The following is a 243,793-nucleotide window of genomic DNA, read 5'->3' on the forward strand; positions in this document are numbered from 1 at the left end:
TCTGGAATTAACTAAATCCCAAGAATGTCTGTCCACTATAGCACAAATTCTAATCGGTCTTAATAAACAAAACCTGGGGTCATTTATTGCGGGCAAAAGCTGAAGGATCAGAGAGGCAGTGCAGCCACCCCAGAGACCTTTTCCCTCTATCGATGCTTAGAACAAAGGGACAATCCCGTCCTCAGACCATCTCCTCAGACTGCATCCTCAGACTGCAGGGTCAATCCTCAGACTGCAGTGAGTTCTTGTCTCCACCCTCCTTATATTTTTCTCTCTGCCCAGCCATATCATTTCTGTCTCCACCTCCCTAGTGTTGGAATTAAAGGCATTGAATGTACTGGGAATAAAGGTGTGAGCCACCATCGCCTGGCCTCTAGTGGATTAGCTCTGCACTCTGATCTTCAGGCGAGCTTTATTTGTTAAAACACACACACAAAATATTACTACAAGGCACAACTGTGAGGAATATTTTTCTTATTTGGATCATTTGAAGTGAGAAGATCAACTCTAATTTGGATCTTTGAAGTTGGAAGCCCCACCTTTAATCTGGACCATACCTTCTGTTGACAGTATACATAAAGCACATGAAGAAGGAAGCTCTCTCTTTTTGTTTCTTCCCTCTCTCGCTAGTAAATTCATTCCTTCACTGTCATTAGAGCCTACTTTTCTTCAGGATTCCATTGTATACTGGAAGACCAACTGAGACATTCTTTCCATGAGGCAATGAACAACTACTCAATTCTTGGGACTTCCGTACATAGGCAACCATTGTTGGACTAGCTGGGTCACAGAGAGAGAGAGAGAGAGAAAGAGAGAGAGAGAGAGAGAGAGAGAGAGAGAGAGAGAGAGAGAGAGAGAGAGATTCGTTCTCTAAGTTCTGCTACTCTAGAGAACTCTGACTAATACACCTTCTTTCACACACACACACTCAAACACACACACTCACACACAAACACACACACGTTTTTCCTGAAAGATTATCTGTCTATGTTAGCTAGAAAATATATGTTTTGGATCAGTTTTATGTGCTACTTTTATGTTGATGAAGGCTGCTTACTCATTTCCCAGCTGCCCAGAGCCAAAATAATCAAACAGAAATGATATTAAAGCACTGCTTGGCATACTAGCTCAGACTTCTTATTAACTCTTACATCTTAAACTAACCCATTTCTGTTAATCTGTGTATCACCACATGGCTGTGACCTACCCATAAGGTTCCACCCAGCATCTGTCTCCTTTGGCAGCTACATGGCGTCTCCTCATCTCCACCTACTTTTCTCATCTATCTCTGATTGTAATTCCTGCCTTGCTCTATTCTGCCCTGTCATAGGCCCAAAGTAGCTTCTTTATTAACCAAGGAAGATAATAAAACATATTCACAGCATACAGAGCAGAATCCAAAAGCCCCTCCCCTTTTCTGTCTAAATTAAAAGTAAGGTTTTAACTTTAACATAGTAAAATTATTTAAAACAAAAAAAGGTGTTGAACAAGAATTACAGTTACAATATTTATATCTATTTTATCTTTTATCATAACTAAGGATAACTATAATTATAACTATTTATTTTTCAACTCCAACAAAGACCCCAGAAGAATAAAATATTACCTAAGTTAACAGGAAGTGCATTGTAAACAACTTCCAAAACTTTAGAATTAACAGAGATATCTTGGTGTCTGGACAGTCACCCAAAGTTCTTCTGTAACATTGGGGCATCCATCTTCAGCCTACAGGCCCATAGTATCTGGCAGACTTTCCCATGAAGCAAGAAATTTGAAGGTCTGTTTTGCCTTGTAATGGAAAAGTTCATCAGATGCTTTCTTCTGTGCCCTACAAAATGTCTGGCAGATTCTTTCATGAAGTGGGAGCCCTGAAGGACTGTCTCACCTTTAGGCAAGTTCAGCAGTCATTTTTCTGTGGGTCCTGCACATTCAGATCATACAGCATACCATCAAGCAGTTCAGGCAATAACTAAGACAATTCTATAAGGTGTCTCTTCGATATCCTCTTGAAGTACATTGGTACTGTCAGGAGCAGATGTGTCTTGTTGTTGAGAAAAGTCTTAAGTTCTTAAAAATTTAAATTTCATATTCTGTAAGTCTTTGAAAGCTTTGAAGAATACCTATCCATCTTAACTATATCTCTGTACATCTACAAAACCTAACATGACTTCAAGCTTAACTATTATAGATGACTATTAACCTGTATTTCTTAATTACACATCACATTTTTAAATGAGCTGCACAAACACAATACCTTAATCAAGAGCAGAAAGATACATATAACAAAATTGATCTTAAATTTGTATCAATAAACCAAGATCCATAGCAATAAAAAATATTTATCTCTATATCACATCCCCCTTTAAATGAAAACAAACTTTTATATAAACAATATTTGGGAATTCAAGTGTCATTCTTTCCAAAATCCTTCCTGCTTTTTGTTGAGCAAAGTACTTTTGGGGGTTCACAGATATCTTTCAGAAGGTTTTGGTCCATCAAACCACATCAGTCTAGAAGGAATTCACAGGTTCTCACCCTCTATGAAAACAAAAGCAAAACCTCTTTTCCAAAGCAGCATATCCTTAGGCCCAAATTTTGAAGTCAAGATACCTTTAATATATATTTATATATATGTATGTATGTATGTATGTGTGTGTTGGTTTAGCTTAGCAGCCTGTACAATGAAATGTCTCTCTGTACTTTGCTCATTCACAGTCAAAAAATTCAAAGAAAACACAATTATATAACACAGTCCAGAATCTCTGTGTCTATTCCAACTTTATGTGGCTTATTTTTTTTTACTTCTTAATCTGTGACTGTCTGTACTCTTTTATATTACTTTTACTGTCTCTTTAAAGACTTTGTTTTATTTTTTAAACTATTTCTTTTTATAACTGCCTACACTCTTTTCTTCTCTCTCAAGCCTATGTACATTTTTTAAAACATACTGTGAAGTGTTCAGAGGTTTATTTCTTCTGAATCTGTCTTTCTGGTGTATCTGTAATCATTTTCTGATCAGGAGTGCTTTTAAAATGGTAGGCAGCCTGGTTGCAGTGGCCCTGTTGCTGACTCTGTCTCTCTCAGCCTTTGAATATGACAGAGGTATGTTTACTGCCAGCTCTGAGACCACAGGGTGGGAGTTGTGCTCACCACCTCAACTCTGGTAAGCAGTTGTCCCATGCTGCCACCAAGTAACTTACAGCACGCTGCCCACAAAACCCATTCAAGGGCTCAGCTTCCTGAAAGAGCCAAAGCTGTTTGGACTAGCAGGAACCAGGAAGCTTTCTTAAAGGAGCCACACCGTTTTTGCTGCTACCACTGAGTGAGGAAGCCTTCTCTTAAAGGAATTGTGCCTCTTCTTGCTTCTGGCAAATAGAGCCTACTTTGGAAAATGCTGTTACCATTAAGTGGTGCTCGACTCTGGGTTTTTTTTTTTTTTTTGTGTGTGTGTGTGTGTGTGTGTGTGTGTGTGTGTGTAGAATTTTTTCCAAGCTCTCTCAGGTTTTATGTGGATGTAGTTGGCCCACATTGGTGATTGGTGCATCATTTTGTAGGCAGAGGCTGCTTGTTTGTTCCTGGCTGTTCAGACCTGAAATAATCACACAGAAACTATACTAATTACAACAGTGCTTGCCCAATCCCTTAGGCATATTGCTAGCTAGCTCTTATATCTTAAATTAACCCATCTCTATTATTTTATATTTTACCACAAGGCTTGTAGTTTGTTACCTCTTGCTTCTTAGGCAGCTACATGGCATCTGCCTCCTTCAGCAGCTACATGGTGTCTCCTCTACTTTGCCTACTTTTCGCTATCTCTGCTTGGAATTCCTGCTTTGCTCTATTCTGCCCTGTCATAGTACCAAGGACACTTCTTTATTAGCCAATGGTAATAAAACTTTTCACAGCAAAGAGAAGAAAATTCCACATCATTTTTGGGCTTGACTTTCTCGACTTTTACCCTGAGACTGTATGTATGTTTGCACACATATAAGGGTGCTCAAGAAGCTAAGTGACCAATCTCTCATATATGTCTTCCCTGGTGACCAGTAAACTTCCTTCTGTGAATGATAACTCTTAAAGAGAAGCTGTGCATGCAGAGACTGACTAGAAATTTAGTACTATAGAGATATTGGAATGTTGCAGTTCCAGAGGTTAATTACCTTATACTGAGCTATACTCACCCAAAACAGCCATCCCTTGCCTGCCTCAGTGTCAAAACTAATATCCTGTGACTAATAGATAAAACAATTTTAAAATCTATTAACTTAGCAGATCACTAGCTTCTACAAACCACAATGCTAAGAATGTTACCAGACGGCATCTTAGGCCTATGGAATAGTTTCTTCCACCTTGCTTGTGCCTGTGTCTCTAATGTAATCACCAATGTATCTTAAACCTGCCTTGATTTATGACTGTCTTTGTCCTGTGTAAAACTTCATGAAGTTGCTTCCATGTTGAGACATGGAATGTTGGGTAACCTAAATCTGCTTTCCAGAGCTATGATCACTGACTCTCCCACCCGAGGCTCTAGTCAGCACTCAGGCACTCAGACGCAGCAGGCTGCCGCTCAGCACTCCACTGGTGACCCACTCACTGCCACTCAGTGTGTTACATGCCAGCCCACATGCTGCTGCCTGCAATGCCTGCAGTGCACATAGCCTGCAACTCGTACTACTGGAAAACTGAGTTTTCTCTTTATCCTGAGCCCCCCTCTTGAAATCATTTGATCACCTTAATAACTGTTCTTAATTTGTTAAACAAAGCATAATTTTCAGTACCTAAGTAAGCATGCTGCTAGTGTCTCTCAGCCATGTGTCAGCAACTGCAATGCCTGTTGGTCGATAACGATTATTACAACTACTCCAATTCATTGTAATTGCCTTGCAACAAGTAAGACCTGAAAAAAAAAACAAAATTACTGATAATATAACTATCCAGTAGTTCAAGAGTTGTTTTGCTTATACTATGAAAGGTATTCTTTAAGACTTACGTGATTTTCCTTCTACATCCCTTTATTTAATTCTAGGGTGATTTACCCAGAGCTTTAACTGCACATCTGGTAATTTCCTCAGAAAAACCATCTGGCACAAAGTGCTCTAAGATACTCAAAGGATGTGCAACCAATACAAATGAGTGATCCAAAAGAAATAAAAACAAGCAATAGTTTCTAATGGGCTATATTCTCTTTTTGTCAGGGAAATAGTGATAAATGTGGGCTTCAAGCACTAAAGTCTCCCCATACAATTGACTTCAGTTAATCTCAGTGGTCCAAAAAGATGGACCTCAGCTGCTTTGGAAGTGTTATTTGAGAGAAGAAGCAAAAAAAAATAGAACAACAGGGGAAAGCAAAAGGATTTGAGACTTCCCAAAATAAAATTCTTGGTGAAGGTAATATTAGAGGTATATCAAGCAGTCCTACAGGTCAGGCAGTTATAGAAAGATCAAACCATAAAGTGATGTAGGAGTGTCTTCTATCTATCTGTTGCCTTCATTGGTTAATTAATAAAGAAAACTGCTTGGCCTGATAGGTCAGAACATAGGTAGGTGGGGAAGACAGAACAGAATGCTGGGAAGAAGGCAATGAGGCAGTCACCATGCCTCTCCTCTCTGAGACAGACGCAGGTTAAGATCTTTCCCGGTAAGCCACCACCTCATGGTGCTATACATATTACTAAATATGGGTTAAAGCAAGATGTGAGAATTAGCCAATAAGAGGCTGAAACTAATGGGCCAGGCAGTGTTTAAAAGAATACAACTTGTGTGTTGTTATTTCAGAGTATAAGCTAGCTAAGTGACTGGGAGCCGGGCAGCAGAAATACGGCCAACTGCTTCTTCAACAATAAAGGATATGCTAAGTAAACAGAAAGGGATGGAAAAATATCCCTAGAAATAGATTGCATAATGCTTTTATTAAACTTGAATTTTCTTAATGCTAATAAGAAAGCATCACCATCAGCAAGGAGACATTGGATAATAGAAAAAGATTCTGAATTAAATTATCCAGTCTATTTCAAAGATCTGTTAACCTCAAAATGGAAACCAGGAGATGTGCTGCATTGGGGAAGGGGTTTCACTCTTGTTTCTGCAGAAGAAGAAAAACTATGGATACCATCAAAACTAATAAAGAAACATTTTCAAAAAGAGAAACCTCTTGAGAAAGAGAAACGACAGCTCATCCACAGAGGTGACAATCATACAAGTGGTAGGAATACCTCATAAGGGTTGGGGCAGGGTTCTGTTTTTGTCTCTGCAAGAAAATACTCATCTTCAAAGAGTTGAGAGATCTTGGACATGTAAATGTCTAAAGATGGAAAGACATAGGTATCCAGGAAGAATCAATAAGCAGACAGAAATATGACTTATGATACTGCACTATCTATCTGAGGTTTTCAACAATGAACAGTAAATTTTCCTACAGTAATTTTTGAGGCTTCCAGGAAGAAGATGGGGCCCCACAACAAAGACTCCACCTCATTGATATGATGTCATGATACTGATAGCACTACTAGGAGTCTGATTTTGGGGTACCGGATGTGGAAATGGTTCATCTTCTTACAATGTTTGGGCCAGAACTTCAAATAAGAACTTAAAAACAAAAGCAAGCAAGCAAACAAACAAACAAACAAAAAACAACCAAAAAAACCCCCCAACCCTATGGACTACTCAGAGACCATTTACAATTATACAAAACAGCAATCTTAAAATTTAACCATCATTTTACTTTCACAGGATCCAATGCAAAAAACATCACCCCCATGAGAACAGGAAGCCATTCTAGAAGATGATGTCCCCTCTCACAACAAAGTTTGTCCTCATGGTTGGAAACACCGTTTAGGGGTTGATTATTACTCGCAAAGGGTTGGGAGTTGGGGTGGAGGTTATGTAGGCCCAGAGATCTCAAAAAAGAGTAAAAATTGAATGTGATAATAGGTAGTTTAGTAGGAATTTATTCACACTACTAATAATAATGAGTAATAGAGTGAATATTTTTGAGCTATTATTTATGGACAATTTACATTGGTATAATCTTTTGTATATTGATACAAGTTTAAATTATATTTGTTATTTCTGTTTACAATGTTTGTACACCTTTGCAAAGTTACTTTTTCACATTGAATGAGTGCATGTTTCTACCTCTGTTTAAGATATTTGTATATTGATACAATTTAGGATGTATTTATCATATTGCATTATATATTTCTATCTGTGATCAAGATATTTATCCATTGTTTACATTTTGAGGTCATTGTTATTTTTTACTGCACAGTTGTTTTAAAATTGTATAATATTCTGATATGAAGTCTTAATTGTTAAGTTATGTAGGTATTAAGTATTATAGGTCAATTCATTATAGTGTTTACATAAAATTTAAAATAAGCAACATTCAGGTAACTACATTCTTCTAGCTGAGAATACAAATATATAACATCAGTGATGTTGGGATAGCCTAACAGAAATACTTCTGTCATCACAACTCTCTGCTTGCTGAAGTAAACGTTTTCCTCATGCAAAACAAACGAGGTAAATCCCAAAGCACTAGACCTGATCTCTCAAAAGAAACAGCCATATGATTTTTTTTCTGGCAACAGGATCATTGCCTTTCTGGTGTCCTGGGCAATGAATAATGCTCACCTTCTTGGGCAGAAAGAACACCTTCAGTAGCGCCAGGATTTCAGTCTTGTTTCTAATCTCCTTTCCAACAGATGTTAACAATCCCTGCCTCCTATAAATTTCCCCGTGGGTGTGGGCTGTTGCAAATGCATAATGGCTGTCCATATAGATGGTTTTTTTTTTTTGTCCTTTAGTTAGTTCTAGAGCCTTGGTTAAGCTATTAATTCTGCCTTTTGAGCAGAGGTCCCTGGTGGCAGTGCCTGTGCCCATATGATAGTTTGTCCATCTACCACCACTGCCCCTGCTTGAGGAAACTGCTGCCATCTGTGAACCAGGTATGATCTGTGTCAGGAAGTTGACAGTCTGTCAAGTCTTCCCTGGTCCTGTGGTATTTGGCCAGTATCTGATGGCAGTTGTAAGGTACCCAGGCAGTGGGTTCCGAATTGGGGAGCAGGGTGGCAGGGTTTAGTGTTGTCGCATTCCCGAAAGTGATACATTTGGCGTTGAGTAGTGACTGGTAGTGGGTTATGTGAGTATTCGAGAATCATAGATCAGGGGGTTGGGAAATGACCGTTTCTAGGGCATGGGGTGCTATTATAGTAGTGGTTGGCCAGGGTCAACTTATCTGCATCTTTGACCAAGGAGGCTACTGCAGCCACCATATGGAGGCAAGGAGGCCATCCTGCTACCACATTGTCCAATTTATTTGAGACATAGGCCACTGGCTTCTTCCAGAGCCCTAGTTTCTGAGTTAGCACCCCTTTTGCTACACGTATAAGGTGAATGGTTTGGTAACATCAGGGAGAGTCAAGGCAGGGGCCGAAAGGAGAGCCCTTTTTATTCTGTCAAAAACCTGTTGTTGGTCTCTCCCCAGGAGAAAGGGGTGTTGGCTTTGGTAAGTGGGTACAGGGAGGATGGTCACCTCTGCGAAACCTGGTATCCATAATCTACAGAAACCAGCAGTCCCCAAGAACTCTTGGACTTCTCACACCCCCGTGGATGGGGGAATCTGTGCTATGGCCTGTTTCCGGCTGTCTGTTAAACATCTCTGTTCACCCTCCAAGAGGTACCCCAGATATGCCACTTGCTTCTTGCAGATCTGTGCCTTTTTAGCAGATGCTCTGTAGCCTGGTTATCCCAATCTGGTGAGTAAGGCATTCCTGCTCCAGTTTCTGCAGCCAGCAGGAGGTCATCTACATATTGGGGTAAGATTACCTCTGGATTGGCGGTACGGAAGCTGGCCAGGTCCTGGTGCAGGAACTCATCAAATAGAGTTGGTGAATTCTTGAATCCCTGGGGTAGTCTTGTCCAGGTGAGCTGACCAGAGACACCTGAATCAGGATCCCTCCATTTGAAGGCAAACAATGGCTGGCTCTGAAGGCTAAGTCTCAGACAGAAAAAAAGCATCCTTTAAATCAAGTACTGAGTACCAAAATGTGTCAGAGGCAGAGTGCTCAAAAAATTATAAGGGTTTGGCACTGTCAGATGGATGTCCAGGGTTTGGCGATTAACTTCCCTTAAATCCTGGACTGGTCTGTAGTCCCCTGTGCCTGGCTTCTTCACCGGCAGGAGAGGGGTGTTTCAAGGAGAATGGCAGGCTTTTAGGATGCCCAATGTTAAAAGTCTCTGAATGTGGGGCCTGATTCCCTCTTGGGTCTCGCTGCTCATGGGGCACTGTCTTATGGAAACTGGAATGGCTGTTTTCAGTTCTGTTATCAAGTGAGGTTGATTGTTTGCCAGCCCCATACCTGCAGTTTCCACCTAGGCTTGGGGGAAATCACGGAGCCATTTGTCCTCAATGGGCAACCCTGGGGAGGGCGGTTCAAACAGTCTATGTTCATCTTCTAATTTTAAGGTTAAAATTTGAAGAGCCTGGCCAGCGCGGTCAGTAACCGAGGCTCCATTTTCTGAGAAGTGGATTTGTGCTTCAACTTTGGACAGGAGGTCTCTGCCCAGCAGTGGGGTAGGGGCATTCTGGCACCATGAGGAAAGAATGGGTCACTTGGCCTGTGCCTAAATTAACATTTCTTTCTGTTATCTATTGATGCAGCTTTCCCCCAGTGGCCCCTTGAACCCAGGAGGTTTTTGAGGTCAAAGGTCAGTTTGCTTGGGTAAGGACCAAATGCTGTCTCAGTAAAGCAAAGGTTTCAAGCAGTGGTTCTAGTATCCTGTTAATCACGGCTGATTTTTCAGCCCCAGCTGACGAGAACCATAGATTCTTAATTCAAAGTAGTAAAGGGCCCCAACAGCCTCTTTGAACTTCCCCCTGAGCTTCGCAATCATGACTCTATTGAGCCAGGATAACTACTAACGGGGTAGGCAAGCTGAAGCCATGGCATCTGTGGAGAGGAGGAAGACAGACAAGGAAGAGACAGTCACTCCGTTTTCACCAGAGGTCACCAAGTAGCAACGCTTGGGAAGAAGGGGATGGAGGGAGACCCAAGGTGTCTGGAAAAGCATACTTGGACTTTGCCAGCATCCGAAAGAAAAAGAATGAGGAAAGGGGGAAGTTCAACAGTGTTAACAAGAATGAAGCTCTGTTAGGGACTGCACTGGAGGGGAGGGAAGGTCTGCTCATGGAGAGAAGCTGAGGCATGGCACTATGCGGCAGGGCTGGAGAACCCAAGAGAAGCTACTGGTGTACATTGTCTCCTAAACAGAACAATGACCCCTTCTCTCTACTTGGCAGAGTGTAGGATATGTGGAGGAATGGTTGATAAACCCACCTGGATTAACTTTTAAGGAAGGAGATAATAGTGGGTAATGATCTAATCTCTGGAGCAAACCAGAATGCCACGTCCCAAGGCCAGACATACTCCATTCTTTTGACCAAGATGAAGTAACTTTGCCTCAATAGGCCTCTACAAAACCATGAATCCCCATCTTTTCATACGCTATTTTCAGTTCCAATGAGTGACAGGTGATGTTAACAGAGCTGATGTTAACTTCTCTAGGTGAAACAAGGAAATGGGAGGTGGTTTCAAAGTCAACCAGGACCTCAAAGGCCTTAAAGCCTGGCGATGGCCCACTAGCTACCGAACAACAGCCTCATTTGGGGCCAATAGCAAAGCAGGAGTTCTCCACACTGCACCGCTAATCTCAGGCCCCTGAGAATACAGGTGCAGTTTTTCTTTTCTGTTCTGTTTGGTAGTTTGTTTAATCATTCCGTTGTTTTGTGCTCAAACTGTAAATCCCAAACTATTGTTGGATATCTTAGGAATGTTTTTAATTTTATTTTTATTTATGTGTTTATGGTGGGGGTGGAGACGGTATATGGATGTTAGCGCCAGTGCCTGAGGACTTCCAGGAGCTGATCCTGCTGAAGCTGGCTTTCAGGAACGTTCTATGGGTGCTGGGAATTGACCTCTTGTCTTCTGCAAGAACAATATGCAGTCTTAACTGCTGAGTCATCTCTCTGCCTCCCCTTCAATTTTTCTCAGAAACTTGTAAATTTTTTATTTGAGGAAAAGAAGTGCACAATTGGCTTTTACAAGGGTCAGATTAGCAGTGAAATATTTTAAACAGGAGAAATTGTAGTTCTCATTAAGAAACAAGTTTGGGTAAATTTCATTCCTGATAGTGTGTTGTAGATGGAGCAGGGGGCCGCTTCCCGCTGCCTGGGAGGGCTCCTGGCCACTGGCTAGCTTTACCTGAAATAACACACAAATTGTATTCTTTTAAACACTGCTTGGCCCATTAGCTCTAGCCTCTTACTAGCTAACTCTCACATCTTGATTAACCCATTTCTATTAATGTGTGTAGCACCACGAGGTGGTAGCTTACCAGAAAGATCTTAACCTGCGTCCATCTCGGAGAGGAAAGCTATGGCGTCTGTCTTACTTTCCTTCATCCCAGAATTCTGTTCTGTCTTCCCCGCCTACCTATGGTCTGACCTATCAGGCCAAGCAGTTTTCTTTATTAATTAACCAATGAAACAACAGATAGATAGATGACCCATCTACATCAGTGTGTGGGTTGCTGTCCTTTGGAAACCAACAGCTACTATGGCTGGGTACACACACTACTCCCCCCACCCCCAGACAAAGTTATCTTTTCATGTCTTGGTGTTGTTAATAAAATAATTTAAAAATGGACTCAGGAGGGAGCTCAAGGATGACGTCATTGGAGTTAGAGGAAAGGGCAGTTCAGGACAGATGGAGAGCAATGCACCTATCAGGAGGGAAGTGGAAATGTTCTGCTTTTTGGAGGTAAAATAATAGCCAGGCTCTGCATTGGACACCTGCATGTCCCCCCATGGGGGAGAGGAAGAACTCAAGACAGTGAGTGTTTTCCATCTGTCAGGACGAGCATGTAACCATCCTGGCAGGAATGAAGATATTCTAAGGAGAAGTGAGGGCCACTCCCTTTGGCTGTCACACTGTTGTTTAAACAATGGTCCCCAAGAAATTGGAATTTCCTCAGGAATCTCATTCTGGGAGCAGGAAGAGGCTGAAGCCTGGCACCACCCCGAGGAGCACAAAGACTGCCCGCAGTTCTCCCTTATCAGACCCTGGGAGAGTCTGGATCCCAGACAGTGATGGGCCAGTGATGGGCAGGACTACTCTTGGCCAGGACTGCTTGGTTTGCTTACCTTTCCCCCTTCCATTCACATCTAATCTTCATGCCAGGACCCTAAGGATAGAACTTGGGGTGCAGTCTGTTTGTTCTTTATCTTTCCTATGTGGACACACTGAGTAAACTTTCTTTCTCTGCTTTCGCTCTTACTTGTTTCTTTCATTGATTATTGGCCAAGCCTGGGCTGTGAGGGCTACCAGGGCCCAGGCTCTGACCCTAATGATTCTATTAACAAGAAGATTTAAGATTTCCTCTAGGTCCAGGGTATAAGAGATTGAAAAAATGGGGAAGGGGGTGCTGGAGAGATGGCTTAGTGGTTGAGAGCACTGGTTGCTTGGTGACTAACAGCCATCCAGAACTCCAAGGGACCTGACACCTTCTTCTGAACTCTCAGGGCACCAGACATGCACCTGGTCTGCATACATAGCACATACATACCTACATGCAAAACATCCAAACACATAAATACAATTAAATAAAAATTAAACAATTTTTTAAAAGAGTGGGGAAGGGATAAAGAAAATTATCTGAGTTAGAACTCAGTAAGGGAGCCTAATTCAGAAAACAAAGGGCCAAGAATTAGGCAAGAGAAACACCTATTACTGACATCAAACGAATATTTCCAATGCTGAGCAAGCTATTTTTAAGGAGGGCTACTCACCTGACCAGCAGGTATGGAAGCAGACACAGGGACTGCTCTGGAGAACATCATTACATCTTTTTTTTTTTTTTTTTTGGTTTTTCGAGACAGGGTTTCTCTGTGGCTTTGGAGCCTGTCCTGGAACTAGCTCTGTAGACCAGGCTAGTCTCGAACTCACAGAGATCCGCCTGCCTCTGCCTCCCGAGTGCTGGGATTAAAGGCGTGCGCCACTATCGCCCGGCACGTCATTACATCTTAAAAACACAGTTATTCCTTTGTTTCTCATGACCTCGGCTATATCGTACTTTTCACTTTTTGTCTGTATGCTGGTCTTCAGATTGTAAACTGAAAATTCTTGTTATAGGCAATCTCAGCCCTGTTTAGGCAAGGAAAGCACCTGCTCCCTACATCACCAAGATTGTATCAAGCACTGACCAAGCTCTGTGTAAAGGGGCTCTAGGCCAGCAAGCACTTCACAGGATGTCACCATGTTCTAAGGAGGACACAGACCAGCAACCACACTCTGTGTCAGAGGATTTCAACGTGATGAATGTCATAGGTTCCAAAGGGAGTGAGGGGTGACTGTGCCAGACTTCCCAGGATCCAGGTTTCCAACAGGGCTTCTCACAGGACTGAGAGCATTTGGGTCAATATTAATATTGTATGCAAGTATATTTGTCTTCAGCATCACTCCAACTTAAAAAATGACTGAAAGATGGATTATATGCACAATATTTCTCCCATGCTTTTATTTACAGCTTTCAGAGACTCCTGAAGTACTTGGTAAAAGTTTTCTATAATGGTCCAAGTGATGACAAATTTATTTTATTTTTTAAATTTTGAGGCAGGTCTTAGTGGAAGTGATTTAAATTCCTCCCAAAAGTTTTACTGCTAAAGGAAGTATGGGACTGGGGGTGGGGGTGGGGATGTATATCTAGAGGCTATCCCATGAATCACAGACTGTATTTCTTTAATTTGGCATAGATATATAGATCTGCCAGAACATTGAGCAGACCAAGAGGTTAAGCTATGAAAAAGAAAGGCAGAGCTGTATCAGGTCCCTTAGTGCCACCATGTGGGATCAGGAATGTGGCCCACACGTTAAAGGTTTGGCCCTCAGTTTGGTTCTGTCAAGTAACAGCAGAAACGTTAAGATGTGTGACCTAAGAATGCACTTAGATTATCAGGTCATGTCCTTGAACAGGGACCTAGCCCCTCCCTGCTTCTTTGATTTACAGAGCCTAAGGAAAACGTCCTCCTCTTCCAGACCCTTCCACAATGATGTCTCACGACAGGGCAAAAGGTACCAAGACCAAGCAATCTTGAACTGGAAACCACAACCAGGGGCCTTTGTCCCTTTTAAGTTCATTACCCTATAATGTCGTTATATTATTGGGAAAGTGACACAGCAAGCAAAATAGAAGTGAAATGAGAAAAAAAACTGTGTGTATGTGTGAGAGAGAGACAGACAGACAGAGACAGGGAGAGACAGAGATGCTAAGGCTCAAATCCAGGGCCTTAACACACCAATGTCGCTACCACTGTGCTATTCCCTCGGCCTCCTGTGTAGCTGAAACTAAAATATGTCTGTTACAGCACTTGTCTGGCATTATGTAAACTGTGCCAGAAGGGAAATGAGTCAGGTGTCTCTTCATAGAGTTAAATGGTATTTGTTTTTTTTTTTTAGTTTAATTTTATTAAACTGCACACATGAGAACAGGTGGGTACTTGCAAGGAGGTCAGAGGACAGCATTTAGGAATCAGTTCTATGCATCCACAGCAGTCTGCTTCCACAGTGAAGATAAAATTCAAGTCCTTAGGTTTTGGAGCTACTTTTACCACTGAGCTGTCTAAACACCACTCTGTTTTGTTTTATTTTTTTATTTTATAGTTTGAGACAGGTCTCACGCACACAGCCCAGGCTGGCCTCAAACTTGCAGATAGCCACAGGATTACTTTGAACTTCTGATCGCTCTACCTCCACTTTTCCAAGTATTGAGATTACAGACACACACCTCACCCAGGTTTATGTGGCAATGGCAAGAGAGCTCAGGGTACTGGAGAAGGTGGGCGGGCATCTACCAGCTGAGCTACAGGTTCTTTTCCTTTTCAATTAAATTGTGTGTGTGTGTGTGTGTGTGTGTGTGTGTGTGTGTACATCCACAGGGCCACAGTGCACACAGAGCGGATCAGAGGACAAGTTAAAGGAGTCAGTCCTTTCCTTCCACTGTATGGGTCCAGGCAATTGAATTCAGGTTATTAGGCTTAGATAGTAAGAGCTGCTGAACCATCTCGCTGGTCCAAGGTAAGTGTTTTAATTAGGGAAAAGAGAAAATTGAAATGAAGGGATGGTAACTAAGACTTTTCCCTGATGTTGACTACTTGAAATTGAGGTCATTTGCTTTTCATCCACACAGTTGTGCCTATGCAATCAAATCTCTGTGGAAACACAAGATGGCATGGTCCAGAGCTTCAGGACAGCTGGACACAAAGAGATCTCATCTGTGTGCTGAGTGAGTGGCGCACCCCAGATATCACTTGATATGTATCTCTTCATCCGGATGTGTATTCGTTTCCTTGACTCAGCTTAGCCACCGTAACAAATTAATGGAGCCTAGGAATGGAGCCGTGGGAACTTTTAGCCATTCGGTCAAATGTTTCAAAGATATGGACTCCCAACTGAATCTGAAGTAGAATCCATCTAGAAGACTGAGCCTGTGGAATCTCAGTGATGTTATCTCCAGTATCGGAGGTAAAATTAGTCAGAATAAACTTAGTTTATTCATTCATGGCTATCTTGCTGCTAGAAAGAACCCGTATAGATTTAAGGTTACAGAAATCTATGTCGATTATTGTTCATCGGAATCAGAGAAAAAAATGCAGTTTGTTTCCCAGTAAATAGTAAGATAATGGACTAAAGAAAATAGCTGGGTATAGCAGTGTGCCCCTTTAATCCCAGCAGAGTAGGCAGAGTAAGGCGCCAGCTCTGAAAACAACTAAAAGAAGTATATAAGGCTGAAGACTCACACGTGCTGCGTCAGTTCCAAGTAGGGGATGCTGTTTTTGTCCCGCGGCATTGAGGTGGGAATCTTGAGCCTCATTGGAAAAGGCCATACTTGGTACTCTTGATGAACTGCAGTATCCGGGGCTTTTAAGAACACCACCAGTCAGGAGGTTTGTGTTTGGGGGACTAATTTTAGGCTGACTCTTATTGAGGTTACAGGTGTAGGGACATGCCTGGGAAATCCGCTGGCTGCCTACAAATATTTATGTAATGAGACTCTTAAGAGCCGTAAGACCCTCAACACCGAGCCGGGCAGTGGTGGCACATGCCTTTAATCCCAGTACTCAGGAGGCAGAGGCAGGTGGATCTCTATGAGTTTGAGGCCAGCCTGGTCTACAAGAGCTAGTTCCAGGACAGGTTCTAAAAACTACAGGGAAACCCTGTCTCGAAAAAAAAAAAAAAAGACTCCTGACACCAGGTACTTGGTTCCCAGTTTAGATAAATGGTGGGCTTGTAGTACAGTCCTGATACCTTGTGTGTCAACATCAGTACCTAGGATCTTTTATCATCTAGCTAACATGCTTGAAGATGAGTTTGACAAGCACCCAACTCATTTTCAGTGAGAACCTATTTCTCTAACACCAGCAGTAATCCTGAGCCTCAGGGTAGCTGCTGGTGTTGGGACAGGTACCGCTGCCCTAATACAGGCCCCTCAGTACTTTAATGAATTAAGAATAGCCATGGATAAAGATTTGAGGGTTCTAGAAAAATCTGTTTCCAAACTCGAAGAGTCATGGTCTTACAGAATTGAAGGGGATTAGATTTGTTATTCTTAAAACATGGAGGATTATGCACTGCTCTCAGAGAAGAATGTTGTTTCTATGTGGACCATTCAGAAGTAATTAAAGACTCCATAAGTAAACTTAGAGAAAGGTTAAAAGACAAAGAGACAGAGAAGCACATCAGGGATGGTTTGAGAGCTGGTTTAATAGATCTCCTTGGATGACTACTCTGATATCTTCCCTTATGGGACCATTCCTAATTTTGCTTCTGCTACTGATTATAGGTCCATGTATATTAAATAAACTAATTACCTTCATTAGAGAAAGAATAAGTGCTGTTCAGATTTTGATGTTACACCATCAATATAGCGCTTTACAAGGTCAAGAGGATATTGAAATCTAGTTCTATGATTAGAACTAGGTACTAGAAGAAGTGGAGAGATTAAAGACTCGGATAAATCCAGATACCTCTAGCAGAAAGAATAGAGCCAAAAATTTAGCAGGAAAAATAGAGCCAAAAATCTAGCAGGGAAGCCAGGCGGTGGTGGCGCACGCCTTTAATCCCAGCACTCAGGAGGCAGAGGCAGGCGGATCTCTGTGAGTTCGAGACAAGCCTGGTCTACAAGAGCTAGTTCTAGGACAGGCTCCAAAACCACAAAGAAACCCTGTCTCGAAAACAAAAAAAAAAAAATCTAGCAGGGAGAGAAAAGCCAAAAATCTAGGTTAGCCAGTTCAGTGACTTTGTTCCAGGAACTAGCTGACCATAAAGTTAGATTATAATCTTGAGAAATGGGGATTTATCCCCTTGTGATTATTACTGGCATCTTTGGAATTTTCCAATGATCACTGGTATTTTTGGAATTGTCCATTGACATCCTCCCTACCCCCTTTGGGCCGTGGTTTCTTCCCCTAAATACCTCTTCTCCCAGCTACTCGGGGTGAAACTCCTATACCCCTGCATGGGAAATGAGTTTCGGCCCCAGTGCACTGGTTCCTGTCAATAAACCTCATGTGATTGCAGCAAGGACAGTCTCTCATAAGTTCCTGGGGGGTCGTGTTATCCCGAGACTTGAGTGAGTCTCCTCACTCCGGGGGTCTTTCACTATCAAAAGTGCACACACCAAGGTGTAGTGTGATTTTATCATATCCTTGGTGTGGAATTAATGATTGTACTCTGGTGAGTTATGTTTAGAAAAACAATAGGCTTAATTGTGTCATTTCATCATGAAAACCTTTTCCATATGTGTGTGAGAGAGAGATCATTTACAACGTTTTTATCCCTACACATGCACATGCAAATACATCTCCATGGGAGTGTTGTGGCTGTTGTTTGTATTTTTGAGACAGGGTTTTATTTCTGTATCCCTGGCTATCTTGGAACTCACTCTGGAGACCAAACTGCCCTTGAACTCAGAGATCCACCTGCCTCTGCCTTTGAAGTGCTGAGATTAAAGGTGAGCGCCACTACTGCCTCCCACATTTGCCTCTGTACATATGAAGTCGAGCACAGATCCCTGTGTACGTAGATACACACAGTACTGGGAGTGCTTTGTTACTGTTCTACAACAGTGGGGTCATGGGGTACACTATACCTCAAGCTGAGTACGCATGCTTACTCAGCTTCATTTTCTGTTGGGCACCTCAAATAATGCTAAAATAGTTTGTTTATTCATCGGATTAGTACCTTTATTTTTGTTGGATTAGTTACTATCTTGAGGAAACTGGGCACCTTTCTCCCTCCTGCATGTGGTTTCATCCACTGAGGACGCAGTGGTTACAGGGATCATTTGAGCCCAGAGTATGAGCTGAATTAGACCCTATCTCAAAACAAACAAAAGTCCTACTTTTTATAAAGGTGAATATCAAACATAAATAACTACATGTTTAGATATCTCTTTAGACATGAAGATTCCCAGATTGAAAGTACTTCTGTTCTTTTTTTTTACGCCTTTAATCCCAGCACTCGGGAGGCAGAGGCAGGCGGATCTCTGTGAGTTCGAGACCAGCCTGGTCTACAGAGCTAGTTCCAGGACAGGCTCCAAAGCCACAGAGAAACCCTGTCTCGAAAAACCCAAAAAAAAAAAAAAAAAGATTTTTTTTTTTAATTTAGTGATGTGTATAGTGTTCTGTCTGCATGTATCCCTGCCTGCCAGAAAAGGGCACCAGATCTCATTACAGATGGTGGTGAGCTATCATGTGGTTGCTGGGAATTGAACTGAGAACCTCTGGAAGAACAGCCAGTGCTCTTTACCTCTGAGCCATCTCTCCAGCCCAGTACTTCTGTTCTTGAGCATTTCAGAGAAGGGATAATTCATCCTGTGTAGAGAAAGTCTGTGTAGTCAAGGTCATCATGGCGTGAGTTTGAGACTCACAAAAGAGTATAATGATAATGTAGAAAGCAAAGTGCGTTAGACACATGGCTGCTTTATAGTACTTTTCCATGGCAAATATTCATTTTTTAAAGATTTATTTATTATATAGTGTTTTGCCTGCATGGTCACCTTCACGCCAGATGAGGGCGCCAGATCTCATTACAGGTGGTTGTGAGCCACCATGTGGTTGCTTGGAATTGAACTCAGGACCTCTAGAAGAGCAGCCAGTGCTCTTAACCAGACTGACTAGTATTAACTAAGGTACCTCCTACTTTCAAATGCACTTACAGCTGTCATTACTTTTAAGCAAACAGGCTACTTTCTAGTTTTCGTAATGTCTTTTCAGAGCTCACTCGGGAATGACTTTTTACGTCTTGAGTGCCTTTTGAAAGCATTGTAAGAAGGAATGTCCTTTTTTGTTGTTGTTTTGCTTTGTTTTTAAGATGGAGTCTCTCTGTATATTAGCCCTGGCTGTCTGTGAACCCACTCTGTAGGCCAGGCTGGCCTCAAACTCAGAGGTCCACCTGCCTCTACGTCCTGAGTCCTGAAATTAAAAGGTGTGTGCCACCACAGGCAGTAAAAGCCATTGTTAAGAGGGGTGGGCAGAGAAAAAGTAGCTGTCATTTCCTTATGAGTGCCTTTCTGGTTTCCTTACTAGTTCCATAGTGTAATGCACGGTGTGGCTTAGGTGTTTACAGATGTAAAAGGTGTTCTGAAAGACTTCGTCAGGGAAAACTGAAATTAGACTGATTTCAGCGTGATGTCTCCCAGGGGCAGGCCAGCTCGCCTCTAATGGTGTTAATAACCAAAAAAATCCCTTCTATTAGCAATTATAAGCAGTGTTATTCAGATTATATTTTTGTTAGCCGGATTTCATGACCTAAAGTTAAGAGTTTTAAAACTAGGGCTGGGGGTAGAGCTCGACGAGAGAGGGCTTTCTAAGCCAGGTACTGGGTTTGACCCCAGCACTGCAGAAAACAAATGCCTTCCGATTGATTGGAATTCTGTCATTTAGTTACAAGAACTTAAACTCAGGACAGACGCTGAGTCACTCTGCAGGAGGTACGTTGTGAAATCTGAGGCTCCAGTTGATGACTGTCTTCTGCACCGGGCATCTGAAGTTCAGTTTTCCAAACCAAGTGTAAGAGTATGAGGGACGAAGGTGGACATGGTGGCAAACACCTATAATCCAACCACTCGAGAGGCAGGGGCAGGAGAATCACAAATTTGAGGCCAGCTTAGGCTACACAGTGCACGCGTTTCCAGCTTGCTTGACTTTCAATGGGGCTGCGTCGGAGGTCCTAACAGCCTCCGAGATGCGTCGAGGAGCAGTGTGAAAACAGCTGACAGGATACAGGCCTTGTAATGGCCTATCGCTAACCAGCCTTCAGTGGCTCTCAAGACACTTGGCTGAACTCTCGCATGTGTCAATTTTCTAGATCATCTTGAGAGAGCTGTCATTTCTCAGCTTACCTGTAGAGCCTTTGTACCCCCCAGGTGTTAGCCAATAGGCGTTTGCATTATTAGGTTTTATTAGGCATTATTAGGTATTATTATTAGCTGTTATTATAGCCAATTGTCACTCAAGCTATACTGCTATGGACAGATTTGTGTGGCCCATGAAATAGTCTTTGCTCATCCTGTCGGTGTTAACAGCAGAAAGCATGGGGATGGCTTCTCTACAGGCTGAGTTCCATCTGGTGAGGAAGCCCATCCCTCACTCTGCAGACATGAAGTTATGGGATCACCCTAGGAGATCAAATCCCACAAGGGAATGCTAGGTTGCCGGGTTATTTCCACAGAGGACTCCGTGAGGGTGAGTTTAGGAGGGTAATAGCTAATTTGCAAAGTTGCTTAGAGGATTTGTTTGTGATCACTTTATTTAAAAAGGAAATACTGGTATATACCTGTAGATTCCAGCAGTCAGGAGGCTGACGGAGTTCTAGGTCAGCCTGGGCTCTGAGACCCTGTTTCAAAACAAAATAAGACCAAAAGGATATGGAACAAGGTGCAGCATGAACAGTTTGCTCACGTAGCTATTACTTACTCTCTTAGCTACTAGGAAGCCCCTTTTCACTCCTTTGTCACCAAGGGCAGCTGGCTTATGTGTCATTAAAGAACTTCCCACAACACAATGGACAGGAAGATGCCAAGCATGGAGCCTTTATTTTACATAGTACTTCCAAAGAGGGCACTGCTTAAAGTGAGCAGCCAACAGAAGATTAGAAAGTGACAGCAAAGACAGCTGGCTCAAGTCCCTCCATGGAACCATGGATAGCGCATGTCTGAGCACCTTGTGTGTCTGGCTTAAGTGCAGGTAAGGCAATATAGATTGTGCAAACGAGGTTTGTGTCTGTGTCCTCTGATCAGGAATGACTACTACATGCAACACACAAAATGCACAACTTGAAATGTCTGGATCTGTAACTAAATTTCCTCAAGCAAAGATGCACGGGAACAATGAAATGGCGGACACAGACAGAGCCAGTCGGGCGGGAAGAATGGAGAATGTCGAGGGACAGTGAGGTCAGCACACGGATCAAGAGCCCTACGTAGGAGAAGCCGTCCCAGTGGCAGAGCAGGCTAGGACAGAGAGCAGGAAACATTCTCCAGCCACCTCGAGCTCCTTCCTGCCTTCATTCTAAGTTGAGCAGCTCCACGTCAAAGATGAGGGTGGCATTGGGAGGGATGACACCAGGGTGGCCAGTAGTCCCATAGGCCACATCGGGGGTGCAGGTCAGCTTCGCCCTCTGCCCCAAGCTCATCTAGCAGGGATGGGAGCAGATGGGGAGAGGAGAAAGAGGACCCAGCTTGGTTTAAAAGAAAAAAGTAAGATAACTTTTTGGCATTTTCCCCAGACCATCCTTAGGGTAGCTCCAGATCTGAGATTAACTTTATACATGGCACACTGAAGTTAGACTAAGAGCTTAAACATGCAGATTCGACCTCCAAATAGACTCGACTATGGGGCAGGTAACAGCCACAAAGTAGACTCAGTTTCATCCATACATCAAGCACCACTGGTTATCCAGCTAGAGCATGACCCGAACACTTGTGTCTGCTCATAATTGTTTCCGGTCCTCTTCTGAAGCAGCCAAAGAGGAAGGTACAAACAGCACTGAACACTTGTAACAGGACCAGTTAAGACCCAGCAAGTAAAGGCCACAGCAAGGTGGCAAAGGCAAAGCTATAGTAGTGGGGCATCCTACGACTTCTCCAACAAACCAAGGGAGAGCTGGAACCAGAGCTCACCGCACCGTCAACCCACTGGAGCTGAGAAGTTTAGATTCCAAGCAGTTCCAGAAATTTGAGTTGACTGGTGAGTAGCATACTGATGTGAACGTTCCAGCTGAATCGCTGTAGTGTGCCTACGCAGGTTAATGCTTAAAGAAGCTGGGTGAAAATTATGTAAGAACCCCACTAGTTCTGTAATATTTGTTATGTCTGAAATAGCTTCAAACAACATTTAAGAGCAAAACAAAAGTGCTTCTTGGCTTTCCTGCTGTCTAGCTCACAGCTTGTAGCCTTTCCAGCCGGCTCCAGCAAGCCCAGGAGAGATGCTGGGAAAGAGACACAGATGTGCCAGCCACAGAGGAGGTGACGGGCAGAGCTAGAGGTGAGCACCAGGTGGTGTTGCTGCGCCCTGTGTGCAGAGTCGTGGCAGTGTGCCCTGTGCCTGGGTGAAGCGGAGGGCCCAAATCCACCACTCCTTAAAACCCCTTCCGTGGGCATCCTCAGCCTACCTGGGCAGCACCTTCTTCAAAACCTTTGATGACTTCCTGTTTGCCAATTCTGAATTTGAAAGGTTTGTTTCTATCTCTGGATGAATCGAATTTCTTGCCATTTTGGAGCATTCCTAGCAAAGCGAGAAGAGGGTAGAAAAGTGAACTAACAAACAGATGGACTCGGCATGTCTAAATGAAATCCTCTTCCAAAGGAACCCTCCTCATCGCCGACCTTCCTCGTCAGCAGGACACCTGAACCCATCTCTCTGCCTCACCCCCACATGCAGCCTGCTAGCAAGTCCTGTATCTTTGGAATCCACCTACCTTTTCAACGTCTGCTACTGCCCCCATTCTATGGTCTCGAGCCACCACCACGTCTCACCTGTAGATGGGAACACCTCCAAAACGGTGTTTCTCCCTCTCACCAATCTTCCACTCGCTACATCGACAGATCCACTCCCATCCACTCCCAACCCCCGCCTGAAACACAGTTCTGATCATATTTACTTCCCTGCTTAGAACACAAGAGCTCCTAGAGCAGAATCCAAAAGCCTGAGGCTAATGATGCCTGCCTTCAAGCTCTCTCTCTGCCCCTCACCCCTCCTCCCCTACCTATTCAGAGCATCCATTCTCAAGTTCCTCTACACCGTGTCTCAACTTTTCATGCTACATCCTCCAGCATTCCAGTTTCCGGTTCAGTCCTTTCCTGAGGTCCTCGGTGCTTCCTGAGAATGGAAGGCCAAGGAGCATGCCATCGCATCACCCCTGCTCCAGCGAAAGTGCAGGGTGACTCGGGCACTCTGGGAGCTTCTGGCTCATGGACACCCAGGTGTGATCGTTCTCGACCTTCTCAGGGCCGGCGCCCAGTCATCCCTGACATTCATGTGTTGTTGCTGCCCACCAGTCCAAGGCCCCAGAGCTACGGCACTAGACCAGAGTTTCTTCTGAAGCTTTCATTCTGTTTTACATGCACAGGGGTTTGCCTGCATGGATGCCTGGGCAGCATATAAGAGCCTGGTGCCCTTGGAGGCCAGAAAATGGCAGCAGGTACCTTGGAACTAGAGTTATGGATGGATGTCAGCCACCATGTAAGTGCTGAGGATTGAACCCAGGTCCTCTGGAAGAGCAGGCACTGCTCTTTTCTTTTCTTTGAGACAGTTTCTCTGTGTAGCAGCGGTCCTGGAACTTACTTTGTAGACCAGGCTGGCCTTGAACTCAGAGATCCACCTGCCTCTGCCTCCCAGTGCTGGGATTAAGGGTGTGTACCACCACTGCCCAGCAGGCAGTGCTCTTAATCACTGAGCCAGCTCTCCAGTCCAACTCAATTTTCTGGATACCATTCTATTTCAAGATTTCTGTAGATCATTTGGGCCCATAGGAAGACCTGGCCTGTTAAGTCCAGATACTGAGTTCCTACTGTTTCGAGACTCTGTTTTGTTCCAACAGGGTCTTATTCTGTAGCCCAGGCTGGCCTGAAGCTCAGGACGCAGGCCTGGCTGGTCTCCAACTTGCAGGAGTTTCCAAGTGATAAATCTCAGGTGCAAGTCACCTCACCCAGTTGAGACCAGGGTTTTACTTCAGTCTGGCACTGTCTCTGTGTGATATTGAGGAAATGGGCCCCATATTTTCCATATTTAACACAGGAGGCTTTGCCAGCTTAGAAGTGTCTGAGTAGCCATAATTGTACTTCTGAATTCCTACAACTCGAATGTGTACTAGAGATTCCTATTTACCTACCTTCTGGGTAGACTAGTTTGGGCTCCTGCCCCGAGTTCTAAATGTGGCAAAGGAGAAACCCTTCTGTCTACCCAGAGATGCATACGGATGGATGCTACAGAAATCAAACACAAATACATGCAGATACACAGTTGCTAAGATATTCAGATTCACAGAGATATACGTGCATGCTCACACACATTTACACACAGACACCCAGGAGAGAAGCAGATGCTGAGAAAATATTTAGATCGACAGACCTACATATATTCATACAGACATGCACTTGGACAAGCACATGCGTGAATATGTACACATGCACGGTCCATTTATAGACAAGCTTTCCCGTTTCCCCAGTGCCTTCAGGTTTCATAAAGCTAAATCTACTTGGAACCGTGTAACAGTTATCTGTTGCCGTGAGCTCAGCCAAGCCCACATAATTCAGACACACGCCCACATAAATATGTTTGCTTCTTTTACAAAGATGCCATTGTAATACATCAAATAAAGGACGACTTTTTGGATTAACATTGCTGGATCAAAGCCAGGCGGTGGTGGCGCATGCCTTTAATCCCAGCACTCGGGAGACAGAGATAGGCAAGTCTTTGTGAGTTCGAGGCTAGCCTGGTCTACAAGAGCTAGTTCCAGGATAGCCAGGGCAACCCTGTCTCAAAAAACCAAAAGAAACAAAACAACAACAACAACAAACCATTGCTGGATCAAATCTATATCCACATAGGGGAAAAAATTTGAACTTCAGCATCTACCACATTCACATACAAAAACCAATTCCAGATGAACCAAAGACATAAATATGAAGGATAAAACAAGCCAGGCAGTGGTGGCGCACACCTTTAATCCCAGCACTTGAGAGGCAGAGGCAGGCAGATCTCTGTGAGTTCGAAGTCAGCCTGGGCTATAAGAGCTAGTTCCAGGACAAGCTATAAAGCTATAGAGAAACCCTGTCTCAAAAAAAACTAAATAAATAAAATAAGAAAGAAAGGAAGGAAGGAAAGAAGGAAGGAAGGAAGGAAGGAAGGAAGGAAGGAAGGAAGGAAGGAAGAAAATAAAACCTCAGGCTTGGGATCTGTATGGTGGCAGAGTACTTCACTACAGGTACAAAGATCTAGGTTCAATTCTTAGCTCCACAAAACACTACAACTCATAGTGTAGTACACTATGTTTCTACAAAATAGTCAGGCAATGATGGCGCACGCTTGTAATTCCAACACTCAGGTGGAGTCAGGAGCAGGAGCTCAAGGCCAGCTTTGACTATAGAACAAATTCAAATCCCAAGTTACATGGGATCCTGTCTCAAATTTTAAAAAATTAAAAAACAATAAAAAAAATACCACCCCACCACCATTTCTACTAGGTAATAAATAAATAGATAAATTAATATCTTCATAATATAGTGAAACATTTCTTGAAGTGAACACAGAAAAATATGTCAATATGTCACCATGAAAGAGAAGGCTGATAAGTATGACATCATGAAAATTAAGAACTTCTGCTCAAAAGATACTACTGAGAGATTAATGGCAGGGCTGGAGAGCTGACTCTGTGATTAAGAGCACTTGCTGCTCTTGTAGAGGTCATGGGTTCAATTCCCAGCACTCACACAGCCGCTCACAATAGGCTTCTAACTTCAGTTTTCAAAGGACTCAATGTCTTCTTCTGGCCTCGGCAGGCATTAGACACACGACCTCACCAGGTAGCCAAGGTTCGCCTTGAACTCTTGATCCTTTTGACCTCACTTCCCAAGTGTGGATACTACAGGTGTGGGCCATCAGGGCCAGCTTATATTTTGTTGTCTTCTAAAGCTTACCAGAAGTTTCATACATATGGTCTCCTACTGTGTTTGATAAGACAGTGTCTCCTGAAGCAGGGCCATTTGTAGCTGATGTAAGTGTTTAATGCACACTGCCTACTCTATGTGTATACTTGCAAAAAGATGTTTGGTTTCATTAACTTGATCACCAATGGTCTGTCCACAACACGTGGGACAGATAAATCAATTACCCTGGCCGGCGGCTCCAGAGTCCCCAGGGTAATTAGGCCACATCACCCGGAGATAAAACAGCCCGGGTGTGCAGACATCAGTGACTGGAGAGGCAACTGTTGAAAAACAGCCACGTCATCTGCGAGAACCAGTCTGGTGCTTCACACTGGCCTAGAGAACTGCTAAAAATGGCCCCATCTGAATATGTCCCAGGAATTAAACTGGCCTTGCTGTATACTAAATGACTGTCACCCACAGAGTTTGCCACATTAGAAAGCAGGTCACAAGGCAGAGTCCTCACACCTCTTGGAGCAAATCCTGCCAGCAGTCCTAAAGAACTCATCTAGAATGTTCCTGGGGGTGGGGGAGGAGGAACACTTGTTGCTTTTCCGAAGCATCCAAGTTCAGTTCCTAGCATCCACGTGGTGGATCACCAAAATCCATAGCTCCAGAGCCAGGGGGTCTGACACCTTCCTACCTCCAGGGGTACCAGGCACACGTGTGGCATACACACATATGTGCAGCTGAAACACTCATACAAATAAAAGAAAATAAGTAAAGAATGCCCCTTGGTCCATGGGCCTTCAAACACACAGCATCTAAGAGATGGCAGAGATAGGACACCCTCCTCTGGATTCTCCCAGCACCTGGAGACAGCGTTACTACCACCCCCCAATCCCTCTCACTACAGTGAAGAGGGGAGGCGTAGACAAAGGGGAAAAAAAGGGTAAAAGGGGATTTTGAGGGTGCTTAGATTTTTGAGAATAAGTCTGAAACATTAGACAGGAGCAGGAAAGCCAGGAAAACCCCTGCCCAACATCAAGGAATGAAACAGAAGGTATTTGACTCTACCAGAGGCTGGCACCACAGATGGCCTTGGTGGGTTAGGGGAAAGTGAAACTGGCCACAGGAAACTGCCCTAGGCTTTTAGGATAAGCCAGGGACAAGACGCCCTGGAGAGAAGCTTACAGGACAGCCCTGCCTTGGGAGAGCAGGCCTGAGCAGGGCTGAAGGGAGTGAGACGTACCTGTGTAGTGCACCACGCATATCTGACCCTTCTTGGGGAATGTCCTTCCTGTCGGGAGATATGAAGGCAGATGAAGGATTAGGGAATTAGGAAAACTCACCTGACGCATCCAAGTTTGATTACAACCCTGACTAGCTCACTTTCCCCCTCATCACCACAGAGCTGCGTATCTCTGTGCCTTGGATGAACCAGAGGTAATAATGTTTCCTTTCTGGTTTGCATTTGAACTTTGTTATCAGTCCAATTTACTAATTAAAAAAAAAAAAGCCCCATCAGTTTTTATTGCTTCTTTTACTTCCATCTATTCTACAAGCATTCATGAATAGCCTACCATGTGTCAGACCTTGAGTAGATTCCAGAGACAGAGAGCAATATGTGAACCCACGAAGAAGAGACATAGAAACATAAATCCCAAATTGCTATAGACTCATGATGGCCATCAAAGATGAATAAATGCAGTCATTCACAAGAAATCGATAATGTTCAGACCGGTGCCTCACGGCAGAGTTACAGCAGAGAACAATAAAGACAGGTCCCCTGGTCTTCTGGGGTTTGTATGCTTTCTTTTGAGTATGTGGAGTGGGTATGTGAGGTGGGGTGTTGTGTGTGTGTGTGTGTGTGTGTGTGTGTGTGTGTGCGCGCGCGCGCACGCGTGCACGCACAGTGCATGCATTTGTGTTCACAGGGGCACATGCCCATGAATTTGCATGCAAGAGGCCAGAGAAGGATGCCTTCCTCAATCTGCCTCCAATTATTTCCTTGAGAAAGTGTCAGTCACTGAACCAGAAGCTATGCCATGGAGCTCCCAGGGTCTGCCTGTGTCTTCTCCCAGTGCTGGAGTTTAAGACATTTGTGGTCCGACCCAGCTTTTTTTAGATGAGTGATGGAGATTCAAACTCAAGTCTTCATGTTTGCGCAGCTGGGGCTCTTACCCACTGAGCCATCTCCCCAGTTTACATTCTAAAGGAAGGAGACAAACAATACTCATCTTAATAAGTGTAGACAGTGATAAGCCCTCTAAAGAAAATTAACAAGCGGATGAATTTCAGAGAGACATGATGAGCCAGCAACTTTAGAAAGGGTGTTCCAGGAAGGCACTTTGGAAAAGGGGATGTTTGAGCCGGTTCTTTAGGAAGGAACCAATTCAAAGACCAGGAGCAGGAAGGGATGGCTGTATTTTCAGAAGAGAAGGGAACAGAGTGAGAGGGAGGAGAGGAAGGAGATGCAGCACACAGTTTGCAGAGGTGGCTTTAATACTAAGTGCGACAGGAAACCACAGAAGAGTTTAAAAGCATGAGAATGACCTAATCTGAATTAAGATTTTGTAAAACCACTCAGGCTGCTGCGTGTGGGATGGGTGGTTAGACATCTGTTGCAATACCCTAGGCAAGAAATCAATGATGGCGTGAATTAAGGCAGTGGCAGCAGAGAAGAGAGTGAACTAGATTGGAGACGCATATTTGGGAAGCAGGGCTGGCAAGGGATGTAAACGGTAGGGAGAAGGGACCCACCACCCACCTCACCACCGGGTGAGGGAAAAGAAGACAAGAACGATGCTTGAATTGGGGGTTTGGGTAACTGGAAGGTGGCAGAGCTGTTTCCAGAGATTAGAAAACTGGAAAGGGACAGATCTGCACGGGTGGCAATCTCGACTTTTAGACTCGCAAGTTTTTACTGTAAGAAGGTAGATGCAAAGCCGACACTGAATAAACAAACTGGCTGGAATATAAAGCCACGAGGCAGGATTGTGACAGTGGACTGGAGGAGCTACCAAAGAAAGCCAGAGAAAGCATCGTGGGAAATAGTTAACTGGATGGTAAAGGAAGAATAGGAGTCGGTTTGGAGAAGTAAAGGAGTCTGGGAAACAGAATGACTTGAAGACATGTTCAAATGCCTGGAATCCAGAGTTTGGGATGTAGCTCAATGTAGAGCAGTTGCCTAGCATGCAATGAGGCCCTTGGGTTCCACCCAAAGCACAGGAAGCCTTAGGGTCCCAGAGTCCAGTCACAGGGGAGCCCACTGATTTTATCCTATTACCCTGGGGTCCAGCACACCGTAGATTTTCCATAAATATTTGCTAAGTGGGACGTGTGTTTAACAAGTTGCAGGTGGCTTGGTGAGGCTGGTTGTGGGTGCAGAGATTGTAGGGAAAAAGGATCTGCCAGTGTGGATCAGGCCCTATCTATCACTAAAGGGGCAGATTGCTTGCAGAAGCAGGGGGCAGCATCTCTTGATAATTTCCTACCTGAGGGAGGGGCCTGTTAAGCTCTGCATTTGAAAAGGAAACAGGTAAGAAGGTGAGGGGAGTGAGGACTGGAAGTGTTAGACAGGGAAATGAGAATGAAGATGGGGAGACACCTCAGAGGCAGTGTGGGTAACAAGGCCTGGGAAGGGCTTCCTGTCTTCAAAAGGCTTCCGAGAATCTTCGCAAGGACAGAGAAACCTGTATGCCAAAATGTGATCTGGGTAGTAGCTGGCATTTCCTGGAACCCCTTGTTTTATAACCAATAAGCCTTTCAATTTCCTGGGGAGGAGCATGCCAATAACCTCTAACAGTAAGTTTGCTTGTGAAATAAACACTGTAGATCTGGGGGGCGGCTTGGGTCTGGATTAAATTTTGCCTAGAAATAATTACTCCTTCAATATCTACACCCGGTTTTCTAAGTAGTTGGAAAAAAAAAAACTCGCTGCTGGTTCTCTTGACAGCAGACAGGGAACCCAGAGAAAGACCTATGGATGAACAAAGTTAGGGAACCTGAGTTCTGTTTTGGACGGGCTGACTGAGGCACCCTGGACTGTCCAGACAGGTCAAGCAGCAGGTCCAAGGGGTGGGTTTTGAGGTTTGACTCTAGAGGACATGGTAACGGGCAGATGACCAGGGAGGAGTGGGACCCAGAGGGTGAAATAAGAAGCAAAAGCAGCCAAAGGAGTGGTAGGCTCCCAAACACTCTCTCTCTCTCTCTCTCTCTCTCTCTCTCTCTCTCTCTCTCTCTCTCTCTCTCTCTCTCTCTCTCTCTCTCTCTCTCTCTCACAATCCAGCTTGCCGCTGCCCAGACCTGGGAGCCGCCGCCAGACAAGAGGGGTGAAGGGGTGAAGGGTGGGGCGTTAGGTGAAGGTCCCTGTGCAGCAGGGACCCCTTAAGCGGGGACCCCTTAAGCGGGTCCACCCCTGGTGTCGGACAGGGGAAAAGGAGCTGAAATTCGAACCTGGGAAGTCAGCAGCAGCGGATATCCAGAGGTTGCAGTTAAGGCGGCATAAACCTCAGCCTCGGACAGTGACTGGACGAAGACCCCTGGCCCCAAGGTGGCCACCTTCACTCCCCAAGGTGAGCGGGCGCAAAAGAGGGTAGTCGAGAATTGTCCTCTAGAACCCCCAAGATCAGGGTGGAGGTCTCCTCCTGCTGCGTGCATCTCCCCCCAACCCCCACCCCGTTGCATGTCCCCGGAGCCACCTCGCAATCAGACCTCTGCCCGCGGACTCCGCCCCGGGACCCCTCCTCTTCCCCCCAGGTTCCGCCGCCCGGTACCGTCTCCCGGGGAGATGGTCTCGATCTCCACGCCCATCGCGGTCCCACAGGCCCCGCCTCCAGGGGGGTCCTCGCGGCTGCCCCGACCCCGGCTCCGCTCAGGCCCGACCCCGCAGGCGCTCTGGCTAGCCTTCTTGCCGCCACTGCAGAGCCGGAGGAGGTGCGGCTGGAGTCAGGACCTGCGCGGGGAGGGGCCGCCGGGAAGGGGGCGGCGGGGTGGAGCCGCGCGACAAGGTGGGGTCGGCTGGGGCGGGGCCCGGGGGAAGCGACCCTGACGTGGCTGCTCCGGAGCCTGGCCAGACTAACCACCATTAACCCTCTAGCCGAGGGAGGAGGGTGATGAATGAGTCATGCCGGCGCTAGCGCATCCCGCACATCCATCCATCTATCGGTTCAATGCATATTTATTTAGCACCTACTCGGTGCAAAGCTCCAGGGAGTACGCTCAGTCCTACAGACTCGGAGGAGAAAGCCGGTAATTAAACTAACACTTTAAATACATGTGCTCCATACAACAGAAGCACCCGAGACTGATACCTAACCCTGGTTAGGTTTCCCGAATCTGCTGCAACAGAGCCGGGGAAGGACAGAAACTAATTATTGGTGAAATTTTCCCCGAACACCTTAAGCCCATATTCATTATCCCTCAAAGGTCTACATCAGGTATTTGTACTGGGGTCTCACTTTTCAAGGCCACGGACTGCTTCCCTGGGGATTCCAATTGAATTAAAGCAGGGTCGCTGTGCTGCGGGCTCTAGCTGAGAATTCAGCTACAGCCTGGAGTGTAAGTGTTGCAGAAAGAATGAATGAATTTCTTTACCTCTAATCCAAAACAGACTGGAATCTAGAAAGATACCTCTGCCTCCGTGGTAAGGGGAATTGAACCAAGGGAAATCAGGGCCTCTTCACACTCTAAGCTAATGGAGGCTACATCCATAGGCCATAGGGAGGAGGTAGCATTTGTTTGAAGACTGAAGGACCCTTTAAGAATGTCCCTCATGGGCCGGGCGGTGGTGGCGCACGCCTTTAATCCCAGCACTCAGAAACCCTGTCTGGAAAAACCAAAAAAAAAAAAAAAAAAAAAAAAGAATGTCCCTCATGGGGCTGGAGAGATGGCTCAGTGGTTAAGAGTAGCAGCTCATCTAGAGGACCCGGATTCAATTCCCAGCAAACTCCAGTTCCAGGGGATCAATCCGACACTCTCATATAGGCAAACTGCAGTACACATGAAATAAAATAAATGAATAATTTAAAGGTTTTTGTTTTGTTTTGTTTTTTGAGACAGGGTTTCTCTGTGGTTTTGGAGCCTGTCCTGGAACTAGCTCTTGTAGACCAGGCTGGTCTCGAACTCAGAGATCCGCCTGCCTCTGCCTCCCAATAAAGGTTTAAAAAAAAAAGAATGTCCCTCACCCTTTCTACATCTTTGCAAAAGTCAACATGTTGATTCTAACAAGAGACGGTATGGGAGAAAGACCTAGAATTGGAACAGGAGGCATTTTCCTTCTGCAGTCCACTCTTCCAGGTGGCGAGGTCGCAGACAGCATCCACACAAGAGGCCTGAGGTTGGCGCTCAGAAAAGACGATCTACAATACTGTCTGGGACAGGATCTGAAAACTCGGCGGGCGCGACCTAGAGTCTGCACGGCTACAGAAGCTCTAGACCTTCAAACCTATTGGTTATGGCCTTGGGCAGGTACTTTTAGATTAGGAGTAGAACAGAACTGCGGCCTCACATTTTGGGAGAGATGTTTTATGGGATTTTAAATGGGTGGTCCCTGACTCCCCTCTCCCAAACTAAAACCGACTAACAATGTTGATTCCTTCTTGCCAACCTCTTCTAAGAGAATGGATGAGACGAGTGTGGGAGAACAGGTTGAAGCGCTGGAGACTGAGTGTGAAGATTCATTTGGCGGGGATTACACGGGAACTACAACTCCCACAAACCCTTGCGGCAAAACTCGCTCTCACTGGCTAGCGGAAGGACCCGCCGCTGACGCGATGCACTCGATTGCCAATAGTCTAGAGGTATTGCCGAGGGCCGAGGACCGAGGCTTCCGTTAGTTGCCCGTGAGTTCTAATTTCCCCGTCCTGTGACGTGAACGGCCCCCGAAATTTTTATGTGTTGGGCGGGGAGGCAGAGAGCCCAAGGTATTTCTTGTCTTTTGCGGCCAGGCCTGGTGGGCGTATGGAGCCTGGGGCTGGGCGGGGAGGCCAGGAATGCAGGCGTGGGCAGAAGTTGAGGAGTACGAGGCAGATAGGGTGTGGTGTGCGGGACAGTAGTTTGAGGACCAGGCTGATGTGGGTTTTAACATGTGAACCAATGAATGTAATGATGCTTCTGGTAATGTAGCCTAAAGACTATAACCTTATTTATAATACGGTAAAGTCGCCTACGAGCTTTGAGGCGTCTCAGCTAACGAAATTAAGTTCTATCACAAATCACAGTAACTGAGTTTTGTATTAATTGCAGGAGGCTCTGTAACCGGTTCATCTGTTAAGCTGTAGCCAAAACGTTGTCTGTGTCTCTCTTCTCTCGTCCTTTGGGGGAGGCAGACTGTTTCTTGTTGTTGTTATGGTCTGGTTTGGCCTTTTTGAGACTGGGTACCGTTTGCAGCCTGGAACTCACTGTGTAGTCCAGATTGATCTCGGACTCGAGGCAGGGTGTGTGCTCCAGCGTTTGTGCACTCTGTGCACTTGCTTTGGACATAGTTGGAAGTCGTAACAACTTTTGTGAATTGGTTCTCTCCTGCCACTCTGTGGGAGCCAGGGTATCAGACTTGTACACAAACCCCTATTAACTGCTGGACCATCTTGCTGGCTTTCTGTTTTTTCTGGGTTTTTTTTGTTTTGGTGTGTGTGTGTGTGTGTGTGTGTGTGTGTGTGTGTGTTTTCTTAATGGCGATTTTTTTAATGACAAGATTTTTAATTTGGCTTTACTAACCTTAGGTCAGTGACTTCCAAATCTTTCCCCTGGTCAGAGTAAACCAATCTGGGCTACATGAGACTGTGTCAAAAATAAGTACATTACATACTACACACCTTCCTCATCTTTGAAGCATAAGGGCCTTCTGCATCTATGATTAATGGTTCAGCTGTCTCCCCAGCTAAGCATTTGCATGCTGTCCCTCAAGTATTCTTCAGTGCTCACCTCGCATCTGACGTCATTGCCTTTGCATCAGCTAGAGAAGCAGGTCCTACACATAGCCTTTGTTCTCTGTGGAAACAGCTGCAAACTTTGCTTCCTCTCTATTTTATTTTATTTATTATTAATGGAATGCGGGGGAGTTGAGGACATGCATACCATGGCAGATGTATCGGAGAAGATAGGACACCTTTCATGTGTTGGAATTTTCCTGTACTTCTTGGAAGGCAGGGATTGAACTCAGGTCAGCATGCTTTTGAGGCAAACACCTTTATCTGCTGAGCCATCTTCTTTTGTTTTTTTAAAGATTTATTTATTTATTATGTATACAGTATTCTCAGTATTCTGTCTGCATGTATGCCTGGAGGCCAGAAGAGGACACCAGACCTCACTACAGATGGTTGTGAACCTGTGAGCCACTATGTGGTTGCCGGGAATTGAACTCAGGACCTTTGGTCCTGACCTTTGTTCTTAACCACTGAGCCATCTCTCTAGCCCCCTCTGCTGAGCCATCTTGCTGACTCTTTGTTCACTTTATTATTGTGGCATTCAGACTCTTTTATTCCCCTCCCACTTTTGGGGAAACAAGGTCTCACTATGTAACTCTAGCTGCCTAGAAATCACACTATAAACCAGACTGGCCTCAAACTCCCAGAGATTTGACTGCCTCTGCCTCCTTTAGGACAAAGACCAAGTTACAAAGATATATTTGTAGCAAATAATATGAGCCCTTAATGTCTTGTTAATTCCTTTTGAAAAAACTTTATTATTCTTAATTTTGGGGGAGGGTGCTAGGGATTGAACCCAGAGTTTTGAGCGTTTGAGGCTGAACCGCTACCAATGACCCACATCCTTAGGTCCAGAAGGACATTTTTATATGCTGGAGATCTGTGTCTACTCATGAAGTTTGTGAATAGAAGGGAAAAGTGACTTAAAACTCTACACAAAGTTAGCTGGGCAGTGGTGGCACACATCGTTAATCCCAGGACTTGGGAGGCAGAGACACACGGATCTCTGAGTTCCAGGCCATCCTGGAGTGAGTGCCAGGACAGCCAGGGCTACAGAGAGACTCTGTCTTGAAAAAAATCAACAAAACAAAATGGGGTTCAGCAAGATGGCTTAGCAGGTAAGGGTGACTGCTGCCAAGCCTGACAACCTGAGTTTGTATCCAGGACCCACATAGTGGAAGGAGAGAACCAACTTCTAAAAGTTGTTCCCTGACCTCTGTATGTGTGCATGTCACATGATGCAGAGGCAGGCAGATCTCCATGAGTTCAAGACCAGCCTAGTCTACAAAGCAAGTTCAGGACATCCAGAGCTACATAATAGAAAGGCCTTATCTAAAAAAAAAAAAAAAGAAAGAAAGAAAAGAAACAACAACAACAAACTCTCTCCCTTTCTCAAGGGAATACAGGAGTTGTACCTAATCCTGTCTAGTCAGCATCATGTAACGGCACATGTAAGTCACCTTGATCCTCTTCTGTTCCCCAATTTAGCCAACAGTCCATCTAAGTCATCTCTGGTTGAGTTTATAGGACTTGGTCAGTTTTTCTATATTTGATGCCTGCTTTGAATTCAGTTTGTGCATGTGGAAAAATACACAGATATATTATCCTAACCATTTGAAGTATGCATTGGTATTAAACACACCCACAGTGCTGTACAACCACCACAGCTATCCATCTCTGTTAATTCCTTTCATCTTTTAGAAAAAAATTTCCCCTCGAGATAGGGTTTCTTTTTTTTTTCAAATATTTGTTTATTTATTTATTTATTTATTTATTATGTATACAATGTTCTGTCTGTATGCCTGCAGGCCAGAAGAGGGCGCCAGACCTCATTACAGATGGTTGTGAGCCACCATGTGGTTGCTGGGAATTGAACTCAGGACCTTTGGAAGAGCAGGCAATGCACTTAACCACTGAGCCATCTCTCCAGCCCGAGATAGGGTTTCTTATTGTGTTATATTTTTCTTTTTGCTTTTTGAGGGGCCCGCCACCCAGCTCCCTAATAAATCACATGGAGACTTATTATAAATGCTTTAGCTTGTTTCTTGCCAACTTCTCACCTTTTGCCTCTGGGCTTTTATCTTTCTCTCTCTCTGTGTATACCTTCCTTACCTCTTTCTCCATGGCTTGCTGTGTGTAGCTGGGCCCTGATGTCCTCCTCCTCTCAGAGGTCTCCTTCTATGTATACTCTCTGCCTGCCAGCCCCGCCTATCCTTGCTCCTGCCTCGCTATTGGTTGTTCATCTCTTTATTAGACCATCAGGTGTTTTAGACAGGCACAGTAACACAGCTTCACAGAGTTAAACAAATGCAGGGTAAACAAAAGTCACACACCTGAAAATAATATTCCCCAACAGTTTCTCTGTGTTGCCCTGGCTCTCCTGGAACTTTGACTGTAGCCATAGATCAGGCTGGCCTTGAACTCCTGGTGTTGGAATTAAAGGATGTACACCTTGCAGAGCTGAAACTTTATTTGGGGGTGGGGTTTGAGACAGGGTTTCTTTGTGTAGCGTTGTGGTCCTGGAACTTGCTTTGTAGACCAGGCTGGCCTTGAACTCCCAGACATCCTCCTGCCTCTACCTCCCAAGCCCTGGGATTAAAAGTATGCGCCACCACTGCCTGGCAACAACTAAAAACCTTTATGTAGTGTGCTTCTTTAGTAAATACCTGGATGTGAGGAGATGGGAATCACAGTGCAAAAGTTGATGCTTTACATTATTGTAAAGAATTGCTGGAAAAAAAAAAGAATTGCTGCAAAGAGCAGAGCCAACTGAGGATGTAGACATTCCCTGGAAATTATAGAGAGCTGTGTGGGTATGATGAAGGGGAAATCACACAGCAATTCCTGAGTACCATTCAGGAAAGAGGTAAAAGCCACTGTTAAAGAACTGAGGAAGTAAGTGCTAATAAAGCCAGAAGTGTGGATATCATTGATTTGACATGACGGGGAAACTGGATAATAGGCTTTCCCTAACTTGTAATATTTAATTAAACATCTCCTAACTTGAAAGTGCCAGAAATAACTGGATACGGTCCTCACACCTTTAACCCCAGCACTTGGAAGGTTGAGAGGTAGGAGGATCACCAAGAGTTTGAGGCCAACCTGGGTTACATAGTGAGTTCCAGGTAAGCATGGGCTAGAATGAGACTCAGTCTCAAAGCAGTCAAATAAAAGATAGGGACTGGCAAGATGGCTCAGAGGGTGAGGGTGCTTGCTACCGAGCCTGAAGATCTGAGTTTGGTCCCCAGAGCCCACACGGTACAAGGAAAGAATGGACTCACTACTTGTCCTATGACCTCTGTGCACTTGAGCGCATGGCACACATACATAAACTGAGACCTACATTTGTTTGTTTCCTGTTGCTGCTATGACCATATCCCTGGTGATTTAAAGCAACATAATATTATCATCTTACATATCTGTAAGTTATAAGCCCAGTGTGGAGCAATCTTTCAGACTGGGATACATAAACTGAGATCAATAAATAGTGCTTTTTAAAAAATTAAAAGAGATGGGTGGTGGTGGCATACACCTTTGATTCCAGCACTGCAATCAAACTGGAATCAGAGACAGACAACTCTTAGAGGCCAGCCTGATCTACAAAGCAAGTTCCAGGACAACAAAGGCTACACAGAGAGACCCTGTCTCAGCCCCCAGCCACCAGAGTTTAAAAGGGTTCTAAAGATAATGTGTGGTTTATAGTACATGCTGCTTACAGAGGACCTGGCTTTGCTTCCAGCGTCCACGTGATGGTAGCGCCAGTTCAAAGGGATCTGATACCGTCTGGCCTCCTCAGGTATTAGACACATCTACATGCATCCAAACAAATGCTCACACACATAAGATGAATATATCTTAAAAAATAGAGAAACGGAGAGCAAGGAAAAAACTATAAATACCAGGATAAACTCTAAATTGTGTGTGTGTGTGGTTTGAACCAGGGTCTTACTATGTTACAGGCTGGCCTGGAACTCACGATATAGAGTATGCACCACCATAGTGGGCAATTTTGCTGTATTTCTAACAGTTCTACATATTAATTATTTTTTGTGCCATGCCAGGGATTTAAGCTATGGCCTCACTCATGCTAAATACAGGCTCTGTCATTGAGCAATGTCTCCAGCTCAGTATCTTCTAATATCCATTCCATATTCAGATTTCTCCAGTTCTAGAAATACTCCTTTTTCCCCTCCCCCCAAACACTTCTTTCTCGATAGTTTTCTTTTCTGACATTGCTCATAATGCTCACTTTGGCATGATGGTCTCTTCATTTGCAGGTTGCTCTTCTGTATCCCAGTAACTTTAGGTTGTTCAGGGTCCCGCCTACTGTGGAATTTAACTTCTGCATTTGCATGACTGTTCTTTCTGGGTGGAACTTTCCTTCCCCTCTCCCCTCTCTTTTGAGACACAGCCCCACTCTACAGAACTAGCTGGCCTGGAACTCACTATGTGGACCAGGTTGGTCTCAAACTCACCCAGCTCCTCCTGCTTCAGCCTCCTGAGTGCTGGCATTAAAGGTCTGCGTCACTCCTTCCTTCTGTAACTCTCCTTCTTAATGCTTTCAGAGAGCCTTTATCTGAAAGGATGGAGTTGGGGAATGGAAAACTGCTTAGGACCGGACTGAACTCACTGAATCAGGCGGTGCATCCAACTCACGGCCTTGCCTGGACTGATGGGAATCGAGTGATCCTGACTGATTTGCGGCTTCAGAGGGGAGAGGCCAAGTTTGGGGACTCCCAGGTCATTGGAAAATTCGAATATGTGTGTGGGGTTTCCTGGGCCCCCGTCAGCGTAGCTCACATACCCACTCTGCTCGCCATCCAGCACAAGAAGCATGTCGCCGTGTGGCAGCTGTGTCCCAGCACTTCGGGTTCCAGCAAATGGCAGATGTCTCAGACCTCTGAAATCCGAGAATCCCTCCCAATCCTTCCTCAGGGCTGCCTGTGGCACCCGAGAGATGCTGTCCTGACTGTGTTGACAGCGCAGGATGTTTCCGTTTTCCCTAACATTCACTGCGACGGTTGCAGAGTGAAAGTGGACATCAACACCAAGGGCCGAATTTACTGTGCCTGTTGGACCCTGGATGGCCAGCGGCTGGTGGTGGCAGTAGACAGCAGCCTTCATTCTTATATGTGGGACAGCTCTCAGAGGTCTCTCCAGAGCTGCTCCTTCTGCCCAGTGCTCCAAGTGGGCCGCTCCATCCGCTCCATCGTAGCCACCGAGGACTCACAGGTTGCTATAGCCACTGAGCTTCCACTCCATAAGCTTTGTAGCTTAAATGCCGCTGAAGCCTTTGCTGTCCCACCCAACGGTGAAGATGCTGGCGTGCGCTCTTTTCCTGTCGGGGAAATGCCCCCTGGGGAAATGAATTCTGGAGTGATGGTCTCTCCCTTTTCAGATCCTCTGGATCTGACTCACATCCACTTCAACCCATCTCCAGTTGAGGAGAGTTCTCTTGTTTGTGTCAGAAAAACTGACTACTTGACAGGTACAGGCCAGGACTCTTCACACTTGATCTTGGTAACCTTTAAGAAAGCAATTACCATGACAAAAAAGGTTGCCATTCCAGGCATTCTGGCTCCTGATTTAATAGCATTTAACCTGCAAGCACAGCTAGTGGCTGTGGCTTCCAATACCTGTAACATCATTTTGATCTATTCCACCATTCCATCCTCAATGCCAAACATCCAGCAGATTCAGTTAGAGAGTAACGAAAGACCAAAAGGCGTATGCTTCTTAACAGACAGATTTTTATTAATTTCTGTAGGGAAACAAAAGCCCACTGAGACTGCATTTCTTCCTTCCTCAGAATCTGATCAGTATGCTGTTCGCCTGGTAGTTAGAGAGGTAACATTGGGAAGAGAATCTTCTGGAACGCCTGCTGAAAGTCAGGACACTTATTCTGCCTTCAACACTCTGTTGAATAAAGTAGACAGAGAAAAGTTTCTTGAGAGCCTTTCGCCGGGCTTGAGTCCCCTCAGCTCAGGACTCTTGCTGACAGCTAACACCAGTACTCAGGGTGGGAGGTCTGGAAGAGCCCTTATTCAGGAGATTACAAGTCCCTTGTCCCCTCTGTCCAGCGATTCCATTGTACGAGAAACCCCTCACAGATCCTCCTGGCTTTGGCCCGGATTGCCTAGACCCAGCAGGACACAAGACCATACCAGCACCTCAGAGCCAAATTTACCTCAAACAGAGAACTTAGAAAAAGAAAAGGAAACTTGCCCGCACTCCAGGGAGCTGGAAGTTCTATCGAGGCACCTGGCTGGAATGCAGCAGTGCCTTTTTGAACTCACGGATTTTCTACACAAGGAAAAGCGGTTCTCTCCAATGTATCCACTCTCTCAGGACCCTCCCTATGTTCACCTCATTTACCAGGTAATGTCTCCTTTGAGGAACTTCCACTGTGCAGGAAGCTCTTGACGCCAGGGGATTTTGCCACAAACATTGTAAGGAGGGGAGCTCTGAGCAAAGCCCAGTGACCTGCGTGTACTGTGTTACAGGCAAGCTCACACAGCTTTGTACAGTTGGTTGGATGTGAACTACCAAAAGTGCACACACCAAGGTTTAGTGCGATTTTATCATATCCTTGGTGTGGAATTAATGATTGTACTCTGGTGAGTTATGTTTAGAAAAACAATAGGCTTAATTGTGTCATTTCATCATGAAAACCTTTTCCATATGTGTGTGAGAGAGAGATCATTTACAACGTTTTTATCCCTACACATGCACATGCAAATACATCTCCATGGGAGTGTTGTGGCTGTTGTTTGTATTTTTGAGACAGGGTTTTATTTCTGTATCCCTGGCTATCTTGGAACTCACTCTGGAGACCAGACTGCCCTTGAACTCAGAGATCCACCTGCCTCTGCCTTTGAAGTGCTGAGATTAAAGGTGAGCGCCACTACTGCCTCCCACATTTGCCTCTGTACATATGAAGTCGAGCACAGATCCCTGTGTACGTAGATACACACAGTACTGGGAGTGCTTTGTGACTGTTTTACAACAGTGGGGTCATGGGGTACACTGTACCTCAAGCTGAGTACGCATGCTTACTCAGCTTCATTTTCTGTTGGGCACCTCAAATAATGCTAAAATAGTTTGTTTATTCATAGGATTAGTACCTTTATTTTTGTTGGATTAGTTACTATCTTGAGAAAGCTGGGCACCTTTTTCCCTCCTGCATGTGGTTTCATCCACTGAGGATGCTGTGGTTACAGGGATCATTTGAGCCCAGAAGTCTGGGGCCAGGAGTATGAGCTGAATTAGACCCTATCTCAAAACAAACAAAAGTCCTACTTTTTATAAAGGTGAATATCAAACATAAATAACTACATGTTTAGATATCTCTTTAGACATGAAGATTCCCAGATTGAAAGTACTTCTGTTCTTTTTTTTTTAAAGATTTTTTTTAATTAATGATGTATATAGTGTTCTGTCTGCATGTATTCCTGCCTGCCAGAAGAGGGCACCAGATCTCATTACAGATGGTGGTGAGCTATCATGTGGTTGCTGGGAATTGAACTCAGGACCTCTAGAAGAGCAGCCAGTGCTCTTATCCACTGAGCCATCTCTCTAGCTGGGCAAATATTAATTGTATAAAGTAATGGGTTTCGCCAGGCAGTGGTGGTGCACACCTTTAATCCCAGCACTTGGGAGGCAGAGGCAGGCAGATCTCTGTGAGTTTGATGCCAGCCTGGTCTACAAGAGGTAGTTCCAGTACAGCTAGGGCTGTTACACAGAGAAACCCTGTCTCAAAAAACCGAGAAAAAAAATTAAAATAATGCGTTTCATTATGACTCATTTTAAGCCTTCATTGAATTCACCGCTTTCCCTCCCCTTCCCTGATCCCCAATATCTTCCTTGATAGTCCTTTCTGTTTGTGTGTCACCTTCCGGGTTCCACATATGAGAGAAAGTATGGTGCTTCTCAGAGTCTGACTTATTCCACAAACCAGCCAGCCAGGTCATTTGTAACATGGTTCTCCAAGTACTTAGGAAGACACTATTCCAAATAATAATCAGGAGTTATGGATAGATGGTAACTTTTATCTACTGTGTGTTTGTATATAATGTGTATGTGTGAGATGGGCATGCATGTAGAGATCAGAGCACAACTTTCAAGAATCAGAAGCCAAGTGTGATGGCATATACCTGTGATCTTAGCACTGAGAAGGTTGATGTCTGTGAGTTCAAGTCCAGCCTGGTCTACAGAGTGAGTTTCAGGCCAGCCAGAACTATACAGTGAGACTCTGTCTTAAAACAAAAAAGTTAGTCCTCTCCTTCCACCTTTGGTTCTAGGAATCGAACTTGGGTTATCATAACCTAAATGGCAAGTGCTTTTCACCACTGATCCATCTTACTGGCCTGATCTTTTAGTAATGAAACTTTTACTGTGATGAAACACCATGACCAAAGCAGACTGGGGAGGAAAGTGTTTCTTCACTCACAATTCCACATCACTGTTCATCAGAAGGAGTGAGGGCAGGAACTGAAGCAGGACAGGAACCTGGAGGCAGGACCTGATGCAGAGGCCATGGAGGGGTGCTGCTTACTGGCTTTCTCCTCATGACTTGCAAAACCTACTTTCTTTCTTTTTTTTTTTTAAAGATTTATTTATTTATTATGTATACAGTATTCTCAGTATTCTATCTACAGGCCAGAAGATAGGACCAGATCTCATTACAGATGGTTGTGAGCCACCACGTGGTTGCTGGGAATTGAACTCAGGACCTTTGGAAGAGCAGGCAGTGCTCTTAACCGCTGAGCCATCTCTCCAGCCCCCCAAAACCTACTTTCTTAAAGAACCCAGGACCAGCTGCCCAGGGATGGCACCACCCACAATGGTTTGGCCCTTCCCCCATCAATCTCTAATTAAGAAAATGACCTACAGGCTTGTGCACACCCTGCTCTTATGGAGGCATTTTCTCAGTTAAGGTTCCCTCCTCTCTGAGCACCATACCTTGTGCCAAGTTGACATAAAACCAACCAAACACTGGCCCTAGAAGTAAATTTTTTATTCTGTGTTCATAATTATGTTTTTAGGCTTATGTCTTAAAGTAGAACTATAACAATTTAAAAATAAAATAGGTATATTTTAAATCACTTAAAAGACTTCACTCTTTCATGGCTTAAAAAAAAATTGTGTTTTGAGATAGACTCTCACTGTGTAACATTGTCTGTCTTCAACTCGCTCTGTAACCTTAAAGTTTGCCCTGCAACCCCAGAGCTGGATCTAGCATGGGCGCCATCACTCCCGGCTCCCTCAATGTTGGTCTTAAGAAATGTGATTGTAGCTGAGCAGTGGTGGCACACACCTTTAATGCCACTCAGGAAGCAGAGGCAGGCGGATCTCTGTGAGTTTGAGGACAGCCTGGTCTATAAGAGCTAGTTCTAGGACAGGCACCAAAAGCTACAGAGAAACCCTGTCTCGAAAAAAACGATAGATAGATAGATAGATAGATAGATAGATAGATAGATAGATAGATAGATAGATAGATGATAGATGGATGGATAGATAGATAGATAGATAGATAGATAGATAGATAGATAAGAAAAAAGAAATGTCATTACATTGCTCTTACCATCAATTAACCATTTTTACTTTTCCTTGAAGAAACCTTCTGTGGGTCCTGCTGAAGAAAGAGCCGTGCTTCTCTGTGATGGCAAACTGAGGCTCAGCACCGTCCAGCAGATGTTTGGTCTCTATCTCGTTGAAATGCTGCACAGTAAGTTAGCACCAGAGCACCCTCTTGCTCTCCTGGCTATTTTGACTTCAGGAATGGAAATGATGCTGTCCAACCTTTCAGTGATTCAATAACCAATTAATAAGTTATGATTAATTGCCTACTATGTACCCAGGCCTATTAGAGAAACTACAGCCCATTGAAAATGAGTCCTTTCCTGAGGGAACTTACACCCAACTGGGGAAATCCTCACTTTTTTAAAAGTAGAATGGATTTTAAAAGAAAAGGTAGGACTGAGTTCAGGGCAGTTTGTAGCAGTGTGCCTGCTGCAGTCAGGTGCAGCCTTACAGAAGCCCTGCAGTGTTGCCTGGAGGAGCTGACATCCCCGTGCAGAAGAGCCCCGCCTGATGCCTTAGTGATCACTTGTGGGACATGGCTGTTTCATTATGCCTCGTTTTTATAACAGTAGCCACCACACTGAACACAAGACATTTTGTTTTCTTTTAATATTTTTCTGTTTTGACAGATAAATTTATAATATGGCTTTGCAATTGTCATTTTTAACAGATAGGTTAACATTACTTTGGAGATATTCCATTTTTACTTCATATTTTCTTGTTTGTTAGATTTTAGTTTAGTTTAAAATTTATTATTAACACTATTATTTGTTTTATGTGTTTGCCTGCAAATTTATCTGAGAACTAGATGCATTCTGTACCTACGTAGGCCAGAAGAGGGCATTAAGTTCCCTGTGACTGGTGTTGCAGAGTTAGCCTTTATGAATTTGCTAGGAATTTAACCCCGATTCTCTGCAAGAATAGCTGATGCTCTTAGCTGCTGAACCATCACTCCAATTCCATTTTTATTTTACATGTATGAGTATTTTGTCTACATATGTGTCTATACACCATGAGTACACTGTGACCTAGGAGACAAGAAGAAGGTATTGGATCCCATCTTCCATTCTCAGCAGGCAGTGTGTGCTCACCATGCGTATACACACGTGCATACATACAGGGAAATCACTCATACCTGTAAAATACTGTATACACATTTAGGTCATTTTAATGTATTCACCATTATAAATAACACTAAGAAAAATCACCCTACATATTTGTCTGTTAGTTTTGGGAATGTATATTTTTCAGAAGTAAAATCACATGTTCTCTGAGACTTCAAGGAACCAGAGAAGATCCAAATACCTGCCATACTTGTGGCCCCAGGACAAACCCCCGGGTTTTCTAGGTTACTATTCTTCTATTCGCCTCACCCCCCTTGAATAGCTACAGTTGGTACTAATATATAGAATAAAAAAGTTCCTCGGTTGGGTGGATTTTCTTCATGAAGTTTCTGGAGAACCTAGCGAGCATCCTAATATGTACAGATGTGCGCCCACACACCTGTATGCCTAGCACCATGTGATGCTGGGCTGGGCTGGGCAGATGGTCCAGTGGGTGAGGAAGAGCACTGGCAGGTCTTCCGGGGAACCCAGGTTCAATTCCCAGCACTCTCAACTGTCTGTAGCTTCTGTTACTGCCTGTTCCAGAGGATCCGACACCCTCATACAGATGTACATGCAGGCAAAACACCAATATGTACACAAAATAAAAATAATAATTTATAAATGTCAGTCCTAGGCTGGGGAGATGGCTCAGTGGTTAAGAGCACTGACTTCTCTACCAGAGGACCCGGGTTCAATTCCCAGCACTCACATGGCAGCTCACAACTGTCTACAACTCCAGTTCCAGCGTACTCAACACCCTCATATAGACATACATGCAGGCAAAACACCAGCACACATAAAATACATGGTTAAAAAATAAATAGATGTCAGTCCAGAGGAAAACTGTTATGTTTTTAGCTTTGAGTGCCCCACTTCCTGAGCTGCCATGTGACCTGACCCTGAGCACAACTCCATCCTTTCATCTTCATATTTCCTGACGTGTTAGATGGTGGGGTTTGTGATGGGGTTTGATATCAGCCCCTGTATCTCATTTCTGAAAAGTTATCCCTGATGTGGTGGTGTGCACCTACGGTCGCAGCACTGAGGCCAAGTCATGAGTACCAGTGTGAGGCCAGCCTTGGGCTGCGTGGTGCCAGAGCAGCCACAGCTGCAGAGCCAGACTTCACAGTAGTAGCCAGACCTGTTTGCAGTTACATGTTGATCCTTCTAGAACCGTGGGGTCCCCTAAGCTGCTGTGCATTTGTTTGCTCTGTAGATTCCCAGTGGATCCTCCTCTCTGCTGACAGCCAAGGTTTCATCCCATTGACTTTCGCAGCCTCCCAGACGGTCGTGGTGAGAGATGGCAGCCTGTCCAAGCCAGAGCTTGCTAGGGGCTCTCCTTCTCACAATCGGGATCCCATTCTGCCACCTGGAGGCTTTGGAGACCATGCCACACAGAACGCAGATACTGCTGGCTGTTTCAGCCGTGTGGCCTGAGGGCTGTGTCTGCTCCACCAGCTTCCCTTGGACTGCGGGCCACTTCCCTCTCCTCTCTCTCTTCACTTCCTGCTCCGCCGGCGACTAGACTTCCTTCCTGGTTGCGCAGAGGGCTGACAGTGATCTGTAAGTTTTTTCCCCTTTAAATAAATACCACCCTATTAATCATAATTCCAAACTGGTGTGGCATTGTTTATGACTTACATCTTCACTCTGGTGCAGTGGTAGGCCTTTGCCTTGCTTTAAATGTGCAGGTGAGGAGAGCCACTGGGGAGCCTGTGCTTCAGCACAGCCTTTTAACCCATTCCCCAGGCAGCAGGAAACCATTGCAGAGAAAGTCAGAGACCCGCTTCACCCTCAGGACTGCCTGGATCAGGAGGATCAGTTCAGAGGATGGCCTCCCTTCCTGGATTTAAAACCAACTTTTTTGAGTCTGTTGACAATTCTAGCTTATAAGGTCCAGATATTGCTTAAAAAAAAAAAAGTGCTGTGGGCAACAAAATAAGATAAAATAAAATGTTAAGATTTGACCCCCTCTGAGCCGGGCGGTGGTGGCGCACGCCTTTAATCCCAGCACTCGGGAGGCAGAGGCAGGTGGATCTCTGTGAGTTCGAGACCAACCTGGTCTACAAGAGCTAGTTCCAGGACAGGCTCCAAAACCACAGAGAAACCCTGTCTCGAAAAACAAACAAACAAACAAACAAACAAAAAAAAAAAGATTTGACCCCCTCTGGCCTCCGCCTGATTGTATGCCATTGCCCACCTGGTGAGACCCACACCTTGTTTTCTTACCTTTGCCACTGATGATTTTCTCCTTGAAATGTGTTGATTTATTTTCCAGTTTGAGGATCACAAAACTTTCTCATTTTCCCTCCCAGCAATCGGCCTTCTTGGTTAACTTTTCATTTGTTTGTTGCGGAAGTAAGGGCTCAGACCTTACTCCAGAGGTAAGGCTCTAGCTCGCACTGAGCTGTGTACCTCTGGCCCAGCTTGCCACTTAACTTTGCTATTTCTCTTCTAATTCCTTCAGACCCTAAGAGACCAGCATGGAATCACAGAGTATTTCAAAAAGTTGAACACTTCACAAAATCCAAACGAGCTCTAAAGCGCATCAGTCTGTGCATACTCAATAAGGTGCCCTTAGTACGCCGGGAAGAGCCTGACCCCTGCAGCCGGACCCTCGCAGCGTCAGGCAGTGTCCCCCGTGTCAATCACGCCCGGCCGGCAGATTGATGAGGGTTGGAAGTGCAGATACATTGTTTCAGCCATGGAGGCTCCATTAACACTTGTACCCTCCTCCTTTTCCCTTTAAAATTACCCAGAGAGGAAATAGCTTGTGCCTTGGGGGACTCCTGTCCATTTGCTGCAGTTTCTGAAGATGGAGCTGGGCTAGGAGAGAGGCGAAGGCCTGTTTTGTGGTTTGGATGCCTTAGACGACTGCTGGGATAATGGACGAGAAGGCCGCGTGTCTGTAATCAGCGGCCTGGAGAGTGGTGGCTGAGGGGCAGCAGGCCTGGCTCCAGCGGCAGAGAAAGTGTCTGGGGTGTCATGAAATCACTGCTATTATGGATCCTAAGGAGAGGAACTAGGGGAACCTGAGTAAGGATCAATGTGAAGGCCTCGAGATGTACTTATAATCACCATTTCTTAGGGCGGAACACTCGGAATGACTCTCAAGTGGAATCTCAAATATCGGCCAAGGCTGTCAGAATGTTCTAATGGTACGGTCTCTGTGAGAATCGCTGGTGTAGAGAAGTGTTCTGCATCTGCACGTGCATAAGTGTCCTCTTGGTTTTTCTTTTCGAGACAGGGTTTCTCTGTAGCTTTGGAGCCTCTCCTGGAACTAGCTCTTGTAGACTAGGCTGGCCTCGAACTCACAGAGATCCTCCACCACCACCGCCCGGTGCATATTTCTTCCTCCGGTAGACGTGTAGAATGTAAATTGTTTCTGGATAGTAAATCTGATTCCAACTAATGACTACTCTTACACAAATGTTTCTTTGCCCTCTGCTGTAATGACAGTCATTGGAATAATAGAAGCCAGTCCTGTCCTTGCTGGCTTCAGAGAGAAGCACTAAGTCCTTTAGCATCTTTAATAAAAAGGTTTTGCATCAGCCAGGTGTGGTGGTGCATGCCTTTAATCTCAGCACTCAGGAGGCAGAGGCAGGCGAATCTCTGAGTTGGAGGTCAGCCTGGTCTACAGAGTAAGTTCCAGGCTGTAGTGAGACCCTGTATAATCATAGTAGTAATGATAAGTCGTTCTAAAGAGCAAGAACATTGCTAGAACCCTTTCAAGCTTTCCATGTGTCCCTTTCAGTCCTGTCTCATTAGCTCCAAAGGTGACTGATAAATGTCTCGATTATTGTGATTATTGCTTCTTCATTCCTCTCCTTTAAAGGAGTTTCACATGGTGGCGTAGACATGTTTATTTCTCTTGTTTTTAAGCTTTAAACAAATGGTATATTATATAGTCTTCTGACTCTTGAGAGTGCTTGTGTGTGCATGAGTGCATCTGCACACTTGTGAATGTGTGCTCATGTTTATATAGAGGCCCAAGTTTGTTCCTCATTTCCTGTTGTCCTGTTCACCTTTTTCACTTAGTCAATGTTTTTCTGTGTAGTGGCTGTCCTGGAACTCCCTCTTTAAACCAAGATGACCTTGAACTCACAGAGATCCACCTCATTCTGCTACCTGGAATTAAAGGTGTGCACCACCTCTGCCTAGCATCCATCCACCCTTTTTTTTTTTTGAAATAGTGTTTCCCAGGGGGCTGGAGAGATGGCTCAGAGGTTAAGAGCATTGCCTGCTCTTCCAAAGGTCCTGAGTTCAATTCCCAGCAACCACATGGTGGCTCACAACCATCTGTAATGAGATCTGGTGCCCTCTTCTGGCCTGCAGGCATATACACGGACAGAATATTGTCTACATAATAAATAAATAGGCCGGGCGGTGGTGGCGCACGCCTTTAATCCCAGCACTCGGGAGGCAGAGGCAGGCGGATCTCTGTGAGTTCGAGACCAGCCTGGTCTACAGAGCTAGTTCCAGGACAGGCTCCAAAACCACAGAGAAACCCTGTCTTGAAAAACCGCTAAATAAATAAATAAATAAATATTAAAAAAAAAAGAAATAGTGTTTCCCATTAGTCTGGGACTCACCCAGTAGGCTAGACTAGCTGGCCAGCAAGCTCCAGAGATCTGCCTGGTTTCACCTCCCCAAAACACTCAGATTAAAACCTTATGCCACCATGTATGTTTTTTGCTGTTGATTTTTTTTATTTTTCGAGACAGGGTTTCTCTGCAGCTTTGGAGTCTGTCCTGGAACTAGCTCTTGTAGACCAGGCTGGCCTCGAACTCACAGAGATCCGTCTGCCTCTGCCTCTCACGTGCTGGGATTAAAGGCGTGTGCCACCACCGCCCAGCTTTTAATGTGAGTTCTGGGAACCTAACTCAGATCTCGTGCTTAGAGGCAGTGATGTTCTTTTGACTGAGCAGTCACTACCTCCACCTTGTTTTCCAAGAATGCATCCTACTGAACTGGAGCTCACTATTTTGGCTAGACTAACGAGCCATTGAACTCCTAGGATCTGCCTGTCTCCCTGCCAACCCCCTCCACCAAACCCTGGGGCCACAGCTGAGCCCTGTCATGCTGTCCCTGGATGCTGAGGATCTGAACTCAAGTCCTCATGCTTACACAGAAGCATGTACCCACTAAGCCACCTCTCAGCCCCAACTGTCGGGGACCAACTTCGACAAAAATACCACTTGCCAGGGTAGGGGTGTTGGGATTTAGAAATATAGTAAAGAATACTAAGATGTGAAAATAATAAGACAAAAACATAGGATAGTACTGGGAGGGAATTCCAGTGAATACTGAAATCACCACGCTTAATTTCCAATTGCTTAAAATAGCCCTGACCCCAAAAGGTAGGAAGGAGTAAGACAAAAAAACGACATTAATGTGATACAAGGAAATGAACAGACCAATTGAAGGTCGTGGGCTACATCCACAGTTAGGAACCTTAGTGGGATCCTTAGACTTTTGTTTGAGGTAGAAACGCGTCTACTTCTCTACCTATTGACAAGTAACCTTGAGAGAGCAGAACTCTCTCACCGAAATCTAGGTGGGACCTTTGTTTGAGGTAGAAACACAACAATAGCTTGAAAAGATAGGTGGAAGTTCCAGTGCTCTGACTTTTGGTCAGCATGGGAGTAGGCTCACATTTTTTGGGCCTCCACACCAAACTCAGGATTATATCGAAGATGCTTCCTCATATGTGTGTGTGATTTTTACCTTTGTGACTTGGCACAATTTACAGCCGCACTGGCATGGGCATTTGGTTGTTTCCTGGCTTTATTTTAGAAATTATGAACCATATTGCTTTGGATGCTATTGTACATATCTCTGTATGCAAATATTTGAGAAGTCTCTCTGTGGTCTTTTACCCAGAAATGGCTCTCACTGTTACACTGATTGGTTACTACAGATTGCCTGATAGTAGGTCTTGAGACCCGGTGTTATAATACTTTCTTCTTTTTTGCTCAAAAATGAAGTGGCACTAGTATTTTTGCGTGCTTCCATATGAATATGAGTGTTTTTTTTTTTTTTTAGGAAGTATGTTGGGCTAGGGACAGGTTCAGAAGAGGCCATATTCATGGCTCATCTAGCATATACCTAAGGCCGTAGGTTCAATCCTTACCTGGAAAATAAGACAAAATAACAACAAAAACTGTGAAGCTGGGCACATGTCTAGGATCCCAGTACTTAGTAAGGTAAGCCAACATTGGTGAATTTGAAGCCAGCTTGTCCTGCCTCACACACAGAAAGAATGGTATTTGCTGTAGGATTGTGGCAGATCCTTCTTTTGGGACGAAACATTTCTTTTTGTTCTTGTTCTGCTGAGTTCTTCTATTATGGATGGATGCATTTAGTTTTTATCAAACATTTTTTTTCCATGGAGGGGATGAGTTGTATTTGGATGCATGATGTTGGGAGTGCCTGAAAAGCATTCAGGAGGCATTGGGTCTGGGGAGCTGAAGCTCAGCGGATCGCATTGGGTTTGGAGTGGACTCTGCAGCAGCAGCGTATGGTGGTGGTGGTATTAAGATCACACTGGGAAGGCGGAGGAGGTCAAGGAGCATCAAAGAAGCAGAAGCAAAGAGGGAAATGTGGGTCAGAGGCAATGGAGAGCAAGCCGAGGAAGACTAGAGTTCTGAGGTGTGGTGCTCAGTGTCCATTGCCTAGCATCAGCTACCTGTCCTGTTGCTCAGTGTCCATTGCCTAGCATCAGTTACCTGTCCTGTTGCTCAGTGTCCATTGCCTAGCATCAGTTACCTGTCCTGTTGCTCAGTGTCCATTGCCTAGCATCAGTTACCTGTCCTGTTGCTCAGTGTCCATTGCCTAGCATCAGTTACCTGTCCTGTTGCTCAGTGTCCATTGCCTAGCATCAGTTACCTGTCCTGTTGCTCAGTGTCCATTGCCTAGCATCAGTTACCTGTCCTGTTGCTCAGTGTCCATTGCCTAGCATCAGTTACCTGTCCTGTTGCTCAGTGTCCATTGCCTAGCATCAGTTACCTGTCCTGTTGCTCAGTGTCCATTGCCTAGCATCAGTTACCTGTCCTGTTGCTCAGTGTCCATTGCCTAGCATCAGCTACCTGTCCTGGTGCTCAGTGTCCATTGCCTAGCATCAGTTACCTGTCCTGTTGCCATGCTAAAATATTCTGATAAAAGCCCCTTAAGGAAGGAAGGGTTGGCCAGGCAGAGGCAAGCAGATCTCTATGAGTTCGAGGCCAGTCTGGTCTACTAAGTGAGTTCCAGGACAGCTAGCACCATTACATGAGAAATTCTGACTCAAAAAAAAAAAAAAAAAAGAGGAGGAAGAGGAAGAAGAGGAGGAAGGGTTTATTCTGACTCAGGGGTACAGGGTTGGGAAGCCATGGCAACAGGAGCTTGCAGCAGCAGCTCACATTGCATCTGAAGTGAGGAGGAAGGAAGTGAATGTTGATGTCCTGCTTGCTCTCTCGTCCTTCAGCCTGGGACCCCAGCCCATGTGATGGTGAGCAGGTCCTCCCACCGCAATTAACCTGTCAAGATAATTGTCTCCTCAGTAATTCTAACTCCTTCCAAGTTGGCAATCAGTAATTAACCACTATAGTCTGGAGCTTTGTCAGGCATTGCTAATTTGATTGACATATCCATCCTGAGATGTACAGAAGGTAGGTGTTCAAAGAAGACATGACCATCTATTCAGACAGCTGAGCCTAGGAGTTGAGCCCGCGTGGGCAACATAACCTGTAATCTAAACTAAACTCAGATTTTTAAAAACAATGATGATCCATACCTGTAACCCTTGGTTCAAGGACAGCTTCGGCTACACAGTGGGTTTGAGGCCAACCTGGGCTACATATGAACTTGTCTCAAACAAACAACAAAAGTAATGAATAAAGGGCTGGAGAGATGGCTCAGTGGTCAAGAGTATTTGTTGCTCTTACAGAGGACCAAGGTTTGCTTGCCAGCACCTGCACTGGGCAGCTTTCAAGCACCTGTAACTCTAACTCCAGGGGCGATGCTGCCCTCTGCTGGTCACTGCAGCACCTGCATCAATGTAGTGCACGTGTACCCCAAGGCACCAACACAGACACATAAAAGAAATCTTTAACTGGATGGTGGTGGCACATGCCTTTGCTGGTAGCACTTGGAGGGCAGAGGCAGGCAGATCTACAGGTGTGAGGCAAGCCAGGTCTACAGATAGAGTTCCAGGACAGCCAGGGCTACACAGAAACTCTTGTCTCGAGAAACCAAATTAAGAAAGAAAAGTAAAGAAGGAAAGAAAGCAATTTTTAGAAACAAGAAATAGGGCTGGAGAGATGGCTCAGCGGTTAAGAGCTCTTCCAGAGGTCCTGAGTTCAATTCCCAGCAACCACGTGGTGGCTCACAACCACCTATAACGAGATCTGGTGCCCTCTTCTGGCCTACAGGCAGGATACTACATAAATTAATAAATAAATCTTAAATAGAAACAACAAATAAGGCAAGCACCATGGGAAAGCACTTGCTGTGGGCAGGAGTGGAAACAGTGTACGAACTCCTGTCTCCTCTGCGTGCTGCAGTTGGTCCGTCACCCAGCACTGTCTCCTCTGCTATGGTAAGGAAGAGATGGGAATGGCAAGTTGTTTTGGTTTAGGTTGAGGGCAGCGGCTGGTACCCTGGTCTCCGTAATTCATAGCTGGGGTAAGAGCCAGACTTAGGCTCCTCCTCAGGGGATGCAGGGCGGGATGGTGAGCTGTCCACAGAAACATTTTATCCATTCCGTAGGAAGCTCTTGAACTTTGCTTTTGATTGCTTATAGGCCTCAGGTTGTTCAGACTGGCTTCAAACTTGACACCTAGCTGAGCCTGGCCTTGAACTCCTGATTCTCCTGCTTTTAATCCTGAGTGCCAGGATTACCTGTGTGCATCGCTACACCCAGCTAAATTTGTTTTTGAAAAAATATCAACCCCAGTGAATCCTTCTTCCCCAAAGACTTATACAACCCCTAGAAAACTGCCCTTCCTATTATATGCTAATATAACAGAATTTCAGAAAATACGTTTGCATTTATTTGTAAAAAGTGAAAGGCCTCTGATGGTTCTGCGCCATCCTCTGTCTACTGATAGAAAAAAACGCTGAACAAACACCCGTGTACCATGGTGGGTCTGCTTAGCCCCCAAAACGTCACATGTCCTCCGTTTGCCCAGTCACATGGTGTCCCAGCTTTCCTACGCTCTCAGCAGGCGTCCACTGGAGACTCTGCAAACCTCCTGTGTGGGGAGCTCTGCCATCAAGCAAAGAGAGTGTCCAGGCTGGAGTAGGCAGGATGCTTTCGGAGTCTGAGGGTTCTTGAAGGTGGAGTCGTCTGGGCTACAAGCCTGGAAGGTTGAGGGTCAGCAGGCAAGGAGGTGCTGAGTAGGGTTCCTAGAGCCTGGGCCAGCCCCTTCAGATGTCCCTAGAGTCTCCACTCGCAAGGGAAAATGCGTGTGCTAAGTTGGTAGGCTATGCTCGGGTTGCTGGATAGAGAGAATTCTAGAAAATGCAGGCTTCTGCTTTTCTGCCTCACAGAAGTCCCCTTCTAGTTCAGGCGAGGCTGTAGCTAGTTCTCCTGAGGGAAGGGAAGAAACCAAGGAGGAAGAGAGAGGTGAGATGAGGGTCTCCACCCTGTCACAGAGAGCCACAGAAGTTTCAGCGGCTGTTCCATGCCTTGCCAGCAATTCTCCACTCACAGGCCTACTAAAGCCATGGCCAAGTTCCAGGTCCCCAACCTCTAGGCATTGTTGAGTGGACAGCAGGACCTCTGGGCCCTTTAGCTGAAGGCTGATGCTACCAGCTATGAGAATAAGGGCCTGCTGATAATGCTGCCTGTGTGTCCTGGGGCAACATGGACACCAACTTATATATTTGTAAGTAGACACATCTGTGGGTCAGGTGTATGTTGATGGGGTAGCACACACTTTCCAATAGGCACCTCTCGGGCCTTGGGCCCTGTGCTGAGCTCCTGGAATAGACGGATTAATGAACTGTATTCTCAGCTGTAAGATGCCTGCACTGTCCTGGGAAAGCCAGGCAGTACACACATCCTCCATGTGGTCAGATGTATGGTAGGAGAAGGACAAGGCTGGGCAGGCACTCAGCAGCCGTGGGAGGGATGAGCAGGAGGCTCCCAGGCTTCGGCACTCTGAGACGGGATCCGGAAGGAGAAGTGTAGGGAGAGAATGAGATCAGGCGAAGGCTCCCTACACTGGGCGGACAGCAGGTAGAGCTGTGCAATGAGCAACGCACCTAGATGTGGAACTTGGTGGAAGTGCAGGGCGGAGGGTACCTGAGTCACTGGTATAAGGTGTTCTAGGTCACGCGAGTAGACCGGGTGCAGGGGAGATCTAGAGATTCCTCACATCCCCTGTCTGCCAGGTAGTGCAAGGAAGAAAGCTGAGGATAAAGACTAGAGACAGAAGGAAATCTGGGAGCAGGGAGTGTCACTGAAGCTAAGGCAAGCAGCCCGAAATCTGACGGCTCGGCTGGTGTTAACTGTTAGGCACTAGGGTGTGTGTGTGTCCCTTAGGCTGGTAACCCTGCCCGTGTGTACCCAATGTACAAGCACTGCCCACCTCCGAAGGCTTAGCTGGGAGGAGGCGTCCTGGCTTGGCGTCTTGGGACTGGGGCCAACCATGAGGATGCAGAGACCAATAAGGATCATGCAGGTGGGCACAGCACCGATGAGGACCTTGAGGGTGACTACCACTTCCTCTGCTTGCTGGCAGGCTCTTGCCTTATACCCTGCGAACCTGGAGAAACACCACCCCTCCGTTTGTCAGCTCTGTTGAGCATGAGTTCTTGGGTGCAGAAGTCACCGATGTGTCACCCCACCCTTTCCTGATAACTGACTGCTAGCCAGATTGGGTCTAAGGAGTTCAGAGCCCTTTAGTTCTGATGCTGGGGTTCCTCACACTCCATAGAGTGCAGCACGCACTCCAGACTCATGGGTAGGGGTTCTGTCTCCTCTTCCCACCCCCCCTGGTCTTTCGTGCTTTTGGTGTACCCCATCCCTAGGACTGACTCCAAACTGAGGGTGGAGATGCCCAGGGCGCCTGCGCCTGAGAGCTTGGTGAAGAAGACGTAGGATGAGTAGAAGATGGTCTCCACGCCTGGGCCATGTCGGTGCTGCAGCTGGAAGTCATCCACCACATCTGGCAGCATGGACCTGGGGGCAGGTGCATGGAGTTAGCCCTCTTCTCTTTGAGAAGCCCAGGGCCAGCCTGCGAGTCCTCAGGAGGGCAGAGACTACGTTGGAGACCTCTGCTCAGAACCAACCCACAGCGCCCAGTGTTTCCCTCTGCTGTTGTTGGCTCCAAGGAAGGAACTGGTGGTCCCATCCAAGAAGAAGGACAGCAGAAGGAAGAGAGACTCCCTTACTGGAGTATATGAGGCTCCCAATCCCCCATCATTTCATCCAGCCTACCAGGGTAGCAGCAGGGACACAGCAATGCTCACACCAGAGACAAAGGCCACAACATAGGCCACAGGTGCAGAGGGCACAGCAGCCAGCAAGATGGAAAATGGCACCATTATCTGGGGAGAGAGACCTGTGAGCCAGCCCTCCACGTTCCCCTGCCTTGCTTTCTCGTAGCAGACTCAGCCTTTGTGATGCAAGATAAGCCCCGCACCTGGTCCTGTGCTAGGCCCAGCAGACCCACAGGAACCCAGATCTAACCCCCACTGAGCTCAGGCTCCATGGTTACCTCCTCAGCTACCCGCAAGCCTTGCTTCTTGATTCACTCACACAGATTCCAAACGCAGACGTCCTCTTCCCAAATCGCTGGAGGACCCTTTCCCACAGTGGGGTGCTCAGCACAGCTGAGATCTGTGAGCACACAGCATCATCCACACCTTTCTCCAGACCTCAAAACTGCTGCTTTTAGGTAGGACACCCAACCTCAGACTGTCTGGTTTGAACCAGTAGCTATTCCCCAACTCCACCCTCTGCTGGAATGGGACTGAAACAAAATGTGACCATGAGACCTCTGGCAACAGAGGTTCTCCCTCAGTCTCCCAAGGGCCCCAGCCTCCACCTCCTTGGTCCCCTTACCAGGATGGTTAGCACCAAGCTCTGAACATGTTCTTGTAGCCGGGAGGCATGTGTACAGAACAGGACCAGATAGCTTTGTTCCACCTGAGGACATGCACGGGAAATGATATGCAGGGAATTGGCAGGATCGGAAGTCACATGTAAGGGGAAGGTCTTCAGTAAGGTCTCCCCATTGAGTCCTTGAACTCAAAGGATTTCTCCTCACCATGGATACAAGCATCCTTCCCTGTGCACTGTCCCTGTTCGCATAGTTAAGATCAGACGGACTTAACTATAGCTCAGGTAGTATGAGAGGCTGTCCTCTTAGGCATCACCCCAGTCACACAAGTCACACCCAGGGTTTTCTTCCCAGCACACTCTCAGTCACGTGTCAGTCTCTATAAAACTGAAACCTAGCCGGCCATGATGACAGATGCTTGTAACACCAGCACTTGTGTGGAGGCAGGAGAATCAGGAGCTGATGTGATGGCCAGAATCAACTACATAGCAAGTTCAAGGCCAGCCTGGGCTACACGAGACCCTATTCCAAATGCCTGTTTATGAGAAGCACAGCCGGAGCAAATCAAAGATCACTTGGCCAGCGGTACCTGGACAGCAGCTGAGATGAACAAGAAGGAGACCACCAGACTCAAGTAGGGCGGGTGCCGGGAAGTGATGGCCAGCCCCGTGAAGAAGCTCAGGCCTGGACCTGAGGCTGGGGCAGAAGTGTCTGCAAAACAGGAAGGTGATACCTGGACTGGAAGAGTCAAAAACTCAGCCCCAGGAGGAGTCCTGCTCCCAGCTCCTGTCTCTCGTGTTCTCACACTCTCTGCACCCTATACCTGGTCTCTCCTTCACTCCTAGGCACAGCAAACCGCCACACACAGGGTAAGTCAAAGCGACCACAGCAGCCGCAATGCAGTAGAGGCGCGCCTGCGGGAGAGGACAGTACTGCACTGAGCGTAGTGTTTCCAGACCAGGCAGGGAAGCGGGAGCACCCCTCCATGCCTTCACCCCAAGCCCGAGGATGCTGGCTTCTGCTGCTCCAGTTCGTTCGGGAATTAGGCCTAAGAGTTTTGCTCCTCTGATGACTCTTTGCCCTGCTATGGAAGGGAACAGCTGTGCCCCCAGAGGTCAGCGTGCCTACTGTTCCATCTTAGTCAGCAAATAGGCATTGCTGGTAACTTTGTGTCCTAGATCCAGAGGTCACAATGATGACTAAGTGGCTCCTCATCCACAGTAAAGGCTGGACAGTGGTGAGGCTGTGCACATCCACAGGCAGCTAACAATAGTGTGATGGACGGAGACCCAGAGGAAATACAAAGCAAGTGAAAGATAAAGAGATGCTAGGGGCTAATAGCCAATGAGGATAGAGGGCGGAGGGGGCGGCAGGGAGTGCAGAATGGCTTTCCCAGTCGAGTTCTGTTCTGTGTGTTCCCCTGGCCTTACCCTGGAAAACTCACTGTTTTCATTGTCCCAAAACTGTTGGTAATTTTGTATGGGATTTTTTTTTTTTAAAGCAGGTCTTTGTGTTGCCCATGCTGGCCTATAGCTCACTATGTAGCCAAGGGTGACCTTACACTTGGGATCTGCCTGCCTCCACCTCTTGGGTGCTGGGATTACAGCTGGGAGTCATCATTGGCTTATAAGGTGCTGAGGGGGCTTCAGATGTTCTAGGCAAAGTCTCTGGCAGCTGAATGGTAACTCAGCCCTTGTGTTTTCTCCTGTTGTTGTTTTTGTCTACTAGTGGCTTGTCATCGGCCCCCACACACTGACAGGTTTGTATAACTCAGGTTGGCCCTAAGCTGACTTCTAACCAAAGATAGCCGTGAACTCCTGCTCCTCCCGTCTCCATCTCCCAGGGCGCCACCGCACCTCGCTTTTGCTTTTGCTGGGGCTGTTTGGTTGGTTCTGGCCACGTCTGGTGATTGAATCCATTAGTGCCTCATGCATGCTTGTCGAGTGCTCTACACTGAGCTACATGGTCTGTGTCCTCTCTCTGTCTCTCTGTCTCTCCCTCCTTCCCGCCCTCCCTTTCTTCTAGACAGGCTTGGTGGAGAACCTGATAGGTGTTAGGGCTTATGAGTTCGGCTAGAGAGGTAGGGAAAGGATGAGTAGCGAGCCCAACCCAAGGAAGAACCGACAGAAGAGCATCCCCGGAGGAAGGAGTTGACCCCGCAGAGAGGCTCCTGCGTTCCTCGGACACTTACTACATCTGGGGGCACAGCAGTACTCCCGGCGAGCACAGGATCCTCACACCTCCGAGACCCATGGGCACTGGACACGAGGAGCCCATGGACAGTGGCTCCCATCAGTGTCCCTGCCATCTCCATGGTCATCCCTGGAGACAAAGCATGTACAAAGTAGCATGGCGAGCTGCAGGAACTGGGAGACAGCAGCTTCCGAGTGAACACAGAATTGGACTCACGGTATGCAGTGGCAGAGTCTCGCTCCCTGGGGCTGGGGGTGAGGATCATAGTGAGCGCTGTGTAGGGTACCTGGAAGAACTGGCATGGCCCCTCAGAGCTTAGAGTGGCCTCCACCACCCATACTGTCACTCAAGGTCTGTGTCTCCTTCCCCAGCCACTTTGCTATGCAAAAGCCAGCAGCCACTTTATCCCATCCAGATTTCTAAAAGGCCAAAGCATCCGAATCTCAAAGCGAAGGGCTGAGAAGCAAGGCCCTGAGCAGCAATATTGTTGGTGACAGGTTTCCAAGCACTGATGGGCAGCCCAGAGCAATGAAGTCAACCTACAATACCCTTACTCTGAATAGAAATTTTATCTGGCAGTGGGGTTCACCAGAACCAGGCCTAGGAGGGGCAGTCACACACTTACCGTAGACAGGGCCTGGTACAGGCAGTAGAAGGTGGCATACCAGAGCCCACGCAGGCTGGTGAACGGGGGCAGAAACCACAGGAAGAAGTAGGCCAGTGCGATTAAGGGCATGCAGCCCAGCGCCCTATAGAAGCGCAACTAAGGAATGGTGCCTACAGCACAGGGGCACCAAGGACCCAACAGGAACAACCTCACCCTGTTTCTGCCCCTTGAGGGGGCCCTGGAGCTCTGGAGACAGAGGGAAGCGAAGGTAATGGAAGGAGGGACATTCACTGTTGGGACTCTGGCCAGGGCCCTTAGGGGTGCCTTCACTGTATTCAGGACAGTGGAGAACTGGGGTTCACTTAGTGGTGCAGCATTTGGCCTGCACATATAAGGCACTGTTTGCTCTCCTGGAGCACAAGCATGTTACTTTTCCTCCAGGGCCTTCCAGCCCAGTTCCACCATGGGAGCCATCCTGCGCCCCTGATGAGGGACAGACAATCCTAAGCGTGTCTCTGGAGTACCGTGAGACTCATTCTGACCTAACCCATCTCCTGCACCACACAGGCTTGTCTTCTCACATCCAAGGTATCACCTAGGAAACAGGCTGTGACGGTGACGCAGGGCCAGGGGGCTGCTCACCAAGGCATTAGCCGCCCAGCCCTTGTCCTTCTGCTTTTGTTGATGAAGAAGCCAGCCACGGGGTCTGCAACCGCCCCAGACACCTTCCCTCCGAACAAGGCAAGGGACACCTGGGCGGCGGGGATCTGAAATCATCGAGAGGAGATAGTCAAGGCTCCACGAAGTCAGAGAACACAGTCTGGCCGGGCGGTGGTGGCGCACGCCTTTAATCCCAGCACTCGGGAGGCAGAGGCAGGCGGATCTCTGTGAGTTCGAGGCCAGCCTGGTCTACAAAGGGAGTTCCAGGACAGGCTCCAAAGCTACAGAGAAACCCTGTCTCGAAAAACCCAGAAAAAAAAAAAAAAAAGAACACAGTCAGGCTTGCTTGCCTGTGGAAAAGGCTCCTGCCCAGGACATGATTCCAGAAAGCTCTGAGGGACATGGAGCTGGTGAGGAGAGGGGAAAGCCGATGGCTGTGCACAGCTATTCTATCACTATTTATTAGTTTGCCTTTTAGTTTTGAGGTAGGACAGTGGTTCTCAACCTGTGTGTCACAGGGGGTTCCATATCCAATATTTACATTATGATTCTTAACAGTGGCAAAATTACAGTTATGAGGGAGCACCGAAATAATTTTATGGCTGGGGGTCACCATAACATGGGAAACTGTATTAAAGGTTGCAGCATTAGGAAGGTTGAGAGCCAGTGAGAGTTTTGAGACAGGGTCTCATGTAGCCAAGGCTGGCCTCAAACTAGCCATGCTGCCGAGAGGGTGGGGTTGAACTCCTGAGCCTCCTGCCTCTCTACTGGAATGCTGGGATTACAAGTGTCTGTCACCACACCTGATTATTTTCTCATTTTCCTAGCACAAGCAGGACGTAATGAGTATCCTTAAAGAGTTTTCCTTCTACGGCCCTTTTAAATGTTGTTACCAAGCTTGGGTCAAAGGACGATCTACCAAAACCAAAGTGACAGCATGGGCGGAGAGGAGGTAGAAAGACCAGGGGAGCTGCCCACACTCACCTGTGCCACATCGAGTAGGAAGAGCTGCAGGTAGAAGGCTGAGGCGCTGGAGGCCACCTGGTTGGGGACCCCACCAATGCCATAGCACACCTTCGTACAGACTGAGAGGCGACCGGCTCTGCTGTCCTGGGGGAGACACGGGAACTAACCCCTATTCCTAGAGACACGAACCAGCGCTCCGCGCCCCAGTGACTTTCATAAACATCCTATATTCCCTGGTGACTCGAGGGCTCATTAGCAACCTCAGCCTCATTTTGACCCCAGATCACCCTATGGAGAAGTGAGAGAGAGAATTAAGAAACAGAATTCTAAATCTTGACTTCTACACCATTCCAGGGGGAAGTTCTTCCTTGCATTCCGTCCCCATGCTTCCTGCCACAGTCACTTTCTGTCCGTGTCAGTGGAGCTGTGGGCCCTATGTAATCTTGAACACATCCCTTTATGTTTCTAGGCTGCTTTTTCCTCATCGGATGCAATCTTCCTGCTAACTTGACAAGGCTGTTAGGATGAGTGAACGCGACAGTGGCTCTGAGAATCTATCGTTCAATGTTTGGGTTTATTTTACATTTATTTGTGTGTGTGTGTGTGTGTGTGTGAGAGAGAGAGAGAGAGAGAGAGAGAGAGAGAGAGAGAGAGAGAGAGAGACAGAGAGACAGAGAGAGACAGAGCGAGCACGGTGTGGAGGTCACAGTATGCTCTCTCTTTCCACCATGGGGACCCTAGGTAACAGACTCAGCTCATCAGGCTTGGTGGCAGGTATCTTTAGCCACTCAGTCATCCAATGTTTGCAACTTTTGCAAGCCCCTGGCATCAGCTATGATGGGGGTGTGTACACCATAGACACCAGCAAACCTTACCCCCTTTCTTTTGGAAAGACTTTATCAACCCAGCAGTATGAGAGAATAGTCTAAGAGCCTGGAACATGGAATATCACAGCCCCTCGGCCATCCAGCCGAGTCATGAACATTTGATCGCCAGCTCACAGTCCCATGGTCTAAACACAGGTCCTTGCTGCCGTCCCACTGTGAAGCCAGCTCCAAACCATTTGCCACAGGGCATTAAATAACACTGACATTCGCTCAGCCACTCAGGCCACGACCTTGTCATCCTTGGTTCCTCTCTTTTCCAATTCCCCTGTCAGGCGAGCTTCCTAAGTGGCTCCCCTGCCGCTAGTCCACTCCCCCCCTGCTGCAGCCACTGCTCTTTGAAGAAATAAATTAGACTAGGTCTGCTCTCCGCTTAAAACCAATAACTTGTCTGTCTTTATTGTCTAGTAAAAGCCCAAGTCCTGGAAATGGCCGGTAGGAGCTCACTTTACTCCCACTCCCTCCCTCTCTTCAAATACCTTCTTAGTGGGAGTTTCTTATCGTTCAAACCCTTTGACTGCTGCTTCCTCGGGGTCTTTGTGTATACTTTGTGTGTATACACACATATTGTTTTCTCTAGAAGGTTCTTCTGTGTCTTTCAAGAATTTCAAGAATTGATTGCTTGCCATTTAAATGTTTCTTCCTCAGAGGCATTCCCTCCCTGACAGCTCAGGTCAGAGTGTCTGGCATACTCATGTAAGCTGGGAGCATAAATTTCTAACTCACTGTGGGGCCTCTACTACCTAGGTGATCAGTCGGGGCTTAGTATGCTTTTAAAGCAATAAGTGACCAGGAGGACATTGTAAAGTGTTCTGTGATCAATAATGCTAGGAACCTGTTTTTCCTCCTTTGCCTGGGGACAGGAATGGGGTGGAAAGGAACTGGGACTCTGCCTTTCTCAGTATCTTGAGGACACCACAGGCAGGCTGCGCGGAAGGGAAGGTCTTCCCAGATAAGGTTTATCACACACTTCACACAAGCTTCCTACCCCAGGAGAAAAACCATTCTCAGGGTTGGGTGCATACTTTTTTGACATATGTGTGAACCTTATTGCAACTTCTGGAAAAGCTTAGTTGGCAGAATCCAGTGTCAGTGGATTCTCGTCCCATAATGAGTCCCTAGTTTCCCCCTACATGGGCCTATGGAGGTTTTAAATAACAGAGGGCCAGCCAAACAAATTCTGGCAGAAACTGAGGTGAGCCAGTCCTGCAGTCTTTGGAATGGTCATTTGGTCACCTAACCCCTTCAGTCCATGAAATCTACATTTTACAAACCAACCAACCGGCTGTGACCTAGGCAAGGCGCTTAGCAAAGTGCAGATCTATACACCTCAGAGTATCAGGATAATTGACACACTGGAGGGAGCTTCATGGCAGTCTCAGTTTCTTTCCTGTCTCCCTTCCTTCCATCCTTCCTTTCTTTCTTTTTCTTTGCCGATCACACCACCCCAATACCCTGAATTTTCCTGGAAAATGCGAGTCCCCAGAGGGTCTCCTACTCCACCCTGCCCCCAGCATAGGAGTCTTACCATGCTGGACAAACCCTCTGCCCCTAGGCTCCATCTCAACTCCTCTGCTTTTCTGATTAAGACTCTTCATGTCTTCCCAGAACCTCAAGGAATCTTCCTGCCTCATCCAGGAACTGGGACTACAGGCACGCGAGGCACCAGGGGGTCTCCCCATTAAGGAATGCCGTTTTCTTTTGCTGAGTTGCCTGACAGTAAACCCTGAATGGAGATAAGGGGTGGAGGTGGTAGTCTACTGAAGCCGCAGAAAAAACTTGCAGTGGAACCGTCTCAGCTCTACTCACGAAGAGAACACAGAGGGCCTAAGAACACCTCGGGGTCCCATTTGCCCACCCCCCACACCTCCAAAGCTCCCACCTGGGCACACGGGGGGAAGCCCAGCCTTCTAAGTACTTGGGCAGCACCAGGATTTTAGAGGGAGGCAGTTTGGAGAAGGGAGGCCAGGACTGAAGAGGCCTCCAGGAGGACCTGCAGTGGTCTAGGATCAGGACGCTAAGATACCTGACTGATCCTTCCTTCCTGCCTACTTGTTGCTTCATGTCAGGGCTCCGGGTGCCATTCTGTTTTCTCTGGGGTGTCCCAGTGACAGCAAACTCTGTACTCCGTTCAACATCTGGATAAAGGGCAGTGGCAGGTGCCTCTCTTCCCTGCCCTTGGGAGAGCCCAGCAGCCCCCCTTTTCCCTCTCGCCCTCCTGAAGCTCACCGAGTCTGCCTCCTCGGTGTGAGGATCTGCGACCGGAGCCTGGGTGGGTTCCTGAGAAAACGACATCGCTGCAGCTGCAGGGCTTCTCTGCTCTGGTACGTTGCAGCGCTCTGGGCTGGCGCGGGAAGGGTGGGTCAGGCAAAGTGGGCGCGGCCCAGGGCGAGCAGGCCGCCGGCCCCTGGGGAACCCCTGCGGTCTTTGCAGGACCTTGAAGGAAGCTTCCTATTCTCCTCTCCTAGGAGGAGCTCCTCAATCCTCACACGCCAGGGAAAATCGGCCAACTCCTCAGGGACGATTTTCTTTTCTTGGCAGTAGTGTTGTAGGCAGGAACCCTCAGCTAACACCCCCCGCCTTGTGAAAACCAGCAAACAAATTTATTCTTTAAATGAAGCAATACGCTCCACTTGCTCAAACTAAATTATAGCTGAGTGGGCTTTCAGCTTGAAGTACATATTTCCCAGGCTTTCCTATAGGTAACTACTGGTAGGTACATCTGTGCAACTAAGTGTGGCAGGAACAATATCCCAGAAGTGCTTTTAAACGCAAAGGACCACACTGTATAAAACTCCTTGTCAAAATAGTGTGAGGTGCATGCCTTGTATTATCAGACTACCGAAACAATGGACCCCAATAATTAGTCAGCCCCACCCCCAACAACACAACAAAAACAAACAAAACAAAAAACTCCTGGGCACCCAGTGAAGGAACTTAGAGAAAGATCTCCTCCACCTGGGCAGGACTGCTGAGTTCCACTCCCTCTTGGAAATGGACGTGGTAGTCTTTGGAGCCTCTGGTTGCTCTCCTCAACGTGCCCATACTAAATACGCCTCCCTTTCCACTATTCACTGGACTCCGAGTTAGTGTATAGACTGCTCAACCCAGTTTGTTGGGCGCACAGGCCATGTGACTTTAAGTTCAGCAACAACAGGTGCAATGTACGTATTAGGATACAAGCACAAGCTGTTCTATAGCAAAATGACAAACTTTTTGCTGCAAATAATCACGTGGCAAGGAAATCATATTCTTCCAAGTGTGGGGGATAACACTCACAAATTATAAAGCATTTATATTGGGATATACAAATAACTCTCTTAACAGCAGAAAAAAAAGTCTCATTTTAAAATGCTAAGTTCCTGAGAAAACGACATCACTGCACGGCTTCTCTGCTCTGAATGTCGCAGTGCAGTGCCCTGGGCAAGCATGGTGGTGCCTTTAATCCTAGCAGAAGCAGGCAGATCTCTGTGAGTTCAAGGCCAGCCTGGTCTACAGAGCAAGTTCTAGGACGGGCTCCAAATCTATAGAAAAATCTTGTCTCGAAAAACAAACAAACAAGACACATAGAATGATATTCTAAAGCTGTACAGATGAACTATAAGGAATAAAAACATGCTCATGCTGCTGTAGCTGTGCATTTCTTAGAGACAGGATTTAATACACTTAAAGATTACCTTTAGAATATCTGTATAACTTTCTATGAGTATGAATTATGAGTATGAGTTGTCTGTGCCAAAACAATTTAAAACAGATGACAAAGAGCAATTTATAAATGTAATGAGTAAGCCACTTCTGAGGATCCAGTGTGATAAGCAAATTTTATCGAAGTGTTGTTCTTTGGCAAAGAACAAAGGAGTATACTAATAAGGCTCCACGCTATGTCAAAAGAACAAATGCAACCGTTGTATTGGTACTAAAATATCACTTTTTCACATTTCTGAGCATCAACTGAAAATAACATTGGCTAAAGAAAGGGCATCTAATAAATAATATTCTCAAACTGAATGACTTAGTCAGATAAAAAGTGACAAAAGCATTCACATGTACTACTTTATAACAAGTGTAAACTAACAGATCCTTTCAACAAACAGCATTTTATCTTTAAGAGAACAGTTCATTTAACCATTAGCAAAATACCACATCAAAAACATATTAAGGCACTATAATAAATACACACATACTGCATTGCCAATGTATGCAAAATCATGAGGTGTACAGAATAAGTCATGATAAGGTAAAAGTACTTTAGCTTTGAGAGTGCATAGTAATCTAGCTGGCAGATTAGGATGTATAAATCAGATAGGTACTCCTGTATGTCCATCTTATCTGCAAGATAACTGGTGACAGATTTGAAGCAATGAATTGGGTCAAATTGCATCCCACTCCTAAGATGGCCACTTATTTCAAGTTTTGCTTCCCTTCCAACTTATTCTTCCAAAGTCAACCTGTAGTAAGGAGTCTAGCAACTTCACAGCTTTGGATTTTCAAGTAAAAAGCTTTATCAGATGATTATCTTTAAGAACACCATTCACACTAACATTTTCACAGTTTAGAGAAACACAAGTTATTGCTGATGACTGTCCTTCCCATTGGAATGTCTCCCCAGCATGTACTGCATAGGATACACAAGAAAGCCCCGTGGCTTCCGGTTAATGACAAACTGGAAAATCCACAAAGGAGGCTTTTCTTTGTTTGTCTTTCTTTTCTTTTTTCTTTTTTTGTAGAGACAGGAGAAACATTCTTGTGAGAGGCCTTTCATAAAAATATAAAGAACTGCTTATCATTTATAATGATGCAGATAGAAAGGTTTCATGATAGGCCCATAGGAAACATTTCCTTAGATTCTTGACATATCAACAACCCAAAGTTTTTGCCTGTATCCAAAAGTCAAAATCATCGATTTTACTACCCTCTTTTTTGTTAAGAACATAATTATTTGTTTTACTAAAGAGGGCTCCGTGTAAACGTTATCGACAATAAATAATTTTCTATTACATACCTGCTGAATTCCTAGGTAAAAGACAAAATGAAAATGCTCTCCTTCATCCTCTATTCTACACTACCCACCCAGAAGGTGAAGGTGTGGCATATGGAAGGCTGGGAACTAGGGAGGACAGTGTCTTTAAATAAGACTGCAAAAGAAAGGGCTGAGCCAGGACGTCCAGTTACGTACATGGGTTCCGCCTTGCAATTCCTGAGTTCAAACCTCAGTCACTCTTTCCCAGCCCCACCTCATCTGTGATGGGAGGCAAGGCACAGGCTACGTCATGAGTGCTTCAGCTCTAAGGGGGCAGCCTGAGTAAACTTGGGAAGAGGATACTGCTAAGTGAGGTCTACACACTGCATGTCGGGAGTCGGCCACGGTCTGTGATGAAGTATACAGGATGGATTCTCACAGGACTCAGGCCTAGCACCGATTCCTGCAGCGTTACACTAAATCCCTACAAACCACTCAGGACTCCACCTGGAGCTGGTACCATCTCCAACACAGCGAACCATGTTCGTGGGAGGTGGCAGGAACAGACTTTGTTGTCTTAAGACAGTCTTATTCTGTAGCCCAAGCTGGCCTTGACCTCATGGTAATCCTCCTGCATCAGTCTCCTAAGTGCTATGATCACAGATGTGGGCTACCATGTTTGGCCACGTATTGGCCCTTTGGAAATTACTCCAAATAATCCTTTGTCAGAATGTCTTTCCTAATCATACAGTGTTATATGCTTCTTTCTTATTCTCACAGATGAAAAGAGCTATCTTCTAGAAGCTGTAAGGTAAGTGAGCCTACAACACAGAGAATGGAAAAACAGGTGAGAATCATTCATCTTCACTGTTAGACAAACTTTTGGAAAAATATACAATGCCACCTTTCTCAATAAGTCTTTTCATGCTTTGGAAATTATTTAATTTTTTTAAAAAATTAAGGTGTATATGTTTTTTTTCTTGTGTGTATCACTTGAGCGCAGTGCCCAGAGGTCAGAAGAGGGAGCTGGATGCCTTGACACAGGAGCTAGAGTGGTTTCGAGTTGCCATGTGGGTGTTGGGAATCAACCAGTGCTCTTAACTGGGTGTGAAAGTTGTTATTGTTAAGAGACAGGGCTTTACAGTGCTGCTCAGGCTCACACGACCCTCCTCTCTCAGGAGGTGTGGGGGCATGAGTGAGAGCTAGAGCATGCACAACTGTGGGCAGCTTCCAAGTTATTATTTTTAAGTGAGTAAACACTTGAAAACTTTGAGGATTCTTTCCCCCCGCTAGACAGGGTTCCTCTATATGGTCCTGGCTGTCCTGGAACTCACTCTGTAGACCAGGCTGGCCTTGAACTCAGAGATCTGCCTGTGGCTGCCTCCTAAGTACTGAAATTAAAGGTGTTCACTACCACCACCTGGCCAAACTTTGAGTTTTTAATAATTATATACATATAACTCACATAAAAGGTTTATAGACTATATCCAGCCCCTATGGATATTGCTGCTGGTATGGGCCACTTAATCTTTGCTACAATGTATACCTCTCTTGTTTTTATTGATTTTTATTTATATTTTAATTACTTAAAGTTTAATTCAACAGATTATTTGCAAATAGTTTATTTATTTCTAAACATGGGATTTAATCTGAAAATCAAAACATAATTGGTTTTAGTTAAAAGCATAAGATACTAAGCATGTTTTCCTATAATGCCTACACAGGTTTACTGTGATATGAAGTAGAAAATGTGTACTTTATATGAATTTAAGAAATGTTCACAAATTTATACTATGACAAAATAGATTCTAGTTGAGTGTCAAATGGATGGCTAATTACAAATGTTAGCTAAAAATAAATTCCTAGTTTTGGGGGAGAAAGTAGGAAGAGAATGAACTGTGGTTCTTGGGGAATTGTTTGTGTGTGCTTTTACACCGCAGTATGGGGGTCCTCTTTAACGACTCAACACACCTCATCCTCTTCAATGACAGCCTACGTGAGCTCCCGCCCTAATCCCTGATGAAGAGGATCACTCTCCTCGAGCAATTCCATATTACACAGGTGAAGGCCTGCTGAAGGCGGGGCCCGCATCACACCCCAGGAAGATGGTGAGCTGGCCAGGCCGCCCTACCTGTAAACATGGCTTCACACACGCAGCGCCTTCATCCTGCACCTGAGCCAGGGCACTGTACAGATTAATTTCTTCCAGGACCACACAGACTTATCCTGTGCCCCCTGATGGCAATGGCGACCTACACTGACAAGAACAGGGACTTCCACACACACCGCCTGAGCCTTCTGGGGGAATATGGCTGCTGAGAGGAGCTGGCTAGACAGCTACACTCTGCTCACACCATGGCAGACAAGTTGTTCAGCCCAAAATCTACCGACACATCCTCAAGGACTCCTTCTAGGGTTCTGCCCTTTGGACTACTGCCCCCTCACTCTGTGAGCTCTGTCTGGGCCTGGACCAGCTGGGAAGCAAAGCCTCCCTTGAAGGGATTGCTTTAATAGTTACTTTTTATGTTTGTCTCTGGGTTTACAACCTCTCCCCCGCCTTCAGCCCACTGTATGAATTGTATAGATATTTTTATTTAATTTGATACCAACTTTTCCTTAATTTTACATACATTAAATATATATGCATTCCTCTAAAAAAAAAGCTTTTTTGGTTTTGGCGTTTTGTTGTTGTTGTTTTGTTTTTGCTGGGGTCTGATTGAACCTAAGGTCTCATATATGCTTGACAAATATTCTACCATTGAACTACACCCGCAGCCCTTAAAATTACATACAGAAGGTATAGAAAAATGTAGGCACCTAATACTAATATTGCACTACACAATTTTGTTCCTAAAAATATTATACATCTTGGATACTGATGCCAAATTAATATTTGAATATCTCTTGCCATCACAGAGTGAAAACTGAGAAGCCGTGATGGTTAGGCACTATAATAATTACATTGATGCTTTTAACATGTCATGTACAATATTTTAATATGTTGCTATTTAAAAACTGAGATAGCTAACATTTATATCAATTATCTGCTGTTTGGAAATGTTTCAATACTAATGCTGTGAATACTCTTAATTTAGACCACATTAAGATTAATGACATAGCTATTTAATATATCATATTGTTTAACTAGTATTTGAAGATACATATTCTTTTCTGAGTGGCCTTTGGGAAAAGTGCATTAACTGTTGTTTCCAGCCAGCCATACATTACTCTCCTAACTTGAACTTGTGATTATTTAAACCCCCTCATAAGGAATTAAGTAGCACTCAAACTCCAAGCTCAAACTGACGTCTGTCTCCCACATCTGCATGTCTACTTCCAACCGTCATTTCTCTCAGTCTCTCAAACAAACTGTCAGAGTTTTCTAAAAGGTTCAGAAGTTATCTGTAGTCTCTGAATGATAACAGCATTCTGCAAATCTGCTTCTTCCAATGTGAGCGTCTCATCCAGAAGTCTGAGAAAAGGAAGAGCCGTTGCCAGGGCAAAGGGGGGGCTTCTCTGCGATCCTTGGTATTTTTCAATGAAGTCTTTGATGTGGCTCACCCTGCAAAATACCACAAATTATTAATTTATGAAAACCTGAACTAGCTAATTTAAGGTAGCATCAACTTTTATAGATATTTGGATTTGTTAAAATAGAGACTAGAGAAAGTCTTACATGATACGACGAGTCATTTATTTTGTTTTTTAAAGCAGTGCTTGGATTACAGATCATTGCTGACACCATTACAAGTATGTGACACCATGTCAGTTATGTGGTGCTGGGGACTGAACCCAGGGCTTTGTGTATGCTAGGCAGGTACTTCACCAATCTGAACTACACAGCTATAGTGCAAGCTCCCTATGCTTTGGGAATGAACCCAGAGGCCCAAACATGCCAGCCAAGAACTCCTACTACTCCGGTGCAGCTCAAGTTCTAGGCTACATTTTAAAGCTGATGTGTGTGCATGTGCTCTACCAGCTGAGCTACATCTCCAACCATAATCACTGCACTCTCGAATGTCGACCAAAGTTAGTTCATCTGCACAGGTTTTTCCCAAGACAGGGTTTCTGTGTTCTCTGTGGTTCATGCTCTTTTTTTTTTTTTTTTTTTTTTGCTTTTTCGAGACAGGGTTTCTCTGTGATTTTGGAGCCTGTCCTGGAACTAGCTCTTGTAGACCAGGCTGGTCTCGAACTCACAGAGATCTGCCTGCCTCTGCCTCCCGAGTGCTGGGATTAAAGGCGTGCGCCACCACCGCCCGGCTCATGCTCTTTTTTAAAAAAAAAAAAATTATTTTGTATACAATATTTTGTCTGTGTGTATGCCTGTAGACCAGAAGAGGGCACCTGACTTCATTACAGATGGTTGTGAGCCACCATGTGGTTACTGGGAATTGAACTCAGGACCTTTGGAAGAGTAGGCTCTTAACCGCTAGCCCTCTTTTTTTTTTTCTTCAAGACAGGGTTTCCCAGTAGCTATGGAGTCAGTCCTGGAACTTGCTCTGTAGAACAGGCTGGCCTCGAACACACAGCGATCCACTTGCCTTTGCCTCCCGAGTGCTGGGATTGAAGGTGTGTACCGTCTCCACCACCTGGTGAGGTTCACGCTCTTTGTGTGCCAGCTATGTTATGTGACTCAAATTTTTTTTTGTACTTTTCAATGACAGGGATTAAACCTAAGACTTTTTGCAAGCACTGAGATATACCTCCAACCTGATATAAAGTCTATTATTTCAAGACAGGATTTCATGTAGCCCAGGCTGGTCTCAAACCTTCAATGTAGCCAAAGATATCTTTGAACTTTTCTGATCCTCCTGCCTCTACTTCCTAATCCTGAGATATGTGAGGTTATATCTCAAAAACAAAATGAACAAACAAAAACTGTACAAAAGAGAAAAACTGTACAAAAGATGAGAAGAAAATACCTGGGATCCAGAGAAAGTTCAAGGCCTGCCTGGCAACTTAGTGAGAAATGTCCAAAGTTAATGCAAAATAAAAACAGGATAGTTCAGTGGTAGAATACTGGCCCAAAATAACCAACCAACCTACCTTAAAGAAGAAACACAAACTTCAAACACTCTAACAGTGGGTAAAAGCACCTGCTGCCAAAGCCGACAACCTGAGTTCTTTCCCTAGGACTCACACGATGGAAGGAGAGGAGATTCTCAAAAGTAGTTCCCTGATCCCAGGCTTGTGTACTCCCTATCTAACCACCCATTCACACAAGCTAGGTAGATATAGATAGACAGACGACAGACAGACAGATGATAGATACATACATACATACAGTATAAAAAAGCAGAATGAATATTGAGGACATTCTGGATTACATGAGTTCTTGGCCAGCTAGGGTCACATAGTTAAGGTTTTGTTCGTCTCAAAACAAAACAACAACAAATAACAAAAACCCAACAGCAAACAAAACAACTATTCAGGAAAACATAACAACAAATGCATGCTTCTGCACACTTGTCCAAGTACACACGCAAACACACGAAAAGAATAAAAAGACTTTTAAGTAAAGAGAAACAAAAGAGAAAAGATGGAGGCCCTAAACCCACCTGCTTGGGGGAACTATGTATTACTTTAGCTGGGAGATGTCTCAGTCAGCATGTGACCTTGCTATGCAAACCTGAGAAATAAGTCTAAAGCTTGGTATGGTGGGTGGCACATGACTACAATCCCATCTTTTAGAAGGCTGGGTGGGGAGGAAGATTACCATTAGTCTGAGGCCAGTCTGAATTACACAGAAGAATGTAGAATAAGATGCTGTCTCAAAAAAATAGGCCAGGTGGCAGACTACACAGAGAAACCCTGTCTTTAAAAAAAAAAAAACAAATCCAAACCAAACAAACCCAATTCTATCTGAGCATGGTGTTACAAGCCTCTGTTCCTAGCACAGGGGCAGCTAAGGTGCACAGTGAGTTGAAGGCTGCCCTGAGTTAAGAGTCCCAGGTCAACCTGGGTACCTAGCAGGCCCTGCCTCAACAAACAAACAAAAGTCCATGCAAGCTGCTTAACATTCCACTTAACAAACACTGTAAAACAGCTAAAATTTTACAGCAGAGATCTTAACCTACTGATGATAAGACATGCTTTATCCCCTATGAGGTATGTTATTCAGAAAAATACAGGCTTTACCTCTGGGGGACATAATTTTAGATACACAGAGCAAACTGGGTGTTGTCTGGACAATGACAAAGGAGTATTATTCATGTCTAGTTCAAAACTGAGCAGGGCAAAAAGTGAGTCCCTGGTTCATAAAAACACAAGATTGTTACATCTGCATAAGTAAACCTAAACTTGGACTGCTGCCGATGAACTGAACGGATAAACAATTATGTATGTATGGTAGACAAAAAGAAGGGGCTGAGGCTGTAGCTTACTGGTAGGGCATATATGCCTAATGAATATGAGCAATAAAACAATAGAGAGAAAATGAACTAGCTACAGGACAGAAGCTCAAATCAACACAATACTGAGATTAAAATCCCAAAAACAGGGACTGGAGAGATGGCTCAGCAGTTAATAGCACTGGCTGCTCTTCCAGAGGTCCTAAGTTCAATTCCCAGCAACCACATGGTGGGTCACAACCATCTATAGTGGAATCTAATGCCCACTTCTGGCCTAAAGGCAATAGAGCACTCATATACATAAAGTAAATAAATTTTAAAAACAAAACACAGCAAAAATACCCCACACTAAACATAGTTCAGTATAAGAATCCTACGTTGATTGACACATTAAACTGAGAGCTGTTTATTTAAAAAAAAAAGCCATCATTAGTTCTCAAACATCATTGTTATCTAAACTTAAAAAAAGATACGAAATTTAAAATCGGAAAACAAGTAATTAAGTATAAACACAGAGGACTGACCTATGAGAAATGTTAAATCTTTGGACAGTCCTTTCCCCGTTGGCCAACCAGATCTGGATTCTGGTGATGGGCTCCAAGTTGTTCAGTGACACAGCAGACAAAGTACTTTTCTTTACAACTTCGATACTCTTTGCTTTAGAAACGATTTTTGGTGTAGCACTAAGAAAATACAAATGACAAAGTCAGATACATGTTTTCTTATTATATAAATTTTACATTAAGCTCAGTTTCTAGGAAGAGTTTTATAAATCACAACTACTCCCTCAGGAATAAATGATTGTTATGTTCACAACATACATGTTCTAGGAATCAAATGAAATTATACATACCCAAACAATCTGTAAGTTTACAGAACAACATGCAAATTAGCATTACCTGGGGTATAGGATGAACTGCTAAAAGAAATTACTTTCTCTGTAGAAGTTAGCCCTTGAGTAACCAAGGGAAAAAAAGCAAAAAAGTGTATTTTGAAATGTACACCTAGAACTTTCTAGATGTAAAGCTGAAAATGTATACACTTTCCCACTACTAATAAATGAAAACAAGGGATTGGATATATAGTTGGTAGAGTGCTTGCTTAGCATACACAAATCCTTAGTCTAGTCTGCAATACCCCATAGAACCAAGCATTGCAATCCCAGCACTAGGGAGGTGGAGGCAGGAGGATCAGGAATTCAAAGTCATCCTTAAAAATATAAAGAACCTGCCTAAAACAAACAAAGCAAACCAAAACCAAATCAACCTTTAAAAAAAAAAAAGATCTTGGAGTTGGAAAGATGACTCAGAGGTTAGGAGCACTGGCTGCTCTTCCAGAGGTCCTGAGTTCAATTCCCGGCAACCACATGGTGGGTCATAGTCATCTATAATGAGATCTGGTGCCCTCTTCTGGCATGTAGGAAAAACACTGTATACACAGTAAATAAAAAAAAAATCTAAAGCAAAACAACAACAACAACAACAAAAAAAAACCCAAGAACTCATTTGAAATTGGGATGTATTTCAGCAGTAACTATTTGCCTTCCATGTTTATGGGCCCTAGGTTAGATAGAACCCAAGCACCAGAAAAAGTCATTTCTAGCAGAAGAAATATTATGTTCTATATGGTTAGAAAAATGAGAAAATGTCTGTTATAGAAAACACAGACAATAACTATACTTACCTTCCTAGTCTGTGACCCTGTCCTGAAAAGGGCTGGAACACAGGCTTAGTAGACATACATACTTCATTTTTTTTATCTTCAACTTTAACATCCACTTCTTCTTTATCAAAAATTCCCCGTAATTCTGAAGGTAATTCCCTTTGAAAGAAAAGAAAATGATAAAGCTCCTGTCTTCCCTGTCTCTGAAAGACAAATTCCATATGGGTTAAGGAGGTAGCGTAGACGGTAGAGCACCTGACTAGCACGTGTCGGTTTGGGGTTTAATCTTTAGCACCATATAAGCCAGCAATGGTGGTGTGTGCTATAATCCCAGCTCTTGGGACGGGGAAGCAGGAGGATCAGAAGTCCAAGGTTATCCTTGATCACATTGCAAGTCAGAGGTCGTCTAGACTGCAAGAGACCCTTGCAAAAATAAACAGGGCTGGTAAAGGTACTTGTTGCCAAGCCTCATCACTTGACTTTCATCTCTGGAACCTACAGGGGAAGGAGAGAACTCCTGAAAGTTGTCTTCTGATTTCCAATATGAACACTGTGGCACACAGGGGTGTTTTGTATGTATATAGATAGACAAATGTAAACAAAATAAATACACGAAAAAAGAAACATATGAAATTCATAATATTTCATAAGGAAATAATTGAATGTATTTAAAGTAATATCACCAAATAATATGAATACACAAACCTGAGAGATAAAGTAATTTTAAAGACATTATGTCCAGTTTTATAGCATTATCTAGAATAATATTAAATTCATAATTCTTGACTAGATGCTGCTAATTTACAGTTTACTGTGTGTGCAGGTGTGAGTATATGTGCTTATATGTGTGGGTAGTATTTGTACTTATGCATGTGTGCACTGAAGTCAGAGGAGGGCTTTAGGTGCTTTATTATTTTCTGTCTTACTCATTTGTCACAGGGTCTCTCTCTGAACCTGAAGCTCATGATTTTTTGCTAGCTTGGCAGCCAGAAAGCACCAGCAATCCTCCTGTCTCTGCTGTGAAATAGTGCTGGGGTTACAGCGCATGAGACAATGACCATCAGGTCCTCGTGGGTGTAGAGCAGGTGCTCTGAACAACTGAGCCATCTCCACCCAGCTAAGAAATTATTTCTTATTCATGTGTGTGTGTGTGCGCACATGTGCGCATATAGGATGTGTATGTGTGAATATGGGTATGTGTGTGCCATGACACATGTAGAGACAAGAGGACAACTTTTGGTAGTCAGCTCTCTCCTTAAGCTATGGATTCTGGGATTGAACTCAGGTTTTAAGGATTGACTGGAAAGGACTTTGATCTGATGAGCCATCTCAAAGGCCCATTCATTTTTTCATCTTTTTTTTTTTTGGCTTTTTGAGACAGGGTTTCTCTGTGTAATAAATAGCGCTAGTTGTCCCGGAACTTGCTCTGTAAACCAGGCTGGCCTCAAACTCACAGAGATCTGCCTGTCTCTGCCTCCCAAGTGTTCAGATTAAAGGTGTGAACCACCCAGCTAGTTTTTATCATTTATTTAAAAAAAAATAGATAACCAAAGGACTAAAGATGAAAGCAAATACTAAGCTTTAGTTCTATTTTTGTTTGTATTTTGAGATGGGCAGGCCTTGAATCTCTGATTCATGGCTCTACCTCTTGAAGGCTAGTCTGAAACTCATGATACAGCTAATACATCTAGCTTCATAGATAGGACAATTCTCCTTCCTCAGCCTGCCAAGTTTGTAGGTTATAGGTAAAATACTTTCCTAACTCATTTAAATATGGGGGAAGGGGCCGCTAGGCGGTAGTAGCACACACCTTTAATCTGAGCACTTGGGAGGCAGAGGCAGGTGAATCTCTGTGAGTCGAGGCCAGCCTGGTCTACATGAGCTAGTTCCAGGACAGGCCCCAATGGTACATAGAAACCCCGTCTCGAAAAACCAAAATAAATAAATAAATAAACAAACAAACAAATAAATAAAGTAGGAGGGCTGGAGAGATGGCTCAGAGGTTATAAGAGCACTGGCCTCTCTTTCAGAGGATCTGGGTTAAATTCCCAGCACCCATGTGGCAGCTGACAACTGTCTATAACTCCACTTCCAAGGGATCTGACACTTTTACACCAAATCACATAAAAGAAAAAAATATTTATTCACTTTGATAATGACAAAGTAAAATACAGTCACTACTGGCTTTAAAGAAAAAAATTCACATTTCATCCTTCTATCAGATCTAAATAACAATTGATGGGCTCCAGTCCTGGGCTTTGTCTAATATTTCAGATACCCCTTTTTGGTTGGTTGTTTTTGGTGCATATCTTTAATCCCAGAACTTACTAGACAGAGGCAGACAGATCTCTGTGAGTGCGAGGCCAGTCTGGTCTACACCAGCTAGTTCCAGGACAGGCTCCAAAGTTACAGCGAAACCCTGTCTTGAAAACCAAACAAACAAACAAAAAGACTATATAAAAAACTCTCGTGGGGCTGCGTGATGGTGGCGCACGCCTTTAATCCCAGCACCCGGGAGGCAGAGGCAGGAGGATCTCTGTGAGTTCGAGACCAGCCTGGTCTACAGAGCTAGTTCCAGGACAGGCTCCAAAGCCACAGTGAAACCCTATCTCAAAAAACCAAAAAAAAAAAAAAAAAAAAAAACCTCCACCCTCGTGGGGCTGGATGGAAGGAGAGTGTAGCTCAGTGGGAGAAGTAGTCTTGATGTGCCCCTGGGTCGGTTTCTGGAAAAAGGTTGGGAGAAACAAATAATCTAATATTAAAATAGGCAAAGAAAAACATGGAGAAATAATTTAGAATGCCATTTCTCCAAAGATACACAAATGGCTAATAACACAACATTACTAGTCATTGGGGAACTGAAAAGAAGAACTAGAAGGAAACACTGTTTCCTACTTACAAGGAAGCTGTAATTCAAAATGGCTGGCATTGACAAATATTAGCAAAGACAGAAATAAACACTGTGGCCCTCATACACCGCTGGTATACTGCTGGGGTTGTTTCAAACCGTATAGTCACTTAAGAATACAGTTCGACAACTCTTTGTGAAGTCAAAGATAGAATTAACATCTTGTGAGATATATATGTATATACATATGCCTAACTGAAAACATTTGTCTGCATAAGAACTCAGCCAAGAACTAGAAGATCAGCAATTAAAAGCATACTCCACTCTTCCAGAGGACCCAAGTTTGGCTCCAGAACCCATGTCAGGTGGCTTACAACATCCTCTTACAGTTCCAGGGGATACGATGCCTTTAATCGCTGTAGGCATCTGCACACATGTTTAAAATGCACCTATCCCCTACCCCTGCATACACATAATTTTAAAAAAACATTATAAACAAAAACTTAGCTGGGCTAATGACACATGCCTGTATCCTAGCATCTGAGTGGTAAATACAGAAGGATGAGGAGCTCAAGGTCATATTTAGTAAAGAACTCGAGGTCAGCCTGGCCTACATGAGACACTGATATCTCCCACGAACCAATTAATTTATACAGGGTCGTGGGGGTGTAGCTCAGTAGTAGAGCACTTGCCTGGCTTGCATATAGTTCTGGGTTTAATCCATAGCCCAGCAAAACAAAAAACAAAACCAAATAAACTAACCAACCAAACAAGCAAGCAAAACACTTACATAGAAATATATTTTTAACAGCTCTAAATATGGAAATGACCCAAACATCTAACCACTGATAAACAGACAAACTGTGACTTCTGACTACATAGCCCTGGCTGTCCTTGAACTCAAAGAAATCTGCCTTCATTTGTCTTGAGACTGCTAGAATTAAAGGCATGCACCACCATGCCTAATAAGATACTTTTTATAGAAATAGTTAAATAGCCTCAATTGCCAAGAAAAATTAAATATACATACCCAAACAATAATACATATATACATATATTCACATATATATGAATAAGAAGTTATCATTGTGAGAATATATAGATATATTCAAACAGCTCATAATGGACAATTAAAAACTGATTTATAAATAAATATATACCGTGAGGATCAAATCTGAACTAAACCAAGACTACCCCTTGTATGCCTGCACCATGATCCCAAGTACCCCAAGTTCCTGAAACAAGTCCAACTCCACCCTGGGTATGACTAAGACCATGTCTCAAGCAAAAACAATACCTATTACCACTCTCCTCAAAAATACTTGTATTTTTCTAGATAAACCATGTATAATACTTAGATTCATAATTTTAAACTTTATAATTTTAAAGATAAAATGACTAAACATGGAATAACAAAGAAAACATGGAATTAAGGAATAAGTGGCAAGACTGGTTGATCAGAATTCAAATTCCTAAAATTCAAATTATAGCTCTAATCTGGGCTTGTTGGTACATGCCCAAAATCCCATTTGAGGCGTAGGCTGGTCCACATAGTATACTCCAGGTTAGCCAAGACTGTATTTTGAAACCCAATAGAAATAAAACAAAACAACAAAAAATTAGTTGTGGCCCTCTAAGAAAAATGTCAATTAGAAAAAAAGGGCACTACAAACCAGGTGAGATGGGCCACGTCTTTAATCCCGGCACGAGGGAGGCAGAGGCAGAAGGATCTCTGAGAATTCAAGGCCAGCCTGGTCTACAGTTCCAGGATAACAGGGACTGTCACATAGAGAAACCCTGTCACAAAAAAATAAACAAACAAAGGGGCACTGGGGGTGGGCATGGTCACCCATACCTTTAATCCCAGATCTCAGAAAACAGGATGGCAGACCACTGTAATGTCCAAGGTCAGCCTGGGGGAGAGTGAGAGGAAGGGGCAGAGAGGAGTGATGAAGAAACCGAAAGGCCAAGATCAATTTAAGCTAGATGTGATAGCTTATACCTTGGATTTCAGGGATAGCTGAGACTAAATGACTGTTATTTAAAGATTTTCCATATATTTATGCCTGTGTGTAGGCATAGCACATGGAAACAGATGCCCTTGGAGGGCCCCCAAACTGAAGCAGCAAAGCTTCTTAAACCACCTCTTCAGCTCTGGTTGCCATTTAAAACAAACAACCCAAGCCCCCTGCCACACTACCCCCCAGGGAAGAGATGTGAATTCGCAGAAGAAACAGCATGTCTATGAATGTGTAAAGGGGCACAATCATGACTACGAATGATTTTTTGATGTGAAACATGCCTGAAATACCCCTCTACTATGTCCTGCTTACCCCTTTTTGATGGAGTTCAGAAACTGCTGACTTGCACCATCAGAGTAACTTCTAAAGTCATCATTGACTGTGAATCCGTTTTTCCACAATTTTATATTTACATCTACCTACAAGGCAGTAAAGAAAGGAATACATTGTAAGAAAGGCTGACCTTGAGCTCACTAAATAGCCTATGCTGGCCCTGAACTCCAGATCATCCTACCTGAACCCAAGTTCTGAGTTCACAGGCCTGTACCATCACACCTAGCTCATGAATGATATTATGTTATTATTAAAACATATACATTAGTCATTTGGAAAATTTTGTTCTCTAAGCCACACAAATCTAAATGCTAATTATTTCCTTATATGACAGACATTATAGTTATTAAAATAACACTAACTTCATGAGAAAATTCTGTAAGTTTGAAAAGCTGTCGAGTGCATGAAAGAGATTTCCCCAAATTCCTAATCCAGTTAAAAGTTGACTAAGTAAAATCTTTGCATTTGTAACAATACAGTAAGTTGTCTCCCTTACCAGGCCCACTTAATTATTCTGTGAAAATGCCTGCCAAAATAGCCAAGTCTAATGGGGTACGTATATGTGTAGGCCAGAAGTTGAGTCAGTGTTTTCTTTAATTGATATCTTATCCCAATAAAGAGGGGCTGGAGAGATGGCTCAGTGGTGAAGAGGCGGCTCTTTCAGAGGACCCAGCTTCATTCCTAGCACCCACATGGCAGCTCCAAACTATCTGTAACTCTACTACTAGGTGATCTGACACCAATGTACATAAAATAAAGTTAAGTAAATTTTTTTTAAAGATGATTAGGCAGTTAGGAGCACTTGTTATTTCAAAGGACCTGGCTTGGCTCCTGGTACCTGTTTCACTGAACATTCATAACTTTAGTCCCAGAACTGACATTCTCCATGGGCAGTCAGCACACATATGGTACATATACATACATTCAAATGAAACAAAACATAAAATAAGTAAATGTGCTACATTTCCAGGTCTTTGTTTACTTTTTAAACTATGATTTATCAAAGTTTATAATTGGTACTATTATAATAAAATTTATTTTAAAAAAATCAAACCTTATATAGGTATGCAGTTACAAAGGTATTTTTAAAATGTTTCCAGGTGGTGCATGCTTTTAATCCCAGCACTTGGAAGGCAGAGGCAGGCAGAGTTCGAGGCCAGCCTGGTCTACAGAGTGAGTTCCAGGACTGTTTCCAAAGCTACAGAGAAACCCTGTCTCGAAAAACCAAAACCAACCAACCAAACAAATAAATACATAAAATGTTTCCAAAGCTGGGCAGTGGGAGTGCATACCTTTATTTAACCTCGGCACTCGGGAGGCAGAGGCAGGTGAATCTCTGTGAGTTGCAGGCCAGCCTGGTCTACACACCGAGTCCCAGGATAGCCAAAACTACACAAAGAAACCCTGTGTTGAAAAAACAAAACAAAACAAAAAAATCCCATAAGTTTCCTAGATGGCTTAGTCAGTTCTACCATGTGTGTTTCAGATTGTTGGGCCTGGCAGCAGGTGTACTTACTCAGTGAGTTATCACTTACAACTCCCCATTTTATTTTTTGAGACAGGATTTCTTACTGAACCTGGAGTTCACCAATTCAATTCTACTGGTTAGCCACAAAGTTTTATCTGTGTCTCTGCCTCTCCAGCCCTGCGAATGAGTCTTTTAGCTTGTTATATGACAGCTGGGAGTCCCAATCCAGGTCCTCATGCTTCTAAGAGCTCTGGCTTCCTTCCACCCTGAATACTCCAGCCTTGAACTAACTATGGCCAAGGACAACTCCTACCTTTGGACTTTCAGTTACTCTGACTCCCCACCTCCCAAGTGTGGGGACTAAGAAGTTTATGAAGTGCTGGGTAGGATGCTGTTATGTAAGCATTCTACCAGCTGAGCTACAGCCTCAGTCCCATCACAGACATTCCTAACTGGAAGCAGTATGTATTTAGTTTGTAAATTCAAGAAAGCAATACAATAATTTATATCTCAGTTTATTTTGACTGCTTGATTACTGCTCGGATGCCAACAACTTTACCTATCGCTGCTTTTCTGGCACTTGTGCAAATACAACATGATGAAAATGGTAAATAATAGCTTTACTATTACAAAAATAGTTTTAATTTTATGGATCCTCCTTGAGGCCAATAAGTAACAGACATTTACCTGTTTCTTCTGTTCAGTGGGGGACAAGCACTTGGCACCAATCTTCTCTGCTTCTTCAAAAAGGCTGTCAACAAAATATTCACAGTCCCTTTGTTGATTACCATTGAGGGGTTGATTGTTAGGAGGTCCTGTTTCACAAACCCTAAAAATAAAAACAAAAATCAAGTGCTGTAAGCTGTAAGTTCATGAAGACGTAATCCTGGAGAAGTGATTAAACACGTTTTAGTCTAGACCACGTTTTCTATAGACACTTGGGGAAGGCTATCTTTTTGCTGTGTAGGGTATCTTTTGTATTTTAGGCTGTCTAGTGGCCCTTGACATTTATCCACAGTATCGATAACAGGAACAGTATGAAGGTACAAATGATAACAAAGCAGAGTTACAAACATATACAAAAATGTCGTAAGAAATCTATTACTTTGGAACTTAAAAATCAATTTAAAAGCCCGAAACTAGATGCTCATATTACATTATGTGCGTGAGTATGTGTATAGGAGTGCATGTGTAGAAGCGCTGCAGAGGTCAGAGAACAACTTGTGGGAATTATGGGAATGACCTTACTATTTCCACCACGTGGTCCCAGGGATCAAACTCAGGCTATCAAGCTTTGCAACAAGGGAGCTAAGATAATATTCATGTTCCACCATCCTGATTTATATGGTGCTGGAGACTGAACTCAGGGCCTAATGCATACCAGGCAAGAACCCTACCAACTAAGCATATGCCCAGTCAAAAGTACATTCATTATTTTGAAGGGTTCAAGAAAACCCTTATATCACCCCTTTCTACCCCCACACAGAGTCTCATTATTGTCAAAGCTGGTCTCAAAGTACTAGGCTTAAGTAGTATGTATGTATGTATGTATTTATTTATTCATGTATCCATCTATTATTCCATCCATCCATCCATCCATCCATCCATCCATCCATCCATCCATCCATCCATGCCTGTTTTTTCGTGATAAAGTTTCCCAGTAGCTATGGAGACAGTCCTGGAACTTGCTCTATAGTGCAGGCTGCCTCAAACTCAGAGATCCATCTGCCTCTGCCTCCTGAGTGCTGGAATTAAAGGCGTGCGCCACCACCGCCTGGCTTTAAGTAGTTTTTACTCAGCTTCCCAAGATGTTGGGACTATAGGCTTGTGAACTGTGCTCAGCTTCAAATGACTTCAAAAGGGTTACTATGTACTTTTTGGTGCAGAAATTAAAAGTGATAGTACATCAGGAAGAAACTAACAAGTATTTATTTATATTTGCACACTCACAATGATATTCTCCACTAATGAACATTTTAATAGCCCACTTCCTTTTCTATTTGTTTTTTCATTTTGAGTCATGTAGCCCAGGCTAGCCCCAAACTCAATATAACTGATGCTGATCTTGAATTTCTTATTGTCCTTTTCTACCTCCTGAATACTGGAATGCCAAGCATGTGCTATCCTGCTTGGCTTTCTGTTGCTATTTATTTTGGATTTATATTTCATCATTTAAAAATATTACCTAAGATTTTACTTGTCAGGAATGGATTCTGAGCTTTTGGAAGTTAAGCACAGAATTTTTGAGAAAAGATGAGATATCAACATTTGGTAACTCTCACTAACAGGAACTGTTACACTTACTAATCCTGCTGCTAATCTCCCTCAAGTCTATGCTTCTAACCACGATACTCTACATTACATGTGCCAACTCACTCAATCTTCACAGTGATCCTAGGAAGTTTATTTTACCTTAATAGATGAAAATAAAGGTTAAGTAAAATTAGTTTAAGCAAAGCTTATGCTCTGAACACCATATCAGACAATCTCTCAAAACAGTCATCATTATATTGTTATTAAATGTTAGTACTCAAGTTGAATTTGGCTCACTCAAAAGGACCTGAGTTTGTCCCCATCACCCAGGTGTGCAGGATGTAGTGGTGAATTCTAGAACTCAAAGGAGAGCCAAGCAGATTTCTGTGAGTTACAGGGCAGTCTGGTCTACAAAATTGTTCCAGGCCAACCAGGGCTGTCCTGGAACTTGCTCTGTAGGCCAGGCTGTCCTCGAATTCACAGAGATCTATCTGGCAGCCTCTGCCTCCCAAATGCTAGGATTAAAGGCGTGCGCCCCCACCACCGCCCAGCAAGGCAAATACTTTTTTACTTTCCCAGGTAATTCTTTCTCCTGTACACACAGCTAAAACATTCATATTATCAATATTAATTGTATCTTCCCCAAACAATATGATACCTTTGAAATGTTGTGGGATATTTGATCACTGCTTTACTTGCCTTAAGGCACCTTCTAATTGGTTTAGTAAAGAGCTGAATAGCCTAGAGCTAGGCAGGAGAGGTGGGACTTCTGGGCAGAGATAGGCAACCTGAGAAAAATTGGAGCGGTGGGGAACTCACCAGGAGACTCAGAGGAAGCCGGACATATGGTATGGAGGAGAGGTAATGAGCCACGTGGCAGAATGTAGATTAATATAAATGGTTTAATTTGGGAACAAGCCCAAGATAAGGTCAAGCTTTCATAATTAATACTAAGCATTCATGTCATTATTCAGGGGCTAGTGATTCAAAGAAAGTCTGACCACACAGAAAAAGTTATATTGTAAAATGCTATCTAATAATACTAATGATTTTTTGCTTTAATCAACATAGCTGTGTAGCAGTATAACATACTTTCTAAAAGTCCAGGCCTCATGGTTCATGTTTAGATACCTTTACTTAGTTGCAGTAAGGAAAACTAAGTTTCCATATGAAACTTAAGTTTCTATGATTTGGTTTTCTTGTCTCTAAGATGCAGATACTAGGCTTGGGATGTAGCTCAGCTGGTAGAGTACTTGCGTAGCATCCACAAAGCCCTGGGTTCAATCCTCAGTACTACACAAACCTGGCATGGTGATGCATGTCTATAATCCCAGTACTTTGGTGGTAAAGACAAGATCAGAAGTTCAAGGTGATCCTTTGGATACATAGTGTGTTCAAGGATAGCCAGGGCTACTATGAGACTGTGACAAAAAAGAAGTAAAGATACAGATGCCACCAAAAATAGTCCTGAAGACAAAATTAAAAACTCAATATAGCTGGGAGTGGCATGGTGGCATATGCCTTTAGCCCAGAGAATCTCTGAATTTCAGGCCAGCCTGGTCTACAGAGTGATTTCCAAGACAGCCAGGGCTACACAGAAAAATCCTGTCTCAAAAACCAAAAAATAGTTTTACGAAAAACTCAGTAAATCTAAAACAAAACAAAAACTCAATGACTGGCATTGTAAATAGATGAGATTAGGCCAAAGAAAAAAAATACAGGATTGAAGACAAAGCTAAAGAATTATACTTAGACCAGGAGTGGTGGCCCAAGCCTTTAATCCCAATAGAGGCAGACACATCTCTGTGAGTTCAAAGCCAGCAAGGTCTACAGAGTGAGTTTTCAAGGACAGCCAGAGCTATATAGAGAGACCTTGTCTCAATAAATCAAGGCTAACACACACGAAAAAAAGAAAAAAAGGAAAAATAAAAAAAAGAAAAGAAAGATAGAAAAGAAAGAAATATACTTAGGGTTCAGTAAATTGGCTTAGGCAGTAAAAGTACTTACTTTGTTCAGAACCCACATAATCGTGGAAGGAGAGAACTGGCTCCACAGAGTTGTCCTCTGATTTCCACACACACATATGGAATGTAGTTGAACACAAATAATATATCCAGATAGCAGTTTATTAAAAAAAAAACTTTATTCTATGAACAACAGTGAAGGTGTCAGATTGCCCAGGAACTGGATTTACATACACTTATGAGCTGCCATGTGGATGCTGGGAATCAAACCTGGGTCCTCTGGAAGAGCAGTCAGTGCTCATAACTGCTGAGCCATCTCTCCAGCCCCAGATAGCAATTTTTAAAAATATCAGCATAGCCTGGGCTGGTGGTATAAGCCTGTATGTATCTCTAGCAACTTAGCAGACTGGAGGAGTTTTTTTAAATTTAATAAATGTGTGGGTGACAGAGTGAGTTTAAGGCTAACCTGAACAATTTAGTGATGCCCTGTTGTAGTTGGAGGTGCGGGCCACTTCCTGCCACCCGGCTCCCGCACCGGCTAGCTTTACCCGAAATAATTACACACAAACTGTATTCATATAAACACTGCTTGGCCCATTAGCTTCAGCCTCTTATTGGCTAACTCTCACATCTTGATTAACCCATTTCTAATAATCTGTGTAGCACCACGAGATGGTAGCTTACCAGGAAGATCTTAACCTGCATCCATCTTGGAGAGGAGAGCTATGGCGACTGACCTCACTGCCTTCTTCCCAGCATTCTGTTCTGTTTGCTTCGTCTAACTTTCTGTCCTATTAAAGGGCCAAGGCAGTTTCTTTATTTAACCAATGAAATCAACACAAAACAGAAGACTCTCCCATATCACCCTGTCTCAAAAAGAGGGGGCTTGCTTTGCATATGTGAGGCGCTAGGTTCAATCCCTCCAATGAAAGAAGGGATATTAAAGAGAAAAGGTAATCATGGTAATGAGAGGAAGAGCTCTCATGTTAAAGGAACAAACGTTTACTACAACCTATTCAATGTGGCTATGGGTAAAAACCACAACAAACCACCCTGAAATATATTATCACCACCAATTTGCATAAGTGATCATATATAATTAAAAGCTGCTTTACTGTTTCTGCCAGTAACATGGAAAAAAAATAAAACAAATAACAAAGGCATTAAACTCATTGCTTGGATTAACTTACCATTCTTCTTTTATACTGTCAAGGTTATCTACTTCTTTCATTCTCTTTCTGCTACTGCAAAAGTAAAAAGAAGCAAAAGTTAACATTCTCAACAGTATCAAAAATGTATTCCTGCCAGGCGGTGGTGGCGCACGCCTTTAATCCCAGCACTCGGGAGGCAGAGGCAGGCGGATCTTTGTGAGTTCGAGACCAGCCTGGTCTACAAGAGCTAGTTCCAGGACAGGCTCCAAAACCACAGAGAAACCCTGTCTCGAAAAAAAAAAAAAAGAATTCCTATTTATCACTATTTTTTAACATGTTAAGTTATCATGTAACCATAAAGTAGTTCTAAATGGGTTTGAACAACTGACCAAATTCAACATGGTCACTTTCATCTAAAACAAAACAAAGAAATACAGGTGGTGGCACATGCCTGTAATCCCAGCACCTGGCAAGCAGAGACAGGATGAGGTCAAGGTCATCTTCAGCTTTGTTGCTAAAGATGAGCTTGGGCCCCGAGAAAGACCGTGTTCTTTTTTTTTTTTTCTAAAGAAAAATAAAGAGAGAGAGAGAGAGAGACTTTAACCTCACCACTGGGGAGGCAGAAGCAGGCCAATCTCTATGACTTCTAGGTCAGCTGGGGCCATGTAGTGAGAGTGAGACTGGTCTCAAAACAAAACAAATCAAAAAGATGAGGGGCTGAAGAGAACTTCTTATTCCTGTAGAGGACTGAGGTTAGAGTCCCAGCACTCAAAGGGCAGCTCACAACCACTGCTAACTCCAGTTAGATTTACACCTGTACTGGGTGGCTGTGTGAGTCATCAGAGGAAGGAGCCTCAGCTGAGGAAATGCCTCCTTGAGATCCAGCTGTAAGGCATTTTTTCATTTAGTGATCAATGGAGGGGAGGCCCAGACTGCTGTATAAGAACATGGGCCGAGCAAGCCATGGGAAGCAAGCCAGTAAACAGCATGCCTCCCTGGCCTCTGCATCGCTCCTGCCTCCCTTCGGTGATGAACAGCAATGCTGAAGGCTATATCTAATAAACGCTTTCCTCCCCAACTTGCTCTTTGTCATGGTGTTTCATGATAGCAATAGAAACCTTAACTAAGACACACACCATCCTGACTTCTGGGGCACCTGGCACACACATGGTATATAGATATTCTTGTAAACAACACACCCATTCACATTTAAAAAAAAATAAGAAAAGAAAAAAGATCCCATAAAACACCAACAGTAATATTTTAAATGGAAATTTTTTTTTGGCTTTGAGTCCCCCTTGCTTTGTATAGGGTCTTTTTCTCTGTATCTGCTGCATGTGCTTCCTCATCCCCCAATAAACACCTTTCTTCAACTGCTAAAATTAATATTTTAAAAGGTTATTTTTTTTAGGTGTGTGCATATGTGTTCATGTAGTACACACATACGAGGGTGGCATGCAAGGCCAGAGGCCAATGTCAGGCTTCTTCCTGGATGTTTTCCCACCATATTTGTGTGTGTGTTAGGAATGTGGATATGCATGTGGAGGAGAAGGCAATTTCAGGTGCTTCCTCCTCAGATACCACCCCCTTTATTTTTCCAAGGAGAGTGCCTCCCTGGAACCCTGGGCTCACTGACTCAGCTAGATTTTCAGGACAGGGAACTCTGCATCCTCAGTGTTGAGATTATAGGCATCCACCACTATTACATGGATGCTGGTGACCCAAATTCAGGTCCTCTTGCTTGCCCAAGGAATGCACTTTATTGACTGAGCCATTCTGCAGCTTCCAAAGGCTTTTCACTGGTTTGTTTGCTTTTCTGAGGCAAGGTGTCACTATGTAGCCCTGAATGGCTTAGAATGCTAGTTCCAAAGACCCTCATCCCCATTCCTGTCCTCGTTCAAACCAGTTTCTACACTGCTATCAGAAGAAGGGCGGAGTCAGGAGTCACCAGACAGATGCAGAAGCAGGATATGTACAAAATGAGGTAACACACAATGAGTAACATGGTAGTGTGTTAATTTAGGTTGTAAAAACTAGTTAGTAACAAGCCCAAGATATTGGCTGAACATTTATAATTAATATATGCCTGAGTGTGTTTGTTTGTGAGTCACCACGGACACAGAAAAACTCCACCTACGAATGGCTTTCCTACGTGGGGCCGAATTACTAAAACCCAATAAAGCTTTAAAAGGGATTCTAATCTGGGCAGTGGTAGCACAAGCCTTTAATCCCAGCACGCAAGAGGTAAAGCGAGGGGGGGGGGAGGGGAATCTCTGTGAGTTCAAGGCCAGCCTGGTCTACAAGAGCTAGTTCCAGGACAGGGACCACAGCTACAGAGAAAACTTGTTTGGAAAAACCAAAACCAAAACAAAAAAAGCAAAACAAAACAAACAAACACAACAAAAAAAGGGATTCTAAACAAACAAAAAACGGAATCAAACACACCTTCTTGCCTTTTCTCTGGTAGACTCTGTTTGCTAGAAGCAAACAGAGGTGCGGCTCCTTTAAGAGATGGCTCCCTGGCTCACTTCTAGGGTACAAAAATGGGCAGAGTCTTTCAAGAAGCACTGGTACCATAACACTTAAATGGGGTTTATGAGAAGTGGGCGGCACACTATTTGGTGGCACTCAGGACCCCCAAACTCCCCAGAGTTGGGATGGTAAACATAGCTTGCTCTCAACAGTATCTCCACCAGGAAGCTAGGCTCTCAGGGAACCAAGTGGGGCAGAGCCAGCTGCCAAAACTGACACTTTGGTCCTAGTCACTCTGCTTCACCGTTTAAAGGCTCCTGTGGTTACAAAAAGATTACAGATACGCAATAAAGAGAGATCCAGGCGGGAAAAAAAACTTACAAATGGGTTATAATGTGTTTAAAAAATATACATAGGCTGGGGAGGGAAAAGAGACAGTAAAGGCAGTCATAAAATAGACTATATATAGTTTTAAAATAATAAAGTACTTTAAAATATTGTATACATAATAAATAAATAAAATAAATAAATATTAAATGTTTTTGGTTGATAGATTATAAAAGGCACTAGATTAAACCAACCTATATATTTTAAAAATATCTTGACTTCAAAATTTGAGTCAAAAGATCTGCCATTTTAGGTAAGAGGTTATCCTTTTATTTCCACAGAAAATCAGAGGTTGTGGATTCATTCAACGTTAAACAAATTCATATTTAGGTCATATATTATACCCCAAAGAAATTAAGCCTCAAAAATTAGAAATTAGGAAGGATGGTTTAAAGACTCTAAATGACTTTCAAAAATTGTTGGGGGACACCCAATGGTTGAGACCTTATTTAAGATATTCTATGGGAGACCAAGCCTCTAAGTGAAACTCTTAAATGGGACAGTGATCCAAATTCCAATAGACAGCTTTCAGAAGCTGCCAGACAGGTGCTCTCCCAGATAGAGCATGCTACACAGCAGGTACATTATATAAATTAGGACAAACCTTGGCAAGCATGTATATTACCTACTAAACTTACTCCTACAGCAGTTTTATGACAAAACAGGCCACTCTTATGAATTCACCTTCCCATATCGCCAGCTAAGGTATCAAACCCTTATTTTGAAGCAGTAGTTTCAGAAGAGCAGGATAGAATCTAGGAGTATTTTGGCAAGAAACCATCTATGATCCATGTTTCTTATACTAACCAACAAATTGTTATTCCAAAATCATGATTCTTGGGCAATTGCATTTGCTCAGTTTCAAGGCCAGACTAATCTTTTTTCAGCGAACCCATTGTTGCAGTTTACATAAATGCATTCCTTCATTTTCCCTAAAATGGTAGCAAAAGATCCTTTAAAGGATGTTTTGTTAATTTTAACTGATGGCTCTTTTAATGGCAGGACTGTTTATGTGGTTAATGGTAAAGGACATGGGTGCAGAAAGAACCAGCCTCAACTCAGGTAGTTGAGCTGAGAGCTGTGACTATAGTATTTCAACATTTTGCAAATGAAGCTTTCAATCTATATACTGACCGCTGATATATTTTTAATCCTCTTCAGGTTCTAGAGACTGTCCCTTATATCAGGACTAGCAGTAAGCAAGTTAAGCTTATTCCAACAGATTCAAGAGGCCATACAACAAAGAAAGTTACCATGTTTTGTGGGACATATCAGAGCACATTCAAATCTTCCTGGGCCATTAGCTGAAGGTAATGCTTTAGCTGATAAACTTGAACTGGCTCAGCAGTCACATGCTTTGCACCATCAAAATAGTCTAAGTTTACAAAAACAATTTAAATTAACAAAAGAAGCTGCTTACCAAATTGTTAAGCAATGTGAGATGTGCCCACAATATTTACCTGTACCTCATTTGGGGGTAAATTCCCGAGGACTTCTTCATAATCATGTATGGCAAATGGATGTTACTCATGTCTCAGAGTTTGGAAAACTGAGGTATGTCCATGACAGTTGATACATATTCAGGATTCTTGATGGCCACTGCAAAAGCTGGGGAAGCCGCCAAGCATGTAATAACTCATTGCTTAAAATGCTTCTCATGTGTAGGAACCCCCAAAACAATAAAGACAGATAATGGATCTGGATATGTTAATAAAGCATTTCAGCAATTCTGTGCTCAGTGGAATATTGAACGTAAGACTGGTATTCCTCAAGGGCAAGGAATTGTGTGGAGTGTAGTCACAGCTCCTTGAAAACACAACTTCAAAAGATAAAAACAGGAGAATTATATCTTCAGTTGACACAAAATGCCTTAAAGCATATGCTGTTCACACTAAACTTCTTAAATATGGATGTCAAAGAGCGATCAGTGGCAGACAGATTATGGCATAATGACACAAAAGCAACCTTTGCTAAAGCAAGGTGGAAAGACCCTTGCACTGAAAGATGGAAAGGATTCAACCCTGTATTAATTTGGGTTAAGGATATGTCTGTGTTTTTTCACAGGATGAGGATCAAGCAAGATGGCTTCCAGAATGCCCGCGATGTGTCCAGCAGAACACCGGACCTGATGACATCGTAGCTGCTAACACCTCCATGAAGGATTCACAATGAAAGTCTGTGGTCCTGCTTTCCTGATCCCAGGGAAAGGAAGGCCTGATGCGTGGGACCTGCTGCCACCATTCTACACAGCAGACACCATTCTACATTGTAGGATGCTGTGCTGCTTCTAGACACTCAGGATCCACACAGCTACTGAGACCCCGCTGCAACAGCCATGATAATTATTGCTGTTCCTTTTGGAGACAAGGTGGCTGGACTACAGTTCCCAGCATCCCACCGACACTCCCAGACGCACCTGGATTCCCCTTTAAAAACAGGGGGACGCCATAACTTGCCCCCTTTTTCCCTCTTTCCCTTTCGTCTTTTCATCCCCGTCCCTCACCTGTCGTTACCCCCCTCCCCATTAAAGTTCACCCACGTGGGACTGCCGTGTGTCTCGTGTTTTCTCTCCAACCCCGCATCCAACCCGGCAGAAAGAATAACAATTATTACTTGCAACAGTCTGAATCCTGTACTTTGGAGCCGGACTAGAAACACAGAACTCAATATTGCCAATGAGGCATTCAATCTGCTTTTTTGAAATGTTAAGAGAGCCTGAGGACTGAAAACTCTCTTCAGATAAGAGAAGGGTAGCCTAAGGGTTTTTCAGCTGCTCAGAGACTGGGACAGTTGCTTAAAAGCAGCATTGTATTTGGACTCTTACCATTACAAAAATCTTCATGTCTTTTGGTTAAAATTGATTTAAAAGAATTAAGATTTGTTAAATGGTGTTATGGTATTGACCTGTTAATGTTCACTATAGGATGTTAATGGTGAGAAAATGATCAGAACTTGTTTAGGAAAAGTTTGACACTAGTAATACTCACTATAAGATGTTAATGATTAGAAAATGTTTAGAACTTGTCTAAGAAAAAGTTTGACACTAGCAATGAATTCTTGAATTTTATATGTTTGATAAGACAAATTTAGAGTTTGATACAGCTGAATACTCTAGACCAGTTCACAAGTAGGCATTCCCAACCCTGGTGATCCTATATTCCTTTAATAAGGAGATATATTAGCCATTGAAGTATGCATAGCACAAAGTATTATCTGCTTGTTTACCATTAACTAATGGTTAAAACTCTCTTGACAGTACTTCCTCCCTTTGCTTACAGAGAGAGGTTGGCAGTCAAGGACAGGATTTGATCCCTTTTCCTGCCGCCAGGCACCTAAGACGGGGACTTCATAAATTAAAATGCGTGTTCCAAAGATTGGGAAATAGAGAAGTGTTCAACCTAAGGCAGGCGTGATCACCTGTCCTGTTGCAGAAGCACAGGCTTTATTAAAATTAATAAAAAGAGAGAAAATGTGGAGGCCAAAGGTCAGAGTTTGGGACTTGTTTTTAGTTCAAGATCATCAAGTGTCTAACTCAAAGGTCCCACCTAGTTGTAAATCTGAGTTCTGCTCTCTCAAAGCTACTGTAAACAGGTGTGGCTAGTTGCCAGACCTCGTGCTCCTGAAGTTTCTAAGGAACCAACTAGGTTCTTGTTCCCTTTATGGAAATAACTTGGGATTCCACCTAAGGAGTGGTTTGCCTACCCAGTGTTTAGTCTAGGGCAAGAGTCAAGGGCATGAAGGAATGTCCCCCATGACTTTCAATTTGTATGTTAATACAGTCCTTTTATTCTACTCCTACATTTTTAAATCAGGGGTATATTAATCTGTTGGAAATTAAACACGGATGAATTTTCAGTACTCACTGAAATTCCCTCCCTCCTATGTGCTTCTGCATTTTATTATTTTCACGTCTTCATATTCCTTACTCTATTTCTAGATTCCCAGGCCTCTACTCTGGAAAAAAAGTAATCTTGTTGAGGGAAGCTGGCCCCTGACAGGTAACAAAACATATTCCCAGCATACAGAGGGGAATCCCACATCACTATCTCTCTTATGCACAATAAAAACCTTCCCTGTAACCACCAAAGGGTCATTCCAATGGTTTTTTTTACTGTGCCTCCTTGAATATAATAATAGACATTAGCAAAGAAACTCATTGCTTGAATCAACTTACCATTCTTTCTCTATAATAATTAAAAAAAAAAAACGGTTCCAAATCCGAAGCATTACATAATAGGTGACATGGTTTTGTGGGGTCCTGGTGTAGCATGAATAATGGGGGGGAGACCACTGAAGTCGGATAACCAGAAGCAAACTTTATCATGGTGGGGTACCAGAGCTTCCAACTAGTTAGGGCCAAAAGGAGGGCAGAATCTGACACTATGGTCGTGAGAAGACAGAAGCCTCTTTTTATAGAAAAAAAAATGCAGGGCAGGGAGTCAGGAATTTTTACAATTTCGAGGTTAAGCCTTTAGTAACAGGCATTCTGTGATAGAAAACCTTTGATTACAGGGTGTTAGTTCAAAATGTTTACAGAAGTCTGGCTATCTGGACGCAGCTGTGAGTCTGTCTTAATTCTTGTTTTTTTTTTCTTTAAAAAAATTTTTTTTGAGACAGGGTTTCTGTGTAACAGTACTAGATATCCTGGAACACACAGAGATCTGCTTGCTTCTGCCTCCCAAGTGCTGAGATTAAGAGTATGCACCACTACTGCCTTGTTCTGACTTAATTCTTAGCCAACTACTTTTCCTGTAGCTGGAAAGAATATAGGGCAAAGGGTTATGAGAAGTAACTGTTAAAAGTTGACCTATTTAAAGACGCTGTCAGCCCCAATACTCCTAGAATATATGTATAAGCTATACGAATAGGCAGACAATTTTTCATATTCCTGGGCTTTTCAGTTTGCCTGGCCCTGATCTACTTCACCACCCAGTCCGTGTTTGCTCTCCATACTTCAAATGCCATGAGCTTTACCTTCCTTTTTTTCTTTTGGTTTTATGAAACAGGGTTTCCCCATAGCTTTGGAGCCTGTCCTAGAACTAGCTCTTGTAGAGCAGGATGACCTCAAACTCACAGAGATCTGCCTGACTCTGCCTCCCGAGTGCTGGGATGTAACGCACATTTGGTGTATGCACTACAGTAAGGCTCTAGAGCCGAGCAAGGGGTTGGAGATTGAAACACACACACAGACACACAGACAGAGACACAGATCATCCTTGAAACAAGAATGCCAAGAATGCCCCCTTTATTGTGTTCTTATATATGGTCTCCTTGACTAATGGCCATGCTCCAGTTCTCAGCTGCAAGCCCACCAGAAACCACTTGTTGTGCTTTCCTGTCCCTTTAAGGGACAAGCCACGCCCACTCCCATTACCTCTGACCTGCCCACCGCGATCTTGGGCCCTTTTCTGCTTCGTTGACATGCGTGCTTTTTATTATAAGGAAGACTTGGGAATGTCAAGGTTTTCGTCCCTTTAAGAGACAAGCCACACCCATTCCCCTCCCCATCCGCTGAGGCAGGCTGATCTTCAGCTTCGGGCCTGAGCTCGCTCTTTTCCATCTTCCTCTAGGAGAGGCAGCTTCGCTTCTGCCTCTCTCCCCACTTCTCTGCTTCCCCCGTTCTCTGTCTCTTTCTCCTCTTCTCTCTCTCTCTCTCCCTCTCTCTCTATCCCCCCCTTCACCCTTCCTCCTTCCATAACTCCCTGAATAAACATTCAACCTCACCCTGCATGTCGTGTCTATCCATGTTTCTGTCTCCTGCCCGCCCACCATGTGTCTCCCTGCCTGGAACCAGCCATTGCTCAGGGACCAGCAGCCGTCTCTGCCTGAGGCCCACTGCCTGCTGCCACATGGCCCGCCACCACCATTTGGGACCTACAGCATTTCTGCTGCCTACTGCCGTGGGGATCTTGAAGCATTTTTAAAAAAAGAATAACACCATTCCCCTGCCACCAGGAACTCGTGCTCAGAGCAGCTACAGGAAAACAAGTTGTTTACCCGCAGACAAGAGGCCACAGGAAATTCAGGGTCTGATGGTCTGCAGGCCCCAACACTGGGATTAAAGGCGTGCACCACCACTGTCTGGCGAGCTTTACATTTCTGAATCGCCCCCCTCCTCCTTTCTGTAGCATCTATTTCCTTTGCGGGAACCTTCTTTTAGAAGTCAACCTCCACATAATCTCTGCCTTCTAAGTACTGGTATTAAAAATCTGTCCCCCACAAAGCCCAGTTGTACATAATTTTAAAAACTGGGTTGGTGGTGGTCCATGCCTTTAATATCAATGCAGGTGGATCTCTGATCTACAGATCTAATTCTAGGACAGCCATGGCCACACAAAGAAACCCTGTCTTGAAAAAATAAAAACAAAAACGAACATAAATAATAACTAAGCTATTAATTAATTCTCTCGAGCAGTACTGGGGAGTGCTGTACTCTAACAGTCATTCCCACTTCTAGTAAAGCACGGTGAGAATCGAGTGGGAAAGGTCATTCACTAGACTCTTCCCTGAAATCACAAGGGCGCCCACTCCATTTCCAAGCCAGTTAAATATAATGCTGCCCAAGCTATACTTGGTGGTTTCTGAGGTACTAGAATATATAGAGGGTGGAAGGGTAAATGAACAGAGAGATGATGGGGCGTGTTCATTTGAACCCTTCCGTCTCTCTCTCCAAACCCCACAGGCTCAGAGTCTCCAAACAAAGGAAAGACAGCAAAACACCCAGTTCCACATTCTTGGTGGAACTGCAGCTTCCTCCCCTGAAGTTCCCAGAGACTCAACTCCCTGCCTAAAGCATTCAGCTTTTGACCAAACTTGGGCACAAGCCCAACTACTGGCAGACATGTCATTACTCAATGCCTACAACCTATAAAGTCCCTCTGCTTTTGCCCTTGATCTCTGGGACTGGAGGTCCTGCCCCAGAGATGCTTTGCTCAAATAAACCTGCTGCACTTTTTCAATTTGTCTTGGTTTGGCTTACTGTGTAGGCAGAGAATCCTGTTACGCATAGGAGTATTCCACCCATGCAGCTGTGAGGAAGTCGGTGAAGCTGCTTTGGCGTCACCCATACTCCCGTAAGTAACCTGTCACCTATGCTCTGGAACTAAGCCCAATAAATTCATTAGCGTGCCTAGTGAAGCTGAACTTTGATGGAATCCAACTTTGGCCTGTCAATGGTACCCTAGCTGAGGTGAGTGGACATTTGTGTTTTTCCTCCCCAATAAAAGTCACTTAATTTAAAGAAAGTGCGCGTGCAGGACTGGGATGTAACTCAGTGGCAGAAGACTTATTCAAGCTTATGAAAAAACTTGGGTTTGCTGGGTGGTTGTGGTACACACTTTTAATTACAGCACTCTGAGGCAGAGGCAGTGAATTCAAGGCCAGCCTGGTCTACAAAGTTCCAGGACAGCCAGAGCTGCTATACAGAGAAACCCTGTCTGGAAAATACCAAAAAGCCATCTGGGTTTGAGCCCTAAAAAGTGGGGAACAAAGGTAAAGCTCAAGGGGGCTGGAGAGCTAGCTCATTGACTGAGACCAATGGCTGCTCTACCAGAGTAACTAGGTTCAATTCATGACACCCACATGGTGGCTCGCAACCATATGGAACTCTAATTCTACAGGGATCTCACACCTTCTCTGGCCTCCACAGGTACCAGGCACAAAAATGGTTCTCAGACATGCACGTAGACAAAACATTTGTGCACATGAAGCAAATAACATTTTTCTTGAGAGTAAGAAGGTTCAAGTAGTAGCTGCTGTCTACAGTATTCTTCCGCCTAGCCTAGCACCATTCCTTCCAACCTGAACAAAAAGCTACCTTCTGTGTCATCAACCAGCACCCCCCCCCCCAGTAACATCAACACAACTCAGCAGAATCGCACCTGAATACCAGCACTGAGGAAGCTGAAGAAGGAAAATGTGAGCCTTTGAGGCCACAATGGAATACTCTGACAGTTCAAGGCTACACACATCCTGTCCCTAAAGAAAAAGGATGGGGGGGGGGGAGACACTCCCACAAATGAAAACAGGGTTTATAGGTTGATGTAGACCTTTAATACCAGTACTTGGGGGGCAGAAGCAGGCACATATATCCAGGGGCCAGCCTGGTTCACATATCAAGCTCCAGGCCAGTCAAGACCCTGTCACAAAAACTTAAAAACCTGTGCTGCATGTCTATAATCCAGGCACGTGGGAGTCTGAGAATCCCAAATTCAAATCAGGTCTGGGATAAAGGAGGCCCTGTTTTTGTTGTTCTTGTTTTGTTTTTCTTTTTCTTTTTTTTTTTTTTTTTTGAGACAGGGTTTGTGTAGCTCTTGCGGTCCTGGTACTCACTACGTAGACCAGGCTGGCCTTGAACTCAGAGATCCGCTTGCCACTACCTCCCCAGTGCTGGGATAAAGGCGAGCACCACCACCGCAGGCAGGGCTAAGGAGACCCTGTTTTAACAACAACAAAACCGGGGAAATACGGATCATCAGCTGTCTACTTTTTTTCATTTCAAATTACATACAAACGAACCAACACTGGAGGCCACTCTAGATCATCTTTGCTGATAATAAACTTTTATTACTACGAGGGAAAAAAGGAGGGGGCGGGTAGACGCAAGAGATTTAAAAAATAAAATCAATTAGGAAAACAGCGAACATCAGATTTCCAAACTATGCAAGTGAGCTGGGGAAGGCTGGTGAAGTCAGTTACGAAATGTCCACAGAACAAGTCCTGTATTTTTGGAGAGCCCTCTTGGTAGCGTTCGCCTTAGGAAATGGTGACGTCTAGACAGCACCTAACTCGAAGTTTCTGGGCGTCTTCAGAGAGAGAGAGAGAAGCGAGGTGTGTGTGCTTCCATCGAGTTCGCGAGCCCCGCCGGTCGGCACTCACCTGGGCCGGGGTGGAGCCGGGATGGAGGCCTCTGACCGCCGGCGTCCTTCCCCGGCCGCAGTCCCGGCAGGCAAACCCCGGGCTGCCGACTCACTGCGGCCCGGAGCGCCTCCCGGGAAACGCTCGCCCACCCGCCTGCGGCGCGGGGCCCGGAGACTCACCTCAGGGCGCGGCCCCGTCCTCGGTCCCCTGGGGTCCGCAACCGCCGCTGCCCGGCCGGAGCCCCTCCGTCCAAGAGCGTCCGGAGACCCTCGCAGGGACCACCGCGCCGCGGAAACGCCGCCCGCCTCCCTCGGTCCGCCGGACGCGCCCGAGGACGGCTCCGCGCGACTCCGAGGCGCGCGCCCAGTTGACGGGAGCGCGCAGGGGGCGGGGCTTCCCGCGACCGGTCTCCTCCGGCCTCGTTTGGCGCGCATTAATGGCGGCAGTCTCTTCCCGGCCGTCCGCTCCGCTGCTTGTTGCCTCCTTAGGAGGCGCGGAAAAGGCCAGGAGCTAGGTGGGCGTTCACCTGGGAAATCCAGCGTCGACCTGTTTCTTTCTCTGCCTCTTCTCTTCCTCGGGGAGATTTCCCAGCATTCTGTCAGTGAACTTCACCTGAGCTCTGTTACCTGAAAGAGTGACAGTTAAACTCCCCCGCTCTCTGCGTTCTTGAAAGGCTCGCCACAAAGACCACTCTTCCCTGTAGGATTTATTTGTTTGCGAAGCAGGGTTTCTCTCTGTAGCTCTGGCTGTCCTGGAACTTGATTTTGACCAGGCTGGCTTCGAACTCACAGAGATTCTCCTGCCTCGGCCTCCTGAGTCGACTTCCCCTAGGATTTAGATAAGACTCCTCCCTGTTTAGTAGAGGCGCGGTCAGGCGTGTATTCTCCAAATTCCCGATCTTTGCTTTATAAATGATTAGCAGAATTGCTTGAAATCACTATGTGGTCAATATACCAGCTACCCTGACATCAGCACAATTCGGTAAAGCATCTCTTGTTCCAAACCCTATCCCACGCCCTCCCATCCCATCACTCCCCACCCGCCCACCTCCCCTACCCCAAAAAGTACATTGACCTTGGAATAAACTAAACTCCACCACCCACGGTTGGTCCCACTTTCTAACAACTAGGTCTTTCTGGCCTTGTTCATTCTTCCCAGTGCAAGAAAAGCCCCTCCCCCACCAAAAAAATCTTATCTAACTATTCTAGGAATCGGTCACAGACCTAGTAGATTTCCCTCTACACAATAGTCTCTATTGTGTATTTTTGGTTTTTTTTTTTGGTTTTTGGTTTTTTGAGACAGGGTTTCTCTGTGGTTTTGGAGCCTGTCCTGGAACTAGCTCTTGTAGACCAGGCTGGTCTCGAACTCACAGAAATCCGCCTGCCTCTGCCTCCCAAGTGCTGGGATTAAAGGCGTGCGCCACCACCGCCCGGCTTTGTTTTGTTTTTTGAGACAGCTTCTTACTACGTAGAGTCTGAAACTGCTTGCCTCAGTCTCCTGGTGCTAGAATTAAAGTTGGTTGGTGCCACTACACCAGGCTACAACAGTCTCTTAAATCTAAATCTAGAATTATTTGAGATAGTTGTTGTTTTCTTTTTCTTTCTTTCTTTTTTTTTTTTTTTTAAAATTCTAGACAAGGTCTCTGCCACTAAGTCACACTCCCACCTACCTAAGATTTGTTTTTTTAGCTGACGTTTGCACATTCGCCCTTTGGCAATAGTATTCCTCTAGGCAAGGAGTCATCCTTCCTCTACCCACAGCAACAATCTTTCTACACAGAATCTAAATTTACCTAAACTGGGCTTTGCTTTTTATTTGACAGCTGTTGGTGCCTGGAGTCAGTTTGGGATTGGGCCTTCCCTACCAACCATTCTCCACCCAGGTAAAAGCAGTTTGGGATTCCTTTGAAGACCTACTGAGGTGCGGCTGCTCAGGGATCCTGTGGTGAGTTTAGCTCTCAAAATAGTGCTCCTACTCTCCTGAAAGATGCATGCCCACATAATCATGTGAGTTATAATCTATATAATTGTTTTATGGCTATAATATATGTCATATATATGTTAGTCTGATTCATTTATTTCTATAGAAGCCTCTACTCAGATGCAGCCACTATATGTGTGTGTGTGTGTGTGTGTGTGTGTGTGTGTGTGTGTGATGTATTTTTATTTTTTTCTGTGTTTATATTTGGGAGTTTTGACTGTTTATATGTCTATATATTGCCATCTCAAGAGCCCCCCTGTCTCAATCTGTCAAATATTAGTATTATGGGCATGAATCTCCCTGTCCAGACATTTCTTTGATCCTGCCATGAGACTCCTCTGATATTTTCCCTTTTTGTCCCTAATCCTACAGGGTTTGTTCTAAAATCAATTGAAAAGATTCTTTTCCACGCCAAAAGTCAATTTCCCAGCCAGGTGTGGTGGCCTATGCTTGTAATCCTGGCACTGGGGAGGAGACAGAACAATTTAAGTTTAAGGTCAGCCTGGTCTCGGTATTGAGACCCTGTCTTACCCAACAAAAATCAAGTGATCATAGCTCTATAGGTCTGTTTCTATATTTTTTTTCTTTTCTGTTTTAGACAGGGTTTCATTTAGCAAAAGCTGGCCTTGGTGTTTATTTAGTCTTCCTACTTTCACGTCCTGAGAGCCTGGACTGTGGGCACTGTGGGTTTCTGGAATGCTGTCCATCAAACCCAGCGTTTCCAGCACTCAGATTCATCTCAGAATGCTCATGTTTTTCCTGACTATTAGGTGGTGTTGTTTAAAAAAGGTTAGGCTTGCCGGGCGGTGTTGGCGCACGCCTTTAATCCCAGCACTCGGGAGGCAGAGGCAAGCGGATCTCTGGGAGTTCGGAAAAAAAAAAAAGGTCAGGCTCGCCTCGTAGTCAAGAATGATCTTGAGTTCCTTATTCTTAATGTTTTCACCTTCCAAGACTATAGGTTTGCCGGCATATGCCATTACATGCGTGTGGACTGTAGGTTTTGAGTCCAGTCCTTCAGCTTTGATTTTAAAACACAAATTTTAAGTCCAGGTTTTCTATTTTCATTAAAAAAAAATTTTTTGTTTTTGTTTTTCGAGACAGGGTTTCTCTGTGGTTTTGGAGCCTGTCCTGGAACTAGCTCTTGTAGACCAGGCTGGTCTCGAACTCACAGAGATCTGCCTGCCTCTGCCTCCCAAATGCTGGGATTAAAGGCATGCACCACCACCGCCCGGCTTTCATTAAAATTTATGGTTTTGTACCCATTTAGCCATCTCTCAGTCCGGTGTACAATTTTGCCAGTACCAATTACTTCAGAAAATTTTATTTCTTGCTGAATAGTATTGGAGCAAATTTCAGTTTGTCATTGTGAATAACCTTTTTTGTTAAACTGCTGGATTTGTTTTGTTCGTGTTTTGTTTTGTTTACGAATTTTGTTTTAAGTTGGCAAAACTTAAAGTTTGGTTAAAGGCAGCGCATGCCTTTAACCCCATCACTCCAGAGGCAAAGGCAGAAGTGTTTCTTGGTTGGAGATGAGCCTGGTGTACATAGCAAGTTCCAGGACAGCCAGGGCTGCACAGAGAAACCCTTTCTTGAAAAACAAAAATCAATCAATCAGTCAATCAATCAATCAAACAAAAAATAACTAACTAGGTCTATTTAGATTTTTAATATTCTTTTGAATTAACTTTGGAGGTTTGAGTATTTCAATAATTTGTTCATCCGTTATATGGTTTTTTTGTTCATAGTTGTTCACGGAATTGTCTTTGCTTTTTGAGACAGGATCTCACACAGCTCTTGCTGTCCCACCAAACTTGCCACATCACCAAGGATGACCTTGAATTTCTAGTCCTCTGGCCTCTACATTCCTTTTGTGGTGCTAGAGAAGGAACCTGGGACTGTCAGCACGCTAAGCAAACATTCTACCCACCGAATTGTATCCCAAACCCTGAATGTTTTTTAAGAGTCAGGGTCTTTTTGTGTTGCTCAGGCAGGTCTAGTGGTTTGAACTACAGGGATAGGCCTCTCCATCTAGAAGAACTGGCTTTTTAACTTTGCAATTTTAAGTTATATATGACTAGTAAACACACTGGGCCAGTATACCAACCTCATATTTCATGTCATAAATTTGTATTCATAACTTAGTGTTCCTTCACATGCATCAAGCTTAAAAATAGTCTCTTGGATGGCCTCTCATAGTACTAAATCAGAATCGCCTCTTCCCGAAGAATTCCTTATAGCCTGATAAGTATTTTGCTTTTCTTGCACTAGAAATGTCCTTTTTGAAGAAACTGCCTTTGTTTATTTGTGGGGATTACCTTTCCATTACATGAAAACACCTAAGAAAATCCACTTAGGAGAGGAACCATTCATTTTGGCTCAAGATCTCAAACGTTCAGACCAGGGTCAGCTTGAGCCATTGCTGCGGGGTGGGGTGAGCAGAACAAGACAGCAAGGCAGACTGAAGCTTCTCATGTCTTAATGGAAGGCCGCACAGAGAACAACAGGAAGGGGCCCAGATGTATCCTTCAAAGGCATGACCCCAGCAACCCACTTCTCCCAACCAGCTCTCAACCTCTCACGTTTCTACCACCTCACAATTGTCCATTCAAATTGTGACCCACCAGTAGACCAAACCTTTGGTTAGATCAGGGCCCTTAAGGTCTTAGTAGTCTCAGGCATCTCAGTCCAGTTGAGTGGACAATGAAGATCAACCATCAACACACACAGTGTGCACACTGGCACACACCTATAATCCTAATACTTGGGAATCTGAGGCTTGAGGATTATGAGTTTGAGGACAGCATGGGCTACACACTAAGGCCATCAAAAAATACGATTACGTTATTCTTTCTGTTAAGGCTTTATATACAATGTATTTTTTAAGGGGGGGTTACAGGGTTTATGTTACTCAGACTGCTCCAAACTGCTTATTGAGCCCAGGCTAGTTTCTCACCCAAAATCCTTTACCTCAATCTTGAAATGCTGAGATTACAGGTGCCACCATGCACAAAAAAGTTGCTTCCTGTTTTTTTTTTTAATTTTTTATTGTTGATTTTTCCCACTTGTGCCTTGTAGTTTTCCTTTATTTAAAGACTTATTTTCTTAAAACATACTTAGGGGTACCCGAGGAAGCAAAACCTGGCTAGAATAGGGTGGCTGATTCTCTGGCACTGGATATACTGGATACACAATGAAAGTTGTTATGAGCTACCAGAATGTTGGTGCTGGGAACCAAACTTGGGTCCTGTGTAAACTCAGCAAGCGCTCTTAACTGCTGGGCTTTATCTACCCAGTCCTAAAAGAAACTTTTGAGGAAAACCATCAGGGATGCTGAAGAGATGGTCCAAGAGCACTTACTGCTCTTGAAGAGGGCCCAGGTTTGGTTCCTAGTATCCATGTGGGGTGGCTCACAACTGCCTATGACTTCACATCAGGGTATCTGGTGCCTTCTTCTGACTTCTGCTGTTACTGCATGTATGTGTCGCATGTGTACACGCCTACATATAAAATAAAATGAATAAGTATTTTTTTTAAAAAAAGCCTTTGGGTTCGGGATGTTGCTAAGCGGTGAAGCCTTTACCTAGCACCCCTGCCTCCCATATGACTTCACACTGTGCAGTCCTGGTTGGCCTGACAAGTACTATGTAGACTAAAGTGATGGGAAACTCACTGAGGTTCACCTGCCTCTGCTTGCTGAGACCTGGACACTGCCAAACATTTTTAAGGTCTTGGGGCTCATTTTCTATCTTTTAAAAAAAGGTATCTTTCAGTGAGCAAATGATTTTTTTCTTATTTAGATAATTTCTCATATTTTCTTTTTTAGTTTATATTTTTTGTGTCCTTTATAAGAAATGCCTTTTTTGTTGGTGTTGTTTTGTATTTTTTATTTTTCAAGACAGGGTTTCTCTGTATAGCTTTAGAGCCTGTCCTGGAACTAGTGATCTAGACCAGACTGGCCTTGTACTCACAGAGATGCACCTGCTTCTGCCTTCGGAGTGCTGGGATTAAAGGCATGCATCACAACCACCCAGCTAAGAAATGTCTACTTATCCTATGTTTATACATTTTTTTTTTGATTTTTTAAGACAGGGTTTCTCTGTAGCTTTTTGGTTCCGATCCTGGAACTAGCTCTTCTAGACCAGGCTGGCCTCGAACTCACAGAGATCGGCCTGCCTCTGCCTCCCGAGTGCTGGGATTAAAGGCGTGCGCCACCACCACCCGGCTGTTTATACAATTTTTGAGTTAAAAAAAAATTAACTTATAATTGTATAAACCACCCGGCTGTTTATACAATTTTTGAGTTAAAAAAAAATTAACAGCTTACCAGGTGGTGGTGGTGCTCGCCTTTAATCCCAGCACTCAGAAGGCAGAGGCAAGCTGACTGCTGTGAGATCGAGGCCAGCCTGGTCTACAGCGTGAGTTCCAGGACAGGTTCCAAAGCTACAAAGAGAAACCCTGTCTTGAAAAACCAATAAATAAATAATAAAAAAATAAAATTAAGGCTTTATGTATGTCTCTAATGAATTTAAAGTTAATCTTTACACATGAAACAATAGTAGGGTTTTTTATTCATAAAAGCATATCCAATTGTCCTAACATCATTTATTAAAAGAGTATTTTTTCATAGCTACCATGGCAGCACATGCCTGTAATCCCAGTTGCCAAGGAGACTGAAATAGTAAGATTACAAATTTGTACATAGGCTAGCCTGGGCAATTTAGCAAGATCCTGTCTGGACAATAAAACACATGGCTAGTAGTGAAGATTTGTGGTGGAACACTTACCTAGAATACTTGTTGTTTTTTTTTTTTAAATAGGTAGCCTAGGCTTGACCTTCACTTTGCTATAGTCTAAGCTAGCCTTAAAATTGAAATTGTCTTGGCTCAGCTTCCTGAAGTGCTGGGATTACAGACCTGTGCCACAATACCCAGTTCTTTTTCGTCTCTCAAAATAGACAGGTTCTGAGTTCACTGGGATTGGACAAATACATTGAAAATAAAAGTGATCTTTAGAAGTTTGTCTTTGTGTCTTTTAGGGCTTAACTTTATTTTATGTGCATTGGTGTGAAGGTATCAGATCCCCTGGAACTGGAGTTACAGACAGTTGTGAGTTGCCATGTGGGTGCTGGGATTTGAACCTGGGTCTTCTGGAAGAACAGCCAGTGCTCTTAACTGCTGGGCCATCTCTCCAGCCCCCTAGGGCTTAGCTTTTGGTTGTTCCCAAAGTAACCAAACTTAGTATCTTGTCAACTCTTCTAATTGTAATTTTTTTTTTTTGGTTTTTCGAGACAGGGTTTCTTTGTGGTTTTTGGAGCCTGTCCTGGGGCTAGCTCTTGTAGACCAGGCTGGTCTCGAATTCACAGAGATCCGCCTGCCTCTGCCTCCCAAGTGCTGGGATTAAAGGCGTGCGCCACCACCGCCAGGCTTGTAATTTTTTTTTATTGTGCTAGTTTGACCTGTGTGTGTGTGTGTAATATATACTGAAATCAAGTGTTCTGCCACTACATTATATGCCCAAGCCTTATTTGTATATAGTTTTAAATAAAGTTTAAAAAGTGTTTTACTGACTTGTTATTTTTTTCTCTAGTACAGACAACTGTGTCCTCTGTTCTCCAAGCTTTTCTTTGTCCATGTCTTTCCCTCATTTCGTAGCTCAAGGTGCATCTCTGGACGCCTCCCACCACATTTGCATTGCAGGTCAATGCGTTCTGGTCCTTTTGTCAGTGAGCTTTCCTGAGGTCCAGAACTACGTAGCTTTGGCTGTCCTGGAACTCACTCTGTAGATCAGGCTTTGAACTCAAGTTGATGTCATCTTTGCCTCTCAAGTGCTTTTGTTTTTCTGGAATTCAAACTATTCTGTACACAGACATTGTGAGGCCGATTGAAGCTCATTATTTAATTTTTCTTGCTGGGGACTTACATGGATAAAATGTTGTTGCTATGAAGCTACTTGTTTTTTTTTTTTTTAAAAAAACACATAAATTTCTTCATTCTTCAATTTTTCAATGTAATAACAAGGGAAATTGCTGCCCAAATAGTGTAGGCTATCTCTGATAAATTATGATGTTTTGAAATGAGCATTTATTATTCCATCCATAATAGCAGATCTTTTTATATTATGTGTGCTTTATTTTTCCCCTTCCTTTGGAAATGTTTTGTTTTAATTTTGCTTATGCGTGCACAGTAGGAGGCTGCTAAAATCACTCAGGTAGATCTGGCTAAGGTCATAGGAAACAACACTGCTTCTCTATGCTTAAAGATGAGGTGCTCCTCATCTTGCCTTTAACCCCTTTAATCCCTGGGTCTTTAAGAGTTCAAGGCCAGCCTGGTCTGCACGGTGGGTGAAAAAAGACGCAAGGCTCCTAGGTTGTTTTTTCTTTTTCCTTTCTCAGTTTACCTCGCGTGGACTACCGAGGAGGTGTCCTTCCTCTGCCATTCTCGTTTGCACAGTCATGCTAAGTGCAGCCCAAGTTCATTAAAGGTCTTGCCTTAGGTAGCTAGGCAATTGGACCCCCCCCCCCCATACCGCGCCCTCTCTTCTCCAGTCTCCTTCCTTCCCGCGCCTCGCAGGCCGTTCCTTGCGTCAACCAGGCCACCTCAGGGGTCGCGGGTGTCTAGGGGCTTCGGTCCTGGCTGGGCGTTGAAGGGTCCGGGCTACGTTCCACACGGGAACCGGTCCCGCGCCCTCGTCAGCGCTGCCCATCCCCCAGTCTAGACAGGCCAGTGAAACCTAGCCCCTCCGAGTTTACAGCCCAGAGCGCCTCCCTCGCTCCCCCGCCGGGCGCTGACGTCACGGATGGGCGGAGCCTACGGAGGCTGCGGAGAGGGAAGGGCTGCGCGTTCTTGCAGCGCCCCGCAGCGGCCGAGGCCGGAAGCGGCCTTGTCGGCCCTGCGGCGCCAGAGCCCTGACGCACGGAGCTCGAGAGAGAGAGAGAGAGAGAGAGAGAGCGAGCGAGCAAGCGAGGGAGAGAGAGAGGGAGAGAGACAGAGAGAGAGAGAGAGAGAGAGGGAGAGAGAGAGAGAACGAGAGAGAAAGGGGCAGACATGGCGGCTCCGCTCGGCTCCCGCTGAGGACGGCTGAGCAGGAGCTGGGTCTGTGCGGCCGGCCTGCAGCCTCGCTTCCGCCACCCGCTCCCCGCCTCCTCGCGCTGCCGCTGGCTCCTGCCCCGCTCTTGCTTGTCGTGGCCTGCGTCCCAGAGAGGCAACGCGAGCCGGCCCGGCGAGGCTCCGCTGGCCCTGACTACCTGCCGGCGCGCCGGCCTTCCTCGCCTCTCCCGGGAGCGGCTGGCGCGGCGTGGACCCGGTCCTCTGGCTGGACCATGGTGAACACCCGGAAGAGCTCTCTGCGCCTTCTCGGGTCCATGTCTCCTGGGCCCGGGCCTGGGCCTGGGGCCGGAGCGGAGCCGGGGGAGACCGGCGGCAGCAGCCATTTCATCTCCTCTCGGACCCGCTCCTCCAAGACGCGCGCGGCCAGCTGCCCGGCAGCCAAGGCCGGGGGAAGCGGCGGCGCCCTGGACGAGGCCCGGGTAAGAGCGGCGGCCCGCGACCGAGACTTGAGAGCGCCTGCCCGGCCGCCCTGGCTTTGTCTGGCCAGAGACCGTCTGTGGGTGCGGTGGAGGGTGGCAGCCGCCGAAGGGCCGTGACTCCAGCACCTCTGCTGTGCCGGCCCGGTTCTTTTGTGTTAAAGAACAGCACTCGAATCCGCGGGAGAGGGCTCTTGGGGTCCTGTTCGGGGACATTAGAACGGTCTGCCTTCCGTGTCCTTGCGCGGCTTCGGAGGGGAATACTAGAGGAAGCGAGAACCCAGGGCTGCTGCTGTCCCTGACTTGGAAGGGGAGAAGAGAGAAGTGAAAGTTTTCCGCGGTGTCAAACCCTTCTTGAAAGTGTGTCAGCTCTTGCCGCTGTCTAACTGAGCTTACTTAGTTTGGGGGTGGTTCAAGTTGGTAAGGAAGTGAACAGAGCTCCAGTTGGCAGGCATGCAGGGATGCTGAAAAAAGTTTGTAGCTGCTCCATCACCAACTTTAAAAACAAAACCGGCGCTTAACGCCTCCCTAGGCAAGGCAGATAAGACGCGGCGCTGTAAGCTGTCGGGTGAATCGAGGTCTCTCTAGAGAGCAGAGTACTTTTAAGTCACAACAGGAGTGTGTAGAAAGAAAGGTGTCGAGTGGGCACCATCATTCCGAAGTGACATGCTTTCTACGTTTCTGTTGAGGAAATGGGTTACAAAAGCCAACCTAGCACTGTTGTCCATACAGTTGAAGAAGTGGCACTCGAAGAAGCAGGGGATGACTTAGTTCTGTGAAAAGACGAGTTCTGAGACCCTGAACTTACCTCACCCACAGTGCAGAACACGAAGCTGGCACAGGTGTCACTTAAAGTTAGCTAGACGTGTGCGTTCCTACGAGATTGGGTCTGAATTCAGTGAGCCAAAAGGATAATGCCTAGAAAGCGATTAACTTCCGAGAGACTTTTGGCCGAACCGTGTTATTTAAAATATCCCTCTAAATTCACACCCTTTTTTCTTACTTAGCCTATGTAAGGTTCTGTAGGGATTTACAAAGTTTTGATTGTTTATGTAAGTTTTCTCTGTTTTATACTGTTTTGACACCACTCAGAATGAAATTTAGTATAAACAACAGAAATATTTTACCATGCTACGAAATATATTCATTGTGTCTTTGGAAATCTTTTTCTGTGAAAAATCTGAAAAGTATTTTTGAGCTGTCTTAATTTAGTAGACTTTTAGGAGTGTATAGATCTCTTTGGTTGAGCTAAGTGTTTTAAAGATTTTTTTTTCCAGTAGAAACTATCCTAACATATACACATTTCTTAACTTACTGACGCTGTCACAATCTTAAATAATTTTAAGCAACAGTGTGTCCTCTACACTTAAGTGCAAATAAAATATTTAGAGTGTAAGCATGTAATTGTATCATGTTCTGAATGCCTAGTCTATTAGAGGAGTGTCAAACTCATCTGAGGCAATTAGCTCATCTCCCTCTCATCAGTCTGTGGTCCCATGTTTGAATTCAGAGATCTTATGCTGTCCTTACCCGCTGAGGAGTAAGGTGAGGTAATTTGTCAGGCAGCGGTTATGGAGATGTTAAAAGGCAAAGAATCAATAGTCTAATGTAGAAATGAACACTTGGTAGCTTTTAAATGGCTAGAATGAAAGAGATTGTTTTTCTAGAAGGATACTAATGAAACATTATTTTGAGAACTCTTTTTAAAAGTGTTTTAAAAGACTATAAACAGTTGTCTCTTAAGATTTACTTTGAAATATTTGCCTTTTACTCTTAAAGGGATTTATGTTATAGCTGTAGCAGATGACGAATCTAATTGCTTTCTCAGAAATTTTTAGAGATATTCTCATACTGTGAGCTATTTATTGGACCTATAGAAGAGGAAAAGATACAGGTCTGAATTTATTAAGTTTATGAAATGTTACATATATGAAATATGTTGTGTGTTTCTTTCTTAGGTATTTCTGAAGTAAATTGATTTGAATGTGATTAGCTCTTTAATTTGTTTTGTTATAGGAATGTAGCTCTCCTAGTTCACCTTTTCTAGTACACTTAAGCATACCCTCTGTATTGGTGGGGTGTTTAATAGTTATTTCTTCCTGTCTGCAAAGCCTAATTTGATGGGAATTGCTTACTACTTTATTCTTTTTGGGGGAGGGGGTGTTTTGAGACAGGTTTCTTTGTAGCTTTGGAGCCTGTTCTGGGAGTAGCTCTGTAGACCAGGCTGGCCTCAAACTCACAGAGATCCACCTGTTTCTGCCTTCCAATTAAAGGCAACTACTTTGTTCCTTTAGAAGACCCTCCTTTTTATATTAAGAAATGTATTCCTCTTTGTACCACAGAGATCAAGGAGTTCTTTTTTTTTCTACTTTTGTGCTGTTTTTTACATTTTATATTAATCTTTCTCCCCTTCTCATGATTTTAAATTATTTTCATTCACTTTCTTATTTGTTTATTTGATTTAGGAAATCATAGCACCAAGTGTTATTCCTAGAGTTTTGTCTTAGTCTAAAATGGTATCTGTGTAATGAAGCAGATCAACTAGGAAGCATTCTGCTTTATTGGAATGATAAAAAAAAAACTTTTCTACTTTTAATGGTTTTTAAAAACATTTTATGTGCATTGGTGTGAAGGTGTCAGATTCCCTGGAACTGGAATTATAGACAGTTGTGAGCTGTTATGTGGGAATTGAACCCAGGTCCTCTGGAAGAGCAATCAGTGCTCTTAACCACTGAACCATCTCTCCAGTCCCTTACATTTATTTTTTAAGTTAATTTTTTTGTTTGCTTTGTTTTAGGCAGGGTTTTGCTGTATGTTTTTGGCTGTCCTAGAATTTGCTAGGTAGACCAATCTGTCCTGGACCTTGTGATTGCTTCTACTGCCTCTGCTTCCCGAGTGCTGGGATTACATTCATGTGCCATCAGTCCAGAGCCTGAGGAGTTTGGGGATAAGAATAAGCCTGTAAAACGCCCACCACCATGAAAACCACCAGAACAGCAATTACTTCTGTAGTTTTTCTGCTCTCTTTAATATGTCCATTTTTATGTTTTCTGTTTTTTTCTCTCTCTTTCTTTTTTTCTTTCTCTTTCTTTCTTTTTGGAGACGGGGTTTCTCGGTGTTACAGCTCTGACTGTCCTGGAACTAGCTCTGTAGACCAGGCTAACTTCAAACCCAGAGATCCACCTGCCTCTTCTTCCCGAGTGCTGGAATTAAAGGAGTGCACCACCACAGCCTGATTATATATTATTTTCCAACATGATATCATTATTTCCTTTTCTCTTTGATGCAGATATATTTTTGTCAGTATGATACAGTTTATTTCTTCTTAGGTGTGATACAATATTATTAGCTGTAGTCAATAGGCTATATAGTAGCTTTCTAGAATTATTTATCTGGCAGAAATGAAACTTTGTTGGCTTTGACCACTGCCTCCCTGTTCTTTATTTCTTTAGCTCTTGGCAATCACCCTTGTTCCTTCTGCATATTTGAGTTTGCTTGTCTTCTGTTGTATACACAAATGAGATTATTTAATTTCTGGCTTAGTTCACTTAGCATAATGTGCTTCAGGTTTGTCTATGCTGTAAATTTCAACCTTCTTAAAGGTTGAAAAATATTCCAGTGTATATACTATCTATCTATCTATCTATCTATCTATCTATCTATCTATCTATCTATCTATCCATCCATCCACACATACATAGACCATATTTTCTTTATTTATTTAACTGGCATATGGCAATTAATATTGTTTTTATATTCTGGTTGTTGTGCATAATGCTACAGTGGACATAGGAATGAAGTTACCTTCTTAAAATATGTTGTTGTTATTTTTTAATTTTTGGAGACAGGATTTCTTTGTATAGCCCTGGCTGTCCGGGAACTTACTTTGTAGACCAGGCTGGCCTTGAACTCAGAGATCTGCCTGCCTCTGTTTCCTGAGTGCTGGGATTAAAGGCCTGGGTTACCACACCTGGCACACGTCTTTGAGAGCTTGATTTTAGTTTCTTTGGGTAAATATCCAAAATTGAGATTGCTGAAAGATGTGGTGGTTCCATTTCTATTGTTTTGAGGATCCTCCATTGTTCTCAGGGTTGTTATGCCATCTTACCTTCCCATCGGTTAGGTGGGCTTCCATTGCCTTGCTCACATCCTCATCCTCACCATCACTTATAGGATTGTGTTTTTTTTTATTTTATTTTTTTATTTTTCGAGACAGGGTTTCTCTATGTAGCCCTGGTTTACCTGGAACTTGCTATGTAGACCAGGCTGACTTCAAACTCAGATATCCAGCTGCCTCTGCCTCCTGAGTGCTGGGATCGAAGGTGTGCTCTACCATACCCTGCTATTTGGTAGATGGCTTAAGAATAATTCTTTAGCTGGGGTCTAGTGGAACACCGCCTTAAGCTCCAGAGGTATCTCTGAGTTCAAGGCCAGACTGGTTTACCTGTTCTACTGGTAAACTGCTTCAGGGCAGGTAGAACTATGTAGTAAGTTCCTATCTCAAAAAGATAAACACCCCCAAAAAAACCTAGTAATTTTTTTGTAATGCTATTCTGTGTGGGATGATATCTTATTAAATTAAAATTACACTTATGTATTGATTGTAGAAGTATATATATTATGGTACATATCTGGAGGCCAGAGGATAATTTTGGGGAATTGGTTTTCTAACCTCTGCCCTATGAGTCTCAGGGATCAAACGCAGATTGTTAAATTTGGTAGCAGGTATTTTAAACCTACTGAACCTTTCCTTAGATATTTTTTTTATTTGTATTTTTCTTTTCTCCCCCTTGAGACAGTTTCTTTGTGTAGCCTTGGCTGTCAGGGAGACCAGACTGACCTTGAACTCAGAGATCCTTCCACCTCTGCCTCAAGGGCTGGGATTAAATACTTGCACCACCACCTCGCAGCAGATTTGTTTTTTCCTTCCTTCTTTACTTTTTTTTTTGTTTTTTTGTTTTTTGTTTTTTGAGACAGGGTTTCTCTGTGTAACAGCTCTTTTGGTTCTGTAACCAGTCTGGCCTCAAGCTTATGAGATCCTCTTGCCTCTGTTGTCTTACCACTACCGGGACTAATTTGTATTTTTCTAATGAGTTGTACGATTTAGCAAATTTTCAATATTATCATTTTTGTATCTTCTGAAGAATGTCAACTGAGGGTTTTGTTTTTTGTATTCTACCACATCTTTTGGTACGTCCTAAGGGCCTTTACTGGATGTTCTTAAAAACTTAATTATAGATAAATAATATCCATAATTTCTGGCAACCAGATGGGTTGGTGGTAGGATTTTATCACTTGTTATGAGGACTATTGAAGCCCAACTGTTGTCTGCGTTGGAATGGAAAGTTATACTGTTTAAGCGGCCACTTTAAAGTGCTAAATGACTCTGAGTTGTTGGACATTTTGTTTAGGAAATACACAGTAAAGTTTCATTTATGTGCACAGTCAATTTGAGTTTACCTATTGATACTAGGTGTTTGGTTTGCAATAGGAATATTTTACAATTTTATGTTTTCCCTCTTGGGGTGAATTTTGTGCAAAATGCCTTACCTGGGAGGAAAGCTTTAATGATTTTTGGATAAGATGTTATATGGGAGTACAAAGTTGGTATGGGGACTGTATGTGGTATGTGTTAACTTGAGGTGTAAGCTAGAGCTGGCAGTGGTAATATATGGCTATAAATTTGGGCACTTGAGAGACTGAGGCAGAAGGACTGGCAAGAGTATGAGGCCAGCCTACGGTGCAGAGTGAGTTCATAAGCTTTTGGGGCTGCTACACAATGAGAACCTGTCTTAGAAAACCAAGGTTGGGGTGGGGAGCCTGGGCATGGTGGGCACATTCCTGCTGCCAGCACTCAGGTGGCAGAATCTACAAGATCCTTAAGAATTTGAGGCCAGCCTGGATGACACCCTGTCCCCAAAACAGAACAAAAACCAAGAACAAAATATCAGATTTCGTTTTCTTTGGGGTGGTGAGAATTGAACCCAGGATTTTACACATGCTTAGCACATACTTAACTCTTCTTAAGTCCCTCCAGTCTAGATGCTTTTTGAAGGATGCTATGTATAATGACAGGTTGTAATTTGTATTAGTGTTTAAATACTCTTGAGTGTGTGCTGCTGTCAGATCATAAACCTGTGGTGCTTTTGAGTTATGAATATGTTGATATTTTTCATATTGTTTTAATTTATCTGGAGACAAGATAAGATTTTGCTTAAAGTTGCTCTCTAAGTAACTGGGCATGGTGGCTCATGCCTTTAGTCCTAGCACTGAGAAGGCTGAGGGAGGATCGTGTGAGTTTGAGAAGACCTTCCCCCAAAGCAAAAAAACAAAAACAAAAACAAAAAAAAAACCCCAGCAATAGAAAAGCCTTTTTCGCCGGGCGGTGGTGGCACATGTCTTTAATCCCAGCACTTGGGAGGCAAAGGCAGGCCGATCTCTGTGAGTTTGAGACCAGCCTGGTCTACAAGAGCTAGTTCCAAGACAGGCTCCAAAACCACAGAGAAACCCTGTCTCAAAAAAGAAAAAAAAAAAGGAAAGAAAAGAAAAGCCTTTTTCTTCTTTTCTTTCCTTTTTTTTTTTCCCCTAGCAGTGGTGGTACATGCCTTTAGTTCCAGCACTTGGGGTATAGATCTCTGTGAGTTCGAGGCCAGCCTGGTCTACAGAGTAAGTTCAGGACAGCCAGGGCTACACAGAGAAACCCTGTTCTGAAAAACAAAACAAAAAACAAAGTGAAAAGCAAAATGTTTTTTTTTTCTTTAGGTTGTCTCCCACTTGAGAAGAGAGCTTGGTATGTTAATTTGGTTGGTCTTGAACTCCTGCTTCAGCCCTCTGAATAGTTGTGGCTGTAGACAGTGTACCTGGTACCCTTAGACTATTTGTGAGTGAATTGTCCGTAAGCATCATGAGGGCAGACACTGTATCTTATTTCTTCTTAATTTTTTTTTTCGAGACAGGGTTTCTCTGTGGTTTTGGAGCCTGTCCTGGAACTAGCTCTTGTAGACCAGGCTGGTCTCGAACTCACAGAGATCTGCCTGCCTCTGCCTCCCGAGTGCTGGGATTAAAGGCGTGCGCCACCACCGCCCAGTTTATTTCTTCTTTAATTCCATTAATTTCTCTTTTTAGAACCTACTCCAACATCTAACATAAACAAGATGCTCAATGAATATCTGCTGATGGATGAATGAGTAGCATATTGAGGAGTTGGCCCATTTTATGAAACTCTGATGCCAAGGCTTTAAGAATAGAGGGCATATGAAATTTAGCTCAAAAATTAAAGACTATACATGTATATGTGGTAGGCATATGAGAAAACAAAATGAATTGATTCTGATGAAATCAAAGGTGTAGCTAAAACTTAAATTACAGTTCTGAATTCTATCTACTGAATCTTTTAGTGGAATTTCATGTTCTTTGTTATTGAGATGTAGCTTCAAAGAAGATAGGGTTTTCTGTGTTGCTTAGGCTGTTTTTGTAATTTCTATCTCAGCTTCCCATTGAAGCTGGGATGGTAAGCATACATCAACTTGCCTTACATGTTCTGCAAGTTGAGATCTGATTCACAGCATAGTCTGCGTGAGTTGCCCTTCCTGGAGTTATACAGTATCATACTTGAATGTTATTTGACTTTTGGAGTCCCCAGCCTCCAGCACAAGTGCTTGGGATGAAATAGATATATCACAAAGTCTGGGCCTCTTAATTTTTAAAGCCTAGTGGGAAAGAGAAAAATACACACTATAAAAATACAATTAAACCTTTTAAGTCTGGTGTCTTCTTGTCTACATGTATTGGGGTAATTTGTCAGCCTTTTAGAACTTATCAGTTTTACACGCAGTCCCTGTGTGAGTTTTGGATGGAGCCAAAAGCATCTGAAAATTATATTTGCCTAATCATTGTGTCAGAGTTTTATATCCATTCTGGTCTCCTTTTAGGTCTTTAAGGTCTTTGACACTTCATTTTGTGTCAAATTTAAATTTAGATGAGGAAATAATACTGTTGATTTGACAGAAGCCTGTGCTTAGAGAGAATTACTCTAATGTGCTACCCAGCTTCTTTGCCTATTATGGTTAGTGAGTTTAGAGTATTTGAGAGAGAATCAATGGAGTGGTCTAGTACTTTTGAACTTTAAATTTTTGAGTTACTTTAAAAACTTGTCAGCCATCATGTTTTATTTTTTTTAAATATTTATTTATTTATTATGTATACAACATTCTGCCTCGATGTATGCCCGCACACCAGAGCAGGGCGCCAGATCTCAGTACAGATGGTTGCGAGCCACCATGTGGTTGCTGGGAATTGAACTCAGGACCTCTGGAAGAGCAGCCAGTACTCTTAACCTCTGAGCCATCTCTCCAGCCCCATGTTTTATTTTTTGTAGCAATGCAATTTCAGAGAAATAGAGGTAAATTAAAATTCTTGTATTAATATTTTTACTTATTGCAAAATCTCTAGTGTTAGCCAATTCTTTGCCTTTAAAAGTAGTAAATCACTTATTAAATACTTGGCCTTCAAAGTGATACAGAAAAAATACAGTCCAGAAACAGCAGATGGACTGGTGAGATGGTCACACAGTAAAAGCACTAGCCAGTAAAGTCTGACCCTTTTGTTTCCTGAGAAGAAAAGATAATGAAACATATGCATGAACCAACTCTCTCACAGTGGTCCTTTGACCTCAGTACATGTGCACACACACAAACAAATGTAAAACAGAAGTCTAGAACTAATTCCTGTTTGACAACTTTGCAATGTTTTCTCTTTCGATATACTTATCTATTTCATTTTGAGACAATACCTTGCTATGTTAAGTCTCAAGCTGGACTTGAACTTGAAGTGGGCAATGCACCTGCTTCTTCTCTTAAGTGGTAGGATTGTAGATTTAGGCTTCCATACTTGGTTCCAGCTAGATTTTTAATATTTTAACATCTAAACCTTACTTTTAGAAGAAAATTTCAGTAAAATGTTGAGGTTGGAAATGCAACAAATTGTAAAGTCATTTTTACAAAGTTTTACTATTTAGTATAACTAGTTTATAAGTGTCCACCTTGATGAATGATCATAATTCCTAAGAACTTATATAAGGAGGTTTTTAAAGAATATGTTATTATTGTTGTTAGTGTTGTTATTTTAGAGAATTGCACTATAGAGCCCTGGCTGGCCTGGATCTTACGATATGAACCAGGCTGGATCAGAAGAGATCCACTTGTGTCTGCTTTCTGAGTGCTGGGAGAATAAATGGTATGCACCACCATGCCTGGCTTATATTTTTGTTTTATTTTTTTAGTTTAACGTGCAAAATAGTAGGTTTCATTAGGGCTTTGCTAATGAAATGAGAAGTAAATGGCAATAACCCTCACTTGGAGTGCTGCTGAGGTTATAGTGTGGACCACTACTTCTAGTTTCATATAGTGCTGGGCATCAAACCCAGTGCTCATGCATGCTAGACAAGCGTTCTGAGCTACATTCCAAGCCACTCATTACAGTATTTTCATACATATATTTCATTATCTTTTCTTTTCATTGTTGGGAGTTAACATATTTTGTAGTTAATATTTCATTGGTGATCTGCTAGAAAGGCATTAGCACAGTTAAAAACAAAATACTGAGGTATTTATCTTTTTAATAAAGACTAGTCTCTCTTAGGTTACAGAAAACAGTACTTACTAGGTAGGGTGACCACATGCCCTTGTTAGCTCAGGACAGTGCTTACTTGCCTGTGCTTGTGCCAGAAGGATCAGTGCCATCAACGCTCAGTTGGACATGGTTTATGTGCATGTACTTGAGTTTATAAGAGTAATATTTGGTTTTAGAGCTCTTTTTTAGTTTTTAACCCTTTATTTTCAGGCTCTGAGTGGTTGTGGATACATATAGTCACTGTCTAATGGCTGTCTGTTACTTTGTAGAGTGTATCCATTGCATTTAACTATCTACTCTAAATGGTGAATACATAGACTCTTTCAATATTGCTGCAATTAAAACCTTTATATAACACCTCTTGTAAATTTGGTGTGGGAATAGCTTTGAGATAGAGCCCAGGAATGAGTAGAATATGCATGTACTTAAAAATGGTTACTCCAGATTTTCTGTTTTTGTCTCTGTGTATAAGAGTAGTGTATAAATGTTGCTGTATCCCCACATTTCTGTGGATATTTAGTTATTTTAACATTATTTACCATTTCTTTAACCTCTGGATTTTTAAGCACTCATTATATCCATTCTAATTTTATTTTGATTTCACTTATAAAATGCCAGTTAAGATCTTTTGCCCTAATACCCCTCTATTTTTTTAATTTTAAAGAAATATTTATTTTTTAAAATGTACATCCGGGTTTTGCCTGCATATATATGTGTATGAGGATGCCAGATCCTCTGGAACTGAGTTACGGACAGTTATGAACTGCCATGTTGGTGCTGGGAGTTGGACCTGGGTCCTTTGGAAGAGTGACTGACTAGTGCTCTTAACTGCTGTGCCTTCTCTCCAGCCCCTATGCTTTTTGTTTTTGGACTTTTTTTTCTTGTTTTACCAAGTATTCCAGATCACTGATTGTGTGTATGAGTGTGTGAGAGAGAGCAAGCGAGCATACATGCATGAATGGGTACCTATGCCCATGTGTACACATGAGTAGGTCAGAAGAGGACACTGTGTATCCCTCTGTCTTTCTCCACCTTGCTTTGAGACAGGGTTTCTCACTGAACCTGAACTCACTGTTTTTTGGCTAGGTTGGTGGTAGGCAGGCTTCAGCAGTCCTCCTGTGTCTGCCGCCCACCTTCCACCACTGTGCTGGAATTACAGGTATATATGATCATTCCTGACTTTTACTTACTTACTTACTATTTATTTATTTATTTATTTATTTATTTATTTATTTATTTATTTATGTTTATTCGAGATAGGGTTTCTCTGTAGCTTTGGAGCTTGTTCTATAACTAGCTCTTGTAGACCAGACTTGTCCTCGAACTCAGAGATCTGCCTGTCTCTGCCTCCTGAGTGCTGGGATTAAAGGTGTGCGCTGCCAGAACCGACCTGAGTTTTATTTATTTATTTTAATATTTATTTATTTATTATGTATACAATATTCTGTCTGTGTGTATGCCTGAAGGCCAGAAGAGGGCACCAGACCCCATTACAGGTGGTTGTGAGCCACCATGTGGTTGCTGGGAATTGAACTCAGGAGCAGGCAATGCTCTTAACCTCTGAGCCATCTCTCTAGCCCCCCCCTTTTTTTTAAAAAAATATTTATTTATTTAGTATACAATATATCTCTTCAGGCCAGACGAGGGCACCCGACCTCATTACAGATGGTTGTGAGCCACCATTTAGTTGCTGGGAATTGAACTCAGGACCTTTGGAATAGCAGACCCCTGAGCCATCTCTCCAGCCCCTGAGTTTTATTTCTAATGTGGGTGCTAGACATTTGAATTGAGGTACTCATGCTTTTGCAGTGAATAGTCTTACCAATGAACTATTTGTCCAGCCCAGCCCAGTTATTTTAAAAAAAATTTTTATTCTGTGATATGGGGGTACTATTTATTTTTGACCTTGAATATACACACATAGTTTAACTTATCCTCTCCCCAACTCCCTTTCTGTTTTTCTTTTTCTGACATGGAGTCTGGCAGTCTTGTCTAGGCTGTTGTTGAATTCCTGGGCTCAATTGATCTTTCCATTTCAGTTCTGAGTAGGTGCGAATACAGGTAGGTGATGCATTCTTCAAAGACATTGTCTCACTCTGTAGCCTAGGCTGACTTGAAATTAATGCTAGTATTGCCTTATCTTCTGAGTTCTGGGATTTATAGGCATGAGCCACCAATCCAAGCTATCTATCTGTCTGTCTGTCCGTTTGTCTGTCTGTCAGTCTATTTATTTATTTTGGTTTTTCCACAAGGGTTTTTCTGTGTAGTCTTTCTTGGCTGTTGGCTGTCCTAGAACTTACTTTGTAGACCAGGGAGGGTTGCATTGAACTCACAGAGATCCACCCACCTCTGCCTCCCAAATGCTGTGATTAAAGGCATGTACCACCACCACCCAGCTGCTATCATCGTTTTTATATTTAAAAAAGAACTTTTTTTTTTTATTTGAATGAGTGTTTGCTTGTAAGTATGTTTGTGTGCCTGGTGCCTGTGAGGGTTGAGTAGGGCTGAGGGAGGTCATTGAGTACCCTGGAACTGGAGTTACTGATGGTCTGGGCCTTTGTGTGGGGTTCTGGGAAATAATTCTGAATCCTTTGCAAGAGCAACAAGTATTGAGCCATCTCTCCAGTCCCAGCCCTGTTTTAAATTCTGGGGCATGTTAATATTCTAAAACCTAAGTACTTTTTAATTTTTGCAAGTTAACTTGCCATTTTGGGGGTTAATTTTTAACTAGAGATTACAGGGTTTCTTAAAAGATGTGCCTAGAGCTTGTTATGCTGGTGTACACATGTCATCCCAGCGCTCCAGGGGTAAGGATAGGAGATTGGCTAGCCTGGGCATATTAGATCCTGCCCTCCCAGTAAGCCCTACTGAAAATTTGTAGATAACTTTTGTAGAGAATTAACACCATAATAATTCATCTAAGGAGGAGAACGGACCACCTCTTAGATGACAGTTTCAAAGTTTTTTCTTTTTCTTTTTGTTGTTTTATTGAGATAAGGTTTCACTGTGTAGCCCTGGTTATCCTGGAACTCTTTGTAGACTAAGCTGGTCATGAACTCAGAGATCTGCTTGCTTCTGCTCCTGTATTGCTGGGATTCTGTGCACCACTACCACCAAATTCAGCAACTTATTTAACTACTGAGCCATCTCCAACCCTAGAGGAAGTCTCACTGTGTTAGTAAAGCTAATCTTGAACCCAGGACCCAAGTCTTCCTCAGGATTTGTCCTTCAGAGTAGCTGACTGGCACAAAGATGTGTCCCCAATTAAGATTACGTCTATGGGGCTGGAAAGATGACCTAATGGGTAAGAGTGCTTGCTGCTCTTCACAGGAACCAAGTCTGGTCCCCAGCACCCACATTCTGGTGGCTCACAAGCACCTGTAACTTCAGTTCTAGTGGATCTGATCTGATGCTGTCTTCTGGTCTCCTTGGTCATCTGTAAATACCCCCACCTCCATAAACATATATACATATGATTAATAATTAAAAATTAATTATTTTAATCCCAACATTGGAGAGGCAGAGGCAGGCAGATTTCTGAGTTCGAGGCCAACCTGGTCAACAGAATGAGTTCCAGGACAGCCAGGGCTGTTACACAGAGAAACCCTGTCTATCAAAAACCAAAACCAAACAAACAAAATCTACCTAAAACTTCAACTGTTAACACTTTCTTTTTAAAAAAAAAAATAAATTGAAACTAGTTTTCATGGTACAGGTTAGATCAGTGGTTCTCAACCTTCCTAATACTTCCACCTTTTAGTACAGTTCTACATGTTCTGATTGTAAAATTATTTTTGTTGCTACTTCATAGCTGTAATTGTGCTAATGTTATGAATCATAATGTAAATATTTGAGATAGAGATGTGCCAGTGTGGTCATGGCCCACAGGTTGAGAACCACTGAATTAGCGTCAAACTCACCCCAATTATCTTGCTTCTTTCTGTCTTCTGAGTGCTGGAATTGTAAGTTTGTGCCATCTCATCTAGCTTGTTTTTCTATTAAATTCCCCTTTTATAGCCGGGTGGTGGTGAGACATGCCTTTAATCCTGCATTCAGGAGGCAGAGGCAGGCAGATCTTTGTGAGTTTGAGGCCAGCCTGGTCTACAAGAGCTAGTTTCAGGACAGGCTCCAAAGCTACAGAGAAAGCCTGCCTCGAAAAACCAAAAAAAAAAAAAATCCCCTTTTATATCTTTCAAGAATAACTTTTTATTTTTGACACAGGTCCTACGTAGCCTAGACTGGCCTGGAACTTTGGGCAGTTTTGCAGTTTTGCTGTCTCAGTTGCCTAGGTCCTTAAGTTATAGAAATAAATCACCACGGTTCCCAGTATGGTCTGTGTTTGTAACATTATCAGTAAAGTAATCTAGCAGAAAGTTTAGTGTGATAGCTTACTCCTGTAATCCTAGCACTTTAGAGACTGAGGTAAGGGTGACTGATTATTAAATTTGAGGCTAACCCAGACTATAAAGTGAGTTTCAGGGTAGCCTGGGCTACAGAGTGAGTCTCAAAAACAACAGCAACAAAAGAGAAGAAAAGACCTTCCTTTTCTCCCTCCCTTCCTCCCTGACTCTTTGAATTTCCAGGACACAAGGTCAAGATTAGTTGATTCTCTCTCTTTCTCTCTCTCTCCCTCTTTCTCCCTCTCACTCCCTCTCTCTCTGTGGTGTATGAGAGAGAGAGAGAGAGAGGAGACAAGTAACCCTTTAGTACCTGTCTTCTGGGACTGTAGGCAAACTTGGAATAGTGGATATCCCCACAGCCCAGTGTTGACATAGTACAGGCTGAGATTTACTCATTGTGACTCCACTTGGAGCAGTTACTAGAAAGACTGGCTAGCGGTGTCTTGGCTACCCCTAAGCACTCTCTAGGGAAATGATGTCAGGGGACATAGAAATCCTGGGGACACTTGGTCAGGACCAGCAGTTTTCTGCAGCTTCACCCAGCTCAAGACCAGGCTGTCTTTATTAGCTTCTGCATTCAAGAAAGTGTACCCCACAGCTTCTTAGACCTGGATGTTTGTTTGCTCTGTTTCCCTTTCCTTTTTTTGAGACTGGGTCTTGCTATGTAGCCTTGGTCATTCTGGAATTTTGTGTAGAGGAGGCTGTTCTTGAACTGAAGATGATTCTGCTTTCTCCTCCCTCTTGCTGGGATATAGGTATGTGCTATCATGTCTTCTCTTTTGGGGCAAGTAAAATCACTGGGGTTAGAGTTGTTTGTATTTTAGTTAAAACTTTTATTTATAATTGTGTGTATATGGGTGCATGGTGTGTGTGCTTGTGGTGTATGCAGAGGACACATCTGCCACAGCGTGCATATGGAGGTCAGAAGACAACTTTGTGTAGTCCATTTTCCTTTTATCTCCACTTGGATCTTGGGAATCAAATTCAGGTTGCCAGGCTTAGGAAGCAAGCAGCTTTTCATGCTGAGAGATGCCTTACTAGGTCTGTATTTTAATTTTTATAGACTTGCCCTACAAAGAGACTATATAAAATTGTACCTACTCTGCAATAGTCTTAGCATTTAAGTTTTTACGTGCACATTAGATTTTAGGAACTAGGTTTTAACTTGAAAGGTAGGAGCTACCACATCACTTACAATCTTTAGTATATCAGACACGAATAGGTCCTTAATAAATGGTGTGGGAGTAATGAATCAGTGAAGATAAAGAGCTACCAGTATCTGTATTTGAGATCATGTCCACTGTCCTTTACTCTTTTAACAATACAGTTGCAGATTCACAGTGGTGGTGCTGCAGTGTGGGGTTGAGGCTAACGTCTAAGTATGGTCTTTTTCTCCATGGTGTACGTGTAGCATCTGTTCCCATTGCCCACTGTTCTTTAATTTCATTCCCAGAGCCTTGGGTCATGATATTCTTGAGCTATAATCTCAGGCCTCTTTGTCATTTTCAGGTGATGTAAAAATTTCAGATTAAAAACAAAAACGATCATCAGAAAATTTTGTCCAAAAGATGTATACTTAGATATTGTAGACTGTTTTTATTTTTCTATAACTCCTAGCCAGCTTTTACTCGCATGCCTTTTTTGTGCTTACATATATTTTATAATGATAGTTTAGAGACAGTATAGTAAGTGTTGCTTTTGGGATCTTTGAGGAATATTCAGGACGTTTTGTATGCATGTAGTTTCAGGACTTGGTAGTCAACACTGGCCTCAAGTAAATAAAGAGCAGTCCAAGTTTTGTTTTCTGCAGTCATGGTAACTGCTACCTTTGTGCATTCTTTTTACAAATGAGAGAAAAGATCAGCTGCTTTGAGCTTTCTAATGAGGCCTGGAATACTTCTAGCCTAGGCGTCCCCCCAAAGGTGGTTTTATTAAGGAAATTGAAAAGACTGTTCATACCTACAGACTTTATTATCTAACTGTAGGACCTTTGTCTCTATTAATAGTTATTGTTTCTGGATTTGCATTTTTTTTCTAAGAATTTTGTGCTATTATAGTATTTATAACATTGTTGTGACTCTATTAGCCTGATGAATTGTGTTGCTTTCAAGTAAGTCTTTCACTCCTTCTCTTAATGTCTTCTATACATAGTAGGTTTTCAACAAATGTTTTTTATTGATTTTATTTTCTTAGTCTAAAACTTTTCCTACTCATGTATTTTAATTACTCCGACAGATTGCTAAATGGTGTGGGTAGGTTGCATAATCTCTCTGAAACATCTTTGTCATGAAGCTAGTAACACCTACCCTCAAAGGGTTAGGTTATAATTAGTTAGTAAAATGCTTTGAAGATGAAAAAGCTAAGGTTGAATATTACGATCAACCTATTAAAAGTAAATTGTTAGTATCAGTTTTGTAGATAAAAAGCTTTCCTAAACCTTGAAGTTAATTAAATGGTGTTAGAGTAATTATTTTGTACCTATTTACATCTGATTATTTATATTACCTAAATCCTTAGATTCTTTTGCAAGGAGAGAGTCTTTTGTAATATTGTTTATGTTGAGGTCTGGTGTTTGTTATGTCCGTGTTGAAACCCTCTCACAGTAAAAAGTGAATACACAGGTATATGAATGTATCAGTTACGATGGTGTGCCTCAGATGATACTTGGACTGTGTTATTTACCTGAGGGCCTTAAACTTCTACATACTAAGCATCATTTAGAGGCCCTTGTTAGACTCACTCCACCTCCAGAGATTCTAGTTCAGCAGGTTATATTATATGATGACTAATACAGGTAAGTTCTGATGCAGGTGGTATTTGAACAGCAGTTTGAGTGATACTTTCTTTTTTCCTCTGTGTAGCTGGGATTAAAGCCATGTGCTACCAAGCCTGTTCCAAAACTAGTATTCCTTGCTTCTTCTTTTTAAATGTAAATGACCTTTTCTTTCTTTTTCTAATTTTTATTTATTCTCTCATACAGGACATACCTTCTACAGCTTCCCCTTCCCCTGCTTCTGCCTCCAAAATGCTGGCATTAAAGCCATGTGCCACCACACTGGGCCCAAAATTTCTTAATGTTAAAATTAAAAGGGTCACTAGGATACGAGAATGGTCAATAGCAAATATAAAAACTTACTTATTGATTTAGAAATTTATATGGGCAGATTACTTAAAAATTACTAGACCTTAGGAAATGTACTTTTTTTTTGGTATGTTTAATTTCTTATTACATAGTGCTTGTTTGGGACCACTTTAGTACTAGCAGATAAAGACTTTTGTCAGATAAACTTGTCAAATAATGACATATAAATATACACATTAGGAAGACATAATAACTTAGGTTAGATTTTTTTCAGGAAGATTTAGTGGGGAAAAAAAAGGATCTTAAACTGGGAGGTGGTGATGCTCGCCTTTAATCCCAGCACTCAGGAGGCAGAGGTAGGTGGATCTCTGTGAGTTCAAGCCCTCCCTCCCTCCCTCCCTTTCTTTCTTCCTTCCTTACTTTTTTTATTTTTTAAAGATATTTCTTTCCTTTTTAGTTTGCTTTTGAGGCAACATTTTGCCATGTAGCCCTGGCTGGCCTGGAACTCACTATGTAGACCAGGTTGGCCTTAAACTCACAGAGATCTGCCTTCTGCTTTCCCAGTGATAGGGTTAAAGGCATTCACTATCATTACTGGCTCCTAAGTGTTTTTATGTTTTCTTTCTTTTGGTAATTTATTAACCAGATAATATTGGACTAGTTAGTTAACTTATCTCTAAACATTAGTATTTACTCTGCTGAGGGATGGGGCTAGAGAAAGCAAGAGCCTAGGGAACTGTGCAATTTAAAAATAACATTCTCTTTTGAGACAATGTCTCACATTGCAGCCTAGACTAGCTTTGAATTTGTGATTTTCCTGTTGCTGGGATTTAAGGCATGTGTTACTATGCCTGGCTCCTCTGTTTGAGTTTATAATTACTTTTCTTTTTATGCCGTCTGCATTAGTACTTGTTTTATTTATTTATTTATTTATTTATTTATTTATTTATTTATTTATTTATTTATTTATTTATTTATTTATTTTGATTTTTCGAGACAGGGTTTCTCCGTAGCTTTTGGTTCCTGTCCTGGAACTAGCTCTTGTAGACCAGGCTGGCCTCGAACTCACAGAGATCCGCCTGCCTCTGCCTCCCGAGTGCTGGGATTAAAGGCGTGCGCCACCACCGCCTGGCTTGCATTAGTACTTGTGTTCTTAAAAAATAGTTCATAAAGCAATAGATGGAGACCACTACAGAAAACCACAACCAATTGAAATGTACAGTTGTGGGACCCAGTCCCAAAGGATACTTCTAGAAAATACTCTTCCAGAAAATACTCCTGCACCTAAGGCTCAGGGAACATTGTAGAATAGAGGCTACAGGTTGCTGTGACATTGTGTCTTCTAGTGTCAGAAGTTATACCCGTAAAGTCTCACCAGATGACTGCCCAAACATGAACTGAATAAGGATGACACCACTGGATATACAAAACTGGGCTGGGAAAAACCAAAGAAGCCTCAAGCCTTCACAAGGAACTGTACACAATGGAGGAAAGCTGGAAGCCGGAGGGGCGGTCTTCCCTAGGGAAGAGCATACTAATTGGTTGTCCAATGCCAAATGTCAGCCCTGAAAACAATACAAGTAACATTATAGGGACTGAGTAGATTAGTAGTATTTAGGACTATATTATATATGTATATACATATACATTATGTATTCAATAACGACTAATGAAAAAAGAGGCCATGAATGTTAAGGAAAGCAGGGAAGAGTATATGGGATGGTTTGGAGCAAGAAAAGAAAAGAAATGTTGAAAAAGAACTTAGATTTCTTTTTAAAAGAAAAAGTTCATGGCATCTAGGCAGGTGGCACACACAGTGAATCCAGCCCTGGATGGTATGGCAGCCAGATCTTTGTGATTTTGAAGCTGGCTTGGTTCTAGGGAATTTTTTTCTATTAAATGGTTGTCTTTAGGATGTATATGGACACCTTTAATCATGTGTTTTTAGTAAATTTCTTCTTCTTCTTCTTCTTCTTCTTCTTCTTCTTCTTCTTCTTCTTCTTCTTCTTCTTCTTCTTCTTCTTCTTCTTCTTCTTCTTCTTCTTCTTGTAATTCATGGATACTAAGCACTACCACTGAGCTGCATTCTTAGCTCCTAGAAACTACATTTTCTCTAGTATATTACAGTTATCTTGCTTTGGAAAAACATAAAGATGTATATTTATGAACTGGATAATTTTTGTGCATTTTTTAAATGTATAGCATAAAAGGAAATGATTATATTTTCTAAGGGATTGTAATTTCCTTGTTACAGAGTTTCCCTGTTTCTCAGGCTGCCCTTTAAGCAGCTTCCTACCTCAGTCTCCTGTGCCTGGATAAAAATATTCTTAAATATTTTTATATTAGGCATATTGTTGCTGTTATATATGCTTTTGAAATACTTATCTAGAATGACATGATATCTTTTCCATGTTTTGTGGTGCTGCAGATCAAACCCAGGGCCATTTTTGTTGTTTAGACTGGATCTCACTTAGCAGAGGAGGCTAACCTTGAACTCCTTCTGGCTCCACTTTCCAAATGCTGGGAGTGAAGGTGTGTGTGTCTAGCTGCTATTGCTCTCCCTGCTTTTTTTTGAAAAACAAAACAAAACAAAACATATATATGTTACATATGTTACATATGTGTGTGGGGCTTGGACTGAACTCCTGAAATCCTTCTGTTTGAGTTTCCTAGGTTTTGGGATTACAAGTAATGAGGCACCATGCCTGGTTAAATAAATGTATTGATAATAATGGGAGCCAGGTTTAGAAATGTAGAAGAGTAAAAGACAGGATTAAGATGTGGATAGGAATTGGGAGTATTGGGATAAGCCCATGTCTTTTTATTATTTATATACTGCTTTAGAAATAGATATGTATATATTTGTGTTTGACGTTTGTGGTTCTTTTTTCTGAGAGGGCTCACTAGCAGTGAAATAACAGCAAGTGCACTTATTACCTAGTTCTTGGTTTCTTTTTTTTATTTTCCTAAGTAAATACTCATTTATTTTATTATTATTATTATTTATTTATTTATTAAAGATTTCTGTCTCCTCCCCGTCACCGCCTCCCATTTCCCTCCCCCTCCCCCTAGTTCTTGGTTTCTAAATACCATCTTTTACCAAAAGGAACCAGGGTTCCATACAGAAATGATTATAGAACCAGAAAGGGAAAGTAAAAAATAAATCCTGATAATTCTATAAAAAGTATTCATAATGATAGGGTGTGTCAAAAGATACAGGAATCACTTTTTAAGGGTTCCCATTAGCCAAATGTTACATAATTTAAGCAACAAAATAAGAGTAAAGTGTTATGATTTGCAGTATAGAGAACCTATGAGTCTACACTTGATAGGAATGAGTAAATTAGTGGGAAAGGTGGACATTTTCTCTTAAGGCAGACTGCCAACTAAAAATGTAGAAAGAGTGACAAGGGGAGGCACTGTTAGACCAGGTGGTAATGGAACACACCTTTAATCCCAGCACTCAAGAGCAGAGGCAGGCAGATCTCTGTGTTTGAGGCCAGTCTGGTCTACAGAGTGAGCTCCAGGATGGCCAAGGCTGTACAGAGAAATCCTGTCTAAATAATAATAATAATAATACTGTATAGTGAGGTTCTGGAGGATGTTTGCTTTGGATTCAGGATATTTTTAAGTTTTCAGACGATTATGTAGTAAAAGAGATACGGAAAATCTCAGACACCAGCTTGCCCTGGTGATTATGGTCAAGTGATTGAGGAAGGAGAGTGTAGTGTGTACAGCATAGTATCCATAAAATTCCTTCTAAAATGTGTTGCCTCACTCATATTGATTATGAGGAGAATAACCTAGACCCAGACTGAAGGGTTGGCTTAGCAAATGAAAGGTGTTATCTGCCCTTCCCTTTTCCTCTCCTTCTCCATACTCTTCCCCTTTATTTCTTGTGTTTTTTGGAGATAGGGTCTCGCTGTCCTTTAGTTCTAGAACTCAGCTGTGTAGTTCTGGCTGTTTTCATATTTGAGTTGATCCTTTTGCTTCAGCCTTGGAGGTAGGATTATAGGTGTGGTTTTTGAAGACAGGGTTTCTCTGTGTAGTCCTGGCTGTCCTGGAATTCATCTGTTGACCAGGCTGGCCTCATCAGAGAGATGAGCCTGCCTCTGCATCACATTTGGATTAAAGGTGTGCACCACCATGCCCTGTTAAACTCTGTATTCTTTTTTTAAAAGATTTTATTTATTTATTATGTATACAATATTCTGTCTGCATGACAGATGAGGTCTCCAGATCTCATAATAGATGGTTGTGAGCCATCATGTGGTTATTGGGAATTGAACTCAGGACCTCTGGAAGAACAACCAATGTTCTTAACCTCTGAACCATCCCTCCAGCCCAAACTCTGTATTCTTTTAGTCAAGATTGTTAAAGAGAATTAAAGACAGGCTTTGCCACAAAGTGAAAGAAGAGGAGATCTGATGTGCCGTGTGCTCCTGGATAGGATCTTGAACTAAAAGAGGTGTTGTGGAGAAACTTGGTATAATTTGAATGGATTGGCTGTGTTATGATTCCTAAAAGGGAAGGTTCCATGGTAGTAAAGTGTCCTTGCTTTAGGATTTGTGTTCTGGAGTACTTAGGCATGTCTGAGGGATCTCACAGAAATAATTACACACTCCAAGCAGTCATAAGCTTTTTTTTCTTTCTTTCTTTTTTTTTAAATTTTTACCATTGTTACCAGTCTGGTTAAAATTCTCTCCATATAAATTAAAACAAAAAACACTCTCCAAGAATATTAACCTTGGTAGGAATAATAAATACATTTTTATTGCTGCCTTTCAGAAAACTGAAGTTGATGGTAGCTTAAGTGATAGCCACGTATCCCCTCCAGCCAAACGCACTTTGAAACAGCCGGATTCTGTTTGCAAAGACAAATCAAAATCGCGAAGTACTGGTCAGCGAGAGGAATGGAATATACCAACTGGTCAGGCCAGGTGAGAAGGAAGAATTCATTTCTTTCTTCCTCCCCTCCCCTCCCCTCCCCTCCCCTCCCCTCCCCTCCCCTCCCCTCCCCTCCCCTCCCCTCCCCTCCCCTCCCCTCCCCTCCCTTCCACTCCCCCTCCCCTCTCCTCCCCTCCCTTCCACTCCCCTCCCTTCCACTCCCCTCCCTTCCACTCCTCTCCCCTCTCCTCCCCTCCCCTCCTTTTCCTTCCTTCCTTCCTTCCTTCCTTCCTTCCTTCCTCCCTCCCTCCCTCCCTCCCTCCCTCCCTCCCTCCCTCCCTCCCTTCCTATTTGTTGTGATTCAGAGCTGATATTGGTGTTAATTTTCTTTAAAACAGAAGTTTCTTTTAAATACTTATATTTATAATTGATATCAAACTTTTAATTTTTTTTCAGTATTCATTTATTATGCATACAATGTTCTGTCTGCATTTTAAGCCTGTGAGCCAGAAGAGGGCACCGGATCTTATTACAGATGTTTGTGAGCTACCATGTGGATGCTGGGAATTGAACTCAGGACCTCTAAAAGAGCAGTTAGTGTTCTTAATCTCTTGGCCATCTCTCCAGCTCCCAGATATTAGACTTATTTTAAGCTTTCAGTAATTTCATTTTTCCAAATATCTAAAATGTATTTATTTTATAGAGACATGTATAGCAGGTACCAGAAACTATTATTATGAAAAGAATGGGGATTTTGATGGGTCTTGAATGTACATGTATATTTATGATTCTTAGTTTCTTTTTAGTCCTATTTTAAACATTTAATTTGTTTAATTTATGCATATATGTATGTACACAAGTGCACTATAGTGGGCATGTGGAGCTTAAAGGGCAACCTGCAGGAATCTGTTCTCTTCATCCATCATGTAGATCTTGGGGATCAAACTTAGGTTGTTAGGCTTGATGGCAAGAATTTTTATGTATGAAGCCATCTCACTGGCTTGATTATTTATTTACCTCACCTCTTTATGACAGAGTTTCTCTGTGTAAAAGTCCTAGCTGTCTTGGAACTCACTCTGTAGACCACGCTAGTCTTGAACTCACAAAGCTCTGATAAAGCAGGCACCACCACCACCTGTCTTATTATTTATTGTTGATACAGAGTCTCATATATCCTTGGCTATCCTAGAACTCGTTATGTCTCGAGACTGCCCTTGAACTCTGGATCTTCCTGCTTCTTGTAACTCTCAGAAGCTGGTCCCAAAAGTGTACTACTATGCCCAGGTCTTCTTTATAAAGAGAAGTGATGCCAGTGATTATTACTTTCAGGCTCTTGCATTGCTTGAAATTTTTGTTTTCCTTTTGTTTCCACCTCCTGGTGATGTTGTGGTTCTTGGGTTTTGGGTGGGGGTGAGTGTTATGCAATGCTAAGAATTGAACACATCCCCAGCCCTTTTTCTTAAAAGCAGGTTTTTCGTTAACAACAAAATAAGATCAGAGTAAGCCCTGTCTCCTTTAGAGGAAAACTGAACCTCACTGTTTTTACCCTTCTTTTTTTTTTTGGGGGGGGGATGATTTTAGAATTGCCTCTTGGTTGTGAATAATTTATAAAGTTGTAAAATTTTAATCATTTGTAGTTACATTCATCCAAAATTTATTTGGCATCAAGACCTGTGAATAAACTGATAATTTGCAAATAAACTGAGTTAGTGTTATGTTGGGGCCAAAGCCAAAGTATACTTATAAGGTAATCAAAGTGATTCTTTTGCGGCTCTAAGTTGAGTTTGAGAATGATTTTGAAGCGTTCTAGAAAAGCATTGTGCAACTACAATATGTTAGAGTACTTGTACTACATCCGTGGCTTTATATGCACATCCATATTCCTGGAGTATCATGTATATGGGGTACATACGTGCCAAACAAGAAATCTTATTTTGTATTAAGAGACTTTTTGTTCGTTTTCCAGAGAGAAGAGGGAATAGATCTTTGTGTATGCGTGTGTGGGTGTGCTTTAAAAATAGATTAAATATGCATCATAGTTTGAAAAACATTAAATGTTTTTGATATCTAAGTATGTTTTTCGTCTCTTACAGTTTGTTTGAATATACTTGTCATAGCTAGGAATTTGTTTTCTCAATGAAGACTATCGTTGTCCGTTGCCATGACTCCTTATGGTCTTGATTAAATTTATGCTGCTTAACCTTAATCTTTTAATAGGATTTGAATTGGTACAGTTGACAACAAAGTTAATCCAGTTTATAATTTGGTATTAAAGTTTTTCTTGAACTAATGAAATGTCTCTTAGCTAGTATATATATTAATTGATGTTACCAAAGCAAAAAATGTTGTTTTGTGAAATATAATAAATTGTCATTTTCAAGATGAATAATTACAGCATTATTCATTTCTTGCTTATCTAAACAAATATATTTGCATATTAAATATGTTTGTATTGTAGGTTAACTTCTCAGCCTGGTGCTACATTACCAAACGGACATAGTAGCTTGTGTGAGTATCCTGCTGGGAAATTGGCTAATAATGAAATTCTTTCAGTAGTGTTAGGTTAAGCATGAACGTGGACAAAAGTATAACTATTTACTTTTGTTTTGATTAGTTTTTTTTTTTTTTTTGTAACGGGGATTGAACTGAGGTCATTCTGTATGGCCCAGAAGTGTTCTACTTAAAGTGGTTTAATGATTTCATTCATAGCAAAAAAATTAAAATTGAGAATTTTGATTGTTTGATATTAAAGCCGATTAAGAGGTTATGTTCAGTTTTTGTAGCCTTTTAATTTTTTTTATTTTTTCCTGTTTTCTATTTTTCTGTACTGTGCACTTTGAAATGAAAATATCTCTCTTGCAGCCCTTAGAAGCCATCCCCTTCGAGGGGAAAAGAAAGGAGATGGTGACCTTTCATGTATAAATGGTGACATGGAAGTCAGAAAAAGTTGTCGGTCCAGGAAAAACAGATTTGAAAGTGTGAATCAGAGTTTATTATTTGATCAACTAGTAAATAGGTATGACTGTTTATGTATTAAACAACTTCACTTAATTATTTGATTTTTAAGCTATTTTTTTGTGTACATGTGTTGTGTATGTGTGCGCATTTATTTGAATGTGTGTGGGGAGGTGTGTGTGCCAGTGGAGGTCAGAGGTTGATATAGAGTGTTTTCCTCTACACATTAATTTTTGAGATAGGGTCTCTAACTGAACCTGGAGCAAACCGAACGGCTAGATTGGCTGGTTGTTGGCTCCAGGTAATCTCCCTTTGTTCACCTCCCTGCTCACATATGTCCACGTCCCCTGCCTGTTTTTTAATATGGGTACCATTTTCATTTTACATGAACTCAAGTCTACATATTGTTTAGCAGTATTGAGCATCTCCCTAGATCCTGCTTTCTTGAGGGGGTGGGAATGAGGCTCAAGGTCTTTCCATGTAGTGATGCATTTACCTCAACTTTCTGTTTGCTGAATTCACAGCCATGTGCCACCATATCTTTTAAAACCACTTCCATTAACTAGTTTTGTCTGACTGTTGGATTTAATATAATTTTATGAATTTTTTTGAGACAGGGTTTCTCTGTGTAGAGCCAGTGCTGCTATTAAAGGGGTATGCCATCTCCACTTGGCTGTGATAAAATTTTATCCGTTATTCTTTGGTTAATTAAAAGTCGTTATATTTGATTGCAACTGTTACAGTTCTTTAATATTTACTTATTTAAATATTATCGTTAATTTTGTTTTTCTTTCTTTCTTCTTTTTTTGAGACAGGTTTTCCTGTGTAGCCCTGGCTGTCCTGGAACTCACTCTGTAGACCAGGCTGGCCTTGAAGTCAGAGATATGCCTGCCTCTGCCTCCTGAGTGCTGGGATTAAAGATGTGTGCTACCATGCTGGGCTTTCAAGCAATATTAAGTTCTATTATTGATATCTAGTAAATGATAACTTTTCTTTGCCAAGATAGTAAATTGGTGTTGAGCCTGCATCTATGTGAATGAGGCACCAAGCCTCGCTAATCACACCCATGGAACTATTTTCTTTTCTTTTTTTTTTTAAATATTTATTTATTTATTATGTATACAATATTCTGTCTGTGTGTATGTCTGCAGGCCAGAAGAGGGCACCAGACCTCATTCCAGATGGTTGTGAGCCACCATGTGGTTGCTGGGAATTGAACTCAGGACCTTTGGGAGAGCAGGCAATGCTCTTAACCACTGAGCCATCTTTCCAGCCCCCCATGGAACTATTTTCATTAGACATTGTACACTGCTTTAGTCCCTTTTCTGCTACTATAACAGAATGTCATTTTTCTAGATGAAGACAAGAAATTTAATTTATAATTGAATATTATTTCATTATGTATGTGAACTGTAGTTTTGTTATCCGGTCCTCAGTTGTTGAAGGGCATGTAGGTTGTTTACATTTCCTTGCTGTTGTGAATTGAGCAGCAATGAACATGGCTGAGCAAGTGTGTGTGGAGTAGGATGCTAGGGCCTTTGGCATATGCCAAGGAGTGTATAGTTGGGTCATATGATAGGTTTATTTTTAGCTTTTTTGATAATTCTCCACAGTGATATCTTGAATTGCTATACCAGTTTGCAATCCCACCAGTAATGAGTGAGGGTTCTCTTTTTTTCATACCCCTTCAGCATTTTTTATTGGTTGTTTTGTTGGTCTTTACCATTCTGACTGGGGTCAGGTGAAATCACAAAGTTGTTTTGATTTTTGTATTTTCCTACTTGCTAAGAACAATGAACTTTTTTTTTTTTTGAGACAGGAGCTCTCTGTGTAGCCTATCCTAGTACTTGCTATGTATCTGTCTATCTTATCTACCTACCTACTTACCTACCTACCTACTAATTACCATTTATTATTTTATGTGTACCAGTGTCTTGCCTGAATGTAAATGCTCTGTATGTGTGTCCAGTGCCTCTGGAGGCCAGAGTAGCTGCTGGATCGATCTCCTAGGACTAGAGTTAAGGCTAATTGTATGCCACCATGTGAGTGGTAGGAATCAAATCTGGGTCCCCCTGGAAAATTAACTAGTGTTCTTAACTGCTGAGCCATCTCTTGAGCTTCCCTTATCACCTTTTAATGCCCCGTCCCTTCTTGCATTGGAGATTAAGTTCTCAGTACTAGAACATTGAAATATAGTCAAGAAATAGAAAATCTTTCTTGGCTTTACAGTATCTTACAATGAACTAGAGAGAGGGGTTAATGCCAATTTGGGTCTAAGTTATTATTAGTTAGTGCCGTAGAGCAGGATCTAGTCACATGTTAAATGTTCTAGAAGTGTTTGTTAGAAGCATAAAACAGCCAGATGTGGTGTTGCAGGAGGCTTAGTCAAGATCTCAAAGCAAATGCCTTTAATCCTAGGACCCTGGAGGCAGAGACAGGTGGATGGATCTCTGAGTTGAAGGTCAGCCTGGTCTACAAAGTATGTACCAGGACAGCAAAGACTGTTGTACAGAGAAACTCTGTCTTGAAAAACAAAACCCACTACCACCACCAACAAAATTACAAGAAGATCTCAAGATCAAGGCTAGTTTGGACTACATAGCAAGGTCTAGGCAACTCTGGCCTATGTTGTAAAACCTGCCTAAGAAAACTTAATAAAGAAAAAAAAACTAAATAAAAGTTTCTAAGATATTATTCTGGTTTTTTTTATAAGATATCAGTGCTTTACTTTAATTTAAAAATATGTGTTCAATGGACGGTGGTGGCTCACACCTTTAATCCCAGCACTTGGGAGGCAGAAGCAGGGAGATCTTTGTGATTTTGAGTCCAGCCTGGTCTACAAAGCGAGTTCCAGTACAGGCTCTAAAAAGCTACAGAAAAAGCCTGTCTTGAAAAACCAAAACCATTTAAAGAAATATCTGTTCCCCCATCTTGACTATCCCTTTCCCTCAAGTTCTCCAACCCCCTACCCCATGCTCCTAATTTTCTCAGGAGATCTTGTTTATTTCCCTTTCCAAGGTGGATCTATATATGTTTTTCTTAGGGTTCAAGGGTCCTTGTTGCTTAGCTTCTCTGGGGTCATGGACTATAGGCTCATTATCCTTGCTTTATAGCTAGTATCCTCTTGTGAGTGAATATGTACCATCCTCATTTTTCTGGGTCTAGGTTACCTCACTCAGGATTTTTTTTTTTGTTCTATCCATTTGCATGCAAATTTCAGGATGTTAATATTTTTTACTCCTGAGTAATACTCTACTGTGTAAATGTACCACATTTTCTTATCCATTTTTTGGATGAGGGGCATCTAGATTGTTTCCAGGTTCTGACTATTACAAATAATGTTACATAGAGAAAGTGGAGAAATATCACACTAGCTACTTAACAGCACACCGGAAAACTAGAACAAAAAGAAACAGACTAATCTAGGAGTAAATGACAGGAAATAATCAAATTGAGAACTGAAATCAATAAAATAGAAACAAAGAAAACAATATAAATAATCAGTGAAACAAAGAGCTGGTTCTTTGAGAAAATCAACAACATAGACAAACCCTTATCCAAACTAATCAAAAGGCAGGGAGAGAATTAACAAAATTATAAAATTAATAAAATTATAAATGAAAAGGGGGGACATAACAACAGACAAGGAGGAAATCCAGAGAATTATTAGGTTATGCTATAAGAATCTGTACACCATGAAATTGGAAAATTAAAAGAAACAGAATTTTCTGGATAAGTACCACATACCAAAATTAAATCATATCCTTGTTTCTGTTTGTTTGTTTTTGTTAACAACATTATATTAAAAGATTCACTCTTTCCCCCACTCAGTACCATGAACCTATTTGTTGTTTACTATAATATTATGGTGGTGTTTTCTTTCTTTTTTATTTTATGAGCTCTAGAATGAAAGTATCAGATCCCCTGGAACTGTAGTCACAGATAGTTGTGGTACTGGGAACTGAACCCAGGTTCTCTGAAAGAGCAGCCAGTGCTCTTTACCACTGAGCAATCTCTCCAGCCCCTTCCTTACTTCCTTTTTTGCAACAGGTCTCACTGTGTAGACCTGGTTGGCCTGAAACACACTATTTAGATAAGACTGGTCTTGAATTTAGTCATCCATTTGTCTCTGCCTTTTAAATTAAATTAATTATATTTTTTAATTAAATAATTATTTTATAAATTAAAAATATTAAGACTTTTGAAGTTTTAATAAACAGAGGTATTTATTTTGAGCCTTATAAATGAAAGTTTAATAGTTTAAAAGTTTAATAAATATATAAAAGTTTAAGTTATTTTTTCACTTTTTAAAAAAATAAGAGTATTTTTTAAAAGATTTATTGTTATTTATTTATTATGTATACAGTGTTCAGCCTGCACATCAGAAAAGGGCACCAGATCGTATTATAGATGGTTATGAGCTACAATGTGGCTGCTGAGAATTGAACTCAGGACCTCTGGATATTTTTATGTGTGTTGTGTTTGTATGTGTAAATACAATACCAGTCAAGATCAGAAGAGGGCCTTGGATCACTTGGGGCTAGAGTTACACATGTTTGTGAGCTACCAGATATGGGGGTTGAAAATTGTCCTCTAATAGAACACTTCTACTTTTAATACAGTTTATTGAGCCCTTTAAAGTGTCTGATATGATATATGTGCCCATAATTGTCTAAACTCTCTTTATTATATGATTTTAGTACTGCTGAAGCTGTATTACAAGAAATGGATAATATTAATATCCGGCGAAATCGTCGATCAGGAGAAGTAGAAAGGCTTCGAATGTGGACAGACACAGAATTTGTAAGTACATTAGTATATATAACCTTTGCAAGTATTTTGTTTCTTCTTGTAGTTGTCTTTTTGGTTTTTATTCACGCATATGTGTAGGTCTGCATGAGTGGGTCCTCTGGTGCTGGAGTCACCATTATGAATCCCCTGAAGTGAGTGCTGAGAAGCCAACTTGTGCTCTCTGGAGGAAGAGTAATCGCCCTTAACTGCTAAGCCATCTCTACAGCCCCCAAAGTAGTTTTCTTTATACTTGCAAAGAATTAGGAGCCCAGCTGTAGGCCTCCCCTCCTCCCTTCTCCTCTCCCATATCCTCCCTTTTTTTCCTCCTTTCCTCCCCTCCCCCCTTCTCTTTTCTCCTTTCCTGGTGCGCAGCCAAAGATGACCTTGAACTTCTGATCTGTCACTCCCTGGCCTGTGCCGTCACCTGGTTTATGGAGTGCTGAAGAGCATTGTGCATGTGGGGCAAGCACTTTACCAACTGAGCTACTTTCCCAGCCCAACACCAGAGTTAAAAAAGACTTATTTTATGTGCAGTGGTGTTTTGCCTGCATGTATGTGTATGTGGGGGTGTCAGATCTCTCAAGCTTGTTGGGGATTTTACTGCTTTTTCTCTGCTGGCTCTTGCTGCTCCTGCTACTCCCTCTTCAAATTCCTCACCCCAACTTCCTTTTCTTCTCCCCCATTTTCTTCTTCTCTGTTTATTTTTTCCTTCTCCCTTTTATAAAAAAAAATAGAGAAAAAGAAAAAGCCCCAATGCATGGGGTTGAATCTGAGGCCGTGTATATATTTAACAACTCTATGAACTAAGTCATATCCTGACCCCTATTGTTTCTCCTTTTTCTTTATACTTTCTTTATACTTTATATTCTCTTATAGGTTGAATTTAGGAAGCTTTTTTTCCATGAATTTGTGACTCATAAGTAGATGCTCAGTAAATTGTATTGAATAGACATGATTAATTTATTGAGTGCTGTTTATAACAGAATAAATGCTAGGTTAATATTTGACAAACTTCTTTATTTCAAAGGAAAATATGGATATGTATTCAAGAGTAAAAAGGCGAAGAAAATCACTGAGAAGAAATAGTTATGGGATACAGAATCATCATGAAGTTTCTACTGAGGGCGAGGAAGAAGGTCTGTAAAGCACCTTAATGGAAAAACTAGAAAACTGTGGGGAGGGAAGACTAGATTGTTATTTTTGTCTTTAGGTGTATATTATATGATTTGAGGTAATTTGAACTCATCTGGCATCTATATTTTCATTTTTCTTCAGTTGGCAAAATGAAGTGGCTATTGGTAGTTCTTAAGTTTTCTAGTGTGCAAAGCCTTTGGCTGTAGGCTAGTCTGCCCAGTAGATTAGCCCTTTTGTTTTGCTGAAGGTACCCTCTAACTAAAATACTCTATTATCCATTCCCTCAAGTCTTTTCTTATTTGGATTTCAAATTTTGTTATAGACTGAGATGTAAATAGAGAAAAATAGAAGTGCTAATAGTAGTGGAAGAATCTTTAGCGTTTTTGCCTTCCACCTGTCTAGGTCTGAACTTAAAAACACAGTGGACTTGAAGGGTTAGAACTAGGAACATGCAGAAAGCACATTGGCTTTGTCAGTTTATAAAGTGGTGAACCATACGATTAGCATTGATCTCATAAAATGGATTTCAGGAGGTTTGGTGTATTGGAAATATAGATTAGCAGACTTTCCAAGGTAATCTTAGGCAAAGAAGACTACACTTATTTCTCAAATTCTGTACTTAATATATTAGCCAGATTCAGCCCCTCCAAGACAGGATTTTTCTATGTAACAGCCCTGACTGTTCTGGAACTCACTCTATAGACCATGCTGGCCTCAAACTCACAGAGATCCACCTGACTCTGCCTCTGAGTGCTTGGTTTAAAGGTGTGCACAACCATACCTGGCTACTTTAGCCAGTCTTTAAAAGGATATATAATCATATATATGATTTTATTTTATTTTATTCTCCTTTTTTGAGACAGGGTTTCTTTGTGTGGCCCTGGCTGTCCTGGAACTCACTCTGAAGACCAGGCTGGGCTTGAACTCAGAGATCTGCCTGTCTCTGCCTCCCAAGTGCTGGGAGGTGTGCACCACCACCAGCTGGTTTAAGAGCTCACATTTCTAATGAAGGTACATAGTGAATAAATGTTTTAGTTAGAACCTCTATATTGCATCCTTTGTAGGCAATTAGGTTAGGTGAGACAGATTTATAATGTGATATTTGCCTTTATATATGTTAGCTGACTGAGTAGGGGCTCTAAAGTAAATATGTCATCTGTATAATTTTTGTTCATAGTACAGAAGTTTTTTACTTATTCAGGCATAGGTATAGGTATTTTGTAGCATTATTTAGATCAATGCCTTTTGGATCCTTCCTATGTTTTCCTACTAAAATGCGATCAGTTATGCTTAGTTATTATTCATAGGGTAAAAAAACTATTATACTAAAACCAAAAATGGCTCATTTCTTCAGCATTTACCTTAAGTAAGAATAGTTCTTTGAATTAAGTGTAATTTGAGCATTTACCAGACTTTGTTTTTAATCATGCATAGATTTGGGGCTAGGCTAGGGATGTGGTTCAGTTATTCAGTAGAAGACTTACTTAGAGAGCACAAAGCCTGGGTTGGATGCCTAGCACAGCATAATTGAGATGAGGTAGCATGTTCCTTCCGACATAATTCCAGCATTCAGAAGAGAGAGGCAAGAGGATCAGGAATTAAAGGTCATTCTTAGCAGAATTTGAGGTAGGTCTTGGTACATGAGAACCTGTCTTAAAAAAAATATTTCTTTTTGGAACATTAAAGTTTTCTGTAGTTTGAAAAATCCTAAAACTTTCATTTATTTATTTATTTATTGAGACAGGTTCTCATAGATAGGTTGGCCTTAAATTTACATGTCACAGAGGGTGGATTTGAATTTCTGACCCTCTTGCCATCACTCACTAGTGATGGAATTATAGGAGTATGCCACTTATTCATTTATTTATTTTAACTTATTTTTTATTTAGCTATGCATGGTGGCATACATCTTCAATCCCAGCATTCAGAAGGCAGAGGCAGGAGGATCTCTGTGAGTTCAAGCCTAGTCTAGTCTACATAGTTTGATGCCATCTCAAACAAACAAACAAACAACAAAAAAAAACCAAACGAAATATTTATTTTCCTTGTATGAGTGTGTATTGTGTAAAAAAAAAATCTTTAAAAAACAAAACCTCCCAAGAAAATCAAGACACAGGGAATGATCACTGTGGCTTGCTATTCATTCATTCATTCATTCATTCATTCATTCATTCATTCATTTTTTGAGATTGGATCTCACTATGTAGACCAGGTTGGCATCAAATTCACAGACTTCTGTCTGCCTCTGCCTCCAAGTGCTGTTTAAAGGAATCAAATGTGTGTGCCACCACACCTGGCTAACAATGTTTTATTTTCTGTATTGATTTTTTTTAACCTAGGTTTATTTTTGGTTATACTAGTTTATGCTATTATCATGAATTGCTAACATTTTAAAATGTCACTTGCGTAGACAAAAAATAATGGATAAATGTAAATACTCAGTTGTAGAATAGGATCATACCTGTGGGTTAAACTGTTTTCCCCTTTTATATGTCGAAACTAGAATCTCAAGAGGAGGATGGAGACATAGAAGTTGAAGAGGCAGAAGGAGAAGAAAATGATAGGCCATACAATTTGAGACAAAGAAAAACAGTGGATCGATACCAAGCACCACCGATAGGTAGGTGACGCTAAACAACTTTTTCGTTTTTAATAACTGAGGGTATCTTTATCACTGTTGTGAAAAAGGACATTTTCCTGGGTTCAGTGGTCTAGTGCTGTGCTCCTTGCTATTGAGGAGCTGAAGTTAAAAGAACACTTGAGCCCAGGTATTCGTTTTTGGCAAGACCCCTTTTAAAAATAAAACAACAATCAACTGTGCTGAACTTAAAATAATCAAACCTCTTGTATGTCCTGTGCATCCTTTCCCACATACTTCTGTGTGTCTATACAGCTGACAGCTAAGGCGCACGATGACTGATTTATTATTTGTCCTTCCTCTCACTCATTCCTTTGGCTACTATTTTCTAGTTTCTGTGTGTCTAGATTTGCCTGTATGTTTTATTCTGTGTTTTATCTTGTTGCCAGGAATTAAATGTAGGGTTTCGTGCATTCTGTGCAAGTGCTTTACCTTGTGGCAGCCTTTATTTGTGATACTTTATTTACCCTTTTTTTATTTGGTATAATCTTTTTCAAGAATCTTTATTTAGAATTTTAAAAAGTTATTTTGATCAGACATGGTGACACAATCCTTTAATCTCAGCACTCAAGAGGCAGAGGCATCTCTGTAAGTTTGAAGTTAGCCTGGTTTTCATAGAGAGTTCTAGGGTAGCCAGGACTATGTAGAGAGAACCTGTTTTTAAAAAAATTGTTTTATGTACATGGGTGTTTTGCCTGCAAGTGTACATACATGTATGCCTGTGCATCTTGTGTATGCCTGGTGCCCACATGGGCCAGTAGAGGACTTTAGATTCCCTAGAGTTGGAATTACAAATAGTTATGAGCTGCCATCTGAGTGTTGGGACTCAAACTTGAGTCCTCTGGAAGAGCAGCTAGTGCTTTTAACCACTGATCCACCTCCCCAGCCCCTTATGTAAAATTTTGTACTGTAGAATAGTGTTTGGTAGAGGTATGCTAATTATATCTAGAAGCTGTTAAAGTGTTCAGACATCCCTCTATTCTTGTTAAGAGTCATTGTTTCAGTTGTCACCAATGAGAGAGTGTGTTCTGGTAGAAAAAAAAGATTGGGAATCATTATTCTGATTTTTTGCTTTGTTTTCTCTTTTTCTTAATGTAATTGAAATAATGTCTATAGATGTATTTGTATTCTGCAATTTGGCAAGTTCTGTAATATGTACATGCCTGTGATACTATCACCATAATCAAAACAAGCATACTCATCAATGCCCAGCCTCCTGGATATCCTCATTCTTGTGTGTATTCTGCTCTCAGTCATTTGTGTCTTCCTTGTATTAGTCTTTGAGTATTACTAGTCTGTTTTCTGTCATCTTAATTCAACTTTATATGTTTTCAATTTTATATAAATGAAAATTTAAGTTTGTTTATTTTCATTTTAAATTTTTGAAATAGTCTTGTTCTCGTCCTAGGTTTGTCTGGAATTTGCTGTGTAGCTTAGGGTGACCTCAGACTTGTAGTGATCATCCTTCCTCAGTCTCCCAAGTGGAAGAATTATAGATACAAGCCACCATACCCAGCTTTGAAATATTGAAATACTACATTTTTACCTTTATTTCACTCAGCGTAATTATTGTAATACTTGTTATAGGTGTGAGTCATCTCAACTGTCATAATTTATTATTCATTTTTTAGGGATTAATTCTTGCTTTTGGTTATTGATTGTTATAAATGAAGGTGTAGAGCATCTTTAATATTAGTACTCAAGTCTGGGGCAGAAGAAAGATTTAGTTTTTGAGACCAGTAGGGATTCATAAAAGCCTGAGATAAAAACAAACAAACAAACAAAAACCAAGGATAAACAGGCAAGTACTACAAAGTGTGGTGGGTAGATTTATGATTAGTGAATTAGCGATTAATAAATTAGTATATTTAATTTTGTAAGAAATTGCTCATCTTCCAAAGTGGTTGTGACATTTTCATTCAGATTTTATGTTTCCAACCAGGGCTACATAGAGATATTCTCTCTTACTCCTCACTAAAGATAAAGAGAGTTTGTTTTTCTAGCATAACTCTTGGTGACACATACCTTTAATTCTAGTATTAGGAGGCAGAGGCAGTGTGATAACTATGGATGTGTAGCCAGCCTGGTCTACAGAGCTAGTTCCAGGACTGGCAGGGCTGTTACACAGAGACACTCTGCCTTGAAAAACAGTAACAACAACAAAAAATTTGATACTTGCCAATGCTTGTTATGACTAGTCTAATTAATGTAGCTCTTTGTGTGTGTTTTGGTGATACAGAGGGCTTTGTGTATTCCCCCAAAGCATTCTAGCACTGAGCTAGATCCTATACCCCATTCCTTTTTTTTTTGACCCCACTCCCTAAGGTCTTACTAAGCAAGGTCTCACTAAGTTGCAAGGCTGACCTTGAATTTGAACTCTTCTGTCTCCCAAGTGCCTGGAATCATAGGCAAGACCCAGTTGTAATAGCGTGTGTAGTATAGTTTTAGTTTGTGTCTCTCTAATGAAGTTAAGCATTTTCTTAACATTACTTAACAGTGGCAAATCTTTGTGTGTATGCATGTGCATTAGGTGTATGTACATGTGTGTGTAAGTATCAACATCAGTGTCTTCATCAATCACTGCACTAGTTAGTTACTTTTCTGCTGTTGTTAGGGAAGAAAGATTTTAATTGGGCTTCTAGAGGGAGAATCCATAGTGGTGGGGGAAGGCATGGTGGCAGACAGCTGGAAGCTGAGAGAGCACATCTTTTTTTGGGGTGGGGAGGGTTTCAAGACAAGGTTTCTCTGTATATCTTTTAACTGGCCTTGAACTCACAGAGATTTTCCTGCCTCTGCCTCCTTAGTGCTGGGATTAAAGATCACATCTTAAATCTCATGGTGAAAGCTGAAAGTGAGCTGCGAGTGAAGTAAAGCTATAGACTCTCAAAGCCCGCTCCTAGTGACGTATATCCTCCATCAAGGCTCCATAGCCTCTCCAGACAGCCTTACCAACTGGTATTCTATTATCTGAGCCTATGGCAGCCATTCTTGTTCCATGCCCTGTTCCCATAGATCCATGAAATGAGTCTAACTTTAAGACTCATTGCTGAGATTCCATGTAAAATACAAAACAAATTACATACTTCCAATAGATTTATTTGTTTTTTTGTTTTTTGAGACAGGGTTTCTCTTTACCTATAGAACCTGTCCTGGAACTCACTCTGTAGACCAGACTGCCTTGAACTCACAGATATCTGACTGTCTTTGTCTCCCGAGTGCTGGGATTAAAAGTGTGCACAACCACTGCCTGGCTCATACTTCCAATGTGTAATGGCATGGAATATACCTTCCCATCCCAAAAGAGAGAAATGGGGACATCATGTGTTATTTCTGGACCAAAGCAAGATAGAGACCAAGTAGGGTAAATACTAAATCCTGTAGCTCCATGTCTTTTATCTGTGACTTTAGTTTTAAAGGATTTGGATGGCTCTCCCCTTCCACTTTTGCTGTCTACCACATACATCTTTCTCTTGGCTGAGTTCCATTCCTGTATACAATTCTCATGAGGCAGATGTCTCATGACTGTAGCATCTCCAACGTCTTGGAGTTTCCACTGCAACCCAGGTTTCACTTTCCACAGCTTTACATAATAGATTCTCAGGACCTTGTAGGGACAGTGACTTAGCATTACCGCATGATGCGTGGTCTCAGTGGCTGTCTGGAGCTGTAGAGGAAGAATCTACAACACGTTTACTCTTGCATTTTTTTTTTCTTTGAAAGACCGCTGGTAAAGTTTTATCACAGGAAAATTTTCCTGGTTTACTTTTCACCAGTCTGGTCTTGCATGCTTCTAATAGTATCAGAATCACCTGGGTCAATCGTAGCCAGTGTGCTTATTCTGTAGTATTTTCTGCATGTTGTCACCAATTGAATATTATTGCCATTGTAATGATGGACACTAGTTTTAGCCAACACAGTGTAGTATTCTATTTCAGATTTCCTCAAAGCTGGGCAGTTGGTAAGGATAACCAATTTCACTTTGCCCTGTCTGATCATCTTTAGAGTTTGTTTGTATCTTAGCACATACTTTCCACTTTTCATAACAAATTGGAGCCTAGAGTAGATTGACTCTAGAGACTTTTTCATCTTTGTGACTACCATCTTCCTGCCTTAGGTTCAGGACAGCCCCCAACCAAGATCAACCACCAAGATGGCCATGGAGTGAGAAGGTCACTCTTGCATTTTTAATGCCTCCAGAACTAGTACTATGTGGGTGATATTGCCAAATTTGGCTTCCATCTTAGGCTAGAATCTTATCCCCTTCAACCACATTAGTAGCAGCTTTTCCTATTCTGAAATGGTTGTTTTCTAGGAGGGAACAACCCCTTAGCCTTTTTCCTATCACAAAATCAGAAACTTGGTTTCTCTTTAGTTATTTTTCTATTGCTATGATAAAGCACTGAGACCAAAGCAATTTATCCAAGTGTTTAATTGGGTTTACTGGACCAGAGGGTTAGAGTGATTGAGTCGTAGCAGGAGACTGGAGCAGCAGTTGAGCATCTACCTCTTGAATCACAAGCATATAGAGAGAGCATATCACTTAATCACTTCCTAAACATTGACCAACTGGGGACCAAGTAGACATCTCACTCAGATATCACAGATGGGGAGGGTCCTGCCCTCAAGGTACCTTTCCATTGTTCCAGTGCAGAGTGGTCCTCTCCTTAAAGATGCCAGGCTCTTTAACAATTGTAATCTTTCTTTCAGTATATGACTTGGATGTAATATTAAGCTTTCTGGTGCTCCTTTCCTCCTAAACTATACATTTAGTATTTCTTCCTATCCTACTTTCTTTTTTTTTAAATTATAGATCTGCATATAAGCTATCAGTTACCATGACACTGAGTCAATCCTATATTGTCCTTAACTTTTCTCTACCACAGAAATGAGTTTATTACTTTTAAATTTAATGCCAAACAAGTCCTTAGGACATTAGCAGCAGGCAGCCAGATTCTTTACAAAATGTCACATGAATGACTTCTAGCCCAGTTGCTAAGAAGACCTTCTCTGAAACCTCTTGAGCCAGGCCTCTACAGTTTGCATTGCTGTCAGCATATGGACAACATCACTGTCATCCAGGCTCTAACTAGAATGGCCCTGTAAGCTCTGGTTACAGCATTTTGTGGTTTTTCTACCTCTGAGTCACACAACCTTCTACAACTTTTCAAAACCAACATGGTCAGGTTCTCATAGCAACAACCGCATTTTTTCTCGAACCAGCTTCTGTATTAGTTTTGTGTTGCTGTGATAAAATACTAATGAAGAGTTTTATTTGCGGGTATGTGGTTTTAGAGGCATAGGTTTGGTGGCAGTCAACTGAGGTCCACTACCCAACTAGTTTAGCAGGACTAGAGAGCTCTAAGTTCAGTGAGAAATTCTGTATCAAAATATAGGATAGAGAGCGCAAGAGAATGACCTGCAGTGCTCAGTGGCATTCATGGCAGAGTACATCTGCACACATGCAGTGCTCTCTCTCTGTGTCTCTCCCTCTCCTTGGCTGCTAAGGTTCATGCTTAAAATCCATGGCTGAGGTATTTCCATTACCATGATTTATGAAGTGTCAGGCTCTTGTAGCTGATTGTAGTGTTGTAAATCGGGCCTTGAGTCCCTCTTGTAGTACTTGGGCAGGTTTCTAGGGTAACTCCACACATACTAGCCAGCGGAGTTGGTCTATAGGGATTCTGTCAGATAAGAGTTTTACTGTGGCTAACCTGGTCCTGCGATATAGGTCCTGTGTTTCCTTTTATTTCTTTCCTCCAAGAGGACTGTATCCCTGTTTGTGGTCTGCTGTTAGGAGATGGGGGTGGTGTGTGGCAGGCAGTGCAAACCTTTTCTTCCTATCCTTTTCTAATGCTTATTTTAATATTATTCTGTAACCAAGTACTGAGATTCACAGCCTGGTTTCTGAGTTTTTGTGAATGTTTTTTGTTTTTGTTTTGCTTTTCAAGACAGGGTTTTTCTGTGTAACATCTGGCTCTCCTCGAACTTGTGTTGTAGACCAGGCTGGCCTCAATTGATAGTCATCTGCTTGCCTCTGCCTCCTGAGTGCTGGGATTAAAAGTGTGTGCCACCATGCCTTGTATTTGTATGCATGAAGATTTGCTTATGTTTATGCTTTTGTGGGGGATTATTACTATGGATAGTATTGCTTTGCTTTGTTCCCTACTACAATTTTTTTTTTTTTTTTTGGTTTTTCGAGACAGGGTTTCTCTGTGATTTTGGCGCCTGTCCTGGAACTAGTTCTTGTAGACCAGGCTGGCCTCGAACTCACAGATATCCGCCTGCCTCTGCCTCCTGAGTGCTGGGATTAAAGGCGGGCGCCACCACCGCCCTGCTACTGCAAAATTTTTAAAATGGATTTCATTGTTAGAAATATTAACATCTACTTAGAGTGTGTTAACACAAAGTGTTTGTCTTTGTTATGCTTCCAGACAAGAACGTGGAAGTTGAAGATACATGGCTGGGTTCTCATAGAAAGTTGACAGTCTTTTTATGCTCCTTTAGTGCATGGGCTTAGTAGTACTATTAGTTATTTCTACCCGTTTTCTTCTTTTAGTACCAGCTCATCAAAAAAAGAGGGAAAACACACTGTTTGATATTCATAGGTCCCCAGCAAGAAGAAGCCATATCAGGTAAGTTGTGTTTGATTTGAAAGAAGAGAATGTTTGCATGTGTTGATGAACAAAGGAAAGACTTAATTGTATCCTTTCCTTCTTCCCTTCCTTCTTGACTGTCTTCTGTCCTTCCTTTCATCCTACACATGACTTGTTTTTGGTTCACAGTTTATTTTGTAATTTTTTTTTTCCTTGACAGGGTTTTTCTGTAGCTTTGGAGCTTGTCCTGGAACTTGTTTTGTAGACCAGGATGGCCTCAAACTCACAGAGACCCGCCTGTATCTGTCTCCCGAATACTGGGATTAATGGTGTGTACCACCACTGCCCGGCATATTTTTAAATTTAATTTTTAATTAATTTTAACTTTCATGTCCTATAGCAACAAAGTTTTTGATCTCATATGAGTTGAATGTAGAATGGTCCATGATTTCTTTCTTTGAGACGGTGACTATTTTTTTTTTCCATTGAGAAAACTAGTTTTGCTTTGTTTCCCAGACTTGCCTGAAGCTTTTAGCTCAAGTGATTCTCTTGCCTCAGCTCCCTACAAGTTCGGAATACAGATACTTGTGCCAGCCATACTTGGGTAGTAGGTCGTTAATGCTTCCCCCTTTTTAATCTTAAAAACAAAACTAGTAGGTACAGAGTTTAGAAATTTAGAAATGTATCATTTTACTTTTATTTATTAAATTTTAGAAACAATTCCTTTCTTTTTTTCTTAAGTCGTGGGTTTTTATTACAACATATTTCTTTTTTAATGTGCATCAGTATTTTGCCATGGTGTTGGGCCCCCTGGAACGGAGTTATATACAGTTGTGAGCTGCCACGTGAGTACTAGGAATTGAACCCAGGTCCTGTTGAAGAGCAGCCAGTGCTCTTAACTGCTGAGCCATCTCTCCAGCCTGAAACAGTTCCTTTCTATAATTTCTCCGGCTATGAGTTTGTGGCAACCATCTTGCTTCTTCCATAATGCCTATTTATTGATGGGACTATTACATAGTCTTTCTGTGTTTAATGTTTTGATTTTTTTTTTTGATTTTTCAAGACAGGGTTTCTCCTTAGCTTTTGGTTCCTGTCCTGGAACTAGCTCTTCTAGACCAGGCTGGCCTCAAACTCCACAGAGATCCGCCTGCCTCTGCCTCCCGAGTGCTGGGATTAAAGGCAAAAAATGTTTTGATTTTTAAAAACATATTCTAGATAGTAATCCCCTATTTGATAAATTGTTGGCAAAGATTTTCTCTTTAGGCTGTCTCTTTACTCTGATAGTTGTTTCCTTTGTGATGTAGAAGCATTATGTATGCAGTATGTATGTATGTATGTATGTATGTATGTATGTATGTATGTATGTATTTGAAACAAGGTCGCACCATAGTTCAGGCTGGCCTAGAACTTTCCCCATTTCCTATGTGTGGGCATGACTAGGCATATACCACTATACCCAGCCAGAAGGTTTTAAGTCTGATTCAGTTTCATGTTTGTATCTACGTCTTGATATATACAATTTAAAAGAATGAAGAATTTCATTTGATTATGATAAATTCAGTTTAGACATGTTGAAGGGATCCAGTGTGGTAAACTTTTGGTTTTTCGAGATAGGGTTTCTTGGTAGCTTTGATGCCTGTCCTGGAACTAGCTCTTGTAGACCAGGTTGGCCCAGAATTCACAGAGATCTGCCTGCCTCTGGCTCCTGAGTGCTGGGATTAAATGAGTGAGTGTACCACCACCACCTGGCTTTGTGGTAAACTTTGAAAATTATTTCAGTTTTTAGACCAGTTATGTAATAATTTTTTTCTTTTGTTTTTTGAGGCAAGATCTTTCTATATAGGCCTGATTTATCCTGAAGCTTTCTTTGTAGACCAGGCTGGCCTTGAACTCAGAGAGATCAGACTATCTCTGTGCCTCCCAAATGCTGGGATTAAAATGTATGCCAAAGTGCCTGGCTATATTCATAATAACTTAACTTTATTTCTTCTTTGAAATGACTTTAGTCTAATACGTTGTCTAGTCTTTCCTTAATAAGCTTATGATTATAAATTATTTGTTTTATTTAGTTATTTTAGATTTTTTTTTTTGAGACAGGAATTCTTGGTATTACAGTCCTATTTGTCCTGGAACTAGCTTTTGTAGACCAGGCTGGCCTCAAGCTCACAGAGACCACCTTCCTCTTCCTCCCTAGTGTTGGGATTAAAGGTGTGCGCCACCACTGCTGGGTTAGATAATTAATATTTTACTATCTTATGTATGAGTATTTTACCTGCATGTATGCTTGGTGCCTCTAGAGGCCTGAAGAGGGCATTGGATCCCTTTGACCTGGAGTTACATAGATAGCTGTGAGCCACCATGTGATTATTGGGAGCTGAACCTTGATCCTCTAGAAGAGTAGCCAGTAATACTAACTGCTGAGCCATATCTCCAATCCTATTTACTTATTTTGAGATAGGATCTTATTATGTTGTCCAGGCTGGTCTCTTGGTTCAAGAGAATCTCTTACTTCATGCTTTCCCCAAATATCTAGGACTAGAGATGTATACCATCATGCCTGGCTAAGTATTTTTCTTTTTCATTAAAAGTATTTTATGTGTTTGGTAAGACTGCAAACAAGGTAGAAGAGTCTTTAGTAGAAAGTAAAAGCCTTTATTTTTCTGTAAACAAGTATACTTTTTAAAATGATTGAATTATTTCTGATAATTTGGGAAAGGAAGATTAAGAAGATAAATGTCTTGTTCTCTGATTTTGATACTTACAACAATACAGATATTTGAATGTAAGTTTGTTGCTTGACTACTTTTTTAAGCTTCCATACTTGAAAAATTACAGGTGTTCTGTTCGGTAGTTTTTATTCTTTTCTGTGGAGCTTGGCCTTCATTCCTTGTGAGATGGGAACTGCATGAAGACAGTGATCTAAATAAACATTTGCTGATTGAATAAATGGATTTTTCTCCTGTGCTAATTACAGATATGATAGCCTTGTGTTTTGTAATACTACCAGTAGGCTAGGTCTTAGCTCAGTGGTGGAGCAGGTACTCTTTATTTATAAGGCCTTTGGTTTAAGAACACTACCACCAAAGCAAGCAGGCACACACATACAACAAATGACAGAAGTTATAAGGTTTTAATACTTTTCCTTTTCCAATAGGAGGAAGAAGCATGCCATTCATAGTAGTGATACAACCTCTTCTGATGAAGAACGCTTTGAAAGAAGGAAATCAAAAAGTATGGCAAGAGCAAGAAACAGGTTAGTAAATATTTTTAGTGCTGCCTCTATAGTAGAAGAGAAAAAAAAAAGTTTTTCTTTTAAAAAATGTTTCTCTGGGTGTAGTGACACATTCTTTTAATTCCAGCACTCAGTTGGCAGAGACAAGCAGATTTCTATGAATTTGAGGCCAGCCTGGTCTACAAAGCAAGTTTTGGGACAGCCAGGACTGTCACAGAAAGAAACACTATATCAAAAAATAAAACAGACAAGCAAACAAAAGTTTCTTATTTATAATGGCATTTTGTTAATGCTAATTATCTATTCATTCATTCATTCGTTTATGAGACAGGGTTTCTCAATATAGCCTTAGTATTAAATATATGTTTAAATAATGTAATTATGTGTGTGTGCATTTACTTAGCTATTTTCAGAGTCATTTCTGATTTTCTAACATTTGTGCTCCTGGAATTGAACTCAGGTCGTCAGGCTTGGTGATAAATGTCTTTGCCTTGTGAGTGAGTCATCTTGCTAGCCCTTATTTTTTTGCTTTCATTTTATATGTGTGTTTTCTTTCATGGTGTATACCATGTGTATACTTGATGCCCGAGGAAGCCAGAAGAGAGTGTTAGATGCCTGGAACTGGAGGTGCAGATGGTTGTGAGCTGCCATGTGGATGTTGGGAACTGAACTTGGGTTTTCTGCAAGAGCAGCTAGTGTTCTTAACTTCTGAGCCATTTCTTCAGCCCCAGTATTTTAAATATTACTTTATAGTTCTTACAGGTGGTATCTAATCTTGGGATAGGTTCCTTAAATTACTTAGTGTGTAAGTACTAAAGTCAAGTAATGCTGAATAGGAGAAGGAGGGAGAGGCAAGAACATCAGGGTAGTCTGTGTGGTAGTGTCATCTTTCCCTCTGTATTTCCGTCCAGCTCACATCCATTTTATGAGGCCGATTTTACACTTAAAATGAGTTTAACATCCAGAGAAGGATGCTGAACACTACTGAATGCTTGAGATCTAATGTGTACACCATCCAACACAAGAATTTTGGCCTTTTTAAAATTTTTTTTAGCTTTGTTTTGTTTTTATTGTTGTCTGCCTTTGGTGATCTCTGCTTAAGTAGAATAATTGACTGGTTAAACTGTGGCAAGTGTCACAGAGTTATTTTTTTAAAAGTCGAGGAAGTTTTCTTCCTTTCTTTCCTTCTTTTCTTTTCTTTTCTTTTCTTTTCTTTTCTTTTCTTGCCTTCCTTCCTTTTTAATGTTTTGAAGCAGGGTTTCTCTGCATAGCCTTGGGTGTCCTGGAACTCAGTCTATAGACCAGGCTGGCCCTGAACTCAGAAATCATCTGCCTTTGCCTCCTGAGTGCTGGAATTAAAGGCATGTGTTACCACTGCCTGACTCAATACTCTATTTTACATTTATAATATAGGTAATTTTGTTTAGTGGTTCTATCATTTGTCCACATATAAATAATTTAGAAATACCACATTTTTAGCTAACCATTTTCAGGTTTGTGTTAATATGAATTATGTACTAAAGCAAATCTTACGGATGATGGGAACAAGATATAAGGAAAGAATCTAAGTTTGTTTGTTTATTTGAGACAAGGTCTTCCAGTGCTGACCAGGCGAGATTCGCCTGCCTTTGCCTCCTGAGTATAGGATTAAAGGTGTGTGCCATCACTGCCTGTCCTAAATACAGGCATTTAAATAGTCTATTCAATATTCTTTTCTAATAGAGACAGACAGAGATGGGGAGTGAGGGAGGGAGAGAGAGAGAGAAAGAGAATGATGGTTTTGGAATTAAACTCAGAACTAGTGGTACAGTATGTACCACTAAGCTGTATCCCCAGGTTATGATAACTTACTTTGGGAATATGATTTTAAAGGTAAATTAGGATTCAGAAATGTTAGTAAAATTGGAGTTACCATAGAACTCTGCTTTTGAGGCTATGCCATATTGTGATTTTTTTTTTACCTGTATTAAGCCATATTCTTGTGCTATAATGACACACTGGAGGCTAGGTGATTTGTAGAGAAAAGGATTTTATTTAGCATGAAATTGAGGACATACAATATGGTGCTGGTTCTCGTGGTTCTCCCTGTGGCTGCATCACATCATAGCAGATGCCATTATGGTAGAAGCACATGGAAGAGAGGATATCATATGTGAAGTATTTGGAAATGGGGGACTAAGATGGACACTGAGTAGGGTCTCATGAGACATTCCTTTCCTCTTGTAGTGTGTCCCCAGTGACCTCTGACTGGGCTTCACCTCTTAGAGGTCCTACTACTCATATCAATACTCTGAGGACCAAGCTCCCAGATTTCCTATTGGGAGAGGCTAAACTCTTTGAGAAAATAGTTTAATGCTGATGTTTGCTTTACCTGTTGGATGACTGGTTTTGGTCAATTTGAAAGCATCCAGAAAATGCAGTTTAAAGTATCAGACCTTTTCATATTGTTTTCTGGATTATGATAAGCCAAAAAGCTGAAAAACATGTCAAAGATTTTTTTTTTACTTATTTTGACATTGAAGTGTGAAGGATTAAAAAAATTAAGCATTTGTTTTATTTTTGTACATCATTATGCACATACATGAAGGTCAGAGGCAACTTGTGGGAGTTGGTTTTTTGCCTACCATCTTGTAGGTCCAATTCAGGTTGGTGGCAAGAGCCTTTACCTTCTCACATGTGAAGTTTTTGATGCCTTTATTTTCATGTTTTGTAAATTTCAGGTGTTTGCCTATGAACTTCAGAGCAGAAGATTTAGCAAGTGGCATTCTCCGAGAACGAGTGAAAGTGGGTGCGAGTTTGGCTGATGTTGATCCGATGAATATTGATAAATCAGTAAGTTTGTAAATGTTTCCAGAAGTAGTTTTATTATTTTTTTTGTTTGTTTTTAAGGTTTTCCTTATTTCTAAAACAACACTTGAAGAAGTATAAACTCAGATATGACCAATATTTGTAGTTTCATGTGTGTGTTTTGGGTCCTCAAAACCTTGGTCACACATGCTACTTAAGTTTTTTTTTTTTTTCTTTGAGTGTTACTAGAATCTTCAGCAGGTAGGAAATGAAGCTGAGAGGGTTTTACAATTCTGTTTAACTCTAGGAGCAATGGGTTGTTGTTGGAATTACCTGATTTTATAATCAGACTTGGATTTTATGTACCTTCCTCTGGCTGTGATGTTGCTAATGAATTTTAAGAGAAACAAGTTGGTATTATAGGGACTTAGCTGGATAGCAAAATTACCATAGAAAAAAGAATTGCAGAGAAATAAATGATAAATGGACTTGAGAGAATTAAGGTATTCAAATATGATGGATTTTAGTGAATTAATTGCTTTTGGAGGGTGACAGAAACAAACTGAGTATATTGTGCAGGCTTCTGGTTTAAGCAGAGAGGTAGATAATTGATAGTCTTGATAGGTATTGGGTGGTTCCATTATCTGAAGGAGAGTATACAAGAGGAGGAATAAGATGGGAAGGGGTTTTAGTTGACTTCAGACATGTTATAGGTATCTCTGATGTACCATAAGTATAAGGCACTTGTAAGCAACTGACTGGTTTGATATAAGGTAGGAATATATGGTAGAAATTTAGGTATATGTCATCAGTGTAAATACTGTTGAAGCCACTGTGGATAGGTGATAGTTGTACTCCAAGGAAGGGATGTGGTCTGAGAAGAACCAAGTTTATACAGATGTGGTCCACTGATTATAATGTCTCATGCTGGGGTAATTTGGAATATTCCCTCATAATCAAGAATTTATCTGAGTTTTTCTGGGTCTCTTGCATCTTCATACATAATTTAACTGCTTCTATGTGATTTAAAAGAAATTATCAAATTAGAGTTCAGTATACTATTGAAGATAAAAATGTAGTTGTCCTCAATCCAAAGTCATAGAGTAAAATATTTGTTTCATTATTTAGTACTAAAGGAAATTTTAGATTGTGTATGTCCTGAATCCCTAGGAAATAGTACACTTCTTGGGAACCTCATTATCTTTAGATTTGGTTTGCCAGTACTACTTTACTCTTCTATTAACTTTAGCTGTCTCTGCCAGTCAATTCTAATTTTATTATATATATTATATATATAAATAATTTAACTTTTTAAAAATGTTCCTGGTTTTGATCTGCTTTAATTTTTTATAATTAGTTTTTTATAATTTCTTTTTCCTGCCATAATAAATAGTTTATAAATCGTTTCCAAGTTCCATGGTAGAATGAGAAGTAGGGAAAGGGCTCCACCAGGTTCCAATAGGCAATCACTGTTAACATTCTATAAAATTTTCTTTAGGCAGTTTTTCAACAATTTTTATAAAGTCTTAATTGATGTAACTGTTATGAGTGAAATAAACAGTTTTTGTCACTTCTGGTATATCAGTGCTTTCCTGTTTCTTCATTATTGTCTCCTATGTGGAAAAATTAAATTTATTTCTTAGTAGAGGAATTAAATACTAAAGAGTAAGTTTTTGTTTGATTATGTTGTGTTTTGGAGAGAGTCACAGTAGTAGAAAATGTCTTCTGGCTCTATCCATTAACTAAATTTTGTCTGGGGGAGCAGTTATTGCTCCAGCTGAGGATGCAGAAGGATGGGAAGTGTTAGTGTATAAATGTGACACCTTCTATAGATACTTGCTAACATTTCCAGTTAGGCGCTGATCTTATTCATGGGTTGTTCGATTACTAAAAGATACTTTACTTTGACTCTGAGTTTAACTTTGACTATATTTTTCTACATGTATTTGTGTGCAGCCAAAAACTTACTTGTATGCATGCTCAAAAACCCCTGAAAGAATGTATTTGTGGATTATGGAACTCATAAATTAAAAACATTTATAGAACATGGACCGGGTATGGTAGCACATGCTTTTAATTCCAGCACTTGGGGGGCAGAGGCAGGTGGATCTCTGAGTTCAAGCCCAGCCTGTTGTACACAGAGCTAGATAGACAGTGCTACATAGTAAGACTGACTCAAAAACAAACAAAATTTTAGAACCTATGAAATCACTTTATATTAAATTTCCTCCTTTTTTTCTCAAGGTGCGGTTTGATAGCATAGGTGGACTAAGCCATCATATACATGCTCTGAAGGAGATGGTAGTTTTTCCACTTTTATATCCAGAAATTTTTGAAAAATTTAAAATTCAGCCTCCAAGGTATGTCTTAGATGTTTATTTTTATACTGTTATTGTTAATTGATTGAATATCAATATGATGATTAGAAATTTTTATTTAGAGCACAAAGATTTGTTTTTCAACTGTACCTGTTTAGGAGTCCTTCAGGCACAGGACGAAATTCTTTATGGAGATGTGAAATTCCAGACTTATTTCTTTAGAATTAATTTAACCCTTTTCTGATTGCAAGAGTTTGGTCCTTTGAGGGCTCACCAAAGTGAAACTTGGAAATATACTAGAAAAAGCCTTATCAGTTATAGAAAGGAGCTGTTCTTTCAACCCCGGCTCCCTGACCCAAATAATCACACAGAAACTATATTAATTACACTGCTTGGCCAATGGCTTAGGGGTATTTCTAGCTAGCTTTTATATCTTAAATTAACCCATTTCTATTAATCTGTGTATGCCCTGAGGCTGTGACCTACTGGTAAGGTTCTAGTGTCTGTCTCTGTCTGTCTCATTGGACAGCTACATGGCTTCTCCTTGACTCTGCCTACTCTCTCTCTGTATCCCTATTCAGATTTGCCGCCTGACTTTATTCTGCCCCGCCATAGGCCAAAGCAACTTTTTTATTAACCCATGCTAATAAAATACATTCATAGCATACAGAGGGGAATACCAGATCAATCAGTGCTTAGAATTACTACATAGCTATCTAAAATTATATGTTGGTGTGGGAAATCTTAAATTGGTGATTGTTGATGATAACAATTCTCTTAGATAATCTTCATGAATTTCTTTGATTATAAAACCATTGGTATAAACTTCTTTAAATAATTTTTTTGTTTCTCTTATTCTAGGGGTTGTTTGTTTTATGGCCCTCCTGGAACAGGTAAAACCTTGGTTGCCAGAGCATTAGCAAATGAATGCAGTCAAGGAGACAAAAAGGTGGCTTTTTTCATGCGTAAAGGAGCAGATTGCTTGAGCAAGTGGGTTGGTGAGTCTGAAAGACAACTTCGGCTTCTTTTTGATCAGGTAAGAAAAATCAGCTAATTCAAGGGTATCTTTTCCTCTTTTAAAAAGAATATTTTATCTTCAAATAAAGTTGTGAGGAGACATATATTCCAATTAGTATGTGAAATATAAGATCAGTAATTTAAATTGTAAGCTTTAAAGGCATAGTTATTTTCTATTACCTGTGGGAAATTGGTTCCAGCAGTTCCTGTCTGCTTGTACATAGAAAATCTACAGATGTTCTAGTTTATATACAATCTAGTATATAAAATAATAAAGTATTTATGTACATCTTCTTTTATGCTTAACATCATCCCCCATATTTTATAACATTTCATATAAATATATACTGTGTAATTAGTTTTGGTAGACATGTCCAACTTAACTGACATTGGAAGAACATGTTTTTGGCAAAATTCATACTTCAGAACCATACAATTGAGTTAAAAAATGATACACACATTATTATTTTGTTTTAAGTAAGTTTAAAATCTTGATTTGGACTGTCCATAGATTTGTGGCACAGGGTGGACACACATGTTAATGTAGAGATAATGACTAAGAAAAAAACTTTGTATGTGTTTGCTACAGATAAAGATTGTCTGAAAAACAGGTTTATCTTCAGGTGGTTGAAACATTCATGAATTGTGCAGAACTCTCACTCATGGCTGTAGAAAGCTGCTTATATTTAACTTATATTTTTCTAAAATATTTGGATATTTGTGATCCACAAAACACTGTGGTGACTGTTGTGTGTATGTTAGGTACCACTGGAAACCTGGGATGTAAAGTAATCTTAGGTTATAATTTTATTGAGAAAATGGTATAGACAGAAAATGTTGAATGTTTATGGGATATGTTATTTATGGTCATAGTTATATGAATCTTTTCTGTCACTGTAGTAAGATACCGCCTGGGACAATTAGCTTATGAAGAGATGAGTTTATTTGGGCTCACCTGGTGGTCATAGTCCGTTATTAGTCCCTTGGGTTTAGACCTAAGCTAAAATTGCACATAATGGTGGAGCACATGACAGAACCAAACAGTTAATGTTTTAGCTCATTAGCCAGGGAGAAAAAAGTGAAATATTTAATATTAGTCAGGTTCCCGTAATCTCTTTTTGGATGTGTCCTCAGTGACCTAAGGACGGACCCTACCTTCTGAATAGTTCACTGTCTAATCATTTAAGTGCCACCCTAAAGGCCACAAAATTTAAGAAATGTTTGAGGTATAGTTACCCAGACCACACCAGATTATAAATATATGACTAATAGAATTCAAAATTAAGTGAGTGCCTTAAAAAGGCAGAATGAAAAGAAATGAGTATGTTAAATATAACAGTGACTTTTAAAATGTAATTTTCTAAAACAGAACATGGTAGTATTCAATTGTAGTTCCAGATATTTATTACTAATTATTATTACTGTGTGTGTAAGGCCCTGGTTTCAATTCCCAGAATCACAGGAAAAAAGTAAGCATTACAGTAAAGGAAAACTCACACCTGATTTTGAGGTGAAGGGATCAGGTGAGCCTAGGAAATGAAAACCAGGCATGGAGGCATGAGACTATAATCCTAGCCCCCAGGAGGGTCAGCTGGAAGGGCTGCCATCAAGTCTCAGACTAATCTGAGCTAAAGAGTGAGACCCTGTCTCAACAAAGAACAAGCAAACCACAATTTTTCTATACCTTAAAAAATTAGTCCTAATGCTAGTTTTCATGTAAATATTGGGTTTAGTGAAGGAAATATGTCTTATTTGGCAATTCATTTTATATATGATTATGCCCCAATCAATATGTGTGAAGAAAAAGTACAATCAAGAATTTATTAGCAATGCATTTCTATGGTGAAAGCCAGGTTTGCCAACTGACACCTCTAATCCCTGCAGTTGAGATTTAGGGGCCAGCCTCGTCTTTATGCTGAAATCCAGATCCTCCTGGGCTACAGAATGAGAATCTCAAGACAAAACAAAATACCCTTTATTCAAAAAACTGATATATAATGGGTGAAATAATTCAAATGTCATTTGCAAGTTAATAGTGTAGAGCAGGGAGTAGTGGTGCACACCTTTAATCCTAGAACTTGAGAGGCAGAGACAGGTGAATCTCTGAGTTCGAGGTCATCCTTGTCAACATAGCAAGTTTCGGGACAGTCAGGGCTATATAGTGAAATTATGTCTTAAGAAAAAAGTAGTGTCAAAATTGCTGTTTTCTAGATAATAGAAAGAGGAATAAGTAAGATCTAGATGTTGTGTTCAGTGTCTAATGCTAATTCAGACAAGCCATCTGAATAATTGAAGGAAAAATAATCACTAAAAAATGTAAGATACTGGTAATAGAAGAGTGAAGAATTTATGGGAATTCTCACATGTTGTCTAGTGAGTTAAAAGTTAAACCTTTTTGGCTATTAGGTCAGCTGGGCAGTGGTGGTGCATGCCTTTAATCCCAGCACTCGGGAGGCAGAGGCAGGCAGATCTCTGAGTTCGAGGCCAACCTGGGCTACAAGAGCTTGTTCCAGGACAGGCTCCAAAGCCACAGAGAAACCCTGTCTCAAAAACAAAAACAAACAACAAAAAAAAGAACTTTTAGTCATATCAAAGACTAAAGATACAAATATATGTTAGTCTCAGTACCCTAAATTATAGAGATTATTTATATTTGCCTTATTGCTACTATTTCATAGTTTTCTTGGGTAATTAGGGCTCGATGGAATGTTTGTTTCTGTTTTTAAACACTTGCTTATAATTATGACTTTTAAAAATGAAAGTAGCAAATATTATGTATTTGTATGAAAGCCTACTTAGATATATAGTTATGTTAAAAAAGAAGTGTTAGTGACTGGGCAGTGTGCGGATTGTGGTTGAGTAGATTCTTAGAATCTGTGAAGTCATCCTGAATTCAATTTTTATTATTAAAGAAAAGATGAACAAATGCCTGAAAATAGTGGTTGTGGTCTGTGGGATACCTCGTAGCTGACTCTGCTGCTGCTGTTTCCTTTTTACTGTGTTGTTGTTTGTTCTCATTGTTTTGATCTTTGATTCTAAGGATTGAACCCAGGTTCTCGTAAACATTAAGAAAATGATCTACCCCTCAGCTACATTCCTTAGCCCCATTGTGTACTTTTAAATACTTGCTGCATGTTGTACTATTTGTTTTTATGTTCCTTTTTCGGGAAATATAAAGTTAAATTCAAAAGCAAAAAATTAAGTAATTTTAATTTTTCTTTACTAGGCATATTTGATGAGGCCTTCTATAATATTTTTTGATGAAATAGATGGATTAGCTCCAGTTCGTTCTAGTAGACAAGATCAGATCCACAGGTGGGTTTTCCTGAACTAACTATATTGATTTCTTTTTACTTATTGATGTAGTATTTGGTTTTCGCCCTTAGTTAAACACTTTAAAACTTATAGAAAATTTAAAATGTAGCCTATTTTGTAGAGGTTCTTTCACTCAACACAGGATTAATTTACAATCTGATAGTGATTTGGTTGCTTTTGGTTTTATTCTGTGATAGTCCTACTGTGAATACTTGTATTCATGGCTTTATGTGAATGTGTATTATACTTTTTTGGGGGTAGATGTCTAAAATAGCTTTTATTAATTATTGTGTGTGTGCTCATTCAGATGAGAGGACAACTTTTGGGTGTTTGCTTTTCTCCTAGCATGTGGGTTCTAGAGATAGAATTCAGGTTAGGCTTATGTCAAGTGCCTTTACCCGTGGAGCCATCTCTCCAGTTCCACAGTCCTATGTTCTGTTCCTGTAATATGTGAGAATTTGAATTGCTCCTTATTCCTCCCTCCCCGCAGAATTGAGATTATGAATTCATTTTACCATTCATGTCACCTTCTATGGGGGTGCTTGCCCCCCCACTCTTTTACCCATCCCACTCTTGCTATTTTATTTTGATACATTGATTATTTAGAATGGTTTCTAATTCACAAATACAGTTATTTACCACAAAATGATGTTTTGATTTACCAGGTATGTTTTGGTATGGTGACCATATTTCACTTCTTTTCCTTAAGGCTCTTTGTCAGTCAGGTTCCTGTCACAATCTATCCAAGATTCTAATCTACCACTCCAGTCCCAGCATCCACATAGTTATCTCAAGTCATGTCATCTATCTCTGTCGAGTGCCGTGTACCAGTTTTGTTCATTGGAGTCTTAGGTGGGCCCAAGAACCTGCCACCAGTCTTAGGAAAATATCCACTTTGTATGTTTCTGGAACCACAGAGAGCTCACCAATATTTTTGGGTGCCTCACATCTGACTCTAGAATGCCTTTTTATCCTTGTGGCATTTGGAGACAAGGATTTTTGACCCTTTAAGCCACATCTAAATTTACTAATTCCCATAAAAGAAGCCATTGAGAGACCCTGTGGTACTAGAGCTAAAGCCTACATAATTTACCAAACTGGTGACTAGAGACACATTTTCAAAGAAAACTGTCTTCTATGATTGTCACTCATAAAAGGGCAGCGATACCTGATCAGCCAAATACATTGATACTGTAAGCTCACCAAAAAAATCACAGGAAAAGTGGTTAAATGACAGCTGAGCATAGTAGCTGTCAAGTACTAGACCTCCAAGGAAAAAAATAGAAATGAAGTGATTAAGAAAGAATTCTTTAGAGTGAATGTAATGTAACTGAATGAGATTCAGGTGAATGCAGACGACTCAACAATGTTTAGAAAATAATTCATGATATAAATGAAAAATTCAGCAAAGCAATAGGGTTTGTGAGAAAAAAACCCTGCAAATGAGGAATCCAATAATTCAAATAAAAATTAGTATTAGAGAAAGAGAGGAGATTTCTCAAAATAAATGAAAGTGGGGGCCTGGATATATAACTCTGAGTCATCTTAGTGGACAATCGTGCAGACTGGAGTTCAGATCCTCAAACACACGGTACAATCCAGGCATTTAGAACTGCTTGCAACTCCAGCTCCGAGGCATTGGGTGCCTATTCTGACTTACAGATGTTTGGTGTTTACCTGTCCATACTCATGCATATACATGTATACCAATATCTTTAAAAAAATACAAACAATTAGTGAAGCAGAGTAGGTTAAAAGAAAAAAAACAAGCAAACAAAAGTAAATATATGATATATCAGAACCTAAGAGCTATGGTAAAAGCAATACTTTTGAAGACAATTTATTGCAATAAGCCCAAAATAAAATTTAGATTTTAAATAAACAATTTAATGATTCATCTAGTGGACATAGAAAAACAAGAGTAAACCAAACAAAATTAGTAAAAGGAAGAAGTAATAGTGAGAACAATATTAAATGAAAAATTGTAAATATAAAAAAAAGATCTGTGAGGTAAAAGATTTTTTATTGGTAATATTGATAAACCTCTAAGAATAATCAGAAAAAGTAAGAAATATGATCGAATAAATGCAGTTTCAAATAAACAAATATTGAAGGTCAAGTATTAACTATAACAGTGTGGATTATTATGAACAACTATATGCTGATAGGAAACCCTAAAAAGGAAACTTTTTTTTTTTTTGGACATTTGACTTACCAAAATTGAACACGGAGGACATAGAAAATTTAGATTGACCAATAGTAAGTAGTCTGGCATGGTGATGCATGTGTGTAATCTTAGAACTCTCAGGAGTGGAGGCAAGAGCAGGAGTTCAAGGACAGCCTCCACATTTGAGGCAGGCCTAGTATCTATGACGCTTTGTTTCAGAACAGTAACAACTCACGAAATTGTCTTCTGTTCTCCACATGCATGCCGTGATATGCATTTTTCCCCTTACTATAAATAAAGTGTTAAGGGAAGCAAAATTGCTATACAAAATTGGCATAAAGGAAACAAAATTGACTTTATACAATAATATTAAACTTGCCATGAAAATCAAGAAAGCAAGTGCTTCACAATATAAATAAAATACCTATAAGTTACTTTAACTTAGTTAATAAAAAAAAAAGTTCTACATGAAAATACAAACTCCGATAAAGAAATTGAAGAAGGGACTGTAGAGAATGGTTAAGACCACTGTATGTTCTTCTAGAGCACTAGAGATTGATTTCCAACACCCATGTTGGGTAGCTTACAACTATCTGTGGGCTTCCCTCTTCTGGTTTTTTTTTTTTTTTTTTTTTATTTTTTTATTGATAAAAGGAGGATAAAGAAAAGAAAAAAAAAAAAAACAAATTTCCACCTCCTCCCACCAGCCTCCCATTTCCCTCCCCCTCCTCCCACTCTTCTCCCCCTCCTCCCACCCCTCTCCCCTTCCCCCCACTCCTCTCCCCCTCCCTTTCCAGTCCAAAGAGCTGTCAGGGTTCCCTGCCCTGTGGTAAGTCCTAGGTCCTCCCCCCTCCGTCCATATCTAGGAAGGTGAACATCCAAACTGGCTAGGCTCCCACCAAGCCAGCAGATTGCGTAGGATCAAAACCGCGTGCCATTGTCCTTGGCGTCTCATCAGCCCTCATTGTTCGCCATGTTCCGAGAGTCCAGTTTTATCCCATGCTTTTTCTGGTAACAGTCCAGCTGGCCTTGGTGAGCTCGCAGTAGATCATCTCCACTGTCTCAGTGGGTGGGTGCACTCCTCGTGGTCCCGACCTCTTTGCTCATGTTCTCACTCCTTCTGCTCCTCATTGGGACCTTGGGAGCTCAGTCCAGTGCTCCAGTGTGGGTCTCTGTCTCTATCTCCATCCATCGCCAGATGCAAGTTCTAGGATGGTATGCAATATATTCGTCAGTATTGCTCTAGGGTAGGGTCATTTCAGGTTCCCTATCCTCAGCTGCCCAGGGAACTAACTGGGGACCTCAGCTTGGGCACCTGGGAGCCCCTCTAGGGTCAAGTCTCCTGCCCACCCTAAAGTGGGTCCCTTAACTAAGAATTGAGGTTCCGTGCTCCCCTATCCAACCTTCCTTTATCCCGATCCTCCTGTTTCCCCTAGTCCACCCTCCTTCCCTTCTACCTTTTCTCTCCCCATCTCCCCTAACCCCCATCCCACCCCACCCCACCCCACCCCCAAGATCCCACTTTTCCCCCCGGCAATTTTGTCTACTTCCCTTATCCAAGAGGATAACTATATGTTTTTCCTTGGGTTCACCTTCTTACTTAGCTTCTTTAGATTCGCCTATTGTAGATTCCGTGAACCCTATTTATGGCTAGAAACCAATTATGAGTGAGTACATCCCATGTTCGTCTTTTTGGGCCTGGGATACCTCACTCAGGATAGTGTTTTCTATTTCCATCCATTTGCATGCAAAATTCGAGAAGTCATTGTTTTTTACCGCAGCGTAGTACTCTAGTGTGTATATATTCCATACTTTCTTCATCCATTCTTCCATTGAAGGGCATCTAGGTTGTTTCCAGGTTCTGGCTATTACAAATAGTACTGCTATGAACATAGTTGAACAAATGCTTTTGACATGTGATAGAGCATCTCTTGGGTATATTCCCAAGAGTGGTATTGCTGGGTCCAGGGGTAGGTTGATCCCGAATTTCCGGAGAAACCGAAACACTGACTTCCACAGTGGTTGCACAAGATTGCATTCCCACCAGCAATGGATGAGGGTACCCCTTCCTCCACAGCCTCTCCAGCAAAGGCTATCCTTGGTGTTTTTGACTTTAGCCAATCTTACAGGTGTAAGATGATATCTCAAAGTTGTTTTGATTTGCATTTCCCTGATCGCTAAGGAGGTTGAGCATGACCTTAAGTGTCTTTTGGTCATTTGAACTTCTTCTGTTGAGAATTCTCTGTTCAGTTCAGCGCCCCATTTTTTAATTGGGTTAATTAGCCTTTTAAAGTCTAGTTTCTTGAGTTCTCTATATATTTTGGAGATCAGACCTTTGTCTGTTGTGGGGTTGGTGAAGATCTTCTCCCAGTCGGTAGGTTGCCTTTGTGTCTTAGTGACAGTGTCCTTTGCTTTACAGAAGCTTCTCAGTTTTAGTAGGTCCCATTTATTCAATGTTGCCCTTAATGTCTGTGCTTCTGGGGTTATACCTAAGAAGCGATCGCCTGTGCCCATCTGTTGTAGGGTGTTGCCCACTTTCTCTTCTATCAGGTTCAGTGTTTTCGGGCTGATATTGAGGTCTTTAATCCATTTGGACTTGAGTTTTGTGCACGGTGATAGATATGGGTCTATTTTCATTCTTCTACAGGTTGACATCCAGTTGTGCCAGCACCATTTGTTGAAGATGCTTTCTTTCTTCCAATGTAAACTTTTAGCTCCTTTATCGAAAATGAGGTGTTCATAGGTTTGTGGGATAAAGTCCGGGTCTTCTATACGATTCCATTGGTCGACTTCTCTGTTTTTATGCCAGTACCACCCTGTTTTCATTACTGTAGCTCTGTAATAGAGTTTGAAGTCAGGGATGGTAATGCCTCCAGAAGATCCTTTATTGTATAGGATTGTTTTGGCTATCCTGGGTTTTTTGTTTTTCCATATAAAGTTGATTATTGTCCTCTCCAGATCTGTGAAGAATTTTGATGGGATCTTGATGGGGATTGCATTGAATCTATAAATTGCCTTTGGTAGAATTGCCATTTTTACTATGTTGATCCTCCCAATCCAAGAGCAAGGGATGTCCATCCATTTTTTGGTATCCTCTTCAATTTCTTTCTTCAATGCCTTAAAGTTCTTGTCAAATAGATCTTTCACTTCCTTGGTTAGATTTACCCCAAGATATTTTATGCTGTTTGTGGCTATCGTGAATGGAGAAGCTTCTCTGATTTCCCTCTCTGCTTCCATATCCTTTGAGTATAGGAGGGCGACTGATTTTTTGGAGTTGATCTTGTATCCTGCCACATTACTAAAGCTGTTTATCAGCTGTAAAAGTTCTTTGGTGGAATTTTGGGGGTCGCTTATGTACACTATCATATCATCTGCGAATAACGAAAGTTTAACTTCTTCATTTCCAATTCGAATCCCCTTGATCCCATTATGCTGTCTTATTGCTATTGCTAGAACTTCCAGCACTATATTGAAGAGGTATGGCGAAAGTGGGCAGCCTTGTCGCGTTCCTGAGTTAAGCGGGATGGCTTTGAGTTTCTCTCCATTTAATTTGATGTTAGCTGTCGGCTTGCTGTATATAGCTTTTATTATATTTAGGTATGACCCTTGTATCCCTAATCTCTCCAAGACTTTTAACATAAATGGATGTTGAATTTTGTCAAATGCTTTTTCAGCATCTAATGAAATGATCCTCTTCTGGTTTTTAAAAGCACACACATACACATGTTCAGACACACAGACACATAAATATACATATAAATAATTAAGATTTGGAGAGACAGAACAAAAATGCAAATGAAAAATAGATAATGTCATTGATTAGTATTATTAAAATGTCCATACTAACCACAGCAAGTTACACTTAAATGGAGTTCCCCTCAAATTACATTGATGCTCTTCAGAAAATTGCATTAACACAGCCCTAAAATTGATAGGAAAGCACAAAGCACCCTTAGTAGTAAGAGAAATCCTGTGGATATAGAAAACTAGATGCAATATAACAGCTAATTTTAATATATACTATAGAAACATAGTAACCCAAACAGGTTGTTATTGGCTATAAAAAGACACATCAACAATTGGAATAGAAAAGAGATGCCAAAAATAAAACAGTGCATCTATAGTCATCTGATTTCCAACAAACAGAAGAGTTAAAATCAAACATTTGAGAAAGGACATTTCAATGATCAAACATTTCAATAAATGATACTAGGAACTTACATTTTCTCAGGTGAAACTTTATCTCTACTTCCACTCTTTAAAAAATCAACTCAGAATGGATTACAAATCTTAAAACGAGACTGGAAACTTCTAGAAGAAACAGTACCATTAGTTGAGGACCAAACATCTCAACATGAGCCAGTGTAGGTCATTTTAGATTCAAATCAGACCAATGATTAAACATAAATTTATAATTCAAAGATACTGCCTCATTTTTTTTTTGCTGGGTAAGATGCCTATATCATAAATTTTCAGTAATCCAATTAGAAAACAGAAAGCATGGATTTCCTAAACATTGGCTTTTGATTTTGTTTACAATTTTTTAAAACACAGCTAGAATAGTATATTTGGGAAGGAAAATTAATTTTGACAAGGTTTGTGTATTCTAGAAATTATTTCAGCAGTAAAAATAAAGAATAGGAGTGAGAACAGTTGACAAACTAAGAAAACTGTTGTTAGAATTCAGGGATACCATGATAATCCCACAATTGCTCTCTACTGAAAATATTCTGCTGTAACCCTCCCCCATTCTAGGGATCAACAATCGAGGGCCGCTTGTAGGCACTTTTTTTTTCTTCCCCAAGATGGTCTTTTTATATACCCCTCCTGTACTGGAACTATGTAGAGCATGTTTTGTCTCAAAATCACAGAGCTCCACCTTCCTTGGAAGTCACACATCTGCCTTCCAAATGCTGGGATTGAAGGTAGATACCCGTACACGGCTGGAGGTAAATACGCTACCACTGTAAATTTAAATTATTTTCAAATATTTTTTCTATAAAACTAGACTTTTTTTTGTTGCCCAGGCTAACTTCAACCTTCTGGACCGAGACATTCCTCAGACCCCTGATTATCTATTTCTATGTGCGCGCACTACCATGCTCTGGTTCTCTAGTTTGCTCCATTTACACCCACTCTGCACATACACAGATCAGAGACAACCTTTGGGTAATTAGTTCTTGGGTTCCAAGGACTGACAAACACTCTATCTGCTGAGAATTTCTCTTGCTCTCCATTGTTTTCTGATAGCTGTAGCCTAGGTTGACCTGGAACTTGAATTTCTTTGTATCCATTTCCTGACTGACTGCTGGAATTATTAGACATGTACCACCACATCTGACTTTACCTGTTTATTTAAGATTTATTTATTTTTATGTGTATGTGTGTTTCCTTTTTGCTTGCACGTATGTTTGTGTACCATATGTGTGCCCAGTGTCCTTGAGGCCAGAAGAAAGTGTTGAATCTCCCAGTATTGTAGTTACAGTCGATCGTGAGCTGCCTTTTGGATACTGGACATTGAACCCAGTACCTCTTCAAGAGCAGTAAGTGCTCTTAAATGCTGTGCCATCTCTCCATGCAGTTCATGTACTTAAACGATACAGTTCATTGGCTTTCAGAATCTTTTTAGAGTTCTGTTACCACCACACAGTTTTATAATATTCTATATTCTTAGAAACCTTGTGTTCTTCAGGCATTCCTCTCAGCCTTTTTGTTAAATTCCCTTCACTAGGAAACCACTCTACTTTTTGTTTCTGTAAGTTTGCCTAGTCTAGATATTATGTAAATGTGATTCTGCAATGTTTGGCCCCTTTGTCCATATTTTTTCAGTTAGCAGTATTTTCAAACTTTATCCATGTTGTATCCGTTCATCATTTTCTTGAATGGATGTCACTGAGGATAGAGTTTTTACTTTGTAGATGAGTCTTGCCTGCAAAACTGTGTATCAAGGTGTCCTCAACTGGTGATCCTTTTGTCTCAACCTCCTGAGTGTTGGGATAGCAGCCTAATTTGCTTCATTTGTTGACATAATCTAGTCTGTGGATGTATCACACTTATCTACTCATTTGTGACTATTCACTTGCTCTGACTTTTACACTATTTTGAATAATATTGATCTGAATATCCACATAATATTTTTCCTTGTGAATGTTGTTGGGTCATTTGGTAGCTCTTAAATAGTGGAAGATCTGCTGTATTAATGTCCAAAAGTACCCCATTTTACACAATTCCCAGCAATGTGTGAGCGTTATGATTTCCCTAAGTCTCACCAATATGTTTTTTTAAATCTAATTATAGTAGTTCTAGTGGGTTTAAAGTGGTACCTAATTTGGTTTGATTTCCATATGCTTGGTTTAATGATATGCCCTTTGTATGCCATCTTTGAAGAATTGCTTTTTAAATCCTTTGCCTATATTTAGATTTCACTGTTTGTATTTATCATTTATTATAGTTACATATTTTGACTTTACACTTTCATTTAATATATAATCTTCAAATAGCTTCTTGTTTTCTTGGATTGCCATTTCACACTCCTTTTTAAAGCATTTTTTAATGGTTTATTTCTTCTTCTTTCATGTGCATTGGCATTTCGCCTGCATGTATATCTGTGTAAGAGTGCCAGGTCCCAGTTCCCTGAAACTGGAGTTACAGACAGTTGTGAACTGCCATGTGGGTGCTGGGAATTGAAATTGGGCCTTCTGGAAGAGCAGCCAGTTCTCTTAACTGATCTCTCCAGCCTCCTCATTTCATGTTTTCTGTTTTGTTTTTTGAGACAGGGTTTTTTCTGTGTAATAGTCCTGGATCTTGTTTTATAGACCAGGCTGGCCTCAAACTCAAAAGATCCACCTGCCTCTGCCTCCCAAGTGCTGGGATTAAAGGCGTATGCCACCACTGTCTGGCCATTTCATGTTCTTGATTACAACTTTTGATGCAGGAAAGTTTTACATAACTTAAGATTTTTTATTACATTTATTTATTTTGTGGTGTACATGTGTTTATGCCATGGCATGCTTGGAAAGGTGTATAACTTTTCAGGCATCAGTTCCTGCCATCACGTAGGTCGTAGGGAACAAACTCAAACTCAGATCATCAGGCCTACTGGCAAATGGCTTTACTCACTGAGTCATCTGGCCCATTATATTTTGTAATTCTGCGCATTGAATCCGGGTTTTGTGTATGCAAAGCAAGTGTTCTTGACTTGCTTTTGTTTTGATTTTAATTCCTTCCTTTCTGAGATAGTCTTGATATGTTGGCCAGTCTGGTCTCTAACTCCTGGACTTTGTCATGGAATTGCACATCCTGATCAGATTTTAATTTCAATATTATCTTTCTTTTATCTTTTTTCACCCTTTTGATTGCTGTGGTTTAGATGTCTATTGCATTTTCTGTGTATTTTCAATATTGATTTCTCTGTATTGTATTAGTATGTATTATGGTATGATTATTGTATTAATATTTAAGACTCAATTATTTTAGCATAATGTTTACATTTTTTTCATTAAGTTAACATGGACCTTTTTTTTCCCCCCAACAGCTCTATAGTGTCAACCCTCCTTGCTCTTATGGATGGATTAGATAATAGAGGTGAAATTGTTGTTATTGGTGCTACAAATAGACTTGACTCTATAGATCCTGCACTCAGGAGACCTGGTCGTTTTTGACAGAGAATTTCTTTTCAAACCTGCCTGATCAAAGGTAAAAGTGGTTTTATTTTATTTTTTGTTTTGTGTGTGTGTGTATACACAATATACACATACATATATGCATGGATACACACACACACATAAACTTTGTAACTCCGTTAGAAAATATATACTTTGAAGGGTTATATTTTCATTGTTAATTTTTTGCTTTTGGGCTATCTTAGTTAATACTTAAAAAAATAAAATCCCGTGTTACATTCCTTGTTAATGCTGCCTATATATCCCTAGCATTTTAGGGCTGAGACATAAGACATGCCTGGTGCCTGTGGAGGCCAGAATCGGGTACTGGATTCCCTGAAACTGAAATAAACAGGTGGTTATAAGTCACTGTGTAGGTGCTGGGATCTGAACCTGGGTCCTCAGAAGTAGCGGTGTGCCATCTCTTCTGCCACCCCTCCCCAAAAATATGTCCATAAATATCCTGTGCCAAAATTTTTATACTTAACATATGAATTCTAGCGAATTAAATGCAGTAAATGTTATTTATAATATTTATAGTATTTCAAGAATGTTCCCTTAATACAGAATTCTATGTTGTCATTAATTATAGAAAATGTTACTTATTATGTTATAAAGTTTTTTTCTTCTTAATTGTACTTTAAATTTTTATTATTAGTATTGATTTGTTTCTTTTTCTTTTGGTGTTCTGAGACAGGATTTTTCTGTCTAGCTTTTGAGCCTATCCTAGAACTCATTCTGTAAACAGGCTGGCCTTGAATTCACAGAGATCCACTTGCCTTGCCTCCCGAGTGCTGTGATTAAAGGCATGTGCCACCACTGCAGTATTCAATTTGTTTCTTAAATTTCCGTGAGAACTCATGAGTGAGATAATTGTGTATTAATGTATATTATTATAGTATGTGAATTGTCTATTTTACGTACTTAGATGTAGATAGATACCATTGGTAATTAGCACTATAGAAAAGCAAAGGGTACCCTTTTTGTAGAATAGTTTGATACCTCAGTTTGACATCTGTCTGCATCACCACCTGTCATTGTTTTTCTTTTTTTGAGACAGGTTTCCCTGTGCAGCCCCTGACTGTTCTGGAACTTACTTTGTAGACGAGGCTGGCCTTAAACTCAAGAGTTCCACTGTCTCTGCCTCTCAAGTACTTGGGGCATAAAGTTGTGTGCTACCACTGCCTGGTCACAAGCTAATTTAAAGACTTTAAAATGGTACCCAGGTTTACCTTTGTCAGAACAGCATATATAGCCCCTCTAACTTTCTTTAGAAATATTTTTAATTTATTCTTTGAGAATTTCATACTCCCATACAATATGTTTGTTCATATTCACCCACCATTTTCTGCCTTCAGATTGTCCCAGGTTCTCACATCCTGGCGACCCATTCTCCCAATTTCATGTTCTCTCAGGCCCCTCTTACATGACTTAGTGCTGCCCCATACACAAATAAATGGGTTTAGGGTCATTCACTGGAATATGGGCACCTACCAGAGGCCACACTCCCAAGAAAAATTATTTTCCCTCCATCATCAGCTACCAATTGTTCCTCAGCTAGGGTGTGGCTTTATGCAGTGCTGTTTCTATCCTTACTGCAGTTTTGACTGGCTGGATCTTTTGCAGGTCCTTTGAGTGTGATAGCTTTATCATGTCAGTAAATAGCATTTCACAGCACTCGGCCTGTCATCCTTACATTCTTTCCACTCCTCCTCCTCCTCCTCCTCCTCTCTCCTCTCCTCCTCCTCCTCCTCCTCCCCTCCTCCTCCTCCTCCTCCTCCTCCTCCTTCTCCTCCTCCTCCTCCTCCTCCTCCTCCTCCTCCTCCTCCTCCTCCTCTCCACCTCCTCCTCTTCCTCCTCTTCCACCACCACCTCCTCCTCTTCCTCCTCTTCCACCACCACCTCCTCCTCCTCCTCCTCTTCCACCACCACCTCCTCCTCCTCCTCCTCTTCCACCACCACCTCCTCCTCCTCTTCCACCTCCTCCTCCTCCTCCTCCTCTTCCACCACCACCTCCTCCTCCTCTTCCACCTCCTCCTCCTCCTCCTCTTCCACCTCCTCCTCCTCCTCCTCCTCTTCCACCACCACCACCTCCTCCTCCTCCTCTTCCACCTCTTCCTCCTCCTCTTCCACCTCCTCCTCCTCCTCCTCCTCCTCCTCTTCCACCACCACCTCCTCCTCCTCTTCCACCTCCTCCTCCTCCTCCTCCTCCTCCTCTTCCACCACCACCTCCTCCTCCTCCTCTTCCACCTCTTCCTCCTCCTCTTCCACCTCCTCCTCCTCCTCCTCTTTCACTACCACCACCTCCTCCTCCTCTTCCACCTCCTCCTCCTCCTCCTCCTCTTCCACCACCACCTCCTCCTCCTCTTCCACCTCCTCCACCTCCTCCTCCTCCTCTTCCACCTCCTCCTCCTCCTCCTCCTCCTCTTCCACCACCACCTCCTCCTCCTCCTCTTCCACCTCTTCCTCCTCCTCTTCCACCTCCTCCTCCTCCTCCTCTTCCACTACCACCACCTCCTCCTCCTCTTCCACCTCCTCCTCCTCCTCTTCCACCTCCTCCTCCTCCTCCTCTTCCACCTCCTCCTCCTCCTCTTTCTCTTCCACCTCCTCTCCTCCTCCTTCTCCTCTTCTTCTTCTCTTCTTCTTCTTCTTCCTATTTTATTTACATGTGAGTGTGAATGCCTGTATGTCTGTGTGAGTATAGATGTCAGATCTCCTGGAATTGGAATTACTGACGGTTGTGATCCACCATATGGGTCTGGGAATTGAACCTAGTTCCTCTAGAAGAGCAGCCAGTGTTCTTAACCCCTGAGCTATTTGCCAGCCCCTCTCCCCTTCTCTGATGTTTCCTGAACCTTGGGGGCGGATTTAGTCTCACTTTCATGACCCAGGTTCAGCTGCCAGGAATGTGTCAATGCTTAGAGGCGGACTTAATTGTAAGTTATAGAGCCAAAGTACTTCGGTACGTCTGCTTTGATATAGACAAGTATCAGTTTGAAACATCTAAAAACAGGCTAAACACAGATTTTGACCCTACCAGTATAGGGGAAATAAAATGACTCTAAAAGTTTTCCTATTGTATAACATTTGTATGCACACCCCTACCTACCCTCTAATAATAATAATAATAATTAAAAAAATGATATGGTAGGAAAGTAAAAACTTTGTTTTAAATTTTTGTCACACGTTAGTGATTTACTTACTGTTTTATGCCACCACTAAAGTTTCTTTATCTCTTAGAACGTTATCTGTTTTAAACTTGTGAAACAGGGACAAAAATTTTAGTTTTTATAACTCATGGGTTGACGTGAATGTTAAGGTGTTTAAGTGTCTTTTAAAACAAACAACAGCTTGGTGTGGGGTTGCAGTCAGAATTTGTTGTAGCTAATACACGAGAAGTCAGTGCTGTCTTATGCCACTGTACTCTTCTTCTTAGGCCAGAAAACACATCTTACAGATCCACACCAGGGACTGGAATCCAAAGCTGTCTGATGCTTTTTTAGGAGAATTGGCAGAAAAATGTGTTGGTGAGTGCTCCTATTTGAATTCTGATGGTCATTGCTTGTTCTGCTCAGCACCCCTTCCCCTGATTTTGAAATGTGAATTACAGTTATGTTTTTAACTGTGTGACAGATGGCTCTGCATTCATATTCAGAAATTATAGAAATATTTAACTTTAAAATTTGAACACTTCTTAGTTGAATTTTTATATCAGGTGTTTGAACAAAGCTTAGTAGTGACATGGCTTCCACGGAATGCTGACTATCCTACCTACATAGTGCTACTGTGTCTCCTTTTAGACATTATCCCGTCCTAGAAATTTTACCAGCAGAAATAAACCTAAGAGAAAAAAGGACCATGTGGATGGCAGGGCTGCACTCTCCTATGCTTTTATGGACAGGATGAATGGGCTCAGAAATAGCCCTATGATCTAGAAAGAAGTTGGGTGGGAGGATTTGTCAAAATATTTACTGGCATTCGCCAGTATTGCCTCAAATATAAAACTTTTCAATTTAATTTGAATTTATCAGAGTGGAAAACCTCACCCACAGAGTAAATAAGCTTTACTGCCCTAAAAGAATGAGAGCGTTATAAGCACAGGAGATGGAACTCACATCTTTCTTACTAATTAGGTTCGAAATAAGAGATCAGTAGTAAGTAGCTGAATATACACAAAGGAAATTTCCCTTCCTCCTGGCACAAGAGCATGCACCAAACCTGGTTCATGTTTTCCTTTCAGACTCTGAAAAATATAAAAAACAAATAAACAAGCAAAAACTACCTGTCTCCATGAACATTTTAAGCATTATGAAGAAATCCCTCAAATAAATTCACTAATAACATCTACTGGGAAAACTTTAAAGCTACCAAAACCTAAAGAACATCTTAGTTAAAAAAAAATCATTGTGATCCACTATCAAATAAATAATTAAAACTTAAATAGAACATTAGTCCATTCAGTTAGCTACATCCGAATTATCCTCTTCATCCACAGGGACTTCCATCTCCGAAGCAGCATCCCTCAGCTTTTGAGCCACAAAGACCTCGACATCTTCTGGTGAGGAGAAAACGTAAATCTCTCCAGCACTACTTCAGTTTAAGCTTTGCCTGGTATAAGAGAGCATGCGCCAAACCCATTTCATGTAAATTTGGCTTGATCTTTGCAAAGCCTTGTGCTGCTTTATGGGAGAGGGTGGTACTTGGTTAAAAACAAAACAAAAACCAGTCTTTCCCCTTTTGAGAGATTTATCCCCCTCTACTCTATCATATTATGGTATTAGAGTTCAGATCAGACTGGGGAAATTTTGTAATTTTTTTTTCTGTGAATCTATCGCAGAATGATCCTTAACTGAAGTATGCATAAGTCTTCAGGAAGTTAGAAATCCCTGAGAGAAGCTATTCTAAAATCCCTATTTCTTACCTTCCATTTGAGATGACACACTGCAGTTTAATCCTTCAGCCTAAATATTAGAATCTTAGTTTCCATTTGCTTCCAAAAGTCAATCAGTACTCCTCCCTTTCCCAAGTAATCTATTTTAGCTTGTATTGGGTCTCTAAAAATTGTTTATGATATAATTTCTTTCTGCACTGAAAAATTTCTCCTGCCTTTCCCCTTTCCATGGGGTGGCAGTATAGTATGTAAATTTGTGTATTAGCTTCCTGGAGAGTGACTTAATAATCCACTGTAATTAAATGACTATGTGTTCACTTTTGGCATTTATTTCAGTTAAGAAACCAGTTCATGTTAAAAATAGTCAAATGCAGGTCTTAAAGTAGGAATAGAATAAAAATAAATATTAAATTAATTTTGAATGTTAGTTTATATACCCCAAATGTGTTTCAACATGTATGGTTCAGCTCAGTGAAATCTATGCCTAACCAAAGATTTTGAAGTCTTGATGAATATCTGCAAGGATAGTTGGCCTTTTATAGACTATGGGTTTGGTAACTTTTACCTTGAAATAACATGGAGGTTTTTACATGTATATCAGGTATGTTTTTTTAAGTAGTAAAGAAGAAAAAGATGATATCAAGAATGTTTTCACAAGTGATAGGAACTTATAACTAGTAAAATGATTAACTATTTTTTATTTATTTTCAATGAGAGGCTTAAAACAAAGAAATCATGTTTATAAAATAATCTGTATTGTGGGCCTACATTTTGTTTAAAATTGTTTAGGAAAGCCTCAGCCAGGTGATAGTGGTGAACACCTTTAATTCCAGCATTTGGGAAGCAGAGGCAGGTGGATTTCTGTGATTTCAAGGCCAGCCTGGGCTACAGAGTGAGTTGCAGGATAGCCAGAGCTGTTACACAGAGAAACCCTGTCTCAAAATACCATTAAAAGAAAAAGAAAGAAAGAAAGAAAGAAAGAAAGAAAGAAAGAAAGAAAGAAAGAAAGAAAGAAAGAAAGACTTTGACCCTTCTTCAGTCTTCAGAAAAAATGGAACTTGATAGTAATACAAATGAATTGTTTTCCTTCGCTTCTACCTATTTGTGTTCAGTAGAGCATTGCTTAACAGTGGTGAAGTCTGGGTTATGAGAAGGGATGCTTCTGTTTTACAAATCAACTTTTAACTCTTAGAAGGTTGTAGTATACTTCCAGCCTCATCTGTTTTCTAAACCAGAACACTGGAGAGAACAAATATGTGCTATGAATGCAGCAGGACAAGAGCCTATCTAGGAGGCCTCTGTTTATCCAGAGCCCAGTAATTTTAGCCATGATTCTTAGTGTTTGATTCTTCTGTATTTGAATCTAGTGAAGCATGTATTAAGTGAGTGGTTCTAAACATTTTCCGAAATACAGACTTAAAATTTTAAGCCCTCAGAGACTGTAATTCACTGTTGTGGGGCCTGAGAGTTTGTATTTATGTTTCCATTTTGTTGTTCATTCTGATGATTTTTTAAGTTGAGAACCATAGAAGTCTGTAACACTTTCTCACAAGCAAATGTAAAAAAAATATTTCTCATCTTTCCTGGTTTATTGGTTGTGATAAACTACTGAAAATTTACTTTAGATAATGTTATTGTTAATAAACTCATTTATGTGAACTAGATTAGGAGAGAATGAATAGTATATTGCTGTTGTATATAATTAGCATGATATTATGGCAACCACAGAATGTTACATTTTTGGAGAATTTGTGGCTAATTCTATTGCTCTTTCATCTCACTGGCCTCTGAGCTTTCACTGTTAACTTGAGCCTCTTTGTAAAGAGAACTTCTGCATGTTCTTTAACTGTGTAGATGTTTATAAGAAACAGAAATGTGGTTGTTCTTATTTGACGATGTTATTTTTTTTTTTACAAAATTCACTTATTTGTGTTTATTTTCCTCTTTTTAAATTGATGCAAATATTTTCTATTCATTTTGTTATAAGAGTGTAACAATTGTATGTTAAAGAAAAATATACTTTAAAGATTTACTAATGGAGAAATAGTGCCTGAGTTTAGGGCACAATGTTCTAACGTTTTCAAATGCCTCCCCCTGCTGGCCTGACTGATAAATGTGACCAAGTGAAAATTTAATTGCTGATAGGAAAAGCCAGTTTGTGGCTAATCTGAAGGATCCTCCCTCTCTCCCTTTCTGTTTTTCTCTTTTGTGACAGGGGCCTTTAGCAGATCATTTGATTTTTTTTTGTAAAGTATATGTTTATTAGGATTAAATGGATGTATGATGATAGTGTGGGAAAACTGGAAAGCTTTTTCTTTAATCTTAATTCCTTTAGCCTGTGGAGCTGGTGGGTGGATTACAGTGCTGTGAGTAGCTGAATGTTAACTGCTATTACACTGTAATTATGAATTACAGTGAATTATGAATTAGAGTGAATTATGAGGTTTTGAAGCCTCTGCTTATACATACCTTTGTACCATTTTTTCATGTATTTAGGAATTAGTAATGTTAGAAAAAATAAGCCAGGAGTGGTGACACATGCCTGTAATCCCAGGTACTTGGGAGGCCAGAGGAGGAGAATCACAAGTCTCAGCTTAAGGCTAGCTGGACAATTTAGTGAGGTCTCATCTCAAACTAAAATCAAAGAAGGATTAAGGATGTGTTCAGTAATATAGGTTAAAGTACTGACTAAGAATAGTGATGAAAGATTGAAATGAAATTGTAATTATTTGAAAACTTGTGCTGAAGAAAGCTGTATATTATAGTCAGCAGTTTTTGACACATAATATAGGACTTTTTGTATTAATATTATTAATTAATATTTTCCTTAAATTAAAATACTTAAGAACATTTTCAGATTTAAGTACTTAGCCCTTATGTGAACATTTTTATCAGATAATTTTAAAGTGTTAATTTTGCTAATAAAGTACTGTATAATTGCTAATTTGTGTCATTATTTTAGAACGAGGTATGTGCGTTAGCAAACTGTAATGGTACTTAGAACTTAACTTTGTTGCTTTTCTTCTTCTGTGCATTAGGCTACTGTGGAGCTGACATCAAGGCCCTGTGTACTGAAGCTGCCCTGATTGCCCTTCGGAGGCGGTACCCTCAGATCTATGCTAGCAGTCATAAACTGCAGCTGGATGTTTCCTCGATAGTGCTCAGTGCCCAAGACTTTTACCATGCAATGCAGAACATTGTGCCTGCTTCCCAACGTGCTGTGATGTCTTCAGGACAGGCACTGTCCCCGATTATAAGGCCATTACTAGAAAGAAGCTTCAGCAACATCTTAGCAGTTCTGCAAAAAGTATTTCCTCATGCAGAAATTAGCCAGAGTGACAGGAAAGAAGGTACTGTAAACTACTGTTTATATTGTGAAAATAAGAAAAAAGTGTCCTCATAAGATTAGTTAGAACTTTATTTCAGTAATCACTGTTTCATAACTCACATTTTGCCTGTATATGGTGGTTGCCCTGAACGTTTCTTCACTAGAGATACTTTTACCTCTATCGATGCTCAGACCAAATGGGCGACCCTGTCCTCAGATTGTCTCCTCAGACTGCAGGATTGATCCTCAGACTGCAAATGTCTCCACCAAACGTCAGGCTGCAATGAGCTCCTGTTTCCTCCCATCTTACATTCCTCTATCCCAACCATATCACTTCTTTCTCCACCTCCCTAGAGCTATGATGAAAAGTATAGGCTCCCAAGTGCTGGGATCACCTTTCTGTGAGCTCTGTTTTCTATTGTAGACTGAATCAATTTCTTGTAGCCCAGGATGGCCTTGAACTAACAGAGATCTGTCTGCCTCTGTTACCTAAGTCATGGGATTAAAGGTATGTGACACCACTGCCTAGCCTTTAGTGGCTTAGTATGTACTCTGATCTTCAGGCAAGCTTTATTTGTTAAAACATGAGTAAAATATCACTACGAACCTGATTGTCCATGGTTTTAAATTTTTAAGCTTCAAAATTAATTAGATTTTTGACCTGAGATTAAATCAGAGCACCTTTTTAAACAGTCACCTATTTTCATGGGGGGAATAAAAGAAATTTATGCTGGGGATGTAAGTCAATGAGAAGCATGCTTGTCTAGCTTGCTTGAAGTCCTGATTTAGTTCTCTGTTTTGTGTAAATTGTACATAGTAGTGTACACCTGTAATCCCACTACCAGAGAGGTGGAGGAAGCAAGATCAGAAGTTTGAGGTCATTTGGAGGGTCAGGCCAGCATTACTACATGAAACCTTGTCTCAAAGGAAAAGAAAAAGGAAGAAAGAAATTTAGGTTTATGTTGAAATCAAATAAGATCTATTAAATTTGAAGAGGAAGTAGTTTATTTGTTTGTTTGTTTGTTTAAGACAGGGTCTCACTATGTAACCCCAACTGACCTAGGACTCACTGTGTAAAGGTGTGTTCCTGGTATGAAATAATGTATTTTGATGATTTTATTTTTAAGCATGTGTTTGTATGTGGGTACATACACTTGAAGGCAGGTGCCTACAGAGGCCAGAGCTGTTGGATCTCCATGGAGCCCAAGTTACAGGCAGTTGTGAGCTGCTTGATATGGGTGCTGGGAACTAAATTTAGGTCCTCTGCAAGATCAGTATGCAGTATGCATTTTCTTTTTAAAGATTTATTTTTATAGAGGCTGTATAGCAGGCTTTCTTGGACTACCAGCCCCCCAAGACACAGGAACTTATTAATTATGAAAGCTCGGCCTATAGCTTAGGCTTGTTTCACTAGCTCTTATAACTTAACCCATTTCTATTCATCTGTATGTTGCGCCATGTCTTGTAGCTTTTACCTCTCCTCCTGCATGTCCTGTTCCCTCTTCGTCTGACTGGCAACTCTACCTTTCTTCCCAGAGCTCTCTCTGCCTAGCTATTGGCCATTTAACTTTTTATTAAACCAATCACAGTGACGTATCTTTACACAATACAATCAAATACCTCATATCATGACTGGAGATGATGGCTCAGAAAGGTTAAGAGCAGTGACTGTTTTTCTTGAGGTAATAAGTTCAGTTCCCAGCAACCACATGGTGGCTCACAGCCATCTATAATGAGATCTTGTGTCCTCTTCAGGCATGCAAGCATATATGCAGGCAGAACACTGCATATATAATAAATAAATTTATAATAAATCAATCTTTAAAAAAAAATCTATTTTAGCGGAATGGTGGTGGTGCACACCTCTAATCCAATCTCTCGGAAGGCAGAGGCAGGTGGATCTCTGTGAGTTCGAGGCCAGCCTGGGCTACAAGAGCTAGTTCCAGAAGAGGCTCCAAAGCTACAGAGAAACCTTGTGTTGGAAAAAAAATATTTTTTTTATATATGTTTATCTGTTTGTGTGAGTATATGCTATATGGAGCCCAGAAGAAGTCATTGGATCCTCTGGTGCTAGAATACGAGTGGTTATTAGCTACTTGACAGATGGGTGCTAGGAACTAACTCTGGTCCTAAGTGTTCTTAACTGCTGAACCATCTTTCCAACTCCCCCAATTTTTCTTTTTTCTTTCTTTCTCATTTATTTTTAAGAAAGGGTTTAAGTAAGTAACCTTTTCTGGCCTGGAACTTGCCATATAGGCTAACCTTGCCTCAAATTCCCAGAGATTCATCTGCCTCTTCATCCCAAGTGCTAGGATGAAAGTACTCTCCTCACCCTAATGTCATCTTAATTAGGCAAGTTTTTGCTTGAAACATGATGTCATTTCAAAAGTACAGGTCAGTTTGCTATTGTTGCTTCTGTAAGAGCTGGCCTTTGCTCAGCTGCCTTATTACCTGAACAGGATATGAAATAGATTGGTTTTGTCCAAATTGAACTCACAGGAGGGGTTTTATGAGGGCACCATTTCTTTCCTAGACTATTAAATCAGCTAAGACTCCCAAATTACAGATTTTAGTAAATATGACTAATTTATCACGGTGATTGAATCATGTTACTTGTATTTATAAGTTATTAAAATGCTACAGATTCATCAGTTTGCCCAATTAATCTGTATTTTTGCTAGATAATATATTAGCTGATGCCACTTGATTTTTAATCTCATTTTCTTTAGCTTTTGCATTGTTACTACACAAATTTGTAAGATTCAATTCTTGTGCTTTTCTTTTGACAGATATAGAAACTCTAATTTTAGATGATAGTGAAGATGAGAATACTTTATCAATTTTTGAGATGAATTGTCACTCAGGATCACCAAAGAAACCATCACCAGCTGCTGCTATAACTAAACCTTATCTTCACTTTACAATGTGAGTATATTAAATTTCTTTTAGTTTAGAATGACTTTTTTGCCTTATATTTAGAACCCAGTGCAGTTTATTAAAGGGTTTTTCTTTGTCTACACATAATTCTGGAAAGTTGTGTGTGTGTGTGTGTGTGTGTGTGTGTGTGTGTGTATAATTACATTGCTAGTCAGCTAATGTTCATTTTTCCCAAGAAAAAGAATGTTATATACTAGTTTGTATATTTAAAAAAAAGGTAGTGTGGTTTTTTTTTTGGGTGGGGGGTCGTGGTAGGGAAGGATTATTACCTTTGGAAATCAACTATTGTCCCTCATTAAGAAATATTTACCACCACCCATGGTGCTTCAACTTTTGATAAGTTTCAGGTGAGTGTTTAGAGATTCCAAAGCTACTAAAGACATTTTGAATTAGAAATCGCTCATTAATTAAACAAATAACATTTTTTTGACAGAGCATTAGTTTTTAATTTTCTTTTTCTACTTGCTTTTATCTTTTTACTGTCTGTGTATAGCAACTTTTTTTGTACACTATAATAAACATTTTTCATGCAATGTAATTTTAAATTAAGACAAAATAATTTTCAAATACTAAATTATGACTACTTCCATTTACATAATTAATTCCATAGTTAAAGGTCACTGAAGTTCCATTCAGGTAAGTCTAGGCCCTGTGTTCAGGAGACTATGTTATGTGTCCTATTGTTTTTCTCTCTTTTCTTCCTTCCTTTCTTTCTTTCTTTTCTTTTTTTTCTTGAGATATAGTCTCTCTTTGTATCTTAGGCTAGCCTAGAACTCATATTGTAGTTAGTCCAGGCTTACCTCAAACTAGTGGTAATTACAATATGAGGATCTGAGCTTGAATCCCTAACACCCAAATTTAAAGAAAAAAAAAAACTTCAGATGTTACTGTATACCTGTACACCTGGCATTAAAAGGAAACAAGCAGATTCTGAGAGCTTGCTGGCTTCAGCCCTGGCTGAAATGACCAGCTTTCAGTTTGGTAAGAAGCCCTGTTTGAAGGCCAGAGGTAGAAAGTAGTAAAAGAAGGAAGGTACCTCTGACATTTTCCTCTGGCCTTGCGTGCTCATGCCCACACACCTCACATACACCAACAAATATGTATTTAAAAATAGAAAAAAAAAATTTTGCATTGTCTTTGTCTTAGGCCATTATTTTTTTTGGGGGGGGGGTTCGAGACAGGGTTTCTCTGTAGCTTTGGGGCCTTTCCTGGAACTAGATCTTGTATAGCAGGTTGGCCTCCAACTTACAAAGATCCGCCTGCCTCTGCTTCCGAGTACTGGAATTAAAGGCGTGCACCACCACCGCTCAACCATATTTTTTTTTTATTGCTGTGAAATGAAGCCCTGAATACCCTGTATTTAGAAACTTAAAAATCCATCTTTATTACATTTTTTAAAAGATTTATTTATTTATTTATTTATTATGTTTAGACTGTTCTGTGTGTTTGTTTATTTGCAGGCCAGACCAGACCAGACCAGAAGAGGGCACCAGATCTCATTATAGATAGTTGCGGGCCATGTTCAGAATATGTAATTATTAAATAATTTTTGTGTCTACAGGTCACCATATCATCAGCCAACCTCTTACAGGCCTCGTTTGTTGCTGTCTGGAGAACGAGGGTCAGGTCAGACTTCTCACCTTGCTCCAGCACTTCTGCATACACTAGAAAGGTTCTCTGTCCATCGACTCGACCTCCCAGCACTTTACTCAGTCAGTGCCAAAACACCTGAGGAATCATGTGCACAGGTAGGTTTGTCTCGCCACTGTGCACATAGTGTGTAAGCCAAAGATTGTTCAGAGGATGGTGAATATTAACTTTTTATTAATTATTCATTAATAGCCTTATGTTAATACGGTGTGTAATACTTTAAAAATGAGTTCATTTTTTTCTATGATACTTCCTTATTGAAAATGTAATATCTTGTAGAAAGGAAAGAAAAGCATTTCTCTCCTTTTTGGATCCTTTTTTCAATGTTGAGTCTTCAGAGACGTTTTAGATTGTCTTTACTTAGAGCCTCATCATAGGAATTGGAATAATGTTTTGTTGAGGTCCCAAAAAAATTGATTTATAAGAATAGTGATCATAATTCAACTGTGGATGTTTATATTTGTAGTTTAGTGTTTCTCTTACTTGATTTTTAACTCTTCTGAAGTTCTTATGGCTTCTGAAGCAGTATTCTAAGTGGAGCTATTTATATTTGCTGCAGGTTTTTTTTTTTTTTCGAGACAGGGTTTCTCCATAGTTTTTGGTTCCTGTCCTGGAACTAGCTCTTGTAGACCAGGCTGGCCTCGAACTCACAGAGATCCGCCTGCCTCTGCCTCCCGAGTGCTGGTATTAAAGGCATGCGCCACCACCGCCCGGCTGCAGTTTTTAAATATGGCCAAAAATACAATGCAAATAGTATCATTCTGGAACTAGAGAGGAGTGAGGGAAATAAATTTTGGGGCTAAGTGGGACTGTGTTGTAACCATTTCTGTATCTCTGCAGAGTGTCTACATATTGGGAGATCATTAGAATTTTCCCCTTTTCTCTCTTTTTTTTTCTTTCCATTTTCATGTCTGTGTGTGCATTTGTGTCTGCATGTTTGTGGGCATGATTATGGATACAAGTGCACCTGGAGTCCTGAGATTGATGTTTGGATATGTCCTGGGTAGTACTTCACTGTTACTCATTGAGCTAAGATCTCTCAACTCTCAACCAGACCCAGAGATTGCCATTGTAGATAATCTTAGTAGCTAATTTGCTTTGGAGGTCCCTTGTCTCTGCCCCCTGAGGCTAATACTAAAGGTAGGCTATCATGCCCACCCAGCATTTGCATGGGGTCTGGTGATCTGAACTTGAGTTCTTGGCTTATTTGGCAAACACTTGACTACAGAGCCAACTCTCCAACCTTATTTTTGAACCGTTGCTCAGACTACCATGGAACTTCTGATCTCAGGTGTCATGCTAACCAGGAGTTGCTTGTTAAATATTTTAATATTGGTATTTCCAGTAAATAAAATGAATGTCACTTTGTACTTGAATGTTTTGCCCATTTTTGTATGGCTTGTATACCTTGTGAGGTGGCACCTATAAATACTTGATGACTGTGCTGTAATTATTTAATTGAAAGTTATTCTCAGATGGGGCATTTTCACCAAGAAGTATGTTTTTGTTAAACAGTTTATAGTGGTATCAACTTAATTTGTCTTTATCCACAATTCTCTGCTTATCAATAGCACTTCTTCTAAAGCTTTGTTGACGGCTTATATCTAAACCTGTAGTCTGAATATAAAGCTGTACACCAGTGTTTTGCTTCCAGTTCAATACATCCTAGCTGTGAGCTTTGCCCAGTAATATTTACTTTTATGTTTGTTCTTTTTGGATAGGAGAAATTTTTTGCAGGTTGTACATGTAAAAGAATTATTCAGTGTCACTTAAAGAAAATCCAAATGCTGTACTAAGAAAGTAAAAATTACCAAATTAAGCTTCAGAAAAGAGAGACTCTCAATAGCACTAACTGTGGAAGAAGAAAAAGTGTCAAAAGCACTCAATCTGGGTGATTTCATAGGTGAATTATTTTACTTCACTTTGATTTCTAAACTGTTCCAAGCTTAGGAAAATAGGAAAGCTGAGAGATTGTCAAAAACAGCTACCATAAACCTTTCAAATAAATACAGAATGCTAAAGACCAAGCTCATTTAGGGAATTGTCATAAAGAAAACATCATTAATGGAGACTGTTACTAAAAAAAAAATGAGATAGACTATTATTAAGACACACAAGATTGAATCAGACATTGGGGGAATTAAATATTGAAAAGGATATGTTAAATATTGACTATGATGTTGCCAAGACCAAAAACACTGATGACAACTTATGCTGGAGAAGATGTGGGGTAAAGGGAACACTCCTTCATTGCTGGAGGGAGTGCAAACTGGTACAGACTCTTTGGATGTCAGTGTGGAGATTTCTCAAAAAATTAGGAAACAACCTTCCTCAAGACCCAGCGATACCACTTTTGGATATATATCCAAAGGTTGCTCAATTGTACCACAAAGACATGTGTTCAACTATGTTCATAACACATTGTTTATCATAGCCAGAACCTGGAAACAACCTGAATACTCCACTACCGAAGAATGGATAAAGGTAGTGCATTTACATAATGGAGTACTGCACAGAGGAAAAAAATAATGACATCTTGAAATTTGCTTGCAAATGAATGGATCTAGAAAACATCATATTGAATGAGGTGACTCAGACCCAGAAAGACAAATATAATATGTACTCACTCATAAGTGGCTTTTAGACATAAAGCAAGGAAAAACCAGCCTACAATTCACAATCCCAGAGAATTTAGACAACAAAGAGGACATTCATGGATCTAATCTTCATGGGAAGTAGAAAAGGACAAGATCTCTTGAGTAAACTGGGAGTGTGAGGATCATTGGAGAGGATGAGAGGGGAGCTGAGAAAAATATATAGCTCAATAAAAACATTTTTTTTTAAAAAGAGCTAGTTGAAAAAAATTTTAAAAAAGATATGAAGATACTGGTACTTAGCATGAGGTTGTATTAAAATAAATACATTACATAGGCTTAGTAAACAGTACTCTCAACACAGTAGCTGTAATTATGGGTGCTATTTTTATTACTTCTAAGATTAAAATAAGAATGCTATAAATTATTTTCAGCTAAATTATTTATTTATTTTAAGTGTAATCCCATTTATAAATCCCACTATAATCTAGAAGGAGCAACCTAACAAGATTTCTTTTTCTTCTAGATAATAAACATGAGAGTCACATGGCGAATTATAGAGAAAAAAGTACAATATAGGAACTTTGCTAGGTTTTTTATACCAGGATGGCAATAATACTGCTCAGGAATAGACAAAATAATAGGACCAAAAACATTCATAACTTGACCTCTGTAGAAATAGTATATAATGATGGTGGCCACTACAAATACAGTTCATATCAGTAATATGGTCATGGAAAACTGGCTGTCCTTAACAGGGACAATAGAAAAAAGTAATTCCATTTCTTATTTGTTTGTATATGTAAATTCTAGGTTAGCCTTGAAAGTGCAAAAGAACTAGGAGAATTAACAAGATCCATATACTTATCATCATTTGCCTAAGAAATTAATTTCTAAACAATGTACAAAAACTAGAACTCAAAGGAACTTGACTACAGAATTTGAACTTCATATAGCAAATATATTCTTTAAATAAAATTGACATAGCCTGGTGAAAAATTTATTTTTCATACAGATATTAAGAACTAGTTTCTTAAAAAATAAATAGTATTTAAATCAGGAAAAAGAAAGAATAAAGTCTAACATAAAAATTTGCAAAACATAGCAAGGTATAGTGGTACACTCCTAAATATATCAACATTCTGGATGTTGAGGCAGGAATATCAAGATTGATATAAGATGAACCTAGACTATATTGTGCATACCTATCTTACTAGCTTCTCACCTCTGCCAAAAAAAAAGAAAGAAAAAAGAAAATTTATATTTATAAGGAGAAAAAAATAACCAACTAAAAAAGATTTTTACCTTTACATGTAAAAGAAAGTCACAAGATTTGTTTAGAGTTACTAAAAACAACTTAATTATGGAAACACTGAATATGCTAGATATTTGTATTTAGTTAAATGAAAATGTAAATTCATTTAACTATTTCAGGACATCGTTAGGCATTTTTTTACACATAAAATTTAAAGTAATATATACCTTTGAGCCAGAATTATGTATTTGTGAATTTTTTCCCCAAAAGATCTGTTAACTACAAGTTACCCATTGTCAGGTGCATAAAGATAAGCATCCGTGACTGTGCATACTGACAAACCAAATAATTCATAAACTGAAAGTTCCTTAATGGAGGGTGGGTAAAGCAGGTGTGTGTAGCTTATGATATGCTGTGAAGTCATCAACAGAGAAGAGGGTGTTTTACACAGGTTGATAGGAAAGTGAAGAAGGCATGCAAACAGTTCCTAAAATATGTTCGTAAATGGTGCTTTGATTTAGGAGCAGGAATTTGTGTAGTTGGAAATGATTAAGCTTTAGTGTTTGTTTCCTATATGTCTTATGTTTTAGTTTTGTGGTAATGAGGATCTCCTAGGTCCTTGTGCATATTGACTGATGCTCTTTTGTGGAACCAGTTTTTCAGCCAACTTTATAAATGCAGATTATGATTACAAATATAAAGGAGAAAAGGTCTCACCTAAAATTGCAACTATTGTAGTGTTTTTAACTTTTTTTTATTTTATGGCATTTATATTTGACTGTATCAAGCAAGTGAAAGATGAAATAGCTTTGAAGGAGCTAGGTGTGGTGTTGTCTTTGTATTCCCAGTTACTTAGAAGTTGAAGCAGGAGGATCATTTTAGCCCTGATGTACAAGATCAGCCAGGGTAGTTTAGTGAGGTCTTCCTTCCGTCTGCTTTTTCTTTGTGTGTGTGTGCACGATGGTACCCATCGAGGCCAGAAGGTAGCCTGCATCATCATTTCTCAGGTGCCTCCAACTTTGTTTTTGAGATAGGGTCTCCTACTGGAACCTGGGATTGTGTGATTAGGCCATGTTGACTGGCCAGAGAACTCAATATGCTCTCGTTTCCACCTCCCCAGCAATGGAATTAAAAGTGCATGCTCCCATGTGTGTCTTTTGATGTTTGTGGCAGGGGTCAAAGTGAGGTCTCCATGCTTGATGTTAAAACTGTCTTTCCCATCTGTCACCAAAATCTGTCTCTTCAAATAATGAAACAAGAAACAAGACCAATTTGGTGGGATGTCTTGGCTAAATCCTATAATCCCAGCACCCTAGAGGGCTGAGGTAAGGATTTCCACAAGGTCCAGCACAGCTTGGAAAAAAAGTCACAGTAAAAGAGAACCATTTTTAAAATGAGAGAACCTCTGTTCTGCAGTTGTCTGGTGTGTTTGCTGTGTGTCTAGAGATTCAGATTACAGGTTTGTGTAGTAAAGCATGAGTAAGCAGTACTCAGGACGCCTTGTGGTGAACTTGCAGCTTCATAGTACCAGGAGTATAGGCTTTGTTAAGGAAGAATCATACTTGGCTAAATAGGTATTCTAACTTTATATTTTTTGTTCTTTTTCATTTTTGACTTTCTTTTTTTCTCCATGTTGATGGGGAAAGTAGAAGGAGAGAGGTATTCTTTGGTAGGAGAAAAAATTATAAAGATCCCTGGTTTTCACCCTTTGGTTGTATACTGAGAAAACTCAGTACAGCTGAAGGCTTCTTAGAGCTCATGCTTAAATAAGGTCTTGCCTGGAGCTGTGCAGTGGGATCTCCCAGACCACGACTCACTGAACATTGCCAGGGACTAGGTAATCACTGTTTGTTTGTGTCTTAAGATTTTTTTCCCTCCCTCCCTCCCTCCCTCCCTCCCTCCCTCCCTCCCTCCCTCCCTCCCTTCCTCCCTTCTCTTTATTCTTTCTTCCTTCTTTTGTGGGTGGGGGTTTGAGACAGGGTTTCTCTGTATAGACTTGTTTTGAACTCACTCTGTAGACCAGGTTGGCCTCAAGAGACCCACCTGCTTCTGCTTCCCAAGTGCTGGGATTAAAGGAGTACACGACCTGGCACAATTTTTTAAATTTATAAATGTAGTAGTTCTTGAACAACGTATCCAAAAAAGAGATTGTTATTTAATAAGACTAATTCCTATTTTTAAATCAATCAATCAATCAATCTATCTATCTATCTATCTATCTATCTATCTATCTATCTATCTATCTATCTATCTATCTATCATGTATACAGTGTTCTGCCTGCAGGTCAGAGAGAGCACCAGATCTCATTACAGATGGCTGTAAGCAGTTATATGGTTGCTGGGAATTGAACTCAGGACCTTTGGAAAAGCAGTCAGTGCTCTTAACCACTGTGCCATCTCTCCAGCCCCCAAGACTAATTTTTTAATAACTCAGAAAGGTCAGCAAATCTGGTTGTAAATTGATACGAGAACATTCTAGGGTAGAGGGTGTGATTCAGGTACATATAAAAAGTTGCTTTCTTTGGTACCCCTTCCTTCCTTTTTGCCTGCCTGCCTGCCTCTCTGCCCTGAGGATCAACTCTTAAGTAATTGTGTAACTGAAGGATCAGTCTGTGGCAAGTTGTTGTTTTTTCTTTGTGTAACAGCCCTAGCTGTCCTAGAAGTAGCTCTGTAGACCAGGCTGGCCTCCAACTCACAGAGATCCGCGTGCCTCTGCCTCCCGAGTGCTGAGATTACAAGTGTGTGCCACTACCACCCGGCTGGCAAATTACTTAGCATGAGTTTCTCTAATGTGTGTGATTTTTCCACAGTGTTTACTTATTTGTGTGTATGCATGTGCACACACATGTGCCATGTACATATGTGAAGGCCAGAGAAAAACTTTTGGAAGATAGTTTTTTCTAGCATGTGCGTTCTTGGGATTGACTTCAAAAGTATCTACTCACTGGTACCATCTAACATACTTAATACAAAGTAGGTTGGGTATTTAATAGTGTAGTATGAACATGAAAAGAGGGAAGAAATCTTAAGTGACCTTTAAAGGAGTGTATTTTTATGCATGATAAAATGAAAAAAAAAAAAGCCCTTGTGGTATTCTTTACACTATGTGGATGGTGGTAACTTCGTTCTTTAAAACATACACAGCAAAATGTATATCAAAACTTTGTTTAGCCACCTGACTGCCTGGTATCTTAGTTAATAGTAGGAATGAAATATATTAGAGAAGTCAATGCCTACTGAGGAGTTTCCCTTACTGTTTAAGATTTAGTGTGCCTTAGAATTGCTTTGAGGCATTTACTGAAATTTCTGACTCCTTTACTCTAGACCCACAGGTCCTATTTTACTGATTTTGGAATAGGTTTCAGGAACTTGCATTTTAAACATGCACCCCAATATGTTATCATTCTATGTCTTAACTAGATCAATTTTGAGATACAGTTCTCAGCAGTCTCTGGTCATTAGTAGGTACAAGGTTTTGTTCGTGTACACGTATTGCTCTTACGTTATTGAGCATGTCATAGTACTCCAAGGTAAATGGGAAATCACATTCATGGCTGCTACTTTTCATATATAGTTTTTGAGCCCTACAATACACCTCAGGTGTTAGTAATCTATAATAAGAGACTTGTTGGGATTAGTATGTAATAAAGTAGAATAAAAACAACAACATAATCAGCGTGTTAGCACTTGGAGGTGGAGACAGGTAGAGCAGGAGTCAGTGTCATCCTTGGCTGCATAGTGAGTTGAAGGTCACCCTGAATTACATGAAACGGTCTCTCTTCACCTCCCTTTAGAACCCACAAGAGACAAAAAAAAAAAAAAAAAAACAAAACTAAAAATCAACAATAATGTGATTCCACTTATATTTTCACATATTTTTCATTCTCAAAGAATGAATACTGTCTCCTATTATTGTTTTCATTATTGACTTAGAAAAAAGGTTGAATATTATATTTAAAATTAATCTATGTGGTTTTTCCTTTTTTAAAGGTTTTTTATTATTTTAATTATCTGTATATATCTGTATGTGTACAGATGAATGCAAATGCCCTAGAGGTCAGAGATATGAGATTCTCCTGGAGTGGGAGTTTCAGGCAGGTGTAAGCTGCCTGATGTGGATGCTCTTAATTTAACTCAGGTCCTCAGGAAGAGAAGCATGTACTCTGAACTACTGAGCTGTGTCTCTAGCCCCTTTATGTGGTTTATCAAAAGCTTGGAATTTAGGTATTGTATAGTGTTTATTTTAGTGAAAATTTTAGTATTTTTCTATTCCCAGTAAGAAAGTATATGAAAGTTCCCGTGGAAAACCTTTTTTTACTAGTACCAAAGTACTTTAGTACCAAGTACTACTTTAGCACTAAGTACTTTAGTACTACCAAGTACTAAAGGATTAATATTTACAGCAGTTCATCACCCCCCTTTTAGTTTACTTAAAATTTTTCATACAACGATCATGTTCATTCCCCAGCTCTTTTCAGAGCCTCCCTCCTTTCCTGCCTACCCAACTTTTTATTCTCTCCTCTCTCTATCTTCTCTCTCCCAAAAAATATGGAACACTTCACAAATTTACATGTCATCTTTGTTTAGGGGCTATGCTAATCTCCTGTATTGTTCCAGTTTTACCTTATGTGCTGCTGAAGCACACACACTCTGGTTGTTTTTTGTTCATTCACATGGTATCTGGGTTTTTCTGTGGCATACACTCTCCTTGAGTTTGTAAGTAAATTAAATTATATTGCTCGAGAATATGTAACAGTTGCTGAGTTCTAAAAGTTTTAAGGAATAAAAATATCAGATAATTTACCTTCCACAGAGGTTGTTTTGTAGTATTGCCACAGTTCAGAAACAAGTATAGGTGTGCTTCACCCCTGGCTAGTTTTATACTTATGTAGAAAAATTTGGTGCCTCTTTTTCCTGAACCCTTAGTTTTCAGAGGTCAGACATGTCTTGCTTTCACAGAACATGCTCAGTAGATCTTAGGTGAATAGAATATAGATGTAGCAAAATGATGTCAATAGAATAAATCATCAGTGATATTATGTATCTTGTGATAGCAAGATACAAGGAACTCATTAGTGGTTTAACATTGTTGTAATAATTGAATTTTATCTCCTCAAATTTTGATTTTAGCTGTGTTTCATAAATTTAGTATTTTTATAATATTAAATAATACTAAGTAACTATGTCAAATTCTGGAAGTTTCTTGGTGACATAAAGATGTTCACCTCTTTCTTGTGATAGCCCCTTTTAGTCAAGTCAGAGCATAGCTGGCTTTGAGCTTTCTGCTTTATTCACATTTGAGTTTGATGTTTTTTCATGTAGATTTCAATTTTTTAAACAAAATAGCTGTTTTATAATGGGGCTACAAATTCTTAACCTAAAAAATGCACAGAGCTGTGTATATAGCTCATTGGTCGAACACTGAGTAACTTGTGCAAGACTCTGGGTCTGATTCCCAGAGCTGCCAAAATGAAGAAAGAAAATGGGGAAACTTTCACACAGAGAGATCTGTGGACACACGTGAGGCAAATGCTCTGCCACTGAGCAGTACTCCCAGCCCCCAAACTATTGAATTTGGTGCTAAAGTACTGTCTTGTAAGTTTGGCTTTTCAGATAACTAGAGCTCTTAGAAGTACAGTTTGTATCATTAGTACTCCCCTGATTTGGGTATGTCCAGCTCCAGTAGCTTGGGTTTTGCCTTTGATATTTAACAGGAGTAATTAAAAGAAAACCTAGTTAAGAGACTGTAATATCTGGGTCAAGAAGGATGCTGAAAAGAAATGAAAATGAAGTGTGAACAGACATTGGTGTTTGTTCATTTTACTTGTGCAAGAGTGCTGGTCATGTCAGAGGTATTTTGAAACGGTTGGTTCAGTAATTTGGCCTACTGTCTTTTTTTCTCTATAACAGTTTTTCTGTTTTCTACTACACCTTGCACATCCACCAATCCAAGACACCTTATAGGTGAGTATTTTCCTAGTTCTCAAATGGCATCAGTTGTTCCCAGCTAGGTGCCACTTCATTAAAACTAGACTCTATTTTTCTACTCTGAATTTCAGTTATTTGATTCCAGAAAGACTATTTTAGACCATAACTTTAAAAGTTACCAACAGGGGATGTAGCTCAGTGACACTTGACTATTGTGTGCAAAGCCCTGGGTTCCATCCCCAGGACCTTGTATCCCCAACATCAAAACACAGTCTCATGATAATGGGTAAACTACTGAAGGATTGCTTTTACATTATTCCCAAACCAATTACTCAAAAGTCACAATAGGATTGCATTTCTTTTTTCTGATGTTTATACTCAAGAATTTTAAAATGCTAGTTTCAGGCTTGTTATTTACTTTAAGTGCTCCCAATTGAACTTAGGTTCTTCCACATACTGCGCAAGCACTTTACCACGAAGCTATATTTTTTTTAGTTTAAAAAAACTGGGAAATTCTGGCTTGAGAGATCACTCAGCAGTTAAGAGCACTAGCTACTCTTCCAGAGGTCCTGAGTTCAATTCCTGTTAACCACATGGTGACTCACAACCAGGAATAGTGGGATCTGATGTCCTCTTCTTGTATAAAGTTCATAGAGCATTCATATACATAAAATAAATAAATCTTTTTTAAAAATGGGAAATTAGAACAAGTTGGTTTTATACTTAAAAGTATGAAAGCTTACTGTAGTATTGTGAGGTACAAACCAAGGAATTAAAAGGGAAAATACTTTAATAGTGTTTTTTAGTTTTTCTAGAAGGTAAACATGGTTCCCAACTAAAGGCTTAGAAGAAACATGGAAATAATCTCTAGATGTTGTTTATCTCATGTAGTCTCCCGTTATTATACTCACAGACTAGAAAGTAGAAAGGTGAAGCGTTTTGGATTTCTATTTGTGTTAGACTTACCTGCTTAGGCTTTGTAATACGGCTTTTAAGTTCTATAAGGAAAAGGGTATTTTCCTAGAGGCACCGGAAATAACAATGTTATGTTCAAATTATAAATTTTGGAGAGGATTTGATAAAAAGAAAAAGGAAATCGAAGCAAACCCTTATCTTTGAGAATTGGTTGTGTTTGTGTGTAGTTTATGGCTGCCAGGCAGGCAGTGCACTTGCTAGACTGCATTGTTTCACATCTGGCTTTATGAGGTTCTTATTATCCCTAACCTTCTGTGCAGTGTGTACTCACTCTGATGCATGGTAACAGCTGAATATTTTCAACATGTATTCCTAGACAATCTAACAGAAGCACTAGAATGATAGGCAAAATTATTTTTGTGCAGGGATGTTTTGCTTTCTCTTACACACTGGGCATGTGGTGATAACTTGCATGGCTAAATTTAGTGGTTGATTTATGAAGTTTATGAGTAAGCTATTGTTTGCTAGTCTTTTTGCTTTGGTTACCTTTCTCTCCTTCCTAGTTTACCAGCACATACAGGGGAATTAGATAGTGGCAGTAAGAATTAGTTACTGTCTTCCTCATACCATGACTGATCTTGGTGACATGCAGTAATTTTTTTTAAATGAATGTCTCAGTTGCCTTTGAACTTCTGTGTGAGTTGTTCCTTTTGCCAATTATTTATGCTATTCTGCTTTTATGACGTTCTGTGAGAGCTTCAAGGAGGGAAAAACCATGAATTTTTAAGATTTAGGATGAGTATTTTATGTAAAGTTAGCATTTGTGAATCCTGAAGTAGAACTGGGTTGTACAGCTGCTCTGGATTGGTGGATATGCAAATATCAAGAAAGGAAGGAGCACACATGTGAGAAGGAACATCACTTGTTTCTTCATGCTTGGGGGAGAGTCTGTGTGTACCTCTGGTTACTTACTGAGTTGGCAGCACATACCATGTTATTCAAAAGGTTTAATGTATAAAATATTATTGAATAAATTCATGTAATTGATAAGCATGCTCTTGAAATAAAAATAATTCTTTTTATTTTTTAGAAAATTTCTGTATTTCTCATAATTTTTGCCTGTATGTTTATGTGTGTGTGTGTGTGTGTGTGTGTGTGTGTGTGTGTGTGTGTGTGTGTGTGTGTGTGTGAAGATCTTGCTATATAGCCCAGGTTGGCTTCAGACTTGATATGTAGTTCCCATCTGTCTTGGAACTTGCAGTTCTTTTGCCTCAGCCACCTACAAAGTTAGAATTATAGGCATGCATTACCACATCTGCTACTGATAATTTCTGTTAGGTTCTAATTCATCTTTCATTACAAAGGCTCATCATAGTTTGTTTAAAATGAGGGAAATAACTAGGAAATAGAACTTTCAAGTTAGATTAAAGAGATATTGTCAGATGTTCTTGTTTATATCTAAACTTGTTAAAAACAGTGACAAGATTGTATATTAACATACAAGAATTCAGTGATGGGCTCAACAGCTGTTAACTTACCCATAGAGAAGAGAAATTCTGGTTTAGCAGTCTGGTTCTTACTGTTGTGTGTTTGCCGAGAAGTATCGTTTTTTAACAACTGATGAAATGTCATTTTGAATATTCTGATAATGGAATGTCTCAGAGCTCCTTGCTCATTTATCTATTGATTGATTGTGACTTTTCAAGACAGGGTTACTCTTGGCTACCCTGGATAGCCTTGACTATCCTGGAACTTGCTTTGAAGACCAGGCAGGCCTTGAACTCACAGAAGTCTGCCTGCCTTCTGAGTGTTGGGATTAAAAGCATATGTCACTACTGTCCAGTTTATTAATGTTCTTTTGAGGAGTAAGGATATTTTGTGACTATGAAGAATTAAAGCTTAAGTAATAGAAAGAGTTGAATAAGTGTGTAAGCAGAAAGTTCACTAAATTTAAGCTCCAGGGTAGTACAACATGGCCAAAATATGTATTCATGTATTGAGTGATTTTAGGCCCTGTGCCTAAGTATTTCAACTATGTTGTCTTTTTCTTCCTTACTGAAGCTCACTAACTCTTAAATTAACATAGGCAATAGAAATGTTATGCTTATTTTTTATTTGCAGCATATTTTATAGTGGTATGTCTTATTGTACATGATAAATAAAACAATTTCTACCTTTATCTTATTAATATGTACTGAATAGGAGTAGTTAAATTGCAAAATACCCTTTTGGGGATGAAGGAAGAATACATACGAGTTACCTATATAGACTTGCATATCTTATCTTGAAGAAATTAATTTTGAACATAATTGATATATATATAATGCATACAGGGGTTGCTATGTAGTCTTTAGAGTACTCAGTTTGAGAGCTGGGCAGTGGTGGCACACACCTTTATTTTTTTTATTTTTTTTCCCGTTTATTTATTTATTAAAGATTTCTGTCTCTTCCCTGCCACCGCCTCCCATTTCCCTCCCCCTCCCCCAATCAAGTTCCCCTCCCTTGTCAGCCCAAAGAGCTATCAGGGTTCCCCGCCCTGTGGGAAGTCCAAGGACCACCCACCTCCATCCAGGTCTAGTAAGGTGACCATCCAAACTGCGTAGGCTCCCACAAAGCCAGTGCGTGCAGTAGGATCAAAAACCCATTGCCATTGTTCTTGAGTTCTCAGTAGTCCTCATTGTCCGCTATGTTCAGCCAGTCTGGTTTTATCCCAGGCTTTTTCAGACCCAGGCCAGCTGGCCTTGGTGAGTTCCCGATAGAACATCCCCATTGTCTCAGTTGGCACACACCTTTAATCCCAGCACTCAGGAAGCAGAAACAGATGGATCTGTGTGAGTTCGAGGCCAGCCTGGTCTATAAGAGCTAGTTCCAGGACAGGCACCGAAGCTACACAGAGAAAAGAAACCCTGTCTCCAGGGGTGGGTGTGTGGGGGGGGAGAATACTCAATTTGAGCTTAAAAAAACACTTATTCTTTCCTTAGATATTTCGAGAAGCTCGAAGAACAGTACCTAGTGTTGTTTATATGCCTCATATTGGTGATTGGTGGGAAGCTGTCAGCGAGACTGTGAGAGCAACTTTTCTGACCCTGCTACAGGATATACCATCCTTTTCACCTATATTTTTATTGTCTACCTCTGAAACCATGTACAGTGAGCTCCCTGAAGAGGTAAGAAGCGCCTCAATATTTATTTTGCCTTATTAAAAAAAAGTTGACTTGTTAAATTAAACAACTTTTAATTAGAGTAAAATCAGGGTTTGTATACAAGATCTACAGCTTATTAGCCACTATTCTTGTTTGCTATAATCTTCCTCACTGCTATGAAGACTGAGACAGTTCATGTGTAGAACAGAGCCTGACATGTGTGACTCCTCAGAAAGCTGAACTCTTCAATCACCAGGCCCTTCATAATGGTCCTCTTCATTCTTCTTTGTGAGATCAGTTGATGGAATTTGACATGTAGCTTTTCATTAGTAGGGGTACATTTGAGTTAAATATTATTGTGCATTTTTGTTTTAAAAAAATAACCGAAATTTACTTTTGAGTTCAGACTTAAAGTAAAACCATAATTAATTGAGGGGAAGAAATTGGCATTGAATGAAATTGCTTAAAAATAATTTTAATACCCCAGTCTTTCTTGATCTTCAAATGGTGTATTTTAGAAGTACTTAGTGAGAAATAGTTTTCTAGGAGATACAGTAAAATAAAGTTCATCTAAAATATTTATGTTTTATGTAATATAAACATGATTATGTAGAATTTGTTGATTAAAGTATTTATTTCCTGAGTTCTTTCATGTTTCACTTTTTGTTAGTTGTTTTCATAGAAACAACTCTTATAGGAATTGCTCTTATAGGAAAGCAATTTGTTTTTAAATTTTATAATAATATAATTGTAATAATTATTATTATATGTATATATTGTATGTGCATATGCAGGTCATGATGTATATGTCAGACGACAACCTTTGGGAGTCAGCTCCCTCCTCCATTCTGAGTTCTACAGATCCAACTCAGATTATCAGGCTTGTGTGGTAAATATCTATGCCTGCTGAGACCTCTTAGTGGCCTGAGTAGAACAGTTAATTTATTGAAACCTTTTTTATTTTTAAATTATGTGTGCTTGTGTATATATGTGTGTTCAAGGGCACACAAAGGCCAGAAACTGCAGTGACAGACAGTTAGTAGTTAGTTTTCTGTCATGAGTACTGGGACCTGGATTTGGGTCCCCTGTAAGAGTAGCCACCTGTTGAGGGAGCTGTGGGCTGTGTTCCTGCCACCCAGCTCCCGACACTGGCTAGCTTTACCCGAAATAACAACACACAAACTGTATTCATTTTAAACACTGCTTGGCCCATTATATCTAGCCTCTTCTCACCTAACTCTCACACCTGGACTAGCCCATTTCTAATAATGTGTGTAGCACTTCAAGGTGAGCTTACCGGGAAGATTCTTCATTGCGTCTGCCCCAGAGAGCAGAGCTAAGGTGTATGAGCTCACTTCCTCTTCCTCCCAACATTCTGTTCTGTTTACTCCATCCACCTAAAGGCTGGGCCTATTTAATGGGCCAAGGCAGTTTCTTTATTAGCCAGTGACCTTCCTCCATCAGCCACCCACTCACAATGCTATTAATCATAACTTTAGTTTATCATTAGTAGAGGGTATAGTTTAGCTGTGTGTGGTAGTCAGAAAAATCAAGGTACTGATTGCAGCTGAAACATTGTTTGTTAGCATTGAACTTAAGATTTCAGCTTCTTTTCCTTTTATATGATGCTCTACATTTTTAGCTCCCCACCCACACCCTGAGGCAGGGTTTCTCTGTACTTTGGAACCTGTCCTGGAACTAGTTTTTGTAGACCAGGCTGGCCTCGAACTCACAGAGATTCACTTGCCTCTGCCTCCCAAGTGCTAGGATTAAAAGCATGCACCACCACCACCCAGCTGTATTTTTAGCTTTTATGAATCATAGATATTAAGAATTTCTACATTTTGAGGTGAAGATTATATGAATTCTTTGTATACTGATTGTATAATTGTGCAATTTAAAAATATTATGTAATAAGTACTATTGTAAATGGAAAAAAGGTTTGCATTTGTCATGTGTGTATGTATGTATGTATGCGCATATATATATATATATACGCATGCATACATGCATCTATCCATCCATCCATCTATCTATTCCTGGCTAGTTTCAAGCTCATGACAGTTCTCTTGCCTTAGTCCCTAAATAGCCCCCTAAATGTGAGCTACCATGTCTAGTTCTGCTCTATTTCTCAACGAACTATTTCCATGGGACTTGTGTGTTGGTATTAGGACAAAATAAAATCTCTTTTATATGCTCTTAATGTTTCTATCTTCTAGTTCAGTAGTCCAGAAAAACAGTAGAATTTTTTATGTTTATTTTCATATCTTCTTAAACATTTAGTATGCATCTATTTCGTAATAGAAATAACTATTACTAGAATACCGGGTTAAATGAATGTGTTTATTTTTGAAGAACTGTGTTCAGGTGTCATACAATGTTTCTCAAAATCTTTAGAAGTCATTGCTCTGTGTTAACAAAGGCTGTGGAGCTGCAGGGCCTTACTCAGGGTCTCACCACTGTTTAATGACAGAGCAAAGATTTGAATTAAAGTGTCTCTGATTTCAAATATATCATGCACTAATAGTAATTCTTTTAAATTTTTTAAATTCTATTATTTATATTTATGGGTGTTTTTGCCAGCATGTGTGTCTGTGCACCTTGTGTGTGCTTAGTGTCTACAGAAACAAGAAGAAGGCCTTGTAATAAAATTAACTATTTAGTTTCAGATCCTCTGGAAATGGAGCTAAAGACATTTGTCAGCTGCCATGTTGGTGCTGGGAACTGAACCTGGGTTCTGAAGGAAGAACCAGTGCTCTTAACCATTGAGCCATCTCTCCAGCCCTCCAAATTTATTTCGATTGTCTTTATTTAAGGGGAACAGCATGGTGTTTTGGTATAAGGCCAAAACCAAGGAGTTATTCTCTTCTAGGATTGTATAGAGCCATGTCTTACAATTGGGTCTTTGTTCCATTTTCAGTTGTCCCCTCACCATGGGGTCCAATTTCTTATTCATGCATTCAACATCTTTTTTATTTATTGAATGGAGATGGAGGAGGAGTGGATGGAGATGAGGATAAATGGGATCTACAATTTTGAAGATAGGTGGAAAACTTCATAACACCATGTTTGATAGTGAGTTCTTGAACATGACACCAAAAGAGCAAAAACAAAAAGTGCTAAATATAAATAAGTTGGATCTTAAAAAATTTTAAAACTTTTGTATATTACTGGGCACTATTGATAGAATGAAAGGTAAACAAAAAATGGGAGAAATACTTGAAACAATAAGATAAGTTGTTTGTTTGTTTTTTTTTTTCGAGACAGGGTTTCTCTGTGGCTTTGGAGCCTGTCCTGGAACTAGCTCTTGTAGACCAGGCTGCCCTCGAACTCACAGAGATCCGCCTGCCTCTGCCTCCCAAGTGCAGGGATTAAATGGTGCAAAAAAAGCTTTATCAGAAAGTTTGGAGCCCAGAAGGTAGAAGTTAGACCTAAAGCCAAACAAACAAAAAATCAAAGACAGTGTTAAGTGTCATGGTGACAAATGTGGATGGTGTAAAAGGATTTAAGTAGCATATCTTGTAAAAGAGGGTAGTGTATGGAAAGCCTAGATAAGTGGACAGATGAGAGGTGATTGCTGAGATGAGAACTACTGACTTAGGTTTACTTTGAATTTTCATGTAAGATATGATGGGATAGTCTATCAAATGTCTAAAAGTTTACTTTATTGACAGCAGAACCAAGATTCCAGAGGATACAGTGAAATAGACTTGGTAGGGAAAACAGAGCATGGGAAATACAAAGAAATACAAATACGTTGAGGTATTTGATCCATTTGGACTTTAGTTTTGTGCATGGTGATAGATATGGATCTATTACCATTCTTCTGTGTTGATAGTCTGTTATGCCAGCACCATTTGTTAAATATACCTTTTTTTTCCATTTGATATTTTTTGCTTCATTGTCAAAAATCAAGTGTTCAAAAGTGTGTAGATTAATAATCCAGGTCTTTGATTCGGCTCCATTGGTCCTCCTGTCTTATACCAATACCAGGCTGTTTTTAGTACTGTAGCTCTGTAGTAGAGTTTGAAGTCAGGGATGGTGATGCCTCCAGAAATTCTTTTATTGTACAGGAAGCCAGCCACACTAAACCTCATAAAAGAGAAAGTGGGAAGTACACTTGAACGCATTGGCACAGGAAACCACTTCCTAAATATAATCCCAGTAGTACGGACACTGAGAGAAACAATTAATAAATGGGACCTCCTGAAACTGAAAAGCTTCTGTAAAGCCAAGGACGTGGTTAATAAGACAAAATGGCAGCTACAAAATGGGAAAAGATCTTCACCAACCCCACATTGGACAGAGGTCTGATCTCCAAAATATACAAAGAACTCAAGAAATTGGTCATCAAAAGAACAAATAATCCAATAAAAAAAATGGAGTACAGACCTAAATAGAGAACTCTCAACAGAGGAATCTCAAATGGCTGAAAGACACTTAAGGAAATGGTCAACATCCTTAGTCATCAGAGAAATGCAAATCAAAACAACTCTGAGATTCCATCTTATACCTGTAAGAATGGCCAACATCAAAAACACTGGTGACAACTTATGCTGGAGAGGATATGAGGTAAAGGGAACACTCCTTCATTGCTGGAGGGAGTGCAAACTGGTACAGACTCTGGATATCAGTGTGGAGATTACTCAGAAAATTAGGAAACAATCTTTCTCAAGACCCAACAATCCCACTTTTGGATATATATCCAAAGGATGCTCAACCATGCCACAAGGATATGTGCTCAACTATGTTTATAGCAGCATTGTTTGTCGTAGCTAAACCTGGAAACAACCTAAATGCCCCTTGACCGAAGAATGGATAAGGAAAATATGGTACATTTACACAGTGGAGTACTACACAGCAGAAAAAATGACATCTTGAAATTTGCAGGCAAATGGATGGATCTAGAAAACATCATATTGAGTGAAGTAACCCAGACCCAGAAAGACAATTATCATATGTACTCACTCATGGGTTTTTAAACATAAAGCAAAGAAAACCAGCGTACAAATCACAATCCCAGAGAACCTAGACAACAATGAGGACCCTAAGAGAGACATGCATAGGTCTGATCTACATGGGAAGTAGAAAAAGATAAGCTCTCCTAAGTAAATTGGAAACATGGGGACCTTGGGAGAGGGTTGGAGAGTAGGGGAGTGACAGGAAGGGGAGCAGAGAAAAATGTAGAGCTCAATAAAAATCAATTTTAAAAAAGAAATACAAATATGTGGATTTTGTTTGTTTTTGTTTTTCAAGACAAGGTCTCTGTGTAACGCTGGCCGTCCTGGAACTTACTCTGTAGACAAGGCTGAAAGAAATATGAAGAGTTTAAAAAGTTATTGTTAATATGCTTCCAGCTCCTGATTCTAAATAATTATTTTTTAGTTCTATGTAATAACTCTTTGAGATATGTCTATCAATCAGTTTAATCAACTTTTCGATTTGCTTTTGTCTGATGATCTTTACATATATATTACCTAATCACTTTTTAAGTTCTTGGACAATTGGACATTTTTCCATTGTGTTTTAGTTCATGAAATCATATTTGTCAGCAGAATTAATGTTCAGTGTTTTAAGAATGGTACTAGATATTGGAGGAATTGTAATTTGATCTAATGCTTTTAATTTTCTCTTTCTTTGTTTATATGTATAGGTTAAATGTATCTTTAGAATACAATATGAAGAGGTATTATATATTCAAAGGCCTATTGAAGAAGATCGAAGAAAATTTTTCCAAGAACTTATACTCCATCAGGCGTCATTGGCACCACCACGAAGGAAGCATACTGGTAAGTCCAAAAGCCTTTATAAGAAAAACGACAGAATGGAATTAAGAAATATTCAGGTCCTATGCTGGTTCCTTCCCTGTCCGGCTGGAGTTGGTGAGCTCCCATTAGCTCAGGTAAACTGTTTCAGTGGGTGTACCTGTCATGGTCTTGACCTCTTTGCTCATATTCTCACTCCTCCCACTCTTCGATTGGACTTTGGAAGCTAGTCTAGTGCTCCAATGTGGGTCTCTGCTCTGTTTTTATCAATTGCTGGATGAAGGTTTTATGGTGATATTTAAGATATTTATCAGTCTGACTACAGGGCAAGGCCAGTTCAGGTACCTTCTCCTTTGTTGTTTAGCGCCTTAGCTGGGGTCATCCTTGTTGATTCCTGGCAATTTCTCTAGTGCCAGGTTTCTTGCTAGTCCCATAATGGCTCCCTCAATAAAACTAGTTCCTCTGAATGTGGGTGAGAGTTGTATAGCTATGGCTGGGTTAGACTGAGGGGCCACTGGCAGTGGCACCAGGATTTATTCCTGCTGCTTGTACTGACTTTTAGGGAACCTATTCTTTTTGGATGGATACCTTGCTCAGTTTAGATATAGTACTGGGGAGGGGGCTTGAACCTTTTCCAAAGCAATGTATTTTACTCTCTCTGTTTAGTGGGTGGGGGTTGGGGTTGGGGGGGGGATAGGTAGTGGGAATGGGAGGAGGGGAGGGAGTGGCAACTGGAATTGGGATGCAAAAAGAAAAATAGTTTGTCTTCCTTTTAAAAAGTAATAAAAGAAATTTAAAAAAAATATTTAGGCCATTAGTCTTGGTGGCCAACACCTTTCTTTACTCACTGAGCTAGCTCATTGACCTAGTGGACATGTTGAAAATGGTCGTGTGTTTACTTGATCTGAGATTAAGAATTATATCTTTGTTAAAGTTTTATCAAGCACTTCAGAGCTTCTGGTAGAGTCTGCATTCAACAGCTGAAAAAGCCAAGGGGAAAAGGTTAACAGTTCTACTCAGTTTCAGTTATCTGAAGTATCCAGACTAGAAATGGCAGGTTGTGGATAACAGAAGTTATTCCTTTGTGGACCAGGGCAGATTTGATCGTCTAAGAGGTGGTGTGTTAGTTATTTTTCTCTTTGTTGTTATAAAATGCATGACAAAAAAATACTTAAGGAAGGAGACCTTGTTGTGGCTCACATTTTGAGTAGGTGCAGTTGATCCTGATAAGAAAAGTATCACAGTGGAGAGAGAACAAAACACTGATCATGTGTCAGCAGCCAGGAAACCTGGTGGGGAATGCTGGTGCTCAGTGTGTTTCCTTCCCCTGGGGCCCCAGTCCATTGGGTGGTGCTACCCACATTCTAAATGTCCACCCTCTTCATTTAGACCTCACTAGACACTTCCTTACACAAAACCAGAGGTAAACCTCCTAGGCGATTACAGACCCAGACACGTTGACTGTGAAGTTTGACAGTCAAAGTGGGTTAGAATATGGTCTTTTCTGGCTTACTTGAAAAGTTTTTAAAACAATATTTAGAATATATTATGAGGGTTTGAAAGACTTCCATAGCCTTGTTTTAAGCATTTTATTTTTCTTTAGTTTGGAGCAATGGTATTAAGAAAAGCTAAAGAATTTGTTGGGTTTCAACTCTCTGAATTAGGGAAGACCTGCAGTCTAAGACATTGAAGAGGATTTATTTCCCCCACTTGTAAAGGTACATAAAAGATGCAGTCCTGCTCCTTAATATTTCAACGTTATGAGGAAATAAACATTTTTGTTAAGATAATTTTAAAGCCGTATTGCCCATTTTAAAAATGCCATTTAAATTAATTCTTTGAGATTTCATATATATCTCAGTATATTTTTAATATTTTAAACCCATATTACCCATTTTTAAAATGCCATTTAAATTAATTCTTTGAGAATTTCTTATGTATCTCAGTATATTTTTTAACATTTTCTTTATTTATGAACATTAGTGTTTTGCCTGCTTATATGTCCTTGTGAGGGTGTCAGGTCTCCTGAAACTGAGGTTACATAGGGGTGATAGGAGTTGAATCAGGTTCTCTGGAAGAACAGCTCTTAACCACTGAGCCATCTCTCCAGCCCCAACACAAGTGTATTTTAATACACCTACTCTTTCCAAGTCCTCCAGAACTACTTTGTTATCTCCTAACCCCACCCCTTGTTCTTTACATGTCTTTTAACGGTTCCTGTAGGATACTAAATATTTTTCTTTCCTGTTATGTTCTTACCTTTCTATAAATATCTACTTGTTTTGTTATTTGTTGTTTATATGTTATGTTATATAATATATTATTAATATATATATTCGTATATAATATGACATTATTTATAACATAATATATATACTCTTAGATAAGTCTATTTTTAGTCCCATCTATGTGAATTTATTTTTTTATTTATTTTGAAGTAGACTCATCTGTAACCTAGCCATGAACTTTCTGCTTCAGTAATCTAAGTGCTGGGAGTGAATAATGATGCCTGGCTTGGATTTTCTATTTTTTTCTTTTTAATATTTTATTTTTCTTTATGTTTTAAATATTGTGCTTGTGTTTGATGGACAACTCTATGAAGTTGGTTATTTCCTTGTACCTTTATGTGGATTCTGGAGATTGAATTTAAGCCTCAAGGAACTTTACCCACCAAGCTATCTTACTGCCATTTTATAATTTTTTGAGACAGAGACCTTGAATCATGATTTTCCTATAGCATCCTGAATGGTAGGATTACAGGCATGAGCCACCACTTTTTTTTTTCTCTTTGAGCTGCTTTATTGAGTTTCTTTTTTCATGTTAAAGATTTAGTCAAAATACTTAGCATTTGAGTCCTGAGCTTTAGTTATGATGCCAGGAAAACAAAACAAAATAAAACATTTTTTTGTCTTTATTAAAATTAAAAAGCTTTTATGAAAGTTGTGGTATTTGTTTTTGTTTCATTTTGTTTTGAAACAGGATCTCAACTGTGTTGCTCTAGCCTCCTGGAACTCACAGAGATCCTCCTACCTCTGCCTCCCAGAGTGCTGGAATTAAATTATGTGCTGCCACACCTGGCTTGAAAGATAATTTTTGTAATCCATACGTCTGACTAAAGAATATAATGAAGATTATATGAACATCTCTTAGTACTTTACAGTAGAAAATAAAACATTTCAGTCATAAAATGGATAAATAATATACAAAATATGAGGGTAGAATTCTTAGAGCGCCAGGGGACTTATTGTAATTATTCAATAAGGTGAAGTTATTCTCTTACTTTTAATTTCCATATGAAATTTTACTTATTGGGTTTTCATGGTTCACATACACTTGTAATTTCCTTTCTTTTAAAGATTGTTTTGGGAGAATGTACAAAGTCCAATTGAGCCCTGGCTTACCATGTTAAAACCTTTCTTTTTTTTTTTTATTAGCTCTGTGTGCTATGGAAGTGCTTCCACTTGCATTACCATCTCCTCCTCGTCAGTTATCAGAATCAGAAAAAAATCGGATGGAAGACCAGGAGGAAAATACATTAAGAGAGTTGCGGTTGTTTCTCAGGGATGTTACCAAGAGGCTGGCCACAGATAAACGCTTTAACATCTTCAGCAAACCGGTGGATATTGAAGAGGTCTTGTTTCAGTAGTGTGCAAACAGTGAAGTTGAACTGGCTAAAAGAAAAAAAATATTGACATCTTTTTTGGAAGGAAAAAAAGCAAAGGCATGGATGAATATTACCCCTAGCCTATAAAATTTTAATCCATGTAATATAATAACTACCAGTGTCATCAGCAAACATCTGGTGACTTTTGAGTGAAATTAGTGACCAATTTGTATATGTCCTCTTAATTATTATTGCCATCTGTGATCACTACTCTTCAATTTAAGAAGAGGATTAAAATTTACTTTTGCAAAACGTCCATAATAGACTATTTTTATTCCAGGATAAATCCTGCTTTTAAATGTACATTGGTATCAATGCTTTGGTGCCAGTACTGGCATTTCCTTAACTGTTTGTAACTGTGAAAAGAGGCAGTAAAGTCTTTCTGCTTTAGAAAGGCCTTTTGTTAAGTCGCACATCCCATGCACTTAATCTGTCTTCTCCAAAGAGTTTCTCTGCTCCCAGTGGAAAATTCCTCACTTTGTATGTGTATTGTTCTGTGTAATTGTGGGAACTTGGTTTGTGATGGTGAGAAAAGGAATTTTCCATTTGGAATACATTAGAATGCTGTCAATTAAAAACAAACAAACAAACAAAAAACCCCAACTTTATCCTGGGATAATATAGTGTGGATGACCACAGTATAATCTTTACTGGCCTTCTCCTTATAAGTTCAGACTCCATGTTTGAGCAGTTTTGGTGTTTTTAGTTTTTTTTTGTCATTTAAAAAATTTGAATTATAAAATGATTCAAAGTTTAATGTGTGTCCTAATTGTGAAATCTGTGTTTTTGGACCTGAGCAGATTCCTTTGGAACCATTATGTCATCTGTGACTGGGAAGAATGGGTTAGCGTTACATTTTCCCTTCAACAACTCTGAAAATACACATCTTCCCCTTCTTCTTTAATAAAGGGACTGTCAGAATTCTTATTTGGATGTTTATCTACAATGTGTAGTAGTCCATTTGATACTTTTCAAAAAACATCCAAGGTCATTTTGTTACTTTTCTACTGGTTCAGTTGAGGTAGTTGGGTAATGACAGCCAAGTTTGGGAAGGTTTTTCAAATTTAAAGCCTACAGTCTTTTACTTTTTAAATTTGAGACAGAGTCTTATTATGTAGACCTAGATGACTTTGAACTTGCAGTCCTCCAACTCCCAAATTTTGGGATTATAGGCATGCATCACCATGCTTGAAAGCCCTCAGTCTTTCATCTTTTCCATCTTAGCTATCTTCTCGCCTTTTCCCACTGAAATAGCAGGACATGTAAGATATGTGTAATATATGCCTTTAGCTTAAAAAAAACACTTATAGGATTTTCATCTGAAATAATTATTAAAGATTTCTTTTTATGGTCTTAAGAACTAAGCCCAGAAAAAAAAAAAGAAATGTGTTCAAACTATTTACATTTATTTGTTTGTTTGTCTGTTGAGAAAATAAACAAACATGTATTTAAAAAAAATTAAAAAAAAAAAAAGAAGCCTGAGCTAACAGGCCAACCAGTTTATAGTTAAAAAAAAAAAACTAAGCCCAGGGTCTTGCATGCATGGCAACTGTTCCACCAGCCAAGCTATCCCCCAGCCCTGCTTCTCAGGCTCAGATTAACTAGTTTTATTCTTGCTCAAGAAACTTTTTTCTTCCTAATCACAAAATTTTTGGCAGATTGCTTCCATCTTTAAGAGAATATGTTTTATAAGTCATGGTAAAGAAATAGAAAGGAAGAGAAATGGTAAGGTTTAGGTAATAATTTTAGTTAATATTAGGATCCTCTTTTCTGTCTTAGGTTCATTCTGGTCTTGCTCTCAAAGCTGAAGCAGGAATAGCAGGGGAAGAATAGAAAAGGGAAAACAAGATAATTCCTAAGTCGTTTAAGACATAAAAGTATATGCTCAAATAATGCATTAGAAGTGGCTAATACTATCAAATTTAAAGTCATTTGAAGAAAGCAAAATATTAAAAACATACTGAATTTAAAACTAAGTATGTGCTAAAATTTCATACTCTTAATAGTATAAACTCTAAATGCCTTTCCTTTTATAAATATTTGTTTCCACTTTTATACAATGACTGGACCTTAAGTCCAACTAATAGTTCCATTGCTGCCTGCAATAAGATCCCACTTAGAGCTGACAGTCACACAACTTATGAATGGCCTTAAAATTTGAAAAAGATGCACAAATTACATGCGTGCATGGGTATGCACGAGTCTGTGTATAAACTTGAAATCATGATATCAGTGTCATTGGAAGCTATATGAAAACAAACTCTCACTTTCAGACAGCAGAAGCTGCCCAGAAGTTGGTCCTATACTAGTTTTAGACATTGCTCTCAAACTGCTTTCAGATTACAGTTTACTACTTGAGGTTTCCACTTGAGAAAACAATTAATACAGCGTGCCAATCTTTCCTTACTGGTGATGTGACATTAAAACATAAAACTTACTTTATAAATCCTGACTGAATGTCTTACTGTAGAATCATTTATATGTATAGACAAGTCCAGCAAACTCTTTACAAGTTAGAAAAAAATACTTATTTAATTGACACAAAATGTGTGTAATGACTCCAAAGGAGTAGAAAGTACTTCCCATGAAATGGTTCACCTTATAGAGTTAAAAAAGAAAGTTTTGTTGAAAAAAATTTTAAACATATACCAGAAATTCTGTATTAATATGAAAAAATATCTCCTATAACCCCCCCCCCCCCCCCCATTTCTTGAAGTAGCACATTTACTGATGCTTATTGGGTACTTTACCCACACATTCTCTTCTCAGATAAACCCAAAAGATTTAAAAACCAAAAACTGACTGTTGGTTTCAAATTTCAAGATGAGCACCGTGAAGCTTTTCATGGAAAGTATGTCAGATAGTAACTTTAGTAGCATAAAAAGCATTGTAATTTTACTCTTATACAATTAGCTACTTAGATTTAAGTTTTAAAGTATTCTGTTTTTAATTTGTGCTTTTGTGAACTAAAGCATATAAAAAGCCAGATGTAATTTTCATTAAAGCATCCTATTTGTTTTAGGTTTCAGATTATCTTGAAGTAATCAAAGAACCAATGGATTTATCAACAGTAATAACTAAAATTGATAAACATAATTACCTAACGGCTAAAGATTTCCTTCAAGATATTGACCTCATCTGTAGCAATGCTTTAGAATACAATCCAGACAAGGACCCCGGAGGTAAGGACACTTAGGGCAAGGTGCCAGTTTCGGCATTCAAGTGTGCCCATTTTAGACTGATAAATGAATGTATTCAGGAACTTTGAGAAAGTAATAACCTACCTGGAAACACTGTGCCAGAAAGTTTTACAGTTCTAGGCACTATGTTTTTGTCTAAGATTTAGTTTTTATTTTCCTGTTAATTTTTATACTGAATTCTAATTTTGTTCAGATTGATGGAATAAGTTGGCAAGTGAACTTAACTTAAAATTTGTTTGTTTAGCTAACATCAGTAGTCATCAGTAGAGCCACTAAATAGAAAATTTTTAATTTGTGGGAAGTCAGGAACAGATAAGTTTATATTTCAAACTTAAAAAAAAAAGACAGAATCTTATTGTATAGCTCTGTCTTGCCTAGAGCTCAGTAATGTAACCTAGGCTGGTCTCAGACTCACAGAGATCCTCCTGTCTTTGTCTCCTGAATGCTGGGATTAGAGGTGTGTGTCACCATTCCCAGCCCTGTGTAACAGAATTTTCCTGTAGAATGTTAGTTATCCTTTCTGTATATTTATTGGAGGTATTCTTCCATAATTTTATTTTACTCCTAATTCCATCCTATACTTTCCAGAGGTGTTCATTCTTTTGACATAGTAACATGATACTATCATCAAATGTGTTAGGTCGGATTTGTAGCTATCCTGGAAATCATGTAGCTCATGGGTTGAACATTCTGTAGTTCCAACTCTTGTCATTGTCATCCAGGGAAAATCACTAAGAACATATCTATAGTTAAACAAGATGGATTTATTGTAAAGAGGGATGATTCTTATAACAAAAATGCATGTCTTTGGGAATCATAAAAGATTTGGTATTCTGTATATAATCTTAGGGAAAGTGTGAGGAAGTGGAACCTAGCAGTGAATTGGATGTTGCTAGGTAGGTTTTGTGATTAGATATTTATTCTTAGAACCTAGGAAGTGAGCTGGGTTTACCTGAGATAGCTCATCAGGTAAAGCTTGAGACCTGAGTTTGATCCTTGGACCCTTCCACATGGTGGAAGGGAAGGGGAGCATCTATTTCTGCAATTTGTCCTCTGAACTCCACATGCCTGTAGTCACGTCTCCCCTACCTCAAATATTTTTAAGTGTGTGTGTGTGTGTGTGTGTGTGTGTGTGTATCAGAAGAATAAAGCAGTGCTAACACCCCTAAGCAGGACATTGGTTTTAGTGAGAATATAATTATGTGTGGTCATTTTTGTGCTTAGGACAGTGTTCATGTTTTATTCTGTGCTTAGATATAATTACAGAGTTGTCTTTTTATTTGGCCCATCATGGTCATACAGTGGCTTTGTGTGGTGTTGTTTTTAACATGAGTATGCTAAGATTAAGCTGGTTATGCTAGGATAACTCTTAGCTACCAGGAGCTGTTTTTTTTTTCCTTTTTCTCACTCATTGAGGATTTTATTTCTTCACTAAGTGATACACAAAATACTATTTTTAAAAGCATTTGTGTAGGTTTCTGATCTTTAAAGATACTATACCTGTATTTGGGAACAGTGGTTCTCAACTTAAGCCATGCAGCAGAATGTCCTGAATTTCTCCGTTCTACATGAAATTACTTCTCACCTGAATTTAGACCATAGTAATTGATAATATCTTATTTCAAGTTCAGAAACAGAATAAAATATTTACATAGTAAGGCTTTGTGGGCACTAGTTCTTAACATTTATGTTTAAGATATTTGTTTGTTATAGTTTTGTGGGTTTATTTAATGTGCATGAGCGTTGGCCTGAAAATTGTACTGTGTGCATGCTCGGTGCCAGTAGGAGCCAGAAGAGGGAGTCAGAGCCCCTGGAACTCACTTTACAGGTAGATGTGAGCTGTCGGGTCCTGGGAACCAAACCTGTATCTTTCTACTAGACCAGCTGGTGCTTTTAACCCTTGAGTCATCTCTCCAGAACCTATTTTTTTTAATTATATATGTCTTAGAAAAACTATGAAAATAAGACAATAAGAAAGTTCAGTAATCTGCAGTCTCATTACTTAATGTCTAAGTCTGAAGAATATATACACACATTAGCCAGCCTGGTCTACAAGAGCTAGTCCAAAACAGGCACTAAAACTGCACAGAGAAACCCTGTCTTAAAAAACAAAAAACAAAAAGATATGATTATTGTTACTTTTTGTTAGTATACATAATAGGGTTTTTAAAATTTTTTTATTATGTATATAGTGTTTTATCTGCATTTTTAAATAATATGCATTATTTTTAGTAGATCATTGTGCCTTGCTTATAGTTCACTTAACATGATTACCAGTTGCATTCATTTTCTTGCAAATGACTTGATTTCACTTTTCTTTGTGTATGGATGAAACACCTTTTCATGTGTGTAAATTACACATTTTTCATCCATGTGAAAATATCTAGGCTGGCTCCAGGCCCTGGCTACTATGAACAGTGCTGCAGTAAGCATGGTCATGCAAGAGCCTCCTGTGTTCTGACTTAGGTCCTTTTGGGTATATGCCCAGGAGAGGATAGATATGCTTGTATCATATGGTAGTTCTATTTTTAGTTTATTTATTTCATAGTGGTTACACAGGTTTACATTTCCACCAGTATTTTATAAGGGTTCCTCTTCACCCACATTGTAGCGTGTTCATTATAGACATTCTGAGAGGGTTGGGAGAAAAAAAAAACCTTAGTGTAGTTTTCCTGATGGCTAAGAATGTTGAACAATTTTTGTTTATCTTTTTTCCTATAAAATTATGTAATTATATATTTTTTTATTCCTTTAACATTTTTGAAACTCTTCTTAATGAGTAGGTTAAAAATTATAGATATAATATAGCTAATGGCCTATTCCTGGACATATTAAGTCTTTTAGTTCTTTTCTCTCCTATCATAACTATGAATAGATATTTTTATAAAATGGCTGGCACAGATCTGTAATTCCAGCAACCCCAAAATGAAAGAAAGAAAGAAAGAAAGAAAGAAAGAAAGAAAGAAAGAAAGAAAGAAAGAAAGAAAGAAAGAAAGAAAGGAGGGAAGGAGGGAAGGAGGGAGGGAGGGAGGGAAGGAAGGAAGGAAGGAGGGAAGGAGGGAAGGAAGGAAGGGCTGGAGGTCTAGCACAGTGATTGAGAACTTTCCTAAGTTGTGTGAGGCCTTGATTTCATCCCTTAGTACTTCCCAAATAAAAATTATAATGAAGTTGTATGCATTTCTTCATATTTTGTTAGGGCCACTGTTAACTAGTGCAGCAATTTTATGTCCATGAGGCTTTTTTCTTCTAGCGTGATGTCATCTTGCATCAGAATGGGTGTTGAGAAACAGGCTGATTTTCAAGCTCATTTCATGACCTTCCTTTGTCAGATGGGATCAGATGGGAGTGGCTGTGTGTGCCTTTGACCTTGTGACCTCAGCATCTGGTGTGGTGTGGTGTAGTGTGGTGGGAAGGTGAGCGCCATATTTAGACCTGTGCTTCTTTCTGCGCTGCTGTTCTCTAGTTGATGGTGATCAAGTTTTCTAAATCTTAGTTTTCCCATTTTTATAGTAGGGATAACAATAGAATTTGTTATTTGGGGTTGTTGTAAGAAAGTGTATTTTGTTGAATGTTATGGTGTTGCCATTTTCCTATTGTTCAAATTATGTCAAGTCCCTAGCATAAATCCTTTTAGCTGGGAAATATTCCTTGAAGGTTGGCTTTTGTTATTTATATTCTTTTTGGGACAGTGGGGGGTTTCAAGACAGGGTTTTTCTTCATAGCCCTGACTGTCCTGGAACTCGCTCTGTAGACCAGACTGGCCTCAAACTCATAGTGATTTCCCTGCCTCTGCCTCCCGAGTTCTAGGATTAAAGGCGTGTGCCACCACTGCCTGTTGTTATTTATATTTTTATATTCTCATTAGTATTTAAATTGTAGTTTTAAGTTTGGGGTTCCATAGTAGGTATGTACATACATGCTCTAGGATGACTCCCCCTCCCCCCCCACTTTGTGTTTTTTACAGTTCCCAAATCACACTTTAAACTTACTTGGAAACAAATTTAGGGACTATGAAAATGAACGTAAATGCTTGTTAGAGAAAGCTGGTTTAGGAAATAAATCTAATTTTCCCCTAGATAATTTATTATAACCCTGTTGATATAAATATCTAGTTTCAAGGAAGAAGCAATGCTTTCTGATGCAGCATTACATTTTACTGTAGAATGTGATGGTTTATTAGAGGCCATGCTCTGTTTCATAGGTGGAGCTTATGTGCTATACTTAAGACTTTCCTCCTATGTTCCTTAAAGATCGATACAAAGAGGGTCATAGTTCAGGAATGTTTGCTGTCTTCACACCTTTAGTCAACAAGGGAACAATTTTTTTTTTTTAAGCAGCAGAGCCCCTTGTTATGTATGTACTTGTAAAACCTCAGGATCTGTTGTGTAGCAAGTGGAAATTGCATGAATGTTAAATTACTTTTACAAGGTCCCATGAGTATTTAAATGTTTACATTGTTCTCCTTGGCAGAACACATGACCACTTGGGGGTATAAGGGAACTACTTATACAGAGAAGATAAAAGTCTTTGGAAGTTAAATATTGCAACATGTTTACCAGATTATCTCACACAAGATGATATGGATAGGAATTAAATGTGAAGTGATAAGGAATTTATTTAATTTGTAGCTTCTAAATGTGATCAGGGTCAGACATTTGACTCTAATTGTTGTCCTAGGAATAGGACATGATGAATGAAGTTTGACCATTCTGCATTGTTGGTCTTACCTTACCTCTAGGACAATTCTTAGACCTATCATCATTTGACCAATTTTGCTGACATTCATCCTTAATCTTATAGTCTTCACAGAATCCTAACATTTTGTGTCAATTGCCTGAGTTCTCAGAGGCACTCATATTTTGGAGCCACCTGTAATCTACCCAGTACATTTCCAACTTTGTCATAGTTGTACCTCATAAATTTCAAACTTAACCAAACTCACTTATATTTCTGTTAGTGCTTATGACAATGCCATAATTACTTTGCAGGATACTTGGTATATAAGAATGTCTGTGATGCTGTTACTCCTTGAGTAACAGATTATGTAACCTGTATCAGTATTATGATAGATCAATAATATGACTCCTGTATGGCAGATATTGGTCTGTATGCCTTTGTACTTATCCACTAGAACCAACATACAAAATATGACAAACCAGGAGGTCTAAGCAGTTTTTTCTCAGTGTGGGAGGTGAATTAGTTCAAGTTGAGTCAACAACTTTGATTTCTCTCAAGACCAACCGCTCTTCTTGGTTTACTTAATGGCCTCTCCCTGTCGCCTTTTCTTCACTGAGTGTACTTTTCTTGCAGTGTTTAGATCTCCTTTAAAAGGGCATCAAGCACTGTGGGTTAGAGCCCACCCTCCTTTTTAATCTTAATTGCCTCTTAACAATGGCTTATTTCCAAATACAGTCACATTCTGAAGTAGGGGCTCAGAGTTTGACATATATATTTTGAGGGGATGCAGTACACCCTGTAACATATGGCACAACCCTAACTGTCTAGAATTTCATTATTTTTTTATTTATTTTTAGAATATTTTTAATTCTTTGAAAATTTCAGACATGCGTACAATGTATCTTAATCATATCTACTTCTTTTATGTCCTTTTCTGATCTTCTTTGGCACCAGACACCAATATTTACATAAACATACATGCAGGCAAAACACTCATACACATCAGATAGAATAAATAAATCTAAAAGAAATAAGTACTAGTTACAATAGCATCAAAAACTTATAATAGGAGGAAATCTGACAAAAGATATATGATATATGCATTGAAAAGCATAAATGGCTGAGAAAATTCTTGACCTAAATATCTTTTCAACAACAAATAGTGATGGAATAATTAGGTATCAGTTATGTAATCAAAATTTCCCAAAGCCCCTGCCCAGTGATGGTGAACACTGAGTGCTCCATGATGGGCTTGGTCCAGGTGCTAGTATATCAGTCTTGGTCACCTTGATGTTCTTGAGACCCTCTTCCGGTCAGTGAATAAAAACATCTAAATTCTGGGGAAAAAAAAGCTGACTCAATGGAGCATATACTGAAACGTAAGAGCTTAAACCTATATCCAAAACATTAAAACATACCTCAGAATTTAGTAGACAGTAAACACCCCAATGTAAAAACAAAAGACTCGAGCCAGGCACACGAGTGCTTTAATCCCAGCACTCAGCACTTATGGAGGCAAAGGCAATCAGATCTCTGTGAGTCCAAGGCCAGCTTGGTCTACAGAGCAAGGGCCGTTAAACAGAGAAACCCTGTCTCAAAAAACCAACTGACCAGCTAACCAGTCAATCAATCAATCAAACAAACAAACAAAAAAGACTTATGAATTAAAGACAGAGTTGGATCCACTTGCAAGGATGAGGCAGAAGAATTACTCTTGGAGAGGATCTAGGCTTGGTTCTCAGCTCCCAAATTGGGAGTTACTTGTCTATAACTCCAGCTTGAGGGAATCTGACACCCTCTTTGGGCCTCTGAGGGATGCAGATTGAAAAAAATCAGTGGTTGTTTGGTCATTAATAGAAGTATTGAGCCTGTGTTCATGTGCTTATATATCTCCATTGGGATATTTTTTAAAGCATCTTAAAACCAAAATGCCTAAAGCTAAATTCATTAAAGGTAATCTCTAACTTTTCCTGTCTTCCTTCCTCTATATATTCCATGTGTGTGTGTGTCTTTATAAATGTGCTTCTCCTTCTCCCTTTCCCCTTTTGGATGCAAAAAGCTAGAGAATTATGTTTGATAGTTATCAAACCCTCTCTTCTGTTTTTATCACCCTTTTCTGTAGTTGAGATCCCATTTCAGATCTGTAATCTTTCTCTCTCTCATCATCATCACAACCACCCCAGTTCAAGTTGTGGTCTCTCTCACTTCCAGAAAGAACTTTGTGGTTATGCTTCTGGATTGTATCCTAATCCCTCTCAGTCCAGTCTCCTTATAACAGCCAGAGTGAGTTTGCATCCTATTGCTTCCTGTTCATGGCTTTTCAGTGACCTTTGATTGCTTGTAGGATAAGTTCTGAACTCTTGGAGAAGACCTGGCACTTGTTCTAGTCTTGGCTATTGAGTTCTCTCCATCAGGGAACATTTTAGTTTCATGAACTCTCCTAGCTCTTGAACATGACACAGTCTGTACCTGCAGTATGGACTCCTCTGTCTGCGGCTCCAAAGCTTGTTCACATATCTGCCCAAGTACCTCTTCCTTGAGACTCCTCAGAACTCAGGTGAAATTTGCCAAGCCCACTGACTTTCTTCATAGCCATCAGTCAGATTAGTGTCTTGTATTTTTGTTGTTATTTGTTTTCTCTTTTGAGAGAGAAGGCTTTTTATGTATGAGGTAAATTTAAAGATAAAAACAATTTATGTGTATGTATATATCTATGTGGGTATGTGCATGTATGTGTGTATGTCTGCAGAGACCAGAAGAGGGTAGCAGACTCTCTGTAGCTAGAGTTACAGGTGGTTGTGAGCTGCCTGAAATGGGACTAGGAACTGAACTCTGGTCCTCTGGAATAGGAGCAGCAAGCATTCTTTCTCTCTCTAGCTGAGAGACTATTTAATGCTACTTTCAGTGTTGAATTTAGAGAACATTTCTCAGAAAGAAATATACCAATGGTTGCACGTTTGTTTTTATGAGATTTCCACAATAAGCTATAATGTAGTGTTATAAATAAAAGATTTTTTATATATTTATGCCTTTACTATAGAGAGAAAAGTAAATTTTTTAATTTTAGATTCTTTGTTTTTGTTTGTTTAATTTTTGTTTTGAAATATGGTCTCATGTTGCCTACACTGAACTAGAACTTGTTGCATAGCAGAAAATGACCTAGAATGGATCCTTCTGCTTTCCCTCAGAGGTGTGCACTACTGTTCCAGGAGCAAACTATTTTAAGTTATCTTGCAATTATCCACCTTTTCACATCTGGAGTACCGTAACTCCAGAGGGCACCACTGATAGTACATTGTTCACGATCCAGTCTTTCCTATAACCTGTGAGGGAGACACTGTTTCATAGTATCACTTTAGCTGTGGTACCTAGAACCCCAGGTTCTTCTCCCTGCTTCTGCTCACTGATGTTGTGAGTTGGGCTTTGTGTACTGCTGTGTTTCTCTGACAAGATTATGTGCAGTAGCTAGGGCTGCTTGGAATTGGTGATCCAAGTGCCAGGTTATAAGTGTATAATGTCACATCTGGCTGCTATTTACATACTGTCTTGCATGCCTTAATTAGGTAGTTTTTCTGTACTTACATGGTTTTGTCACAGTTTAAGAGAGATCTCCCTTACTCAGAATATTTTGTGTTCTTTAGCACAGTTTTGACTAGCTACTCTGGTTTTTAAAAAATGATCTTTTAGTTTTGTTTATTTGTATGTGTGTGGGTGTACACGCCATCTGAGAGTGAGGGCATTAGAGGAGCGCTTTGTAGAGTTCATTCTCTTCTACCTTTACATGGGTTCCAGGGATAGAAGTCAGGTTGCAGAGCTTGCACAGCTAAGGTATTATCCACTGAGAGGTATGCCTGGCCCCATGAGTTCCTGGGGCATATAGCATATCTCTAATTCTTAGAAAATTATATTGAAAATCATGTTTTATTTTTAGAAATTAAAAATAAAACCATATTTTGAGGTAATGATTTATTAGAGTTAATATTTTGAGGTCTTAGGGTCCAATTTTCCAAGCTATTGATAGACTAGCTTATATTCTACCCACCTTTTGAATCTTTTCTTACCTAAAATGTTTTTATAATTTAAATGTTTATATATTTTACTTTGAAGGAATCCTGCATTAATTTTATTCCATTTGTATCTAAAATAAACTTATGCTGACTTTTTTTTAACAGACAAAATTATTAGGCACAGAGCTTGTACCCTGAAGGACACTGCACATGCCATCATCGCAGCTGAACTGGACCCAGAATTTAATAAACTCTGTGAAGAAATTAAGGAAGCAAGAATAAAAAGAGGTAAGTCAGAGAAATAGATTTGCTACTGAAGCATTCTCATTTTGTTCATCTTTCTGTGATACACAGGATAGCAAAATGTATTTTTCGTCTCCAATATTAACCTTGTATTTAGGAATTTCTGATACTAACATGGGTCATGTAAATTCTCAAGGATATTTCAAAACTTCACCTTTGAAAGTTGGAGTGCATGGTGCCTGTTAAAGAAATAAAGTATTTCTTAGTGAAATTTCTTAAATGATTTATGTTGTATCTATCTGTACTTATAGCTGAAGAGATCTTAGTTTTCATCATTTCACATCTAATACCAGTACTTAAACTTTTTATAAATACTTCCCCAGTGTGTTAACACTTATGTGTCATTTTTTAATTAGAGACACAAAATGAGCATATGGCTTTTATTGGGTATACAGCCGTGTCCTAGAGGAATTTTAGTAGGAGGAAGAGAAATGCCAGTGTAGAAGAGCCCATTGATTTTAAGCAACGGGATTGGTTAGATCATTTTAACAGCAAGAAATAACATGTTCTCGGTGTTTTAGAAAAATGAAAAAATTGAGTTAAAAGTTGTGAGAGTCAGTTTGGAAAACTATGTTTCAGTTTCCACAGAGGCAAACATAGATTTGCTGCATTATGCAGTTCTCTTCCTTGGAGTCTATCTAAGAGAAATGAATATGTGACTACATGGAACATGTACATGAATGTTCATAGGAATGAATGTTATTCATAATAAATAAAAACTGGAAAGAGACAAATGTCCATCACCTGGTTAGTGAGTAGCAAGGCATAGTTTATCCATAGTCTATATAACTCAGTGAAGTATTAATATAAAATGACACTGGACTTCACAAAGAGCACTACTGAAATAAGGCAGTAATGAAAGACCATCTATTGAATGTGGTTCTTTCATGTAAGATGGCAAGTATGTTGCGAAAACCATACAATAGTAGCTGCCTGGGACAGGTATCTCAAATTAGGTTTCTATGAGTGACTACAAAAATGTACTTTGCTAAAAGCAATTTTATGCTTAAAATGGGTGGTTTTATGTTATATAAACAGTATCTCAGTAAGACAGCTGGGGGGGGGGAAGGCGGTATAGCAATATGCATTTTAATGAATGAAGAATGGAGCTAAATAAGATTGACATATGAATGTGTAGAGAACACTTCATGTGATTGGCTTGCCTGCCTGCCTGCCTGCCTGCCTGCCTGCCTGCCTGCCTGCCTTCCGTTCTTTCTCAGAATTGTTCTCATATAACTCAGGCTGCCCTCAAATTCACTATGTATTTTTCTCTCTCTACCTCCTAAAAACTGAGATACAGACATGTGCTGTCACACCCAGTTCGTACAGTGCTAGGCATCAAAACCAGAACTTGGTACATACTAGGCAAACACTCTGTCAACCTGAGCTACATCCCTAGCCTAGTAGAGGGCACATTAAAGGGAAAGAATATTTCTAGTTGAATAAATGAGTAGAACCAATTTTGCTAGTCAAAACAGGCAATATATAAGGTAAACTGTTTGTATTTGTGTGTGTGTGTATGTCTAAAGATGAACCAGTTATCTTTAATTTGGCCTATGTTTATGATACTTGGTTAGAGATATGATGTAGACAAATAGAAATATGACTTATAGGCTAGAGATCTTTGGACTAAAGAGATGTGATAATTATTATGTAACATCTTTTAAGAACCATACACATAAAGGATGATTCTTGTATATTACAATAAGAAGCTAGGTGTTTGAGAGAGCTGTGAGAAGCACTAGCACTTATGGTCACATGGGGAAAATTGAGATGGAATGGTTCCTCTTCGGGAGATGGTACCAGCAAGTGAGACTTAGGGCATTGTGGTGTGACAGGCAGCAAGCTAGGTTGAAACTGTTGATGGGAATGTAGTTTAGTGACCCGGTATACTTACTGTACATTCTAAGATAGCAGAGACCATGATTTTTAGACAATATGTATAGTCTTATTATCCCACGGTCATATTGTGAAATGTATCTCTTTTGGAATTAAAGTGAGTGAAAATTGGGCTCCTATGGGCATTAGGTACCATGGACTGCTAAGTATTTTTATTTTTATGATTTTTTTTTAAGTTACTTTCCCATCTTAAAACAAAAGACCCCAATTTCAGCAGAATTACAAACCGTCTAGGTATAATAAATGACTTTTAAACTCAGTTTTATATTTCAAATTTTTTTTAAAAAACTTTGTTGATCTATGCAGCTGGGACATTTAAATAGGTATTGCTTATCTGCGGCTTGCAGGCTTATCAATACCAGCAGAGCAAATAACTCCTCATGGCACTGATGCCCGTAAGACAGAGACTAGATTGGAAGAGGCATTTCGGCACAAACAAAGAAGCCCAATGGATGCCTGGCACAACTCTGCAAATAAGTGTGCATGTGAGTATTTGTGAGCATGTTAGCCAATGGTGGCAATAAGTGAGACTTGGTAGGATGGGCCCACAAGACAACAGTGCCCTTTGTCCATAGCTCTTTAATCCTGTCTTCCCAGAGAAGAGCTTGTAAAGTAAGATTAAGAGTGAGATTCTAGTTTTTTTACTTTATTTGCTGTTTTCTATACTTTTTTTCCCCAGGATGACTAAAACACTTGAAACATTTTCAGTGTTAAACACTGGATTTTGGATAGAAATATGGAGGCCACAGAATCTTTGTCCTCCTAGTCCTTATTTCCCACTCCTTGCATGATATGCAGGATGTTCTCTTTGTAGTTAGAAGTACAAGGATCATGTGGAAATGGCTGGTTTGGCAGTAGCAAGTTTGGTTCACTAAAGAGAATATTTTATGCTGAATTTAAGAAATCTGAGTAGCCTAATTTGACTTAGCTTTCTGTGATATATTTTAAAAGAGAATTTAGTTCCTAGATCTTCATAAAAACTTACTGTTAATGATCTATTGTATTTCTGAAAGGCAAATGTTTATAAACCCAAAATCTTCCTGATGTAGTCTTCATGTTTCATTAAAGATAGCCTGCTTTGAAGGATATGTGCTGTTCTTCTGGCTTTAATACAATGATATTGCCATGTCAGCAAAGCTGTCCATGCTATGCTCTTTATACCAAATGATAATGAATTTGAAGGAATAAATCAAACCCACTCGTCCTCCCTCCCTCCCTCTCTCCCTCCCTCCGCCCCTCCCTTCTCCCTTCCTCCCCTTCTTTTATTTTTCGAGACAGGATTTCTTTGTAGCTTTGGAGCCTGTCCTGGAACACACTCTGTAAACCAGACTGACCTCAAACTCACAGTGATCCACCTGCCTCTGCCTCCCGAGTGCTGGAATTAAAGGCGTGTGCCACCACTGCCCGGCTCATACCCACTTTTAAACAATATAATATTTTTATTAAAATCTTCATATGGAACAAGTTTGAAAAGGGATTTAATGATGTATTTAGTTGCTCTGAAACCAATAACTAGGCTATTTGGCCTAGTTGTAGCTTGGATTGTGTCCCATTGTGTAACATTGCACTCTCATTTAAACTTTGAAATCTTTTATAGTTTTTGCATTGATACTAATGTTTACTAATGAGAATATATTGAAATTTCACTTTAAGAAATTTTAGACTGTGGCAGGCAACATGGCTTAGCAGACAAAGGTGCTTTCTTGGTAAGCCTGATACCGGAATTTGATTTCCAGAAGCCATAGAAAGGGAGAAGAAAATGAAAGTACTTTTAAAATCTCTAGTGGGGTTTTGTTTTCTCTTACCAGCAGATGGTACATGTGACACACCATTTGTTTGTCTCGGGTTAACAGAAATCTTAACTTGAAATGTCCCAAAGGAACAGTTGCTTTTCTAAGGTCTTGGCTTTTGGAACAGTCTCAATAAAAATTGACTTTAAAAGTTGTGTTCCTAAATGGGTGTTTCAATAGAGCACCCTAAGTAAATAAGGGAAGTGGTAGGGTAAGAATGCTCTCCACATACACTCATACACCTCCCACATGGTCCTTGCTGAAAGTTTATCTGATTAGTTTCCTTACTTTTCTAGAATCCTGCTATTAGAAGTAGTGATACTAGATCCCAAAGAATAGGCATGTGTTCTCTTTCTCTTTTTTCAGTGATATTTTTATTAATTCTTTGAGATCATGCAGTGAACTTTGAAAATATTAATTCCTCTCCCTCGCTCCTTCTGTAACCACTCTTTTCACCATTTCCTCCCTTCCTACCCAACTTGGAGTCCATGCTCCCTGACCCCCAACAACATGGATTTTAGTTTGTATTGTCTAGCTAGTTTTTGGGGTGGGGCCTACACACTCTCTCTTATTAACCAGTGTGAAAAACTAAAAAATATATTTGTTTCAGTGAGTTTCTGGCCTTTGTGTAATGTGCTACATACAAAGAATTGAACTAGCTCTAGATTGAATAGAGTTCAGGCTTTTCTTGCTCTGGAGTTCCATGGCTTAAAAAGTAGTGTGAAAATTCTTAATAATTTTTGGTTTCAATGCTGAAAATTAAGAATGGTTAGTGTTGACAGTTGTTACATAGTGGACTTCTTACAACTGCTTTTGGAACAAGATGACCATCTTGTTTTCATTTCAGTGTGGACTATATTACCTTTAGCAAATGATTGTTGTAGATGCTTGTCACCTGAGCTTGTGTATATTGAACTTTTAATATTAGACTGATAAAGAAATTTTTATGCATCTGCTAATTAACATATAAGTATGAATTATAAAATAGAAATAAAGGAGAGAGCATGAAAAGTGAGTTTTAAATCATATTGTATTGGAAAAAATAAACTTTGAGTCAAATGACTAAATACATTTTAGAGATAACTACTAAATAAGAAGGAATAATAGTGACCAAATATTTGTGCCTACTCTTAGAAAGAGTCTAAAGGCTTAAAGTGGTGTATGAACCCACTGTACACTGTTGATGGACTATCAACTAATATTAAAGATCTGAGTTTCCCAGTGGAGTCGAGCTGCTTCATCAGCTACCTCAGATACATATTAAGGAGATCAAAAATCTCTGGTTCCAACTAATCACCTGGAAGCCCAACTATCTACTCAAAGAGCTCATGATGCATTCTCACCTAAGAGTATACAGCTTTTCTAGGTCTCCTTTTTCAGATTATTGACCAAATGGATATTTTCAATATCTTCTTGATATTGTTGCCTTAATAGCAAAAAGGCTTGATTATTCTACATATTTGAAGATACGTTTGTAATAAGTTGATGCTATTGGGTAAACCATTTGTATTAGAGGCAATTAACAGTTTGCTAACCAAACTGTTTACATAACCTATTGTAGTGCTTCTCTTCATGATCATTCATCCTACAGGTTATGCCTTTTTCTAAAATGGGAGGCAATAGGTGTTTGTTTGAGGGATAGCTGTCACTATTGGGTCCTATAGCATTGGATTAAAGGGTTTTTGTTGGTGGTGGTGTTTTTTCTTCTCCATAGCTGAGGTGCTGCTATCTTTGCATGATTTGCTTGCAGTACACCGACCTTCCTGGTAGAAATCCAAGGCTCTCTCAAACTTTCTGGGCTGCTTGGTAATATGATAATTCCCTAAATGTATGCTTTCTAGGTAAGTCCTTGAATGTTGAAAGTTAGAATTGGCTATAAAGTAGAATCTGTAGTAGTAGAAGAGGCTAATGCCAAGCAAATTCACACGGTAAAGTTTTAAAAGTTTGCATTTGTCTGAGTTCATCTTTAACTTCATATCAATTTTACCTAGAGGTTGTAAGAATTAGTCTGTATAGATAATAAGAGCCAGGGGTTTTGTTTAGATTTTGGCCAGAATGGGTTTACTTTCTTTGGCTCTTCTATAAAGAAAATGTAAAACTGACATTGCACCCTGAAGTTATACATGTTCTTTCCCCCTTTCTTATCAAACAGTCCAAGTTCGGAGAAAATCAAGGCGGCGATCACAGTGGGGTAAAGGAATTATTAAGAAAAGGAAAGTCAATAATTTAAAGAAAGATGAGGAGGACACCAAGTTTGCAGACTATGACCATACCAAGGACAGGAAGATGCTGGAGAATGGAGAGTTTGAGGTAAGCACTGACTGCCATGAGGAAAATGGAGAAGAGACTGGAGACTTATCTATGACCAATGATGAATCTTCATGTGACATCATGGATATGGACCAGGGTCAGAGGCTGAACAATGAAGCAGGCACAAAAGAGAACTTTGCATCGACTGAAGAGGAAAGTTCAAATGAATCTCTACCTGTCCACAGCAGCAGTACTCTCAATCCTGAGCAGACATCTAAAAAAGAGCCCTTTCTTAAAGGCAGCTGTCTGAATGGTGAAGCCTCCACTGACAGTTTTGAAGGAATTCCCGTTCTGGCATGTCAGAATGGTAAAACTGAAATAGTTCCTCTCTCTGCCGGTGGAGAAAAATCTAGTTCTGAACAGAAGATTCCTTCAGAGGAACAGCCAAAAGACAAACCAGAAACATTGAATGAAGATCCTGGAGACGATCCTGAGAAACTAGAAGTATTGGGATGTAGCAGTAATGAGAAGATCGAGCCTGGTCCTGATGTGGAGGTTAAAGATACAGAACTGGATAAAGAAGGTAGAGCTAAAGTTTTAAAAGGTTTAAATGTCAGAGTTAATTTGTTGAATATTTGTTTAATTTTTAGTAGAAATAATTGGCTAATGTTCTCAGAACGGAATGATCATTTTTCATCCCATTCCATAAATAACTGTGAACATACCCAGTTTTGCTGAAGGTTCCAGAGGTTTCATGGTCCAGAATGAGTGCTGTCTTGGCCTTTTACTCTTGCACCTGTCTGATTGTCACTCTTTTTTCTCCTTCGAGACAGGGTTTTTCTGACTGCTCTGGAACTTGTTCTGTAGACCAGGTTCATCTAAAATTCAGAGATCCTCTGCCTCCCAAGTACTGGGATTAAAGGCGTGTGCCCCCACCATCCAGCCTGATTGTTACTCTTATCTTAAAAGCTTTGTAAGTGAAAGCCAGATCAATTCACAGGTGCAAAGAAGACGGAATTCCAATGGAAGAATTGTGAGAATGGGTGAGGCAGACAGAGATTAGAAAAGTGCATAAACTGAGATTAAGCCATTCTTAATTCATTTAATCAAGGAATTTTGATCTAATTCCCTCCTGCCTGGTTTTTAGTTTTGTAAATCAAACTTTTATAAATCAAACAATGGTATTGTTGCTGGGATTAACAATAACTAACTAGCTGCTTCTCCTGATTACTAAAACGTATTGCAGTGTAATTAGACGGAGTATCACAGATCCAACTAAGTTGTGCTGATTTGTGTGGCAGTGGAGAAAGGATGTAGAACTCACTGTTGACTCACATTGCTCTTGGAAAATAAGAGCACTCTGCAAGCCCTACCTTCTCATGATTACCATCTGTTTAAGACAAAGTAAAAAGGGAAGTAAAGATTATCTAGTTCATCTTTTCTCACCACTATTCTTTACTGCAAGACGTGATGGAGTGAGTCCTTGTAGGGTATGTGTTTACGGGTGTTTATGTAGTTACTTACACCCATGTGTATGCTCAGAGGCCAGAGGAAGACATCAGACACCCTGCTCTGTCTCTCTTCCTTATTCCTTAAAGATGGGGTCTCTCACTGATTCTAGAGGTGAACTCACAGCCCTCAAGTCCCATTGATCCTAAATCCATCTTTCAGAGCACTGCTGTACAGCACATGTAGCCATAACCTTCTTTGTAGTTGAAGTGCTGGGATTCCAAAATGAGGACTTCATGTTTACAAAGCAAATATTTTACTGACTGAGCCATCGTCTTATCCTTTATAAGCAAGAGCTTAGAACCAAGGTAGTTTTTCTGTTTCTCTTTCTTTCTTTCTTTTTTTTTATTTTCGAGACAGGGTTTCTTTTTTATAGATATGTGTATCACATGATATTCCAAAGTTATAACTTTGCTTTCATAGTTATGGTTCAGTTCTCTTTCATTTGGATTATTTATTCTTATTTAAAAAGGCGGGCAGTGGTGGTGACGCCTTTAATCTCAGGCAGAGGCAGGCAGATCTCTGTGAATGTGAGGCCAGCCTGGTCTACAAGAGCTAGTTCCACGACAGGCTCCAAAGCTAGAGAAACCCTGTCTCAAAAAACCAATAAACAACAAAATAGGAAAGCATCCCAAAATAAACATGATCATTTTTTAAAAATATATTGTTCTTTAAAAAATATGTCATGGGCAAAAGAATTTATATTTGCTTAATAATGATTTTTCTCTTAATTTTATTGACTATAGTACATTTTTTTTCTCTTCTCAATTGTAGGTGCTTCTAAAATAAAGAAATATCGTAAATTAATTTTAGAGCAGGCAAAAACAACAGGCCTGGAACTGGTTCCAGAAGAGCCATCTGAGCCTGTGCCACCTCTGATAGTTGATCACGAGAGACTGAAGGTATGCTTAGCTCTTTACCGTTTGCTTTCAATGACTGGAATAATACTAGATATTTGTAAAGCAGTAATAAAACTAGTTTTGGTAATTCTTACTTTAACCTAGCGATAAGTGTCCCAGGACTTCTCCTAACTGAGAGTTAAGTATATTTTGAGGGTTTGAAGTTAGTAAGCTAAAGCCTAGAATCTTCAAACCATAGGTGTTATTTTGTCTAGGCATTTGACTATAATGGTTTCAGTTTAACCAATGATATCTACTACAGCTTATTTTCTTTCTTTGGATTTCTCTCACATGTACCCCTTCCAGAAACTACTTGATTTGTTGGTAGATAAAAGCAACAACTTGACAGTTGATCAACTCGAGAGATTGTATTCCCTTCTTAGTCAGTGCATCTACCGCCATCGTAAGGATTATGACAAGTCACAGCTTGTGGAGGTAAGTGTGTTTAGTGCATGTAAAGAGATAAATGCTGTTTGCTTATCTTAAAAGAAAAAGAAGAGAAGTTACCTAAGTCCATTTTTAAAAGATTTCATGTGTATGAATGTTTTGCCTGCGTGAATGTATGTGTGTCACAGGTGTGCTAAGTCCATTATTTTTTACTAAGTAACTGAACAGTGCTGTAAAGATTTAAGATTAGGAAAATGGAGCACTGAGTCTGCAGCTCAGTATTAGTATATCAGTTACCTAGCATGAGTGAGACCGTGGGTTTGATCTCTTACACTTAAAGAAAAAAAGGAAAAAATATTATGATACAGTTTGAAGAATAAAGCTCTTCTCTACCATTTTGTCTCAGTAAATAAGATAGCAAGTTCCTTGTCTGTCCAAAAGTAGACACTTATGGTTCTGTGTAGTTGAGCATACAGAATGACTATCATCATTCTCTTTTTTTAGTTTGCTACTGACTCATACTACTTGGGCCTGTTGGTGTGATAGCTCTACAATCCCTATCACTGGAGAGCTGAGAGGGAGGGTGTTCAATAGGTAGGAACAGAAGAGTCAGAAGTTCCAGAAGTTCTAGGTCATCTTTAGCTACATAGCAAGTTTGAGGCTAGTTTGGGAAGTGTACATGCTTGTGAATGAAGATAGGTAAGGCAATGAGGCCTGTTTGCCACCACTAGTACAGTAGTAGTTGGAAAAGAACTGTATGACGTTTGCTTTGGTCAGACCCTGTCCTGTAAGTAGCAGAGGGACAGAACTTGTCCTTCAATTCATAGGCTTTTCCTTTTCTGTATGGCTCTGGACCACATGGAAATTTCTTCCTCCAAAGAGCATCTGTTTTCTTATATTTGACATATCTCATCTGTGCTCCTGCCTTTTAGTGTCACTTTAGCAAATGTAATCCTGCATGTACTCACTGAGTTGTTCACAGCTATCCACTGACTGAGCTGAACAACTTAGATTTTCTTTGTTCATTTGTTAGTTCATATGTTGGTCTAGCTATGAAATACTTATCAAGAATCTCCAGTATCAGATACTGTGCTACTTGTTTGGGATGCTAAGCATGAGAAATTTCTTCTTCTAAAGAAATATTTCCAGTGTTAAGGATAGTAGAGATTTATGTGGAAAGGATATGGTTATTTTTCGTGTGTTATAGGGACATTAGATTTGTTGTGTTGCAGTACTAGGACTTGAACATCAGTCAGGCCTTGCATAAGCTAGGCAAACGTCCTACCACTGAGTTACACCTTTAACCTTAGGATAAGAAGCATTAGATTTGAATCAAAATAAGGTGGCATTTAAAATCATTTTGGAGGTCAAAATAACTGATTAGGGCTCTTACTTGCTCCACCACACCAACACCAAGAGGTAGAGATGGCCAAGAGGTGAGTGCCCATGGAAGAAGGCTGGGATTTAGTAGAAAAAAAAAACAAACAAAAACAAAAAACAAACAAAAAAACCCCCCAAAACAAAAAAACAACCCAGAAGCTTTAGCCAGACATGGTGGTGCACACCTTTAATCCCGGCACTCTGGAGGCAGAGGCAGGTGAAGCTTTGTGAGTTCAAAACCAGCCTGGTCTACAAAGCAAGTTCCAGGACAGCCAGAGCTGTTACACGGAGAAACCCTGTTGCAAACTTCCACCCCAAAACCAGAACCTTTGTAGAAATATAGAGAACAGACTAGTTGCAGCATAGCAAGAAAAGCAAAATCACCTTTTCTCCAGTTGCACAGCCTAGCAAGGAAGAGTCTCCACTTTACAGTAGAGTAAAGTGCATTATTCTCAGTGCAAATAATGGCAGACACCGCTACTGGATATTTATGTGGCCCCTGAAGGCTTTCAACACACACACACACACACACACACACACACACACACACAAAACCCCACAAAATCTTAGTTTGGCTTTGGAGAAAGGAGTTTACTTACTCTCCCAGTAAACTGTCTGAGTCCCGTAACCAGGAGCCATCTTGAGAGAGGGACCTATATTCTGAATTTGAACTATTCTAGGGGAAGAAACCCCAATGTATCCCTACCTCTGGGATTCCATATACATTCCCCTGTATTGACTACTCTCACCTTGTGACTGATTCTGGCATACACCACTGGAGTGCTGCCTTGTGGGCAAGGGCACCACAATATAGAGGGGAGCAGAAGGTATATCATCCTCAAGAACTATAGATTTGGGGAAGCCGACCTCTGAGACCTAGGATATTGCCAGTCACATATAGCGTGTAGCTTCCTGGGAATGCCAGGATTAAGGACAAGTTCTTGTGGGATTCTGTCACTCTTCTATCACTGTCCAGAAAACTTTGGCACTAGCCACATGCCACTCTGTTTCCTTTGAGCACCTCAGCTGAGATGAACTTTTCAACTCACATCATGATCCCTGGTGGGCAGGGCAAGTAACAAGAGTTAAGAGAGAAATCTCAAACTGCCTCCACCTCCAGGTTCATACAGCTCGGCATGTTGGTGTGGGTCTGAGGTTCTGCTCTTGGGCACACCTGCAATAGCAGCATGTAAAGACTCACATACACATCTGTATAGATAACCTTCTTTAGTTGTTCCTATAAGGACGCTGGCTGTTACACAGAGAAACCCTGTCTTAGAAACTTCCTCCTCCCACCCCCCAGAAAAAAAATCATAAGCCACAGTCATGTTGGTTTGATTTTAGGGAGGTAAAAATGGTTCAACATATTGCAACTTAGTAAGTGTAATATATCCCTATGAATAGAATGTAGAATAAAAAAAGCTTATTGTCTCAGTAAATGCAGAAAAATTTTGATAAAACTCCATATTCATTATACTCATAAAAATTGTGTTTAAGAAACCACTGGGTAACGTCACACTGAGTGGGTGTCCTAGTTTGCTTCTCTCTTGCTATGATAAAATACTTACCAAAGGCAGCTTGAAGTGGGCAGGCATCTGTCTCACAGGTGGTAGCCATTAAGGAAAGTTGGAGCAGAGACTATAGGAGAGTACTGTCTACTAGCTGCTTCAGCATCTGCGGCTATTCAGCTTGCCCTTACACACCTATGACCACCTGTAAACTGAGGCTGCTCGTTCATTTCCAGCTGCTCAGACCTGAACAATCACACAGAAACTATATTAATTACAATACTGTTTGGCCAATGACTCTAGTGTATGCCTAACTAGCTCTTACATCTTAAATTAACCCATTTCTATCAATCTGTGTATTGCCAAGAGGCTGTGGCCTACCAGTGAGGTTTATAAGGTTCCAGCTTGTCCTTCTTTCAGCAGCTACATAGGGTCTCCCTGACTCCGCCTACTTTATATCTCTGAATTTGTGCCTGGCTTTACTCAGCCATTGGCTGAAACAGCTTCTTTAATAACAAATGGTAATAAAACATATGCATAGCATACAGAGGGGAATCCCACATCAAACAATGATCAAGAAAAGAGGGCACTGCTCTCTACATCAAACAATAATCAAGAAAATGCCCCACAGACATACTTGTCACAGTCCAGTCTGATGGAGGCAGTCCCTCATTCTAGGTTCTCTCTCTCTCCAGGTGACTGTAGTTCGTGCCGAGTTAACCAAACTAATCAACACAATTGACCCCTTTCAGCTTAACAGAAAAGCATATACTATGCTTTTTCTTGTCCCCAAGATCTCAATGTTAATATCACATATAAAACACAGCATAACTAAAATTTCAACAAAGTCCAAGTTCTCTTTAAAAAAAAGTCTCGGGGGCTGAAGAGATGGCTCAATGGTTAAGAGCATTGCCTGCTCTTCCAAAGGTCCTGAGTTCAATTCCCAGCAACCACATGGTGGCTCACAACCATCTGTAATGGCGTCTGGTGTCCTCTTCTGGCCTGCAGGCATACACACAGACAGAATATTGTATACATAATAAATAAATAAATATTAAAAAAATTTGAAGTCTCTTAGCTGTTGACTTCTGTAAGATTCAAACTCTAGGGTACAGTTACAACCAGATCAAAGGAAACCAAAATCCAGGGTATGTAGCTCAGTGACCAACATCTGGGGCACATGATCTTCTGGGCTCCAAAGACTTGGGTAGTCCACCTCTGCAGTTCTTGCCATCTGAGACATACACTGCTTTGGTACTATACTTGGTGACCATCCCACAATCCTGGCATCTCCAATTTAATTAAGGCTGCACCTTCACTGTTGGTCCCTTCTGGACTTTCATAATGCCAAGCCTCAATGATTTCTACCTTTCAGTCCTAGAACTTTCATGCCACCAAAAACCAGTAATGTGGGAGACTGCTAATGTTAACAAATTCAGCTGTCATTTTGAGGTGCTACCTGGGCCTGTGACTCTGGACCACAGCTTCCATGTGCTAATCCTGAAGAAGACTTCTCCTCAGTGATGTTGGTCTCTTATCTGACCCTTCAGTCTCAGCTAATTATTCGTACCATCAATCGTCCCAGTAAAGGGTTTACCTCAGTTGTTCTGCTTTCCTGCTAATCACATCTGATTCTTCAGCCCCAGCTGACCAGAAACCACACATTATTAATTCATATATCACAAAGATGCCCCCATGGAGTCCTTCAGGGACTCTCAAACTTTCCTCTGAAAATTTTAAGCTAGGCCTTCACTACCTACATTTTTGTCAGCATTCTTCTGAGCTCTCACATCAACAGCTCAGTAAGCTCTTGAGTATTTAATGACTTTTCTAGCCCAAAGCTCTAAAACCAACCACAATCCTCCCAAAAACATGGTCAGGTCTCATAGCAATGTCTTACTCCCTGTACCAACTTCAGTTCTAGTCTGCTTCTCTGTTGCTTCAATAAAACGCTTACCAAAAGCACCTTGGAGGAGAAAGGGGTTTATTTGGCTTTCAGGTTGTAGTTTACCATTGAGGAAATCCAAGGTGAGAACTTGAAGCAGAAAGCACAGAGGAGCACTGCTTACTGGTTTGCTTCAATGACTTACTCAGCCTTTCCCCCTTTTTTAAGATTAATTTATTCCTACTTTTTGTGTATGGGTGCTTTCCCTGCGTGAATGTTAAGTGTATCATGTGTGTGCAGTGTCCACAGGCCAAAAGAAAACATTGAATCCATCCCCTAGAATCATCTGGAGTTACAGATGATTGTGAGCCATCAGAGAGGTGCTAGGACCTGAGCCCAGGACCTCTGAAAAAGCAGCAAGTACCTTTAAGTGCTGAGCCACCTCTCTACTAATTCAGCTTTTTTTTTTATACAACCCAGGGCCATCTGCCCATGGGTAGCATCTACTCCTGGGTCCCACATCAATCATTCAAGAAAATGCCCCTACAGACATGCCCATAAGACAGTTCCTCAACGCAGATTTTTTTCTTCCTAGGTATGTCTAGGTTTGTGTCAGGCTGGCAAAAATAGCCAGCACAATGTAGAAAAACTGAAAGTGCTTCCTTTAAGATCAGAAACAAGATAAAGATGTCTGTTTTATTGCACTTATGCAAAAGATTACTAGAAATTTTAGCAAGTACAATTAGACAAGAAGAACTGAAAGACAAATAAGAAGGTGAAGTTATTCCTATATACTAATGATATGATTCTTAGTCTGTTCTATTGCTGTGAAGAGACATCTTGACCACAGCAACTCTTAGGAAGGAGAACATTTAATTGGGGCTTGCTTACAGTTCAGAGGCTTGGTGTATCATCATGGCAGGGAACATAGTGGCAGGCACTGCAGAATTGGTGTTGGAGAAGCAGCTGAAAGCTACACCCTGATCTACAGACAGGAAAAACTGAGCCTAGCTTGGACTTTGGAAACCTCAAAGCCCACCCCCAGTGACACACTTCCTCCCAGAAGACCACTCCCTCCAACAAGGCCACACCTCCTAATTCTTCTAATCCTTTCAAAGAGTTTCACTCCCTGGTGACTAAGCATTCAAATATGAGCCTATGGGGGCAATTCTTATTCAAAGTACCACAGGTTCTATACATAGAAATACGTAACAGCGACATCAAAAGACTCTTTGAATTTAACTGTGTAGAAAGGTTTAAAGACTATACCAGGACTGTTATATGAACTGTTGGATGCATGATTCAGTAAAGCAGCAGAATACAGAAATCCAATTAGTAGCTTTTTTTATAGACAATTAATGAATTTGCAAAAAGTAACCATGTTGGATAGAGAGACTAGGAGTAAACTTAAAGAAGTGGAAGTCTTCCATCATGAGAATTACAAAATGCCAATAAGACAAATTGCAAGACCCTCTATGTTCATGGATTTGAATTATTAATATTGTTAAGATATTTATACTACTCAAAATAATATGCTGAAAAAAATAATATGCTGATTCAATAAAATCCCTACCAAAATACCAGTGACATTACTCATAGAACTAGGAAAAATAGTGATAAAATTCACATAGATGCACAAAAGAACTTAAACTGCCCAGTCGCGAACAAAAAAGAACAAAAGTATAGACAACACAATAGTGATTTTACAGCTCTTTTCAAAGAAGTGTAAAAATATCCTTTTAAGAAAAAGCAGTCTCTCTAACAAATGCTTCAGGGAATACTGGATACCCACATGTAGCCAACCGAAGCCTAAAGCCTTAACAATCAACCTACCTAAAAACCTCAAAACAAGTCATACAACGTAATGTAAGATCTCTGAGTGCTAAAGTATAGAGGAATCATTTTAAGATACTGGTGCAGGCGATGGTTTTTTGGATAGGACTCCAAAAACACAGGAAACAAAAGCAGAAATTGACAATTAAGGTTACATCAAATGAAAAAGCCTTCTACACACACAGCAAAGGGGAAAAAAAACAACATCAACAGAGTAACATTACCAATCAAAAAGTAACCGAGTTGAAGTAATATTGGCACATGATCTGAATAGACACTAACTAAGAAACAGATAGATTTCAATAAATATGCAAAAGAATGTTCAATATCATAAGTCATTAGGCAATTATAAGTCAAAACAAATGAGTTACCAATTCAGTTAAAATAGTAGTTTTTAAGATAGAAAAAATAATACAAATGCTAGCAGTGGTGTGGAGAAAATGGACCTTTAAACACTGTTGGTGGAAATGTAAGCTAGCCACTCTGGGAAATAATACAGATGTTTCTGGATAAAACGAAGAATAGAATAACCATATGATTGTTATATCACTTTTCTGGGTATAAATGAAACCAGAATATAGAAAAGAGACTCTTGTGGGACTGGAGAGTTGGCTTAGTGGTTAAGACTGCCCTTCCAGAGGACCTGAGTTCAATTTTCTCCACCCACATGGCAGTTTACAACTGTCTGTAACTCCAAGATCTCACATACGTATTTGCAAAACCACAATGCACATAAAATAAAAATAAATAAATTACATATGTAATAAAAGAAGCAAGTCAGGTGGTGGCGGCGCATGCCTTTAATCTCAGCATTTGGGAGGCAGAGGCAGGTGGATCCTTGTGAGATCCATGTATTTCTCTCTGAGTGGTCTCCTTATTTCCTGTCTTCTCTGGGGTTGTGGGCTATAGGCTGCTTATCCTTTGCTTTGTGTCTAATATCCACTTAAGAGTGAGTAGATATTAGACGAACATAGCTTGTTTGTCTTTCTGTGTCTGAGTTACCTCTCAGGATGGTTTTTAGAAATGCTTTCAAAAGATGTTGTAACTATAGTTCAGTAGCCCTCTACAGACTCTTCAACTCATGATATATGTATATATGGAAATATCACAGTGAATCATGCTAACTGTATAAATAATATGTGCTAGTTACAATTAAATAAAATTTAAAACTTAAAACCACTAGAAGATAAGTTCACATTTTTAAAAATCAATAAGACAAAAATATATGCATACACACACACACACACACACACACAAGCAGAAACATATTCCAAAACATGCTGCACTTGATAAAACACAACCAAACACAATGTGCTTTCTTTGTTTGGATTCTAGACTAGTGAAATTCTATCACATTTTAATTTTATTTTTTGTTGTTCTGTTTTTGTTTTGAGATAGGGTATTAGGTGTAGCCTTGCCTGGCCTGTAATTCTCAATTATTTCATAACTATATTTTATGAGTTTTATCTTTTTCAAAGCTATATAAGTTATACAATATATAGAAGCTTCCAGAAATGAGAAAAGAAAAAATACTGCCACCCCCTGCCATCTAGAGGGTCTTTTAAGTGAGATTTATTGGGAATTAAACTACCAAGGCCATCTGAGGGAGGCAGAAAGAAGGGCAAAATGGTGGAAAAGCAAGCAGATTTTAAAATAGTCAGCAGTGTGGTGAGCTGAGCTAATACAGGTTGTCCGGATTGATCCAGACCTAGATGCCCTTGCTAGAGGTAGTTAACCTTTGGGGAAGGTTAAAGGAGATTCCCGGAGGATTAAGGATGGTTTCTGGCGCACAGAAACCATTTAGATCTGCTTTTCCAGGAAACAGAAACCTTTAGGCTTGTGTACCTGGCAACAACCCTTCTGTTTACCTGGCCAGAGTCCTTCTGTTTAGGGCAGTGTCACTTCACTTCTCTTTTGGGGGAAGAGGGGCTTTGGACCTGACGACCTGACAGTCATTTGGAATGTCTTCCAATGTTTTACAATACCTAACTTTCCATAATACTTATTATTAATGTGTGAGTATGTTTTTAAAATTTTGATCATATTGTATATTTTGCTTTATAATTTGATTTTCTTTCCCAGCAGTAAATCATAAGCCATTGAGTAGGTGATTTTAATTGATCACATAGAATAACTGATTAATCAGATAATAATCTGTTTAATATTGATACAGATCAGATTTTGTTAGAACTGTATGAAGGTAGAAAAGATACATTTGGTGTTTGTCTATCCTAATGTAGTACAGTTTACAGGGGTATGTGTGTATGTATTTTTTTTCCAGACAGAGTTTTTCCATGTTGTAGACCAAGCTGGCCTCTAACTCAGAGAGATTCATCTGTCTCTGCCTTCCGATTTCTGGGATTAAAGGCATGCACCACCACCACTGAGCATGTTTTTTTTTTTTAATTCTACAACTTTTTCAAAGAAATTTGAATGAACTGCATATTCCTCTGAGTGGGATTTGGAATCTTTATACTCTAGAGGCCTACTCTAAGGCATGGGAGGGTTGGTAGAATGAACAGTGTATGTTGCTGATGGTGGTGAGCAGCTCCCTTAGCCCTTTTCCCTGATCATCTGGGATAGAATGGAAGGAGGGATGTGGGAATAAGGTACAGCCTCATTTTGTCATAAACTTTCCTGAAATGAACACATGCTGTTGGTTTTAGTAGTCAGTAAGGTGTATTGAGTAAGAGAGGTACAGATGCTGACCCGAGCTTGCTTGAGTCCCTCTTCTGACTTTGGGTGTGGTGGTAGACTCCTGCAGTCACAGGGCTCTGGAGGCCCAGACTGTAAGGATTGTAAATTAGACCTCTGCCTGGGCTACATAAATAATTCTTATCCAGCCAAGGCTATCTACCGCAGCCTCTCTCTCAAACAATACAACAAAATGAAATTCTGATCTTGCCACTTAGTGGCCACCAGATTATTTTCTTCTGTGCCTCCCTCAGGTTTGTTTGTTTGTTTGTTTGTTTTTTAAATGGGCCTTATAATAAATATTTTCAACGATTTCGAAATCATTGTAGGAATTAAGTTATATATATGTATGTACACTTCATATGGGCATGAATATATATCTTATATACCTATTTATTTACTTATATAAATATATATCTGGAATATATTTCTTAGTGCAGTATTTGGCATCGTAAATTATTGAATGATGCTATCTTTACCATCCCTGTTGCCAAAGAATAAAATAAGCAGTACTTAGAATTGTCTAGGGCAGATGGTTTTACAGCAGAGTTGTAAAAATATTCAAATTTGAACTTGTATCTCAAATTCTTTACTAAAAGCTTAATGTGAGCCTTTTGTGGTGAGAAATTCCTTTGTCTCCCATAGTGGATAACAGTTACTTCTTTCTCTTCCAGGAGATGGAAAGAACGGTTCATATGTTTGAGACATTCCTATGAACTTGTGAGATGAGTGGTTTCTCCTCTCCAATCTGCTCCTGCCGAGCGGTCTTCTGAGCCATTCTCTTTCAGATTGCACCAATCCTGCGCAGAGTCTTGGTGTAAAGTGCTCGCTCACTCATTCTTTCTCTGTTGAATTTGGTGCTATTGTCTCAGGTACCTGAAACCAACCAGCCTACAAGAACCAAACAAAACTTCAGAAACATGTTGTATTTTCCACAAATAAAAAATACAACCCCACAGCTTGGAGATTCTGGTGCTACGGAAACTGCTTTCGCTCTGCCCCTCTCTTCTGCCCTCTTGGAGAGTCTCTTAGGGAGCAGACCAGCATACCAGAGGGAACTGGATGGGGCAGTTCTAATTGTGCTGAATTGTTGGAAATCGTGGGCGACCTGCTTTTTCTTTTTCTTTTCCTCTTTTCTATCTCTGATCATACCCCATCCCCTCACCCCCAAGTAATGGACTAAGACCTGTTTTAGAATTGGCTATGGTGTATTCTGGTGGACAACTGAAGAAACTAGGTGAAATTAGGTTAGGCTCTTTAGAACTGCCTTTAATGTGCCTTTTTATTCATTTGAGAAAGATGAGGCTTACTGGATGGGCTCATTTGTAGCAAATTAATTAGAATGTTTTATTTGGTTACAACCTTGAAAATAAGTTTTGATACTCAGTGTCATTAAGAGACAACAGTATTCTGTATTAAATGCCTGTCTTGTTCTCAAAACAATCAAGATACTCAGTAATCCACGTGATATGCTAGTTTGTCCTCTTTCCTGTGGTGTGTTTCCAGTTAAAAAACACACACTAAAACAGCAGCAAATGATAAACAGTCCACAAAACCCCATGTACTTCTCCATATTGCTGACAATGATGACCAGAAAATAAATAGTTGGTGGCCATTCTTCTGTCAGATGCAATTTAATAGTTATTCATGTTTGAGTTACCAGAGAAAAGTGGTTTTCATGTATAGTCAATTGTTATTGCTTTGTTTTAAAGCCAGGACTTGCCAAATGGACAGAAAAGAGGAATTTGTTTGAAACTCTTTAAAACTCATTTTCTGTATAATTACAAGTGAGCTCTGGTATGTCCTTGAATAACAGTGTTAACATTTAACCCTGTCCCATGCTTACATCTTCACAATGCTTCAGTTTGATTGGAATCATTTTGGATCTTGTTGAGTGATTTCTGTGGATTGTGCTTATGAAAATAATTATGGGTTGTTAATTTTACAAAACTTTCTGAGAATTTGGAGACACAGTCTAGGCAGTTGCAAAGAGGCAAAGGGAATGCAGTGACATTTTTTTATGAGATAATTTTTAAACAAAGTACAGAAAATTTTGCTGACAAATTGGCTTGCTATATTCCTTTATTATAGCCGTTAGCTGCAGGTGTGTCTTTCCAATATATGCAACACATATTTGGGTTTTAATTAAGGCACATGGTCGAGGACTACTGCAGAGATACTGAGCTACCTCAGCTTTTGTTTTTAGTTACCAACAGTGTTTACAGGGTCCTGTAACACTTTGCCACCGTTTACACGCTGAAGCTAAGGTACCTGTCTCCTTGTCTCTGGCTGTGGTGGTGTGCAGAGAGCTCGCGCTGGCCTCAGCTACTGCAGTAATCCCAAGTGCTTTTGCATTTACCTTCATGTTCACCGTCTTCTAGCTTGATTTTTTTTTCAATGATCCTTGTTTTCTTTATACCTGGTCTGAGGTTTTCATGACATTTAGTTAGTCATGTAATTCAAGATGCTACCATGTAGACACACTGTATTTTTAAGGTGGGCAAGTGTGATTAACGATGAACCATTTTAAAGGGGAGGTGATTTGAAACCTCTAATTTGATTATTGGGAGGATTTTCATGCTTTATTTAGTATTTATTACCATCATACCAGTGCAAACTATTTTACTGTCTAATACATTAGCATTTTGTATTTTGATGGAAATTGTTACAGAATTTAAAGATTTGATGAAATAAGATGTAGCAGATTTTTTGTAGCGAGTTTCTGGTAAAAGGGTTTTTGCAAGTCTCAGGTTCTTGCTGTGCTATTTTCTTCTTTAGTATTTATTCCAGTTTCTCTACTTCAGAAGCATTCTGTTCAAGTAACAGCAGCACTTGTGAACGGAGGAAAACCGCACATGTTCTAAGGTTTCCGAATCTTGCACGTGAATTAAGATTTTAGCCATCAGTGAGTTTGACAAAGGAAATTTATTTATTTAAGCATTAAAAATGCTATCAAAAGATCACGTCTTATTTTATGTTTACCCTTGATATAGATGGAGAAATCAGAGGAAAACTCAGTATAGGAACTGCCACTTTGAACAGTTTAGGTCTCAAAGACAAAGCCAGTCTCATGCCAAGGGGGGAGATGAGCAGAAATCGCACCAACTCTTCAGGCCCCTTTCCCCCCAAAGAGAAACATACTATACCAGTTTTACAGATATCTGGTGGTTCTATAAATAAAAGCAGCTTGTGAAATTATCCAAGTTGACGCAGTTTTGTTTACCTTTCTGTAAAGTTCTTAATTTTTGCTGTATAGCATTGGCAAAAATAATGTACAAATTGACCTCTGTTCTTACTTCCTATGTGAGCATTATATGTGATAAGCTCCTGTGTAAAACCTTGCTCTCAGATAAATAAATTATGTATACCAGCCCAGCCAAGCAAAAGTTCATGCTCAGCTGTGGGAACCCTGGGAGCTTCTTGAAGATGATGGAACTGCATTAGGTTTGAAACTGATGGCTGTGGAATAAATTGTGTTTTTGAGCTTGAATCTTACCTGTGATTAATTTTTTAATGTCCTTTCATGACTTGATTTTTCTCATATGCCAATGTATTTGTAGGTTTACTGGATTTTATTTTTAGGGAGTGGGGTGGTAATTTCTTATCTTCCCTTGTTTTGATTAAGTTGGTTCAGCTATGGTGCTAATCAGTAGGTTTCTTCAGTGTCAGGTCCCGTAGCTGAATGCCATTGCTGTTATAATTATTATTTGTAACCATTTTGGAAGCTTGAATTTGGGCTTGTACCTGCATCTTTTATATTTTGTACATTTGGTTGTTTAGACTTTGGGAGTCCTATTTGGTTTTGTTCATGTATGTCTACTTTGTAGATTAAGTAGACTTCAACTACAGTCTATTTTGGGTTTGTAGTTTAATTTAGAATTGTGTTAAATTGATGTTTTACATTTGACTTCATTTTACATTAGTTTGGAGTAAATTATTTAATTTTTGAATTCTGGAATTTGAACATTTACTGTAATTTGTAATATAACTGCTGTGAAATACTTGAATAAAGATGATAAGAAAAACACGTCTTTCTTTCGCGTGATTGCGAGTGCTGTTAGCTGCATCTGCAGGACTGCTTGTCTTTCTGAAGTGCCTAGTTCTACAAAGAGCGCATGTTGTGCTTAGTAAGTACCACCATCTTGTTATGTTTTCTTTAGATTTTAATTATGTCTCTGGATTTCTTAACTGAAAGGCTTTCTTCTTCCCGTTGAGAGAGTATAGTTTTAATTTAATTGTAAATTTTGTTGTCTAAACTACGTTGGACAGAAGCAAGTAGATTATTTCAAACATTTGTTTTTATATCTGAATGTTTACTTTTAAAAAAGACCTTTAAATTGCTTTTGGGGCACAATCAGACTTTGAGGACGTTGGAAATAAAGTTGGATTTTATTTATCCAGTTTTAGTTTCCATAGGGAACTACAGTAAAGGCATAGTTTAATCTTGATCTAATTATTTAATGCTCTATCTATAACTTTTAGACCTGAAGTGACCTTTGGGCTTTTTTTTTTTATCTAAATTCTCTCTCTTAGCCTGCAAGTATGTATGTGCTCGTTATATCTTGGGCACTGTGCTAGGTGGACTTGATTAACTGTAGTCTGGTGTGGGATAGGCAGGTGAAATGTTCGGTAGCCTCCACTCTGCTAAGGGAAACAGAAGACAAACACTGGTTAATGTCACTCTCTGTTCTTTTTAAGAACTGACCTTGGCATTATAGTTTGGTTGATTATCACGATAGGAATCTCACTCAGCATGCATTTGTTTTTGGAAATGATTTGGAGGGGTTTGGATATATACACTTGTTTTGTTCTCTTCCATCTTTACCCTTCTAAATTGGATTTCCTTCCAGCTGCCCAGTGAATTGTATGTTAGAACTCGGAGGGAACTGATGCTCTTGGAAACTTTCACAGCCATTGCCCTCTCTCCTTTTAAGAGTACAGTTATCTTCGGAATGCTTGGGAGTGATGGAGTCAGGCTTCCTCCTGCTTTTGACTTAATAGCAACTATTGATGTCAGATTAGTGCCCACTATTTTCCTCACAGTGCTTTTATCCCAAAAGCATGTCATGTCTTTGAAGGGTCACTTGGAGGTGTTAATATGGCAGGCCCCAAAGACTGCACATCCAATGGAATTTGAGTCATCAGGTTTGTGTGACAAGCACTTACCTGCTGAGCCATCTAGCTGACCATCCTGGTTTTCTTCCTCTAAGTAGGATTCTGTTACTGTCTGGAACTCCTTCAGATGAGGCAATTGACTGACAGAAGTAGTAAAATTTCCAGTAAGGAAATCCTATAGTAGCCAAACCTTCGTTCCTTGTGCACGTAAAGCTACAAAACAGAACACGAAGGAAAGAGGGACTAGAGCAGTGATTTTTTTTTTTAACCTTTGGGTTGCAACCCCTTTGGGACCAAGCAACCTTTTCATGGGGGTTGCCTAAGACCATTGGAAAACACAGATATTTACATACAATTCATAACAGCAAAATTGCAATTATGATTGGGGCCACCACATGAGGAACTGTATGAGAGGGTCACAGCATTAGGAAGGTTGAGAACCACTGGACTAGAGAAAAATGTAGCTAGAGCAGAAGATAAAAAGGCACGTTTTCCTTGTGTTGCTGATATGCTTTATGACTTGAAGAGATGATCTGAACCTAAGTCTTGGTTAAACTAACCATTGTAAGCTGAGACCACACTTTAGTTTCCCGGCTACCTAGACCCGAATAATCACACAAAAACTATATTGATTGCAACACTGGCCAATGTCTTAGTTGAGGCACTGCTGGAGGAGAAAAAAAAATCACTCTTTGCAATTTTGAACGTTTTCTTACCGATGGGTATGGTGTCTTAACAGTATCTTGAAAATCCAAGTATAGAAAAGAGGTGTGTGAGGGGAACATTCCATGGAGAGGATTGTGAAGTGCAGAAGCCATGTGTAGCGGTAGTGTGCACCTATAATTTGAAACTTGGGAAGCAGAAGCAAGATCAGGAGTTCAAGGCCATTCTTGGCTTCAAAGTATATTTGAATTTAACCCGAGCTACATGACACACTGCCTCAAACAAAACAAAGGCAAAAGGCACAGGAACAGGCAAATGTTAAGGTTGGGTCTCCACAAGCAGTTCCAAGTTGGCTTTAGAACAAAACGGGCATGTAGTTTTAGTGTTGGAAGGACTTCGCATGTCAGTTTTTGTTCCAAATAGAGAAAGGCAGAGTAGAAGTGACAAGTGAGAGTTCCCAAAAGAGAGGCAAAATTAGTAGGAGCCAGTGATTAGAAGTTGGCATTGATGGCTCCAGTTGCTTCTGGTTTCTGCGTGGGTCATTGGGTAGTTTAGTCATCACGTGGGATGGAACAAATTAGAGAGTAGTATTGAACATTGTGGCCTCCAGGTCCAGCCTACATTAATACAATAAAGCTTCAAATGGTTCAGAGGTGAAGGCTTTGGAGGTTAAGCTGTCTGCACATGGGTGTTCAAACCATCACTTAAG

The 243,793-nt window shown here is 40.7% G+C and overlaps 5 protein-coding genes and 2 pseudogenes across 7 annotated transcripts; 2 read left to right on the forward strand and 5 right to left on the reverse strand.

Annotated features, from left to right (window-relative positions):
* Nucleotides 1-20,846: 20,846 nt before the first annotated feature.
* Fkbp1b (FKBP prolyl isomerase 1B) lies at nt 20,847-31,322 on the reverse strand. Of its 2 annotated transcripts, none has more exons than XM_075983961.1 (4): nt 30,981-31,322; nt 27,455-27,502; nt 22,728-22,840; nt 20,847-21,749 (listed from the first exon to the last, which is right to left on the reverse strand). In XM_075983961.1, the coding sequence occupies exons 1-4, from the start codon at nt 31,015-31,017 to the stop codon at nt 21,621-21,623; spliced, it is 327 nt and encodes a 108-aa protein (XP_075840076.1). In that variant the 5' UTR covers nt 31,018-31,322; the 3' UTR covers nt 20,847-21,620. The 2 variants fall into 2 exon arrangements, with proteins under 2 accessions (XP_075840076.1, XP_075840078.1); XM_075983963.1 differs by lacking the exon at nt 30,981-31,322 and adding an exon at nt 30,661-30,845.
* Nucleotides 31,323-32,992: 1,670 nt separating this feature from the next.
* On the forward strand, nt 32,993-46,426 carry Wdcp (WD repeat and coiled coil containing). Of its 2 annotated transcripts, none has more exons than XM_075983965.1 (4): nt 32,993-33,047; nt 38,696-40,508; nt 43,746-43,857; nt 46,035-46,426. In XM_075983965.1, the coding sequence occupies exons 2-4, from the start codon at nt 38,715-38,717 to the stop codon at nt 46,253-46,255; spliced, it is 2,127 nt and encodes a 708-aa protein (XP_075840080.1). In that variant the 5' UTR covers nt 32,993-33,047; nt 38,696-38,714; the 3' UTR covers nt 46,256-46,426. The 2 variants fall into 2 exon arrangements, with proteins under 2 accessions (XP_075840080.1, XP_075840079.1); XM_075983964.1 differs by having other exon boundaries at nt 33,037-33,128.
* A 7,420-nt stretch (nt 46,427-53,846) lies between these two features.
* On the reverse strand, nt 53,847-64,491 carry Mfsd2b (MFSD2 lysolipid transporter B, sphingolipid). Its single transcript, XM_075982075.1, has 14 exons — nt 64,408-64,491; nt 61,313-61,438; nt 60,311-60,435; nt 59,687-59,810; nt 59,278-59,356; nt 59,060-59,190; nt 57,692-57,782; nt 57,458-57,579; nt 56,871-56,954; nt 56,565-56,645; nt 56,244-56,353; nt 55,842-55,985; nt 55,393-55,569; nt 53,847-54,389 (listed from the first exon to the last, which is right to left on the reverse strand). Exons 1-14 carry the CDS (start codon nt 64,471-64,473, stop codon nt 54,365-54,367), a joined length of 1,485 nt encoding a protein of 494 aa, XP_075838190.1. The 5' UTR covers nt 64,474-64,491; the 3' UTR covers nt 53,847-54,364.
* A 2,410-nt stretch (nt 64,492-66,901) lies between these two features.
* Nucleotides 66,902-99,265, reverse strand: Ubxn2a (UBX domain protein 2A). Its single transcript, XM_075983966.1, has 7 exons — nt 99,086-99,265; nt 87,228-87,281; nt 82,508-82,649; nt 80,332-80,438; nt 75,172-75,309; nt 74,013-74,171; nt 66,902-70,700 (listed from the first exon to the last, which is right to left on the reverse strand). Exons 2-7 carry the CDS (start codon nt 87,266-87,268, stop codon nt 70,511-70,513), a joined length of 777 nt encoding a protein of 258 aa, XP_075840081.1. The 5' UTR covers nt 87,269-87,281; nt 99,086-99,265; the 3' UTR covers nt 66,902-70,510.
* Nucleotides 99,266-107,730: 8,465 nt separating this feature from the next.
* On the forward strand, nt 107,731-241,333 carry Atad2b (ATPase family AAA domain containing 2B). Its single transcript, XM_075983967.1, is given in 29 exon segments — nt 107,731-108,411; nt 130,309-130,460; nt 132,866-132,915; nt 133,270-133,423; nt 138,063-138,165; nt 139,181-139,289; nt 141,791-141,907; nt 148,482-148,557; nt 151,673-151,771; nt 154,471-154,582; nt 156,782-156,897; nt 157,717-157,891; nt 161,099-161,187; nt 170,889-171,009; nt 171,011-171,049; nt 174,452-174,542; nt 178,945-179,256; nt 182,024-182,159; nt 183,733-183,919; nt 197,495-197,680; nt 203,310-203,445; nt 206,856-207,052; nt 210,108-210,267; nt 219,135-219,257; nt 221,519-221,656; nt 225,114-225,794; nt 227,495-227,622; nt 227,926-228,054; nt 237,981-241,333. Coding segments are annotated over 29 exon segments (4,365 nt in total). The 5' UTR covers nt 107,731-108,204; the 3' UTR covers nt 238,023-241,333.
* On the reverse strand, nt 145,685-146,011 carry LOC142855727 (large ribosomal subunit protein eL30 pseudogene; annotated as a pseudogene).
* Nucleotides 192,213-192,313, reverse strand: LOC142856646 (U6 spliceosomal RNA; annotated as a pseudogene).
* Nucleotides 241,334-243,793: the final 2,460 nt, after the last annotated feature.

This window comes from Microtus pennsylvanicus, chromosome 8 (assembly GCF_037038515.1).
Source record: "Microtus pennsylvanicus isolate mMicPen1 chromosome 8, mMicPen1.hap1, whole genome shotgun sequence".
In the NCBI taxonomy this organism is placed as follows: Eukaryota; Metazoa; Chordata; class Mammalia; order Rodentia; family Cricetidae; genus Microtus; species Microtus pennsylvanicus.

What these genes read in the sequence shown, in the direction of transcription:
- Fkbp1b (XM_075983961.1), bottom strand. Translation starts at nt 31,017, where the DNA reads ATGGGCGTGGAGATCGAGACCATCTCCCCGGGAGACG. An exon ending in GACCATCTCCCCGGGAGACG is followed by an intron (nt 27,503 to 30,980) that starts GTACCGGGCGGC and finishes ATCTCCCGACAG; the next exon opens with GAAGGACATTCCCCAAGAAG. An exon ending in ATGCGTGGTGCACTACACAG is followed by an intron (nt 22,841 to 27,454) that starts GTACGTCTCACT and finishes TCGCTTTGCTAG; the next exon opens with GAATGCTCCAAAATGGCAAG.
- Wdcp (XM_075983965.1), top strand. Translation starts at nt 38,715, where the DNA reads ATGGAGTTGGGGAATGGAAAACTGCTTAGGACCGGACTGAACTCACTG. An exon ending in ATGTTCACCTCATTTACCAG is followed by an intron (nt 40,509 to 43,745) that starts GTAATGTCTCCT and finishes TTTTCCTTGAAG; the next exon opens with AAACCTTCTGTGGGTCCTGC. An exon ending in TCTCGTTGAAATGCTGCACA is followed by an intron (nt 43,858 to 46,034) that starts GTAAGTTAGCAC and finishes TTTGCTCTGTAG; the next exon opens with ATTCCCAGTGGATCCTCCTC.
- Mfsd2b (XM_075982075.1), bottom strand. Translation starts at nt 64,473, where the DNA reads ATGTCGTTTTCTCAGGAACCCACCCAGGCTCCGGTCGCAGATCCTCAC. An exon ending in AGACTCTGCCACTGCATACC is followed by an intron (nt 59,191 to 59,277) that starts GTGAGTCCAATT and finishes CTTTGTCTCCAG; the next exon opens with GGATGACCATGGAGATGGCA. An exon ending in GTGTCCCTGCTGCTACCCTG is followed by an intron (nt 55,986 to 56,243) that starts GTAGGCTGGATG and finishes ACCTGCCCCCAG; the next exon opens with GTCCATGCTGCCAGATGTGG.
- Ubxn2a (XM_075983966.1), bottom strand. Translation starts at nt 87,268, where the DNA reads ATGAAAGAAGTAGATAACCTTGACAGTATAAAAGAAGAATG. An exon ending in CCACTGAACAGAAGAAACAG is followed by an intron (nt 80,439 to 82,507) that starts GTAAATGTCTGT and finishes ACTGCCTTGTAG; the next exon opens with GTAGATGTAAATATAAAATT. An exon ending in CTGAACTCCATCAAAAAGGG is followed by an intron (nt 75,310 to 80,331) that starts GTAAGCAGGACA and finishes TTTCTTTCAAAG; the next exon opens with GGAATTACCTTCAGAATTAC.